Below are 288,358 nucleotides of genomic sequence, written 5' to 3' on the forward strand. Positions count from 1 at the left end.
ACAGGTTGTGAGGAGAGAGCATGCACCCTGTCATTCATTTTGGCTTTTCAGAACCAAACACCAGCCTCCAGAATGACTGAAAGGATGGGGATATTGTTTCTTGAAAACAAGAAACTCGCTTAGCAATCCAACTTCCAACAAGATGAAAAGCTCCTGAGTATCAGGGATTGTTATTGGAGGCAGCCATTTTATGAACCAGGTTCTCAGTGCATTGGCAGACCCTGATCAGGCACGGTTTTGTTGCAAAATTTTAAACTGACCTGTATTGTACCTGTAGTGCATGGGCCAATTTAAGGAGCTGCAGGTATCTCTGGTGGCTGAAAAGGTTTAATGTACTCACTGCATCAGATTTGTGTGATGACCCCACCCCACCCTGCCCCCACCCCCCAAACTCTTATTGCAACAGATGAATCCAAGATAAAGATCTGCCATTATTCAGAACTTTCACATGAGGTGTCACCCCAGTAACAAGCACAAAACTCTGGAGCAGCGTCTATGGAGGGGAGTAAACAGTCAATGCTTCAGAAGACCTTTCATCAGCATCGGAAAGGAAGGGGGCAGAAAGTGGGGAAGGGCAAGCAGGAGAAGGCGGCAAGTGATAGGCCGACCGGGCAAGGTGGAAGGTGGAGGGGTGAAGTACAAAGCTTAGAGGTGATAGGTGGAAGAGGTAAAGCGCTGAAGGAATCTAATAGTGGACCATGGAAGAAAGGTGAGGAGACAGGGAACAGGAGGGGCATGATGGGCAAGTACAGAGATGAGAAGCGCTGAGAGAGTGATCAGAATGGGGAATGGATAAAGAGAGGAGGCAGAGGGAAGAAATTACCGGAAGTTCGAGAAATCGATGTTCATGCTATCAGGTTAGAGGCTACACAGAAGGATTATGGGTTGTTGCTCCTCCAGCCTGAGTTTGGCCTCATCATGGACAGTTGTGGACTGATGAAGGTCTTGGCCTGTTTAATCCCCTCCATATCCCCTGCCTGATGTGCCGAGTTCCTCCAGCATTTTGTGCATGTTCCTAAAGATGTCCTGTATCTGCAGAGTCTCTTGTCTTTAAGATTACATCCCAGAATGTCTTATTGACAACTTCTGAAGTGTCTTGGAAAGCAAAAACAGAAATGCAGATGCCCAAAATCTGAAATAAAAATAGAAAATGTTCTAAGTACTCAGCAGGTCAGGCAGCATCTGCAGAGACAGGCACAGAGTTAACAATTCAGGTTGATACCTTTCATTCCAACTCGGCAAGATTTTTTGGAGATCCCCGTTGGTTGTTTGTCTTAGTAAGCAAAAAAAAAAATGCAGGTGCTCTTTCATAAAAGCTGAGAGGATTTGTATTTTAACCAGAGTGGATTGCTTACTATGGGACTTTCTACAGAAGTCACAAGGACAGCAAATAACATGGAGACTCCGCAGGTGGATGGCAATAAAAACAGAGATTCTACCGGATGGTAGAACAGGTTTGGGGAGTGGGGGGGTGAACAGCCCAAACTCTGTTCCTATGTTTTTCAGAGGTATCTGTCAAAACAGAAAGAGATTTAACGAGTGGCATTCCACAGCCCTGTGTAATGATATAGATTACCAATGACAGCAACATGACGCAGAAGTGGATTCATACAACTCCTCAGATGAAACGTTCTTCGATTTCTCTCATCCATCAACTGATTCCATAACGTTTCTTTCCTAATAACACTGGACATAGCAGGCTGAAAATCAAACTGGGGTACAAAGGCCTTGGGAGAGACAGCAAAGGAAGAGGATATTGTAACATTTCCATTTAAAACAGGGGTCCATGGCACAAAAAAAAACAAGATAGGGACCCCTGTTCTAAAATCAGTATAATGCTTTGACCACAGCCACAACCTGAGTGTAGTATTCTCTCACTGTGCCTCTGTGTTTCTCCAAGGCAGTAGTCTAGTGCCCATTTGAAGAGTTGCATTCAGGTTGGCAGTCATTATGTAACATCCCGAGCTCCTTTGGCCTCAGAGTCCCAAGAGAAGTGGCCTTTTGCAAGGTTTCTATTTCTCAGCAAGGTGCATTGATGGAAATAGAAGGCAGTTTTGCTAACGCAGTACAAAAGCCAAGCATGCCAAGTCATTACTCAGAAGCTTCATTCAACACACTGAGGTCAGTTCTGTTTTATTAAATTTACATTCAGTCACCTCCTCCAAATCACCCATCAGTTGAGGCTCCAAAAAAATACTGGTACAAGTTTAGGTTTGCAACAGCATTAGAAAAACAATATTGCTGATTTGTTTGTCAACAGAGAGAGAGAGAGAGAGAGAGAGAGAGAACGAACTAAAGTATCTACAATTGGCTACAACTTTTATGAATCATCATTGCTTTGGATAAATGTGTAATATTTGGTGAGGTATAAACACAATGATGGACTAGTGTGAAGTTTTTAACAATTGAATGAAGAACAGTAGTTAGGAATTGAATGGATAACAAGAGCAAAATGCTCATTTATCAATAACATATGCCACGTTTTTGGAAAAACAAACATTCTATGTTTAATTTTTATCAGAGACCAAGAACTCCTCCATCTTCACCAAGTCGCCTATTAAAATACTGCACAGGAAACGTACGCCAAAATGCAACCACTTTAAGAGTAAATAGAAAGATGATGATGCTCATCATAAAGACTAAGAATTCCACAGATGCTGGAAATCCAAAGGAAAACACAGGAGGAACTCAGCAGAACAGGCAGCATCCGTGGAGGCGAACAGTCGATGTTTCTGGCAGAGGAGCCTGCAGCTGCTGAATGTCCTAACGACTCACGTGGCAAAGACATATCGAGACTCCAAATACTGCAACAAATATACTGTAGCTCTTCTACATAAAACATTTTGCAGACTGAACTCTCTGGTGGGCTGTGCCCACACAGTAAGGCTGTCAGGTTTAGTTTCCTGCACCTGATTCTCAGAGCATGCTAGCACAGCAGGGATATACTGCATCCGGTCTTCAACTCGCAAGCCCCAGAATTTCAGACAGGTTACTAATGCAATAAAGTTAATATTTTGATCACTTTTTAAAAAAAAATAACCACTGACATTGAATCTTGAATAGAGTAACAGACAGGAGTGGTTGTGAGGAGCACAGGTCTGGGAAGATGGAGAGGATCGGACGTAGACTACTGACACAAGGTGCAATCTTCACAAAAGCTGGAGAATGCCACCTTTCGTTAATGTTGAGAGGATTTGTATTTGAACTAGAATTGTACTCTGGAACTTCACACAAAAGTCACAGGATGTGGAGCCAAGACAGGTGGATGGCTCTAAAGTAGGGATTTTACAGGATGGTGGCACAGGTTGGTGTGGGTGGGGAGGGGGGGGTACAGAACAGTCAACCTCTGTGGTTCCCAAATCCACTTTGAATTTTCTGGCTGGTCTTGGCTCTGGGACAGGCCGTCTCAGGAAAGTCCCTCATGTTTCAACTCATCACTGAGTGGCCCTATTGGGCATTTGTCTTTGGTGCACACAGGTATGGATTATCTGGCTATCTCTGCTTTCATCTGTAACTAATGAAAACCCAGCAGTTTGTTAAGGTGATTTCTCCCATTTGAAGGAAAAACCAGAGTGTAAGGAGAGTGATATTTTAAGTTCCTGGACAAGACTCTTTAAGATGAAATAAATAAACAAACATAATGAAAGTAAAAGAAATGGAAATAGTAAAGGCACAAGGCACACTGTGCCCAAATGGTTCACAATATTTCAGTTAAATATTCCAATCATAACCATTCTAGGAGCTACAGAACATTTTGTACGGTAAATTTTAAGTTAATTGTAAGGATACAGGGGGCACAAATTCCTTATCTATACGTGCTCAGCCTTTGATATTTTGGCTCATGTGTAAAGTGCTCTGGTTCTGAAATTCAGTTCACCGACCTTGATTTTGGAAACAGAGCACATCACACATTACTCTCTCACAAGTGACAAAGGTTAAAGTTGTACCCTGTAGTAGCTAACGCATTAAAAAAGCCTCCTCTAGCAGCTGCCAGATCCAGAGCTCAGAGGAAAGCTAATCTGTGCGAAGCTTTCGTTCACAAGTCTACTGCTGATGAAGAAAAGAGATCAGTTTAACATTCTCAGCCAGTTTCGTACAAAAATATAAATGCAGCCTGGCGTAGAAATCACTGCTTCATAATGTGCCAAAAATAACACGAGTTACAGAAAATACCCAAAAGTGACCTCAGCAAACTGTCTTGGGGAGCAAAATAATGACTGATGGTATTTTCTGTTGCTAATACTTCTTGATAGATAATCTATCAGTTTCAAACTTATCAATACCTGTGACACATCTGAACTCATCTCTCTTCTGGCTCGATGTAGGACCTTGGAATGCAAAGCAATGACATGTGGGATTGAATTGTGGCTCATTGTGGTGGGTTCATCTTAACATCAGATGGTGGTTAAACCCCCATTCTCCTCTCCAGACAGTGTTTCACAGCCCGGTGTTGGTGACACTATTTCATTGGATATTCAGTGACCCCAAATACTGACAGTGACCGCAAACAATGCAGAAATAGATCCCAACAGCTTCTCAGATGAAAAAATCTTGGACTGCCAGCCACCTGTCAAATTAACCAATAATGCTTCTTTCTTTGTAACATTTGTCCGTGATTGGTTGAAAGTTAAATGGGGGAGGGGAATAAAGGCTTTGCTAGGGAGCAAGGGGAGAGGAGGAGTATTTTTTAGTCTTCTGATCACTTCAATGCATCAAGGGCGGTCGCAACTTGAGCGAAGACTTCATCCACTGTGCCCTCTGCGTTTATCTAATGTGTCAGGGAGGAAGAAAAGCAGTCAGTAATTGAGGAAATTGAGAAATCCTTCTTTAAAGGTACTTCAATACAATTCCGTGCTACTACCAAAAACCCCACGCCTCCATGGCCCCTGCCCTCTCCTGAAGTACCCGTAGGCTCGATAGGCGGCACTCCCCAATACTGGACTTAGCCTTTGCTGATACGTGAGTGCTAGCTTATGACTGTGAGATCTCTGAATTACTCCAAAACTCTCCTAAAAAAACACACACAGGCTGTTTGGCTGGAAAATTACAGGTAAAAGGTTGCTTTGCCTTTCCAGGGACTGATGGAAGAATTGTTACTGGCACATTGCCCCATGTCTCATTAGGTCAAGGTCTGCCAGCGCAGCTTAGATACGGCTTCACCAGTTTATTGACTTTATCAGAATGGCTATCAATTCTATTGGGGTGGCAGCTGCAATTCCTTTTGGAACTATGACTACCATCAGCCTGAAACCATTAAGGAGTTGGTGTCACTAAGGGACTTCAGAGAATTTTGACTATGATGTCAACAGCATACAGTCTATCTGTATAGAAACATCATGACATCATTGCACTGCAATGGACCTCATTTTTTTCTGTTCTTTCTTATAAAAGTTGTGCACTACTTACACTTTGCTTGTGAATGCTGCTTATGGGAAGCTAAGTGCTGATGTAAAATTAGCTTTACTGGTCACATGCACATCGAGGCATAGAGAGAGATGTGCGGTTTGCGCCAAATCAGATCAGCAAGGATCGTGCTGGGTGGCCTGCAAATTTTACATGCTTCCGGCACGAACATGGCACGCCCACTTTGGTCTTTGGAACGTGGGAGGAAACTGGAGCACCCGGAGGAAACTCACGCGGACACAGGGAGAATGCAGAAGCTCCTTACACGATCAAACCCCGATCTTACAGTCAGTGCTGTAAAGTAGTGACACTATCGGAATTCAGTATTTCATAGTGCTTCTGCGTATGTGTGACAATAAACTGGACTTTCTCCTGTATTTTACCCCCTCTGGCCCCACGCAGCAGTAGGTCTCTTATCTGCTTCCAGGCTTGCACCAATCCTGCCTCTCTACAGGACGGTCTCCTCCCTCCCAGTCAAACACGGTCTGTGTATCAAGCTGACCTCCAAGGACAGGGCAGCAGCCAATCACACTGGTGCCACTGCTCCGCCTACCTTGCTAGACCATCAGGGGCGGTTGCACCTCCATCCTCTCAAAACAACACAAGAACTACAGTGAACCGTCCCGACAGCAGGAAAGGCCTTTCGCTGCAATCTACCGTCCCTCCAGGACTTGTGTGCATCCAGGACGAAGAAGCGGGCGGGAAAAATCATTGCAGACACCACAACCCACCTAGCAAACTGCCTTTTCCAAAAGCTCCCTTCTGGAAAGTGATATAAGGCTATTAAAACTAAAACTATGCCATCTAAAAAAATTCTTTGCCCAGGCAGTTAATCTGGTCAACCATTATTTTTAGCTATTCCCTCACTTACTTCAGCCACTGCACTGTAAGTACTTTAAACCACTTTTCATAATACTTTTTTACATTGTAAACACCGATGTTATTTACGTAGTTCTGCACATTTTATTCCATCACACGCTTCACCATATTTTATATAATTCTTTAATCTTTATAATAGTTAAATGTTGCTTTTTGTTGCACGCCACACCACGGTAAACTCCCAATACATGTAAATGTATGTGGTGAATAAAGTTGCTCTTTGATCCTCGATATGAAGGACTATGGTGTTGACCGAGGATTTATAAGCACTCACTGGGCCACTATATGTCTTACTAACTTAACTACTTTGCTTAGGGTTGGAGGGATTGAGATGTTCCCAGGGCAGGTTTGTGACCCATTACATGCTTTCTCCCCATCTCACTCCCTTCTCTCCCCACCCCCAGGGTTCATGGAGTCAGTGGGAAATCATCCAATGAAAACTACATACTAAAGCAAGGCAAATGGGCATCAACTCTCAAACAAGAAAAAAATCTGCAGATGCTGGAAATGCAAGCAACACATACAAAATGCTGGAGGAACTCAGCAGGCCAGGCAGCATCTATGGAAAAGAGTACAGTTGACGATTCGGGCCGAAACCCTCTGGAGTCCTGCCGAAGGGTTTCAGCCCAAGATGTCAACTGTCGATCTTTTCCATAGATGCTGCCTGGCCTGCTGAGTTCCTCAGCATTTTGCGTGTGTGTTGCTGGGCGTTAACTCTGCTACTTTGGGGATTAACCAGCACTTGCCACCCTCCAGTATCTCCATCATTGGGACCACTCCTCTAGCGCGATGGAAGTGACACCTGGTTCTGCTCTTTCCAAAGGAAGGGCCTCTACAACAGCAAAGAGAAAAACTGGATTGAGCAGATTTCCCTTTAAGGGTTATTGAATTCTCACTTAAACTCGTATTTGGATAACTCAACCCAGTCTCCAAATGCCCAGAGTTTACCCTTGACTTGGCCACTATTTTACACAGTTTACTGACCTGCTGAGCCATCTAGTATTGAACTGAATGGACCTGAGGAAGTCTGCCCTCAGTAGGTGCTCCTCTAGTTTAGAGGCAGCATTGCTCACCTTCCTGATGATGTTCCTGCTTTGATAGTAATTGATGACAGGTTCTGTTGCTTTGTAATATGTTTCCAGACGTTTTGTGATGGTTTCCTCGTTGTCATCAGAGCGCCCACTGGTTTTGCCCCGCTCCAGGAGACGTTTGATCATCGTCTCCTTCCCTGCATCAATATACAGGAGCAAGGTAGGTGGTCCGATCTGCAGAGTGGGGAAAGCAGAGAAGCAACCAATCAGACAAAGTGCTGTCATCAAAGTGCAAACTCTCACTCCTCTCGTCTTGTGTTCCACACAGGCAGATACATTAGGGGAGTAGTGAACGAGAGGATCTCCCAGTACCACCCACTTCAACTTTGCTTCCCACTCCCATTCAGATATGTCCATGCATGGCCTCCTCTACTGCCATGATGAGGCTAAACTCAGGTTGGATGAGCAACACCTCATATACCGTCTAGGTAGTCTCCAGCCCCTTGGTATGAACATAGAATTCTCCAACTTCCGGTGATTCCCTCACCTATCCCTATGTCACTCTGCCCCCTCCCCCAGCTGCCTATCACCTCCCTCATAGTTCCGCCTCCTTCTACTACCCATTGTTTTCCCCCGTATTCCTTCTTCACCTCCCCCACCCCTTTGTCTTTCCCCTTACTGGTTTTTCACCTGGAACCTACCAGCCTTCTCCTTCCCACCCTCCCCCCACCTTCTTTATAGGGCCTCTGCCCCTTCCCTCTACAGTCCTAACGAAAGGTTCCGGCCCGAAACGTCGACCCATCATTTCCACGGATGCTGCCCGACCTGCTGAGTTCCTGCAGCATGTTGTGAGAGATACATTAGGGGCATTTAAGATGGGCACATGGATGATAGAAAAATGGAGGGCTATGTAGGAGGGAAGGGTTAGATAGATCTTAGAGTAGGTTAGGAGGTCAGCACAACATCCTGGGCTGAAGGGCCAGTACTGTGCTGTAATGCTGTACGCATGTGTCACTTGAAATCTACAGAATTTATTTTATGTATCAAAATAAACTTCATTCATGGTCAAAAATCATTTACAAGAATAAACCACACAATGCTTTTTCACTCTTACATTCATAGTTAACGCTTTAAGTAGTGTTTTGTTACATTCTTCAAAACCAATAGGCTGCTGCCTCCTGGGGTGATGCTATAGTAACTGAGGGGTTTCCTCACCCAACCCAGCCCCTCTCTGTCAAAGTCCAAAGTACAGTTATTATCAAAGTATGTATACATTGTACAACCTTGAGTTTCGTCTCCTTACAGGCCGCCACGAAACAAAGAAATTCAAAAAAGAACCCATGAAAAAAAGCTTGTTAACCATCCAGTGTGCTGAGGTAAAACAAAATCATGCAAACCATAACCGCAAGCATCGAATTGAATTGACTTTATTATTTGCATCCTTCATACTGTACACGAGGAGTAAAAATCTTTGTTACTTCTCTATTTAAATGTGAAATGTGCAATTTATAGTAATTAGAATAAAATTACGTACAACAGGACAATCAATATAACAGAGAAATACAATTGTATCATCGTGGATTAATCAGTATGATGGCCTGGTGGAAGAAGCTGTTCCAGAATCTGTTGGTCCTGGCTTTAATGCTGCGGTACCATTTCCCGGATGGTAGCAGCTGGAACAGATTGTGGTTGGGGTGACTCGGGTCTCCAATGATCCTTCAGGCCCTTTTTACACACCTGTCTCTGTAAACATCCTGAATAGTGGGAAGTTCACATCTACAGACGCGCTGGGCTGTCCACACCACTCTCTGCAGAGTTCTGCAATTGAGGGAAGTACAGTTCCCATACCAGGCAGAGATGCAGCCAGTCAAGATGCTCTCAACTGTGCCCCTGTAGAAAGTCCTTAGGATCTGGGGACTCATGCCAAACTTCTTCAACTGTCTGAGGTGAAAGAGACGCTGTTGTGCTTTTTTCACCATACGGCCGGTATGTACAGACCATGTGAGATCCTTGGTGATGTGTATGCTGAGGAACTTGAAGCTGTTCAGCTTCTCAATCCCAGATCCATTGATGTCTATAGGGGTTAGCCTGTCTCCATTCCTCCTGTAGTCCACAACCAGCTCCCTTGTTTTTGCGACATTGAGGGAGAGGTTGTTTTGAATTGCACAAAAAGTGTTTTGAACCGAAGTCCACACCCACGGACCCTCAGCTAAGTGCAGAGCTGAGTAAACGTCACGGAGCAGCGAGCTAAACTGGCCTCGGGCCCCGACACCCTGACCTTTCCAATCTGTCCCGGTGCCTAAATCATCTTTGAAACATGGGGTTCAGACACTTTGAGATGCCCTGGGGCCTGGACCTCACTTCCTCGATTCGGCCTGTAACCGAGCTCTCCGACTCGGCCCGGAGCTAAAATCATCGTCCAAACATGGGGTTCAGTCACCTTGATGTGAAGCACTCTCTATACTGTGGTGCTTCCCCGCCAATGCTTTGTGGTGGCTGCACCAAGCTTCTGTGCATCTCTCAGCACGTACTCCTAAAGGCTGGGAACCTACAGAACCCATCTGAGGGGTAAGTTGGCTCCACCTTCCTACGGCTCATAAAGACTCGTCTGGTTTATTTAATTTGTGACTTTGATATCCCTTAGGGTACAAGGGTAGAAGCATTCCCACATTTAATAGCTACCTCAGGCACAACTTTCACAACACCCACAGCACATACTGTGTAAAGAGTGAAGCTAGTTCTGCACTGGCCCATCAAGCAGTCCCTGGACAGGTACAAATCCCTTTGCACTAAACAACTCAGATACTGCACCACATGGCCATTGTCTTTATCTGTGTCCCTATGACTGGCCTCAAACCTCACCTCGTTCCTCACTGTACCAGTGCCTACAGAGTGAACCCTTGCCCCTTTCAGCCAGCCTTCCTTCCGAAGAGAACCAGCTACTTAAACATGGAGGTTCTTGCTGACAACTTGCCCTCATCTCATGAGCCCTGATGTAGGACCGTGCCCCGAAACGCTGACAATTCCCTTCCCCTCCGCAGGGGCTGCGCAGCCCGCTGAGTTCCTCCAGCAGCTTTTATTTGTTAAGATCCGGGGCTCCCAACCTGGGGCTCACTGGCCCCTTGCTTAATGGTATTGGTCCATGGCATTAAAAAAAAGGCTGGGAACCCCTCATTTAGATACAGACCCTTCCAGCCAATGAGCCTGCGCCGTCCAGTGACACCCATCTGACCAATTAACCTACTAACCCGTACGTCCTCGGGTGGGAGAAAACCAGAGCACCTGGCGGAAACCCACATGCAGATCCCTGCATCTAGTCACTTGTCGCTCATCCTCATCCGAGCTCCACCTGCACTTATTTGCCACTAGAGGGAGATATGGCAGCAAACCAGGAACAGGAACCCTGCTTGAACTTACTTGGCCCTCCCTAATTCAGCTAAGGTTACCAAGTACATCAACTTCTGCTTATTATGGAACTAAGTAGAAACTGTGAACATGGCACAGGAAGGTACTGTCAACCAGCAACCAATAAGATACAGTGTCAGCACTACTTTAACCTTGAGGTAGAGTTTTGACCCTGCAATTATTAAGGGACTACGTATCATATTCTAGCAGTGCACGTGAAGTAATTATCACAGCTGGATTTAAGAGTCATTAGTGACTTTTGGAACGACTCTATTATCCTGTGTTTAAGCTGCTTTTGCATGCCACATATTGAAAATGTAGCTTGGAATTCACTTTCATCTTTTGTCAAAAGCCTATTGAGGCTAATCTCATTTTCCTGGATTCACTTCATTAAGTATATCAGGGGAAAACTGGAACATAATTTTAGATTTAAAAAAAGCCACAAAATTACTGAGCAGCATTGAGTGCTCCTGTTCCAAGGGCCGCATTATACTGGAGTCACTTAATAACAAGGAAGAAGGGCCTGAACATTGAGTTGTAGATTTGTTACGCACTGAAAAAGGCCATTCAGCCCACTCACTCTGCCTGGCTTCCAGCAGAGCAATCCCATCAGCCCCATTTCCCCCACTGTTTACCAACACACAGAAAATTATTTTTCCTTGCCTGCTTATACAAGTCCTCTTTGAAAGGGACTTCGTGAATTCCAAATCCTTACATTGGTATACTACCACCCCAAATTTTAAATAAGGACCTTAGAAATGAAATAGATTTGGCCAATTGGCCCTGCCAATCTGAGATCATGACTATCTTTTACCTTAGTGGCAACTCCTTGTTCTCCAATTCACCTAACATCCAAAAAGCCATCAACATTTTGTATACATTCAGTTCAAAGTTCAAGATCAATTTAATTATCAAATTACATACTATTTTTAGGGGCATCCGTTGGATTTGCGCCTTGGAAGGTTTCCATGGCGCAGGCCTGGGCAAGATAGTATGGAAGACCAGCAGTTTCCCATGCTGCAAGTCTCCCCTCTCCATGCCACCGATGTTGTCCAAGGGGAGGGCATTAGGACCCATACAGCTTGGCACAGGTGTCGTCGCAGAGCAATGTGTGGTTAAGTGCCTTGCTCAAGGATGCACACACTGCCTCAGCCAAGGCTCGAACTAGTGACCTTCAAATCACTAGACGAACGCCTTAACCACTTGGCCACGCGCCAACGCTACATACTATATATAAGATTCTTTTGATTTCAGGAATTCACAGTAGAACAAAGAAATACAATAGAATCAAAGAAAAACTGCTTACAAAGACTGACAAGCAACTGATGTGCAGAAAAAGACAAACTGCAAATACAAAAAATATTAATAAGTAAATAGATATTAAATAAACACAGAGAAAATGAATTTTAGAATCTTTGAAAGTGAGTTCTTAAGTTGTGTTCAGTGATCAGTTCAGTGTCGAGGTGAGTGAAGTTACCTACGCTGATTCATGAGCCTGATGGTTAAATGGTCATAAATGCTCCTGAAGCTGGTAGTGTGGGACCTGAGGCTTCCTTACCGATGGCAGTAGCATAAAGAGAGGGCAGCTCAATGGAGAATTGCTTAAGGCCATGACTTCTAGTTCTGGATAGCGGACAGCTGAATTACTGGAAATATCAACTCTACATCAGTGATGTCAAGCTCCCTATGAATTGTGTAAGTCCCTTTGCTTTGAACTATGTTAGCTCTTGTTATGCTTTCTATACTAGTCATTATGTCGTTCATTTCTATTCAAGTCTCCTCTCAATCCTCCAACAATGTCCTGAAAATGAAAACAGCAGTGGAAGATCCAAAGTTAGCAGGTAGATACCACTTGCTTAAAACATCCTAGGAATTCAGAAGAAATATCTTCACCCTGGTAGTGACAAAACAGCGAAAACCACCATCGCAAGGGGCAGCTGAGACACCAATGGAAACATTAGACCCACAGTGCGGGTGAGAGTTAGAGGAGATGCAGATGCTGGAAATCTTTTCCCACAAGCACAGTCTGACCTGCTGGGTATCTGCAGCATTTCCTGATTTTATTACAGAGAATATAAGAATAATTCAGAGTCAGAAGAGGCTTAATAAATTCAATTCAATTAAAGAGAATTGAAGATGGCACTGGCTCTGCTGTGCATTCAGGGCATGGTTAATACTCTAACAAACTTCTACAGATGCACCAGTGGAAGTATCCTGACTGGTTATATCATAGCCTAGCATGGCAATTCCAATGCACTGCAATGTCAGAGGCTGCAGAGAGTAGTGGACGCAGCCCTCTCCACCAGTGACATCATCTACAGAAGGTGCTTCCTCAAGGAGGCGGCTTCTAATCATAAAGGATCCCCCAATTTCCAGACCATGGTCTCTTCTCCCTCTACTGTCAGGCAGGAGGTACAGAGGCCTGAAGTCCCACAGAATTAGGTTCAGGAATGTCAGATTTCCAACAACCATCAAGTTCATGAACTGACATCAACTGTGGTGAAGTATTTTGAGAGGTTCGTGATAAAGCACATCCACTCCTGCCTGAGAAGCAACTTGGATCCACTCCAATTTGCCTACTGGCATAACAGGTCCACAGCAGATGTCCTTTCATTGGCTCTTCACTCAACCCTGCAACACCTGGATAGTAATGATGTAACATCAGGATGCTTTTTATCAACTACAGCTCCGCATTTAATACCATCATCCCCTCAAAACTAATCAATAAGCTTCAAGACCTTGGCCTCAAAACCTCCTTGTGCAATTGGATCCTCGATTTCCTCACTCGCAGACCCCACCCCAGTCAGTTCAGATTGGCATCAACACCTCCTTCACAGTCTCCCAGCACAGGTGCACCACAAGGCTATATGCTTAGCCCCCTGCTCTACTCGCTTTACACCTATGACAGCTCTAATGCCATATTTAAGTTTGCTGACGATACACTATCGTTGGCCAAATCAAAGGTGGAGACGAATCTGCATATAGGAGGGAGATTGAAAATCTGACTGAGTGGTGCCACAACAACAACCTGTTACTCAATGTCAGCAAGACCAAGTAGCTGATTATTGACTTCAGGAGGAGGGAGCCAGTCCTCACTGGGGGATCCGAGGTGGAGAGAGTCAGCAACTTTAAATTCCTTGGTGTTATCATTTCAGAGAACCTGTAAGTACAATTACAAAGAAAGCACAGTAACACCTCTACTTCCTTAGAAGTTTGTGAAAATTCGGCATGACATCTAAAACTTTGACAAACTTCTACAGATGTGTCATGGAGAGTATAGTGACTGGTTGCATCACAGCCTGGAAAGGAAACACCAATGCCTTTGAATGGAAAATCCTACAAAAAGTACTGGATACAGCCCACCCCAGTACAGGTAAAGTTTTCCTCACCATTGAGCATTATCTACATGAAACACTGTCGCAGGAAAGCAGCATTCATCGTCAAGGACCTCACCACCCAAGCCAGGTTCTCTTCTCACTGCTGCTATCAGAAAGAAGGCACAGGAGCCGCAGGACTCACCCCACCAGGGTCAGGAACAGTTATTACCCCTTAACCATCAGGCTCTTGGGGATAACTTCACTCAACTTCACTTGTCCCATCACTGAACTGTTCCCACAACCTACATACTTACTTTCAAAGACTCTTTCCATCTCATGTTCTCAATAGTTATTGCTTATTTATTTATTATTATTATTTCTTTTTTTCTTTTGTATTTGCACGGTTTATTCTCTTTTGCACATTGGTTGTTTGTCCACCCTGTTGGGTGGCGTCTTTCATTGATTCTGTTATGGTTCCTGGACTTACTGAGCATGCCCGCAAAAAATGTATCTCATTATGTACTTTGATAATAAATTTACTTTGAGCTTTGAGCAACCCTAACCCGACCTCAGCAATGGAACATCACAGGCCACCTCCTGCACTACTCTGGACATGTCTCTGATAGTGCAAAAAGAAAAGGGCACTGGCTGTCTCTCTCTCTCACTGCCCTGAATAATTGATGAGTAAGCTATATTCTGCGTGATGTTCGCACCTACATGCCTGTGATGTTGCTGCAGGTAAGTTTTAATTGTACCTACACTCCAGCATACTTGAGCATACAACAACGAACGCGACGTGGCTTAAATTGACTTGGATTCCACAGGATTCCTCCAGAGGCAGAGTATAAACAACTCCCATCTGTATATGTCACCACCTTCAGCAATTCTCTTCACTTCTGGGCTAAAGTTAAGCACGGAGAAGGAATCCCAGTGAAATATTATAGAAAACACTATTGATAGATGTTTATTTAAAAACTTAAGAGATACAGTGCAGAACAACCAACGGGCATCACCCACCCATCAATCTACCTATTGAACACTGGCCTAATAACAGGACAATTTACAATGACCAATTAACCTAGTAACCAGTACAACTTTGGACTCAGACACCCTGAGCTGTATAGTGTCACTCTAACTGCTAGATTAACACCAGAGGCACCCATGGCATTGAAACTGATAAAACCCTTCAGAAATATACAAATGACTCCTAGATTCCTACTCCAGACAGAGGGCACTTCTCATAAATATTCTCTAAATATTTTCTTGCAGGCATTCACAGTAAAACGAAGGAATACTTTGGTCCTATTGTATTTCTTTGTTTTACTGTGAATGCCCGCAAGAAAAACTCAGGGTAGTAAATGGAGACATATATGTACTTTAATAATCAATTTGCTTTGAACTTTGAAATATTTCTATCATTCCTTCTCAAGATTCCAGATCTCCCTTCACTACCCAATCCTACTCAGATACTAACGGACAGAAGGAAACAGAAAATACTGAAGATGCACTGCTTGAAGGCCTGAACTGTTAATCCTTGTTTCACTTTCCACAGGTTTCCAGTATAGGCAGTGGTTTTGGTTTTCACTGACGGCAGAAACTGCAAAGGAGCCCCCTTAACTTTAGTCCAGAGGTGAAGTGAATCACTAAGGGAGGCACCGTATAGAGAACGAGAGGGGAATTGTCTACCAATCCGCTGCTGGGGAAAGCCAGTGGAATTTGAGTTAATTCATACAGAATTTACTGATGTGTGCACTAGTATTGCGAGGTACAGTACATTGACAAAACTTGCTTGCAGCAGTATTGCAGACATACAGTACTGTGCTTTTGTCTTAGGCACCTATTCATAGTTAGGGTGCCTAAGATTTTTGCATACTACTGCCCTAATTTTATATATTGTACTGTATTGTTGCCGCAAAACAAAAAACAAATTTCATGCCATAGGTGAGTGATGATAAACCTGATTCTGATGTGGGTCTCTATTGTGGACTGAAAGGGGGAAGGGGGCAGGGAGAGGGGAATCATGGTTGGGAAAAAGGGGAGAGGTGAGGGGAGGGAGCAGGAAGCACCAGAGAAACATTTTGATTGGAATCAAATGGCCTCGTCTGGTGGCTCAAGGCTGGGTGTGACTGCACCTGCGCCACTCCCTGCCCCAGCACTAATTACCTGTTCAACACCCCTCCCGTGGCGCTCCACCCTCACCATTCCCAACATCCTTTTTCCTTTGGTGGAGGCTTTGCCAATTGCAACCTGAACCTTTCTCGACGTATTCTACGTCATGTGTGATGCTGAATGGATGAGCTGTATTGTGACACCTTCATAGCAACGGATATTGACCAGGAGACGGGACTGGTCTTGAGTTAGTAACAAAGGACCTTCAGATTCCACCTGAGAAGTCAGTAGTTTTGCATCTCATTTAAGATATCACCTATGACAGTGCAGAAATCCACCTGTACAGGTCAACCTGGATTTTATAATTAAATCTGTGGAAAGGGACTTAAAACACACACAACCTTATTGTAGAACTGGCTGAGTGGTGCGACAACAACCTTTCAATGTCAACAAAAGCAAAGAGTTGATCATTGACTACACGAGGAAACCGGAGGTCCATGAGCCACTCGCCTGAAGGGGACTGGAGGTGGAGAGGATATGAAACTTTAAATTCCTTGGTTTTCTCATTTCAATGACTCTGTCCTGGGTCTACTAAGTCCAAAGAAGGCATGACAACCCCTCTACTTTCTTAGAAGCTTGAAAGTTACCACTTTCAAGTTCCGACCACTCACGTTCTCAATATTATTTATTTGTTTGTTTATTTTATATTTGCACAGTTTGTATTCTTTTGCACACTGGTTGTTTGCCCACCTTTGTATGTATGAAAATTGATTCTATTTTGCTACTGTGAATGCCTGCAAGAAAATGAATCTCTGGGTTGTATATGGTGACATGTATGTACTTTGATAATAAATTTACTCAGACTTTGAACTTTGACTCTCCTAGGAGGCTTACTCAGCCACAACCACACACATAGCGGTTAGTGTGATGTTATTACTGCACCGCCAAACCAGGTTCAATCCTGCCGCTGTCTGTACGGAGTTTGTATGTTCCCCGCTCAACCGCATGGGTTCCCTCTGAGTGCTCTACTTTCCACACACAGTTTAGCAGGTTAATTGGTCTCACGGCTGTAATTGGGTATCGAGGGGTTGCCCAGTTTCAAGAGGATTAGAATATAAAAGCGAGAGAAAAGCCTGTTCCTGTGCTACATCTCTAAATAAATAAACAAATAAATAAAATAAGCAACACACGTCAAAGTTGCTGGTGAATGCAGCAGGCCAGGCAGCATCTCTAGGAAGAGGTACAGTCGACGTTTCAGGCCGAGACCCTTTGTCAGGACTAACTGAAGGAAGAGTGAGTAAGGGATTTGAAAGCAGGAGTGGGAGGGGGAGATCCAAAATGATAGGGGAAGACAAGAGGGGGAGGGATGGAGCCAAGAGCTGGACAGGTGATTGGCAAAAGGGATATGAGAGGATCATGGGACAGGAGGCCCAGGGAGAAGGAAAAGGGGGAGGGGGGGAAAAACCCAGAGGATGGGCAAGGGGTATAGTCAGAGGGACAGAGGGAGAAGGAGAGAGACAGAGAAAGAATGTGTGTATATAAATAAATAACGGATAGGGTACGAGGGGGAGGTGGGGCATTAGCGGAAGTTACAGAAGTCAACGTTCATGCCATCAGGTTGGAGGCTACCCAGAAGGAATATAAGATGTTGTTCCTCCAACCTGAGTGTGGCTTCATCTTTACAGTAGAGGAGGCCGTGGATAAGAAATATCAGAATGGGAATGGGATGTGGAATTAAAATGTGTGGCCACTGGGAGATCCTGCTTTCTCTGGCGGATAGAGCATAAGTGTTCAGCGAAACAATCTCCCAGTCTGCGTCGGGTCTCGCCAATATATAGAAGGCCACATCGGGAGCACCGGACACAGTATATCACCCCAGCCGACTCACAGGTGAAGTGTCGCCTCACCTGGAAGGACTGTTTGGGGCCCTGAATGGTGGTAAGGGAGGAAGTGTAAGGGCATGTGTAGCACTTGTTCCGCTTACAAGGATAAGTGCCAGGAGGGAGATCAGTGGGGAGGGATGGGGGGACGAATTGACAAGGGAGTCGCGTAGGGAGCGATCCCTGCGGAAAGCCGGGGGGGGGGGCGGCGGCGGGGAGGGAAAGATGTGCTTAGTGGTGGGATCCCATTGGAGGTGGCCAAAGTTACAGAGAATAATATGTTGGACCCGGAGGCTGGTGGGGTGGTAGGTGAGGACCAGGGGAACCCTATTCCTAGTGGGGTGGCGGGAGGATGGAGTGAGAGCAGACGTGCGTGAAATGGGGGAGATGTGGAGAAAGGGAAGCCCCTTTCTTTAAAAAAGGAAGAGATCTCCCTCGTCCTGGAATGAAAAGCCTCATCCTGAGAGCAGATGCGGCGAAGACGAAGGAATTGCGAGAAGGGGATGGCATTTTTGCAAGAGACAGGGTGAGAAGAGGAATAAAATCAGCATCTACCTCAGCCCCAGCTAGAGTTTGGGTGAAAGCTCTCATTCTGAACCGCACCCAAACAACACAAGTGCTCGAAACCTCTCACACCCACTACTGGAGACAATATCAAATAAACAGCATTCACCGGAGAAACTCAGTACCGGCCTACTCCTTGGCTGTTTATTTGAGAATAAGCAAACAGGGTGTGAAGGCATTATGTTCCTAATCTGTCCTCTGGCACTTTTGAAGCTGAATAATAAAGGCAGAAAATTACTTAAATATGCTACCGGACCTCACATTTATGTTTCAATCTTTAGTCAGTATTTTTTCCTACGCTAAAAGTTATGATTTTTACTTCCTTATATTTTCAGTCTGCGGGAGTTCATCAGTGCGATGGGCAGATAGCCAGCTTGATATCATACTCACTAGATGCCAGGAATCCCTTGAACTGATACCTGATCATAATCTATGCTGGAAAAGCATTAAACATAGAACGTAGAGTGGAACAGCACAGAAAAAAGCCATTCAGCCTGTGGTGCCTGAGTTCGGACAGCACGTTAAGAAAGCAGAAATGCAAAGGGACTTGGGAGTCCCCGTGCAGGATTCCCTAAAGCAGGGGTTTCCAACCTGGGGTCCATGGACTCCTTGCTTAATGGTATTGGTCCATGGCATAAAAAAAGTCGTGAATGCCTGCCCTGAAGGTTAACTTGCTGGTTGAGTCGGTGGTAAGGAAGGCAAATATAATGTTGGCACTCATTTCAAGTGGACTGGAATACGAATGCAAGGATGAAATGCTGAGACTTTATAAGGCACTGGCAATCAGAAGTGAACACAATAGTGGGATCTCTGCAGACAACTTTGTTCAAGTTAGGTGGCAAGTCCTGTCACTTTGCTGCTGAACTTACAATCCAGGATATCATCAAAGGAGCCCAAGTCTTAAAATGGAAACTGACAACTGGACAAACCATTGATGACTAAGTGCTTACAGATAACGGCCAAATACTGTGTGAATGCGTCACCAAGCGTCACTCCATCATTGAAATGTTCCCACAACCTAATGACTCACTTTCAAGGACTCTTCATCTCATGTTCTTGATATTTATTGCTTATTTATTTACTATTATTATTTCTTTATTTTTGTATTTTGCACAATTTGTGGCTTTTGAACACTGGATGAACACCCATGTTGGTGCAGGCTTTGCAATTGATTCTATTGTGGCAATTTTCTACGATGGATTCATTGAGTATGCCCACAAGAAAATGAATCTCAGGGTTGTACATGGTGACAGGGATATGTACTTTGATAATAAATTTACTTTGAACTTTGCCCTCTGAGAGGTTGGCACAATCAGAATAGGCTCCTTCCTGTGATCCCATAGACCAGGTCTATCAATATTAAAGCACAGTGTAAAGGAGGGTTAACATTTTATCTGTAAGTCCATTCCCAAGCTCAACCCAACACAATTTCCTCCCTCTTTTTACCCAAACCTATCTTGTGATTTTGGGTTCATACTAATGAAAGAAGTAAACTAATGGGAAGTTCATGATGAAGGGTCTCGATCTCAATCGTTGGCTCTTTATTTCACTCCATAGATGCAACCTGACCTGTTGAGTTCCTCTAGCATTTTGTGTGTGTTTATTTTGGATTTCCAGCATCTGCAGAACCTCCTGTGTTTCTGAGGGTCTCTACATCGTTTTTTGGCTACTGGGAGTGGACCGTCTACAGGGAATTGTTGGACCTCATTTGCAGTTTTGTGTCCTGACCTGCACACTATGATTGCAGAGTGAGAGCAAGGTTTGGACAGCTTCGTGGAGGGTCTGCAGTGATGGGACTCCAATCCCTATAGTTTCCAAATCTGTCAGTGTGGCCTTAATCGTTAATTTTTGTAACAGCTCTAATAGAAATCAAAATCAGAAGAGGTGCACAATGACCCTTTTATAATTGATTCTTGTTAAAGTAAATTTATTATCAAAGTATGTATATACCACCTTGAGATCCATTCTCTTGCAGGCATTCACAGGATGCCTTGAATAGAATTTGTGAAAAAAAACTATACATATATAAAGACTGACAAACAACTAACATACAAGATGATTAATTGTGCAAGTAAAACAAAATAAGTAATACTGAGAACATGAATCGTAGAGCATGTTTATCTGCAAAGCACCTTTCAAACAAAGCAGTTCAAAGTGCTTTACATAGAACAAGATATAAAAATCAAATATCAAATTTCAGAAAATATATAAGAGAACAAAAATCATACAAAAATAGATATGACAAATAGAAGTTACAGTGCTGGAGATTCTAATTAAAAGCTACAGCAAAAAGAAAAGTCTAAAGCTTTGATTTAAAAGAGCTTAAAGTTCGGGCAGACGTCAGATCCTCTGGACGGTTATTCCAGATACCTGGAGCGTAGTAACTAAAAGCCGCTTCACCATGTTTGGTTTTGACCCTGGGGACGGTAACAGACCCACCCCAGATGACCTGAGAGCTCAGTAAGGTTCACAATGCAGCAAGAGATCAGAGGTGTATTTTGGCCCTAGACCATTCTGTGCCTTATAAACCAGTAGTAATATTTTAAAGTCAATCCTCTGATGGACAGGAAGCCAGTGTAGTGATCTGAGAATGGGAGTGATATGTTCTACTTTCTTCCTGTTAGTGAGGACTCTAGCAGCAGTGATCTGATTGAACTGCAGCTGTCTGAGAGATTTTTTTAGAGACCTGTGAAAACACCACTGCAGCCTATTAAAAATAAATGCATGGATGAATTTTTTTCTAGATCTTGCTGAGCCTGTTAACTCTCAATATATTTTTAAAATGGAAGTAGGCTGACTTTGTAATTGTCTTAATGTGGCAGTTAAAATTTAAGTTGGAGTCCTTCACAACACCAAGATTTCTGGCTTGGTTTGTTGTCTGTAACGACCGGGATTCTAAATGAGCGCTGACTTTTAATCGTTCTTTTTGGCACCAAAAACAATTAATTCCGTTTTCTCTTTGTTTAGCTGGAGGAAATTTTGGCTCATCAATCAGTGATTTGTTCAATACAGTTATTTTAGTGATTGTATACAACCATAGTCACTTGATGACACTGCTATATAAAATCAGCATCATTGACATAATTAAGGTAAGACATTTTGTTGCTTACCATGATTTGAGCTAGAGGGAGCCTGTATATGTTAAATAGAAGAGGCCCTAGTGTGCACCCTTGAGGCATTCCACATGTCATCGTTGTTCAGTCAGATATGCAGCTACCAATCAATACAAATCAGTCCCTGTCCTGTTTTAAACCACTTTAGGACTGTACCAGAAAGTCCCACCCAGTTTTCCAGTCTGTCCAGTAAAATGCCATAGTCCTTGAAAGTGAGTCTATAGAGTGTGAAATCCGTTCAGAGTTGTGATGAGTGAGTTATCCACTCTGATTCAGGAGCCTGGTAGTTGCATGATTCCTGAACCTGGTGGTGTGGGACCTATGGCTCCTGTAACTCCGGGAAATCTCACCCAAAGTCTAAACATGCCAAAATGAACTGGCCATGTAGAATCATCTGCAGATGCTGGAAATCCAGAGCAACACACAGAATAGTGAAAAAACTCAGCAAGATGTCGCCTGACCTGCTGAGTTCATCCCGCATTTTCTGTGTGTTTCTTTGGCCAAGTAGTGTGCTCAAGAGAAACTGGTATCTTTGATAACTGTGCAAAATTAATCTTGGAGAAACAGGAGTAGAGACATTAAGTCACCGCCCCAAGCCCCTGTCCATCAGCAAGGTAATTTCAATGCACCAACAGATGGAAACACCAATTATTAACAGAGTTAATCATTCCTTCCAACTTCAGTTATTAAGTGCAAAAGAATTCCAAAAGGTTTGGGTGGCCCTCGCCATTGTTAGCATAGCTGTGTAAAGATATCCTTATCAAGGATTTGTTTTTTTGGGGTAGGAAGGGGTGGAAGCAAACATGACAGAGACATTTAGACAGGCACCTGAACAAGCTGGGAGCAGTCATGTGCAGGCAGATAGCTTTTGTTTAATTTTGCATTGTGGTTGGCAGAGTCATTGTGGGCTGGAGGGCCAGTTTCAGGGTTGTACCGCACTATGCTCCATGAAGGATTTTTGAGTGCCAGGTTACACCGAGGAAGCAGGGGTTATTCGACCTTGCGCAAAGAGAAGCGGAGAGATTTGTTACAGGTTCGAAACACTGCAGTGGTGTAAATATAGCAAATAAGATTAAAGATTAGCTTTATTTGTCACATGCACATCGAAACATAGAATGAAGTACTTCACTTGTGTAAACAGCCAACACAGCCCAAGCATGTGCTGGGGGCAGCCTGCAAGTGTCGCCAAGCTTCTAGCGTCAATGTAGCGTGCCCACAAAATTTTCTAACCTGTCTGCCTTTGGACTGTGGGAGGAAGCCAGAGAACCCAGGGGGAAGCTGTAGCTCCCACGGAGCCACGGGGAGAACGCACAAACTCCTTACAGGATATGGTGGGAATTGAAATCATGTCACAGGCGCTGTTAGGCGTTACGCTAACTGCTATGCCAGGCTATCCCCGTTAGTTGATGATTCAAGGAGCAGTGGACAAATTTAGAACTGAAGGGTGAAGGGGACGCTGCTTGTGGATCAATACTGTGCGAAGGGAGAGGGTTATTGGCAGAGAAAGATTGGGGGAAATAGAACTGATGGGATTACTCTGTTGTTGTTCCTCATTGCACATTGTGGCGTATTATGCGGCATTTTTGCCCTTTTTGTTGCATTTGTCTGTTTTTTTTTTACAAGGCCATGTTGCTAGCTCGATGCTTAACCCAACATGGATGGAAAATGTGCAAGGGGCCGGCTGGATTCAAACCGGGAACCACTCACCTCAAAGTCCGGCGCTGATGCCACTACACTACCAGCCAGGTTGGGACTACTCAGTCGCTGAGAAAGAGTGGGGAATAGAACTAATGGGGCAACTATAGACACAGAGATACAAGAGATTCTGCAGATACTGGAAATCTTGAGCAACACACACCAAACACTGGAGAAACTCAGCAGGTTAGGCAACATCCACGGAGGGAAGTGGATAGTCAATGGATAGCCAAGACTCATCAACACTACAGGGCTGACTGAGAAAACGATCTCCAGCAGTGCCATAATAATTCTATGATTCTTAAGGATAACCAGACACTTGATAATAACCAATACCACCACTCCCTCACCGTGTATCCCACTCAGGTTTAATAGTGACAGCCTTAATGTCTGAACCTAAACACTGATTGTAGCCATCACAATCAATCCCGATCCCAGCCACGGAAAATGCCCATAAGAATGGAACAAAGAGAATCTGGCAGAGGTCAAAGTGAAGAGACCCCTGACCTCATGACTAATTACATTCTGGCAGTTCACCCTCCAACTATGTAAAAACAGAGAGAACTACATTTCTATGATGCCTCCACAACATCACAAAGTGCTAATATTGAAGTGTGGTCAGTGACAACCAATTTGAACACTCCAATTTCCCACTATCAGGCTGCTCTACTTATTTTCAAAATTTGCTAGAAGCACTCAGCAGGTCAGGCAGCAAATGTGGAAAAGTTAAAGTTTCATGTCCAAGACCAAAACTGGGAAAGAAAGGTTGGTCTTCAGTAGCAGAGAAGGTGGACATATTAGTAGTGAGATGACTTTTACGTCTCTCAATGTACTGCTGGCGTAAAACAGCAAAATTCACGATATATGTCAGTGACAATAAACCTATTTCTGATTCTGAACATTGGACACTGATGTAGTTCCCCTGTTCCCCTTTGAAACGGAGGCATACAACTGTACGGATTTTAAAACGAAACAGATGTACCGGCGATTTCACCTCAGCCCACACTCCCCATTTTCCCTCAATGCAGACTCCATACCTTCTTCTCGAATTCTTCTCCCTGTCTCACCTCCCGGGGGTAACCGTCAATCAAGAAGCCCTTGGAGACACCTGCTTTGGCGATCATAGCGTCCTTCAGCATTTCCAGCACAGTCTCCTGCGGAAAGGGGCCAGGCAGAAAGAGTGCTCAGCGCAAAGCATCAACGGGAAAGGAAACAAAGGCCGGACCAGCAAGCTTGTAAATGCTGGGCTTGATAGAGTGAGTGTTAAAGATGAAAGGTTAGCTTCATCTGTCACGTTTACATTGAAACATACAGTTAAACGCATCGTTTTGCCCCAATGACTAACACAGCCTAAGGGTTGTGCTGGAGATAGTCTCCAAGTGCCAGCACGCTTCTAGTGCCAAAATACCATGCCCACAAATCTCTAACCTTAACTGTTCACCTTTAGAATGAGGAAGGAACCCCATACAGTCACAGAAGAATGTACAAATTCCTTACAGACAGTGGCAGGAATCGAACCCTGATTGGAGATCACTGGCACTGTAAGACAGCTGCACTAACCACTATGCCACCCCCATGTACCTCTCTACTGCCCAATAACAATCCATTACCACTTACATCATCATGTAGGAGCAGGCTTAGGGGCAGTATAATACACAAGGGTATGTGTGACTCAGCAGGGAAGAAGACCCCACCCACTCCACACATTCTCTCTTCTCCTCTCTCCCTTCAGGCAGAAGATGCAAAAGCTCGAAAGCACTTACGCCAGGCTCAAGGACAGCCTCTATCCCACTGTTATTAACTCTTGAACAGACCTCTAGTGTGACAAGACAGACTCTTGGTCTCACAGTCTACCTCGTAGTGATCTTGTACTTTATCATTTACCTGCACTGCCCTCTTTCAGTAGCTTTTTCACTTTATTCTGCATTGTTACTGTTCTACCTTGTTCAATGCACTGGGTAATGATGTGATCTGTGTCAACAGTATGCAAGGCAAGCTTTTCACTATCTCTTGGTACGTGACAATAATTAGCCAACTCCAATCCTGTGCACTAAAGGTCCGATATAATGGTACAATATTCTGCCCCTAAACCTGCTCCTAGACGGTAAGGAAGTGGTACAGTAACATGGTGGGGGGGCATAGTGGTTAGTGCAGTTGTCTTAGAGTGCCAGCAACCTCTGGTCAGGGTTCGATTCCCGCCACTGTCTGCAAGGGGTTTGTATGTTCTTCTGAGACTGTGGGGTTCCCGCATGTGCTCCAGTTTCCTCCCTCATTGCAAAGATTTACGGTTAGGGTTAGAGAGTTGTGGACATGGTATTTTGGTGCCGGAGGCGTGGTGACACTTGGAGACGGTCCCCAGCACAATCCTTAGACTATGTTGGTCATTGACGCAAAACAATGTATCTGGCTGGAAGTATCAGCGTGCACTTAGGTCTGTTGAAGTCAATGAAGAGAGGGCAATGGATGTTTGCATCTTTCTTTCATTTCAGCCCTTCCAATTCAGGACACAGAGCTTATCTTTTGAGTTCGTACAACAGGGCCTTTGGGATTCTGGGGAGGTGTGAAGAAAGCGTGACCTGTACAAAAAGGACGGGTTGCACTTGAATCTGAAGGGGACCAATATCCTGGCTGGGAGGTTTGCTAAGGTTATTGCGGAGAGTTTAAACTAGAATTGCTGGGGGGGTGGGAACCAAACTGAAGAGATGGAGGAAGGGGCAGTTGGCTCACAAATAGTAAAAGCTTGTAGACAGTGAGAGAGGTTGGATAGGCAGGTGATAGAGAAGGGACGTGCTCAGACCGATGGTTTGAGATGTGTCTATTTTAATGCAAGTATTATGAACAAAGCGGGTAAGCTTAGAGCGTGGATCAGTACTTGGAGCTGTGATGTTGTGGCCATTACAGAGATTTGGATGGTTCTGGGGCAGGAATGGTTACTTCGAGTGCCAGGCTTTAGATGTTTCAGAAAGGACAGGGAGGGAGGCAAAAGAGGTGGGGGCGTGGCACTGCTGATCAGAGATAGAGTCACGGCTGCAGAAAAGGAGGAAGTCATGGAGGGATTGTCTACTGAGTCTCTGTGGTGGAAGTTAGGAACAGGAATGGGTCAGTAACTCTACTGGGTGTTTTATTATAGACCACTCAATAGTAAGAGGGACAGCGAGGGGCAGATAGGGAGACAGATTCTGGAAAGGTGTAATAATAACAGGGTTGTCATAGTGGGAGATTTTAATTTCCCAAACATTGATTGGCATCTCCCTAGAGCAAGGGGTTTAGATGGGGGAGTTTGTTAGGTGTGTTCAGGAAGGTTTCTTGACACAATATGTAGATAAGCCTACAAGAGGAGAGGCTGTACTTGATCTGGTATTAGGAAATGAACCTAGGCAGATGTCAGGTCTCTCAGTGGGAGAGCATTTTGGAGATAGTGATCACAATTCTATCTCCTTTATCATAGCACTGGAGAGGGATAGGAACAGACAAGTTAGGAAAGTGTTTAATTGAAGTAAGGGGAAATATGAAGCTATCAGGCAGGAACTTGGAAGCAAAAATTGGGAACAGATGTTCTCAGGGAAATGTAAAGCAGAAATGTGGCACTTGTTCAGGGGATATTTGCATGGGGTTCTGCATAGGTACATGTCAATGAGACAGGGAAAGGAAGGTAGAGTACAGGAACCGTGGTGTACAAAGGCTGTTGTAAATCTAGACAAGAAGAAAAGAAAAGTTTACGAAAGGTTCAAAAAACTAGGTAATGATAGAAATCTAGAAAATTATAAGGCTAGCAGGAAGGAGTTTAAGAATGAAATTAGGAGAGCCAGATGGGGCCATGAGAAGACCTTGGCGGACAGGATTAAGGAAAACCCCAAGGCATTCTACAAGTATGTGAAGAGCAGGAGGATAAGATGTGAGAGAATAGGACCAATCAAGTGTGACAGAGGAAAATTGTGTTTGGAACCGGAGGAGACAGCAGAGGTACTTAATGAATACCTTGCCTCAGTATTCATTATGGAGAAAGAACTTAGCGATTGTAGGGCTGACTTACAATGGACTGAAAAGCTTGAGCATATACAGTGGCATATACAATAGCTAAGCGAGTAAAAGATGACCTGATTTCCAAAAGGCATGAAGTTAAAGATTACACATTTCTTTAACATTTTAAGAAAACTTTTTTTATTCCATCTTTTACAGTTTCAAAATAACAAAAAAGGAAAAGGGCCTGAAACAAAAGTTTGGGCACCCCGCATGGCAGTACTTAGTAACACCCCCTTTGACAAGTATCACAGCTTGTGAACGTTTTTTGTAGCCAGCTAAGTCTTTCAATTCTTGTTTGGGGGATTTTCGCCCATTCTTCCTTGCAAAAGGCTCCTAGTTCTGTGAGATTCTTGGGCTGTCTTGCATGCACTGCTCTTTTGAGGTCTATCCACAGATTCTTGATGATGTTTAGGTCGGGGACCGTGAGGGCCATGGCAAAACCTTCAGCTTGCGCCTCTTGAGGTAGTCCATTGTGGATTTTGAGGTGTGTTTAGGATCATTATCCTGCTGTAGAACCTATCCTCTTTTCATCTTTGGCTTTTTTACAGACAGTGTGATGTTTGCTTCCAGAATATGCTGGTATTTAATTTAAATTGTTCTTCCCTCTACCAGTGAAATGTTCCCTGTGCCACTGGCTGCAACACAAGCCCAAAACATGATCGATCCACCCCCATGCTTAACAGTTGGAGAGGTGTTCTTTTCATGAAATTCCGCACCCTTTTTTCTCCAAACATATCTTTGCTCATTGCAGCCAAAAAGTTCTACTTTAACTTCATCAGTCCACAGGACTTGTTTCCAAAATGCATCAGGCTTGTTTAGATTTTAACTGATGAAGTTAAAATAGAACTTTTTGGCCGCAATGAGCAAAGGTATGTTTGGAGAAAAAAGGGTGCAGAATTTTATGAACTTTGAAGTGGATGGGCTACAGCAGGCAAAAACCACAAATATACACTGAGTGGCCACTTTATTAGGTACAGAAGGTCACTAAGTGTAGATAAGAGGACGCAAGTGAAAATGTAGGAAATTAACCTGTTCCCAGCAATGGGTTGAACCATTCAAATAAAGATTATTTTCCAGGAAACTGTTCCAACCACATCTTATTCTCAGTGCTGTGACAGGGTAAGGCTTTTCACCAGGGGAGATGGCATGTTTTAACAAGTAGTTTCAGAGTGGGTGAACTTACCAGCGGTACGAGTTCCCCTTTCTCCATGATGGCCTGGAGAGTCTTACCCCTGTCTGAGCCAGAGCTGACCTCCGCCCTCAGCAGGTCTCCAGTGGACAGGTGAGTGTAACCATACTTCTGCACGACCTTCTCACACTGAGTGCCTTTGCCAGAGCCAGGACCTCCTGGAGACAAGATGAAACCAGACACCATCATTAACTGGACAACACTAGGGCAGTTCCATGCACAGCACAAACCAAAGCCTATGTTGTGGTTACAGATGCACTGGGAGATGATCACTAACACATCCTTTAGATCTCTGCATTTTATACAGAGCCTCAAGCAGTGGTTATGAGTTTTCCTGCTATGTGCAGAAGGCAGATATGTACAAACTGTGGCAATCCCCATGCAAACAGGAGCAGCCATGACTGTGATGGATTCTACCGACTGCTATCAATTTCAAGGCTGACACAAAGGGGGTACAGGAGCCTGAAGACCCACACTCAATGATTCTGAGATAGGTTCTTCCCCTCCGCCATAAGACTTCTGCATCATTCACAAATGCATCAACACTGCATCATTATTCCTTTTATAGATCTATTTATTTTTGCAATTTACGGTAATTTTATGGCTTTGTACTGAGCTGCTACCGCAGAGCAACAATTATATGATGAGAAACACGAGGAAGTCGGCAGATGCTGGAAATCCAAAGCGACACACACAAAATGCTGCAGGAACTCAGCAGGCCAGGCAGCATCTATGGAACGCCCCTCGCAGTCCTGAAGAAGAGTCTCAGCCTGAAACATCGACTGTTTGAAATGGCTAGCACGAGAGGACACAGTTTCAAGGTGCTTGGAAGTAGGTACAGAGGGGATGTCAGGGTTAAGTTTTTGACGCAGAGAGTGGTGAGTGTGTGGAATGGGCTGCCGGCGACAGTGGTGGAGGCGGATACAATAAGATCTTTTAGGAGACGCCTGGACAGGTACATGGAGCTTAGAAAAATAGAGGGCTATGGGTAACCCCAGGTAATTTTTAAAGTAAGTACATGTTCCGCTTAGCTTTGTGGGCTGAAGGGCCTGTATTGTGCTGTAGGTTTCTATGTTTCTACTCTTTTCCATAGATGCTGCCTGGCCTGCTGAAGCATTCCTCAAGTATTTTGTGTGTGTTGCTTTGGATTTCCAGCATCTGTAGGATGGTGCAGGTGAAATGTACTCCTGACTTGGAATAACAGTGCCGTTTCTTTGTCCCTGCGACTTCCAATTCCTGGCAACTTGGGAGTATGTTCATCTGAGGGACTGCAGGGTGGCTTTCTGCACAGCACTCCCACTACCTCGAGGTCTACACACTCCCACTTCCTCAACAGTCTACAAGGAATAGATAGATAGACATACTTTATTGATCCCGAGGGAAACTGGGTTTCCTTACAGTTGCACCAACCAAGAACAGAGTACAAACATAGCAATACAAAACCACAAACAATCAAATAATAATATGTAAACCATGCCAGATGGAAATAAGTCCAGAACCAGCCCATTGGCCCAGGGTGTCTGACTCTCCAAGGGAGGAGTTGTAAAGTTTGATGGCCACAGGCGGGAATGACTTCCCACGACGCTCAGTGCTGCATCCTGGTGGAATGAGTCTCTGGCTGAAAGTACTCCTGTGCCCAACGGTGTAAATGATGTTACACACCGACGTCGGGTTGGCAGAGGGAGGGATGTACACAACAACCACAACTGCATGTGAGATTTCCCTTGGCAAATAATATGGCAGCAAATTCTGCCCTTGCAACCCACAGATCCCAAGAATGGGTGATGGAGCAGGGACTCCTAGTGAAACTGGAGACAGCAGGGCATCAGATACCTCCTGGAGCGAGGCGGGGGTGGGTGTGGGAGGAAAGGGGAAGAGGTGTAATGTGAGACACATTCGAGCATCTGAAAGATGCAGAGATGCTTTTAAAGGTCAAGCAGTTGAATCCAACTGAATTACAAAATGTGCTTGAAGAGGTAGCTTATAGCCACAGCCATGGACTGCTGGAAGCCTGCCTGGACGTCAGCGGAATAAGGGAGAATCTTATAATCACAGAGGTTCCCAACCTGGGGGTCCATGGACCCCTCAGATAATGGTAGGGGTCCATGGCAAAAAAAAGGCTGGTAACCTCTCTTGTAGAGGTATACAAAACCATGAGGGATATAGGTGAAATAAATGCATGCAGGACTTTTCCCCTCAGATTAGGTAAGACTAGAACTAGAGGTCAGAGGTTAACAGTGAAAGGCAATATACTTAAGGGGAATTTCTTCACTCAGAGGGTGTTGTCAGTATAGAACCAGCAGAAGTGGTGGACGTGGGTTTAATTGTAACATCTAAGAGATGTTTAGATAGGTATATGGATCAGAAGGATATGGAGGGCTACAGTCTGGGTGAAGGTAATTGGGGCTAGGTGGAAGACAAAGCCAGCACAGACTAGATGGGCTGAACAGCCTGTTGCTGTGCTACAAAGCTCTATGACTTAGGAATTCATGGTGATGGAAAGGAGAGCAAGCAGGAAAATTGACAACAGAAAGGATAGGGCTGAGACCAGAAAGACTGGAGGTCAGGGTGACAGGATGGTGGGAACTTGTGATTGCTTTTTCTCAAATTCAGTACCCTGAAGGTGGATATCTGTGGCAGGGACAGGATTTCTAATCCATCCCCTAACTGCCCTTGAGAGGGTGGTGATTCTCAGCACTGCTGTTAGGGAGGGAGTTCTGGGACTTGGGGCCCAAAGATGTCAAAGGCCTGGTAAAATGTTTCCAAGGCTGCAGGAGGTGCTGCTCTGTCTGAGGAGCCATAGCAAGGGAACTCTGCACCTTTTGAGGCACAGTAGCAGTGTGTCGCCCTAGAAATGATAGCGAGCGATTGGTACACTGTACAAGGGGCTGGTATATGGTAGAGCTGCACTCTCCGGGGAGCATCACACTGCCTGAGGGACCGTATCCAAGGGACAACAGTGAGAGAAGAGTGGATTGTAGCAGGTGTTAACAGAATGGGGGCACTAAACTCTCTGTTGAGCTGTACTGTGGGGTGGGGGGAGGGTCTGAGGGGGGTCACTGCTCTACCAAGCCAATGCCGTGCCACTGCAGGTGCGGTACCAAGGGAGTCCTGCCCCGTGCAAGAGGCAGTGGTGTTCCCCATTCCCCCGATATACAGGCACCCAGTATGGAAGGGGGCTGGCTGCTCAGAGGATTTACTGGTGGGCTTGCTCCTGGGCCTGGCCAAGATGGCCATTCACGGGTTCAGGCAGCAGACAGCTGCAGGCTTTGCCAGAGCCGACTGCCTACCCCTCTTCTGAAGATACGTTTGTACATTGGAGAGAGAGCATGTGTCACGATGGGTACAGTGGGGGATGTCCAGGAAAGGTGGCCCCCCCCGCAGGGAACGGACTGTTTTATAGACAATAATAATCATATTTTAATTTGAATTTGTTCAATGTCTTGTAAAAAGGGGTTGGAGTGGAGATGCTTTGTCTGTGATGCTCTACTTGGCAGACGGGAAAGTTGTGGACTTTATGCACTGTGCACAGTGAGGGAGATAATAAGCTGCACACACTGGCATGGTGGGAAGGTTTACAGTGTCGCACTCACTGGGGGTGGATTCACAGAGTCATACTCACTTCGGGAGGGATTCCCGCACCCCCCCCACTCCAATGTTCCGTGGGAGTCAGTAAGGAGAAGCCGTAAACACTTTGGGGGGTGTACTGTGGCACTGACCACATGGCACAACAATGCAAGAAGGACTACAATCCAACAGTGATTAAGCAAATCAAAGGATACAGGGGGGGCTAGTGCAGGACAGTGGGGGGGGATGGTTCTGAGGTAAAAGATCGGCTGCAACCTACTGAACTTTGGAGGGGACCTAGGGCCTCTAACCCTCATCTTCTTCTGGGACTCAAGCTCGGTCATGCTGCAAATGAGAGGGTCAAAGAAGTGAGAGAGACTGTGTACACGGGGAGGGAGGGAGGGCACAGCACTTCAGTGGGGTGAAGAGTACAGTGCTTCCCCCTTTTTAAGGACAACACTACACCTCCATCCCTGAAAACAACGTCACATCTCCCCGTCCCGTTCAGAGCCCCGAATGGTGAGCGCTCACACAAGCGACTGCCGTTTCACACCACAACTGTTAGGTTATTTTACACTGCTGTGATCTAAGCCCCTTTTTAAAAACTTCAAACATATAGACTTCATTCATAACAGTAATAAAACATACAAAGGAAGAAACAGTGCAAAACTTTTACATTCATGGTCATTCAGTAGTGGACACTTCTAAAAAATCAAATTAGTATCACAACAGTTTGCGTGGCTGCCTGGGATGTCACATCCTTCTATTGTTTTGGGGGAGGGGGTGCTTCCCCACCCGGCTCCGTTCCTCGGTGTGGGAGCAGAAGGACGCTACACTGAGGTCTTTGCCCCTCAGAGCCTTTGCATTAGCTGCACCAAGTTCCTGTGCGCCCTCCTGCAGCCCGGAATGTCAGTCAGCAGCATTCCCTGACGGACATATTGCTGCGCGGGCAGACCAAGGGGCGTCTCTCACCAAGTCAACGACCTTCCGGCGCCACTTGATCTATGTTTTGGTGTGTGTCCCTGGGGGACAGCCCGTAGATCAGAGAGTCCTCCGTTATTCAGCTACTGAGGATGAGCTGGACATGGACACTTGCGTCCTCCTCTACACTCCTTTGGTAAATCTACAGTCTGCCAAGAGATGAGCTCCACCACAACGTAGACAGTGCACAATATTGTCTGATTGTGAGGGTCCCTCTCACTTGTTGGTGAGATCTGGCGATAGTTTGGACAGTTTGCTCAGGCAACCAGCCTACATTCTCCATAGAGTCACTCTCTTACAGTGCCTCCAGGACGTTCCGCACTGACCAATGAACCCTCCCACAAAGGGCAGACAGTGCCGAGCTGAATGGGATGTTGCACGGTAATGGGGCCAGATCTCTCCTCTGCAGGGCAGTCAGAACCTCAGCACGTTGTGAGACTTGGCGTCCACCTGCTTTAGATGGAGCTACACACGAGGGGGACTTGTGCATCGCGACCCGTCTACCTTGGATCTGCAGAAACACTGGAAGACATCCAGTGATTTCTGAGACAGAGGAGCAGGGGACAGGCCACACCTGCGCTCCTTCCTTTCCGTTCACAGAACATCAACAACAATGGCCAGGGTGGCATTTACTGCCTAGTAAAGGTTGCCCCTGGCTGAGGCAAGCCACTTCAGAGGACAGGTGAGGTCCACCACGCTGGCAGACTGGAGTCACAAGCTGAGCGGGACTGAGATGGGCATTTACAATAATTCAGTCACCATTAATGAGAGGTAACGTTGCAGCTATATAGGACCCTGGTCAGACCCCACTTGGAGTACCGTGCTCAGTTCTGGTCGCCTCACTACAGGAAGGATGTGGAATCCATAGAAAGAGTGCAGAGGAGATTTACAAGGATGTTGCCTGGATTGGGGAGCATGCCTTATAAGAATAGGTTGAGTGAACTCGGCCTTTTCTCCTAGAAGCGACGAAGGATGAGAGGTGACCTGACAGAGGTGTGTAAGATGATGAGAGGCATTGATCGTGTGGATAGTCAGAGGCTTTTTCCCAGGGCTGAAATGGTTGCCACAAGAGGACACAGGTTTAAGGTGCAGAGGAGATGTCAGGGTTAAGTTTTTTTTTACTCAGAGAGTGGTGAGTGCGTGGAATGGGCTGCCAGCAATGGTGGTGGAGGCGGATACGCTAGGGTCTTTTAAAGAGACTTATGAATAGGTACATGGAGCTTAGAAAAATAGAGGGCTATTTCTAAGGTAGGGACATGTTCACCACAACTTTGTGGGCCAAAGGGCCTGTATTGTGCTGTAGGTTTTCTAGGTTTCTATTAACAATACTTGCCAACAATAAATAAACTGTGTACTCACCGACAACAAAAATAATTTTGCATCCCTTCAGCTTGTCTGTGGGGTTAAACAGAAAGAGATAGTTAAAACTACCATTCAGAACTCCTTGTGGTCTTAAATACAAATCCCAAATCCCAGTTCATTGTAATCCAGACCTCCAAAAAGAACAGTTTTCTCAAAACTCCCAATTACGACTGGAAATCCCAGAAATCCTTGATCATGCTATGCTGGAAGAAATGCGCTCACATCCTGCCGAAGTTTCCCTCTTGTCTTGCAGTCTGTTTAACTCGGAGTAATGCCCAAATAAATCTTTTCCCATGTGGTTTTTAAGGCACCGTATCCTCCCCTCGCAAGGAGGTTGTAAAGCTGCCCTCCCAACATCCCCGTGGGTGAGATAAACTGCAGGCGGCTACCGTGGCAATCCTCCCTCATTTAGCTCGGGGCAGGGTCCCCCTCCCCCTCAAGCCTGAGCTGTCCCACTGCCTGCTGCTTACCCTTTGCAGCAATGCTCTGCACTTTGGTCGAGGAGCTCGAGGAGCAGCTGACACCCATCGTTCACGCTTCTTTTTGATGGACCTACTGGGGCAGAGCTGGCATACACATAGCCTTTCCTTTTCAATCAGTGAAACTGTTTAGCCTGCAAGCAGCCACTGTTGAATCATGTGTTTCCATGGCTACAGTTGCTAGTCTCGGTATTTGGCCGGAAGTTGTGGCTAAACCACTAAGTATTGGAATTCCATTCCCTGCCTCGTCTGCTTCCTTCAACGCCGCCCTAAGCTAACAGGCAGAAGTCGCCTTGGTGTTGAGAGGAAGGTGGCCAGTGGGATAAGAAAGATAATCAGTTCATAACAAGGCCCACCGAGAAGTGGGGGGGAATAAAATGGAAAAGGGAAAGTAAGTGAGAATTAGTCTTTCAGGAGAGGAACCAGCCAAAGAGTCGGACAGGAAGTTGGGCTTAGTTAACCATTAAAATCTCCCAACATTCAAACCCATTGTTTCCTCACATCAATAATTTTTAACAGCAGAGGCTCACCTAGTGACACATTAACAAGACCTCTTGTGAGCACAGCGACATGATTTAAAGACGCCTTTAAATTCTGCCTTGCCAGAACTCTGACATTCTTTAAGTTCTGCACACGGGTGGCCTCCTTCGGAGAAGGGGGAGCGCAGCATTCATCGCGTCCACAGCAAGATCCCACAGTGGCCATCTGCTGAGTGGGCTGCTGGCTGAGGGAAACAGGCCGGAAGGCTCCCCGACCAGCTTATGGAGGTGCTGGTGGTCTGTAAGTGGGAGATAACTTCCTTCTGTTGTCATTCAGGCGGCTGAATTACTCACAGCTTCTGGGATCCAGACCTCCCGTACTGTCTGTGTGGAGTTTGCATGCTTTCCCTGTGACCGTGTGGGCTTTCCTCGGTTTCCTGCCACATCCCAAAGCCGTGCAGGTCAGCGAGTTAAATGATCGATGTGAATTGTCCCTAGTGTATAGTGACAGAACCTGGGAAGAATTGATGGGAATGTGGGGAGAATCCAGTGGGACTGGTGGCAGAAGGTGTGTGATGTTTACAGTGGATTCAGTGGGGCAGGGGCCTGTACCTGTGCCATACAATCCAATAAATCTACTGTGCAACCTACCCAGAGTAGGGCTGGCAGTTAACAGTATGAGGCTCGCACACATTCCCAGGCTCGGAGTCCACTTCATCAACTGGCAGCTACAGGGGAACTCCACCCTTCCACTGTCCCTCGACACTGAAGGCCAAAATTGTGCAGGGATTGAGCATTGGGAGTGGATCGAGGGTGGAGGAGAAAAGGGAGGAGGTCACAGAGGAGTAGTGCATTTAGGTGGTGTGGAGGACAACAGTGGTGATGGGAAATGATGAACGGTGGGGTGGGAGGGGCTGATGGAGTGGATGGTGGGGGGGTAGACGAAGGGGTGGACGGTGGGTGGGAGAGAGTGGATGGTGGGGGGGTTAGACAAGGGGTGGACGGTGGGTGGGAGAGAGTGGATGGTGGGGGGAGGGGTGGGGGGAGTGATAGGAGAGGGTGGACTGTGGTGTGGGAAAGGGCAGATGGAGGGTGGGAGGGGCTGGATGGAGTGGTGGGAGAGGGTGGACGGTGTGGACAGCCCAGTGGGGGAGAGTGGACGCTGGGATGGGAGATGGTGGACAATGGGCTGGGAGGGGTGGATGGCGGGATGGTGAGGTGGGGGAGTATGATGAGGTGGGGCGGTATGATGAGGTGGGGCGGTCGATGGAGGGGTGGGAGGGGGTGGACAGTCCGGTGGGAAAGAGTGGACGATGGGGTGGGAGAGGCTAGGCGGTGGGGTGGACATTGGGGTGGGAGGGGGTGTTTGGTGGGGTAGAAGGGCAGAGGGTGGATGGACAGGTGAGAGGGGGTGGATAGTGGGTGGGAGAGGGTAGATGGTTGGGTGGGGGAGGGGTGGACGTTGGGGTGGGAGGGGGTGTTTGGTGGGGTAGGAGAGGGGGAGAGGGTGGATGGACAGTGGGAGGGGGTGGATAGTGGGTGGGGAAAGGGTAGATAGTTGGATGGGGGAGGGGTGGACGTTGGGGTGGGAGGGGGTGTTTGGTGGGGTAGGAGAGGGGCAGAGGGTGGATGGACAGGTAGGAGGGGGTGGATAGTGGGGTGGGGGAGAGTGGACAATGAGGTGGGGGGTGGACAGTCTGATGGGGGAGAGTGGACGATGGGGTGGGAGGTGGTGGACGATGGGAGAGGGTGGATGGACAGGTGGGAGGGGGAGGATGGTGGGGTGGGGGAGGATGGAGGGTGGGCACTATTGGGACTGTGAGAATGTAGAGGCAGTGATGAAATCCATATGGGGGGGGAGAATAAAATGTGATTGGTAGAGGATGAGGACAGACAGGTGACTGATGGGTAGTGTGGGGACCTGGTGGGCAGGACACCCTGTTCTGCATCAGGGGGCCCCCTCAGCCAATACTGACCTTTCACCTTCAGCACCACCCCTGGCGCTGTACCAACCCCAGCACCCTGCTGGGCTCGAGCCAGTATGTGCAGTGACCCCAGCCCGAGGCCAGCCCCTCACCACGTCTACAATAATGAGCTCTGAGCCCAAGTACAGGACAGGCAGTGCCTGTACAACCGCATGAGGCTAAGAGCCAGCACCTTTGGGTGGGGGAGGGTGGTTAGTGTGGGAACTACCGCAGTCTGGCACCTCGGTGGATGCTGCTGCAAGTGCAATAAGCAGGAAACGATCACTGTACACTAACTTCGAAGAGAGCTTTGATCATAAATCAGAGACTGAAACACTCCCCCATTAACATCTGTGCTTTCAAATCTTTTACAGATACTTTGTAGTGCAGTTATAAAAAGCACCAACCACTGAAACCATCTGATGAAAGGATGTGTGTAACTTTATAACATTCAGCCGAGAGGGGCAGGCATCACAGGATATCATTATGTCACCGACAATAACCACTCCTTCAGGTCAGTTCATTTCAACTATCATCTCAGAACGACACACCCTGCTGATTTGCAGGACGCCCCTCCTGGGCTTTCAAGGAACGTGATCTCGCTGGCTGAATGTTAACTAGGCTTGATACTGCAGCGATCTTGGGCTTAACCAGTCAAACATGGCATGTTCTCGGTTGTTAGGTATCACATATTGGGTGTAAACACATGGGGCTTGCCCCTGGCTGGCTGTGTTCCTGGAGGTAGCATGAGATCATGCCTCCCACCTCCAAGCGGCCTCTCCAATCATACATGTCCAATGTTTCATCTGAAAGGGGTCCCTCATCATTCTACACCCACGCAGGTGCACCGGTCATAGACTTATAGAACACTACAGCACAGATATGGGCCTTTCAGCCCATCTAGTCCATGCCAAACTATTATTCTGCCTGGACCCATTGACTTGCACCGGGACCATATCCCTCCCATCCATGTACCTATCCAAACTTCTCTGAAATGTTGAAATCAAACCCACATCCATCACTTCCACTGGCAGCTCGTTCCACACTCTCACAACCTTCTGAATGAAGAAGTTCCCCCCTCATGTTTCACCTTTCAACCTTCACCCATGGCCTCTAGCTCTCATCTCACCCAACCTCAGTGGAAAAAGTCTGCTTGCATATACCCTGTCTATACCCCTCACAACTTTGCATACCCCTATCAAATCTCCCCTCATTCTCCTACGCTCCAGGGGATAAAGTCCAAACTTATTTAGCCTTTCCCTATAACTAAAGTCCTCAAGGACACAGGAACATACATGCACAAATGCACACACACACAGACATTGGCACACACCACTCTACAGAGTCAGAGTGCAGCCTCCAGGGCCAATTCCCCGCATCTGGAACCTCCTACACCACAGGGCAGGTGCTTCCCTTTGTCTGCTTGTGCAGATCCAGAAGTGCGGGCTGATTAGGTGCAGCCCTCGTCCAACTGGCTGGGCTGCACTACCTTCAGTTTGGGAGGGGGCAGCCTTCGTGCTCAATAGGAAACTTCCCTGAGCTGCCCCCAGTACACGACAGGAGGAGCGCAGATCTCCAACAAGGATCCCTCGTACAGCAGGGAGGCCCTGGGGACAGGGAAAACCCAACCTCCCAAGGGGGAGGCTCTACTGTTTAGTTCCTTTTTGGGAATGCACTACTTTCAGAAACCCTTCAGACACCGATACTCGCCAATCAGAGTTACACAACTCTTTTAGAATGATTAAATCGAAGCACTATCAAACAATGTTTCATACCTGTTCACACACTGACACAAGTCCTTGGAGGTGGAGAGGGTGGGTGGAAGGAGTCTTACAGAACTTTTCACAAAATGAATATCCAAACCAGGGGGCTGATTTTCGAGTGGTGGAGTCATACTGCATGGGAACAGGCTCCTTGGCCATGTTGAACAGGATTCCTACCCTAGCCCACCTTTCGCCAACATCCTTCTGAACCTTTCCTGTCGTAGTGTGTTATAAATATTGTTAATCTATCTGCCTTAAACGATTCTTCTGGCAGCCCATACTATTATTTATTTACTGGGTCAGACACCCTGAGCCAAGAGGCTGGTCCTGGACTTATTTCCTGGCATAATTTACATATTACTATTTAATTATTAATGGTGCAACTGTAACGAAAACCAATTTCCCTCGAGATCAATAAGGTATGACTATGACTATGAGATACAGCACGGAACAGGGCCTTCGAGCACCCAGCCCAGCAATCCCTGATTTAAACCTAGCCTAATCATGAAACAACTTGCAACGACTAATTAACCTGGCAATCTTTGGACCATGAGAGGAAAGGGGAGCACCCGGAGGAAATCCACCCAGTCATGGGGAGAAAGTACAAACTCATTACCGTCTGGGGTGAAAGAGCTGCCCCTCAAGGTTTCTATTAAATCTCTCCCCTCTCACTCTGAACTGCCACCCCCTAATTCTTGATTCACCAACCCTGGGAAGATAGTGTGTCTTCCCCCTATCTATACTACTCATGCATTTATTCACTCTACAACATCGCCCCTCATTCTCCTGCCCTCCAATGAATAAACCACCTCAACACCTCTCCTTAACTCAGACCCTCCAGTCCTGGCAACGTCCTGGCACGCATCATTTCTTTAGTGGATGGTTAAGGGTTAATTATCAGCCAGGGTTCTGTCTCCTGATGGAGCCAATCTGGAGGGGAAGTGTAAGTGTGTGGAAAAGGGATGATGCTGGGATAGCGATTGGGAATGATGTTTACCACTCTCCACTGATGGCCTATGTGTGTATATACACACAGAGACAGACACACACACACAACACGAACAGCAGCGAACTGGCCACAGCTGAGGCCGCTGGCTGTCTCTCCGTGAGGAGGGAGGGGGGGGAGGGTTAATTCCTTTGTCAGCAATCCAGATTCACTCAGAGCCTGGGCCAGATACAGTAGCAGTATCCAATTCCAGACAGCAAGTTTCTGCCTGTTAACCTCTCACCCCCGCCATAGAGAAACGGAGTCATTACCTGACATTGTGAAATCTTCCGTGGCCAAAGTTCCCTCAGACTAGAACAGAAGAAAACAAAAACGGGGTTAATTGTCTTTCCCCCTTCTGGAAATCAGGCACATTTCTCTTTAATGAAATCTAGCATTGTGCAGGGGGGGAGCAAGGATAATGTGGACGCAGCCTGCGCTAACACATGCAAGCAACAGCATGCCATCAGATTCAAAGCACTACTCTACGGCACTGTAAAGACGGGATCGGCGGATCGCAGCTGTTGGCCCCGGCGCCTCTCCTCAGTCACCTGCCAGAGCTCAGCTCCAGCTGCCGGCGTGCTGTCGGGCCTCCCTGCCGCAGAAAGCCGTGTCTCCACTGAGCATGTGCGGCATCCCGGCACTGCATCTTGGGACCCACCCCTCAGCCAAGCTCCCCTCTTGTCCCACCCCTCAGGCCAGACTGGCCTCTTGTCCCACCCCTCTGGCAAAGCTCCCCTCTTGTCCCACCCCTCAGGCCAAGCTCCCTTCTTGTCCCACCCCTCAGGCAAAGCTCCCCTCTCGTCCCATCCCTCAGGCCAAGCCCTCTCGTCCCACCCCTCAGCCCAGCTCGCCTCTTGTCCCACCCCTCAGGCCAAGCTCCCCTCTTGTCCCACCCCTCAGGCCAGACTGGCCTCTTGTCCCACCCTTCAGGCCAAGCTCCCTTCCTGTCCCACCCCTCAGGCCAAGCTCCCCTCAAGTCCCACCCCTCAGGCCAGACTGGCCTCTTGTCCCACCTCTCAGGCAAAGCTCCCTTCTCGTCCCATCCCTCAGGCCAAGCCCTCTCGTCCCACCCCTCAGCCCAGCTCGCCTCTTGTCCCACCCCTCAGGCCAAGCTCCCCTCTTGTCACACCCCTCAGGCCAAGCTCCCTTCTTGTCCCACCCCTCAGGCAAAGCTCCCCTCTCGTCCCATCCCTCAGGCCAAGCCCTCTCGTCCCACCCCTCAGGCCAAGCCCTCTCGTCCCACCCCTCAGGCCAAACTGGCCTCTTGTCCCACCCCTCAGGCCAAGCTCCCCTCTTGTCACACCCCTCAGCCCAGCTTGCCTCTTGTCCCACCCCTCAGGCCAAACTGGCCTCTTGTCCCACCCCTCAGGCCAAGCTCCCCTCTTGTCCCACCCCTCAGGCCAAGCTCCCCTCTCGTCCCACCCCTCAGGCAAAGCTGGCCTCTCGTCCCACCCCTCAGGCCAAGCTCCCCTCTCGTCCCACCCCTCAGGCAAAACTGGCCTCTTGTCCCACCCCTCAGGCAAAGCTCCCCTCTCGTCCCACCCCTCAGGCCAAGCTCCCCTCTTGTCCCACCCCTCCGGCCAAGCTCCCCTCTTGTCCCACCCCGCCTCTTGTCCCACCCCTCAGCCCAGCTCGCCTCTTGTCCCACCCCTCAGGCCAAGCTCGCCTCTTGTCCCACCCCTCAGGCCAAACTGGCCTCTTGTCCCACCCCTCAGGCCAAGCTCCCCTCTCGTCCCACCCCTCAGGCAAAGCTGGCCTCTTGTCCCACCCCTCAGGCCAAGCTCCCCTCTCGTCCCACCCCTCAGGCAAAACTGGCCTCTTGTCCCACCCCTCAGGCCAAGCTCCCCTCTCGTCCCACCCCTCAGGCCAAGCTCCCCTCTCGTCCCACCCCTCAGGCCAAGCTCCCCTCTTGTCCCAGCCCTCAGCCCAGCTCGCCTCTTGTCCCACCCCTCAGGCCAAGCTCGCCTCTTGTCCCACCCCTCAGGCCAAGCTCCCCGCTTGTCCCACCCCACTGCCTCCTTTCTTCCAATGTTCTGCCTGACTGTCACCTCTCTAGCAGATTGCCCAGCCCAGAAAAAAAACCTCCTTCAGTCTTCCCTGTGTCTTAACCAAGGAGGCAGTCCCCCCCTCCTCCTAACCAGGGGCTTCTAGGTTCAAGTCCTGCAGCAGAAAATCCTAGGTTGGGACACCAAGGGGGTCTACCGAGTCACCTCCAGGCGAAGGGTAACCTCTGCCCTCACCTACCCCCTCTAAGATCACAGGGTAACATTCTGCAGCAAGCAGGGGGAAGTGACTGGGGTAACTCCCTGGCCAAATAATATTTTGCATTGCACGGCTGCTGCAAAGACAACAAATTTCAGAACATATGCCGGTGATATTAAACCTGATTCTGAATGATCCCTCATCAATGTCATGAAAGCACATCTGAGTCATACGGATGGTCGAATCCCTGCTGACCATTGAATGACTCCTACAATAGTCCTCTTTTGTTCCCCCCACACTCTCATCGACACCATCCCCAGATTCGACTGTTCACCTGCTCGTCAGGGGCAATTCCACAGAGGCCAATGAACCAACCGGCACGTCTCAAGGAAACCCGAGCACCCGGAAGAAACCCATGGAACCACAGGGAGAATATGCAAACACAGAAAGGTCTGTGGGATGGGGGAAGGGTGTAAGGAAATCAGGACTGAGTTTGGCTGGTGGGAACTGTGAGCCAGCGGCTCCACCAGGTGCACGATTGTGTGCTGTTCTTCTTCTATTTCCGGCAGTTTAGACGCATCTAGGCGTATTACTGCCCTCCGCAGGAATGTATCATTAATTATAGAACTTCAAGGAACTCAAATTCTCAAATATAACCTAGTCTCACGTATAAACTGAATAATAAACTCTTCAATCAGATGTTGGTTCTCTTGATGGCCAAACAAAGATTTAATAGAAAACCAAAATACATTTAAGCCAGACAGCCTTCGTCCTGTGTTTTTGTGATAACACACCGGAGGAATATTGTATCATTTCTTAATGCATGCATTACTAAATGACAATAAAAGAGGACTGTGTGTCCTCATAATCTAATCTAATCTTGAACAACATGCTTCTTTCAATTTTGTTTCGATTACAGCTCAGCAAAACATGCTGGACTGTCTCTGGACTACCACGGTCACATAATCCAGTAGGATGTTTTCCTATTATCTTTAAGTAATAGTTTAGCTCACAATGCCCCAACCTAAGTCTTGTTAATTTAACCATATCTCTACAATTTAAAAGGTAACAGTCTGATACCTTTTTAACTGGTGGGTGACTAGAAAAATAATGCCTGCCCTTTAATTCGTTTTTCCAATCCTCCTGCCACTTCTTCTCTATACCTTTTTTAATCCTATTTCTCAATTCTGCTCTGCCTAGGGGAACTCTAATTTCTACTTGCCTGCTCTGTAAGGAAGACTTTGCAATGCCATCCACAGTTTCATTTCCCTCCACCCCAGCATGCCCAGGTGTCCATGAAAATTCTTTGGTCGGCCTGAATTGTGTGCTGTTTACTCTCAGCCAGCCTTTTAAAGTAACAGCAAATGCTAATGCGGTGAGATGGGGAGGTGGGGGGAGAAAGAAAGAGAGAGAAAAGAGAGGAAAAGAAGAGAGAAAAAGTAACGAGCAAAATAGAGAAAGAAAGGGAGAGAGAAAGAGGAAAAAAGAGAAAAAGAAAAGGAGAGAGAAAGAGACAAAGAAAGGAAGAGAGAGAGATAGACACACACACTAAAGATTTAAATTAGTGTAAATGGAGCCAGAAGCTGTTCTTCTTCCTTCCTCTTTTAGCAACCCCATTGCCTCATTTGTTTTATTCAATGACTCCCAGCAACCAGGACATTACTCTGGGCCGCTTGTAAAAGTGCAGCAGCCACTAGAAACAGAAGCAAAGATCGTGCCTGGATGTTTGGGAGTGTCCTGGGTGAATCACTTCTCTCCTTTGCTGCCACCTATGGAATACTCAGATACTGGCCACCTTTAGCATTTGCTAAACCCTGCCTTAGTCTGGCTGGTCTTCATCAAAGATCCAAGGACAGTGAGTGTGAACACAATTTTCTCAGCTCGCTCATATTTCCTTATCCTGATTGCTAGGAATTTGCTGATCAGCTTTCATGGGAGACTGGGAAGCACGGACGAGGATTCTAGTCCTTCGTGCTGAAGCTCAAACGAACATAAATTAGGGGAAAAGCAATTCTGGATTGGGAGTTGTGTACTGAACCAGATTTGATTAGGGAGTTTAAGGTAAAGGAACCCTTAGGAGACAGTGATCATAATATAGAATTATGATAACGCTGCAGTCTGGGAAGGAGAAGCTGTTGTCAGATGTATCAGTATTACAGTGGAGTAAAGGGAATTATGGAGATATGAGAGAAGAGACAGCCAAAGTCGATTGGAAAGGGACAGTAGCAGGACTGATGGCAGAACATCAATGGCTGGATTTCTACGGGGCAGTTTGGAAGGTGCAGCATAGATACATCCCAAAGATGAAGAAGTATTCTAAAGGGAGGATGAGGCAACCATGGCTGACAAGGCAAGTCAAAGGTAACACAAAAGCAAAAGAGTGGGCGTATAATATTGCAAAAATTAGTGAAGTTGAAGGATTGGGAAGCTTTTAAAAACCAACAGAAAACAACTAAAAAAGCCATAAGGAGAGAAGAGATGAAGTATGAAGGAAATCAAGCCAATAGTATAAAAGAAGACACCAAATGTTTTTCAGATGTATAAAAAGGAAGAGGTGCGAGAGTGGATATTGGACTGCTGGAAAATGATGCTGGAGAGGTAATAGTTGGGCAGTGGGGGGAGACAAAGAAATGGCAGTGGAACTTAACAAGTACTTTGCATCAGTCTTCATTGTGGAAGACAATAGCAGTATGCTGGGAATTCTAGAATATCAGGGGTCAGAATTCAGTATAGTTGCTATAACTAAGGAGAAGGTGCTTGGGAAGCTCAAAGGTCAGAAGGCAGATAAGTCACCTGCACCAGATCGACTACACCCCAGAGGTGAATGAAGAGACTGTGGAGGCATTAGTAATTATCTTTCAAGAATTACGAGATTCTGGAATGGATTCAGGAAGAGTGGAAAATTGCAGATGTTACTCCACATTTTAAGAAGGGAGGGAGGCAGAAGAAAAGGAATTATAAGCTAGTTAGTCTGACCTCAGTGGTTTGGAAGATGTTGGAGTCCATTACTAAGGATGAGGTTTCAAAGTACTTGGAGGCACATGATAAAATAGGCCAAAGTCAACATGGTTTCCTCAAGGGGAAATCTTGCCTGACAAATCTGTTGAAATCCTTTGAAGAAATAAGAGGCAGGATAGACAAAGGAGAGTCAGTGGATGTTGTGAAATTGGATTTTCAGAAGGCCTTTGACAAGGTGCCACACATGAAGCTACTTAATAAAGTTAAGAGCCCATGCTATTGCAGGAAAGATTCAAGCATGGCTAGAGCATTGGCTGATTGCCAGGAGGCTAAGAGTGGGAGTAAAGGGAGCCTTTTCTAGTTGGCTTCCAGTGACTAGTTATGTTCCACAAAGGTCGATCACTTATACGTCAATAATTTGGATAACAGCTTTATAGCCAAGTTAGTGGATGATACAAAGATAGGTGGAGGGGCAGATAGTGTTGAGGAAGTAGGCAAGCTGCAGAAGGACTTGGACAGATTGGAAGAATGGGCAAAGAAGCGACAGGTCAAATACAGTTTGAGGAAGTCCATGGTCATACGCATTGGTAGATGGAATAAAGGTGCAGACCATCAGACTATCTTCCAAATGTGGAGAAAAAGGTGCAGTGGGACTTGGGAATCCTCATGCAGGATTTGTAAAGGTTAACTTGCAGGTTGAGTCAGTGGTAAGGAAGACAAATGGAATGTTAGCATTCATTTCAAGAGGACTAGAATATAGCAGCAAAGGTGTAATACTGAGGCTTTATAAGGCATTGGTCAGACCACACATGGAGTATTGTTTTATCTAGAAAAAGATGTGCTACCATTGGAGAAGGTCCAGAAGAGGTTCACGAGAATGATTTCGAGAATGAAAGGGTTAATGTATAAGGAGCATTTGATGGCTCTAAGCCTGTATTCAATGGAGTTTTAGAAGAATGGGGGGGGGGAGGGGAGAGGGGGATTGAAACCTATTGAATATTGAAAGACCTAGATAGAGTGAATGTGGAGAGGATGTTTCCTGTAGACCAGGACCAGAGGGCGCAGCCTCAGAATAGACGGATGTCCATTTAGGTCAACAATGAGGAGGGATTTCTTTAGCCAGAGGATGGTGAATCTATGAAATTCATTGCCATATATTTAAAGTGGAAGTTGGTAGGCTCTTGATTAGTGAGGGGGTCAAAGGTTACAGGGAGAAGGGGGTTGAGAGGGATAATAAATCACCCAAATGAAGCAGACTTGATTGGCCGAGCGGCCTAATTATGCTCCTATGTCTTGTGGTCTTATAAAGTGACCAGCTGCAGGGGTCACCCTCCAGTTGCTGAAAGCGATCTGAGCTTGTTCTAAAACTACTCCTCAATGACGCAGTCAGCCACCTGGTGTGATTATTCTCGGCGCAGGGCAGCGATCACCTTTCACATGGGCGGGTTTGGCTCTCTGTCACGCCTCCAGCCAGCCCAGTCCTCAGGACCCCCTGGCTCTGCTTCTGCATGTGCTGCCGATCGACACACCCAATTCTCCTTCTTTAGATCAGCAGTTAGCATCGGTCCACAGTGCCAGTGACCCCGGTTCGGTTCCTGCTGCTGCCTGTTAGGAGTTTATCCACTCTTCCCGTGACTGCGTGGGTTTCTCCCGGTGCTCTGGTGTCCTCTCACACTCCAAAGACGCGTGTAGGGTTAGTGAATTGCGAGCATGCTATGTTGGCACTGGAAGCATGGAGACACTCGTGGGCTTTCCCCTCAGACAATATTGGTTGCAAATGATACGTTTCATTGAATGTTTCAACGTACAAATAAAGCTTATCTTTAACCATTAATCGTCAGACCAAAGGGAGGGGCTGCTTCAGAAAGAGCTGACAACCAGCACGTTGCATTTGATACCAGGCAATTCTGCTTCCTCGTCGACAGCGGGGATTGGAGCTATCTTTAGTCCTTCCTAGGCCCAGCTGTTTGCTAAAAGGTCAAGAGCCCACGCAGAATTGGTAAACGTCCCACCAGATGTCAGCGCTGTGCAGCTTCCAGACATCCGACGGGGAATCCTCATCTGTTCGTGTGGGACCGCGCCAGCCAGGAACTTGCTTACTGCCCCTGACATCGCTGGAGTTTAGGGCAGTAGTGAGGGTCCTCCGTCTCTGTCTGTTCACACAGTCACACACAGGTAGAGAAGGATCATTCATTGGTGTGTCCGTGACAATTTTGTTTTACCAGTCAGGGTTGATATACCAATGCTGAACCCCCAAACCTGGAGGATTGGTGGACCACTCTTAGTCTGGCTTCTACCCTTTGACCTGTTTGGCATGGGTGACTCTACCAAGAGCCAAAGCACAAGGCCCTGACTCCAGCAACGTAGCTCTCCGGGTCATTGAGGCATGCAAGCTTCCAAACCCTACAGTAGGGTGTGGTCCTCTTGGAGGAGCAGCTTGGAGAGGGAATCATTATCCACGTTCTCCACATTCAGGGAATAATACCCAGCTGAAGGGAAAAACTGGCCACTCTATGATTTGGCTTGTACACTGGCCTCTCCTGTTCACTGAGAGAGGCTGTTCAACCCATCATGATCACCTTTCCTATCCCCTCCCACATTCCGATCGAATTCCATCAGACAGGTTGGCGAGGGGTCAGGAGAAACTCATATGAAACCGTCGGAGGTTTTGAAAGGGAATGTTATCCCGGACCAGAGAGATTCATATCCGAGGAGCAAAGTCAGAATAAGCCACAAAGCGTCTTCTGGAGGAAGTCAGTGGGTTGAGCAGCATCTGTGGGTCGAAACTCTTCATTTCAGGTTGAAACTCTCCATGAGGAAAAAGGTTGGGAATAGGAGAGAGATCCTTACTCAGGGAGCTATGGAGACTCAGTTCCAAGTGAGAACAGTAACTGTGTGCAGACCGAGGGGGCGGATCACTGTTTGAATGGGGGAGGAAGTTTGCTCGTGTCGGTTTTGTGATGGTGGCCAGCAACGGACACCCACTGGGCACCCCCCACTCCCTCTTCCTCCCCACCTCTCTGCCGAGGAGCTGCAGCTGACACACAAGCACGCAGCGGTCAAGTCGAGCGAGGGGTCTGTCCGGACCCAGGGCACCAGGGATTGAAATTAGGACCGGAGCTGGTCTGGATTCAGACCGACACCTCTCCCACCTTGGCCACCATGTGCTTGTGTCCGTCAGGAGCTGCAGCTGGGGGTGGGGAGAGGAGGCAGGTCAATTTACATGTGGGTCAGAGTGAACTTCTCTGACCTGTAAAATGAAATCCCATCCCCGTCAGGAGACACTGATATACAGTGTTGGTGATACATTATGAGTGGGAGACTGAGTGTGTGCATACATATAAGATAAAATATTAGTTTTTTTTCTCACATGTATCAAAGCATACACTGAAATGGACAGCTTGCATTGAGGATGTGCTAGGGCCAGCTCACTAGTGTTTTCACACTTCCAGCACCAGCAGGACATGCCTACAACTAACCCTAACACAAATATCTTGGGAATGTAGGAGAAAGCTGGAGCATCTGAAGGAAACGCACATGGTCACAGACAGAATGCACAGACTCCTTACAGACAGTGGTGGGACTTGTGGCTAAAAGACGTCCACAGGGAGCTTAACATCAAAGGATGTACTTCGTATTGAAAGGACAGACAGAAAGGCATAGGCGGTGGTGTGGCTCTGTTGGTATGAGATGGAATTACATCTTTAGAAAGAGGTGACACAGGGTCAGAGAATGTTGATAGAGATGAGAAACTGCAAGGGTAAAACAAAAATTATGAGAATCATATATAGGCCTCCAAATAGTAGTTTGAGATGTGGGGTTGAGATTGTAAAGGGTGCTGGAAAAGTCATGTAATAAGGGTAATGTCACAATTGTAATGGGGGACTTCAATATGCAAGAGGATTGGTAAAATCAGGTTGGTATCAGATCACAAAAGAGGGAATTTGTTGAATACCTACGAGATGGCTTGTGCTTGAGCCTACTCGGAGAAAGGCTATCTTAGATTGGGTGTTGTGTAATAACCCAGGTCTTATTAGGGAGCTTAACGTAAAGGAACCCTCAGGAAGCAGTGATCATAATATGATTGAATTCATAGTGCAATTTGAGAGGGAGAAGTGTAAGTCACATGTATCAGTATCCCAGTGGAATGAAGGGAATTACAGAGGCACGAGAGAGGACCTTGCCAGGTGGATTGGAGGGGGATACTGGCGGGGTTGACAGCAGAGAAGAGATAGCTTAAGCTGAAATGCCTGGGAATAACTCTCAAATGGCAGGGGTAGGCAAGGGAAGCTAAGGACTGCATAAAAGCCGAGGAAAGGGCATATAAGGTAGCAAAAGTGACGGGGAAGTTGGATGATTGGAAAGCTTTTAATAATCCAAAAAAAGGTAACTAAAAAAGCTATAAGTAAGGAAAAGATGAAATATAAGGGTAAACTAGCCAATAATATAAAGCAGGATACAAAGTTTTTTCGGTTATATAAAGAGTAAAAGGGAAGCGAGAGTTGATACTAGACCACTGGAAAATGATGCTGGTGAGGCAGCAATGGGGGAGAAACAAATGACAGACGAACTTAATGGGTACTCTGCATCACTCTTCACTATGGAAGACACTAGCAGTGTGCTAGAGGTCCGTGAGTGTCAGAGTGCAGGAATTAATGCCATTGCTATTACAAAGGAAAAAGCGCCAGGCCAACTCAAAGGTCTTAAAGTGGATAAGTCACTTAGACCAGAGTCCTGAGAGAGGTTACTGAAGAGATAACAGATGCATTGGTCATGATCTTTCAAGAATCACTTGATTCTGGCATGGTCCCAGAGGACTGGAAGATTGCAAATGTCACTCCACTCTTTAAGAAGGGAGGAAGGCAAAAGAAAGGATATTTTCGGCCAATTAGCCTAACCTCAGTAGTTGGGAAAGTGTTAAGAGTCTATTAAGGATGAGGTTTTGGGATACTTGGAGATTAGTGATAAAATAGGTCAAAGTCAGCATGGTTTCTGTAAAGGGAAATCTTCTCTGACAAATCTGTTAGAGTTCTTTGAGGAAGTAACAAACAGGGTGGACAAAGGAGAGGCAGTGGATGTCACTTACTTGAATTTTCAGAAGGCATTTGATAAGGTGCCACACATGAGGCTGCTTAACAAGATCAAATCCTTTGGTGTTACAGGAAAGATACTGGCATGGATAGAGGAATGGCTGACAGGCAGGAGGCAGAGAGCGGGAATAAAAGGGGCCCTTTCTGGTGGGCTGCCGGTGACTAGTGGTGTTCCTCAGGGGTCAGTATAGGGACCGCTACTTTTCACATTGTTTGTCAATGATTTGGATTATGGAATCGATGGCTTTGTGGCAAAGTTTGCAAAGATAGATGGAGGGGTAGGTAGTGTTGAGGAAGCAATGCAGTTCCAGCAGGACTTGGACATATTGGAAGAATGAGCAAAGGAGTACAATGTCAGGAAATGTACGATAACATGTTTTGGTAAAAGGAACAATAGTGCGGACTATTATTTAGATAGGGAGAGGGTTCAAACATCAGAGGTGCAGAGGGATTTAGGAGATCTCGCAGAAGGCCCCTAGAAGGTTAATTTACAGACCGAGTCTGTAATAAAGAAGGCAAATGCAACGTTGGCATTGATTTCAAGGGAAATAGAACATAAAAACAAAGGGATAATGCTGAGGCTTTTTAAGACACCCATTAGGTCACACTGGAGTGTTGTCAGCAGATTTGGACTCTAATTTTCAGAAAGGCTGTGTCATCATTGGAGACAGTTCAGCAAAGGTTCACGAGGATAATTCCAGGAATGACGGGGTTAACATATGAGAAGTGTTTAGCAGCTTTGGGCCTGTACTCACTGTAATTCAGAAGAATCTGGGGTTGGGGTATCTCATTGAAGCCTACTGAATGTGGAAAGGACTAGATGAGGTGGACGTGGGGAGGATGTTTCCTATGGTGGGGGGTATCCAGATCTAGAGGACAGAGCCTCAAAATTAAGAGGCGACCTTTTAGAACAGAGGTAAGGAGGAATTTTTTAGCCAGAGAGTGGTGAATCTGTGGAATGCTCTGCCACGGACTGGGTGGAGGCCAAGTCCACGGGTATACTTAAGGCGGAAGTTAATCGCTTCCTGATCGGTCAGGGCCTCAAAGGATATGGTGAGAAGGCAGGTGTATGGGGTTGAGTGGGATCTGGGATCCGCCATGATGGAATGGCAGAGCAAACACGATTGGCTGAATGGCCTAATTTGCTCTTATGTCTTGTGGTCTTATGGTCCCACGATTAGGCTAGCATGAAAAATTGGGGGATTGCTGGGCAGCATGGCTCGAAGGACTGGAAAGACCTACCCTGTGCTATATCTCAATCAATAAATCAATCAATAAATAGATTGATTGATAGATAAATGTTTTTATTTATTTATTTGACAACATAAAGAAATAGCAGCTTGTTTAATTCGAGGAGATGTTGACTTCTCATTTCTCAGCCCTCATATCTTTAGAATCTTCTAAGAAATCATCTTTCATTTCGACCTATTCTGGCTCGTTCTCAGTGTCAGACTTCCTGCCTCACAGCAGGCTGTGGTTATTATCCGCCAACATAACACCCACTGAGCACTGAACTGAAGGGCTTAGGAGAATATTTTACAACAAATGACAAATAAAAAGTTCTGGCGACAACAATTAAAAAAAAACTATTTGGTCTCCTGTCAAATTGTTGTCACCAGAACGGTTCAAGGTATAGATGAACAGTTTGTTCTGGTTCAATCACATGGTCACCACGGCTAAGAACGCTCACTGCCATGCCTGCTTCCTCAGAAGACTGAGGAAATTTGGCCTGTACCCCGTGGACCCTCAGCAATTTTTATCGATGCACCATAGAACATCCTATCCCGGTGCACCACAGTTTGGTGCAGCAATCGCCCTGCCCAAGAAAGTAAGAAACTGCAGAGAGCCATGGGACACGGCCCAGCACATCAGAGAAAACAGTCTCCTCACCACGGGCTCTGTCTACACTTTTAGCAGCCAGCACAATCAAACACCCCACACATTCCCTCTTCCCCCTCTACAACGGGGAGAACATACAAACGCCTGATAGCACGTACTGCCAAGCTGAAGAACAGCCTCTATTCCGCTGTTATAAGATGACAGAGCAGTTCTCTATAAGCTGGATTCCCTTCTTCCATCGTGGCCTTGCGTTTCATTATCTGCCTGCTTTGCACTTTCCCTATCAACGTAACAGAATATTCTACATTCTGAGATTGCTTTTTCGTATATTACTTCAACCTACCGATGTGTTGAAATGATCTGAATGGATGGTGTGCCAAATAAAGTTTATCACTGTACCTTGGTACACATGACAGTGAAGAGCCGATTACCAGAAAGTCTTTGTTAAATAAACTACAGGAGGAGAATTAACTGTTACGGGAGGGGGTGGATTGTTGGAGGAGGAGGGTCAGTGGAGGGGAAGGGAGGGTATTGGCGGGGAGGGGGAGGGTTGGAGGAGGAGGGTCAGGGGAGGGGAGGGTTGTTGGAGGAGGAGGGTCAGTGGAGGGGAGGGTTGGAGGAGGAGGGTCAGTGGAGGAGAGAGGGGAGGGTTTGAGGAGCAGGGTCAATGGAAGGGAGGGGAGGGTTGGAGGAGGCGGGTCAGTGGAGGGGAGGGTTGGAGGAGGAGGGTCAGTGGAGGGGAGGCGGAGGGTCAATGGGGGAGAGGGGGAGGGTTGGAGGAGGAGGGTCAGTGGAGGGGAGGAGGAGGGTCGGAAGAGGGTCAATGGAGGAGAGGGGGAGGGTTGGAGAAGGAGGGTCAGTGGAGGAGAGGAGGAGGGATGGAGGAGGGGAGTCAGTGGAGGAGAGGGTTGGGGGTCAGTAGAGGAGAGGGGGAGGGTTGGAGGACGAGGGTCAGTGGAGGAGAGGGAGAGGGTTGGAGCAGGAGGGTCAGTGGAGGGGGGAGGGTTGGAGGAGGAGGGTCAGTGGAGGGGAGGGGGAGGGTCAGTGCAGGAGGGTCAGTGGAGTGGGAGGGTTGGAGGAGGGTCAGTGGAGGAGGGGAGGGTTGGAGGAGGAGGGTCAGCGGAGGGGGAGGGTTGGAGGAGGGTCAGTGGAGGGGAGGGGGAGGGTTGGAGGAGGAGGAGGGTCAGTGGAGGGGGAGGGTTGGAGGAGGAGGGTCAGTGGAGGGGGAGGGTTGGAGGAGGAGGGTCAGTGGAGGGGAGGGTTGTTGGAGGAGGGTCAGTGGAGGGGAGGGTTGTTGGAGGAGGGTCAGTGGAGGGGGAGAGTTGGAAGAGGAGGGTCGGTGGAGGAGGAGGGTCAGTGGAGAGGGAGGGTTGGAGGAGGAGGAGGGTCAGTGGAGGGGAGGGGGAGGTTTGTTGGAGATGGAGGTGGAGGGGGAGGGTTGGAGGAGGAGGGTCAGTGGAGGGGAGGGTTGTTGGAGGAGTGTCTGTGGAGGGGGAGGGTTGGAGGAGGAGGAGGGTCAGTGGAGGGGAGGGGAGGGTTGAAGGAGGAGGGTTAGTTGAGGGGAGGAGGAGGAGGGTTGGAGGAAGAGGAGGGTCAGTGGAGGGGAGGGGGAGGTTTGTTGGAGATGGAGGTGGAGGGGGAGGGTTGGAGGAGGAAGTGGAGGGGAAAGTTATTGGAGGAGGGTCTGTGGAGGGGGAGGGTTGGAGGAGGAGGAGGGTCAGTGGAGGGGAGGGGAGGGTTGAAGGAGGAGGGTTAGTTGAGGGGAGAAGGAGGAGGGTCAGTGGAGGGGAGGGGGAGGTTTGTTGGAGATGGAGGTGGAGGGGAGGGTTGGAGGAGGAGGGTCAGTGGAGGGGAGGGTTGTTGGAGGAGGGTCTGTGGAGGGGAGGGGAGGGTTGAAGGAGGAGGGTTAGTTGAGGGGAGGAGGAGGAGGATCAGTGGAGGGGAGGGGGAGGTTTGTAGGAGATGGAGGTGGAGGGGGAGGGCTGTTGGAGGAGGAGGGTCAGTTTCTGACAACTGTGAGAGATGCTGATGAAGGGCAATGAGAAAAGTTTCAGAGAGAAACAGAAAACACTTTCCGTGCAGATGGAGTAATGCATTTGGTTAAACCTCCGGGAAGTATGATTAAGATAAAGCCACTATCTGGGTTTAGGGTACACCCTCACGCTGTGACAAGAAGATAGCATGTCTGGTGCAGAAAAAGCAGGTCTTTAAGCATCTGAAATAATCTCTGCAGCCTGAGGGGTTCAGTGAGTGCCCTGGGCTAAATCCTCTCCCTCCCAGGATTCCTGACATAGCCTGACGTTCTCGTGGAGGAAGGAAATATATTTCCCTATAATGCAACCGAGGTGAATGGAAGAACCCCAGAGAAAGCTCAGCTCTGTGGAAGCTAGGACCTGTCAGCGGCCACGTCCTGTTCTCGCGACTGATGCCTGCTGCCAACACCCCGTGCAAGTCAGAGCGCTGCCCACCTCCGGGCATCACACACCACACAGGGACACATTACAGAGTGGTACTGGAGTCGAGGCACTGCGGGAATCGAGTCTGACACCAAACACCACTTCAGTGCTTTTACGGAAGAATAATTATTACACAATAACCTGTTTGGCCGTGCTCTCCAGGCAGGGGGTGGAACAAAGCAGACACAGAGCTTCATTTCCCCTTGACTTTCAATTACAGCTGATGAAAAGTGACAAGCGAGTAACGCTTGGAATTTGCAGTCCTCCTCCTGTTAGGGAGACTTACTTTTAAGCAACTCAACTCCAAAGGAGCGGGCAAGACTATTTAACCAGCCCTTGCAATCAGCAGAGAAAAAGAAGAGGGGACACTTACCTAGAATGGTTTCTGAATGTGAACGCGTCTTATGCTGAGAGCTAGGCAGCAAACTGGGCTTCAGGCGTAAGTGGTTTCTTGTAGTATCACCCTGGTCTATATATATCGTTCTGTGGTGGGGCTGGGCATGTCAAACAGTCTCATTGCAATCTGGGATAGAATTTTAATGTGCAGGAGGAGCCTTGCCTGGCAGGCGGTGAAGTCCGGGGAAAATGGCTCCTCAGCTGCTGCAGGCCGTTGCTCCCGATGGTTAAGGGTGCTGCGGTACGCAGGAGACACGTGTTCTGTGGCGGTGTTATTCCGCTAACCATGGCGGCCGCACACAGCTTGAAAGCCCGATTTTTCCAGCGCGAGGGCCGCGTGCGACCAAACGTTGTGGAGACCGGCACATTCCAAGGCCCACAGCTGGGTGCTGAGGGGCAGACTGGAGTGGTCGCCCATAGTCTTCGGGGGGGGAGGGGGCACAGCTCAAGGCTGCCCCCGCCACTGCAGTGGGACTACAGCCCCCACCCGAGCACGGAAGGGAAAACTGATGTCAGGGTGACAGGTTGCAAGCCCGCGAGGGGAAACAAAATAATCTGCCCCGCACCGTGAACAGTGACATACTGTACCGTGTACCGGTGAATTTTATGATTAAAAACAGTTTGCAGTTTAACAATCAGGTCCATGAGATTCCGAGGCCTGACTGGAGACACCACGGCGACAACCGACAAGGGTGAAAGGTTTTCCTCAAAGCTCCAGGGTCATTACGACTTGGGGGACTCTGCAAGTTCTGAACTACGGCTGGGGCCACGTAGTCGTTGTGATGCATACTAACAGCAGGAACACCCTGGGCCCAGCACGGCAAAAAGGTGAAAGATTTGCTTTGTTTGTCACAAGTACTGTACATCGAAGCATTGAAGCATACAGCGAAAGGCGCTGTTCGCACCAACAACCGACAGTCTGGGGATCGAGCTGAGGGCAGCCTATGAGTGTTGCCACGCTTCTGCCGCCAGCTCACTGCCGGTCCGTCTTTGAAATGGAGGAGGAAACTGGAGCAGCTGGAGGAAGACCACGCGGTCATGGGGAGTAACGTACAAACTCCTCACGGACAGCGGCGGGAATTGAACCCCGGTCACTGATAGCTGGCGCTAACCACTCGACAGCGCATCTTTCTCAGTGGCAGGAGGGGATTCAGCATGCAGTCAGATGCTCTTACACGTTCACTGCCATAGATGCTCTGGAGAAAGAACCCTGACTGGCTGCATTATGGATTGGTCCAGCTACTCCAAAGCACAGGAATGCAAAAGAGTTCTTTGTTTATTGGACACAGAACGGAATTGGCCCTTCCAGCCCTTCGAGCCACACTGCCATGAATCCCTCAATTTAACCCTGGCCTAATCACGGAACAATTTACACTGACCGATTAACCTACCAACCGGTACGTCTTTGGACTGTGGGAGGAAACTGGAGCACCCGGAGGAAACCCATGCAGTCACGGGGAGAACGTACAGGCTCCTGACAGGTTATGGACGCAAGCTAATCCAACACAGGCACAGCCCTCCCCACCAGTGAGAGCTTCTACAGGAGGTACTGCCCCAAGGAGACAGCATCTATTGTCAAGGATACCCACCATCCAGGTCAGAGCCTCTTCTCACTGCTGCTGCCAAGCAGGAGCTACAGAAGCCTGAAGTCCCACACCATCAGGTTCAGGAACAGCTACATTCCTACAGCCATCAAGTCCGTTAACCGAGCTGCACAATCCCAGCCCTACCTCACCAATGGAACATCACAGATTGCTTCTTGTGACAACATGGACGCCTCCATTTGTGTCCCTTCAGAGACCGTCTGCCTGGCGTCAGTGGTCGCATAGCCAGGACCTCCTGGCTACTCATACGACCATCCACCACCTGCTCCCATGGAGTCTCGTGACCCTGATCAGAGTGGGGGGCCAAGCAGGTGCTACATCTTGCTCAAGGGTGACCTGTAGGCCAGGAGAGGGAAGGAGAGCCTCATATCTCACTTGGTAGAGATATATCTCCATCCCACTACCCTATTTATAAATAACTTACGTAAATTCTGTCTGTTGGCTGTATCCACGTGCCCTGTGATGCTACTGCAAGTTTTTCCATGTACCTCAGCCTCACTGTGTCTGTACACATGACAATAACTGGCCTGGCAACACCAGCAGGCTTTGAAGACTCAAAGAGTAATTGAATGCAGAAGCAGGCCATTCAGCCCACAAAGTCTGTGCTGACCGCCAACCACCCACTTTACTCTCCCCAATATTCCCATCAGCTCCCGGTCTACAAGAGGGGTCTCTATTTCCTGAGGTGACTGAGGTCCTTTAACATCTGTTGGACGATGCTGAGGATGTTCTACGAGTCTGCGGTGGCCAGTGCTATCATATTTGCTGTTGTGTGCTGGGGCAGCAGGCTGAGGGTAGCAGACACCAACAGAATCAACAAACTCATTTGTAAGGCCAGTGATATTGTGGGGATGGAACTGGACTCTCTGACAGTGATGTCTGAAAAGAGGATGCTGTCCAAGTTGCATGCCATCTTGGACAATGTCTCCCGTCCACTACATAATGTACTGGTTGGGCACAGGAGTACATTCAGCCAGAGACTCATTCCACTGAGATGCAGCACAGAGCGTCATAGGAAGTCATTCCTGCCTGTGGCCATCAAACTTTACAGCTCATCCCTTGGAGGGTCAGACACCCTGAGCCAATAGGCTGGTCCTGGACTTATTTCCTGGCATAATTTACATATTACTATTTAATTATTTATGGTTTTATTACTATTTAATTATTTATGGTGCAACTGTAATGAAAACCAATTTCCCTCGGGATCAATAAAGTATGACTATGACTATGACTAAGATTCTACCACTCACCTCCACACCAGGGATAACTTACAGACTTGCACGTCTCTGGGAGGTGGGAGGGAACACAGTCACCGGGAGAACATGCAGACGGACACACGGACAGCACCGGAGGTGGAGATTGAGTCTGTGGCCCCTGGAGCAGTGAGGCAGTGACTCGCTGTTTTCACCTCACACCGTGTTACAGGAGAAGGCGATAGATGGATTCATTATGCTGGGTGTGAGGAGAGCTGGCACGCCCTCAAGCAGGACGTCAGCAGGTTTAGAGTGATGCAAACAGACACCCTTTTGGAACTTGGTGGGACCAAGCGGCAGGTATTAACAGCAACGCACGAAGCCACCGTGTCTTCAGCTTCTTGACCTCAGCATGCTTCCCAGATTCATCCCCAGGTGTAAGGCAGGAGGAGGAGGATGGCAGGAATTGTGGGTGGGAATGGGGTCAGGCCACAGAGACAGGGAGGGGCAGGAACTGAGGGTGGCTTGAAGCACTGGGGTGTTGGAAGGTTCATTGTCGGTCATGGGGCTGGGAAGCAGAGGACTTGAGCTTTGGTGGGACGTGATCCTGGGTATCAGAGGAGGCTGGCAGAGAGAGTGGGAAATTACCGAAGAAATCTATGTAAGGATCCGCTAAACTGGGAGCTTGGAAGCCAGAGAGAATTAAATAAGGACAATCAGTGAGCAGGACTTGCTTTGGGAGAGGTTGTGAGCGAGGCATTTGAAACAGAAGTAGGTTAAGGACTCAAAGGATTAATTAGAATTAGCAACCGAGTCTCCAAGGCAAGTGGATATGTTATTACACTCCATATAATCACTTAATTAAGGTTTAATGTATAGTGTAAACAGAAAGTTTGGCTGCTTGGTGTGCACCATGACATGCTTAAGGATGAGTTACAAGGTTGGTGGCTGTAACTTATGCTGAATCCACAAGTTTATTTTTCTGAATAAAGAACAGCATCTGAGATGTCAATAAGAGCCTCCTGCTCATATCAAAGTGCTTCGGAACGAACACTGTCCTCACCCTATCAAAAATATTTCTGTGCACCCCCGTCACCCCATTCTCCGCAATGTATTTACTTACAGCCCCTTACGCCGCTGGCGTTTAGGGCAGCAATGAAGGCCCTTCGTCTCTGTATGTCCACAGATGGAGAAGATTCCTTCATTGGTGTTTCTGTAACTGTTTGACACAGTCAGGGTTGTTAGCCCTGAGCTGAACCTCCAAACCTGGAGGACCGGCGGACCACTTTTAGCATGGCCTCTACCCTTTGACCTGTTTGGCATGGGTGACCCTCCTAAGAGCCAAAGCTTAAACCCCTGACTCCAGCCAACATCTCTCTCTGGGTTATTGATGCACACAAGCCTCCAAACACAATGACAAGGTTGTGGTCCTCTTGGAGGCTTCTTTGCAACAGAAAACTCTATTTTTCTGCCAGTTCTGATGAAGGGTGACTGAGCTGAAACATTAAATGCTTCTCCTTCTACCGATGCTGATGGAAATTCTGGGTGTTTCCTGCAATTTCACCTTTTCTCCAAAATTAATTTCTACAAAGCGTCCACAGAAAAGGTTGGAAAGGGTGCCGTTTTCCCCACTCTGTGTTCCTACTTCACTTGCAGTGATTGGTGGTTTTGACACCCAAGGGTTTGACATGACACACCAGCCTCCCGAACTCCATGCTATGCAAACTTGAAAGCACTCTGACTTACTATACATCACTGGCCTGCAGTCCGTCACCCTCCTTCACCCAGTGATGGACCAGCGTGCTTGTCTTCTTCTGCCTGGCTGTTATCCCCCATCCCCAGCCTTGGATTCCACGCGGCTACACTGACTCTGGTCTTCCACGAGTCCTGCTGAAGGGTCTCAGCCCAAAGCAGCAATCGTTTATTTCCCTCCGTAGATGCTGCCTGACCTGCTGAGCTCGTCTGGCATTTTGTGTGTGGTGTCTGGATTTCCAGCAAACTCAGAACCTCTTGTGCTTAAGGTCCATCTACCCCTCTAACCTACTAATGTTGCATCATAACACTCCGAATTCTGCCTGAAGACATTCTCCATCCTGACCCACTGATCTCCTTTCACTGTGCAGAGGTAATCGGGACTGGGGTCTAATTCCCCAGGCTTCAGCTGCCCTCTGACATTTCATCCAAGATGGCTGACCTTCAGGGGGAGTTGGCAAGTGATGTGATGCACTATCAATTACTCCAAAAGACTGGAAGTAGAATAAATACTGAAAGGCTTTTATTAACAGTAAAATGGGTCCTCGTCCATGCTGAGTATCTGCCCCTGGACTGAGAGGAGGAGCAGTGACACAATTGCCTTTATTCAGGGGTCTGCGGGAGGAGCCACAGGAGCAGTCAGCAGAGGGGCGTGTCCAGACAGATAACCCAGTTACAACCTATATACATGGTTTAGCACATGATGGAACAGTGCTGTTTTTTTTTAAAACAACTGTGTCTACAAGGGAAACTTCCTCGGGTTCAGAAAGGGGGGATACCTGTTCTAGTGTAGTGAATGGATATTTTCAAACGAAGACTCTTCTAAACGCTATACCAACCCACAATAAACCCATAGAAAAGTTGGTGGAAAGCCCAGGGCGGTATGCTGACTCTAGTGTGCAAAGCCACCGGGAAGTAGACTTAACCAGCGGCCCTCCTGAGTAGATACAGGGATGAGAATCTAACAGGAGCATTTAGAAGTTCAGGTCTTTCCAATTCCGGCAATTTGATCTCTTTTTTTAAATGCTTGGATTCCCACTGAGGTTGGTCCCACAGACCTTCAGATTCAGATTTACTTATCACATGTGCATCAAGTCATACAGTGAAATGCATCGTTCGTGTCGCCAGCCGACACACCCAAGGCTGTGCAAATGTCTCCACACATTTCAACAGCTACAACACAACAAGCGACTAAGCGACAACAAAAAGAACAAGCCTTGTTCATCCAAATCTGTGTGTGTGTGTGTGTGTGTGTTATATATATATATTATATATAATATATATATAATATATATATATATTATAATAAGAGATGCAGAGATGGCAGAGGAACTGAACGTGTATTTTGAATCAGTCTTCACAGTGGAAGACGTCTGCAGTATACCGGACTTTCAAGAGTGTCAGGGAAGTGAAGTATATGCAGTGAAAATTACGACTGAGAAGGTGCTCAGGAAGCTTAATGGTCTGAGGGTGGATAAATCTCCTGAACCTGATGGAATCCACCCTCGGGTTCTGAACTATGCAGCTAGTCATAGTCATACTTTATTGATCCCGGGGGAAATTGGTTGCAGAGATTGCAGAGGCATTAACAATGATCTTTCAAGAATTGATAGATCCTGGCATTGTGCCGGATGACTGGAAAATTGCAAATGTTGCTCCGTGATTTAAGAAGGGTGGGAGGCAGCAGAAAGGAAACTATAGACCTGTTAGCCTGACATCAGTGGTTGGGAAGTTGTTGGAATCGATTGTTACGGATGAGATTATGGAGAAGCTGGAGGCACATGACAGGATAGGCCAAAGCCAGCATGGTTTCCTGAAAGGAAAATCCTGCCTGACAAACCCACTGCAATTCTTTGAGGAAATTACAAGCAGAGTAGACAAAGGAGATGCAGTAGACATGGTGCACTTGGATTTTCAGAAGGCCTTTGACAAGGTGCCACACATGAGGCTGCTTAACAAGGTAAGAGTCCATGGAATTACAGGGAAGTTACTAGCATGGGTGGAGCATTGGCTGGTCAGCAGAAAACAGACTGGGGATAAAGGGATCTTATTCTGACTGGCTGACGGTTACCAGTGGGGTTCTACAGCGGTCGGTGTTGGGACCGCTGCTTTTTACAATGTATGTTAATGATTTGGACTATGAGATTAATAGATTTATGGCTAAATTTGCCGATGATACAAAGATAGATGGAGGAATGGGTAGTGTTGAGGAAACAGAGCCTACAGAGAGACTTAGATAGTTTAGGGGAATGAGCAAAGAAGTGGCAAATGAAATATAATGTTGGAAAGTGTATGGTCATGCACTTTGCTGGAAGAAATAAACGGTCAGACTATTATTTAGGTGGAGAGAAAATTCAAAATGCTGAGATGCAAAGGGACTTGGGAGTCATCGTGCAGGATACCCTAAAGGTTAACCTCCAGGTTGAGTCGGTGGTGAAGAAGGCATTAATTTCTAAAGGTATAGAATATAAGAGCAGGGATGTGATGTTGAGGCTCTATAAGGCACTCGTGAGATTACACTTGGAGTACTGTGTGCAGTTTTGGGCTCCATATTTTAGAAAGGATATACTAACATCAGAGAGGGTTCAGAGAAGATTCACGAGAATGATTCCAGGAATGAAAGGGTTACTGTATGAGGAATGTCTGGCAGCTCTTGGCCTGTATTCCCTGGAGTTCAGGAGAATGAGGGGGGGTCTCATCGAAACATTCTGAATGTTAAAAGGCCTGAAAAGATTAGATATGGCAAAGTTATTTCCCATGGTAGGGGTTTCTAGGACAAGAGGGCACGACTTCAGGATTGAAGGATGTCCATTTAGAACTGAGATGCAGAGAAATTACCTTAGTCAGAGGGGGGTAAATCTGTGGAATTTGTTGCCACGAGCAGCTGTGGAGGCCAAGTCACTGGGTGTATTTAAGGCAGAGATAGACAGGTTCTTGATTAGCCAGGGCATCAAAGGGTATGGGGAGAAGGCAGGGGAGTGGGGATGACTGGAAGAATTGGATTAGTCCATGATTGAATGGCGGAGCAGACTCGATGGGCTGAATGGCCTACTTCTGCTCCTATATCTTTTGGTCTTATAGTCTTATATACAAACGTTTGTATATATCTAAGACCTGTATGTCAGTGATAAGAAACCTCATTTCCGATTTTGATTAACTCGACCTCCCAGTTATTTTGATTCTGTTACTTCAGTATTTTTTGTAATATTTCAGGTTGCATCACATTTCTGCACCGTTCTGTTTTGCAACCATTATATTTATCGTTGTACTCAATATCGCATGTGCACTGTTTAATCTGCAAGCTCGTGCAAACAAGGAATTTCATTGCATCGTGGTGCACATGACAACTAACCTGAACTAGCGTGAAAGGTGCCAGATTAAAATCCAAGTTGCTGTTTTGTGAGACTGACAGAGGTAGAGTTGACACAGTTCAGGTTTGGTGGTTCCCACAACAATCTCTCACCACTGTAAAAGGTGCCACGGCCCCTGACCATTACACACTGCCCTCCGTCTCCCCGATAATCCAGCATCCGGTTGCTTGTTAATGCTGACGGTTTGCACTTTAGTCTGGAGTGTGAGGTGTGTGAGCCAGTGGTTCAGAGTACAAGCAGACACGTAGCCCCAGCTGCGGGAGCTCTGGAACCAGCTGGGACCAGAACACCAGGGGTGAAGAGTGTGGGTGGTTTGTAGTCAGAGCTGGGATTCAGATTGAGGTATGTTTCCTGCTCCTGGAAACTTTTTCAATATGTTATACAGTAGTGTAATAAAGTGAAAGAAAAGTATATATGGGTATTCAGAGGAATAACATCCAATTGTCCAGAAAGTCTGCACCATGTCCCAAGGGTGTCAGAGTTCTAGTGTATCTCTCTCTCTCTCAATCCCAAAATAATCTGAACAACAGTTATGTAATACCAGTTACACTCTCCACAAGTAACGACTGAGTGAGATTAGTTAACGATATAAAACAAAGTGCTGGAGCTCTTGTAACAGAAAGTTGAGATATAGTCATCAGGTGCTGATAAAACCTGGTCCTTTGGGAACCACTCTCTGCGCCTGCTCAGTACCCATTCTTAACCGGGGACCTCAGAAACAGAGAATCACCACATGTGGGTCAACGCCTTCTCCAACAAACCAGGCTTGTTTGGAGCAGGAGGGGCATCCAATGCCCCACTAACTCATCCAGTCTATGAACAGTAGGCATCACAGCCTGGGTTACCATCACTTGCCCAGTACAAAGTAGCAAATGAACACTCTGCCTTGGAGCCACGTTGGACCGTGTAGCTCAGATACCCAGTGGGTCAACTGGTTTTCAGGGAATCTAACACAAGCCACTGAGCACTGACCAGCTCAGTGTCAATAAAAGCCACTCCATCAAGGAGACAGTGAGTTTAGTGACATGGTGTCGTGACAACAACCTTTTCCTCAACGCCAACAGAGCACATGAGCTGGTCATCGAGTTCAAGGGGAGTGGTGCACCGGCTTCTGACCATATCTACGGTGCTGAGGTTGAGAGCGTCACGTTATTGGGGATGAACATCTCCTAATCCAACCACACTGGTATCACAGCCAAGAAATCTCACCAATGCCTCTACTTCTTCAAGGGGCTAGGAAATTTGATGCGTCCCTGTTGACCCTGACCAGTGTTTATCTGGACGCTTAACAGCTTGACACGGCAACTGCTCTGACCATGTCCACGAGGAACCACAGAGAGTTGTGCACACAGCTCAGCACATCACCGAGACCAGCCTCCCCTCCGTGGACTCTGTCTACGCCTCTCGCTGCCTGAGTAGAGCAGCCAGTACAATGAAAGACCCCACCCGCCCCAGGCACTGTCTCTGCTCCTCTCCGCCATCGGGAAGAAGATACAAAAAACCGGAAAGCACTCACCTCCAGGTCCAAGGGCAGCTTTTATCCCGCTGTTCTCAGACTCTTGAACAGACCTCTTAAATGATAAGGTGGACTTTTGACCTCACAATCTACATCGTTATGATCTTGCACTTTCTAGTTTACCTGCCCTGAACTTTCTCTTTAGCTGTTACACTTTGCACTGCTATTGCTTCATCTCGTTCTGCCTTAGTGTACTGTGTAACGATTTGATCTGTATGCAAGACAAGCTTTTCACTCTTTCTCGGCACATGGCAATAATTGACCAATAGCCACGCCAATGGAGTTGCCAAGTTGCCAAGTGTAAAATATAATAATGTAAAAGGTTATCAAAATGTGTAATTTTCTCCCAGCTTCACACACTTATAATTGGAATTGGTTGATGATTGGCACAGGTACTGAGGGACAGGAAAAGCTTGCCTTGCATACTGTTCATACGGATCATCTATTCTTGGAATAAGGCTGGCCATGAGTTTGAGACCGTGAGTAAAATGTGTGCACTCCTTTAGTCACAGGGCTGGTGCAATCTTATCGCGTTACTTCATAAGTCATTAATTAATGAAGGCAGCAGGTGTCCCAGCCAGTTTACGACAGGTTTGATGACACAGAAGAGAACCAGGGGGTTGAAGGTCAGCTGATTACCAGTACACACAGCCGTGCGTGATACCAGTTCGATCTCCACCACCCCCCCCCCAACTTCAGATCATTCTCAAGGGACACCAAAGACCCTCAGAATGGAAGGCTTGTACTTCCATTGGACCAGTCAGTGCCTGAAGCTGTGCGAGCTGCAGTGCTGGTAAGGATGGAAAAAAGCAATTGTGTATTCATGGCAGTCTCCAACATCAGCACGATGACTGTGACCAGGTGAAGTGATTTAATCACATTCACCGAGGGAAGAAAATCACTGAGGTATTGGGGATAGATCACTCACTCCTCAGCCATACTTCTGTTTACTATTCATAGATGGTGTTGGATTAGAATGGAGAGTTGTTATTTTTCTTGCAGTTTCACTTTCCTATGCTTGCCTGTATTTTTATATAATCATGTACATATTTGCTAGGGTCCCTAAGACTTTTGTACAGTACTGTATTTGTCAACATGGAGTGGACAGCGAGTTTGTCAATCTAGCAGAAGCAAAAGATGTTGGGACTGGTGAGGGTGGAGTACCGTGGGAGGGGTGTGGCACAGGTGGCAGAGAAGGAGTGCCAGGGACGGGGGTCTGGCACGGGTGCAGACACACCCAGCCCTGAGACACCAGACAAGGCAATTTGATTCCAAACAATTGGTTTTTTGATCATTACAAAATGTCTCTCTAGTGCTTCCTGCTCCCTCTCCGCTCCCTTCCCCTTTTCCCAACCATGATTCCCCTCTCCCTGCCCCCTTCCCACTCTCAGTCCACAGTAGAGACCCATATCAGAAACAAGTTTATCATCACTCACACGTCATGACATTTGTTTCTTTTTGCAGCAGCAGTACCATGCAATACATAAAATTACTACAGTTCTGTGCAAAAGTCTTGGGCATCCTAGATATATATTTTATATTTACAGTGGCGTGCAAAATTTTGGGCACCCCGGTCAAAATTTCTGTTACTGTGAATAGCTAAGCGAGTAAAAGATGAACTGATTTCCAAAAGGCATAAAGTTAAAGATGACACATTTCTTTAATATTTTAAGCAAGTGAACTTTTTTATTTCCATCTTTTGCAGTTCCAAAATAACAAAAAAGGAAAAGGGCCCGAAGCAAAAGTTTGGGCACCCTGCATGATCAGTACTAAGTAACACCCCCTTCGGCAAGTATCACAGCTTGTAAATGCTTTTTGTAGCCGGCTAAGAGTCTTCCAATTCTTGTTTGGAGGACTTTGCCCATTCTTCCTTGCAAAAGGCTTCTAGTTCTGTGAGATTCTTGGGCCGTCTTGCATGCACTGCTCTTTTGAGGTCTATCCACAGATTCTCGATGCTGTTTAGGTCAGGGGACTGTGAGGGCCATGGCAAAACCTTCAGCTTGCACCTCTTGAGGTAGTCCATTGTGGATTTTGAGGTGTATTTAGCATCATTATCCTGTTGTAGAAGCCATCCTCTTTTCATCTTCGGCTTTTTTACAGTGTGACGTTTGCTTCCAGAATTTGCTGATGTTTAATTGAATTCATTCTTCGCTCTACCAGTAAATGTTCCTCGTGCCACTGGCTGCAACACAAGCCCAAAAGGTGGCCGCAATGAGCAAAGGTATGTTTGGAGAAAAAAGGGTGCAGAATTTCATGAAAAGAACCCCTCTCCAACTGTTAAGCATGGGGGTGGATCCTTGCGGCTGAAAAGTTCTATTTTAACTTCATCAGTCCACAGGACTTGTTTCCAAAATGCATCAGGCTTGTTTAGGTGTTCCTTTGAACCTTTTGAATAGAACTTTTGGAAATCAGTTCATCTTTTACTCGCTTAGCTATTCACAGTAACAGAAATTTTGACCGGAGTGCTCAAACTTTTGCATGCCACTGTATACCTAAGACTTCTGTATACATACACATGTAATTGTTCAGTGAATTTTCCAGTAATTATGGTACAGTTGCTTCTGTATTTTTCTCGAAACTTCTTTGCTTTCAGAAGCAGATGTGAGACGACTTGAATCCATCCGATTTATGGGTTGATTGTTCCTACTGCAATTTGCTGATAATGAGACAGCCATGCCTACTTTTTGGTCTGGACCTTTCTTTATTCTCTTGACATTTCTTCTTGCCTTTCTTTGCTCTTGTAACACTTCACAAAACGGTCATAAGCAGCAAGCTTTACACTTCATTCTTGACTTCCGAAGAACACTTGGATTGGAAAAACTGCAGGATCCAACAATGGGGAGACCATCGCATTCAAAGTGTCCTGCAATCAAGATGTCCTGCATCACATTCGAGGTGTCACTGGTTAATATTTTATTTATGTTTGATTCATTTGTCAATTTTATTCTTACCTTCCTAAGTTATTGTGTGTTATGTGTACTACTGTGCTTTACACCCTGGTCTGGAGAAACAGTATACCTGTATATCGTTAAATGACAATAGATTAGGTTAGATTCACCTTTATTGTCATTGTGCCGAGTACAGATACAAAGCCAAGGAAATGCAGTTAGCATGTGACCAGAAATGCAAAGAATAGTGTTATTTACAAAATAACTGTGAATAAAAAGTAAGTGCTACAGCACACAAATATAAAAGTAATGAGACATTACAATATGGGTGCAATATTGCTTAGCGCTGTGATGTGAGGTTCAGCAGGGTCACAGCCTCAGGGAAGAAGCTTTTCCTGTGCCTGCTGGTGCGGGAGCGGAGGCTCCTGTAGTGCCTACTGGATGGGAGGAGAGTAAAAAGTCCATGGTTAGGGTGAGATGCATCCTTGATAATGCTTTTCGCCCTGCCCAGGCAGCGTTTATGGTAAATGTTCTCAATGGTGGGCAATTGGGTGCCGATAATCCGCTGGGCAGTTTTCACCTCCTGGTGGAGTGCTTCGCGGTCCGATACGGGACAATCACCAAACCACACTGAGATGCAGATGGTGAGTATGCTCTCAATGGTACAGTGGTAAAAGTCCATCGGTATCCTGGTGCAGAGGTGAGCTTTCTTCATGCTCCGCAGGAAATAAAGGCGCTGTTGCACCTTTTTGATCAGGATGGAGGAGTTCAGGGACCAGGTGAGATCCTCGGAAATGTGGACACCAAGGAATTTGAAGCTTGATACACACTCCACTACAGCTCCATGTATGTAGATGGGGACGTGAGTGTGGTTCCTAGCATGCCTGAAGTCCACAATGATCTCCTTGGTCTTCTGGGTGTTAAGGGCCAGGTTGCTGTCGGCACACCATGCGGCCAGGTGAAAGTTGATTTGATTGGCTGGTGTTCTAGGGCACTTCTAGTGGACATATCACTAGGCCAGGTTGAGGGTATAGGATGCTGTCATAGTCGTTTTGTGAAAAGGTAGGCCGTTCGTCCCAGCAAATCTGTGCTGACCATTAACCACTGATTTGCACTAATCCCCTTTTATTTGCCCCTCATCCCCTTCACCTCCTCTCCTGATTCTACCACCTGCCTACCTACGCACTATAACCTGCACTCATACCCGAGGCAAAAACCTACCAACCTGCACATCTTGGGAGAGGGAGGAAATGCAATCACCATGGCACCGGAGCGTGGTGATTCATCACAAGCTCTCCCTGCAGATCTACTCATGACTTCCATTATAATTGCTCTACTCATTTAAACCTAAATTTTCTGCCTTTAAGAACTGGTAATGGATTCGTGATATTGTGATTTACCTTGTGGCTATATTTCATTAGGAGTTCGAGGAGATTTGGTCTGTCACCAAAGTCACTCACAAATTTCTACAGATGTACCATGGAGAGCGTTCTAACTGGCTGCATCACCGTCTGGTATGGGAGAGGGGGCACTGCACACGATTGAAATAAGCTGCAGGAGGTTATAAGCTCATCCAGCTGCATCATGGGCACCAGTCTCCACAGCATCCAGGACGTCTTCAAGGAGCGATGTCCCAAAAAGGCAGCATCCATCATTAAGGACACACATCTCACAAATCACACAAGACGTGCCCTCTTCTCATTGCCACCATCAGGGAGGAGGTACAGGAGCCCAAAGGGACACACTCAACAATTCAGGAACAGCTTCTTCCCCTCAGCTATCAGATTTCTGAATGGATATTGAACTCATGAACACTATCTCACTACATTTTCCCCTCCCTTTTTCCACTACTTATTCAATTTAACTTTTGTAAGTATATATATCTACTTCTTACTGTAATTTACAGTTTTTTTATTATGTATTACAGTGTACTGTTGCAGATGGGGCTCGTCAGCCTTGGCCTAATTCTGCTCCTAAATCTTATGCTGAAGTTGCATAATATGTTGGTGAGGCATAATTTGGAGGATTGTGTGTAGGTTTGGTTGCCTACATACAGATGTAAATAAGGTTGAAAGAATACAGAGAAAGTTTACAAGGACGTTGCCAGGTCTATTGCAGACATCCCACCTCTCCCGGAAGTTCCGAGAGTCTCCCACATATTAACAGTGGCTCCCTGATGCCTGCAAATTATATACAATATCACTGAAATTAATTTTTTTGAGAGCAAGCGAGAGAAAGCAAGAGAGAGCGCGAGAGCGACTATGAGAGAGAGCACGAGAGAGCAAGTAAGCAAGCGAGAGAGCGCGCCATGGCAGAGTGTTCCAAAAAAAATAAAATGTACGTCACCCCAGACTACACTAAAGTGTAGCCCTGCCTAATAGGGGTCAAAATAATGACAGTGTTGCTCACTGCACTGTTTGCAACAGTGACTTTTCTATTGCCCATGGTGGGTTAAGACTGTAAAAGACATGTTGAGGTGAGTTTAACAGTTGTCATTCGTTCATTAGCATAGCTAATGCTATTTAAACTAGCTGCCTAGCTGCTAATGAGCTACTCTATTGCAGACATCCCACCTCTCCCGGAAGTCTCCTGCAAATTGATGGTGCTACCTCCCTGAAATGAGGTTTTGCAGGGTGGGATGTCTGCTATTGGACCTGAGTTACAAGAAAGAATTGAATAGGTTAGGACTTTATTCCTTAGAACGTAGAAGACTGAGGGGAGATTTGATAGAGGTATACAAAATTATGAGGGGTATAGACAGGGTAAATGCAAACAGGCATTTTCCACTGAGGTTGGGTGGGACTACAACCAGAGGTCATAGGTCAAGGGTGAAAGTTGAGAAGTTTAAGGGGAACATGAGGGGAGACATCTTCATTCAGAGGGACATGAGAGTGTGGAATGAGATGCCAGCACAAGTGGTGTACATGAGCTTGACTTCGACATTTAAGGGAAGTTTGGGTAGGTACATGGATGGTAGGGGTATGGAGGGCCATGGTCCAAGTGCAGGTCAATCAGAGTAGGCAGCTTAAATGGTTTCAGCATGGACGAGATGGGCCAAAGGCCCTGTTTCTGTGCTGTATTTTTCTATGGCTGGATGATATTAAACCTGATTCTAATTCTGATGGTTATGCTCTTACAGTCGAATATCATTTTCCAGCACTGCACTTTTTCAGTAACGTTTACACTTCATTCTGAATAGTTACTTTTACCTTATTCTCAATGCATTGTGTAATGATTTGATTTATATGAACAAGCTTTTCACTATGTCTTGGCACATATGCCAATAATAAACCCTCACCAGTGACAGGGTGTACATGCAAACTCCACACAGACAGTAGCCCAGGTCAGCCACTAGCTGATCCCTTACTGACAAACGGCCCCTCAATGGAAAATCATGCGCCCTGACGTTATGTAAATAACCGAGTGAATGGTCATTCCCCACGGAAGCCAGCCGAGTGACTCCGGCAATGGAGTACTTGTGCTTCAACGAGCACTGAGCGGTAAATACACACCCGAGTCCGAGAAACCGTAAATGAACCATGGAGGCTGGTCGAACACAAGGACATTTTATTCCCAGCCGACTGGCTGTCTGGAGACTGATATCTGATACCGAGCACACAAGAAAGTGGAAGAACAAACTTTTGACAAAAGTTCCTGCGGTCTCCAGGAGCAAACTATGCAACAGACAACAACGTCCAGGAATAACTGGGCACCCAAGGTGATGCAAAGAATCTAAAGAAAGAATGGCCTGGAGAATTGTCTCCCTCTTCACTTCCCTGTCGAGTCTTTGAACACGTGAGCATGTTCCTGTAAATGCTCACAAGAAAATGAACCTTCAGTTCAAAGTTCAAAGTAGATTTCATTATTAGGGCACATATATGTCACCAAACACTATGCTGGGATTAATTTTCTTGCAGGCATTCACAGTAGCATTAAGACGGCACATGGTATGTATGGATTTCCACATATGCAGAGCTTCTCGTGTACATGGTAACATACACCGTAGGCACTTTGAAAATAACTTACTTTGGGTTTGAACTTGGATAGGTTAATGAGGAAGTCAAAGAGGACCCTGTATAAAGCGATAACCGGGTGCAACTTGACGGCTTTAGCGACTAGCACTGCTTGATCGTGTCCCTCGAAGGGCCAAAAGGGACGGCTGTATAGATCCGATGTGGAAAGCCGCAGATGCCAAAAACCCAAAGCCAGAAAATGCTGGAATCACCCGGCCTGTTAGGCAGCATCCGCGGAGAGGGAAATGGAGGGAATGTTTCAGAACTGGTGGTAAAGTCGTCGATCTGGAACATTAACTCCACTCCCCACAGATGCTGCTCGATCAGTTGAGCATTTCTCAGACCAAACCTGCATCAACAACTCTTTTTTAAAAAAAAGAGCGAAGGAAGCAGAGAGGCCAGATCTAGAGTCATAACGTGTGGAAACCGATCGTTCAGCGCAACTTGCCCATGCTGACCACGATGTCTGTCTAACCTTGGATCCAGAAGCCACTTGAAGCAGTGAAGCCGGACTCTCCAAAGCTGAACAATGGAGCTAAATCTGTAACTACATGAAGATTTCAGTCTATCCTTTCTGTGTAGATTCAGCTCACAGATGCAACAGGCTGGTTGAAATGGACCAGTAAATGACAGAAGGTAATGTGTAAATGCTCCAGTACCCTTTCTTTTTAACCATCAAACGCTCAAGTGCTCCTCATCAAATGCCCCCTGGAAATTTCTGTAAGGTCCCCTCACTGGTTTCCTCTGTACCAGCAGCACATAGCGTACAGCATAGAAGTCTTAGACACACATATGCAGCCAGGGCTCCTAAGACTTTGCACAGAACTGTATTTGTCTACGTGGAGCGGAGAGCGAGTTTGTAAATCTGGCGGGAGCGAAGGATGTTGGGAATGGTGAGTGTGGAGTGCTGCGGGAAGGGTGTGGGACGGGTGGCAGGGAAAGAGTGCCAGGGGCGGGGTGGTGCGGATGCAGAGACACCCGGCCCAGAAACACCAGGCGAGGTTATTTGATTCCAAACTATTGCTTTATTGGTTTTTACAGGATGTCGCTCCAGTGCTCCCCACTCCCCCTGTAGGACAATGTAGTGGCTGGCCCCAATACAGGGCAATACATTAAATGACTATGGTACTGTGCAAAAGTCTTCAGCACACTAGTGCCTAACTAATTCCATGGCATATGTGAATGATGATAAACCTGACTCTGCTGTGAGTCTTTATTGTGGACTGAGAGTGGGAAGGGGACAGGGAGAGGGGAATCATGGTTGGGACGAGGGGAGGGAGTAGGAGGCACCAGAGAGACGTTCTGTAATGATCAATGAACCAATCGTTTGGAATCAAATGACCCTGCCTGGTGTCTCGGGGCTGGGTTTGTCTTCACCCTCGCACACCAGCCCCTCTCCTCACCCCACCGCGGCACTCCTTCTCTGTCAAACGTCCCACACCCCTCCCGCGCCATTCCCAACATTGTTTGCTCCTGTCAGATTTGCAAACTCGCTCTCTGCTCACGTTGACAAATGCAGTACGGTGCAAAAAGTCTTAGGCACCCTAGTTATATACTGTCAATGTGCCAAAGACTTTTGCACAGAACTGTGTGACTTCTTGAAAAGAACTGCAATGTCCCGTAGTTCTGCTGAGGACAGTATACCCACAGTGAATCGTGCCCACCATTCCAGGACACTCCCACTGCATGTGAATTGTGGATGAGTGAGTCACTCACTCAGTACACTTCAGAGCATCGTAGCTGTTGAGTGAAAGCCAAATCCCATCCCGATATTGATTCCCAGTAATCTGCTCTCTCAGGGAGATACAAGCAACCCCACCACGTTACTTTGAAGCAGAAGGAAGAGCTCTGAACTTAGCTGAACGACTCCTTGGCCGCACAACAGGTCCCAGAGTGTTCACCTGCTGGCCGACACACCATTTATTACATGGGCACCATTCCCAGTTTGATATAATTGGTATTGTCGGCCATTTCAGCTGCTCTGGCATTGGGTGAAACAGCCACGAGTATGTGTCTGCAGTCTATAGACATGCCTCTTAAACTCGCCCTCTTTCCTTCCTCATCTGGGGGAGTTTGGCCAGGGAAAGGCACCGTGCTTTTGGTTGGTTCAAAGACAGATTTCCCATTGGAAACACTCTGGACCTGCAGCTGTTCTCATGGCTAACACAAGGGGCAGCTGAAAGGTGACAGCAGCTGTGGGCGGTGGACACGGCTCCTGTAATTCCATGGGCTGCCTCCCTCTCTCATGTGGACTCATTTCAGCCTGCAGTAAGATGTGATCAGCCTCCCTGGGACTCTTAAACCGACTCCATTCCTGTCAAACCGACCCCAGCCCTGCCAAGCCAACTCCTGTCAAACTGATCCCACCCCGCCAAACTGACCCCACCCCGTCGAACTGACCCCACCTTGTCAAACTGACCCCGCCCCCATCAAATTGACTCCACCCCGTCGAACTGACCCCGCCCCGCTGAACTGACCCCACCTTGTCAAACTGACCCCACCCCGTCGAACTGACCCCGCCCCGCTGAACTGACCCCACCTTGTCAAACTGACCCCACCCCGTCGAACTGACCCCGCCCCGTCGAACTGACCCCGCCCCGTCAAACTGACCCCACCTTGTCAAACTGACCCCGCTCCCATCAAACTGACCCCACCTTGTCAAACTGACCCCGCTCCCGTCAAACTGACCCCACCTTGTCAAACTGACCCCGCTCCCATCAAACTGACCCCACCTTGTCAAACTGACCCCGCTCCCGTCAAACTGACCCCACCTTGTCAAACTGACCCCGCTCCCATCAAACTGACCCCACCTTGTCAAACTGACCCCGCCCCCATCAAATTGACTCCACCCCGTCAAACTGACCCCGCCTTGTCAAACCGACTCCTGTCAAACTGACCACGCCCGCATCAAACTGACCCCGCTCCCATCAAACTGACCCCGCCCCGTCAAACTGACCCCGCCCCCATCAAATTGACTCCACCCCGTCAAACTGACCACGCCCGCATCAAACTGACCCTGCCCCCGTTGAATTGTCCCACCCCTGTCAAACCAACTCCACTCCTGTTAAACCAGTCCTGTTAAATTGACTCCACTCCTGCCAAAGAGCCTGAAGTTAGTGGGTTCAAATCCCACTCGAGGAGACGCTGATGCTGCAGGGAATTCCTCAGTAAGCACAACCCTACAGGAGTCGCTGGGCCTTGTATTCAACGGAGGCCCTGCCTACTCTATAACAGGGATGTCAAAGGTGCAAAAGCACTTCGTCGGGGAGCCATTCCTGGTCTTCTGGCCCGGGGTTTCCACACGCCAAGTCATGGGATTCCCACACTTTTATCAATACTCTGGGATGCAGGATTCGCTCGCTCCCCTCGGCATTCCAGGAACCTGGAATTTCCCATGCTCTGCTTGACACACCAGGACCCAGGGTTTCCACGATCCCATCAACAGTCGGAACTTCCGACTCCCATGTTTCCTTCACCACTGTGGGACCTGGGATTCCCACACCCTGTTCCCATTCCCTGTTTCAGTGTTCTGTTGGAATTCACCAGATTCCATTTCCTGTGTTCCCTTTAACATTACCAGGCTTTTCTGTACAACTTACTGTACAACCATGTAACATCCAAAATGTGAATTATAAGTGCGTTAGAGTATTAAATGGAATAAATCCAATAATCTGGAAAGTTTCCAGTTCAGCAGAACTGAGATGGGAGAGTGGAGTTTTACTGCACCGCGTCTCTCTCCCTTTCCGTGGAGGCTTGTCTTACTAATCGGCCAGCAGGTTCCGACCGTACGAAGCTACAACGCCCATGCTCTCGTCCTGTTATTCAGCAGGCCCAGCGGAAGGGAGGCTTAGCATGTGACCCTCAACGTGCATCAGGATTGGTTGTGCAAGGCAGGCCGGGAATATAAGCTGTCACTCACCTGAACAAGTGGCTCCGCCCTATCCTGGGGTCTGGGGGCCTTGTCGCTAAACTGTAGTGTCTCCTCGGCAGCTGCCTCTGAAAGGAACAAACAGAGATGAACCGAGACCACCGCTGGACATTAGGACAAGATGAACATCGTTCCTGCAGATCAGAAGTTTAATGTATGGGGAGTAGGGTTGCCAACTGTCCCATATATTGGGCTAAATTGGTTTGTCCCATATGGGACCACCCTTGTCCCATATTTCCCCTGCCAAAGTAGAGTGTTCCTATGAAACCGTTCGTAAGTGGAAATGGCGTAAAGCGAAGAAGCAGTTACCATTTATTTATTTGGGAAAAATTTTTGAGCATTCCCAGACCCAAAAAATAACCTACCAAATAACACATAAAACCTATAACACTAACATATACAAACGTTTGTAGTAAAAGCAGGAGTGATATGATAAATACACAGCCTATATAAAATAGAAATAATGTATGTACAGTGTAGTTTCACTCACCAGGATTGGGAAGATTAAGCCAAAACCGAGTTGTAGAAAAAAACCAACACGTACATGCATGCACCCGTCACGTATGTGCACGTCACGCATGTGCACGTCACGTATGTGCCCATCATGTATGTGCACGTCATGTATGTGCACGTCACGCATGTGCACACAGGTGCCCACGCAAGGCTTCATGGTCATGGTAGTCTTTCTCCGGGTAAACACAAGTGTCCCGTATTTGACTGCTACTTTTGTCCCTTATTTGGGAGTAAGAAAGTTGGCAACCCTAATGGGGAGTGTCTGATGGCTGAGGGACTATACTCATTGGAGTTTGGAAGAATGAGGGGGGATCTCATTGAAACCTGCTGAATATTGAAAGGCCTAGATAGAGTGGATGTGAAGAGGGAGAGTCTAGGACCAGAGGACACAGCCTCGGATGAAGGATGAGGAGGAATTTCTTTAACACAGGGGTTCCCAAACTCCCATTAACAGAGGAGCCTGTGGACTTCAGCTAGGTGACCCCTGTTTCAGACAGATTGTGGTGAATCTGTGGAATTCATTGCCACAGACAACTGTAGCAGCCAAGTCAAGGGGAGGTTGATAGGTTCTTGATTAGCATGGGCGTCAAAGGTTACGGGTGGGGGGGAAAGGCTAAATGTCCTAATTCTGCTCCTGTGTTGTCTGGTTTTATGGAGGTACCCCTGACATCAGAAGTCCCAGGAAACAAGTCACAGTGTCATAAAGTAACACGGGCTCTTCAAATCAATGTATCCATGCAGACTACGGTGCCCAGGTAAGCTTTGTCAGTGAGAGAGGTCAGGGGAGGATGTGCACTGATTTCCCACAGTACAAGCTGCCGACCCCTTGCTCTTGCTTCAGGCACGGCTGGCTGAAGGCGCCAATTTTGAAAGATCAGCAGCAAAGCATTGGTCAAATATTTGCAACTGATAGCCTCTTCCCCGAAGCCCTTCATCCAGGACATGTTAGAAGCACTTATGGACATGTCCAATTCTTGTTGCTATCTTGGGAGGTTATTTGGCCACGTTATTTATGCATCCCCTGCCTAATCGCAGGCAGCTGATTCCGCGTGCGTGGGTGGAAGAGGCCAGGGAACTGACGCACAAGCGCCCCCTCTGCTGGCAGACAGCTGCAGCTACACTCTGCCTCCGCCAGTTAAATGCAGGTAAAAAGGAAAAGTACGTCGCGTTTGGCGTTTCTCTGGTTAGCGGACGATTTCCGTCCACACCTCTCTGACGTAGTGGGAAACCGCGTACGAGGCAAGTTACAGCAGCGGTTTGCCATTGCCTTCCGCCGGGTGAGTTTCCAAAGAGATCACCAGCTCGTAACCCGGCACGGATGGAAAGCGTGCAGGCGAGCTGGCTGGATTCGAACTCGGGACTGAAATGCAGCACTGGTGCCACTTTGCCACCAGCTGGGTCTTAAATGCAGGTACTCTGGGATAAAGTGATTATTGTCAAATGTACAGGGTACAGTGAGAAAATTTGCATGCCATTCATACATTAGCACCCACTCAAAATCTTCTGCTTTACTCACAAAATTGTTGAAAAGGTTATCGTGAGGTGCATTTGGTGAAGCTGACACAGTGATTTGTGCAGAGATAATGATTTACATGCCACACCCTCCCTGCCCAACACAAACAGGTTGAGCTGTTTTGCTGTCTCATTTGTTTCATCTAGCATATTTTCCCATTCAGTTCAGTCTGGGTTCCAATTACATGCATTAATCTCTCTTTTTACTTAAATGTTTTTGTAATATTTCATTAAAACAGTAAACTTATCATGGCCCATTCAGAAACTCCTGTGTTCCCCAGTTTCTGTTTTTCACTTGGGCCCCAACAAAGTCCAGCAGAGGCCCATGGGGGAGGGGGGAGGAGGCATACGGCCCATGTTGAGAATCACTGACTTAGAACACCACAGCACAGTTTAGGCCCTTTGGCCCACGATGTTGTGCTGATCTCCTAACCTACTCCCAGATGAATCTAACCCTTCCTGCCTTCACAACCCACCATTTTTCTTTCATCCACATGCCCATCTTAAATGTCCCCAGTGTACCTGCATCTACCATCGACCCTGGCAATGACGTCCACACACCCACCACTTTCTGTGTAAATGACAATGGCAATGACATCCGTAAGGCCAGTGATGTTGTGGGGATGGAACTGGACTCTCTGACAGTGGTGTCTGAAAAGAGGATGCTGTCCAAGTTGCATGCCATCTTGGACAATGTCTCCCATCCACTACATAATGTACTGGTTAGGCACAGCAGTACATTCAGCCAGAGACTCATTCCACCGAGATGCAACACAGAGCGTCATAGGAAGTCATTCCTGCCTGTGGCCATCAAACTTTACAACTCCTCCCTTGGAGGGTCAGACACCTTGAGCTAATAGGCTGGTCCTGGACTTATTTCCTGGCATAATTTACATATTACTATTTAATTATTTATGGTTTTATTACTATCTAATTATTTATGGTGCAACTGTAACGAAAACCAATTTCCCCCCGGGATCAATAAAGTATGACTATGATTATGACTCTGACTATCCCCCCCTATACTTTCCTCCAATCACCTTAAAATTATGCCCCTCGTAATAGCCATTCCAGTCCTGAGAAAAAAGTCTCTGGCTCTCCACTCAAACTGTGCCCCTTACCTTATACACCTCTATCAAGATCACTTTGTGGAGATCTGTTTTCACTTTGACAGAAATGAGTCTTTTTTTCTGTTGATCAGTGTCAAAAAAGCCAAATTAAATCCACTGTGATTCACTTTTATAAAACAATAAAACTTCCGGGGGGGGGGCGGGGTGGGGGGTGAATACTTTTTGTAGGCACTGTAGCTATGCTTCAAGCTAAGCAATTCCAGTACAGTTACATCACTGGCAGCCACCTTTGCTGGAAAGCTGTCCTATCCAAGAAAATACCCTCAAATCAGTCTACTCCTTGGGCTGGAGGGGACTGCTACTGTGCTGTGCAGCGGTCCCATCACCAACCCCTGTGGAACTCGACTGGTAACTGGAGCCAGCCAGAGTAGGATCCCTTTATTCCCACTCTCTGCTTTCTGCCGACCAGCCAATGCTCCACCCATGCTAGCAACTTCCGTCTAATTCCATGGGCTCTTATCTTGCAAAGCAACCTCCTGTGCGGCACCTTGTCAAAGGCTTTCCGAAAATCCAAGTACACCCATCTCCTTTGTCTACCCTGCTTGTAATTTCCTCAAAGAATTGCAGCAGGTTTGTAGGCAGGATTTAAACAGGTAAATTAAATAATTAGTGTAAAATGGGTGAGGTAGTGTTCATGGGTTCATTATCTCACTACCTTTTTTTGGAGAATGGAGGGCAATGTAGGAGGGAAGAGTCAGATTGATCTTGGAGTAGATGAAGGGGTCAGCACAACATCTTGGGCTGAAGGGCCTGTACTATGCAGTACTCCTCCATGTTCTATGCACATATTTTCACATCCAGAATATTCAAAAGGTAAACACCAGCCCCCCTACCTCCACCATCGCACGCTAAAAGATCCCCACTTAAGAAGACTCTCTCCCTCTTTTAACTGTGATGTGAAAAGTTACGCGGCAAGACCAGTGAAATCAATTCCCCCTCCATTGCCAGCACTGGCCGCAGAGCAGTACTGGTGTGAAAATGGTGCTGTGGCTAACTTGGAACAACCGAGCACCCAGTCGACTTGAACTGGGCACCAACAGCACCCCCTAGTGGAGAGACCACGGCATTTTCAGCAGACGCAGGAATCCAGAGCAACAAATACATATCATGTGGAGTAACTCAGCGGGTCCAGCAGCAGCTGTAGGAGGAAAGGGATAGTCGATGTTTCGGGTCAAATCCCTACTTCCGGACCAACTTCGTTCAAGGTGGCTTAGGATCACATATGAATTTTATCTAAATTTAGCTGCACCCCGATAACAGGCCCTACCAGTCCAATGAACCCGTACTGCCCAATTATCCCCATGTGACTAACTAACCTACTGACTCATTTGTCTGTGAATGTGGGAGGAAACTGGCACAGCCCGAGGAAACCCATGTAGCCATGGGGATAATGTATGAAGTCCGTACAGAGAGCGGCAGAACTAAACTTGGGCCAGTGGCACTGTAACAGTATCACACTGACCCGCATTGGATCACTTCAGGATGAGGCAGTTCCAATAAAAGTTAACAGCAGCATTTTTCAGTAGATGCCAAAGGCCATAAGACAGAAGTGCAGAATGAACCATTCCATCATGGCTGATTTATTATCCCTCTCAACCCCTTCTCCCCGCAGCATTTGATGCCCTGACTAATCAAGAACCTATCAACTCTGCTTTAAATATACTCAACGACTTGGCCTTCACTACTGTCTGTGCAATGAATTCCACAGATTCACCAGCCTGTGGCTAAAGGCATTCCTCCATATTTCTGTTCTAAATAGACAAGCCTCAACTTAGTCTGTGCCCTCAGGCCCTTGACTGCCCCACTATAAGAAACATCCTCATCATTATTTGATAGGTTTCAATGTATCCCCATTCATTCTTCTAAACCCCAGCGAGCACAGGCTCAGAGCCATCAAATGCTCCTCGTATGTTAACCCTTTCATTGCTGGGATTATTCTCGTGAACCTTCTCTGGACCCTCTCCAATGCCAGCACATCGTTTCTTAGATAAGGGGCCCAAACCTGCTGGCAAAACTCTGTGCAGTCTGACCAAAGCCTCACGAAGCCTCAGCGTCACATCCTCCCTAAATGAATGCCAACACTGATTTTGCCTTCCTTACCATCGACTCAACCTGCAAGTTAACCTTTATAGAACTCTGCACGAGGTCTCCCAGCTCTGATTTTTGAATTTCTCCTCATTTAGAAAATAGTCCACCTTTATTCCTATGGCCAAAGTGCATGAGCATGCATTTCCTTACATTATCTGTAACTCTGTTGCTCATTCTTCAACCTAAGTCCTTCTGCAAAAGCCCTGCTTCCTCAGTCTTCTTCGGTTGTCCATCAAAATCCGATGACTACGTCCACTCCTTTAACGGTGAGATCTTTGATGACTATACAGCCCTATACTGGACCCAAAAGCTCTATTGCAGGTGGGACGTGTGTATGTGGTAGTGGTGGTAACCATGGCTGCGTTTCTCCTGGCTCTCCTCTGCTGTCTTCTGGTTGTTCTTTCCATCTTCAGAATACGAACCCCATCCCTACACAGCTGTCGCCAACTGGTACGGTCAGCAGCAACATCCTCCAGGTCCTCAGGTCTGACCTTGCACTTCCTTAAAGCATTCTTCATCTGATCCTTATAGCGCTTCTTCGGCCCTCCAGCTGAGCGTCGACCATCACGTAGCTGGCCGTATAACACTCTGCAGGGGTAGCCGACATGGGGGCATCCTCATCACGTGTCCCAGCTGTCTCTCCACCCATCTCCGTATCGCCTGCAAACTTGGCCACAAAGCCATCAATTCCTTCATCCAAACCATTAACAGACAAAGCAAAAAGAAGCAGTCCCTACAGAACACCACTAGTCACCAGCAGCCAACTCCGGATAAGGCCCCTTTATTCCCACGCTCTGCCACCTGCCAGTCAGCCAATCATCTATCTATGCTAGTGTCTTCCTGTAATACCACGGGTTCTTATCTTCTTAAACAGTCTCATGTGCGGCACCTTGTCAAAGGCCTTCTGAAAATCCAAGTAAACAACATCCGCTGAATATTGTTTGTCCATCCTGCCTGTTGTTTCCTCAAAGAGTTCCAACATATTTGTCAGGCATAATTTCCCCTTTAGAAAACTATGCTGACTTTGGCCTAGAAACATAGAAAACCTACAATGCAATACAGGCCCTTCGGCCCACAATGCTGTGCTGAACATGTACTTACTTTAGAAATTACCTAGGGTTACCTATAGCCCTGTTTTTCTGAGCTCCATGTACCTGTCCAGAGTCTCTTAAAAGACCCTGTCATATCCACCTCCACACCGTCGCTGGCAGCCCATCCCATGCACTCACCACTCTCTGCATAAAAAAACTTACCCGACATCTCCTCTGTACCTACTTCCAAGCATCTTAAAACTGTGCCCTTTTGTGTTAGCCATTTCAGCTTTGGGGAAAAAGCCTCTGACTATCCACATGATCAATCCCTCTCATCTTCTTATACACCTCTGTCAGGTCACCTCTCATTCTCCGTCACTCCAAGGAGAAAAGGCCGAGCTCACTCAACCTATTCTCATAAGGCATGCTCCCCAATCCAGGCAACATCCTTGTAAATCTCCTCTGCACCCTTTCCATAGTTTGCACAATTTTATCATGTGCCTCCAAGTACCCCAAAACCTCATCCTTAATAATGGACTCCAATGTCTTTTCAAGCACTTAAGTCAGGCTGACTGGCCTATAATTTCCTTTTGTCTGCCTCCCTCCCTCCTTACGAGGTGGAATGACATTTGCGACTTTGCCGTATCACCTGCCTGTCCTTCCTCACAGTCTCACTGCACACTTCATCTGGACCTGGCACAAGGCTGGAGCCATTAAAGAGGAATCTGCCAGGGACAACTGGTCTGATATCCCTCAAAATTCAACCGATCCTCAACGTGATTTCTGCATGATGGCAAAACCTTTGGATGAGAGAGTGCTGGCAGCTTCTGTTCTGGACTCAAGCCCTTGACCTGGAGCCCTCTGGTCCCTGCTGACCTCTCACTCTTTCGTTGATCTGGGCTTTAACCTCAAAGTCTTCGATGTCAATGACAGGTTAAGGGTGTGCGGAGATTTCACGATCAATGAATCGAGTGCATTGCCCTCCACCTGACGCCATTAGAACATGATTCTCAGTTCCCTGCTCCCTCCTGCTTTCAGGCAAGCTTGTGGAGAGTGATAATATAAAAAACATAAATCTGTTTTCCACCGAGGGGCTGACGTCAATCCCTGCTATGGTAACCATGCTCTTGCTGCACTTAGAGCCAACAAATTGATTAAAGTAGTCTTCCATGCACTTTACACATATAGAGGAGAATCAAGCCTGCCAGTCCTTTGTACACCTCTGCTCAACTATAACCCGTAGATAAAACACACAACTTTACCCACACGTCCCACTTGCAAGGAGAAAGATGGAGGTCTGTAAAATTTGATCTAAGTAGTCCCCAGGCAATTTTACCTTCTGTAGAGCGACTTAAGACCATAAGATATAGGAGCAGAAGCTGGCCATTCGGCCTATCGAGTCTGCTCCACCATTCAATCATGGGCTGATCCAATTCTTCCAGTCATCCCCACTCCCCTGCCTTCTCTTAATACCCTTTGATGCCCTGGCTAATCAAGACCTGTGTTGCCAGGGGAGGCGATCAAGACTCCTTTGTCGACAGCATTTTAAAAGGTACTTGGACAGGTACACGGATAGGGAAGGTTTGGAGGGAGACGGGCCAAACACAGGCAAGTGGGATTAGTTTAGATAGGGATCTTGGTCTGCAAGGATCAGATGGGCCAACGAACTTGTTTCTAGGCGGTATGACAGAATCAGAATCAGGTTTTTAATCACTGATATCCTCAGGCCTCTGTTGGTCCGGGTCAACCATGGATATTGCAACCCATCTGTTTAGATACACAAGTCAGGGCAGTGCAATATGGGGAGCGAGCTGTTGCCCATGTAGCAAGCTCCCCCTCTCCACGCAGCTGATGAACCCAAAGGAACGACAGAGACCGATACTGTTCGGCACCAGCAGTATCGCAGGAGTCGCCAGCCAGTGTTGTACTCAACACAGGACTGCCTTAGGGACTCCAGCTCTGGAATCTCCCCTCAGGGCTTACTCCTGAAGCCTTTCCCATGAGTAGATATAGCCACAAGGCAGCGGAGGTTTGAGATCAGAGTTTTCCTTCTCCTAGATGAACTGCCAGCCACGGCTGACGAGCCCCATCTGCCCAAAGCGACTGGTTTTAACCCCCTTTGCCCCTTATTCCAGCAGTAGAAACAGTTCTGCTGGGTTTAGTAGCGAAGCCACACGTGAAGGCCAGGAGCTGGTCTTGGTTGTCAGAGACTATTTGAGGTGCACGCCATTGGGAGCATTTAGTAGGTAGTAAGAGATTATCCCCACTACCTTCCTCGGCTACAACCTTAATAAATATCTGAAATTAGTTGTTTTGAGGCCGCAGTGCTGTGCAATACACAAAAAGTTACTTTAAGTTGCAATGAGAAATATAAAATAATGAGTGCAAAAAGAGAACAGAATAATGAGGTAGTGTTCATTGTCTGTTCAGAAATCTGACGGCAGAGGGGGAGAGCTGTTCCTAAAACTTTGAGTGTGGGTCTTCAGGCTCCTGTACCTCCTCCCTGATGGTGCCAATAACAAGAAGGCATATCCCGTACGTTGAGGGCCTTTCAATATGGATGCTACATTCTTGAGGTGCTGCCTTTTGAAGCAGTCCTCGATGGTAGGGACTCTAGCGCCCATGAAGGAACTGGCTGAGGCTACAACCCTCTGCAGCCTTTCCCAGTCCTGTGCATTGGAGTTACTACACCAAACGCTGACGCAATCAGAACGCTTTCTGTGGTACGTCTGTGGAAATTTGCTAGAACCACAAGGCCGTAAGACGTAGGAACAGAATTAGGCCATTCAGCCCATCGAGTCTGCTCCCGGATCCCACTCAACCCCACACACCTGCCTTCTCGCCATACCCTTTGATGCCCTGATTGATCAGGCAACGACCAACTCCTGCCTTAAAGCTTGGGTGATGTACCAAACCTCGTGAAACTCTAAAAGAAATGTAACCACTGCTGTGCCTTCTTTGTAATTTAGAGTCAGAATCAGGTTTATTACTCTAAGTTACAATTAAAAATATATTTAAAAACAAGTAGTGTAAAAAAGGGCAAAACAGTGAGGGAATGCTCAAGGACATGGCAGAAATTTGACAGTCTAGGGGAAGAAGCTGTTCCTAAAACACTGAGTGTGCATCTTCAGGCTCCCGTACCTCCTCCCTGATGATATCAAGGAGAAGAGGGAATTTCCTGGTGGGTGAGGGTCTTTCAAGATGGATGCCCCCCTCCTGAGGCATCGCCATTTGAAGATGTCCTCGATGGTGGGGAGGCCAGTACCCATGATGCATCTGGTCGACTCCACAACCCTCTACAGCTTTTCCGATCCTGTGCCTGCTGCCTGCTTCCCGTTCACCAAACAATATACTACTCAGATAAAATACTTCCTTTCCTCAAAACCTTTCATGCAGCACCTTATCAAGCACCTCCTGTATAGTACATTAGCTGGTTTCCCCTATATTGGCAGCACATAATATTTCTGGTGTCAAAATGGTGGTTGTGACACTAGTGTAGTAGTGCTGTGGGTTGTGCTTGTCGCTCCCATTTTCAGCTTCCACCACTGGCTTGCAGTCTTGCGAGGAGAGCAGAGTGTGTGAGTCTCTCCCTGCCAGTACACAACCTCTCCAACAGCAAGCCCCATGTAGAGCCTCCTCGCTGGCGACACACGGAAACTGAACTCCTTGTGGACTCAGGCTGAACTACAGACGTTGGGGAGGAGGTCTGGCCCCTGCACAGGTAGCACGCTGGCCCATCGGCCTGTAGACACACCCTGGTGCTCGTGAACCAGATCCCCAGCCACGGGTAAATAGCCCCACTGCCTTGTGGGCAGCCTCGGGACAGACGAAAGCTAAAGCAGTAAACCCAGAACAGCAAATCCGGAGTGGAGCTCCTAAGGCGGCTGGACGTCATTGAACTTCCTTCCAGCAGCTCCTGCAGCCGAGCTGGTGACAGACGTATCGCTGCACAGGCTTTCCTTTGGACTACAATGGCGAGGCCGAGAGGGAGATCTTGACGACTGGGCATCTCAGGATCTCCATATCCTGCCCAGGCTTGTGATGATGATCACCCATTGTCCTTCCAGACAGACAGCTGCCAACCAACCAACCATTATTTCTTCAAAAGAACTCCAGCAACGTCTCGCAGTTCTCTTGAAGCAACCAGCCATCACACGAACTATTGAATCATGTACACAATCCCAGGAGTCTGTGCTCCAACTGCATGGGAATTTTGGGTGAGTCACTCACTCAGGACACTTCAGGCCATTGGTAGCTTCTGAAACCTCCAGTCCAATCCAGAATTCAACTGCTAATAATCTGCTCTCTCTGAGAGACACAAGCCACTCTGCGAACGGTACTCCATGCGAAGCAGGAGTGTAATTCCCTGAAAGTGATTCACATCAAGGATTAAGGGGAGAAGACAGGAGAATGGGGTTGAGAGGGAAAATAACTCAGCCCAAAACATCAACTGTTTACCCTTCAACAAAGATGCTGCCTGACCTGCTGAGCTGCCCCAGCAGTTTGTGTGCGTTGCTTTGGACTTCCAGCGCCTGCGGACTTCCTCGTGTTTGTGATCTCCTGTTGCCACGGAGCGAAGAAATGAAGTGAAAAATGAGAAGCTCTGCATGTAGCTCTGCTACATGTTGTGACTTTGCATTTATTTCTGACAGGGTGTTGGAAGCGGGGTCAACAGTCACATTCAAGAGGCAACTGGGGCTGTGCTCTAACAGGGACATGTCTGCAGGGCCGGAAGGAAGAAACGGTGAGCAGGATTAACTTGAGAGCTCTGACAAAGAGCCAGAATGGGAACAATGGGCGAAGTGGCCTTCTTACATACTGAATGAGCCTGAGAATGCCAAGTAGCCAAAGAGAATTCCGCGTGCAAATAGAACAGAAAGCCACAGATCTCCGGGCTCGAAGCCAAGACCTACATTTGGACAACCTTCAAGCCTCCAGACAGATATCATTGTACAGTTGATAGGCATGATGCATTGTCGAGTGAAATTGGAGCCCACAGGCATTTCTTTCTTTCTGGTGACCTCCAAAAGTTTCCAGTGAAGTCAGAAAGAATTCCCCATCTTCAATTTGCTAACAACAGTCCTTTGTCAACTGTGAACTTGCAGGTAAGAGGATCCGGTTTATCAATGCGTGCAGAAAGCAGGGGATTTCATTAAAACTAGTAGAATTAACTCTATCTGATTAAAAGCTTCCAGGAGCAGTTTCCTGTAAAAATTCACCAGCAGGTTTACAATGGAGGATTCAATCAGTCATGGTCATATCTAATAAATAAACCCTGACTCCTGTATTGTTCATAAAACTCCAAATTTCCACCTGCCAACAAAAAAATGTCAACCTGAGACATGAACTATTTTCTTCTCCACGGTCCTTTCCCGATCTTCCAAATATTTCCATCCCCTTTTATTTCAGGTTTTCAGCAAGTGCAGCATTTTGTCTCAGTGTGCCCCCACCCCCCCGTCACTTCATTATTATCCACGTAATTATACTTGCTCCCCCCCGGGAGACCGTGTCTTTCAGATTTGTCTTTCTGAAGAGCAGTTGCTAAGCATAAAACGTGCTTGCCCGTGCATTCCCCACTAAGCTCGGACCAGCGCTTGGCAGCTACGCAATTGGATAATGGCTGCCTGTGTCAGAACGCACTTTCCTTGGCAGTGATGAACAATGATAACACTCCAGTGTATTCCTGATGGAGTAGCGTGCCGCCATGATCGAATTACTGGCAATGCCTGCAGGCAGTCAGATGAAGTGGAAGGCAGGGCTACAGTGGGAGGGCAGGCCGAAACACGGCTAGGCCTGAGGCTGCACTGGGATAACTTGTTTTGTAGACACAAGAGACTGGAGCTGCTGGATTTACGCACATTTTATTCCATATCTATTCTTCGACCTTTCACTTTGTTTTTATGCAATCCTATATCTTTATAATCATTGAATGCTGTTGATTTTTGTTGCGTGTTGCGTGCTGGCCAACAAACCACAGCAAGTTCCTCATACACAAATAAAGTTTCTCCTGGTATCCAGCGCCGCACACAAGGCGCAGGAGGAACTCGGCTGGCAAGGCAGAATTCCTGGAGGGAAGCAGACGGACAATGTTTAGGAACAAGCCCCTTCCTGATACAGATCTGAAACCTCGATAGCCCATTTCCCTCTGTAGATGGCGCCTTGCCCTGCTGAGTTCCTCTAGTGCGTTGCAGAGTCATGGGATCAAAGAAAACATACAGCACGAAAACAGGCCCTTCAGCCCATCTAGCCGGTGGCGAGCCATTTAAACTGCCTGCTCCCATCGACCTGCACCGGGACCATAGCCCTCCATACCTCTACCGTCCATGTGCCTGTCCACACTCTTAAAGGCTGAAATCGAGCTCACGTGCACCACTTGCACTGACAGCTTGTTTCGCACTCTCGTGACTCGTTTAGTAGGTGAGCGGTGGTGAGCACTTGAACTGTGGCCGAGGCGAATGATGCTGTTGTGACAGGATTTCTCCGTCTTCACTGACCTTGGACACACTCGGCAGGTCATTGAGATTTTTCCATGGGGGAGGGGGAAGATTGACCCCGCCACGGACTTTCATGGCTGCCTGCTGACCAGAGCTTGAGAGCTTCTGTGCACACAAGATATCTCTTCCTTTTTACCTGCTCCTCCCAAAGCCTCCAGAATGGTGTCTCAAAACCTTGGAGTTTCTCTGCCAACCTGTGTTCTTTCCCAGGCGTAGCGACAAAAAAAAGCAAATCGATCCAAAATCAAAACAAAGCAATTGCCGCCAGCCTGCGACCTCATGGAGTCGCTACGCTTGCGTGACACGCCCACAGCTCCAGTTAATTGAATTCCCCATTTCGATCCTTTATTAGCAATTAACAAGTATTATTGAGCATTATCTCAGTGGTCAGCAAAGATATGACCTCCGCGGTCCCAAGCTGCAGACTGCCACAAATTACGCAATTTATTCCATTCACTTTTACCACCCCCATTAAGGTGACTAGTTACCTAACCTAGTTAGTTAGACCCCACTTGGAGTACTGTGCTTAGTTCTGATCACTCGCTACAGGAAGGATGTGGATACTTTAGAGAGAGTGCAGAAGAGATTTACAAGGATGTTGCCTGGATTGGAGAGCATGGTTTATGAGAATAGGTTGAGTGAACTTGGCCTTTTCTCCTTGGAGCAACGGAGGATGAGAGGTGACCTGATAGAGGTGTATAAGATGATGAGAGGCATTGATGGTGTAGATAGTCAGAGGCTTTTTCCCAGGGCTGAAATGGCTAACATGAGGGGACATAGTTTTAAGGTGCTTGGAAGTAGGTACGATGGGGATGTCAGGGGTAAGTTTTTCACACAGAGAGTGGTGGCTGCGTGGAATTCACTGCCAGTGACAGTGGTAGGGACCGATACAATAGGGTCTTTTAAGAGACTCTTAGATAGGTACATGGAGCTTAGAAAAATAGAGGGCTATACAGAAGGAAAATTCTTGGCAGATTCTAGAGTAGGTTACATGGTCGGCACAACATTGCGGGCCGAAGGGCCTGTAATGTGCTGTAGATTTCTATGTTTCTAACCAAATAATAGTTACCTAGTTACCTACTAAGGTGACTATACACACAATGAATGCACAGTATAGAATACACGGTTCCTACACCAGGTCAGAAGTGCTTTCAGGTTCCCCAGTCAATCAGGATGAAGGCAGCGTGAGTTCCTCAGTGCAATCATCGGTGAATTGATTTACAGCTGTCGACTGCAGTTTCCCCACCCTTCAGCACAGAGCTAAACCATGCTCAAAAAACACTGAGCACAGAACAGTAAGTACAGGCCCTTCAGCCCCTCAATGTTGTGACTATCTTTTAACCCACTTCAAGATTAATCTAACCCCTTCTGACCACATACCCCTCAATTTTTCTTTCCCAATGTGCCTCTCTGTGAGTCTTTTAAATGTCTCTCCATTCAAGTTCGTTTAATGTAATTTCCAAGGCATAAACTTGAAGGAGAATTAACTCATTGCTACTCCAGATCCGACGCAGCACAAAAAAACACAACGAGATAAAGACGACAATAATCATTTTTTAAAAGCACAATAAAAATAAATACTTAATATAGCTTACATATGTAGATTGATTGTGTGTCCCTAAAGTGACACTAAGCACAGGAGTGTCTGTACATAAGGTGACTGACAGGAAATTATAAAGTAGTGGTGGTTGGGGGTTGTGGAGAGATCGTGTCTGTTGAGCTCTGCTGTTACCTCTGCGGCCAGCAGCTTAAGAGTCGTTTTGTCTAAGAGTTCAGCAGTACTGTATTCGCAGAGCTTTGGTTGCTGTAAGTTTAGTTGACTCCATCTTGGGTACTAAGCCTACAAAGCACCCAGGACATCTTTAGGGAGTGGTGTCTCAGAAAGGCAGTGTCCATTATTAAGGACCTCCAGCCCCCAGGGCATGCCCTTTTCTCACTGTTACCATCAGGGAGGAGGTACAGAAGCCTGAAGGCACACACTCAGTGATTCAGGAACAGCTTCTTCCCCTCTGCCATCCTATTCCTCAATGGACATTGAACCCATGAACACTACCTCACTTTTTTGATATATATTTTTCTGTTTTTTGAAATAATTTTTAATCTATTCAATATACATATACTGTACTTATTTATTATTATTTTTCCCTCTTCAGTATTATGTATTGTATTGAACTGCTGCTGCTAAGTTAACAAATTTCACGACACATGCCAGTGATAGTAAACCTGATTCTGAAATCCCTGATTAGAAACTTTGAAACACGAAGAATTTAAAACTGGCACTGTTATTGAATCTTCTCACACCCATCAGTGTTAAACATGGAAATGTTTAATCAATTTGATCACTTTGCACTAAAATGGACTTTGTTCTAATTTTGTTTTATTCTTGTAAAAAATGTGTATAACATGATCATTAAATTGTGCGAAAGCTGCCTGGCTGATGCCACGTACCTGTGACGAAGCTGCAAGTAAGTTTTTCATTCCACCCGAGCGTACGCTTACGTATTCACATGACGATAAACATGATTATAACTACATCTCTAGACTGGAAAACCAATTATCACCTGGAATTTCTGGCTTTTTCCAACTTAACTGGGCAAGTGAAGAAGGAAAACCCCAGTCCTGACTGATCAAAACCCTCAAAGCAGTTCACTGAGTGGAGCTGGGGTCCCACAACCCCAGCGACATGGGTTCAGTCCTGACCCCCGATGCTGATAGAGTGCAGTTAGCACATGGGATTCCCCCAGGTTATCTCACTTCCTCCCTCATTCCAAAGGCATGTGGATTTGTCAGCTAAATGACCATGAATAATTTGACCAGAGTTAAGGGGAATGCAGGGTGACATCTTTGAAAATGGCATTTGTGTAAATGGATGTTCAGTAGCCATCATGGACTCAGGGGGCTGACAGGTCTGTTTCTCTGGCTGGGTTAACTCTGTGGTCTGCCCCGCGTTCCTCAAATCAGCAAGGCAGCAAAAATCCTCTGCAGGTATCCTGGCGCACCAGCCAAGAGATCTGCTGCGGATCCCAAGCCAGCTTAACTCGGCACAGCTCCTGACTGGCCTACGCACTTCACTGGGGGGAAAGGGCAACAAAGAGACGGGTTAATTTTTTTTCCACTTTGATATAACAGTTAGGGTTAGTGAGCTGTGGGAACTCTGTGTTGTGGGAAGATGTAGAGTTAGGGTTAGTGAGCTGTGTGCACTCTGTTTTGTGGGAAGATGTACAGTTAGGGTTAGAGAGTTGTGAGCACTCTGTGTTGGTGTTGGAAGTGTGGTGACACTTGCGGGCTGCCCAGCACCATCCTCGCTGATTTGATTTGATGCAAACAATGCATTTCACTGTCTGTTTCAATGTACTTGTGGCAAATAAAGCTAATCACTTTGAATCTCTCTCTCACTATAATTAGGCTGATTTACAATATATTTTATATAATATATCAATTTATTTTTTAAATAAAATTTGAATGGATTTTAAGTCAGTGTCAGTTGCAAATATTTATTTTCATTGCCAGCCTGAGCCAGGGCCTAAGTTCCGGCGATAGGACCCACAGCATCCTTTGGCCTGGATCTGGCTCTTGCCCATCAGCTGGTAGGAGAAGCTCGGCCTTTGGTTAGAATCGGAGTGGAGGCAGGAGGGAAATTTGCATCTCTGTGGAAGTCTCACTCTGACAAACAGAGAGGACAGGTCCTAACTTAAACAGTACCTTTTGATGGGACTGCTCGCTGAACAATTCAACAGCTCGCAGTCTCCAGAGGATCAGGCGTGAAGTCGATCGGGTGGGACGCCTGCCTACTCTCTCAGGCCAGAGAGAGTCCCGAAGGAGTCCCATCCACTATAAACTGACATCGCAGAGGGATCATTATCAAATGTCCAGTTAATAGGGGAGAAAACTGAGGATAAATCCAATTTATAAATGGATGCTGGAAATCTTTGGCAGCACCCACAAAATGCTCAGCAAGTCAGTCAGCATCAATGGAAGTGAAATCAGGCCGAGACCCTTCATCAAGGCTGGAACTTCCAGTCCTGATGAAGGCTTTCCACTCGAAATGCCAACTGTTTATTCCTCTCCATAGATGCTGCCGGACCTGCTGAGTTCCTCCAGCATTTTGTGTGTGTTATTCAGAAATCCAATATTCACATTCACTCACAAATGGGAGTTCCTAGCACACCAGATTTAACTGTATTCAAATTTTGTATCACTTAAAGAGCACGAAATTCATGCATTATTCAACAGGCTCTTCTGTGATAATATATTCAGGCATGGGGACTGGGTTAAGTTCCCTCCCACACTGTCTGCTACTTCTCAGCTCACAAAATTTAAATCCCAAATCCCAGCACCGGCCTAAATTTCCATTTCTGTAGCTTGATGATCTTATCAATGAAATATACTGAAGTGCATGAGCACTGAACTGGGACTCTGAGACAGACACTTTATGAAGCTCATTCCTTACGGGGAAGTTAAAAATGCAGAACTATTTAGTGACATATGGAAAGGTCACTTGGTCCAATCCGTCAGTGGCGGCAATAATTCACCGTCACGGGTCCATATTCCCTTGACCCTCATCCTCCATTTCTACCACCTCACGTATTTACACACGACGGTCATAGTCTGTGACATGTGACACACACACTCACTGTTTTATCAGCACCTTCTTCCCCTCCGCCATCAGATTTCTGACCGGACCATGAACACTATCTCACTATTTTTGCTTTTGACTCTATGGCTGGCCGGTGATATAGTGTCATATGCACTGGACTTCTGCTCACTGCTAAAGCGTGATCCCCAGACTTTCAACTCTCGGATAAGGCCTTCCCCAACTCTCAATTCCTAAACGTATCAACCTGCAGCTTAGAAAGAAGGCACCGAAATCAAGACCAGCACAGAAGTCAAGCTGGATATCTTAAGCAACGTGCACAAAACGCTGGAGGAACTCAGCAAGTCAGGCAGCATCTATGGAAGGGAGTAAATAGTTGACATTTCAGGCCATGACAAATTCAGTTGCTGGAAATCTGAAATCAACATAAACAATGGGTTTGGTCTAAAACATTAACCCTGCTTCTCCCTCCACAGATGTTGCCTGACCTGCTGAGCGCTTCTTACATTTTCTGTTGGAATGAGACCATTTTGCTAACTGGTCTGTGCTGGTGTTTACAATTCTCCTCTCATTCCAAAAGATCGTACGTCTTAGCTGAATTTTATCACAAGTCGGACAGTAAGACAGTCACCATTGTATGAAAGTCAACCAGTTGTTTCAGGGGAAACAACTAACCTCGTCCTTGCAACGAGAAGAGTTTCTGTTGATGAGGGAATGGCTTCCTAGAACCTCTTCCTGTTTGGTGTGGTACATCCTTCCTGTGTTGAGGTTTATGAAGAGGTCACAGTAATTTCTCAGAACACATCTTACCATATCTTCCCGCCGTAAACAGTCTCTCCATAACCACAGCATTGATATCACTGAATATTTCATCCTCTTCACGATCGGCATCCAACTGGAAAATAAAGGGAAATAAGAAAGGAAATACAAATCTTCCACATTGCACAGAGTTACTGCCTATCCAAACTGGGTGCCTCAAAATACTGACTACTGTTCGTATATGGTACTGTGCAAAAGTCTTAGGCACATGTAAAAACGTTCTGTAAGGTGAAGATGCTTTCAAACAGAATGAAAAATTTCTATATAACAAAATAAATTACTATAAAGAGCAGTAAACAGTAAAAAAAAACCTAAATCAAATCAATATCTGGTGTGACCTCCTTTTGCCTTTAAAGCTACAACAGTTCTCTTCAGTACACTGTCATGCAGTTTTCTAAGAAATTCGGCTGGTAGGCTATTGCAGGTTGGCCAGTGTTCTTCTACAGACTTTGGCTGTATCCTTTGCTTCTGTCTCTCCAGGTAATCCCAGACAGCCTTGATGACAATGGGATCAAGGTTTTCTGGAGGCCATACCATTTGAAACCTTGTAAAAATCGAGAGTGCCTCAGAGTTTTTGCGGAGGACTGTAGTGTTTCACACAGGAGTATACCGGATATGTGATTGGCATCTAACGAGCCATTAGGACAACTGGCACAAAGTTTGGGAAAATATACGTACTTCAACCATTTCTTACGGGAGAAGATGGAGATCCAGAGATGAAGGTATTTGAGGAGGGAAATCCAGAGCTTGGTGCTCAGTCATCTGGAGGATTGGCTGAGAGAAAAAGCAATAGGAAAGTCTGTGAATCTTTGGACCATTACAGAGCTACTACACCAAATCAAATCAGCCAGGAAGAGTCCTGGTCTGAATGCAGGGTTCACTCAGCCAAGCAACTGACTTGAGAGGAAGTGTCAGATCAGAAAGGCAGGGGTTGCACCTGATGCTGCTCTCTGCTGACCTCTACTGGAAACTTGAAAATGTGCAGGTGTAACACACATCAAAGTTGCTGGTGAACGCAGCAGGCCAAGCAGCATCTATAGGAAGAGGCGCAGTCGACGTTTCAGGCTGAGACCCTTCGTCAGGACTGTGCAGGTGTAGACTTCTTTAAAATTTATTCATTTACGGGAGCTGGGCGTCGCCAGCTAAACCAGCATTTATTGCCCATCCCTAGTTGTCCTTGAGAAGGTGATGATGAGCTGCCTTCTTGAACTGCTGCAGTCCCTGAGGTGTAGGTACACCCACTGTGCTGCTAGGGAGGGAATTCCATGATCTTGACCCAGCGACAATGAAGGAACGGCAATATGTTTCCAAGTCAGGATGGTGAGTGACTTGGAGGGGGATTTCCGAGTGGTGGTGTTCCCGGGTATCTGTTGTTCTCGTCCTTCTAGATGGTAGTGGTCGTGAGTCTGGAAGGTGCTGCCTTCGGAACTTTGGTGTGTTGTTGCAGTGCATCTTGTAGATAGTACACACTGCTGCAACTGTTCGTCGATGGTGGGGGGATTGGATGCTTGTGGAAGGGGTACCAATCAAGTGGCTGCCTTGTACTGGATGGTATCGAGCTTCTTGAGTGTTGATGGGGCTGCACTCATCCAGGCGAGTGGTGAGTATTCCATTACACTCCTGACCTGAGCTTTGTAGATGGTGGACAGGCATTGGGGAGTCAGGAGGCAAGTTACACACCGCAGGATTCCTAGTCTTTGACCTGCTCTGGTAGCCACGGTGTTTATATGGCTAGACCAGAGCAGTTTCCTGTCAATAGTAATGATGGTTGAAACGAGCCTGCTTGCTTGAAAGGCCTTCCAGCACTCACAGGCCAGAATATGATGAAGGTATAAACTTATTGATTAACAATGAATGAACTTGAGAGGTAAATTGGGAGCCAGAAGATGTGAAGAGGAGCCTTGGGGTCCCATTTACCTCAAGAAACTGGGTTTGTTCTGCTTCTTCTGAAGGAATTAATCTCAGATGCATTACAACAACAACAACAACAATCTGCCCACAAAAGAAACCATCGAGCAAACGAGTGCACAAGGCAAGCAAAGCCAAGAGTGCACAGCAGGTGTGGAGAGAAAGAGGGTTCACGGACCTATAGATAAAACTTACCTGGAATTTCATGTCTGTCAAAAACAATCCAGCTAGTTGGAGACACAAGGGTCTGCACATGCTGGAATCCGAGGCCCATTTTTCTCCTCGCCTGCATTAACAATTACCCACCCTTCTCCTTCTCCATCTTCCTGTCATTCTTTGTCCCTCCCTGGTCCCATCACACCACTCCCCCTCTATCTGCTCATATTCACTCCCAACGGAGAGCCGCCACCCAAGAGGTTAACACACTCCCTTCTGTCCCACTCCTCCACTACTTGACCCTCTGAGTTCCGCCAGCGGGTTGTTTTAAATTGCTCCAGTCCAGCTGACGACTGCCCTGCCCATCTAATCTCAACCCCCACAGTGATGTGATATCACTGACTCGTCTCGGTAACCCGGCCACTAATGCCAAGCTCTCGGGAGGAGAAGATGGCGGCGCGACGCAGCTCGCAGCGGCCACTCTGGTGGTGATGTCTGTTATTTGTCAAGTAGGATGCCGTGCACAATCCTGATTTTACGGAGACGTACGTGAGAGCACGGAGGAACATCTGGTGAAACTTTTGAAATGCCTACTTCATTGCTGCTGCTACTGTGTGGTCCAGAATCTCCAGAGGGGAAGGCCCCGAGTCCTCAGCTTTGCCTGTTGCTTGGCGACTGGGGTGGGGTCGAAGAGCTCTGCAGAGGATGGTGCTTGGAGAGGCTGTGTCGGAGGCTTGAACTTTTCGGACAGACTCAGAGTCCGCTGTGTTCGGGTGCTTCCAATGGTGCTGCATCAGCAAGTTGGCGGCACTTGGAGGTTCATGGCAGGGAGAGTTTCTCCCTTCTGCCGCCTGCGTGAGATGATGAGTCTATCGGACTTTGAGACTTTTTTTTTACCGTGCCCCTGGTCTGCTCTTTATCAAATTATGGTATTGCTTTGCACTGTTGTGACTATATGTTATAATTATGTGGTTTTGTCAGTTTTAATCTTGGTTTGTCCTGTGTTTTCTTGTGATATCATTCTGGAGGAACGTTGTATCATTTTTTAATGCATGCATTTCTAAATGACAATAAACGAGGACTGAATGTCCTCATCAATTAATCTAAGCTCCAAGTCCCCCAGCCTGTCCCAGCACTGAGATCGCCATTAAGGTTTGTGTGTTTCTGAAGGAAGTAGTGCAAGGTCTGAATATTGCCTCATTGGATCACACAGTGCAAAGAAATCTGTCCACTGCAGACAAAAATCAAATTGCACCTCTTCAACAAATTTCCAAGTGGTCTCTCCTTATAACAAAAAAAGGGGGTATGCCCTCAACAGGGGTGGCCCTCGTGTGATGCCCTGGTTCATATTTTTTACTGTTACGCTGTAGGTATTTCATTTTGTGCAGCTCTCTAAGAGCTGTTTGCTCTGCTGTCAGCCTGTTTGGGTTATTGTTGAAGATAAAGGCCAATTTATACTTGTGCGTCAAATCGACGCTGTAGGTACGGCGTAGCCACGTACCCTACACCGTAGCCTGATGCGCACCTCCCCAAAAATGTAACTACGCCTCGTGGCGACACTGATCACAACAACTGTGATTGGTCCGCTTGGTAGCGTCGCATTTCCTCCTACGCTGCAATAGCTTCCCGTTGGGTGACTGAAGGGCAGGGAAGGAACTCTGGCTGCAATGCTTTCCAAAAAGCTTTACAGACCTCCGAAATTATGGAGGACCCTGTGCTCGACCCCAGTTTGTAGCTAGCTGCTACAGCCTGTTGACTTCCACCTGAAGCTAAAACTCGAATGGTGATTGCCAGTCTCTGAGTATACTGTGCGTACACTGATGCGAAATAAATGGTTGGAGACAATGAATCAAATCGTCAAATCTAAATGCCGACATCCAAAAATATTTGAAATGCATTTCCTCGTCCATGTCTCTCAGTGGCCGGACAAGCACAGAAAATTCACCCTCCTTCAGTTTCAGTCGCCATTGTTTGAAGTTTGAGTTTCTTTGTGTTGAGTTTCAACACGAAGAAACTCAACACAGTGGCATAGAAACCCCACCGCCAACTAGCGTTTTGGCGGTGAATTGCAGAGCGATGCAGACACACCAACGCACAAGTATAAATGCTCACAACGGTGTAGCCCACTTGCGTAGGCTACGGCGTAAGATAGTACACACAAGTATAAATCAGCCTTTAGGGATGATGTGGGATGTGTGTCATCCAATTAGTGGGAGGATTTTCTTGGTGAGGGACAGTAAGGTTGGTCTTGGGCTTTTGTTCGAGAGGAGATGAAGACAGAAGACGCTGGGGAGATGGATTGCGAGTGATGTTCGGAAGGTGGTCTGTGCTTTCACATTGACCAAAGGCCCAGCATGTGAGTGACAGAGAAGTTCAAGATGATCTCCAACTTGTGCACATTTGACTGTTTAATTAGAATGGGCCCTTTTCTTTTTGTTATTCTTCACTGACCCTTCAGTTAAGATTCATAAATATAATTCCTTTAATTGTATGCAGTGCTCTGTCTGTTGTTTTGTGGCATTAATTTGTAACAGAGTAACAAATGACACAGCATCCACACAAACCACAGAGTCGTCTACCTGCTGAACCGTGTCTACGCCCACCTGGACAAGCCAGCGAGCACTGTGAGGGTCATGTTTTTTGACTTCTCCAGTGCGTTCAACACCATCCGCCCTGCTCTGCTGGGGGAGAAGCTGACAGCGATGCAGGTGGATGCTTTCCTGGTGTCATGGATTCTTGATTACCTGACTGGCAGACCACAGTACGTGTGCTTGCAACACTGTGTGTCCGACAGAGTGATCAGCAGCACTGGGGCTCCACAGGGGACTGTCTTGTTTCCCTTTCTCTTCACCATTTACACCTCGGACTTCAACTACTGCACAGAGTCTTGCCACCTTCAGAAGTTTTCTGATAACTCTGCCATAGTTGGATGCATCAGCAAGGGAGATGAGGCTGAGTACAGGGCTACGGTAGGAAACTTTGTCACATGGTGTGAGCAGAATTATCTGCAGCTTAATGTGAAAAAGACTAAGGAGCTGGTGGTAGACCTGAGGAGAGCTAAGGTACCGGTGACCCCTGTTTTCATCCAGGGGGTCAGTGTGGACATGGTGGAGGATTACAAATACCTGGGGATACAAATTGACAATAAACTGGACTGGTCAAAGAACACTGAGGCTGTCTACAAGAAGGGTCAGAGCCGTCTCTATTTCCTGAGGAGACTGAGGTTCTTTAACATCTGTCGGACGATGCTGAGGATGTTCTACGAGTCTGTGGTGGCCAGTGCTATGATGTTTGCTGTTGTGTGCTGGGGCAGCAGACACCAACAGAATCAACAAACTCATCCGTAAGGCCAGTGATGTTGTGGGGATGGAACTGGACTCTCTGATGGTGGTGTCTGAAAAGAGGATGCTGTCTAAGTTGCATGCCATCTTGGTCAATGTCTCCCATCCACTACATAATGTACCGGGTGGGCACAGGAGTACATTCAGCCAGAGACTCATTCCACCGAGATGCAGCACAGAGCGTCATAGGAAGTCATTCCTGCCTGTGGCCATCAAACTTTACAACTCCTCCCTTGGAGGGTCAGACACCCTGAGCCAACAGGCTGGTCCTGGACTTATTTCATAATCTACTGGCATAATTTACATATTACTATTTAACTATTTATGGTTCTATTACTATTTATTATTTATGGTGCAACTGTAACGAAAACCAATTTCCCCTGGGATCAATAAAGTATGACTATGAAAAACGCCCACTCGGCTTGCTTTAGTACGCAATTTTCATTGGATGATCACCCACTGACCCCATGAACTCTGGGGTGGGGAGAAAGCACGCCCCAGTGGATTGTAAACCTGCCCCGGGAACCTCTCAGTTCCCCCGGCCCTGAGCAACGTAGTTAAATTGGTAAGGCATGTCGTGGCCCAGTGGGTGTTCATAAATCCTCGGTCAACATGATACGGCTTCGTATCGAGGATCAAAGATCAGCTTTGTTTGCCACAATGTGTTTTAGGCATTTGCTGCGGTGCGTTGGCGGGGCATGCAACAAGAAAAAAATCAACATTCACATCAGAAGCACAAGAGATTCTGCGGGTGTTGGAAATGCATAGTAACACACACACACGCGCGCACACACACACACACACACACACACACACACAAAACGCTGGAGAAACTCAGCAGGGCAGGCAGGCATCTGTGGGAAGGAACAAATAGTCGACGTTTCAGGATGAGGGTCTTCATTAGAATATTCACTTCGGAGAAGCTAATGTGACTTTGACTTCACCTCTTGGACATCACTCCATTGGTTTCGGCAAACGTCTTGAGCCGATTTGTCCAGCAGTATGTTCTGCATACTCAGACACTTTGTTCAGACAATCATTGCCCTCCAGTGTTCAATGAAGAGTTTTAGAAACAATCAAGCTGAACTTAGCTCTGGCTGGTAGTGTAAGAGGCGCTCTATCAATCCAGCTGCCTGCTATATATTTTTTTTCAAGAACCGATAATCAGGAAGGTTATAAATTGCAAGGACAGGTCTGATTGAATCCCTCTCACACCATCCAACTGGCCACAATCTTATCAGGTCCTCCCGCTTAAATGAAAGAAGCTTTTCTTAAATGGATAAATCTCCTTAATCCTTTTATCGATACATCAAAATGAAACCTGTGAGCCATATACAAAAACAACATCAGATTTCCCAACAGTCCGCTGTAAATTTATATCCTAAGACCAGCTGTGATAGCACAACTTGGTGTGATAGTCACTAAATGTCAACAGCATGGGGGAACATGTAAACAGAATTACACGGAGGCAGGGATTTTACAGCATGACTCACTGATAAAACGGTGATATTGAAGTTTGAGTAGTTTGTAACAACTAGGGATATAGCGAGGAGGATTCCGAATGGAAGTTTATTAAAGAAACTTCTCTCTTTTTTAACCATATAACCATATAACAATTACAGCATGGAAACAGGCCATCTCGGCCCTTCTAGTCCGTGCTGAACTCTTACTCTCACCTAGTCCCACCGACCTGCACTCACCCCATAACCCTCCATTCCTTTCCTGTCCATATAGCTGTCCAATTTAACTTTAAACGACAACATCGAACCTGCCTCAACCACTTCTGCTGGAAGCTCGTTCCACACAGCTACCACTCTCTGAGTAAAGAAGTTCCCCCTCATGTTACCCCTAAACTTTTGCCCTTTAACTCTCCACTCATGTCCTCTTGTTTGAATCTCCCCCACTCTCAATGGAAAAAGCCTATCCACGTCAACTCTATCTATCCCTCTCATAATTTTAAATACCTCTATCAACTCCCCCCTCAACCTTCTACGTTCCAAAGAATAAAGACCAAACTTGTTCAACCTTTCTCTGTAACTTAGTGATGAAATCCAGGTAACATTCTAGTAAATTTTCTCTGTACTCTCTCTATTTTGTTGACACCTTTCCTATAATTCAGTGACCAAAACTGTACACAATACTCCAAATTTGGCCTCACCAATGCCTTGTACAATTTCAATATTACATCCCAACTCCTATACTCAATTGTCTGATTTATAAAGGGCAGCATATCAAAAACTTTCTTCACCACCCTATCCACATGAGATTCCACCTTCAGGGAACTTTGCACCATTATTCCTAGATCCCTCTGTTCTACTGCATTTTTCAATGCCCTACCATTTACCATGTATGTCCTATTTTGATTAGTCCTACCAAAATGTAGCACCTCACATTTATCAGCATTAAACTCCATCTGCCATCTTTCAGCCCACTCTTCTAACTGGCCTAAACCTTTCTGCAAGCTTTGAAAATCTACTTCATTATCCACAACTCCACCTATCTTAGTATCATCTGCATACTTACTCATCCAATTTACCACCCCATCATCCAGATCATTAATGTATATGACAAACAACATTGGACCCAGTACAGATCCCTGAGGCACACCACTAGTCACTGGCCTCCAATCTGACAAACAGTTATCCACCACTACTCTCTGGCAACTCTCATCCAGCCACTGCTGAATCCATTTTACTACTTCAATATTAGTCCCCAATGATTGAACCTTCCTAACTAACCCTCCGTGTAGAACCTTGTCAAAGGCCTTACTGAAGTTCATATAGACACCATCCACCACTTTACCCTCGTCAACTTTCCCAGTAACCTCTTCAAAAAATTCAATAAGATTTGTCAAACATGACCTTCCACACACAAATCCATGTTGACTGTTCCTAATCAGACCCTGTCTATCCAGATAATTATATACACCATCTCTAAGAACACTTTCCATCAATTTACACACCACTGATGTCAAACTCATAGGCCGATAATTGCTAGGTTTACTCCTAGAACCCTTTTTAAACAATGGAACAACATAAGCAATACGCCAATCCTCCGGCACCATCCCCGTTTCTAATGACATTAGAAATATTTCTGTCAGAGCCCCTGCTATTTCCACACTAACTTCCCTCAAGGTCCTAGGGGATATCCTGTCAGGACCTGGAGACTTATCCACTTTTATATTCTTTAAAAGCGCCAGTACTTCCTCTTCTTTAATCATAGTTTCCATAACTACCCTACCTGTTTCCCTTATCTTACATAATTCAATATCCTTCTCCTTAGTGAATACCAAAGAAAAGAAATTGTTCAGAATCTCCCCCATCTCTTTTGGCTCCACACATAGCTGTCCACTCTGATTCTCTAAGGGACCAAATTTATCCCTCACTATCCTTTTGCTATTAATATAACTGTAGAAACCCTTGGGATTTATTTTCACCTTACTTGCCAAAGCAACTTCATATCTTCTTTTAGCTTTTCTAATTCCTTTCTTAAGATTCTTTCAACATTCTTTATATTCCTCGAGCACCTCATTTACTCCATGCTTCCTACATTTATTGTAGATATCTCTCTTTTTCCAAACCAAGTTTCCAATATCCCTTGAAAACCATGGCTCGCTCAAACTTTTAACCTTTCCTTTCAACCTAACAGGAACATAAAGATTTTGTACCCTCAAAATTTCTCCTTTAAATGACCTCCATTTCTCTATTACATTCTTCCCATAAAACAAATTGTCCCAATCCACTCCTTCTATCGCATCTCATCAAAGTTAGCCTTCCTCCAATCAAAAATATCAACCCTGAGTCCAGACCTATCCTTCTCCATAATTATATTGAAACTAATGGCAATGTGATCACTGGACCCAAAGTGCTCCCCAACACAAACCTCCGTCACCTGACCTATCTCATTCCCTAACAGGAGATCCAACACTGCCCCTTCTCCAGTTGGTATCTCTATGTATTGCTGCAAAAAACTATCCTGTACACATTTTACAAACTCCAAACCATCCAGCCCTTTTACAGTATGGACTTCCCAGTCTATGTGTGGAAAATTAAAATCTCCCACAATCACAACCTTGTGCTTACTACAAATATCTGCTATCTCCTTACAAATTTGCTCCTCCAATTCTTGCTCCCCATTTGGTGGTCTATAATACACCTCCATAAGTGTTACTACACCTTTCCCATTCCTCAGTTCCACCCAAATAGCCTCCCTAGACGAGCCCTCTAATCTATCCTGCTAGAGCACCGCTGTAATATTTTCTCTGACAAGCAATGCAACAACTCCCCCTCTTGTCCCTCCGATTCTATCACACCTGAAGCAATTAAATCCAAGAATATTTAGTTGCCGATCACACCCCTCCTGTAACCATGTTTCACTAATAACTACCACATCATACTTCCAGGTATCAATCCATGCTTTAAGCTCATCCACCTTTCTTATAATGCTCCTAGCATTAAAATAAATGCATTTTAGAAACTTTCCACCTCTTACTCGGTTTATCACTAACGATGCAAACAACTTTACTATTTTCTTTATCTTCCTTCTCCCCTACATCTGTTCCTACACTCTGTTTCCCCTCCCCCCTTGTATCTAGTTTAAGTCCACCGGAGCCTCTCTAGCAAACCTACCTACAAGAATATTTGTCCCCCTCCAGTTCACTGGTAGCAATCCTGAGATTGCTATCCTGGAGGTCCTGTCCTTTAACTTGGCTCCTAACTCACTAAACTCACCTTTCAGGACCTCCTCACTCTTCCTACCCAAATCATTGGGTCCTACATGGACCACAACATCCGACTGCTCACCCTCCCTCTTAAGAACTCGATCCGAGATATCGCGGACCTTGGCACCAGGGAGGCAAAAGACCATCCGGGATTCTCGATCTCTTCCACAGAACCTCTTATCTGTCCCCCTAACTATTGAATCCCCTATCACTACTGCTCTCCTCCTTTCCCTTCCGAGTTGAGGGTCCCATCTCGGTGCCAGAGACGCAACCACTGCAACTTGTCCCTGGTAGGTCGTCCCCATCAACAGTATCCAAAACGATGTACTTATTATTGGTGGGAACGGCCACAGGGGTGCTCAGCTCATTCTGTCTGTTCCCCTTCCCTCTCCTGACAGTCACCCAGCTACCTGTCTCCTGAATCTTAGGGGTGACTATCTCCCTGTAACTCCTGTCTATTTCTGCCTCTGCCTCCCGAATGATCTGAAGTTCATCCAACTCCAGCTCCAATCCCCTATCTCGGTTTGTCAGGAGCTGCAGCTGGATGCTCCTTTTACAGGTGTAGTCATCAGGGACAATTGTGTCACCCTGACTTCCCACATACTGCAAATGGAGCACTCAACTGCCCTAACTGCTGCCTCCATTACCTACTCCTAAGGTAATTAGATTTATTAAAGGAACTTACCCGGCCTTACCTCACTTGAAGTGAAGGTCTTCCTCAGCCTCTGCTCGCCAAAGCTTCAGGAGCCAAAGCCTTCCTATTCTGTCTCCCTCTACTCCGTCGCCCACTCCATTAATCTGCTCTCTTTTAAACACTCCCGCTGCCTCACGGTCTGACTTACACGCACTTACGCAGTCGTGCCCCGTTCAACTGCCGAAGAAATGACCGACTTCCACAAACTGCTCTCTTTTAATCACTCCCGCTGCCTCACGGTCCGAGTTACACGCGTTTGTGCAGTCGTGCCCCATTCAACTGCCAAAGAAAATTTTTGATTCCCCACCTTGGCTATCATCTCTCCCTTCTCTCCTCCTCACCTGCCCATCATCTCCCTCTTGTTATCTGCCTCCTTCCCTTTTGTCCATGATACACTGTCCTCTCCTATCAGATTCCTTCTTCCTCAGCCCTTTGCCTCTTCCACCTATCACCTTCCAGCTTCTTACTTCATCCTCCCTTTACCTGGTCTCACCTATCCCCTGGCACCTCGTGCTCCCCCCCTCCCCCAAGCATCCATTTGGCTTCTGTCCCCTTCCTTTCCAGTCCCGATAAAGGGTCTCAGCCCAAAACGTTGACGGTTTATTCCCCCTCCCCATCGACACTACCTGACTCTTTACTCTTTTCCATTGGCTTGCTGAGTTCGTCCAGCATCTTGGGGGTGTTGCTCGAGATTTCCAGCATCTGAAGAAACTCTTGTGGCAATGGAACTAACTTCATGCTCCAGTAAATTACGGTTCTTTTCAACGGGACACTTATTTTTTACATAAAAGATATAAAACTTTATGTCTTGACACCCAGGTGAAGATGTCATGTGAAGATTGTCCAATTAGATCAAATTAAAACTATTCAGCAGAACTATTGTCCGAGCTTATCTCAATAGACATGGTGAAAGAGAGCAAACACAAGAAGATGTGCAGATGCAGGAAATCCAAAGCAACAGACACAACGTGCTGGAGAAACTCAGCAAGTCAGGCAACATCTACGGAAAAGAGTTAAGAGTCGATGTCTCGGGCCAAGTCTCTTCTTCAGGACTCATGGTGAAGGAAGCCTCCTGAATACCCCCTTCATCTGTAACTGGCAACTCCTGGGAAAGATAAAATAATCTGAGAAATTCTATCCCAACTCTGGGTTCCCAAAGATCTAGGTAACGGCCTACCTACACACAGGGTGATGTTAGCCACAGGAAGGGACCCTAGGCAGAGATTAAATAAACAACCGCCGAGTCAGGATTTCCACACAGACAGGTAATTATCAAGTTCAAGCAAGGCTCTCCTAAAACATAATTTAGCCCCGCGTGCCAATAGCTTGCAGAGATAATCACTTGATTCCCCTGATTCAGGCAAATTGCGGCAAATCAATCTGGGGCTAAAAGTTCACTGTTGCACACTGGTTACCAGGCTTTACAACGCAGTTTTAAAAATGAGCTACTCGGCCACAGGATGCATCACAGATGGAAAGAGCCCTATCCCAGACTATCCTAACAATCTCCTTCAGCAGGAGCTGGTCCTTTCTAATAGAGCAGTTAATTAACTTGGATCTCTGTAGCTCAGGACCATCCACCCAATCCTTTGAGAGAGGACTTCACGACGACCTGACACTCAGAGTGGGTGACCCGGGCTCATCTCCTATCTCTCCCTTTAAGGAGTTTGTACGTTCTCCCCCTGACCGCGTGGGTTTCCTCCGGGTGCTCCGGTTTCCTCCCACAGTCCAAAGTCGTACCGGTTGGTAGGTTAAATGGTCATTGTGAAGTGAATAGGATCGAGTTAAATTGCAGGATTACTGAGCGGCATAGCTCAAAGGGCTGGAGGGCCTATTCTGGCTGTATCTCAATAGATAAACAACAATAATAACAGCACAGTACAGGCCCTTCGGCCCACAATATTATGCTGACCTCTTAACCTACTCGAAGATCAATTTAACCTTTCCCTTCCACATGACCCTCCAGTTTTCTATCATCCATGTGCCCATCTGAGCGTTTCTTCCACATCTCCAATGTACTTGACTCTAACAGCACCCCTGGCAGCATTCCACCCCCCCACCCCGCACACTGTGTACCTGCTTCTGACAACCCTCCTGTATCTTCCACCAATCACTTTAAAATACGAGCTACTTCCAGCCTAGGAAATAGCTTTCCCAGTGTTACTGTGGCAAGTGTGACAAGGTTATGGCCTGCCTCTGGATGAAGAAGCGGAACTAGATCTCATTCCCTTCTGCCATGGACACCTTGCCTCAGTGAATGGTGTCCTTGTCCCTGACCAGAAAGTTGCAGGTTCAAGTGCTGCTGCAGTAGGTATTCCACTCTCAGAGATGCCGAGCCACTAAACCCCAGCATTATCCGCCCTCTTGGATGTGGAAGCTTTAGAGAAAGTTCAAAAGAGTACCAGGTTACTGCCTGGAGTTGAGAGCATGTCCTATGAGGGTAGGTTGAGTAAACTAAAGCACTTTACACGCTGTCGGAGCAGTGTTGCCAGGATAATCAAGGACACGACCCACCCAGCCAACACACTTTTCGTCCCTCTTCCCTCCGGGAAAAGGCTCAGGACCTTGAAGACTCATACGGCCAGATTTGGGAACAGCTTCTGACTGCTGAACGGATCCTGACCCGGATCTGGGCCGTACCCTCCAAATAGCCGGACCTGCCTCTCGGTTTTTTTTGCACTACCTTACTTTCCCTTTTCTATTTTCTGTTTATGATTTATAATTTAAAATTTTAATATTTACTATCGATTTGTACTCCAGGGAGCACAAAGAGCAGAATCAAATATCGCTGTGATGATTGTACGCTCTAGTATCAATTGTTTGGTGACGATAAAGTATAAAGTATAAAACTTTTCTCTTTGGAGTGAAGGTGGCTGAGAGGAGACTTGATAGAGGTGTACAAGATGATAAGAGGCATAGATTGAGTGGACAGCCAGAGACTTTTCCCTCAGGGCAAAAATGGCTAGTACAAGGGGGATAATTTTGAAGGTGATTGAAGGAGAGTATGTCAGAGTACAGAGAGTGGTGTGTGCACGCCAGGGCTGGTAGATACATTAGGGTCATTTAAGAGACTCTTAGGTAGGCACTTGGATGAAAGGAAAATGGAGGATAAGGTGAGAGGGAAGGGTCAGATTGATCTCAGAGTAGGTTAAAGGGTCAGCACAACATTGTGGGCTGAAGGGTTTGTACTGTGCTGTCGCGCTCAAAGTTCTCTCACAGGGGTGTGGTGTATGGAGGTGTCATGATTAACGTGTCAGACAAGCAACCAACTGTTGATCCAGAATCAATCCAATTATTATGACAGGGATATTTAAATTCAAGATAAAAACATCTGAAATTTAATGGAGCAAAGCTTAGTCACAGGATCTATGTAAAAACCAGTCTACTTCTCCTTCTGAAGAGGAGATGTCGTCCACTCCATTCAGGCCTACTTGTGACTCCAAAGCAACTGATATGATTGATATTGGAGCACCTCTTCTATTTAAGAGCAATTCAAGATGCAAAACGGGTGTTGGCAATGAAATCCACATCCAATGATTGAATAAGTAAAAAGATCCCAGTGCACTACTCAATAAAGAGGATTTACAAGCGTTTTAGACAAAGCTTCTTCACAGTAGAGCTTCACAGCCTTCAAATGACCAGAGACCCAGATGACCAGTGCGCAAGGAGACAGTCTTACGACCTGTTTGCTTTGCTGAGAGTACTCTTCGATTCCAGCTTCTCAGCCAAAACAACTAATTAATTCCTGATTTACAAGAAAATAAATTCTCAAAACCTCTTCTCCCTTGGCAACCCACGTCCAGTCATTAAGAGTGAATGATTCTTCTGAGGCAGAGAGAGAGCAGGTGAGACAGAAAGGTTTCTAACTGGGCTGATGCCGTATGATATGTTAATTGGATGATTCATTCAGACATCTGACTGAAAATTGGAAATAATATGCTCATGAGAGCATGGCTTCTGTCGTAGGGTTTGCCTTTGTTCTGTCTGTTCATCTCTTCCTCCACTTTGCAAATAATAAAAGCCTGAAGCCATTTCTCCGGCTGTTCAGAGACTTGTCAGTTTTGAGCCCTCAATTTCTTGCTGAAACTTGCCTTTCTCTGCAGGTGCTGTGCCTTGCTGGTGTCTAGTTCCTGGGGAGGTAACACGTTCCCCCCGTGCCCCTGGGGTAATAAAATATCTACATCTGTGTCTGTAGGTTGTACCGTGGAGAGCCTTTTAACCGGCTGCGTTGCCGTCTGGGACAGGGGGGTGGGGAGCTACTGCAGAGGATCGAAGTAAGCTGCTGAGAGTTGTAAAAATTAGTCAGCTCCATCAGGGGCTCTGGCCTTCGTAATATCCAGGACATCTTCAAGGAATAGTGCCTCATAGAGGCAGTATCCATCAATAGGGACCTCCATCACCCAGGCTATGCCCTCTTCTTATTGTTACCATTAGGAAGGAGGTACAGAAGCCTGAAGGCACCCAGTCAGCGATTCAGGAACAGCCTCTGCCATCCGTTTTCTGAACGGACATTGAACCCCTGAACACTACCTCACTACTTTTTTATTTCCATTTTTTTTTTGCACGACTTATTTAACTATATATGAACTGCAATTCACAGTTTTTTCTATATTGTCCTGTACTGCTTTGTACTGCTGCTCCAGAGTTAACAAATTTTGCGACATATGCCGGTGATATTAAACCAGATTCTGATTCTAGCAGGTGTCAGCAGTGTCCGTCTTGGAGCTGTCAAGGTCCTAGTATCTCCTGCTAATCGTAGCCCAGAATCATGCAGAATCCTGCCTTTGGATACCTTAATTCTCGGCCCCAAGCAGTCCTTCCAGATGAGGCAATACTTCACCTGCAAATCTGCTGGGGTTTGGCTATTGCATCTGGTGTTCCCAAGGTGGCCTTCTCTACATTGGTGAGATCCATTGTAAACTGGGGGACCGCCTCGTCGAACACCTTTTAATTCTGACTCCCATTTCTGCTTCAACATGCCAGTCCACGGGCTCCTCTTATGCCAAGTTGTGACCACCCTTGGGGTGGATGAGCAACACCTGATATTCCATCTGGGTAGCCTCCAACCCGTTGGCATGAATAGTGATTTCTCCTTCTGGTAAAAAAAAAGTTTTTCCCTCCTCCTCCCTCTTTTTCTACTCCCCTACTCTAGCCTTTTACCCCTCCTCACCTGCCTATCAGCTCCACCGGGTCCCCTCCTCCTTCCCTTTTTCATATGGTCCACCCTCCTCTCTTACCCTTGACCTTTCACCCATCACCTTCCAGCAAACCTCCTTCCCCTCCCCCCACCTTTTTATTCTGGCATCTTTGCTCTTTCGGCCCTGAAGAAGCGTCTCGGCTCGAAACATAGACTGTTTATTCATTCCCATATTTGCTGCCTGACTTGTTGAGTTCCTCCAGCACTTTGTGTGCGTTGAAAAGGCACTGCTTGTTTTATTTTGAGCAATACACAAAACACTGGAGAAACTCAGAAGGTCAGGCAGCAAATCAGGGGGAATACAGTCGATGTTTCAGGCCATGACTGACCCTGATGAAATGTCTTGGCTAAAACTTTGACAGTTTATTTTCCTCCATTGCAGCTGCCTGACTCGTTGAGTTCCTCCAGCACTTCGTGTGTGTTGTTCAAGATTTCCAGCATCTGCAGAATCCCTTGTGTCTCGGTTTTGTTTCATTTGGTTTGGCACAGCACTGTAGGCCAAAAGCCCTGTTCCTGTGCTCCGGTTTCTATTCTGAGGTCATTTCTAGGCAGGGAGTGTAGAGGGGATATTTAAGCCTCCAAATTCAAAGGAAATAAATCCTTGAAGGAAACTACATCTTGAACTTTTCAGAAATTTCCTTGTACTAATGCTGCTGAATAATAATCGGTCTGAAGCCTTAACTGTGCAGAGGGAGCTAGCATGTGCACAATGGAGCTAAACGTTCTGCTGAAGTTTCCATGATGGCTAAATTAAAGCCATTGTTCTCCCTATACCTCCCTGCCATACATCCAGTGTCACACCCTGCTGATTTCAATGCACAACCACTTCAGGCATTTTGCTAAGCCACTGAAGCACAGCTTTACGGCAGCAATGACCAGGGTCCAGTTCCTGCCACTGTCTATACATTCTCCCTGTGGCTGTGTGGGTTCCCTCCCACATCTCAAAGACGGACTCGTTAAGGTTAGTAAACTGTGGGCATGCAACGTTGGCACGGCAACACTTGCAGGCTGCCCCCAGCACACCTTTGGACTGTGTTACTCGCAGGCAAAAACAACACATTTCACTGTGTGTTTCAATGCACGCCTGACAAATAAAGCCAATGGTGCAAACGTGGATAACGTAGGCTCTGCTGCCCGCCCATGGGATGGACTGAACTTCTCATGTAAGGGGGGTATCCCTGGCCAGCACAGAGCCTGTGCCCACTTCTAATTGCCCCTGCTATGTACGCCAATGATAACCAGGGTCACCATAGCGGGATAGCCTGGTTTATTTAATTGCTTGAATTTATAAGTGGTGGGTTCTGAACTCATGTCACCAGATTCTGTTTACTAATCCAGAAATTCGGTTACTATGTTCTAAACCCTTCTGATCAGTAACTTTCTCAGCAGAGTGGTCACTGATATCATAACGTGACTTTAAAAAATAGGATTCAGGGCAGCTGAAGTTGGTAGATCAAAAGTAGGTGTCAAAATGGTTGCTGTGATGCGTCTAGTGTGATGGTGTAGTGGGTAGTGCCTTTCGCTCCCATTTTCAGCTTCCACCACTGGCCAGCAGTCTTGCGAGAAGGAGAGCTGAATGTGTAAGTCTCTCCCTGCCAGTACACAACCTCTCCAACAGCAAGCCCCACGTAGTGCCTCCTCACTGGTGACACATGGAAACTGAGCACCTTTCGGACTCAGACTGAACCACAGAGGACGAGGAGGAGGTCTGGCCCCTGCACATGGAGCACGCAGGCCCACCGGTGAGTGGACACGCCCTGGTGCTCATAAATTGACCCACTGCCTTGTGGGCAGCCTCGGGAGAGATGAAGGCTACAGGAGTAAACGCAGACAGCAAATCCAGAGTGGAGCCCCTAAGGCGTCTGGACGTCATTGAACATCCTCCCGGCAGCTCCTGCAGCCGAGCTGGTGCCACACATACTGCTCCAGAAGCTTTCCTTTCGACTACACCAGTGAGGGCGAGAGGGGGATCTTGACCACTGGACATCTTGGGATCTTCATACCTTTCACGCAGGCTTGTGATGATGATCATCACCCATTGTCCTTCAAAACAGTCGGAAGCCATCCAACCATAGAAGCAGGTGATTTGACACAGCAAACTTATGCCAGCTTACCAGAGCAATCTAATCAGTCCCATCTCCCCTGTTTATTCTCCCTAACGTTGAACATTGGCTCCTGATCTGAAACATCGAACATTCACTTCCTGCTACAGATGCAGCCTGATCTGTTGAGTCCCTCCAGCAGATTCCTCATTGCTCCCTCCTTGACGTCTGGACACTCCAATATCTTTACAGCCAATAAAATCTTGACACCATTTTAATGCAGGCCACCACTTTGCAGTTCATTTCAATTCTGATTTTTTAATTATTATTTAGAGGTACTGCACAACGAGCCCGCGCTGCCCAATTTCACCCGTGTGACCAATTAACCTACTAACCCGTACATCTTTGGAATGTGGGAGGAAACCAGAGCACCAGGAGGAAACCCACATGGTCACAGGGATAATGTACAAATTCCTAACGGGCATTGGCAAGAATTGAACCCGCGTCACTGGCATTGTAACAGCATTACGCTTAACCGCCACACTACCATGCAATGCAATAATAACCCAGACAATCAGCTTGCTGAGGGACAGACGGTGGCCATGACACTACGAGTAACCGCTCAGACCTTCACAATGATGGTGCTGTATTGCTCTCATCCAACTGTGAGGGCAGAGAGTATTAGGGCATACTCCGGACTTATGTATAGCAAAATACTAACTTCAGCAACCAACCTTTAGACCTGAATGTGAATTGTAGGCTAAATTTAAAATGCAGCCCAGGACAACTGTTTCCTAGAGCTGTTGACAGGAGGCATTTGAAAAACCAGACAATCTGGATTAACATGCACTTTGGGTGCCTGGAGTGTGGGTGTGAAAATTAGATGTAAATCAAAAGAAGCATTGTAGATACGGTGTAAATGTAGAATTGTCCTTTCATTTTTTAGTACGTACTACTGGGTCAAACAGGCCTCTCTCTTCAGAGAGCGTCTCATTCTGTCGAATAAAAGACTACTTTATGTCTACTGGCTGCGTCTGTCTGGTGACTTTGTTCACATGACGACAGAGAGGAAGCGAAGACCGCAGTTGATAGAAATCCGAAACAAAACCAAGGGACGCTGTAAAGACTCAGCAGGTCAGGCAGCATCAACAGAGAGAGAGAAAAACAGAGTTCAGGTCAATGACACGTCCGAACTGAAACTGTTCACACTGCTCCTCCCTCCATGGATGCTGCCTGGCTGGCTGAGTGTTTCAGCATTTTCTGCTTCTAGGTAACCTCCTTGACTCAACGAAAGGCAACAGCTCCCTCAGCAGTGCACCCAATGTGGATTCTGATTATATACCCAGCTCTACGGAGGGAGACTTAAACCCTCAGAAACAAAAGCACAACACAACACAGAATTGTTTGCCAACAATTATGCTAAAAAGACTTAAACATAACTCTCAAAAAGCATTACGAATAAATGCTTAAAACAGAATGAAAAAAGACAGGAAAATTCTCAATAACAAAATGCAAGGACTTCAAATCACTTTGTGAGCAGTGATGCACTGTGGCCTTACCCGAATAATGAGCTCCTTTTCCTGGTAATACTTCACAATCAGGTTGATGTTCTGCTTGAAGGTCTCGACCCTGCGCTCGATGGCGTGCCTGTTATCGTCCAGTCGGCCTTGCTGCACAGCTCGCTTCTCCAGCCGCTGTCGCAAGCGGTGGTTGGAGCAGGCCAGGAAAAGCACCAGATCCGGAGAGCCGATCTGCATTAAGCACGCACAGAAAGGAAACAGGTTTCAACGACTCGAGGAGGAACAGTCAGGTAGTGGAAGTGATCCCAAGGCAGCAAAAGGGTTAAGGTGGGCACGAGGAAAGAGAGTTAGCATTCCAGCTTAGTGGCTTGCAAGACTGAACCTGTTCGGAGGTCCCTGGGTATTGATGTCAGCAGATGAACGAGGTGAACGCTGCAGGTTTCACAGCCCCTGTTGACAGGCTGAACACCCCACTGTAGCCCAATCTAGAGAATGCAGTCCAATAGATTTGTTCGAGCTTAAATCTACAACACACACTACCTCACACCACACGTTGCCATTGGTTCTTCAGCCAATCAACACAGCCTCGGTCACTGTAGTCTACCAAGATTCTGGCAACTTTCTGTGCACAACTTATCTCTTCCTTGTGCATGCTGCTTCTAAGACACTGTGTGACTGGAGAAGGAAGCCTGGAGGTCGGTCCTAGATTTGGAGGACTGCCCGAGCATGTGGGTGGGGAGGTGTGTGGGAGGGAGGAAAGGGGCTGGTTTTGCTGCTGTGTCTGTTCTGCTGAGCACCGTTGCCATGCTCTGCGGGCTGCTGAGTGTTTGGCAACACTTGCAGCCAGCCTCCTGCACGTCCGGAGTCTGAGCTGGTTGCAACGCAAACTACGCACTTTGCTCCACGCTTCCACGTACAGTACATCCAAGAGGACCACAACCTTGTCGTTGGGTTTGGAGGCTTGCCTGCCTCGATAACCCGGAGAGAGATGGTGACTGAAGTCAGGGCTTTATGCTTTGGATCTTGGTAGGATCGCCCATGCCAAATTGGTCAAAGGGTAGAGTGGTCCACTGGTCCTCCAGGTTTGGGGTTTCGCTCAGGGCTAACGACCCTGACTGGTAAAACAAAGTTGTTAGAGAATCAGTAATGAAGAATCTTTCTACATCTGAGTGTGATGGTATTCCTGAGTCTCCACCTGGGACTTGCATGACTGACAGTAAACCGAGAGGAAGCTACTCACATGACGAAGGAAGCCCTGATCACCTCCAGAGTTGGAGGACCTTCATTGCTGCCCTAAATGCCAACGGTGTTACAGGCACCAGGTTCCATGTACATGTGATAAATAACTCTACTGGGTGTTTTATTATAGACCGCCCAATAGTAACAGGGACATCAAGAAGCAGATAGGGAGACAGATTCTGGAAAGGTGTAATAATAACAGGGTTGTCATGATGGGAGATTTTAATTTCCCCAATATTAATTGGCATCTCCCTAGAGCAAGGGGTTTAGATGGGGTAGAGTTTGTTAGGTGTGTTCAGGAAGGTTTCCTGACACAATATGTGGATAAGCCTACAAGAGGAGAGGCTGTACTTGATCTGGTATTGGGAAATGTACCTGCTCAGGTGTCAGGTCTCTCAGTGGGAGAGCATTTTGGAGATAGTGATCACAATTCTATTTCCTTTACCATAGCATGGGAGAGGGATAGGAACAGACAAGTTAGGGAAAGTGTTTAATTGGAGTCAGGGGAAATATGAAGCTATCAGGCAGGAACTTGGAAGCATAAATTGGGAATAGATGTTCTCAGGGAAATGTAAAGCAGAAATGTGGCAAATATTCAGGTGATATTTGCGTGGCGTTCTGCATAGATATGTTCCAATGAGACAGGGAAAGGATGGTAGGGTACAGGAACCGTGGTGTACAAAGGCTGTTGTAAATCTAGTCAAGAAGAAAAGCTTATGAGAGGTTCAAAAAACTAGGTAATGATAGAGATCTAGAAAATTATAAGGTTAGCAGGAAGGAGTTTAAGAATGAAATTAGGAGAGCCAGAAAGGGCCATGAGAAGGCCTTGGCAAGCAGGATTAAGGAAAACCCCAAGGCATTCTATTCTATGCCTTTTGGAAATCAGTTCATCTTTTACTTGCTTAGCTATTCACAGTAACAGAAATTTTGACCAGGGTGCCCAAACTTGTGCATGCCACTGTAGATATTAAGAAAGAGGATATGCTGGAGCTTTTGGAAAGCATCAAGTTGGATAAGTCGCCGGGACCGGATGAGATGTACCTCTGGCTACTGTGGGAGGCGAGGGAGGAGATTGCTGAGCCTCTGGCAAAGATCTTTGCATCATCAATGGGGACGGGAGAGGTTCCGGAGGATTGGAGGGTTGCAAAGGTTGTTCCCTTATTCAAGAAAGGGAGTAGAGAGAGCCCAGGAAATTATAGACCAGTGAGTCTTACTTCAGTGGTTGGTAAATTGATGGAGAAGATCCTGAGAGGCAGGATTTATGAACATTTGGAGAGGCATAATATGATTAGGAATAGTCAGCATGGCTTTGTCAAAGGCAGGTTGTGCCTTATGAGCCTGATTGAATTTTTTGAGGATGTGACTAAACACATTGATGAAGGTAGAACAGTAGATGTGGTGTATATGGATTTCAGCAAGGCATTTGATAAGGTACCCCATTTAAAGCTTGTTGAGAAAGTAAGGAGGCATGAGATCCAAGGGGAAATTGCTTTGTGGATCCAGAACTGGCTTGCTCACAGAAGGCAAAGAGTGGTTGTAGACGGGTCATATTCTGCATGGAGGCTGGTGACCAGTGGTGTGCCTCAGGAATCTGTTCTGGGACCCCTTGTCTTTGTGATTTTTATAAATGACCTGGATGAGGAAGTGGAGGGATGGGTTAGTAAATTTGATGATGACATAAAGGTTGGAGGTGTTGTGGATTGTGTGGAGGGCTGTCAGAGGTTACAGCAGGACATCGATAGGATGCAAAACTGGGCTGAGAAGTGACAGATGGAGTTCAACCCAGATAAGTGTGAGGTGGTTCATTTTGGTAGGTCAAATATGATGGCAGAATATAGTATTAATGGTAAGACTCTTGGCAGTGCGGAGGATCAGAGGGAACTTCGGGTTCGAGTCCACAGGACGCTCAAACCTGCTGTGCAGGTTGACTCTGTGGTTAAGAAGGCGTATGGTGCATTGGCCTTCATCAATTGTGGATTGAGTTAAGGAGCCAAGATGTAATGTTACAGCTATATAGGACCCTGGTCAGACCCCACTTGGAGTACTGTGCTCAGTTCTGGTCATCTCACTACAGGAAGGACGTGGAAATTGTAGAGAGGGTGTAGAGGAGACCAAAGCAACAGCACTTCCAACAACTGGCTACGTCCATCCCTTCAGTAATTAAGCACGATGATTGCCATTACATTTCCTGCGATGGAGGAAGTGGTGATGAGGAACGGTAAAGGTCATTACGGCGGGGAAAGGGGAAAGGCAGAGGAGCTGGGGGAAAATGCTTCAAAGACTTGAACAATGAACGGTAGGACCCTGATGTGTGCGCTAGAGCGGGGGAGGGGCCTGGGTGTACAGATCAATGATTCCTTGAAAATGACATTGCAGGAAGATAGGGTCATAAAAGGTACCTACCTATTGGCACATTGGTCTTTATAAATCAGGGCACTGAGTACAGGAGTTGGGATGTTACATATAGAACATTTGTAAGGCTGAATTTAGAGTATTATGTGCAGTTCTGGTCACCTAGCAACAACAGAGATATCAACATGCTTGAAAGAGGGTAGGACACACTTACAGGGATGTTGCCAGGTCTTGCGTTATAGGGAAAGGTTGAATAGGTTGGGGCGTTATTCTCTGGAGCATAGGAGAATGAGGGGAGATCTTTTAGAGATGTACAGAGTTGTGAGAGGTGTAGATAGGATGAATGCTTACAGGTTCTTTTTCCCGCTCAGACTGGCTGAGACTAGAACTAGAGGTCATCGGTTTAAGGTGAAAGGTGAAACATTTAAGGGGAATCTGAGGGAAATCAGAGGGTGGTGCAAATGTGGAACAAGCTGTCAGAGGAAGTTTCGGGGAAGAGGAAGTGGTAGATGCGAGTTCACTCGTAACAGTTAAGAAAAGTTTATAAAGGTGCATGGATGGGAAGGGTACGGAGGGATATGGTCCAGGTGCAGGTAGATGGTATTAGGCAGAAGATTAGGTTGGCATGAACTGAATGAGCTGAAAGGACCTTTTTCTGTGCCAACAGGATGCCCCACAGATCACCAACCTGCCTGAAGTTCACCACTCTAAGACATGTCACCCCGGCTGTTTTCTGCTGTTCCTTTAGCATTAAGAAACGAAGGTGCCCAGGTGCCCTCGCACCCACACAGAACTGCTGTTGCTCCCACCTTGTCCTTTGGCTCAGCACAACAACTTGGGTTTAGTCCTGTGCTGTACTAAAAAGCTGAGGTTCCCATGAATGAGAACCCCAACTTTCACTGCCCAAACCGCACCCCCTGTAATCCTCTTTCATGGCATGTCACCATTTGGTGACATCACTCAGGGTCATGTGACATTGGTTCAGTACACGGCTTCAGGGAGGTGTTTGGGCAGCATTGCTTAGGCCAGGTTAGTGGAGCGAGCTCTCATCCTGAGCTCCATGGTGGGACCCTCTGGGGTAAGAGAAGCGGCAGAGTCCCACCTGTTCTTCAAACGTGAAGGCCTGGCTGATCTCCTTAGGAAACCCATCCACGATGAAACCTTTAGCATCCGGGTGCTTCATGAACTGGTGCTTCAGTTCCTCGATGGTCGTTTCCTGCAAGGCCAGAAGGGGCACATTTTGGAGTTTGGTACTTTTAGAACAGAGAACACCTTTGCCCCATCTGCAACAAGGCAGCATTTCCCCATGGCCAATCATTTTAGTTCAAGTTTTCACTCCCATTCCAACGTGTCAGTCCATGGCCTTCACTGCCACGATGAAGCCACTCTCAGGATGGACGAGCAACACCACATATTCTGTCTGGTTATCTTCTGAACTGATAGCATGAACACTGATTTCGCTAACCTTATAATTTCTCCCCCCACTCCCACCACCTCTTCTCTTTTCCGTTCCCTATTCTGGCTCCCCTCATCAGCTCCCTCTAGTGCCCCTCCTCCTTCCCTTTCTCCCATAATCCATCTCCTGTCCTATCAGATTCCTTATTATCCAGCTCTTTACCTTTTCCACCTATCACCTCCCAGCTTCTTACCTTAGACCCCTCCCTCCCCACCCACTTCCTTACCCTTCACCTATCACCAGCCAACTTGTGTTCCTTCCTCCCCACCCACCCCCCCATCGTCTTTTTCTGGCTTCTCCTTTCTTCCATTTTGTGTGTGTTACTCTAAACACAGAACAGTACAGCACACTACAGGCCCTTTGGCCCTCAATGTTATGCCAACCATTTGATCTACTCTACGATTAATGTAACTCCTCCCTCCCACATAGCCCTCTATTTTCTTTTCATCCACACACCCATCTAAAGTTTTCTTCAAAGTCCCAAATGTATCTGTCTCTACCACCACCACTGACAGATTCCATGCACCCACCACCCTCTGTGTGAAAAACATATCTCCAACATCCCCCTATACTTTCCTTCAAACCACCTTAACAGCTATACCCCCTCATATTACAGTAGCTATTCATTTAACTTTTTAAGACTATAAGACAAAAGAGATTCTCCAGTTGCTGGAAATCTGGAGCAACACAGACAAAATGCTGGAGGAACTCAGCAACAGGTCAGGCAGCATCCATGGAAGGGAATACACCGTCGACGTTTTGGGTCGGGAGCCTTCATCGGATGAGTTTCTCCTGCATTTTGTGTGCGCTGCTACGTGTTACAGGCAGAACAGGCCCATCAAGTAACACAGGGGTGAAATGCTGGGGTCGTTAACATTACTGTAACATGTATCGACCCGGCTGGTGGCGTAGTGGCATCAGTGTCGGACTTCGGGACGAAAGGTCCCGAGTTCGAATCCAGCCGGCTCCCCTGCAACCTTTCCATCCGTGCTGGGTTACGAGCTGGTGATCTCTTTGGAAACTCACCCAGCGGAAGGCAATGGCAAACCACTGCTGTAACTTGTCTCGTACGCGGTTCCCCATGACGTCAGAGAGGCGTGGAGGGAAATCATCCGCTAACCGGAGAAACTCCGGATGTGACGTAGCTTTCTTTTAGCAAGATACAGCTAAAAGCTTTTGGAGACACAAGAGACAGCGGGTGACAGAATCTGGAGCAATGAATAATCTGCTAGAAGAACTCAGTAGGAGGAATCAACACAGTCATGGGGAGAATTTACAGACCATTTCGGGAATTGAACCCAGGTCATTGGTGCTGCAGTATTGTTACGCTAACTGCTGTGTTGCTGTGCCTCCCCCTCCCTCCCTACTGCTTCACCCGCCATTCCCAGGCAGTATTCCATCCAAGCAATATCCAGGCCTGAGCTCACTTAGCTCGCGAGGTCAGCTGGTCAGCTGTGAACTGCCACGGACCTGAATGTAGGAGGCCACCCCACCAGCTCCTTACCGGAGGTGCCAGCTCCCCATTGGCGATGATCTGCGCAATGAGCTCCCACTTGCAATCGCTGGTGGCGTGGTGCAGCATCTGTCGGCGCAAGACCTCCCCCACCGAAATCGCCTCAAATCCGTAGTGGCGCGCCATCTTGGCGCTCTGTGTGCCCTTCCCGCTCCCGGGACCACCTGCGGAGGGGGCAGAGATCAGAACAGGTGAGGGGCAAAATGGACAATAATGAATACTGGCCCCCAGCCCCACTCATTAACGATGAACCCTGCAAAAATACTGTCCAGGAAGGGCAAGGTGAGGGAGGAGAGGCCCGCAGCTTCGCACGGGTAGAACTACCAGCTCTTGGGATACAGATGGTGGCAGGTTGTCATTCAGAAAGAAAGTTCAAAGTTTAAAAATTAAATATCTGCTTCATTTCAAGCAACATACAAAAAGTGCTGGATGAACTCAGCAGGCCGAAACCCTTTGGCAGGACTCAAATCCGTAATTGCTTCATTTGCCACACGTACATCGAAACATACAGTGAAGTGCATCATTTGCATCAAATCAAATCAGTGAGGATTGTGCTGGGCAGCCCATAAGTGTTACCACGCTTCCGGCACCAACAGACCATGCCCGCGACTCACTAGCCCTAACCACGTGTCCTTGGTGAGTGGGAGGAAACCGGGGCACCCGGAGGAAACCCACATGGTCATGTGGAAACTCCTTCCAGGCAGTGGCTGGGATAGATCGCGGTTGGTGATCGTTGGCGCTGTAAAGCATTGCGCTAACTGCTAGGTTACCGCGACAGGACTCGAACTGCAATCTTCTGATGATTTTGCTTCAAACACCAGCAAAGTCTTATTCGTTAGGCCACACGCTGTTCAGAATCACACAGCGACAAAAAACAGGCCTTTCGGCCCACTGAGCCCTTCCTAGCCACCTTTGGACTATAATGGACTTTGTGCTTTTAGCTCTAATTGTATTCTTTCTTCTGTAATTTATGTCTATGTTTTTTGTCGTATATTTTATCTCTCTATTGCCATGTCTGTGATGCTGCTGCAAGTTTTTCACTGCGCCTGTACCCGTATGTAACAGTAAACTTGACTTTGACTAAGCAGCCACTCACACTAATCTCATTAAATTCTCCCCTCACTCTCCCCAGGTTCCGCCGCTCACCTGCATGCTTAGGGGCAGCTTACAGCAACTAACCTACCTGCCTGCACATCTCTGGGGTGCTGGAGGGAACTGGGACATCCAGGGGGAGCTCCACGCTGTCACAGGGAGAACATCAAACTTCACAATGAGAGCACCAGAGGTCAGGATTGAACCCATGTCGTTGGGGGGGGGGTCTGAGGCATCAGCTCTATTAGCTACGTCACTGTAGTGGCAGGCTTCTTCTTAAAGATTTTGCTTCCTGAATACTTCTCGGTGTACAAACGTTTGTACCTTATAGATTTTGGGCTGCTGATCATGAAAATCACTATAAAATTTCCCCATAACACATCTTTATTTTTTGGAAATTGCCTAAATTTGCTATTTTAATTCACAGTTCAAGTCAGAGCAACTTATGCCAAGATTAAGGAAGGCATTTTTTTTTGGTCCATGAATCAAACGGGTCATCAATGACAGGCAATTCAATGAATGTTAAATGGACTGAAAAGTTATTGTTGCAGAGGACGGCAAGGTAGCATTGTGGTTAGCAGGGTTCAATTCCCCCAGCTGTCTGTAAGGAATTCGTATGTTCTCTCCGTGACCATGTGGGTTTCCTCCAGGTGCTCTGGTTTCCTCCCACAGTCCAAAGACATATCAGTTAGTAGGTTAATTGGTCATTGTAAATTGTCCTGTGATTAGGCTAGCGATAAATTGGATGTTACTGGGTGGCTTGGCTCAAAAGGGCCAGAAGAGCCTATTCCACACTGTATCACAATAAATAAATAAACAAACACACACTTCTACTGGGACCGGAGAAAATCACATGGAAGGCATTCAAGGATGTTGTTGAAAATTTTCTTGGCAACTACAGAGCACCAAACTACATGTAGCTGGTTGACAACATGCTTCAAGCATACAAAACTATGAAGTACAACATGTCACTAAAGATTCATTTTCTGCATTCCCATTTAGACTTCCTCCCTGCAAATCTTGGCACTGTCAGTGACGAACATTGCGGTCACAGGGAAATGGTATCAGGGCAACTAGAATCCATCAATGTTGGCTGATTACTGTTGGACACAAGCAAAGAAGCCTCAGACACTGAGTACAAACAAAAATCATCAACAAAACATTTTTAGCTTAGTTGAAATATTGAAAAACTTCAGCACCATTATGCAATTAAATGCATTGTATTCAATAAAAAATTAATTTCTTGTTTCTCCAAATTCCCATGTAAGACAAGCAGTCTGAAACTATATTTGTGTTCAGCTTCAAGCGGTCTATCATAAACAAAAAAAAATTGAGGAAGCAACGCTTCTGAAAAAAATTGTTATCCAGTGTTGGGAGGTGGGTTTGGGTAGGGAGATCCTGATGATGATGGATGACGATGATGGACAATGATGATGACGGACAATGATGGTGACGGTGATGGACGATGATGGTGATGGTGTCTGATGATGGTGACAGATGGTGATGGTGATGGATAATGATGGTGACGGACAATGATGGTGATGGACCATGACAGTGATGGTGATGGACGATGACGGTGACGGATGGTGATGGTGATGGATAATGATGAAGGAGGAGTAGGGCTGTCAGCTTGGTGCATCACTGACCAAACCATAATAATGACCCACTTTTAACCAGGCAGTCTCACCATTCAGGACATGCCCTCTTCCCATTGCTACCATCAAGGTGGTGGTACAGGAGTTTGAGGACACACACTCAAACATCCACCTATCACCTGCCAGCTTGTACTCCATCCCCTCTCCCCACCTTCTTAATCTGGATTTTTTTCCCTTTGCTTTTCCGTCCTGATGAGCCAGAAACATCAACTGTTGATAGATGCTGCCTGACCCACTGAATTCCTCCAACATTTGAGGAACAGCTTCTTCCCCATCAGATTTCTGAATGGTCCATGAACCCATGAAAATTATCTCACTATTTTCCTCTCTTCCAGCACGATATAATTATCTTTTATATATATTTTTCTTATTATAACTTAGTTTTTTTTAAACAAATTGCACTGTACAGCTGCTGGAAAAAGGATTTCACAACATACATCAGTGATAATAAACCTGATTCTGATTAGGCTGAGCCGAGCGCATAACCAGAGAGAACTGGACACTGACCTCATACTGACACAGTAGCGTAGTGGTTAGCACAACGCTTTACAGTTCTAGTGACCCGGGTTCAATTCCCGTCGTTGCCTGTAAGGAGTTTATACATTCTCCCTGTTCTTCCAGGTCCCCAATTTCCCCCCTCACAGTCCAAAGACCTCTACCGGTTGGTAGGTTAATTGGTCATTGTAAATTGTCACGTGGTTAGGCTAGGGTTAAATCAGGGTTTGATGGGTGGCTCGGCTTGAAGGACCTATTCTGCATGGTTTCTTAATAAATAACTAGTAAGTAAATGTATTAAGGTCTCCCTGGGGGAAATAGCTGTTTTGTGGTGGGGGGAGAGGATGACCATCATCATGACCATCTCCACTCTAGTTTAATGGTGTTACTGTGCCGGCATTTACACCGCACAGGACAGCCTGACCCCTTGGAACTTGTTAACCAGGCTGCTGTGAGTGTCCGCGGCCTCACGTGCACCAACACAGAGCTTTAGATCCTGTAGTACTCTCAGTCTGCAAGAGGACTTATTAAATTCCAGGAGCTCCCGGGACAATCCGTGACGGAGAGTATAACACTGGTATAAAGATTCCATCGGTCTCCCAGAGCACTCTGAACTGGCGAGGTTGCCAAGCTCTCGCTGCCCTTCGCCACCTGCCCACTTCCTGCACGGTAACAGCTCAAAGACTGTTGCAGCAATTGCCTGTAAACCACTTCAGAACCTGCTGAGGATGTCAGGGGTGTCATCTGAATGTAAGTTTTAAAAAAAATAAACACGTTGAGAAAAACAAAACTCGCGTCACTCTATTCCTCATAAACACAAGAGAATCTGCAGATATTAGGTGTCCAGAGCAGCATACACAAAGTGCTGGAGGAACTCAACAGGTCAGACAATATCTATGGAGAAGAATAAACTTCTTGTTTCAGGTCAAGGCCCTTATCTATTCCTCAGTCTGGACATGTATTAAGGAAAACAAATCTTACTTTACAAGAGGTAACCTATGAAATGGTCAGATTCGGTGACGTGACACTGACTGAAGAGAAACTTCTACAAAAACACAGATTCAGCTATACTACAATTACCGAAAATAACACCACAATCATACGCCTCTGTAGAATCCAGGACATCTTCAAGGAGTGGTACCTCAAAAACAAGACGTTCATGATTAAGGACCCCAACCACCAGGACATGCCCTTTTCTCACTGTTACCATCAGGGAGGAGGTACAGAAACCTGAAGGCACACACTCAATGATTCAGGAACAGCTTCTTCCCCTCTGCCATCCGATTCCTAAATGAACCCATTAACACTACCTCACTACTTTATTTATTTCCATTTTTTTTGCACTACTTATTTAATTTAACCATTTAATATATTTACTGTAATTCACAATTTTTCTCCATATTATTATGTATTTCATGATAATATAGAAAACCCCACCCACCCACAGCTCCAATCTGCTAATTAAAATTGCTGACCACACTACACTGATTGGCCTTATCTCAAGTAATAACGAGGCAGCCTACAGAGAGGAAGTCATCACCCTGACACAGTGGTGTCAAGAAAACAACCTCTCCCTCAATGTCGCAAAAACAAAGGAGCTGGTTGTGGACTACCTGAGGAATAGAGACAGGCTAACCCCTATAGACATCAATGGATCTGGGTTTGAGAGAGTGAACAGCTTCAGGTTCCTCGGCATAAACATCACTGAGGATCTCACATGATCTGTACATACCGGCTGTGTGGTGAAAGAGGCACAATAGCACCTCTTTCACCTCAGACGTTTGAAGAAATTTGGTATGGCCCCCCCAAATTCTAAGAACTTTCTACAGGGGCACAATTGAGAGCATCCTGACTGGCTGCATCACTGCCTGGTATGGAAACTGTACTTCCCTCAATCGCAGGACTCTGCAGAGAGTGGTGCGGCCAGCCCAGCGCATCTGTAGATGTGAACTTCCCACTATTCAGGAAATTTACAAAGACAGGTGCGTAAAAAGGGCCGGAAGGATCATTGGAGACCTGAGTCACCCCAACCACAAACTGTTCCAGCTGCTACCATCTGGGAAACGATACCGCAGCATAAAAGCCAGGACCAACAGGCTCCGGGACAGCTTCTTCCACCAGGCCATCAGACTGATTAACTCACGCTGATGCAACTGTATTTCTATGCTATACTGACTATCCTGTTGTACATAATATTTATTATAAATTATTATAATTGCACATCTGAACAAAGAAGTACTGTAAAGATTTTTACTCCTTGTGTATTTGAAGGACGTAAGTAATAAAGTCAATTCAATTGTACTGCTGCCACAAAGTTAACAAATATCACAACATATGCCGGTGATAGTAAATCTGATTCTGATACACTGCAGGTGATTATCTAAGAAATACAAGAAATCACAGAGAAAATTAAGTAATGTGAAAAATAACAATTTTACACTCTAATTCCAACACAGCCAGCATCCAACAACTGGAACTCATCCGTCACCTGTCCCTTAGGCCTTGCTTTCCCTCTCTTGTTGACTCCCCCTCCCTCTCCACCAGGTTCTGCCTTTCTCCGGCAGTTTGCTCCATGGCCTGTTCTAAGTCTAACAGCCCAAAGCTGACAACGTAAATGGAAAAGCTAGGTAAGGAGCCTGCACCGAGGTCACAGGGCAGGAGATAAGGTAAATTGGGAAGAGGTGGTTAAACTGACGTCAATCTTAGGTTTGTAAACACCTGCAGATTATAGGAGAAAGAGGAAACTGAACTCCATTTAAGTTATACTTTAAATCTAAGGTTAACTGTTTTGATGCACCACGTCTCTTGAGATATCACAGCCCATTTCTCCTCTGTCCCAATGAGCGATCGCCCCATGTTAACAGGGTACTGGGAAGCGGGGGGCAAGGCAATGGTTGCTAGCGGCAACTTGCACCTGTGGTGTAAGGAGTCAAGGACAACAGGAGAGGATGAAACACAAGCAGCCACCATGTGGAGCTCGTGGGTGAAAAGGAAAAGGAAGGAAATTGCCTTTTAAACTCGAGAGAGCATAGGCCATCAACTTTTTGCTGTTGATGTCTCTGTAGCAGGCAATTTCTTTTTTACGAGGCCGAGTTGCTAGCTCGACGCGCAACCCAGCACGGATGGAAAGTGTGCCCGGGGAGTCGGCTGGGTTCGAACTCGGGAGCCTTCACTCCGAAGTCCGGCGCTGATGCCACTATGCCACCAGCTGGCCTTGTGGGTGAAGGTCAACCCTACCACCTTTGGCCTATCCTCCCAAACAGGGCAGGGCAGAGTTTCTATCCCAACACTGGAAAATCATGAGCTTTAAGCAGGGCTAAGGCCTGACACTTTTTCTGGGGAAGGGACGCAGGGATGGAATTGGGTTGAAATTCATGAGGGGAAGGGGGATGGTGTTAAAACTGCGGCTCGGTTGCTGAGTGCTTCGTACAAGGAGCAGCAAAGCATCAGGAGTTTCAGAGAGAAAGTGACGAAGTCTCACTGTTGATTCCTGATGCAGAATCAACTGTCCGTCAACCCCAAGCTGCTGCTATCAACTGGGACAGAATTACATCAGGATCCAAGCAGATCACATGACCATCCCTGGACTAGAGGGGAAAACTAAACCACCGGTTTCATATCCCAAACCGTGGCATGACCTGTCCATCTTTGCTCCAGCTCCCTTCTCATTCTTGGAAGGGCCTTGGATTTTAACCTTTAAAGCAACTATCTCAACTGCAACAAAATAAGATGAGGAAAACTGTAAACGGAAGTTGCAGTTAATTATCCTCAGTGAAAATGCATATCAAATTCGACTTAAGTAGCACATTTAACATGGCAAAAATGCATCCAGGCGCTTCACAGCTCAATTATCAAACTAAGTTATGACTTTGAGACATGTAGGATGCTCTCTTCCTGCCGCCGCCATCGGGAATGAGGTAAAAGAGTCCCACACTTCCAGATTTAGGAGCAGTTATTACCCTTCAACCATCAAGCTCTTGAACCAGAGGGGATAACTTCACTCACCCCAACACTGAGCTAATTCTACAACTATGGACTCACTTTCAAGAACTCTACAACTCATGTTCTCAGGATTATTTATTCATTTATTATTTTTATTTGCAGAGATTTGTTTTCTTTTCCACATCGGCTGTTCGTCAGTCTTTGGGTGTAGTTTTTCACTGACTCTCTTAAATTCTTTGTTCTACTGTGAATGGCTGCAAGGAGATGAATCCCAGGGTAGCATGTGGTAATACAATCGTACATACTTTGATAATAAATTTACTTTGAACTGAAATTTGGATCATAGGCGTCGTCTATAACAGGGGTCCCCAACCTTTTTTGCACCACGGACCAGTTTAATATTGACAATATTCTTGCGGACCGGCCGACCGGGGTGGGTGTTCAAGTAGGGTTAAACTCACCTCAACATGTTTTTACAGTTAAGGTTGCCAACTTTCTCACTCCCAAATAAGGGACAAAAGTAGCAGTTAAATACGGGACACTTGTGTTTAGCCCAAGAAAGACTACCATGCCCATGAAGCTTTGCGTGGACTTCTGTGTGCGTATGCGGGACATGTGTGCGCCTGCGCGTACGTGCCGATTTTTTTTCCACAAATTGGTTTTGGCTTAATCTTCCCGACTATACTGTACATACATTATTTCTACTTTATATAGGCTATGTATTTATCATATCATTCCCGCTTTCACTATATGCTAGTGTCATTTTAGGTTTCATGTATTATTTGGTATGATTTGGTAGGTTATTTTTTGGGTCTGGGAATTCTCAAAAAATTTTATATATAAATTAATGGTAATTGCTTCTTCACTTTACGCCATTTTGGCACGAACGGTTTCATCAGAACGCTCTACCTTAGCAGGGGAAATACGGGACAAGGGCGGTCCCGTATGGGACAAACCAATTTAGTCCAATATACAAGATGTCCCAGCAAATACAGGACAGCTGGCAACCCTATGTTCAAGTTCAACAGTGCGTGACAGGGAATGAGGAAAGGTGCAGCTGACTCATATCGTTTCCTCACGGCCCAGTAGCACATGCTTTGCGGCCCAGTGGTTGGGGACCGCTGGTCTATAAGGAAGCATCCCAAAGGCAAAGGGAGACATTTCCAAATTTCAGGATCTCTGCAGCTAATGGTGGATGAGCAGCGTTGTAGTGGAGAAACAGTGTTCATTTAAGACACAGCGCATTTGATCGTCCAGTCTTATAGCTCAGAACCAGGCCCTTCACCCCATCAAGCACCATCTGTACTTCGCCCATGTTGACAGATGGCCACCCCAGGATGCAGTTGCCACCTCCTCAGCGCGTGACTTGTTTGCTGGGACAAAGTTTAGGCAGCCAATTCACACTGGGAAGAGGCTATTTAAATAATCTCCATTTAGAAGGCAATTTGCTTCTAAGTGCCACCTGCTCCCGCCCCACTGTAGTCCTTAGGTTCTGCTCTTCATTACATCCTGTGTAATTATAGCATCTGGCATGTGTGAGTGCCAATATTAATAAACCCCTTTAATTGACAATATTTTAATATTGGTAAACAAACCAGCTCTCTTCTCCAGGAATAATATCATGGGCTCATTACTTTCAAGGCTTCGCGTGTGCCAAGTCCAGTACTGAAATTCCTTTCAAGCAAAATAATTACAATAGAATGCATCACAAGTGAATTCAGACCACTCAGACTGATTTGTCCAGGCGTGAGTGATCCCAGAAAAAGTAAACCAAGATTCGCCTTTACTGCAAGTGTGGTTATTGAAAGCCCCTCTTGGTCCATTCGGAGCTGGCAAAAATCAGAAGAGCAATGGACACCTCTAACGCCCTGGTTGTAGCACCCTGGTTAAGATTTTACTGCTAACGCTGTGGGATATTTCACTTAATAGTTTTCTGTAGAAACTGTGTGTTTTGCTGGTCGTGTTTGGGTTACCGTGAAAGATAAGGGGTTGTGACGTTTAGCTCAGGAATGTCGAGTCAGCCAATCAGGATGGTGGTGGAATTGGGGCAAGTTCTAGAGAATGCTGGGCGGAGAGGGCTAGTGATGAATGCTAAAGGGGTCAAGGCTCTTTTCAGTGGGAGTTGGAGAAAGAGGAATATTGAGAGAACCGGCGGTAAGAATCAATCCAAGCGGAATGCACGATTCGATGGAGTCCAAAATGTTAAGTTCTATTGGTGACCGGAGAATAGGAGTTAATGCTGTGAGTACAAAGACACCTCCAGCTTTTGGACAACCTGAGCTCCAACTTCGTGCATATGTGACAGTTTCAATTGTAATGGGCCCTTTAATTTATTTACTTACTTACAAATATTTGATTAAGTTGACATTCATAAATACACCTTGCTTATAATTGTATGCAGTGTACGATCTGTTATTTCTTCCCAAAGGGTAATTGCAAGTGGACAGAATTCACACAGTATTCACTCAGATTGGGGTGTGGGTGGTCGAAACGTCCCGGCTCTCCCGGTCTGGTGGGACTCAAGTCATATCGACCCTGGATGTACGGAATTTGAGAAAGGTGGCCGATTGAATCGTTAGTGAGGGGCTAATCAGCCGTGATTCTAGAGACGCCCAAGATAAAGAGGTTTCAGTATGAATCTATATCTTTTAGAGCATACAGCAATGACACCCCTCCCCCCACTGACCTTTAGCACTAGGTATTGATCTGCTGCCTGCTCATGCGCTTTGTTCTCTCTCTCTCTCTCTCGTTGCAATGTGAAAACACCAGTTAAAGCCATCTCCAGCGTGTGTGCATTTATTTAATATATAGGTAGTTGTGCACAGACACAACAAATATCACAATCTGCACTGACAGTTAAGGGACGAAACAGCAAGTGTCAGACAGCAAGAGAAAGCTAAAGGAGCCATGTGTAACTATGAAAGATGCACTGAATTTAAAGTGAAAGTAACATGGCAATGGCTTCAGTCAGGAAAATTGATGAATCTGATAGCAGTAATGAAGTCTGGGGATCGTATATTGAGAGGGTGGAACTGTATTGTAACGTGAACAACATGGAAGAGCAAGGAAAACCCCTACGCTTCTTAGCTTAGTGGGCACAAGGACATAGTCTTTTACTCAACCTAGTAACTCCCGAAAAGCCAGCAAGCAAGACATTCAATGAAATTGTTACAATTTACAAAATCACTTGAGCTCTAAACTGCTGGTAACAGCTGAGAGATTTAGATTTTACAAAAGGAACCAGTTAAAAGATGAAAACATTTCTGAATACATTGCAGAACTGTGCAAACTTTCCCAATACTGTGACTTTAGAGATGGACTTCCTGATGCATTAAGGGACAGGCTTGTATGTGGCATGCAAGTCAAAGCACTCAAAGGAGGCTACTGGCAGAAAGAGACCTAACCTTAGAACGGGCATTGACCATTGCAATATCGTTAGAGACTGCAGCAAAGGATGCAGAACGACAGAAAAGGAGTTAGAATGTGAAATGCATAAAATGTCCTTGAATGGTGCAAAAAGCCAAAGGTGTTATCGATGTGGCAAACCCTCCCAAATGACTGTTGGTCCAAAGAAAAAGTCTGCACAAAGTGTCACAGACAAGATCACATTGGCATTCAATCAAAGCTCCCAGTGTGACATCAACAGATAATGGCAGCCCAAATGGGAGCACCAACCAGAGACTGGCACAGCTGCTTGATGGTAGTGAGAAGGTGTTTGAGAGGGGGATTGGTAAATTCAAAGGCATGAAGGCCAGAATTGATCTTGTATCCAACAAGACGGACACATTACAGTCACCGGACTTGCCTCTCAGTGACGATGTCACTGACAGCAACATGACACGGGAAACCGAGAACATTGTCTTAGACAAGACACCTACCAAACCTCTTGACACTCTACAGGTCCAGAGGCACTATCCGGAAAGAAACAGTGCCACCTAAAAGACTGAATCTTTAGAACTGTGAAGTTAGTTATGGACTGTTATTGTGAAAGCATGTTTTTTTGGAATATGGGTTATGAAGGGGAAACTAAATGTTTTGTACATATACAGTTTTATGGTGCATTAATCTAAAGGGGAGGAAATGTAATGAATGGATCTATTTCATTTAGAGCAATGACCCTCCTCTTAGCACTACATATTGACCTGTGGCCTGCACATGCGCATTGTTGTTTTCTCTCTCTCTCTCTCTCTCTCTCTCTCTCTCTGTTAAAGCCATCTCCCTTGTGCGTGCCTTTATTTAGTCATAGTCATAGTCATACTTTATTGATCCCGGGGAAAATTGGTTTTCGTTACAGTTGCACCATAAATAATTAAGTAGTAATAAAACCATAAATAATTAAATAGTAATATGTAAATTATGCCAGGAAATAAGTCCAGGACCCGCCTATTGGCTCAGGGTGTCTGACCCTCCAAGGGAGGAGTTGTAAAGTTTGATGGCCACAGGCAGGAATAACCTCCTAATACGCTCTGTGCTGCATCTCAGTGGAATGAGTCTCTGGCTGAATGTACTCCTGTGCCCACCCAGTACATTATGTAGTGGATGGGAGACATTGACCAAGATGGCATGCAACTTGGACAGCATCCTCTTTTCAGAATACAGATGTTCAGAATTTAATATAGATGCAGCTGTGCACACCCACTCCTCCCGTCTGTCGCTCAAGTGGTCAGCATCGTCACGCTTTGCAGGGACTACACTCCGTGCCTCAGCATGCCCTGAATTCCTACTCCCACACAGTTGCCGCTCTTCTTGCCTGACCATACCCAGCCCAAACACAAACCGTTCAGGCCAGCAGGTCCATGCTGTACTCGAGCCTCCTCCTGCCCTTCCGGATTTCTCCCGTCTACAGTACTTACCAGTGTAAGAGAAGGATTCTTGCCCCATCCCCAGCACGGCACTGTGCCACTAAGTCACCTTCAGTTTTCCCCTAACTGCTCTCCAAGAAAGTGGGCTCCACTCTCTCATGTTCTTCCATGAGAAGCCCATCCCTCCCAGGACCGTGACCCTCGTACCTTCCTCTACGCCCGAATGCTACCTGACCAACATACCATAGATTCCCTGTCACTCATTGTAGCATTGGTTATGTGCCCTGTACTAAGAGCTTTGAATTTTCACCTTTAACCTTTTATTCTCTCTCTCAAAACGTGGCATCTATATTCAAGGAGAACAATAAACCTCCCTCAGTCTGTGACGGTCTGTGATGGGGAAGCTGGTGTCTCCCTGGGGGGATTGCTCTACAGTGACGCTCTTCTGTCTGGGCAGCTCCTGACAGGGTCTGTGCGGCCCCTCGACATCAGGGGGCAGGTGCTGCTGGTGTGCAGCAACAGCCCAAACCCTCCCAGGCAGCCTCCTTCCTCCGAGCCCCGGGTGTTTCATTGTTTTGGAGATCCGCACCTGGTTCCCCCACGCAACTGCGATGCTGTTAATAGACCTCTCTATAGAAAGTGCTGAATGATTCCACTGAGATTTCTTGCTCCCAGGCTCCGAGTATCAGTGTGGTAAACCTCAAACTGCCCTCTGAAACCTCAGCCCGAAAGGCAGTTAAAGGTGGACAAATACTGATCTTCTCCAACCTCAGGGCTTCCCACAGCGCTGCCCAGTGCTGGAAACGTAGTCACTGTGGGAATGCAGCAGCCAGTTTGTGCACAGCAAGCTCCCGTGGGCTGCAGCCTTAATAATACATCTGGGCCAGAGAGACGAGGAAACAAGGCAAAATCCCCTGGTTTCACAGGATCTGTTACATCCACATAAGCAGACAGACACAGCACTGATTTAACTCTTTAAACGCAGGGCCAGAGAGAGCATGGCACTCTCCTACTCAAAGCTCAAAGTAAAATTTACTTTCGGCGTACATCCATGTCACCTTATACAACCCTGAGATTCTTCTTCTGCGGGCATAGTGAGCGAGTCTATAGAACGGTAACTGGAAACAATCGACAGCGAACTGTGCAAACGCAAATATAAATAAATAGCAATAACAATGAGTATGTGGCAACAAGGCAAAAGAGTCCTTAAATGAGTGTAGGCACCCCCTTTTGTTCAAGAACCTGCTGGTTGAAGGGTAGTAGCTGTCCTTGAACTTGGTGGTGCGAGTCCAGAGGCTCCTGTACCTTCTACCTGATGGCAGCAGAGAGAAAAGAGCATGGCCTGGGTGGTGAGGATCTTCAGGTAGGACTGGCTCAAGCAAGAGGATTATGACTGAGCCACAACTCACTTAGGGAACACACTCTATAATGAAGCAGTTAACGGGAACCTGTAGTATGTAACCAGCACAGCAAAAACATTACACATTCAGTATCAATGTTCGGCAATTTTACAGTCAGAGCAAAAATAGCAGCATTATTTAGCATTGAATAAAACACCCTCACTAATCCTCTGTTCAAGGCTTTGTTCTAATATTATTGACTTTTTAAAATTTTTACAGCACAAATGTCCTTGGGCACTTTATGTTAAAGGTGGGTTTTTTCTACAGACAACATTGAAGGAAAGCAAAGGCCTACCAATAACAAAGATGATGCAGGGCCTCGGTTTGCCTGGGTCGAAGACGTCATATTCTTGAATCAGCCCTGAAGATTCTGTCATGTCCGAGTCGCTCTCGATTGAAAACTGGGCTTGGATGGGAGGCAGACGATCATAGCGGCGATGGGGGGCAATTCCCAGCTCTAGAAGACAAGGTTAATTACAGTAAAGTGCAGCCCTGGTCCCAAAGGTATTTCAGACGTTAACTCCCCTTCATCTCCCTGGCTACCAACCAGAAACAATCATTCACTCTGTCTCTACAGATGCTGCCTGACACATTGGGTGTTCCCAACGTTTTCAGTTCTGCTTCACATTTGGCTGGGATCCCTTGACCACTTAAGGTCAATTCGACCGAAATGGAGGCATCTCCCTCAGATTCAGAGACAAGAACTGATAAAAACAGAAGCAGGGGTTGGCCCATTCAGCATGTTGGATTAGGATGTAGAATTGTTATTTTTAATAACAACAACAAAAAGTACCTTATTGATCCTGAGTGGGAAATTATTTTGTTACAGCAGCAACAGTTAAAAACACAATTGGCAATAATAATAAATATAATAACTAATAAAGTATATAATAATAATATACACAATTTACCATTGTGCAATAATAATGTACAAAATAATAAAACAGAGAATATTGTACTATGATGTGTGTTCTCCTGTCACTCAGAGATAAACTGTTGTATATGCTTATTGCATTTGGTATTTTTTCTTGTAGTTTAATTTTCCTATACTTTGTACTGTTATATAATTACCTATAGACCTGCAAGTTTCCAGTTAATTTTCCAGAAAATTGTCAAGTTTGTCATTTAACTATATACAGTACATGTATACCATCAAACGAGACAATGTTTCTCCGAACTAGGGTGTAAAGCCTAACACATTACACACATATAACACACAATTACTTATGTAAGTAAGGATAAAATCTACACAGGGATTATGCATAAATAAACAAAGTAAAGAGCATAAATTAAATATTGGAAGGTACAGAACAGATTATCCAGTGATGCTTCAAATGCGACGTGGCGGTGGGTTCAGAAGCCTAATGGCCTGAGGAACAAACTGTTTCTGATCCTGACCATTCCTGCTTTTATGCATTGGAGTCTCCTGCCCAATGGTAGAAAGTCAAACAGCATGCTGGATGGATGGGTGGGGTCCTTCATTATACTAAAGGTCCTGTCTACACAGCGCTCCTGATAAATGTCCCCAGTAGATGGTAGGGAGACCCCTATGATCAGGGGTGTCAAACTACCAGCCCGCGGGATGATTTGGGGGAAAAAAAAAGTATATTCACGACCATTTATTATGTATCTGTATGGCAGCCGCTCTCTCTGCCACCGCTGTCTGTGTTGCCTGCTGTACTGGCAGCTTGTTGTGTGTACTCAGAAAACAATAGGCGGCAGTTAACCACCGGCTGTGCATAAGCACCTACCACCCTGCACTGAAGATCACCAGGGCCCCACTTACATCGTCAGTCATAGTATAAGCACACGGAGTACTCAGGTAAGTAACACCTGTAGCAAGGCTGAGACTGTTTGCCGCTGTGGTTCAAAATGCTCTCCAAGAAAAGCTGACATCGAAGGTCGGATATTCAATGATAATTGGAAAGATCGTTTTTTCTTCTGTGAGTTCAACGGCAAACCTGTGTGTCAGATATGCTCACAGCAAGTGGCAGTGGCAAAAGAGTACAATATCAAACGGCACTATGGGACGTCACACGGAGAAAGATATGACAAGTACGCAGGACGACTCAGAACGCAAAAGCTTGAAGCAGCTCTGAAAAAAGTAGCAATCAGTGTTCACCAAAAGTCGAGAGGCTCATGATGGATCTGTCAAGGCCAGCTATATTATTGCCACCAAAATAGCTGCTGTGTCGAAGCCATACTCAGAGGGGGAATTCATCAAAGCATGCATGCTGACGGCAGCTGAGCTGGTGTGCCCTGAGAAGAGACAGGCTTTTAGTAATATCAGCTTGTCAAGAAATACTGTGGCAGAGAGAATCGGGGACCTTGCAGGAGATTTGAACAGTCAACTAAAAGACAAAGTGAAGTGATTTATTGCCTCCTCTATTGACGTGACTGATGTAGCTCAGTTGGGAATACTTATTTGTGGTGTTGATGCATCTTTGTGGGCGCATGCGCCGCTCGTGCATACAGCCTGGTACAGCCGTTCCGATCTATTCTTACTTTTTAATTTACGTTATTTTTTGTATTTTTTTCCTCACGGTAACACGTCGAAGCTGCACCCTCTCTAACATGCTGGTAGAGAGAGTTTTATTTGGGTTTTCTTTAGCGCTGGAAATGGTTACATCCCGACACGCGGGACAGAAGCAAGGTCGCATTGTGTATTCCACAGACCAGCAAATATCGGCTGGTTTAGCGAACAGAGCGATGGACACCGCTGCTGAAATCCGGAGGAAAACACACAGAGGATGCAGAGGGGGATCACAAAGTCGAGGAAAGAGGACCGGGTCGAGACAACAGAGACTTTTGGAGAAGTGGAGTTCGGTGGGTAATACCGATCCGCCTGACCGGAAGTGCACTGAGAGCGGTAAGCGTAAAGGAGTTGGGTGCTTACTGATCTGGTTAACAACGGATGGTGCAATCCGGGGCATATTACGATCGAGGAACGTGTTTGCAGACTGGATATTGAACTTTTTATTGTTGGACTTCGGCCACATTCCACCGTGATACAACACTTGGCGGCACGGGAGGTCGTTCCTGCCTGTGGCCATCGAACGTGCAGCTCCTCCCGTGGAGGGTCAGACACCCTGAGCCAATAGACTGATCCTGGACTTATTTTCCATCTGGCATAGTTTGCATTTTGTTGTTTGATTGTTGGGGGTTTTTGTATTGCTATATTTACGCTCTATTCTTGGTTGGTGTGGCTGTAACGAAACCAAATTTCCCTCGGGATTAATAAAGTATATCTATCTATCTATCTATCTATCTATCTTTGACCGTCACCGAGGAGTTTGTGGAGATGGTGCCCATGACAAACACCAGTACAGCGAACAACGTTTTCTCCAGCCTCGTCGAGGCCTTGGACAGACTGGGAGTTGACTGGAGTCACACTATCAGCGTGGCAACAGATGGCGCACCATCCACAGTCGGGAAAAAGACAGGAGTTGTTGCGAAACTCAGAGAGAAAGCTCAGACAGGGAATCCAGAGCAGGAACTCTGGAATTTTCATTGTATTATACACCAAGAGGCGTTATGTAGCACAAGCCTGAAAATGGACAATGTCACGGATGTAGTAATCAAAATGGTTAATTTTATTAGAGCCAAGGGACTCAACCATCGGCAATTTGACACTCTTTTGTTTGAAAGTAATATTGGACACGGCCTACCCCACCACACTAAAGTCCGCTGGTTGAGCAGAGAGGTTGTGCTCAAACTTTTTTTTCAATTACGTGTGGAAATTGGACTATTCATGAACGAGAAAGGGAAGCCAGTGGCAGAGTTGGATGACCCAGACTCCATCACACCAGATGGAGATGCAACTTGTCAAGACACTCTCAATGGTGCTCCTGTAAAATTCACTTGGGGGCAGGGGGAGCCCCAGTTACCTCAATCTCCTTAGGAAGTGGAGACGCTGCTGTGCCTTCTTGTTCAGGGAGGTGATGTTCAGGGACTAGGTAAGGTCATCTGTGCTATGAACTCCCAGGAACTTGATGCACTTAACTCTCTCTATGGAGAAGCCATGTTTTCGCAGAGAAGGATGGTTCATCTGCACCTTCATGAAGTCCACAATGATTTCCTTGGCCTTCTCCATGTTGAGAGTTAGGTCGCTTCTGTATTTTTCTAGAAGCTTCTTAGTTTCTCTGTAGCAGGTGTCATGCCACTTGAATCTGGCTATTTTATAGGCTAATTTTTTATCAAAAGAGTGCTATTTTTTTTAGTTGGAACTAGTTTTTGTAGAAGACCACAATTTTTTTGTTCTATTAGGTCTTTCTTTGTTCAATCTTTGTTCTCGTAATGCTTAGTAATATGGACATATGCAACAAAATTTGTGCCTCATTCTTGACTTCTGAAGAACCTTTGATAGCAAAAACATCGCGATTCAACAAGTCCCTCATGCCTGTTCTCCTATTAAATAATATCATGGTCGTTCCTTTACCATTTTCCTCCACTAACGCCTCACCCTTATTGTATTAATACATAAAAATTCACTGATCTGCACTTTGACCATACTCAGCAACTAAGCCCCTACATCCCTCTTTAGTAGGGAATTCCAAGGATTCCTTACTGTCTGGCAAAATCTCTTCTCATCTGTCGTGGATACTGACCAATTATTCTGAGAACTTGACTTCTAGGGCTGGACACTGCAGCTAAGGGAAATATCAACCCTACGTCTACCCTTTCAACCCCACAAGAACCTGTTCAACTCAGTGGGACCTCCTCTCATTCTTCTAAACTTTAGAAGAATGTGAGGAGAAGCTTCTAAACTTTAAAAGAACGAGAGGAGATTCTTCTAAACTTTAGAAGAACGAGGGAGATTCTTCTAAATTTCAGAAGAACGAGAGAGGAATGGACTTCAGAATCCATTCTGAAGAGCACAAGCCCCACCTGCTTAATCCCCGCTCACGCACAATTATCATGTCTTTTTTCTTTAGTCTCTTCCTGGCGGAATCACTTGCTCTCACACAGAATCTTCCATAGACACTGGCATGCCACCAATATTCCAGTCACATGACCATTGCCAATATATCAACCTAGAAGTAGTAGCAGAGAAACATTTTCCCCTCCACCAGGGCTAAACCACAAACTTAACTGTAGCCACGCAACTGTTATGCAAAACAACAGTCTTAAGTTCGAACAAATCGAACAAACTAAAATTGATGTATAATAACAACTAAGCTTTTGGAGAAGATCTCAATTAAAGGAGTTGTTGGCCTGAAAGACAAAGCTATTGTTGAAGAGACATCCTTATTGGTTCTGTGGATTTTTAGCAAAGATGGCGCAACTAGAAACTGGAGCAGTTCCAGATTTAATCTTTCTCTTGCCCTATAAACTTCTGATCGCTAGTAGCCAAGGTAGACAGTCTGGAAAGAACACATTATTAGTAAGATATAATAATCAGCTTCAGATGGTGTCAGTTCCTCTCAGTAGACAGCAGAGTGAAATTGGTAATTTAAAAGGAAGTTAATTGTTTAAATGCAAGGCAAACTCAGTCTGACAACAACTATGCTTGAATAGAGCATTTGTCCAAGCAACTGTCTGCATAAATAAATGAACCATTTTACTGATGGCCGAACTCTAAATTTAGACATTTAAATGGATTTGTTTCAATTTCCCTTTTAAGTATAATTTTATAAAGGAGCTAACCCAGAACAAAACTTAACCTTCATCCGGAGGGGGGGGGTGTCTGATGTTTCAAATATCCAATTCTGATCAGCAACGTTCAGAAACAATCAGCATGTCCGACCCCCAGACATTGTTTGGAAGAGATTCAGCGATGGGATTAGTCACGCCTGATGAGCACTGCACATAGTGGTCAGCAAAGGTGTCAGACTCAAAACATCTAAGCAGCACCCACAAACTTCAGATGCAGAAGGTGAGCTTCCTGTGGGGAGGGGCTTGCTGCCACTTTGGTTTCACTGTGGTGAAGGCTTAGTGCAGTGGGATGGGACATCTGCTCCCCGCTTGACTCTGCCTCGAACATCTGAGGCCAAGAGCAGAACAGGGACAAGAAGCCTGCGGTCAGGAAGTTGGAAAACAAAAATAGACACAAAAAAAAAGGCCTCAGCCAATAGTTCAATCTGCTTGTGTGTGTTTTAAATAGCCAAGTGCATTTTTAAACTTTACTCAGATGCACTGCAAGTTCCAGTACTCACTAATGGCAAAATTAATCATAAAACATTGCCAAAATTACCAGTAATACTCTCTCTACATAGTCCTAAGTGCAATCCTGAAGAGGACATACAATTGATTTTTTTCATTATTTGCAGCTTTTATTGCTCATTGCTAACTGTTCAGGGTGGCAGGGTGGAGATACGTCTCTACCAAAGGAAGTGTATGGAGCTCCTTCCCTCCGCTATTTTGCATATCACAAATCCTGGTTTTGCAGCCACTAACACCAGGCAATCGCTGAAGAGCATTGACAATGGCTGGGACCACCCGTCTAGTAAAGTCACTGCCCAGAAGAATGCAATGGCAAACCACTTCATTCGAAAAGTTTGCCAAGAACAATCACCGCCATAGACAAGACCGTGATCGCCCACATGGTGTGACACAGCACACAAGGAATGAACTAATTGTTTGCATGAACATGGTGGTGAGCTGCCTCCTTGAACCATGACTGGTAAAGACGCTCTCACAGAACATTCCAGATTTAGATGTACTCCTGCAACCTGGAAAATGCCAGTCGGTAGCATTCCTCTCTGGACATTTCAATGTGCCAGCAAACCAGTAAGTTTTGAGGAGACCAAAGGGCATCTTCCACTGAGTCGATGATCTCCCAGCAGCATTTGATGCCCGTCTCTGAGAACAGCCCATAGATCAAAGAGTCCTCTCTCACACAGCTTTCCAAATGAACCACGGCACAGGCCCTTGCCTCTTTTTCCACACCCTCTTCGCAAACCTGCAGTGCACAAGGAGTTGAGCAATTCTCTTGTCCACAGACAGGAGTCAAACGTCAGAAGCAGAGGGCATATTTCTTCCTTACCCTAGTGCAGATGCAGGGCACCCATCAGGTCCTGACTAAAGATCACAGGACGAGCAGGACGTTTAAATCTTCAGCTTTTATAAGGAATCACTTGAGGTTAGACACCAACCCCCCCCCTTGAGTTCCGGCAGCTCACCAGTGGCCAAATCAGAGAAATGTGGCCAGAAACAAACCATTTCCGGTAACAGGTACTGTCCTTAGATCAAAGCCAATTTAATCCAAGTCACAGTTTAGTTCCAGCTCACCTTTTATGGACAGCTTCCTGTTTCCTATGACCAGTTTCACAGCCGATTCATCATTGCATGGCTATAGTTAAGGAAAGGACCAACAGCAGATGCCATGTGGGGAGGAACTGACAACGAAAGATCAGTGGGAGGTGCAGGATCAGTTTGCAGGGAAAGCAACCCTGAGGATATGTAACATCTGAGACCCTTCAGGATTTTAAATGTTTCAGTAGAGTTCCTTTATAATGTTTTAAATTTCATTGGAGAGACCAGCGGATTGCCCACTTCTGCAGCTGGCCCAACACGACTTGAGGAACTGCTGCATGTTTGTTCCTGCGGAAATGTGGCTCCAAGACAAAATCGCATGCGCCATCAATCTTCAGGCCATGTCACTTGGGGACTTGTACAAATATTATATTGTGAATGTACATGCCATCATAACCATACGTACTGTGTGTGACTGTCGGCCTTGTATTTTGCAGCTTGGCCTCGGAGGGATGCTCTTTCGTTTCGCTGTGCACACGTACTGTATATGGTTGAATGACAATTCAGCTGGAACTCGAATAGGAAGACAAATCCCTCCAATCTTTTCTCTTGAGGCAAACCAACCATCCCACGATGTGCATGGAAGGTGACAGGGGAGAGGTTCAAAGAGGTTGCAAGGGGTAAGTTTTGTTAGTCAGACAATAGTGGATGCCTGCCTGTTTTAGTGGTAGAGGCAAATACATTAGAGGCTTTTAAGAGACATTTAAATAGGCACATGAATATGAAGAAGATGGAGGGATATGGACATCATGTAGCGAGTAGTTTTCTGGAGGATTTTTAGATTAATTTTTAGCTGGTTTGGTACAACATTGTGCACTGAAGGGCCTGTCCCAGCACTGACTTGTTCTATTTTCTGTTTCAAAGTTCTAAGTTCTAAGTTCTAAATACACACACACACACACACTCAGTAAATCCAAGAATCATCATGAAGGACTGCACCTAACAAAGAGCAAAACCGGCCCGTGTGCAAAAGACTGTGTGCTTCCTTTGTTCTCTGAACAATTTCCAACACACTTACATCCTTTTTTAAGTAAAGAGATCATTACTGTGCAGAGTACTCCGGATGTGGTCTCACCAATATCCTACACAACTGAAGAACAAGCTTCCTACTCTTGTGGTCAATTCATAACACAATACTCTGTTGGGTTTCCCAATTATTTCTTTAACTTGCACGCTAGCCTTTTTGCAGACCAGGCAACAGTACACCCAGATCTCTCTGCATGATCCTCTTATGTTCTCAGAGCTCCCGGTCTCTCACCGTTTAAAACAAAGAGCTTCCTTTATTTTCTTTCAGGCAAAATGGCCAATATCACACGTTCACACATTATAATCTACTTGTCAGATAATTGTCCACTTGGTGAACCTCCTCTCATTGAAACAGAAAATCAGCTGGGGGATTTCTGCAGCTTCAGTGAGGGGAGCTCTTGGAAAGGAACTGTGACCTTTCAGATCAAAGTTCAAAATTCCCTATTGCTGTGTGGCTCGCTGCAGCAGGCGGTTGGGCCTCTGCCTCATGTGGTGTCCCTGCTTCAACAATGTCTATAATCCATAAGGCATAGGAACAGAATTAGGCCATTCGGCCCATCGAGTCTGCTCCGCCATTCCATCATGGCTGATTTATTATCCCTCTCAACCCTATTAACCTTTGCCGCTCTGACTAATCAAGAACCTATCAATCTCCACTTTAAATGTACCCAAGGACTTGACCTCCACAACTGTCTGTGGCAGACAATACCACAGATTCACCAGCCTCTGGCTAAGGAAATTCCTCCTCATTTCTGCTCTAAATGGACGCCCCTCTAAGCTGAGGCTGGGCCCTCTGGTCCTAGACCCTCCCACTACAGGAAACATCCTCTCCATATCCCCTCTATCTAAGCCTGTCAATATTTGGTAAGTTCCAATGAGATTCCCCCCCCGCCCCACACTCTTCTCAACTCCAGCAAGTACAATGTGCACTCCCACTCCCGACTGTTGTCACATCCCTTCCCGTGATCTGGGACCAGAGCTGAATGTGGCGGCTCGAAATTCCGCTTCCACTTTGTGTCTCTTTGCAATTGTGGGGTCTCGCTGCAATACATTCCAATTGCCGGATGCGTTCACCAGGCTCCATGTTTATTGCTTTCTGTGTGTGTGTGTGTCTGGGGAGCCAAGGGGGTAATAAGGAAAGATAGAGAGATGACAGGAATTACAGTAAAAAAATTAACACACGAGAACTGCCACCTTCTCCGTGAAAGAGGGACTGACTTATTTTCCTGCATGTCAGTCATTGAAGCAAATTGTTAAATGACTAAATCGATGTCACACATCACACACACCTTCCATACATCAGCTTTTGTTTAAAGCCTTTATAATCTTTAAATAAACCCTCAGAGACCCAGGCTTGAATTAGACTGCAGTACTGCTAAAAAGCACTTGTCATATATTAAAAATGTTCCTTTATTTCCTGTTAAAAAAGGCATTACTCTCCCCAGACTTCGATAGGTTGCCAGCAATCTCACTCTAGTTGCATTTTCCACACCACAAACACTGAATACTGCTCCCCCAATCCCACTTTGAAACCAAAGGAAATTCGGCACACATTTCACCCTTCACCATTTGGAAAATTGCAACAATGCACAGAATAGTAGATCGTGCATTTGTACAAGTTTTTATTGTTTTCATAGGTGGGCATACCCAGGGTAGAAATGCTGTGAAAATTAGCTATTTGCAGCAGCTACACAGTACAAGACAAGGACAAATACAAGTTAATGTAAATTATAAGTAACTTGCATGTGCAAAATAACAACAAAATTAACATAAGTTTATTGGTGCAAGATTATATATTTTTGTTTTTAGAGATACGGTAGGGTAACAGATCCTTCTGGTTGAATTAGCCCACGCAACCCAATTACACCCATGTACGTCTTTAGAATGTGGGAGGTAGCCAGAAAACCCACATGGTCACAGGGAGAATGTACAAAGCGGGAATTGAACCTGGGCCTCTGGCACTGTAATAGTGTTATGCTAACCACTATCCTATCATGAGATTGAGAGACACAGGGAGAGAGAGACAGACAGACAGACAGAGAGCGAGACAGAGAGCGAGACAGAGTGAGAGAATGACAGAGACAGACAGACAGACGACAGAGTGAGAGAATGACAGAGACAGAAAGGGAGAGTGATGGGGAGAGAGGGAGAGAGAGAGAGAGAGAAAGAGAGTATGAATACATTAGCTGGCTGCATGACAGCCTGGAATGGAAACACCAATATCTTTGAAGGGAAAATCCTATAGAAAGTAGTGGATATGGCCCAGTCCATCAGGGGTAAAGCCCTCCCCACCATTGAGCAATCTACATGGAGCGTTGAGGCAGGAAAACAGATTCCAGCATCAGAGACCCCCCCAACCACCCAGGAAATTATTTCTTCTTGTTGTTGCCATCAAGAAGAAAGTGCAGGAGCCTCAGGACTCACACCACCAGGTTCAAGAACAGTTATTATGTCGGAGGATATTTTGATGGTTCTGCATTTATGGATTGGACTATTGCGGTTATGGACTGTGGACTTTTACCAGACTTATGGTTTTTATATTCTGTATTTTTTGCCTGTCCCTTCTCTACATTGTTGTGCAAGGGGAGGGGGTTTGCGAGTTGATGTTCTTGTTATGTTCTGTTCGTTTTTTTGTGCAGGGGAGGGCTGTTTGGGGGTCGATGTTCCTGTTCCGTTTTGTGCAGCAGGTTGTGGGGGGGGGGGTCTATGCTCCTGTTGCATTTTGTGTGAGGAAGGTGTTTGGGGGTTGAAGATCGGATGCCATTCTTTTCCGTGCGGGGGGTGGGTTTCCTGTTTCTCTCTGAACAACTTTCACGTTCTTTCTTTGTTTCATGGCTATCTGGAGAAGATGAATCTCAGAGTTATATACGGATACATACTTTGATAATAAATGAACTCTTAAACTTCTTTTTGGAATTTGAAAGTTCAAAGTAAATTTGGTATCAAAGTACATATATATCACCATAAACAATCCTGAGATTTGTTTTCTTGCAGGCATAAATACAAGAAACACAATAGGAACAATGAAAGACCACACACAACAGGATGGACAACAACCAATGTGGGAAAAAAAACTGTGCAATACAAAAAGGAAAAAAAAATAAATAAGCAATAAATATCAAGATCATGAGATAAAGAGTCCCTGAAAGTGAGTCATTGATTGTGGGATCAGTTTAGTGATGGGACAAGTGAAGTTTAGTGAAGTTATTCCCACTGGTTCAAGAGCTTGACGGTTGAGGAGTAATAACTGTTCTTGTACCTGGTGGTGTGGGCACTGAGGCTCCTGTACCTTCTTGATGGCAGCAGTGAGAAAGAGATCATGGCCTGGGTGGTGGGGGTCCCTGATGATGGATGCTGATTTCCTGTAACAGTGCTCTGTGTAGACGTGCTTAATGGTAGGGAGGGCTTTACCCGTGATGTACTCGGCAGTATTCACTACTTTTAGTAGCATTTCACATTCAAAGACATTGGCGTTTCCAAAACAGGTGGTGATACAAACAGTCAATATACTCTCCACCGCACACCTACAGACATCTGTCAAAGGATTAGATATCAAACCGATTTTTCACATACACCTAAGAAAGTAGAGGCACTGCCGTGCTTTGTTAGTAATTACACTTACGTGCTAAGCCCAGGGCAGAAATGATAATACTGAGGAACTTAACATTCCTGACCCTCCACACCCTGCAGCAGGACAGAGCGGAGAGGCGAGATGGCAGTGAAGATGAGAAGGCGAGTGGAGAGACAGGAGTCCAATCCTTGATAAAGGGAATCTTCCTTTACCCCTTTGTAAACTCCTTACAACATACATACACTCTGTGACCACTTTATTAGATAGACCTGTACACCTGCTCGTTAATGTAAATATCTAGTCAGCCAATCATGTGGCAGCAACTCAATGCAGACGTGGTCAAGAGGTTCAGTTGTTGTTCAGACCAGACATCAGAATGGGAAAGAAATGTGATCTAAATGACTTTGATCGTAGAATAATTGCTGGTGCCAGATGGGGTGGTTTAAGCGTCTCAGAAACTTCTGATCTCCTGGGATTTTCAACACAACAGTCTCTAGAGTTTACAGAGAACGGTGTGAGAAACAGAAAAAAACATCCAGTGAGCAGCAGTTGAGTGGGCAAAAACACCTTGTTAATAAGAGTGGCTAGAGGAAAATGGCCAGACTGGTTCAAGATGACAGGAAGGTGACAGTAACTCAAATAACCACACGTTACAACAGTGGTGTGCAGGAGAGAACCTCTGAATGCAGAACATGTTGAACCTTGAAGTGGATGGGCTACAGCCGCAGAAGACCATGAACTTACAGAAACATACTCAGTGGCTACTTTATTAGGTATCTCCTATATCTAATAAAGTGGGCACTGAGAGTATTTTCCTACCTTTCTTTGTGACATTGACAATTACACATTCTGTATGTTCATCCAAAATTGAAGCCACCAGTGAAAGAAGCTGAGACACCAATGCTGATTCTGTGGCATTCAGCTTGTTACCCTTTTGCCACCAGCAAAAATACCCACTAATGCCTACTGCCCATTTCCTGCCAGACACTGCGTCCTTCTTATCCACAGTAATGTGAGCTTTTAAAATGGCAAGGCTCAACCCCAAGAAAAATACGGCATCTCCAGCGGCTTCACTCAGGAGAGCCTGGCGCAATGGAATCAAGTCCCCTTTCGTTCAAGAGCCTTTTGGTTGAGGGGTAGTAACAGTTCTTGAACCTGGTAGTGCGAGGTCAAGCCCCAAGTTGGCAGCAGATGTGTTGTCATGTTTGAGAAGTCAGCATCACTGTTCTTCCTTCCCCACCCAACAGCAGAGCTGCTGTCTCCTGTCTCCAGTGGCTCTGGAGCAGGGCTGACCTTTGGTGCTGCCCGTGAGGATTTTGTTCCGTCTCCTTGTATCTTCTGCTGCTGGAGCAGGGCAGCACCTCTACTTCCTCGGGAGTCGGCTTGACATCTAAAACTTTGACAAACGCCTATAGAAGTGGAGTGGAGAGTGTATTGACTGGCTGTATCACTGCCTGGTATGGAAGCACCAATGCCTTTGAACGGAAAGTGCTACAAAAGGTAGTGCTGTGTGCCTGTGAAACGTGGACTGTGTATCGAAGGCATGCAAGACAGCTCAACCATTTCCACATGACTTGTCTTCGCAGAATATTAGGCATCAGATGGCAAGATAAAGTACCAGACACTGAAATTCTCTCTAGAGCAAGTCTGCCATCAGTCCACACACTGCTGATGAGAGCACAGACCCGGTGGGCAGGTCATGTCATCCGCATGCCGGACGAGCGCATACCCAAGCAGCTCCTTTTTGGGGAACTCTCTGCTGGAAGACACTCACATGGAGGACAGAAGAAACATTACAAAGACACACTAAAGGCCTCCCTGAAGTCATTTGACATAGGCACGACCTCCTGGGAAATGCTGGCACAAAACCGCCCTACTGGCGTGGCCTCATCCACAAGGGCTGTCAGGCTTACAAAGCAAGGCGCATTGCTGAAACACAACATAAGCGCGAGCCGCGCAAGTCCAGAGCCAGCAGCGCAACAACTGCAGCTCCTACACATGTCAGCCCAACATGGGCCAGGACATTCCGTGCCCGAATTGGCCTGACCAGTCATCTTCAGACACACCGCATCCAGTCTCAAAGTGACTAATGGTGTCGAGATCTTCATTGAGGACGATGGACGAACCACCACAAAAGGTAGAGGATTCGGCCCAGTACATCACTGGTAAACCCCTCCCAACCACTGAGTATATCTACACAAAACACTGTCATAGGACAGCTGCATCCATCAGGTAGAAGGTACAAGAGCCTCAGGACTCACACCACCAGGTTCAAGAACAGTTACGACCCCTCAACCATCAGGCTCTTGAACAAAAGGGGTCAACTACACTCACTTGCCCATCTATTGAGATGATCCCACAACCAACGATCTCACTTTAAGTATTCTTTATCTCAGGTTCTTGTTATTTTTTGCTGTTTATTTATATTTACGTTTGCACAGTTGGTTGTCTTCTGCACTCTAGTTGATCTTTCACTGATCCTGTTATAGTTACTATTCTGTAAACTTGCTGAGTATGCCCACAGGAAAAATAAATCTCAGGGTTGTATATGGTGACATATATGCACTTTGTTAATAAAATTTATTTTGAACTTTGAACATCCCTGTGGGTCTTCTTCCCACATTCCCAAAGATGTGTAGGACGTCAGCTTTATTGGCCACTACAAATCGCCCCTTGTCAGAAGGTAGGTGGTAAATTCTGAGGTGAGTTGATGAGAATTTGGGTAAAATAAAATGGAATCAGTTTAGAATGAGCGTAAATGGATTAGTGTAAATCATTAGTGCCGTATAAATTCATGTAAATCATTAGGGTAAATGGATTAGTGTAAATCAGTTTAGGATTGGGGCAAATGGATGTGAGATAGTTGATGTAGACTGAAAGGGCTGAGGAGCCTGATTTCATGACATCCTCCTTCTCCAACCAGGAAATTAAAAGGCACTTGCAGAAAGACTGGAATGTAAAGCAGTTAGGCAGGTTGGACTTGGCTCTGATTTACCCATGTGTTGCTCCCTCCCCAGCTCTATGATTCTCCTTTCCAGACAAACAATCAACACCAGCCTTTCCAAAGCAGGCTCAGCTCCCCCCACCACCAGCCCCCCAACACCACCACCCTCTTAGATACAACCGCAGAGTAATCGTTTTGCTCGTTCACCTGCCCGCAATATTGGCTTCTTCCCCTGCCCGCCGTTGATGGGGGGTAACGGTCGACGCTCCTGAGAGATGAAGGTGTCCCACTTCACCTTCTCTGGCCCTCCAAGCTCCCGGACTCTCTGCAAACATCCCTCCAGGTACTCCACGGGGTCCTCAGGCCGATAGTACATCAGTCCCGTCAGCAAGCTCTGTGGGCAGAGAGTAGAGGTAAGCATCCTGGCAAGTTCAACAGAAGACAGAGACATTGATAAATGGTTTGGATCAAACTCAGTTTAATTCTTCATTCACTTTAACACCCTCTGGCATTGCTCTCTTCAGAACCTCCAGGACCAAATGGGGGTCTTCTTTCCAATGTTGCAATTCTTTATAGTACAAGTTTCAAATAGTTCAATTTAATATCAGAGAATGTATACAGTATACAACCTGAAAGTCTTACTCTTCACGGACATCCACAAAACAAGACACCCCATTGAATGAAAGAAATATTAGAACCCCGCCTTCCCTCTCCCATCTCACAAGTAGCAGCAGAAGCATCGATCCTCCCCCTTCCCCCCACCTCCACTTCAGAAGATCAGTTGGCCCATCATCTCTATACCTGAAGCAGCTTTCCAATTCTCCACACGTTCCCACTCCCTGTGAATCTACATCCAGCACCTTCTCAGATAATGCATCAATAGTACAGAAAACTATTCTCACTTCCTTGCGTGTAACTCTTTGGTCAGCTTGTGGAGGGCTACTCCAAGCAGCCCTCCGAACACTATGGGTAACTCCACATGGACAAGGGAAGTCACAGTAGCTTAGTGGTTAGCACAACACTTCCCATTACCAGCGACCTGGGTTCAAGTCCCATCACTGCCTGGAAGGAGTTTGTGTGTTCCCCCATGACCACATGGGTTTCCTCTGGGTGCTCTGGTTTCCTCCCACAGTCCAAAGATGTACTAGCTGGTAAATTAATTGGTCATTGTAAATTGTCCTGCGATTAGACTAGGATTAAATCAAGGGATTACTGGGTGGCATGGCTCAAAGGGGTAGAAGGGCCTACTCGCTCTTTATGTCAATAAGTGAATAAATAAAGTCCCATATTTCATCTATAAACCGCTAGCCCCATTTAAATCCCATATGGCAACAATAACAGGAAGGAATTAGAAATCTTGTCTGCTCAAATCTCTATGCTTTGGACTAATATAACAAAATCAGTGAATGTTAGAAGAACTCAGCAGGTCAGGCAGCGTGTGCGGAGAAAGAAACAGAGATAATGCTTGAGGTTCATGGCGTTATGAACTGAATCGTCAACTGCTTCTCTCTCTCTACGGATGCTGCCTGACCTGTTGAAAACTTCCAGCATTCTCTGATTCTATCTCAGATGTTCAGCATCTGCCATGTTTTGGTTGTTGCTTACTGTCCTGGGCCAACATTGACCTAAATCACATTCAAGGAATAAGCAAGGACCTCTTACTAGTACGTCATTGATATGAATTAAGCATTGAGCTGAGTTCTAGTTGTGTTGTGATCTGTTACGCAGCCTAAGCGAGGGATTCCCAACCTTTTGATATGTCGTGGACCCCTCAGTTGATGGTAGGGATCCGTGGCATAAAAAGGTTGGGAACCTCTGGGTTAGAGGGTGCAGATGACAACGATTAACAAAGGATTTAATGTAAGTGGCAGATTCACAGACAGCAAACTACCCCACAAAGAGTCTGGGCAAAAGGCTTCATTGGTTAGCTGTCCCTTGTAACACAAAGACACTGCCTTCCGAGCCACACTAGCACAGCATAAGCCGCCTGCTCACACAGGCTCTCCACAAGCATCAAGAAGACAATCACCACCAGAGACCAGCTGAGTCAGACAGCCCGTTTCCTTGTAATCGTGGGAAAGGATGTTCCCCCTTCTATTGTTTCTGTGTCTTCTACCCTGTGAGAAAGGCAAGAATTCCCCCCCCCCCCCAGAGGAGACCCGTTCCCTGTTTTGCCAGGACTTCTCTACATTCTAACCATAAAGCGAGCTTCTGCTCCACTCCACCCACATTCTACCCTTCTCCATTCCTCTTGGTCTTTTAGGGACACAACATGATTGCTAGAGAGAGATTTTACTGTGTTTCCAAGTTCCAGGAGATTTTAGATTAGCTTAGGTTATGAGGACACGCAGTCCTCTTTTATTGTCATTTAGTAATGCATGCATTATGATACAATATTCCTCCGGTGTGATATCACAGAAACATAGGACAGACCAAGACTGAAAAAGTAACAAAACCACATAATTATAACATATAGTTACAACAGTGCAACAATACCATAACTTGATGAAGAACAGGCAGGCCATGGTCACAGTAAAAAAGTTCAAAGTCTCTCTAAAGTCCCACATCTCACGCAGACAGGAGAAGGAAGAAAACTCTCCCTGCCATGCCCGACCACAGTCCGATTCTGAGTCGTCCGAAAACTTCGAGCTCTGATCAGCTCTCCGACACCGAGTACTGAGCAACATCTCTGCCGAGCGCTTCGACCCCAGCCTCGGCCGCCAGCAGCAGGCAAAGCCGGGGATTTTGGGGCCTTCCCTCCGGAGATTCTCGATCGCACAGTAACAGCGGCAGCGAACCGGGCATTTCAGAAATTTCTCCAGATGTTCCTCTGCGCTTCTCATGTCTGTCTCCATCAAATCAGAATTGTGCACGGTACTTGTACATAATGAATGGTTTTGATATTCATTGTATCACGAAGGAACCTGCTCACACAGGTCAGGGACATCGTGACTTCAAACCCCAATATAGGGCACTGAACACAGGGCTGCTAATCTAACAGCGCATGTCTGCTGTACGTAGGCATCTTAGGTACACATACTATAAATTTTCTGACAATACGACCATTGTTGGTAGAATCTCAGGTGGTGACGAGAGGGCGTACAGGAGTGAGATATGCCAACTAGTGGAGTGGTGCCACAGCAACAACCTGGCACTCAACGTCAGTAAGACAAAAGAGCTGATTGTGGACTTCAGGAAAGGTAAGACGAAGAAACACATACCAATCCTTATAGAGGGATCAGAAGTGGAGAGAGTGAGCAGCTTCAAGTTCCTGGGTGTCAAGATCTCTGAGGATCTAACCTGGTCCCAACATATTGATGTAGTTATAAAGAAGGCAAGGCAGCAGCTATACTTCATTAGGAGTTGGAAGAGATTTGGCATGTCAACAAATATACTCAAAAACTTCTATAGATGTACCGTAGAGGGCATTCTGACAGGCTGCATCACTGTCTGGTACGGAGGGGCTACTGCACGGGACTGAAAAAAGCTGCAGGGGGTTGTAAATCTAGTCAGCTCCATCTTGGGTACTAGCCTACAAGTACCCAGGTCATCTTCAAAGAGCAATGTCTCAGAAAGGCAGCGTCCATTATTAAGGACCTCCAGCACCCAGGGCATGCCCTTTTCTCGCTGTTACCATCAGGCAGGAGGTACAGAAGCCTGAAGGCACACACTCAGTGATTCAGGAACAGTTTCTTCCCCTCTGCCGCCTGATTCCTAAATGGACATTGAAGTTTTGGACACTAGCTCACTTTTTTAAAAAAAATATACAGTATTTCTGTTTGAGCACTTTTTAAAATCTATTCAATACTGTATACATAATTGATCTGCTTGTTTATTTATTATCATTTTCTCTGCTAGATTACGTATTGCATTGAATTGGTGCTGCTAAGTTAATAAATTTTACGTCACATCCCATGATAATAAACCTGATTCTGACATACGTACCTTGTGCTTTGGCATAAGTGTACGTGCGCTTGAGGAAACGGTACAAGTTTAGTGGAATACGCACTTTGCAGGTTTGTGCACTGGGATCCACTTGTATTGCAGGGTGTGTTTGTGAATGTGTGTAAATTTCTGCTAGGTAAGTGTCGGCATCTTTTGTTACCTTGGTGATCCAAACACAGCAATGATGCTCTTCCACAAGGAGAGAGAGCCATTTTCTCCATAAAGCCAACAGATGCTGTAACAACGTTGTCAATAGCAAACTGGAGAGTCGAAAGCCGAATTAGTCAGTAAGGAGTTAACAGACAGCTGAATCCTGTGGTGGGAAGTGAACCCTGAAAGGTTAGGACTCACTCAGAGGAAAGCACATCAGAAGAACGAGAGTTTCCAACACCAGCTTCAACGAGGTGAGGGCAAGAGATGACAATTATACAAATGTTTCTCTTTGACCCAGGACAACAGTGGTACTATTTTGAGAAGTTGGAATCACCTGAAATACTTTACAAATGAGGTGCTGACTAAAAACTGCAAGTGATTTGATTCACAATTGGTTCATTCATGCCACCTCCACCATACTTTACTATAGGGCTGGAGTTACCCAAGTGATGCTCAATATTAGGTTTGCACCACATATACTGCTTAGTATTGAGGCCAAAACAAGTTCCTCTTTAGTCTCATAAGCACAAGACCTTCTTCCACATCTTTACAGTACTTTCCGTGTGACGCTTTGCAAAGTCTTGACAGGCAAGGATAAGCTATTTTTAAGCCAGTGCTTCTTCCTTGCCACTCTTCTATAAATACCCTTTTAATTTCAAGGCCTTGTAGATTGTGGAGCCGTGAACTTCATCTCCAGTTGCAGCCGCTGACTTCTGCAGCTCACTCAGAGTGACTGTTGGTGTCACAGTCGCCTCTCTTACAAGTACCATTCTTCACCGGTGACTAGGTTTAGAGGGGCGGCCTGACCTAGGCAGTGTGGCTGCAGTTTCATTATTTTTCCACTTTTTTTTTTACTAAGGACTGCACTGAGCTCCGAGGTATGGTCAGTGCCTTTGAGATTGTCTTGTACCCCTCCCAGATCTTTCCCCTCCATCTTAACTTTTTGCCTTCTGGGGGGAGAAAAAAGTGGGTGCCTTCACTCTACCTATACTCATTATTTTGCACATCTCTGTAAGATAAACACTCGCTCTTCTACAGTCCACGGAATAAAGTCCCGAACTCTCCCTGAGACCCAGTCCCTCGTGTCCTGTAAATCTTTGCTGCCCTCTTTCCAGCTAATGGTACATTGCCTATTACAGGGTGACCAAAACTGAAAACAATTGCAGCCTCACCAAGTCTTAAACAATTGCAAAATAACATTCCAACTTCTTTACTCATTGCCCTGACGGACAGAGGCCAGAGTGCCAAACCCTTCCTTCGCTACTCCATCAACCTGCGACACCATTTTAAGTGACACTGTCGTTGTACTCCTAGGTCCCCCTGTTCTACAATCAGTCACTTCAAGACTCACATGGAAGCAAGCCACTTGGCCCACAGCAAACTTGCCAACCAGGAGGCACCTGTCCATATTACAACCATCTCCTAGTCCTTGGCCAGTAGCCTTCAATGCATTGGCAATTCAAGTACTCGCCTAGATCCTTCTTAAAAGCTATAAATGACTCTGCTTCCACCACTCTCCAGCAGTGCATCCCCAGGTACTCACCACCCTCTGGGAATCCTGTTGAGGTCACTAGAATATAAAAGCAAGCAGCTGTAATTATGAGGCATTTTAAGGCATTGGTCAGATCACATTTGGAGTATTATCAGCTGTTTTGGGTCCCTTATCTAAGAAAGGATGCACTGGCATAGGAGAGGGTCCAGAGGAGGTCTATGATAATGATCATTAACATATAACGAGCCTTTGATGGTCTTGGGCCTGTAGTTGCTGGAGTTTAGAAGAATGGGGGGGCGGAGCTTGTGGTAAACCATATATATATGTTGTAACTGGGTTAACTGTCTAGACACGCACCTCTGCTGACTGCCCCGTGGCTCCTCCCACAGAGTCCTGTATAAAGGTGTTTCACCTTGCCCCTCCCTCTCAGTCCGGGGGCAGACACTCACCGTGGAGGTCATGGAGGTCCTATTGTACAGTGAATAAAAGCCTTTCAGTATTTTATCAAACCTCAGTCTTTTGGAGTTATTGAAGGTGCTTCAGGGCTCCCATTGAAACTTTGCAAATATTGAAAGGCCTAGATAGTGGATGTGGAAAGGATGTTTCAAATATTGTGGGAGTCCAGGACCAGAGGTTACAACAGAATAGGAGGACATCCTTTGAGAATGGAGTTGAGGAGGAATTTATTTAATCAGAGGGTGGTGAATCTGTGGAATTCATTGCCACTGCTTGCTGTGGAGGCCCGGTCATTAGGCATATTTAAAGCAGAGGCTGATAGACTCATGATTAGTAAGGGTGTCAAAGATTATGGGGAGAGGTCAGAAGAATGGGGCTATGAAGGAAAATAAACCAGCCATGATTGAATGGCAGCACAGACTGGATGGGCCAAGTAGCCTAATTCTGCTCCTATGTCTTTTTCCCTAATGAATGTGAAGTGTCCCCCACAAATCCCCTCTTAAACTACGTCCTCTAGATTAGTTCCCATCTGATGAGGAGAGAAGATTCCTGTGGTCCATCCTGCCTATACTCCTCGTAATGTGATATACCGTTTCTTATCCCAAGGAAGTCTGAAGATCAAAAAGAAAATTCCATTCACCTTCAGTTTGCCAACCAGCATTTTGTGAGGGGCATCCTCTAACTGCTTCTGAAAATCCGGACAATATTGCATGTGCGGCTCTTTCAAGGTTTCTGCTGCCCTGTCATTCAATGCAGATTGAATGCAAATAGAAGTGACTCCCTGGGAGGGTTTTGTTTGAGCCTGTACGCGGGGGCTGCTCAGTGGCTTCACTTGTTCCTGTTGGGTGGCAGGCATCTACGGGAAGCCGGGGCTGCTGGCTGTCTTGTGCATTTAAACCGCAACATGAAAAGAGACACATTGGTCCACCTTGTTCATGCCAATCAAGATTCCTGTCCAAGCTCGACTCATCTGCCCACGTTCGACCCAGATCCTTTTAATCCTTTCCTATCCGAGGACCTGTCCAAGTGTCTTTCAACTTTTGTTATTGCACCTTCCTCTGACAGCTCATTACACATACAAGCCAAGTTGCCCCTTGGGTCTCCTTTAGATCTCTCCCTCTCATTGTAAAACTACTGCTGTCTAGTGTTTGATTCCTTTTCCCTTGGGTTACAGAGACAGCTGGTCATTGACTTCAGAAAGGAGGATGGGGATGGGGGTGTGGTGGGTACGCATGTGGCTGTCTACATCAATGCTGTTGATGTTGAGAGGGATGAGGGTTTCATGTACCGAGGTGTGACTATCACCGATGGCCTCCCCTGGTCCTACCCCACTGATGTTACAGGCTTGCCAACACCTCTACTTCCCCAGGAGGCTAACGAGATTTACAACGTCCCCGTCAACTCTCACCATTTTTTTTTCCATAATCGAAGCACCATAGAAGACATCCTGTCTGGAGGCACAATGGCTTGGGCTGGCAACTGCTCTGCATGTGGAACGGCAGAAAGTTGTAGACCCAGCTCAGTACAGCGCAGAAACCAGCCTCCCTTCCCACTTCACTTTGGGCAGAAGATACAAATCCTGAAAGCGCGTACCACCAGGGTCAAGGACAGCTTCTATCCCCCGTCATCAGACTCTGGAACTGACCCCTGATAAGATGAACTCTTGACCTCACAATCTACTTCATTGCGATCTTGCACGCTATTGCATTTTCTCTATAATATTTACATGTCATCCTGCACTATTATTGTTTTACCTTGTTCAATGCACTGTGTAATGATTTAATCTGTATAAATAGTATGCAATACAAGCTTTTCACTGTATCTTGGGACACGTGACAACAATAAACCATTCACTCTATTTCCATCATTTTTTTTTACACCTCCATAATGTCACCTCTCAGTCTCCTATAAAGTCCTAATTTGCAAGCCTCTCCCTATAACTCAAGTCCTCGAGTCCTGGCAACATTCTCATTAATCAACTTGGCACAATTCCCAGCTTAATGGTGTCTTTCATATAACAGGATAACCAAAACTGTATGCTATACTCCAGGTGCTACCTCAATGACATCATGTACAACTGCTTCACAGCATCCCAGCTCCTATGCACGATGCCCTGACTGATGCATGCCAAATGCCTCCTTCATTGAACTGTGACTCTACTTTCGGGGAACTTTCTATTCCTACGTCGTTCTGTTCAAAGTCAGCGGTATAATGGTCCAATCATGTACCAGTCTGGAGCAGTATCCCCAGTGTTGTACAGTGAGAGCATTGCCACCTCAAAAGTGATGTTGGGTCGCCTTTGTTTGGTCCGGTTAAATATTTTGTTTACTCCCTCCTCCACTTTGTATTTATGCTTTTATTCAATTTACTGAAGCTCATCATAAGACCATAAGCTATTGGAGCAGAATTAGGCCATTTGGCCCATCAAGTCTGCTCCGCCATTTGGTCATGGCTGATCCAATTTTCTCCTCAGACCCAATCTCCCCACATCCCTTCATGTCCCTGACCAGCCTCAAGAATCCATCAACTTCTGCCTTAAGTATGTATAAAGACTTGGCCTCCACAGCTGTCTGTGGCAACAGACTCCACAGATTCACCACCCTCTGGCTGAAGAAATTCCTCCTTATCGTCATTCTAAAAAGACACCCTTCCATTTTGAGCTGTGTCCTCTGGTCTCAGACACTCCCACCATGGAAACATACTCTCCACATCCACTCTATCAAGACCTTTCACCATTCGATAGGTTTCAATGAGGTCACCCCTCATTCTTTGGAAATCTAGTGAATACAGGCCCAGAGCTATCAAACACTCTTCATGTGACAAGCCATTCAATCCTGGAATAATTTTAGTGAACCTCCTCAAATCATATTTTAACTAAATTAATTATTTTGCTTGTAAGTACTTTAAAAATATTTTTTATTTTGTCATTAAATCATAGAACCCAACTTTTGATATCTTGTGCAGTCTCAGGTCATTAGGGCGTTGCTAGGGGCAAATCGGCAGGTTCTACCATCTGGGGCCCAGTTGCCATCCATGGCCTGTTCTGCCTCACTGCAGGGACACTGAGAGCGGCCGTGGTAAATCAGGTGGCATAGACAATGTTCTCCTCCCCTTTATTTGGAGGCTCCAACTGCCCTTTCAAGAGGACAAGGAAGATCTTGTGGAATTATTTGGAATGCCAGCACAAGAGTTTGGGGGGGGGGAGCGTGGACAGCCCGGTAGCGTAATGCCACCACAGCGCCAGCGACGGAATTCAATTCCCATCGCTGTCTGTAAGGAGTTTGTACGTTCTCCCTGTGACCATGTAGGTTTCCTCCGGGTGCTCCGGTTTCCTCCCACAGTCTAAAGAGTTATGGTTAATTGGTCACATGGGTGTAATGGGACAGCACAGATTCTTTAGGCTGGAGAAGCCGGTTACCATGCTTTATCTTTAAACACATAAAATAAATAAATCAAGAGTTTGCACTGGTATCCTGATCAATATTTATCCCAGACAGAAATACAGAATTGCCATCAGCACACCTGGTCCCAGGGACTGTCTGGGGTAACTTGCTATATCTTTTTAGAAAGCTGAAATATTCCTTCAAAATAAGAAATCCGTGGCCACAAAGCCTTTTGAAATGCTACAAAGCTGTAATTGTGCCAGAAAGAGTGGTTGCTTTGATCACCCTCCAGCCTTTGCAGTAAAGAACCTCTTCTTGACTCACCAAGCTCACCAGTCACTCATTTGAGTTGAGCACGACAAAATAACAGCAGCGGAGAAGCCTAGGTGGGTATCACTCACAAAAGAATAAAAATGTGCTAGGTTATTGTGTCCTGCCAGGCAGGGAATATTATAGTCTATCTTCTCAATTACTGCTTTCATCTCCCTGGCTCTGAAGAGAATATGCCATCTGCCATCTACTTCCATTACTTTCCAAGATTATTCAGTCACCTCCTCTTACTCATAATGAGGGCCAGAGATTTCTACCAAGGCCTTCAAATTGATCTTAATGGAGCAGACTGAAGAGATGGTCTCCTGCCTTTTGTGTGTATGTTCTCGGGGGACAGAAAGCTAACATTGCAGCGACAGCGAGCATTTGGTTAGGTAAATGAGAAGCTCGCTCTCACGATGGCAACAGGAGTACGAGATTAAGGTGGTGCTTGTACGTGGCCTCGGCAAGACTGCACTGGGAGTACTGCGTGTGGTTTGGTCTCCAGACTGGAACGACACACTGTATGCTCTCTGCATTTATTCTTGGCTTGATGGGAGATTGAGATATGTCTTTACACAATGGAATTTGGAAGAATAAGATTTAACCAGCTCAGAGAGACTTTGATGGAATAGATTCAGTTTTCTCCAGCTGGAGAATGCAGAACCATGAATCCCAGCCCTGGGAGAGGGATTTGACCATTTAGAAGCGAGACGAGAGGAAATCGTTTCACTCTGTGGGTTGTCCCTGGCTGTGAATACCCAGACACCACGTATATTCAAAGTTGGGACTGCTAAACCTACGAACGTTGAGTGAATCAAAAGATGTAGAGAACAGGCCGGAAATTAGATGAGGCATTGCCTGAGTCAAGATCTGAACAAAGAGCAGAGCAGGTGAGGGGTGGCTGTAAGACCTACGAGGGTTCAGTTCCCTCAGTGGGCTCCACTGAGGACACCTATGCTAGATGTGAGGGAAGCTGGAGAATTGTCCATGACGGACCAGAATGGGACGGTAACAGAAGTGTGGGGGCATTTAGTTTGCTACGGGGTTGGGCAAGAGTTGGGAGTGCGGGGGGGGGGGGGAGGAGGGGAGAGAAATTAAAGCCACGATGACAGAAGGAAAGAGAAAACATCTAGACCAACACCACAGGATGGCCCATTAGGAATGTCCCCTATTGTACAGACCACGGTGCTTCAAGCTTACATACACTTGTTTATCTCCATGAGTTTCAAATATGTTTAGAGCATACATACATGATAGATTGATTGTCCATCGTACCCAATGATGACAAATAAAACCTGTCTGGGAGAGCTTTTAAAGTGGAAAAGCCATTGCACTAGGCAGTTTCACTCTCTTGACCCGGAAGGTTGGAGCTCCAGGTTCAGTGGTATGAATAGTTGTCACAATGGGGTCTCTCTTGGTTGCAGTGGATGACTATGACTCCTTCTGTGCCTTGTCATGCCCTTCACTACCCCCGGTGTGATAGGGACATGCCTGTGCTAACATGCAAACTCAGCTCTGGCGGACTGGGCAGCTGAGATCAACAGTGAGGTCCAGCAGTCAGGAAGGCAGTTTGCAGCAAGCAAAGGTTGATGAACTCCTACCCTGCTGAACTTTGGGTGAAAGTTGATCTTCCACCTCAGTTTGTTCGATCTGCATAAGGCACAGAAACTCCTGACATTGAATGTCCAACCCCTCACGGCCCCATGGTCCACCAGCCAGCTTTGTCATTGGGAGTCTGTGCATTCGAAGTGCTTGAAGAACCTCATTCAGGATCATGGCTTGTACCATCAGAGTGAGCCCATGCACTTAGGGAGGTATAGGGAAAACACTAAGTGGAAGGACATCAGGATTTCGTAGTTCAGCAGGCAAACAGAATGCTTTCCTTCATTCAAAGTAAATTTATTATCAAAATACATGTATGTCATCATATACATCCCTGAGGTTCATTTCCTTGTGGGCATACTCAATAAATCCATAATAGAACAACAGCCATAATAGAATCAATGGAAGTCCTCACCAACCTGGGCGTTCAACCAGCGTGCAAAAGACAACAGGCTGTGCAAATACAAAAAGAAAGAATACTAACAATAAATAGGGAATAAATATTGAGGAAGTGAGATGAAGAGTCCTTGAAACTGAGTCCATGGGTTGTGGGAACATTTTAATGATGAGGCAAGTGAAGTTGAGTGAAGTTGAGTTGGTTCAAGAGCCTGATGGTTGAGGGGTAATAACCTCTGGTGGTGTGAGTCCAGAGTCTCCTGTACCTTCTTCCTGATGGCAGCAGCGAGAAGGGAGCATGTTCTGGGTGGTGGGGGTCCCTGATGATGGATGCTGCTTTCCTGCACCAACACTTTGCGTAGATGTACTCAATGGTGGGGAGGGCTTTACCTGTGATGGACTGGGCCCTATCCATTAACTTTTCTAGTATTTTCTGTTCAAGGCATTGGTGTTTCCATACCAGGCTGTGATGCAGCCAGTCAATATTCTCTCCACCACACATCTACAGACGTTATCAAAGTTTTAGATGTCATGCCGAATCTTCACAAACTCCTAAGGAAGTAAAGGCACTGCTGCGTTTTCTTTGTAATTGTATTTCTTCATAATAACCAAGGTAAAGAGTTTAAGAGCAGAAAAAATTATGCTAGAATTGTACAAACACTAGATATACCTGTAAATGGTCCTAGCCATTCATTTCATTACAGATTGCGAAAAAAGTATGCAGAGGAGACTTACGAGAATATTGACAGAACTGAAATAGTTGAGCTGTTGATGAAAGAGGGCAGCCCAGTAAGTAGCGGCTAGCGTTATGCCCTACAGTGCCAGCGATCGAGGTTCAACTCCCGCTGCGGTTTGTAAGGAGCTTGTATGTTCTCCCTGTGACCATCTCGGCTTCCTCCAGGTGCTCTGGTTTCCTCCCACATTCCAAAAGTTTACGAGTTAGTAAGTTGTCAGCATGTTATATTGGTGCTGGAAACATGGCGACACTTATAATCTGTCCCCACCACATCCTTGGTCCCTGTTGATCATTGACGCCAACAATGCATTGTACTGTATGTTTCGATGTACATGTGACAAAGTTAATCTTTCATCTTTACATTAGATGGGCTGGTGTTGTTTGCTTTAGTAAGAAAAAGGCAGGGTAAGATTTAGCTCTGATGCATAAAATTTCGAAAGACTGAGATACAGTAAATAGGAATATCCCAACTCCCTTAAAAGAGGAGACGACAACCAAAGTGACAGAGATATGAGTGGGTAGAAGGTTTAGCAGAAAGATGAGGATAAACTGTCACCCAGGTGGTGGGGCTCCAGAAACCCTACCTCAATGACAGTAGAATCAGAAACCCTCATTTGAAAAATACTTGGGTTAGGACCTGAAGAGATGTGACCTGCAAGGACCTGCAGCATCATGAAACATGGGAAACAGGCTCCTTAGCCAACTTGTCCATGATGATCAAGTTGTCGACCTGACATCATCGCATTTGCCTGTGTTTGGCCCTTATCTCCCGAAACATTTCCCATCTACGTATCTGTCGGAGTGTCTCTTAGATGCTGTAAGGTGGAGATCCTTCCCTCCGCTAGCCTGCAGGTCACCCTTGGGCAAGGTGTAGCACCTGCTTACCCCTGACCCACTCCAATCAGGGTCACATGAAGCCATAGGAGCTGGCGGTGGATGGCCGTATGAGCAATTGGTGCATATCACAGGTCCTGGTTATGTGACCACTGACACCAGGCAGACAATCTCTAAAGAGTATTGATAATGGAGGGTGTCCCCAATCTTGTAAAGACACTGCCCAGATGAAGGCAATGGAAAACCACTTTTGCAAAAAAAAAAATTGCCACGAACAATCATGGTCATGATAGACCATGATCACCCAGGTCATATGACATGGAACATAATGAAAAATTGAATTCCACCCACCCCTTCTAGTGCTTCTGGCAGCTTGTTCCATATAATCACAACCATCTGTGTGGAAAAGATTTGTCCCTCAAGTCCTTTTTAAATCTTTCTCCTCTCACCTTAAATATATGCCCTCTTCCCCCGGGAAAGAAAAGACATTATCTTTGCCCCTCAATTTTATACTCCTCTGTAAGGTCACCCCTCGGCCTCCTGTGCTCCAGGGGAAAAATAATCACCAGCCTATCCAATTTCCCCTTTTAACTTAGACTCTCCTGCTCTGGTAGCAGCCAAGTGGAAAATGGAAATTAGTCTGAATAGGTTTTTAATTGTATGATTGGCTGAAAAGCCTCTGTTATATACTTTTCTGGATTCCAATGATCATTAGTAGTCATCTGGCACTGTGCAACAGGATTTAACCCCCCAAGTTTATTAGAACCAGCTTTGTAAAACCACCATTGTTTCCCTGGCAAGCTGTACTGGTAATGCGAAATCATAAAAACTCTTCATAGTTTTAACTGAGCAGTAATAACCCTGTCCATTAAGGTGTGTTGCTTTGCACATCTGACTAGTAGTCATTAACTATGACCACCATTTCCATAACTACATTGCTGTGCAAAAGCACATATATATATAGCTAGGTTGCCGAAGATTTTGCACTGTCTTGTAGTAATTTTATGTATTGCACTGTACTGCTGCCAGCAAAAAAAATTCACGACATATGTGAGTGATGATAAACCTGATTCTGATATGGGTCTGTATTGTGGACTGAGAGTGGGAAGGGGGCAGGGAGAGGGGGAACCATGGTTGGGAAAAGGGGAAGTAAGGGGGAGGGAGCGGGAAGCACCAGAGACATTCTGTAATGATCAACAAACCAATTGTTTGGAATCAAATGACCTCCCTGGTGTCTCAGGGCTGGGTGTGTCTGCACCGTGCCACCCCCTTTTCCCTGGCACTCCTTCTCTGCCATCCGTCGCATACCCCTCCCGTGGTGCTCCACCATCACCATTCTGAAGGTCCTTTGCTCCCGCCAGTTTTACAAACTTACTCTCCGCTCCATGTTGACAAATACAGTACTGTGCAAAAGTGTTAAGCACTCCAGTGATATACACAGTATGCACCCAAGACACATGCACAGTACCGTAGGTCAATGTACATGAGATTTGCCTGTGGCCAGCCAGAGCTCGGAGAGCAGTGGTCTCACTGTGGGCTCAACTCAACAATCACACAATACCACAGGTCTGCTGATATCGTCAAACAAGCTGCTTTTTGAAAGGCACAATCACCTGCTGGCTCTCTTGGGTGTTTGTGAATTATCTCTGGAGAGCAGTCTGAGCATTCAAGTTGAGTATCATGTTCCCCTGAGGGGTCGTTATTTTAATGGAGAACGCCTGAGGAGGCTGATGTACAGGCAGCCGCCACAGGGGTCAGGGTCCAGTGACATGGAGTGCAAGACCACTGGGGACCCTCCAGTGCTGCTGCCTTCCTCCCCCTTCACTGCCGTTAAGATGGGTCATCATCTTCCACCAAATCCACTGATGAGGTCTTAGTTGGATCACTCCTTGTCTGGAACCTACCCTCTGACCTTACCCACATGGGCGACCCTGTCAGGAGCAAAGCTCCAGACAGCATTGGTCTTGGGATCTCAGGAACTCAAGCCTCTCCACCATGACAAGGTGATGTTCCTCGAAGAAGATCTCAGGGTAGGTTATCCAAAGGGAGCAGGGGAATTGATCATGATTAATACTTACCCTCAACCAGCCAGCATCATTAATCAGGCTAGTGGGACCTTTGTCAGGGAGTCAGACAGTCATGCAACAGGGAAATTTAACTTAGTTCACACCATTCATAATGCATGGGGGCACAGTAGCGCAGTGGTTAGCATAACACTTTACAGTGCAGGCGACCGGGGTTCGATTCCTGTCACTGCCTGTAAGGAGTTTGTACATTCTCCCTGTGACCGTGTGGGTTTCCTCCGGGTGTTTTGGTTTCCTCTCAGTCCAAAGATATTCTGGATGGTAAGTTAATTGGTCAAACATCAGAGGTGGAGAGGGACTTGGGAGTCCTCGTGCAAGATTCCCAGAAGGTTAATTTACAGATTGAGTCTGTGGTAAAGAAGGCAAATGCAATGTTAACATTTATTTCAAGGGGAATAAATATTTAAACAAGGAGATAATGCTGAGCTTTTATGATACACTAGCCAGGCTGCACTTATAGAGTATTGTCAACAGTTTTGGGCCCCTTATCTCTGAAAGGATGTGTTGTCATTGGAGATAGTCCAGAGGAGGTTCACAAGGATGATTCCAAGAATGAAGGGGTTAACATATGAGGAGCATTTGGCAGCTTTGGGCCTGTACTCATGGGATTTAAAAAAAATACAGGGGTTTCTCATTGAAACCTACCGAATTTGAAAGGACTGGATAGGATAGATGTGGAGAGGCAAATCATCTAATGGTGGGGATATTCAGAACTAGAGGCCACAGCCTCAAAACCCTTTAGAACAGAGGTAAGGAGGAATTTTTTTTTTTTGGCCAGAGAGTGGTGAATCTGTGGAATGCTCTGCCACAGACTGCGGTGGAGGCCAAGCCCAGGCGTATATTTAAGACAGAAGTTGATCGTTCCCTGATTGATTAGGGCATTAAAGGATATGCGAGAAGGCAGGTAAATGGGTTTTGAGTGGGATCCAGGATCAGTCATGATGGAATGGCAGAGCAGACTTGAAGGGCTGAATGGCCTAATTCTGCTCCCATGTCTTGTGGTTTTTGTAAATTGTCGCATGATCAGGCTAGGGTTAAATTGGGGGGTTGCTGGATGGTGCAGTTTGAAGGGCCAGAAGGACCTATTCTATGTTATAGCTCAATAAATAAATAAGTCTACATCAATCTAACATGAATTCATAGTCAAAGTAAACTTATTATTAAAGTATGTATAATATGATAATGCCGGCTGGTGGCATAGTGGCGTCAGCGCCAGACTTTGGAGTGAAGGCTCCTGAGTTCGAATCCAGCCGGCTCCCTTGCACCCTTTCCATCCGTGCTGGGTTGAGCGTCGAGCTAGCAACTCGACCTCGTAAAAATAAGAAAGCTTGCCAAAAAATCGCCGTCATGACGGCGTCCCGATGACTCCACTCGGAGTTAAGGGCTTTCTTCAAGTATATATGATACCTTGACATTCATTTTCATGCGGGCACTTACAGGAAAATAAAGCAACACATTAGGATTTAACGAAAAACCTGCTCTCCTCACATTCTTCCAGATTCTGTCCTTGGTCTGCGGGTAAGTGACATGCTGGTGGTCATTTGGAATGCGTGCGGAATCTAGAGCATCTGGGGAGATTTCAGGCAGCCGCTGTATGTAAAATTCACACAGACAGCACCAGGGTTAGGATTGAGCTGTTGTCACTGGAGTCGTGGGGTACCCGAAGTAACTGCACAAGTTTCCATCCTTCCACAGTACTGTACTTAGCATGCTTAATCAGTAAAAGCTGCTTGAGACAGAAGCTTCAAAATATAATTTCTCCGATTTCTCAGTATTCTGTTTTATATACAGAATCATTCATTCATTGTGTGCCATGTTGAATGACGTGGGCGATCATGGTCTATCCAAGACCACGATTGTTCTTAGCAATTTTTTTCTACAAAGCTGGTTTGCCTCTGCTTTCTTCTGGGCAGTGTCTTTACAAGACGGGTGACCCCAGCCATTATCAATACAGGTAGTCTTCAGAGATTGTCTGCCTGGTGTCTGTCAGTGGTTGCATGACCAGGACTTGTGATATGCGCTGGCTGCTCATACGACCATATATATAGAGCAGACATTTTTTTTGTAAAAGGTTCCTAACATGAGAGTACCTTGTCGGAGTATTATACAAAAAGCCTGCATCAAGGATGAAGCTCTTAAATAAGGCCTCTGATTGAAATAGTGATTGCTCTTCAACAAGCCCTTTTCATTTGAGTTGAGGCAAAGCGCTCTCCAGCATGCCGTACAGCTACAATTAAAGGCTACTGTTTGTTGTAACCAACGTTACTGCCCTTACTGCACACCGGTAACTCCGAGCATCATCCGCCTTTAAACGGATGAGTGGAGGCAGGGTCCCCCAGAGTCCCGGCTGATGTCCCACTCTCAGAGATCATTGCGCTTTTGGAGCAGTGCCTTGCACAGATGACTGCGACAGCTGCTCGCCTGACACCAGCCACTGCACACTCACCTCAGGCAAGCAGGGAACACTCGGAAGGCGCTACCTAAATTTAAATATTTCATCCTGAACGGATGCCAAAGGAGCGGGCAAATTCACTTTCGAAATCCACAGCTCGGCAGAGCTCAGTGCTGGAAGGAGCTCGAAGGATCTTGTTTTATTTGCGTTTGCCCCAGAGAATAAGTAGATTTCCTTCAGGCTTGCACTGCGAATCATCAAGCCACAGGAAGGGCAACATGATTCATAATGAACCGCTGCATACGGAAACATTCATGACACATTAGACTGTCCATTAGAGAGAAAATTAAAAAGCATGTACATTCACCCCAAAAAAAATCTGCTGCAATCATTCATGTTATTATATACAGCACATTTCTTTCAACATCATACACACTTTATCAGCACTTCCTGAATCTGTTAACTGATGTTTCCACCTCGTTTTTTTTTAAATTTCCCTTTTTTTAAATAAGTTCCTCTTTGTACATTTTTTAAAAGAATATTATCTCTGCTGAAAGAATTCTGCAGATAGAATTCAATGGACTTATTGAATTCTGACCTGGTTAGCCACTCTTGTCGTGGCCAACTAGATGTTTCCTGCTTGGCATTGCTGTCTGCTGCGCCCCTGGGTCAGCTGCCGGGGAGCACCGCTCACTGGTGTTTCTCTCCCTGAGCCCTGATCCATCTCCTGCTGGTGGAGCAACGGGCCGGACGGTTCCCTGCCACCCCCTGCAGCTTCCCTCTGGGTTAGTCGGACCCCCAGTTTCTGCCCTTCCCCCTCAGCCGCAGCCAAAAGCTGCCCTTTTCTGTTCTTCAGCCAACACTCTGGTGGGCCTCCCGAGCTTTGCTCCAGCCACTGCCATATCTTGGAGTAGCCTTATCGTCAATACGCCAACAAAACCGCAGCATCCTACCTCCACAGAGTAATCGATGTTCCTCCAGTCAGCCTCTCAGATACTGGGTGAACTACTTTACTGGATGGACAATTTCATCACGGAGCTCTCACCCGACAAACCTTCCTCCCTCTCCTCCTCTCTCCCTCCCCAACTACACACATACATCTACAATCCCTCTGTCACGGAAGAAGTATCACATGCACACACTCATGGACGCAGGCATTCACCCATACACACCGGCACTGCACATCTCTCACACACATATACCAGGCCCTTTACACAGACACACACGTAAACTTTCTTGCTCTCCAGCCACCAGCTCTCACCTTCATACACCCCTGCTCACCGCCCCTCTCCCTCACATTCACACCCTCTGTTACAAGTGTTTTATATCCCCCCTCCCCTCACAGACATATTCACCTTCGTTTATTTGCCAAGGATGAGTCTTGCCACACATTCTGATACCAACATAGGATGTTCAGCAGAGCCACAGCAGCGAAACAAGTCCCCTTCCTCACTCCCATCCACCCCCACCCGTTCACAAAGAGTAACAGCCTTCCAACTCCGGCCTCAGATCGATTCATAGACATTGGGCCTCCGGCTTCCCAAGTGGACTTGACACACTCTCCCTCTCTAGCATACCCTTCAAACACTCACTCACACAACACACACTTACATACGAACTCGGACTCTCAGGCACACATCTCTTGTATGCACACATTTCCACTCTATCTAAAGCTGTCTCACACCTCTCATTCATAGATAAGCACATCTTCTCTATCTCACACACAAAACCCACATTGAAGCAACACACATCAAAGTTGCTGGTGAACGCAGCAGGCCAGGCAGCATCTTTTCTCCGTCTCACACACGCTCTCTCACTTTCACACACAAGCTCTCCGACTCGGGCATTCTCTCGCTCTCTCTCTCTCTCTCACTATCACTCTCACTCTCTCACACACGCACACACACACACACACACACACACACACACTGTCTCTCTCTCTATCTCCCATATTGCTTTGTAGAGTCCGCTTATATGAAACCAGTGAAATTTGCTGCAGTTCCTCAAAAGATATTGGCCCTTTATCTCCAAGTTTTCGTTCAGTGATTTAAGTTTTATGCAACTACTTACTGCATTACGGCAACAGGAAACTATAACTTTACAATTCGGTTCCTAATTACTACAAGGCTTCTGTTCATTTTCACAGAAAAAGCCCTCGGCACCACTGAGCACATCTACAAGGAGCACTGGCACAAGAAAGCAGCGTCCTTCATCAAGCACTCCCGCCATCCAGACCTTGGTCTCTTCTCACGGCTGCCACCAGGAAGCGGGTACAGGAGCCTTAGTCCTCACCACCAGGTTTACCAACAGTTATTGCCCTTCAAACATCACGGACAATATTGCCCATCTCACTTCTGATCTGATTCCACGCCCTATGGGCTCACTTTCAAGGACTCTACAACTCATGTTCTCGGTATTTTTAATTTTTTTTGTATTTGCAGAGTTTACGTTGGGTATTTGTCAGTTTTTGCATGTAATTTTTTTTCATTAATTCTATTGTAATTCTTTGTTCTACAGTGAATATGAATCTCAGGGTTGCATACGGTGACATACATGTACTTTGAACTTGAAATCACAACGTCTAATTCAACAACTCGGAAAGAAGGAAATTTCTTGCAAGCAAATTTGAGAATGAAACATGGTACTTTCTGGCTACTTTGTAATATACCCGCTTCCCAATGTGGCTATGGATCTACAGGAACTTACATGCGCTCACTGCCATCAGACACATAATAATTACTGGGAATTCCGGGACTTGCACTGGGCAGGAACTTGTTCCTTTTCTGCAGTACACAGTCTGAGCTCCCTGACAAAAGGGACAGGATATTCTGAAATGTATTTCTCCATTGGTTATCTGCTGCATCCTCACAAACACCAGCTACGATTGCATTAAAGGCAATGTCACTAAGAATCACCGTGTTCACCGTGCCAGTCTCAGAAATCTTAAAAGTTATTCACGTTTTACCCCTCATTGTTTTTGAGCTGATGCTTTAAAAAGCTTCATACAGGGACCCAGAACAATCGCTAGGACTTCATACGCCACAGGGTGTCCAGCTAGTAACCATCGATCATCAACTACGGGATCTCTAGCCACTGCAGCGTCTGAATGGTTTTGGGAGAAGGAGACGCAACGACACTCTGCATTTAAAGAAGCATTAAAGAAGCATAAGGTATTTACTTACACGGTAAACTTCTAGCCTCCCCACTTATTAGATGTGTAAGACGAGGGAGCACCAGTGTTATCTATTGGGATTCCGCCCCCCGATAAACGCATTCTCAATTTTGCAAATAGGTTTATATCAGAAAGGTTGGCGAGTCAGAGTTCATGTGAGTCGGGGGGGGGGGGAACGGGGAGCCTAAGATTTCTCTACTTGGTCAGCGGGAAATTTTACAGAGATGTTCACAATCATGAGTGGTGGGTGGGGGCAGAAGGGGAGAGCGATCTGGTAGATGGGGAGTGTGGAGGAGGTGGGGGAAGAGAGGCATACTTTCTTCCATTCAAGGGAATTGCGGGGTTCTTCCATTCAGTGGGTCACTGTGGTCTGAAATATTCATTCTGAGCTGAGATTAACCCCTTAAAGAAGGATAATATATCCCTGAGGCGGTACGGGGTTTGTGGGATGAATTGGAAAGCCAAGAGCTAGTATAGGATAGATGGCTCAAATGGCCTCACGTTGTGTCATACTGTGATTGTTGAAACAGTGGGATTCAATTCGAAACCGCAGCAGTATACAAGATGTTTGTGTAGATTGGTTAAACATGTCAGGATATATTTTAACTGAACAAATCCCAAACTAGAGTATTACACTTAGAAAAGATCCAATTTCTCCTGTACTGGACGAGTTCCAAAAATAATTGGGGGAAGGTTCAGCACTGTGCGGCCGTTCAAGTCAGCAGTTTACAGTAATTAAGAACAGTCCCAGAATTATAGCGATGAGAGGAGAGCATGCAAAGGCAACGCGATACTATAAAGAGTTAAAATAAAAAGCCAAGCTGAGCAGCAACATCCCCTGGCGCACAAACTATAGAAGCCCGACAGTCGCTTGCTGATACTGGTTTTACTACATTCGGGAGAACAATCTCTCCAAAGCACGCTGACCCGTCATGTAAAAAAAGTCTCAAAATTATGCATTCATTTTTAAAAAAAATTGTTCTCAATTGTACCATTACAATTGAAGACTTCTCCACCTTAAAGTGAACGAAGACTCCGGCCTCGGCGCCCTCGCTCCTGGGCTCCCAGCCGTGATCTTACCTCGAACAGCACAGGTATCTCCCGCTTGTGCAGGTAATCTTTGGCATCCCCGGAGTTCATCTCGGCCAGGTGACTGAGTCCTGAAACTGCCCAGTGAAAGTGACACGGGTCTTCGCTGCCGCTCGCTCTGCGGTCTTGCATGCAGTCTGTCCCAGTACGATACAATGCAGCATCAAAGTCTCGAATATTTATTTTGTTGTTGGCGAGGATCCTTCAATAAAATCGAATCCAAGCCTTTTCCCGAGCACAGATCAAGGAAACACGACTATCGTTGCAAATCCCAATGACTCTGACTACTTTTGCAATTTCCCCGCAGCTTTCTGTAACTAATAAACGGCGACTTCACCTGGGTGTTCTGTCCCCTCCTTCCCTTCTCCCTCCTCCTTGCCTCTGCATCCGGCACTAAGAATTAAAAACACGCACAGCCGCCCCGCATGCTTCTTGCTATGGTCCCACCGCTCCCTGAGCTTAATGAGCGAGGCGCCTTGGACTGTGCGCGCCTCCCTCCCAGCTCGCTGCCCGGGGTCCAAACGCCCGCCGTGTTCCCATCCAACCTGAAACCAAGACTGACAATGGCCTCCGCTGAGCTGGAGGGGCGGAGTCATGTAACGCATTCATTCATTCATGGCGTTACAGCGGATGTAAAATTCCTCCAGTCGCCTGGAGGTGGAGCGACAAAAAATATTGTCTGAGAGGGGGAGAGAGAGAGGAGATAGAAAGAGAAAACATGAGGAGAGAGAGAGACAGCCAAAGATTATCTGCAACACACACAAAAGTTGCTGGTGAACGCAGCAGGCCAGGCAGCTTCTCTAGGAAAAGGTGCAGTCGACGTTTCAGGCCGAGACCCTTCGTCAACTGAAAGAAGAGCTAGTAAGAGCTTCATTCAGTTAGTCCTGACGAAGGGTCTCGGCCTGAAACGTCGACTGCACCTCTTCCTAGAGATGCTGCCTGGCCTGCTGCGTTCACCAGCAACTTTTGTGTGTGTTGCTTGAAATTCCAGCATCTGCAGATTTCCTCGTGTTTGCAAACATCATCTGCCTCTGTTGGTGAGACATCTCATTCCCCCCGGGGCTGAGGCTCCATTAGTCCATTGGTCTCTGGGGGAGAGCAAAAATAAATGCCCCACTCACCCGGAGAGGGTGTTCATAAGCGATGCTTTCGCTCAGGTCCTTTGCTCCTACAGTTTGTGCCTCACTACACAGGTACACGGCCCCGGCACCCAGGAGCACAGCCGCTAGGCAAGAACAGGTGGCGTTTCAATATATGATTCAGCCCACCCCGGGTCTGGTGGAGGCACTATACCTTACAGACCACAGTGACGGCAATTCTTGGCTCCACCCCTTCAAAGCAGCGGGGATCATTGTCAACGTTATTCCGGTTGGATTGAAAAGCAGCAGCTTCTCTCCCTCAGCCTGCTCTTTCAGACAGGGTGGGGTGAGGGTGGTAGCAGCGAGTTACATGGAGGTCCCGCACCCTTCTCCCCCCTCCCCGAGACTGAAGAGTGTGCATTTGCAGGAAGTGGGACAGCCTAGGGGTTGAAGAAGACAATCAGGACACCCAAAACGCTGGAGGAACTCAGCAGGTCAGGCAGCATTCATGGAGGGGAATAAACAGTCAACGTTTCAGGCCAAAGACCCTTCATCAGGACTGGAAACAAAGGTGAGAAGTCGGAGCAAGAAGGCAGAGCGAGGGGAGGGCGAAGCACAAGCCGGCAGGCGATGGGTGAACCTGGGAGAGGGCGAGGGGCGGAGTAGAGAACTGGGAAGTTGATTGGTGAAAGAGATAAAGGACTAGAGAAGGGAGAGTCTGGTAGGAGAGGACAGAGGACCATGGAAGAGAGGGAAGGAGAACGATCACCAGAGGGAGGTGATGAGCAGGATGGGGGGGGGGGTGAGAGAAAGAAAATAAGAATCAGAACACAGCTCACTTTCACAATTGGTTATAGAATGACAAGAATGGAGTCTTGGAGCTCTCGGCTGATTTCATCCCTGGCAAACACAGCGCCTACTGATTTAGACCCGTCTGTCCACATCTGACCTGTCCCCCTCTAAACGATCCCTAGCCATGAATCTTTCAAACATTCTCATTGTACTCCAACCCCACCCCTCCCCTCCCACACATGCCCTACGAAAATATATACCTGCTACTTCTAGTTGCCCCTACTCTGAGGGAAAGACAGTGGACATTCACCTTATCTCTGCCCCGTATAGTTTTCTAAACCTCTGCGAGCTCATTCTCCATCCTCCATCACTCCAGGGAAAACAGTCCTAGTCTATCCAATCTCCCGATAAAAATCGAGCCCTCCAGTTCTGGCAACATGGATGTCTATATTTAGTGAGGGTGGCTAAGAAAGAGATAACCACTCTCTTCCTGCTGACCAATGCGTTCTCAACGTCCTGCTGAGAGAACGGGTGGCCCTTGGTTTGACACCACGCCGGAACTCCCTTGTACCCATTGCTGGCCTTTGAATTTGCTTTCAAGTTGCAGGCAAGGGATTTGTAACCCAACATTTCCTGACTGAGGGGTGACCGTGACACTCGTGGGATGGGTCTAGACCAGCCTGAAGTCCTCAAACCCTACATGTGCCAGGGCTCCTTCGTCCACTTGGGGATCTACTCTGAATAAGCAGCTGAGTTAACTGAGACTGGGGCTGAGGGTGAAGCACCTGGGGTAGGTAGGTGGATTCTATGCCTGTTGTCAAGAGGGTGGGAAAGGATAACCATTCATCACTCTTCACAGATGCTGGGGCATTTCCCATTCGTCCTTACTCCGGTATTCACTCCCGCCCTGGAGTCTCAATCTACGGTCCTCAGCCATCACCGTCTGCGAGTCCTGGGTCGATGGCGAAAATCGAAACCCGAAAGCCGATTGGGAGTCCGGATGGAAGCCCAAAGCTTGATCAGACGTCCAGAAGTTAAGGTCGATGGTGGAAACTCTGCGACACTGTTCCCTCTAGTTTGAAATGACCAGTGTGCGTAAAAATCTTGTGCCGTGTATTTTTTTTTGCCCAGTGAGTGATAGCGTGTGCGCGCTGAATAATTTCTTCAATAAAATCAGCGTAAATAAATCAGTTCTGAAACCTGCAGACAAACCATCGCAAATTCCACGTTTTCAACCCCATCCGCATCAGAAACCCAAAAAGGAGACGTGATTGTGTACGATCGTGAAATATACTGACACGCCAACGAGGTGGAGGGTGACAACCTTCTGAGCGCAGTTTAAATTCCTTCGTGCGCCAGCAGCAAAAGACGCACACCTTAGAGGGGACATTGCTCTGCGAGTCCTCTGGAGGAAGTCGGGGCCCCGTGTCTATGAACCCGTGAGGCTGCCGGAGGCTGAAGTCAGCCTGCATCGGGGTTAGAGGGCAGTGTCTGTGCATGGGTGGGTGAGTGGGGTGGGGGAGAGAGGAGTAAGACTTGTTTTGCTGTTGTTGCTTCGTTCTGCTTTGTTCTGCCAAGCATTGTGGGCATGCTACGCTGGCGACACTTGTGGGCTGCCACCAGCATATCCTTGGGCACGTTGGTTGTGAAGCAAATGACTCATTTCACTGCAGGTTTGGATGTAAAAGCGATAATTAAATCTGATTCTGAACCTGAATTTGAACCTATCGACTCCTCTCCTTTCTTGGCAACCCCTGCTTGCCCTGTAAATCCTTCTGATCCATTCATCCAACCTCCTCCTCTGTTCTTACATGCTCCAGATTGGAATCTCTCCACCTCTGGCTGTAGTCCCTTCATCTGCTAAGGGTCTACGCTCTAATATTCCTCTTTAGCTTTCACTTCAGAAGGACTAGAAACGATTTTATGCTGAGGCTTTATACAGCTTTGGTCAGACCACATTTGGAGTATTGTGAGCAGTTTTGGGCTCCATATCTAAGAAGGATTGTGCTGGTGTTGGAGTGAATCCAAAGGAGGTTTATGATCATAATTCTGGGAATTAATGGGTTAGCACATGGGGAGTGTTTGATGGCTCTGGACCTGTACTCACTGGAGTTTAGAAGAGTGAGGCCGGATCTTATCGCAACCTACCAAATATTGAAAGACTTGGACATGCAGAGGATGTTTCCACTTGTGGGAGAGTCTAGGACCAAAGGGCACAGCCTCAGAATACAAGAACATCCCTTTAGAATAGAGATAAGGAAGAATTTCTTTAGTCGAGAGTGGTGAATCTGTGGAATTCATTGCCACAGTTGGCTGCCGAGAGCAAGTCGTTGGGAATACTTAAAGCAGTGGTTGACAGGTTTGTGATTAGTCAGGGTGTCAGAGGTTACATATGTATATGTATGTAAATTGTGGCAGTTTATTTAATCCAACATGCGATGGCACCACGTCCCCTGAATAAAAATAACTTTCTAAATGTGGCACAAAAAGGCCATTGCAAGTCCACAGAAGCAGATTCACTCTGTCAACAGCTCTGGGAATCAGCACAAAGTTTTCGAATAGATTTCACTTGCTCCTTCTCCAGTACGATGAGGCCGCAGTGGGTGGAGCAGGAGGTGCTTGTGAGGACCTGGGTGGGTATGTTACGGTGTATGATGTGGCCCTCTCACCATTATACTGGGTTTCTGTGCGCTGCCCACAAGTGGACGAGGTTGTCAACACCGTCCTGAGTGCTCCTTCCTCATAATCAGAATCGGGGTTATTATTACTGGCAAATGTCATTAAATGTATTGTTTTGTGGTAGCAGTACAGTCCAATACATTTTAGAAAGTTCAAAAAGGAGAGCACAAGTAGTCGGGCAGTGTTCATGGGTTCATGGAATGTTCAGAAATCTGATGGCAGAGACAAAGAGACTGTTTCTAAATCGTAGAGTGGGTGCCTTCGGGTAATGATAAGAGGGCACGTCCTGGGTCGTGGGGGTCCTCAGTGATGGATGCCCCCTTTTTCAGGCATGGGCTTTTGAAGATGTCCTCGATGCTGAGGAGGCTAGTGACCTGAGCCACGGATTCTGGAAGTTTGTGAGTGGCATCACACTTTTTCAAGAAGACTTTGAGCACATCCTTGGATTTTTTTCTTTCCCTCTGTCTCACCAAGTAGTCCCTTCGTAAGAAAGGGTGTCTGTTTCCGGAGATTGATCTCCAAAATGATGACGATGTGGCCTGCTCTTCAAAGCTGACTGAGGGTAATTAGGGCCTCCTTGCAGGAGGTGTTGAATTGGAAGAAGATGCTTCCTTTATTAGGGATGTTGAATTGTCAGGTGAACAATTAGCTTTTGATGTACAGTATATCATGGTCTTTCTTGAGGGCTTTGCTGTTGCTTGCTTGCTGGGTGGAGGGTGCTGATGCTTTTTTGCTGAAGTAGGCAGGGGAGCGGGAAAGTCATTGCTTTACTGCTGCTTGTGTGTGGGGCTTTGGGTTTCCAATGTTTTTACTGTCACTCACTCTTTGGGGCACTCTTCTGTTTTCGTGGATGTCTGCGAAGAGCAAGAAAACCAGGATGGACATGGTGAACACTTCTCTGACCTTCAATGGAACTATTGCACTATTGAACTGTATCCCTCCTGTGGCAGACTGTGTGAAGATGATATTGGTGATATTTCTCAAGTGCTTTGAAGTGCCTGCTGTTGATAGACCAGAACTTCGTCAGACAGGAAGGCAGGGATCACTGCCACGTCGCTACTGTGAACCAGACCTTAAACAACAATGAGAGTGAGCACAGGAAGGAGGTAGAGAGCATAGTGACATTGCGCAAAGACAACAACCTCTCCCTTGACACCAGCAAAAAGCTAGAGCTGATCTTTAACTTCAGGAAGAGGAGTGGAGCACACACCCCTGTCTGCATCAATGGTGCTGAGGTGAAGATGGCCGAGAGCTTCAAGTTCCTAGGTATAAATATCACCAACCATTTGTTCTGGTCCTGCCATGTAGACACCATGGCCCAAGAGAGCACACCAGACCTCTACCTCCTCAGACTGACTTACTGCCTGTTACGCCACTGGCACTCGGGGCAACAATGAAGGTACTCCAACCCTGGTGGTGTTCAGGGCTCCCTTCGTCATGTCAGTAGCTTCCTCTCGGCTTTCACTACTGTCGGTCATGCAAGTCCTGGGTGGAGACGCAGGAATACCACCGTACTCAGATGCACAAGGTTTCTTCATTGCTGTTTCCATAATAGTTTTGTTTTACCAGCCAGCGTTAGCCCTGAGCTGAACCCCCTAACCTGGAGGACTGGCGGACCACTCTTTGTCTGACCTCTACCCTTTGACCTGTTTGGCATGGGTGATCCCACCAAGGGGCAAAGCATAAAGCCCTGACTTCAGTCAACATCTCTCTCCGGGTTATCGAGGCAGGCAAGCCTCCAAACCCAACGACAAGGTTGTGGTCCTCTTGGATGTACTGTACGTGGAAGCGTGGAGCAAAGTGCGTAGTTTGCGTTGCAACCAGCTCAGACTCCGGACGTGCAGGAGGCTGGCTGCAAGTGTTGCCAAACACTCAGCAGCCCGCAGAGCATGGCAACGGTGCTCAGCAGAACAGAGGCAGCAGCAAAACCAGCCCCTTTCCTCCCTCCCACACACCTCCCCACCCACATGCTCGGGCAATCCTCCAAATCTAGGACCGACCTCCAGGCTTCCTTCTCCAGTCACACAGTGTCTTAGAAGCAGCATGCACAAGGAAGAGATAAGTTGTGCACAGAAAGTTGCCAGAATCTTGGTAGACTACAGTGACCGAGGCTGTGTTGATTGGCTGAAGAACCGATGGCAACGTGTAGTGCGAGGTAGTGTGAGTTGTAGATTTAAACTCAATCTATTGGACTGCATTCTCTAGATTGGGCTACAGTGGGGTGTTCAGCCTGTCAACAGGGGCTGTGAAACCTGCAGTGTTCACCTCGTTCATCTGCTGACATCAATACCCAGGGACCTCCGAACAAGTTCAGTCTTGCAAGCCACTAAGCTGGAATGCTAACTCTCTTTCCTCGTGCCCACCTTAACCTCTTTGCTGCCTTGGGATCACTTCCACTACCTGACTGTTCCTCCTCGAGTCGTTGAAACCTGTTTCCTTTCTATGCGTGCTTAATGCAGATCGGCTCTCCGGATCTGGTGCTTCTCCTGGCCTGCTCCAACCACCGCCCTGATTCCAGCCAGCATCGCTCTCTAGGTCACTGAGGGAGGCAGGCCCCCAAACCCAGCAGCAAGGTTGGGGTCCTCTTGGGGGTACCTCCTTAGAAGGCTAAGGAAGTTCAGAGTGCCCTTGAAAACTCTCGCCAGTGTTTACAGGTCCAGCACAGAAAGCATCCTATCCAGATGCATCGCAGCTTGGGGCGTTAACTGCTCTGACCAGGGCTGCAAGTAATCACAGAGAGTTTGAATGCAACGTAGTCTGTCATGAAAACCAGCCTCTCTTCCATTGCCTCTGCCTATACTTCCTGCTGCATTTGGAAAGTATATAATCAAAGACCCCTCCTACTGCACTTCCTTTGAAACAATAACATTATATTCTGTATTCTTTCCTTCTGTGTGGAATTATCTGCCTGGAAGGCATGCAGACAAAAGCTTTTCACTGTTTCTTGGTACATGTGACAATTTAAACCAATTACCAATCATCAATTACACATAGATCAGGAGCTTGCTGTCAAGTTTTAAGTGTTGAGCTTCAAAATATCAGAATCAGATTTATTTATCGCATGTATATCAAAACGTACAGTGCAGTCCATTGTTTGCATTGACAACCAAGTCACCCAAGGGTGTTTTGGGGGCAGCCCATAATTGGCACCACACATTCCCGCAGCAGCATAGCATGCCCACGTGTCTTTTCCTTCGCTCGCCAAAGGTTTTCTGGGCACGCTGAAGACAAAGGCGAATATCAGCGTCGATGTCTGGCCTCACAGAGTGGTGGCTCCCTGAGATACGGGAAGTGCTCCATATCTCCCAAGGTCTCAACACTGGCCTTTAATGGTGCTGCAAGGTGAGGTCAGTTTGGTAGAGGTTAACTATAAGCCTTTTTCTCTTATAAAGTCCGGATGAAGGGTCTCAGGACAAAATGTCAACTGTTTATATTCTTCTCCATAGATGCTGCCTGACAATCTAACTTTCTTACTACCCTTTACACCACCGACATTTAGGGCAGCAATGAAGGTCTTCCATCTCTGTCTGTCCACACGGGCGTACACAGATATAGAAGGATACTTCATTGCTGTTTCCGTAACAATTTTACTTTACCAGTCAGCACTAGGCCCTGACTCCAGCGAGCATAGTTTTCCAGAACACTGAGGCATGCAAGCCTCCAAACCCAACGCCAAGGTTGTGGTCCTCTTGGAGGTGGTCTGCTAAGTTCCTCCAGTATTCTGTGAATACCTGGGGCTTGGCTTCCAAGCAGGCCCATACACAAGCATTGTGTGGTAACTGCTTCTCCATGATTAAAGTTGTGGTACAAGTGACAGTTCCCCTTTTGTTGCAGAGGTCAGCTGCACTCTGCTGAGAAGTTTGTTGGAGGTGAGGTGCAGTGTCGCAGTTGGAAGTGTCACAGCTGTGACACAGTCTTGTTTCACATCACTCTACACTGAAACCAGCTCAGCTGGGTACCTGTGAAATCGCAGGTCCACAACCCATGTAACATCACGCAACTGACAGAAGAGGGAGATAAATTTCTGAGGGCAGCTAAGTTTGAGAAGAATAACCCTCTTTATTGATGGAGTGAGGGGAGGTCCAATGTTTTATGATATCGAAGAAGCCACACTGAGTGGTTGATACTGTCATACATCCTCAACAGTACAGTCGCCTTACATGTTACGCAGCTAGTTCCTGGTTCAAAACGTTACTGCAGTTCATTGACGAGCATTAGAAATGTACGTCAAGGAACTTGACTTACATTTGGTGGAAAATAACTATTAACTTTTCTCCCTCGTGTGTCAGAGAACAAGTTAACGATGATTTGGAGCTTGATTGGTGAACATACCTGTACGCAAACAGTTGTCGAGAAACCTCCGGTAAGATAGCAGCATGCTTGGTTGCAGTCACCTCGCTGGGACCAATAAATATGTGCCTTAAATATTTGTCCTGTGATCGTAAGCCCCTATTGGACATTGGTAATATAAAACTTTTCATGCCCATTTCAAGGGTTCATTGGTGAGATTGCCGGCGGGGGAGCTGCGTGGCCTCGGTTGTTGCAGTGTCTCTGCTGCGGCCACTCGGGGAGGAGACGCCAGAGGCGGTGTGGAAGAGAACAGAGACACGGTGGGCATCTGCAGTCCATGTTGGGTTGGGGACTGGCCCCCAGCGGGCTGTCTCTCCTGTCGGCGCTGCTCTCCAGTGTTCGCTCCCTGGAAGACAGGCTGGATTGTCTTCGTCTGCCCGAGATGAGGTACTGCTACGTGCTTGTTTTTGCAGAAATGTGGCTCCAGGACAACATCCCATGCACCATCAATCTTCAAGCCACAGCATTCAAAGACGTGCTAATATTATATTATGATTGTATGTGCTATCGTAACTATATATGATGTGTGTTGTTTGTGAGTATATTTAGTGGAAGAACACTGTTTCACTTAGCTGTACATATCTGTATGGTTAAATAATAATTAAACTTGAACTAAGACTGTCATTTTTAAGAAAGTGGAATCTATTGTGTGTTGGGTGGGAAGCTCAGAGAGTCTGCTCTGCATTTGACAGACCTTTCTGAGAAGTGGCACCCTGATCCGTCTCTCCCTAACCCAAATCAGTATCATTGTGAGATGGTAACAGGCCATATGCGGGTGTGCACGTTCCCTGATGTGCATCCAGTCGGCAACAAAGGGAGAATGATGAAAGGGTTCGGGGGAGGTTTGGGAAACAGGCCAGGGCAGTTCCTTGTACATTCCATGCTGGATCTTATCACTGAACCTTCCTGGGACAGAATATGAGGAGTATTAGAGTGTGTACTTATATTCCTTATATTCCAATTGTGTGTGTGGGGTGTGTGTGTGTGTGTGTGTGTGTGTGTGTGTGTGTGTGTGTGTGTGTGTGTGTGTGTGTGTGTGTGTGTGTGTGTGTGTGTGTGTGTGTGTGTGTGTGTGTGTGTGTGTGTGAGCATGCATGTGTTTGCTTTTGTATCTGAGTGGCTCTGTGTATTTCTTTGTGTGTGTCTGTGTCTGAGTACATTTGTGTGTGTGTGTGTATCATTGTGTGCTTCATGTTTCTGTGTTTGTCTATCTGTGTGCATATGTGCTTTAGTGTGCCCATGTTTTCAGCAGAATGTGAGTGTCTTTCTTTGTGTGCTTCAGTCTGTATATGTTTCTGTGTTTATCTGTGCCTATGTTCTTGTGTGGCTGATGTGTGTGCACGTGTCTTCATATGCATGTGTGTACACGCGCGTGTGTGTATTTGCGTCTGTGTACCTGTGTGTGTGTGCGCGTGTGTGTGTGCACGTGTGTGTATTTGCATCTGTGTACCTTTGTGTAAGTGTGTATGTGTGTGTGTGTACACGCGTGTTTGTGTCTTTGCATCTGTGTACCTCTGTGTGTGTGTGTGTGTGTGTGTGTGTGTGTGTGTATTTCCATCTGTGTACCTTTGTGTGAGTGTGTGTGTGTGTGTGTATTTGCGTCTGTGTACCTGTGTGTGTGTGCGCGTGTGTGTGTGTGCACGTGTGTGTATTTGCATCTGTGTACCTTTGTGTAAGTGTGTATGTGTGTGTGTGTACACGCGTGTTTGTGTCTTTGCATCTGTGTACCTCTGTGTGTGTGTGTGTGTGTGTGTGTGTGTATTTCCATCTGTGTACCTTTGTGTGAGTGTGTGTGTGTGTGTGTGTATTTGCGTCTGTGTACCTGTGTGTGTGTGTGTGTGTGTGTGTGTGTGTATTTCCATCTGTGTACCTTTGTGTGAGTATGTGTACATGAACGAGTGGATACATATGCAGGCAGGTTAGCAATCAGGCGAGGGCCAGACCTGATGACGAGGCTCTCTGTGATTCAGCTGTAAAAAAGTCATTAGAAGAACAGAAAGATTTGCATTTAGCTCGCACTGTCCCAGAGTCCCTCATCACCGAGAAAGAATTGTTAACGTGGCGACGTAAGCTGGGAAGGGGAGTATCTGCACTCCGTAGTGAAAACAGGCATTTGACCACATGCAGTGCAGTGTGAGTTAGCGCCTCCCGACAAAGCAGGAGCACCACAGAGGAGAATCAGGAGGAGACCGAGGGGAGATGCAACTGTCCCTTGGCTGTGTCACGTGACTGGGTGAGGCCACATCCACTCTGAAGTGGTAGTGGATACCCTGGGCGAAGATGCTGGCGTCTCACTCCTTTCAAAGCAAATATTGGAGGCTGCTCCATGATGAAATCATGTGTGTCATAGCCAAGTACCAGGAAGAACAAGCAGGCACGTGGAAAATTCTGCTAATTCAATTAATTAATTTATTTAGAGCTACAAGAAAGAATCTGGCCCTTCAAGCCGCATCCTGATTACCCCAATTTAACCCTAACCTATTCACGGGACAATTTACAATGACCAATTAACCTACCTGGTGCATTTTTTTTCCTTGTGGGAGGAATCTGGAGAAACCCTATGGAGGACCTATTGAGACTCCTTATAGAGGATGCTGGGATTGATCTCTGAACTCTGACACCCTGACCCCTGACACTGCTACGCTACCGTGGCACCCTCCAATAGAAATGGAGACTGACTGACTCATCTCCTGAGATGTTAAGGTGATTGATTGCTCTTCCAAAAGTCCTCAAGATTCTTCACTGCATGAACATGCAGGGAGGGGCCAGCTACACTCCAGCACAAGGTCGGAGGTTCTGACGCCCCCACACACAGCTGAGGAGGCCTCCCGCCAGCGATCCTTCCACAGGGTGGTCACCACAGTATGCTGGTAATGGGGCAGCAATTAGGGATAGGGGTGGGGGCTGATCGGGGGCGACCACCAGCGACAGGACAGGAGGGTATCCAGGGAAAAGGAGACTGTTTCAGAGGTGATTGGAAGGATTGGGAGATGACCACCATGGAGATGGGTGAAGACGGGATGTTGGGGGAATATTCCTGAGGGGGTGAGGGGGATGATGATCAGAGCGACAGTTTGGACTGGTCCTGGGAGAGTCACCTCTGATCAGAGCGATGGAGCGGACTGATTCCTGTGAGATTGGCAATCTTCAGAGTGACACCATGGACTGATTCCCGTGAGAGTGACCATTGATCAGAGTGACACCATGGACTGATTTCCTGTGGGCTGACCATTGATCGGAGTGATTCCTGTGGGCTGACCATTGATTGGAGTGATTCCTGTGAGCTGACCATTGATCAGAGTGATTCCTGTGGGCTGACCATTGATCGGAGTGATTCCTGTGGGCTGACCATTGATCAGAGTGATGGAGTGGGCTGACCATTGATCAGAGTGATTCCTGTGGGCTGACCATTGATCAGAGTGATTCCTGTGGGCTGACCATTGATCAAAGTGATTCCTGTGGGCTGACCATTGATCAGAGTGATTCCTGTGGACTGACCATTGATCAGAGTGATGGAGTGGACTGACCATTGATCAGAGTGATTCCTGTGGGCTGACCATTGATCGGAGTGATTCCTGTGGGCTGACCATTGATCGGAGTGATTCCTGTGGGCTGACCATTGATCAAAGTGATTCCTGTGGGTTGACCATTGATCGGAGTGATTCCTGTGGGCTGACCATTGATCAGAGTGATGGAGTGGGCTGACCATTGATTTGAGTGATTCCTGTGGGCTGACCATTGATCGGAGTGATTCCTGTGGGTTGACCATTGATCGGAGTGATTCCTGTGGGCTGACCATTGATCGGAGTGATTCCTGTGGGTTGACCATTGATCAGAGTGATTCCTGTGGGCTGACCATTGATCAGAGTGATGGAGTGGGCTGACCATTGATTTGAGTGATTCCTGTGGGCTGACCATTGATCAGAGTGACGCTGAAGGATGTTGCAAGTTGTCAGTGTGATGTTACTGCCTTGTTTATAAACCGCCTCCCTCCATCCCCACACATTTATTCTGTTCTCAATAGAATGTAGTATAGTAAAGGAATGGGTCCTTCTGCACTAAATACAAAGACAAATTAAGCTCAGTCACTTTCCCCTACGCATGATCAATGTCCCTCTGTCCCTGAATATCATGTGTCTATCTAACAGCCTTTTATCTGTTTCCACCATTACCCCCCAGCAGCCGGTTCTCGGCACCCACCAGTCTCAGCATGTGACTCCCTTGCCCAGCACACGTCCTTTATGCTTCTCCCCTCTCATCTTAAATGCACGTCCTCTAGTGCTCGATATTTCTACCCCGGGGAGATATTTCTGGCTGTCAACTCTGTCTGCACCTCTCAAAATTTTGTAAACTCTTATCAGGTCTCCCCTCAGACTCTGCTGCTCCAGAGGAGGCACCCTAAGCTTGTCCAGCCTCTCCTTGTCTCGGTCCAAAATGTTGACTCTGTATTCCTTTCCTTAGATGCTGTCTGACCTGCTGAGTTCCTTCAGCATTTTGTGTGTGTTACTATGGATGTGCAGCACCTGCAGAATCTCCTACCCTACCCAGGTGGCATCCTGGTAAACCCCTTCAGCACCCTCTCCAAAGCCTCCATGTCCTTCCCGTAATGGGATGACCAGAATTCCACAGTGTGGGCCTATCCAAAGCTCTATATAGCTGGACCATTTGCTATTAAGAGATATTAATAGAGGACCAAAGGGCTTGTCAATTAAGAAACATCAAAATAGGCTGCTCTTGTCCACTCACACTCTCTTAACACCTCAGGATTGAGACTATGAAATGACCATCATAGAAACATAGAAAATAGGTGCAGGAGTAGGCCATTCGGCCCTTCAAGCCTGCACCGCCATTCAGTACGATCATGGCTGATCATCCAACTCAGAGCCCTGTACCTACCTTCCCCCCATACCCCCTGATCCCTTTAGCCACAAGGGCCATATCTGACTCCTTCTTAAATATAGCCAATGAACTGGCCTCAACTGTTTGCTGTGGCAGAGAATTCCACAGATTCACCACTCTCTGTGTGAAGAAGTTTTTCCTCATCTCGGTCCTAAAAGGCTTCTCCTTTATCCTCAAACTGTGACCCCTCGTTCTGGACTTCCCCAACATTGGGAACAATCTTCCTGCATCTAGCCTGTCTAATCCCTTTAGGATTTTATACGTTTCAATAAGATCCCCCCTCAATCTTCTAAATTTCAACGAATATAAGCCTAGTCGATCCAGTCTTTCATCATATGAAAGTCCTGCCATCCCAGGAATCAATCTGGTGAACCTTCTTTGTACTCCCTCTATGGCAAGGATGTCTTTCCTCAGATTAGGGGACCAAAACTGCACACAATACTCCAGGTGTGGTCTCACCAAGGCCTTGTACGACTGCAGTAGTACCTCCCTGCTCCTGTACTCGAATCCTCTTGAATCATCAGGGGTAAAAGATAGTAATGGATCCAAGCCATGCCACTCAGGGACTTGTGTTAATCTTATTTTGTGACTGTATGTACTAGATTATAGCTACAGGTACATGCACTGTGTTTTGAACCGTGGACCCAGAGGAACACTGCTTCTTTTAGATTTATACATGTGTATGGTTGAATGACAATAAACTTGGAGCGGTTACGAGACGAGGTTCTCACAAGATGGGAAGCTGGATTCTGCTTTGAAAGTTCAAAGTCAGGAATACATTGTTTGCATAATGCAAGCTCTGGAATGTAAACAGACTGAATTGAATCTTCCAGTCTGTGGGGCTGCCGGCCAATGTTACAATGTGAGCACACAGGTGGTTGTCCTGGAGCAGTTTTACAATAGTAACAGCTTGCATTTTTAAGATAGTAAATAGACCTAAGGTACTTCCCAGGTGTGATCAAACAAAATCTGACCCTGAAGGGCAGAAGGAGATATTAACAGAAGATTAAAGGCCTAGTCAAATAAGAAGCATCAAAAAGAAGGGAGGCAGAAGGGGCTGAGCAGGGATTCCCAAAGCTCAGGGGCATTTATAGCTGAAAACACAGCTTAAAGTTTGAACCTAGGGTGATCCAGCGTCCAAAGTTGGCGAGGTGCAGAAGGATAGGGAGGGGGAGATCACGGATGAAAGGAGACCTGGATGGGAATTTTTAAATGAATGTTTTCTGAATGGTTGGAAAATGGGAAAGTGGCCAAGAGAGTGCTGGAATCAGATTCAGAACAGGTTTATTAACACTGACAAGTGTCAGGATATTTGTTCTTCTGCTGCAGCAGTACAGTGCAATCCATAAAATATACTCTAACTTACATTAAGAAACATACACTCAGTGGCCTCTTTGTTGGGTACATCTGAAAGCTGATAAAGTAGCCACAGTGAGTATGTCCGTGGCCTTCTGCTGCTGTAGCATATTCACTTCAAGGTTGGACACGTTGTGCGTTCAGAGATGCTCTTCTGCACACCACTGTTGTAATGCGTGGTTATTTGAGTTACCGTCACCTTCCTGTCAGCTTGACCCAGTCTGGCTATTTTCCTCTGACCTCTCTCGCTAACAAGGCATTTCCACCCACAGAACTGCCGCTCGTTGGATGTTCTCTTTGCACCATTCTCCGTCAATCTGGAGACTGTTGCGCGTGAAAATCCCAGGAGGTCAGAAGCTTCTGAGATACTCAAACCACCCCGTCTGGCACCGACAATCATTCCATGATCAAAGTCACGCAGGCCACATTCCTTCCCCATTCTGATGTTTGGTCTGAGAAACAACTGAAACCTCTTGACCTTGCCTGCATGCTTTGATGCATTACGTTGCTGCCACGCGATTGGCTGATTAGATATTTACATTAACGGGCAGGCATACCTAATAAAGTGGCCATGGAGTGTGTACAAAAAAAAATAAGTAGTGCAAAAATAGTGAGGTAGTGTTCGTTGTCCATTCAGAAATCTCATCACAAAGGGGAAGAAACTGTCCCTAAAACACTGTGTGTGTCCCCTCGGGCTTCTGACCCTCCTCTCTGATGATGGTCGTGAGAAGAGGGCATCAGCTGAGTGATGGGGTCCTTAGTGATGGATGCTGCCTTTCTGAGGCATCACCTTTAGAAAATGCCCTTGATATTGTGGAGGCCAGTGCCTTTGATGGAGTCAGCTGAGTTCACCCTCTGCAACTTCTTCTGATCCTAAGCATTGGCCCTTCCAAACCGCACTGTGATACAAATTAGAGCTTTTCCACGACCCATCTGCAGAAATCTGCTAGAGAGCAACTAATCAAGTGATCTCATTTGAAGAACTAATTCTTACACTGCTTGTCAGGGAGGAATCTTCCCTCCAGGGATCTAGAAAGCAGGGACTACAGTTTCAGAATAAAAATCAGTTAGGTCAGAAATGAGGAGATATCTCATTGCAGAGAAGGTTTGGATTCTCCCCCAGAGCTGTGAATGAGTTGATCCAACACATGCACTTCAATGGATGTGAGGAAGAGGGCAGCCAGGCGTTACTGAGGCGGATGATAACTGAGAGTCCTGATGAGTGTTTTAGCAGGCTTCAGGGGACAAGTGGCCAACACCAATTCTTAAGCTCTTAGAGCGACAAAACATTTGGACACGTTGGAAATAGTCAGATTCGTGGCACCTTTGCGGGGAGAAGCAGAGTCGGTGTCTGAAGGAAGGTTTCTCACTCTGACGAGACTTCCTCTTGTTCCTCTTACCATACTCGGAGTGTACGTATACAATCAGAGTTCTGGCCACCCCACGATAGGAAGGTTGATGTTAATTAATTTATTTAGAGAGATACGGCACAGTAACAGGCTGTTCAGGTCCCATGAGCCCACGCCGACCAATTACACCCAATTAACCTACTAAACCGCACATCTTTGGAGTGTGGGAGGAAACCAGAGCACCTGGAGGAAACCCACGTGGAGCACGTACAGACTTCTCACTGACAGTGGTGGGAATCGAACCCGGGTCACTAACACTGTAATAGGATTTACACTAACCGCTAGGTTAAGTTGGAAAGAGTACAGAAAAGATTCGCAAAGATACTCCCAGAACTGAATGGCTTAGGTTAGACAAGGCTAAGACATTTTCCCTTGAGCATAGGTGTGATCGTATAGAGTCATGATGTGGGTAAATACAGTTCTCTGCCCAGGGTAGGGGAATCCAACAGTGGAAGGTATAGATTTAAGAAACAGAATCCTACATCATGAAATTTGTTGTTTTGGTGCAGCAAGTCTTAAAAATTACTATACGTTACAAATAATTAAATTGTCCAAAAGAGGAATAGTAAGGTGTGTTCACAGACTGTTCAAAAATCTGTTCACGGAGGTGAAGAGGTTGTTTCTCAAACATTGAGTGTGGGTCTTCAGGCTCCTGTACCTCCTCCCTGATGGTGCTATTGAGAAGAGAGCATGTCACAGATGGGGAGGTCCTTAATGTTTAAGGTGAGAGGGGAAAGGTGATGAAAGAGATCTGAGGGACAACTTTTTCACACAGAGGGCACTGGATATATGAAACGAGCTGCCAGAGAAAACGGTGGAGGTGGGAACAATTGTAACCTTTAATAATGCGTTTAGACAGGCGCCTATGTTTAAGAACCAAGTTTAAAGGGATATGAGCCAAGTGCAGGCAAATGGGAGTAACTTGGTCAAATATATGGTCGACATGGACAAGTTGGGCCAAAGGGTTTCTATTTGTGCTGTACAATTCCATGGCTCTATATTACAGGACTCCTAAAAGATGAGTATACCACAAAGATCAGGGGTTCCCAACCTTTTTTATGCCATGGACCAGTACCATTAAGGAAGGGGTCCATGGTCCTAGGTTGGGAACCTCTGACATAAGTGGACCTTTATGAATTGTGCTACCATGAGATTCTGCCTTCAGTACAGGACATTCTATTTAGAGATCTACCTTTATCCAGTGATCCATGCTTTCAGCAATGTAGAGAAGCCTAGAGCCACTACTACTTACGTTGGCATTACTTCTTATGTCTGGACCTGGAGAGTTACTGTTCTGAAATGGTGTCTCAGATTCTCGCTCCACTGTCACCTGACCTACTGAGTGCTTCCAGTTTTTATTTCAGGTTTCCCATTGTCTGCGGTATTTTGCTTGTGATCCTGGGGACCAGCTTTAATGATTGGGTTGGTTGGAGAGACAGTTTCTCTTGTTGACCTGGTGCCTGCGGGCTGACAGGAAGTCTGATATCGTCCCCCATGGGAAGCCAGAATTCAATACGTGTGCCATGTGGCACCGTACTTGTATTTAGAAATCCCAAGTCAGCAACTCTCCTGAAAAAGCAAAGGAGGATTTTGTCAGCACACAGCACGGACCTCCGTTATCAGCTCTAGAGTGAAGTGCATGGCACACAGGAGACTCATTAAGCAAATAGGATCCACACAGGTTTGATCGATAAAGTTGATAAAGCAACATTTTTATTTATTTGTAACCTATAGTAAGCTTTACGTCTTGCTGCCACAAATCAACAAAGTTCACAGCATAAGCACAAGAGATTCTAGCGCAACGCTTTACAGTACCTGCCACCCGGGTTCAATTCCCACCGCTGTCTGTAAGGAGTTTGTATGTTCTCCCCGGGTAGGGTTCCTCCAGGGGCTCCAGTTTCCTCCCACAGTCCAAAGACCTACTGGGTGGTAGATTAATTGGTCATTGTAAATTGTCCATGTGATTAGGCTAGGATTAAATGAGGGGATTGCTGGGCAGCACGAAGGTCTTATTCAGCACCGTATCACAATAAATCAATAAAAATAATTGCTGGACGTCCAGAGCAAAACACACTAAATGCTAGAGGAACTCAGCAGGCCAGTGGAGGGGAATAAACATTCAATGTTTGAGGCCGAGACCCTTTATCAAGACTGAAAGGAAGGGGGAAGGAGCCAGAATAAGAATGTGGAGGAGGGAAGGAGTACAAGCTGGCAGGTGAGACCAGGTGAGGGGGAGGGCGGGTGCGTGAGTGGGGCAGCGGTGATATAGTGAGAAGCTGGGCGGTGATCGTTGGAAGAGGTAGAGGGTTGAAGAAGAAGGAATCTGACAGGAGAGGAGAGTGGACCATGGGAGAAAGGGAAGGAGGAGGGGTACCAACGGGAGGTGATGGGCTGCAGTAGAGAAGAGAAGGGGTAAGAGGGGAATGGAAAAAGAGAGAAAGGGGAGGGGTGAAGAAATTACCGGAAGTTAGAGAATTCAACGTTCATGTTCTCAAGTTGGAGGCTACCCAGACAGAATATGATTCCATGTCAGTATGTCACAACATACGATTTTTACTCTTAAATCTGGATCCTCCACTGTTCGACTCCCCTTCCTTGGGAAAAGGACTGTGACCATTCCCCTTATTTACACGCCACATCATTTTATAAATCTCCAGGTGGTCACACTTCCCATTCGCCAGGAGGAGTTCCCCGGCAGGGACAGAGAAACAAACACTTCCTACACTCCTTACACAAGCACAGCCACTGTTGAAAACATTATATTTTCATATTCATTTGGGAAAAAATATAACAGATATAATCTCTTTCTCTCTCCCTCCCCCCCCGTCTCTCACCCTCACTCTCTCTTTCTCTCTCCCCCTCTCTCCCTCTCCCTCTCTCTCACTCTCCCCTCTCCCTCTCTCTTTCTCTCTATCCCCCTCTCCCCCTCTTTATCTTCCCCTCTCCCCTCCTCCCTCTCTCCCCCCCTCTTCCTTTCTCTCTCTCCCCCCTCTCTCCCTTCCCTCCCATTGCTGCAATCCGAGCAGAGGTCAGTGGGATCTTTGGAGTCTGTTTTCTGCTTTTGTAAGGCACCAGCCTGAGACCTGGGCTGTAACATGATAGTTCGTCATGGCAGTCAGGGCTCCAGACCATCAAGAAAGAGGAGCAAATTTGAATTCCACCATGCTGACTGGACAATTCAAATATTAAGTTCAACCATTAATTCAGTCAGTTAATGTTAAATAAAAAAAACAGGTTTGTCAATGGAATTGATCTGAAAAGACATCTGGTTCACTAATGTCCTTCATGAAAAAAAGTTATATAAGACATTGGTGAGGCCTAATTTGGCGTATTGTGTGCAGTTTTAATCACCTACCTACAGGATAGGTTGAAAGAGTACAGAGGAAATTGACAACGATGTTGCCGGATCTGAAACACCTGAATTGTGAGGAAAGATCGAATAGGTTAGGACTGTATTCTTTAGAATGTAGACGATTGAGAGGAGATTTGATAGAGGCATATAAAATTATGAGGGGGTAAATGCAAGCAGGCTTTTCCCACTGGGGTTGGGTGGAACTACAAGCAGAAGTCATGGGTTAAGGGTGAAAGGTGAGAAGTTTAAGGGGACCATGAGGGGAAGCATCTTCACTCAGAGGGTCGTGAGAGTGTGGAACGAGCTGCCAGCACAAGTGGTGTATTCGAGCTCGATTTTATTGTTTAAGAGAAGTTTGGATGGTAGGGGTATTGAGGGCTATCGTGCTGGTGTAGGTTGATGGGAGTAGGCTGTTTAAATGGTTTCAGCATGGACTAGATGGGCCGAAAGGCCTGTTTCTGTGCTGTACTTCTCTGTGACTCTATGACTGTGAAAGAATATTTGCCCTCCCTACCTGGCCTAACACCAGTTCCACTGAACCGGCTGACACTTAACTATTTCCTGAGTCAGTGTTGCCGAGAACATCTGCTTTGGACTATTGAGATATCTGTGAGGGCGCCGGTGCATGCATTACTCACCTCAGCTGGACTGGAGATTGGCCAGTTGAGGTGTCAATCAATATGCAAAGGCTGCCGGTCTTCAGCAGTTAATTTGCACATGCACAGAGATTCGTGCAACACTCCCGCATTCACACGTACACCACCCTCACAGTCTCTGACACACACATGGCCAGACACAGGTGAAGCGGGCGCCTGCATGGCCGATTCTACAACTCAAGGACAACTTGTAGGGCACTACGGTTCACGTTCTCAGCATTATTTATTTGCTATTTACACAATTTCTCTTCCGTTGCACATAAAACAGTACAGCACAGGATAAGCCCTTCAACCCACAAAGTCTGCACCAAATTCCCTGTCTTCTATTGGTTGCTTGCAGTCTTTATGTATAGTTTTTCATAAATTCTGTTGTATTTCTTTATTTTTCTGCAAGTGCCTGCAAGGAATGGAATCTCAGGGTAGGATATCATGACATATACATACTTTGATTATAAATTCACTGTGACTTTGATTCTCTTCTTCAGTTCCACTTTCCGACACTGACGCCATATTCATCGTTTCCATGAATACATTTAAAAAAGCCTTTTGAGGTTTGGGTTAGATAAACTGATCAACAGAATCTCTGGACAAAGAAGACTTTTTAAAAAAACATTTGAATCTTGCCATTGTTATTGTTTTACTCTGTTCCGCCTCAGCGCACTGAGTAATGATTTGATCGGAGTGAACAATACGCAAGGAAAGCTTTCCGCGGTATCTCAGTACATGTGACAAGAATAAACCAGTTCTAATTATTGCCACCCCGTTACAGGAGGGGTTTGGGGAGGGTCTGCATGAGTCTCACTAGGATGCTGCCAAGAGCCAAGTGCAGAGGATGGACACCCTTGGGTTACGTTCTCTGCAGTGTTAGAGGCCCAGGGGAGACTGGTGTTCATTAATCATCCCGATTTAACTTGAAATGGAAAAATGCCAGGAACTTTGTATCTGAAGTGACATTTATTATGGATCTTTATTCTCTGGAGCATAGAAGGTTGAGGGGGGACTTGACAGAGGTATTTAAAATTATGAGGGGGATTGATAGAGTTGACATGGATAGGCTTTTTCCATTAAGAGTGGGGGAGATTCAAACAAGAGGACATGTGTTGAGAGTCAAAGAGCAAAAGTCTAGGGGTAACATGAGGGGGAACTTCTTTACTCAGAGAGAGGTAGCTGTGTGGAACGAGCTTCCAGCAGAAGTGGTTGAGGCAGGTTCGATGTTGTCATTTAAAGTTAAATTGAATAGCTATATGGACAGGAAAGGAATGGAGGGTTATGGGATGAGTGCAGGTGGGTGGGACTAGGTGAGAGTAAGAGTTAGGCACGGACTAGAAGGGTCAAGATAGCCTGTTTCCGTGCTTTTATGGTTATATGGTAATAGAGGTTTATAAAAATATCAAAGGCATTGATACACAGCCATGTCAAATACTGGAGGGCATGCACATAAGGTGAAAGGGGAAAGGTTAAAGTAGATACTCGGGGCAAGTCCTTTTACCCAGAGAGTGGTAGGTGTCTGGAATGGGCAGCAGCAGAAGCAGGTATGGCAGTGGGTTTTAAAGGATGTTAGGTAGACTCCTCAATATGCAGGGAATGAAGGAATATAGATCGTGTGTGGCCAGAGGAGATTTAGTTTAATTTGGCATTGTGTTGGGTGCGGATACTGTGGGCTGAAGAGCCCGTGCTGTTCTATGTTACTACGTAGGTCGGGCAGCATCCGTGGAAAAGATCGGTCGACATTTCGGGCCGGAACCTGCTGAGTTCCTCCAGCGTGTTGTGAGTGTTGCTTTGACGCCAGCATCTGCAGATTATTTTGTGTCTATGTTACTACGTGCTGGGAGATCGAGTATCCATCCCCCAGGTCTCTCCCGGTTGGGGAAGGCAGGGGCTACTCTCTGTATTGTACACTGGTTGATAGGAATCGTTGGCTATGGGTGATCAGCCACTCCGTTGTCTTTATTTTCCTGTAAAATACCTACATGACAATGAAGCTCAAAACATACATTTGTACGATGACATATATGTATTTTGGTAAGCTATTTACATCGACATTGACTTTTTTCATCCTGAATTTCCTGACTTCTTTGACACCCAGGCCTGAATATCAGGAATGGTCGTTGCAGACAGGTGGGTGTCCAGGATTCTGGGTGGCTCTCGATTTAAATCATCCATGCCAGATATTAAAACAAGGGTGAATTTCTGTGGAAGAACTACAACTCGCAGCGGTAACTCGAAATCTCATCAGTGCCGAGGCCGGGTGCAGTCTGTGCAAAGTGCCAGAGCGAAGCCACCTACCAAAGCCTAGTGTGGGAAAGCATGGAGCCCGTGTGGTTGTTTCTTATTCAAAGTGAGGTTTTTAAACACATAGCTGTAGCTGTGTTAAGTGTTTGAGTGACTTGTGTGTTTACATATTTTTCTGTGGAAGTATTTTCAACAAAGTGAAGTTTTCTTTTGGAACAAACTGTTTAACACTAACAGTACCACACCAGGTGTGTGGACAGCTCTGTTGTTCTGCTGGGCGTCATGGGTATGGATTGCTAGCACCAGAATTGCGGGCTGCCCCCAGCACATCCTTGGGTGCGTTGGTTGCTAACGTAAAATGACAATTTTCACTGTATGTTTCAATGTGAAATGTCTGTACATCGAGATCTAGATAGCCAGAGACTACTTTCCAGGGTAGAAATGGTTAATACAAGGGGTCTCAATTTTAAAGGGTGTGAAGAAAAGTACAGGGGTGGATGTCGGAGGTAAGTTTCTTACACAGAGTATGGTGGATGAGTGGAAAACCATGCCAGGGATGACGGTAGAGGCAGATACATTAGGGGCAATTAAAAAACTCCTAGATAGGCACATGGATGAGAGAGAAATGGAGGGTCATGTAGGATGGATGGGTTAGATTGATCTTAGAGTAGGTTAAAAGGCCAACACAACACTGTGGGCCAAAGGGCCTGTACTGTGCTGTAACGTTCTGTGTTCCACGAATGAACTTGAATCTTGAACCTTGAATCAGCTTATGCTTAATATAACTTTGCGAGGTTGAATCTTTAGTCACTGTTATGCTTTGTAACTCCAGAAACCAATTGGAAGGAAAACAAAGGAGCTGGAGATAACCCGTATACGTTTAGTTTTACTCAAACGTTATTGAAATATTAAATACACAACACCCCTCCCTGCTTAGCAACAAACTCCAACTCAATATAGAATGCACCTCAGTTCAATTACAGTATGTAAAGTATCAGTCTCTATGCATACAGGTACCTAAACAGTATACTATATAGTACAACCACTGCACATAGACATTCACAGCATAATAAATTTTAAATCCGTCCATTCAGGTTTAAACATTTAATCATTGTGGAGAATTTCTTACTCCTGTGGGATAACGTCTTTCCTGACAAGGTAGGCCACTTTGCTCGGCAGGAAAGGCCTGTGGCTGTGAAAAAATCTCAGGTTCTGGGGCCTCCTAAGGGTTGGTTGTAGATGTCGTCTCCGGGACTGCAGGAAGTGGTTCTGAGAGCTCTTCTCTAACAATCGACTCTGCTCTCCTCATCTGATTGACATCAGATGTCTCCACTGTGTAGGAGAGTGTCCATTTCTGTCCTTAATCATTCCAAGTGCCTACTTTTGATCACCTGTAGTCCCCCCCTGCCAGGACTGCTTGTGCAGGAGCGAAACATTGAACCTCCTTGTTTGAGGAGCCCTCAATTTGTCTCAGCTGTTTGTCCTGCTCACTCCTCCTGAGATTGGGTTTGAGGAGATCCAAGTGTGAGTGCAAGGGACAATCTAGGAACAGCATAACTGGTGAGCTGTTTGTTGTAGAGTGTGTTGCACACTGTGATATGCAAGGAGGAAATTGGTGAGTTTCTGATTCAGTGTTAGTGTAGTGTGTTCAGCTGATGTCGTTCACAGTTTATTTTTTAGACTCTGGACAAACCTTTCCACTAAGCCTTTTCTAGCTGGGTGGTACAGTGCAGATGTAATATGTCTTATTCCATTCACTTTCAGGAATGACTGAAACTGTTCCACAACAATCTGTGGTCCATTGACTAAATGTCCTGGAACACCAGTCCTTGAGAAGAGGCTTCTCAATGCATCAACAGTGTGTGAGGCTGTAGTGGAGGCTTTTGGGAACACTTCTGGCCACTTTGTAGCTGCATCCATGACTACCAAGAAATTTGTTCCCATGTATGGTCTGGCAAAATGGAGGGGAGGAGAAGATGGCAGTGCGACGCAGCCGCTCCAGAATGATATCGTATTTGTAAGTAGGTACCGTGCACAATCCTGATTTGATGGAGACAGACGTGAGAAGCACGGAGGAACATCTGGTGAAACTTCTGAAATGACCGCTTCGCTGCCACTGCTACGGTGCGATCGAGAATCTCCAGAGGGGAAGGCCCCAAATCCTCGGCTTTGCCTATTGCTTGGCGGCCGGGGTCGGGGTCAAAGTGCTCGGCTGAGATGGTGCTTGGTGCTTGGTGTCAGAGGGCTGGTCGGAGGCTCAAAGTTTTCAGACGGACTCAAGAGTAGGCTGTGGTTGGGTGCTTCCAGGGTGCTGCATCGGCAAGTTTGCGACGCTGGAAGCTCATGGCAGGGAGAGTTTTTCTTCCTTCTACCGTCTGCGTGAGATGATGGGACTTTCGAGAGACTTTGAGACTTTTTTTTACTGTGCCTATGGTCTGTTCTTTATCACATTACGGTATTGCTTTGCACCGTTGTAACTATATGCTATAATTATGTGGTTTTTGTCAGTTTTTCAGTCTTGATTTGTCTTGTGTTTCTGTCATATCGTTCTGGAGGAACATTGTATCATTTCTTAATGCATGCATTACTAAATGACAATAAAAGAGGACTGCGTGTTCTCATATCTAATCCACATGAATCCTCTGCAAGGGCAATGCAAGCCATTCCCATGATGGACAGGCACTGCTCTTGACATCTTCAGGACGTATTGGGATCGTGAACAATGTATGGTGAACTGCTTAATCTGCTGATTTAACCCAGGCCATCAGACAAAACGTCAAGCTAACACTTCCATTTTGACCATGCCTAGATGACTGGTATGCCACCTCTCCAACACTTTACCTCACCCTGGATGGACTGGAATTTCTGCTGCACATTCCAGCCATTTTGAGATTGTAGACCTAAGACTGTGTGGGAATTTTTCTGGTTTTCTTTTGGATCATCCCTGTCGTAATAGGAAGATTTTTGATTTGCATTAGGGAGAATATGTCAAGAGGGGTGTCCTCATTTGTAAATTTTTGAGCTATTTCCTTTTCCAAGGGTAAACAGGAGAATATACCAGCATTTCGATGATTAGTTGTCCTCTTGAATTCGAACTTGTAATTGTTTCCTCTGAGAAACAGAGCCCATTTCTGCATTTGTGCTGCTGTTAGTGTAACACCCTTCTGTTAATTGAAAATGGACACCAGTGGTTGATGATCAGTAATGAGGGTAAACTCTGTCTCCTATACAGGTTGGAAATGTTTTACACCCTAAACTAGACTCAAGGCCTCTGTGTAAATCTGTGCGTAACTTTTCTCTGCATTGGTAAGTAAATGTGATGCAAAGGCTGTGAGGTGGTCATTTCCATCACTCATTACATGTGACATAACTGCACCTATACCAGAAGGTGAGGCATCACAGGTAAGCTTCACTGGATGATGTGGATCATAATGAGTACCGTGTTTCATGTCTCTATTTCCTTTACCTTTTGGAAAGCCACCTCACACAGCTTTGTCCTTTGTCATTTCTTCCCAATCTGTAGTAATGAGTTCAAGGGGTGCAGCAGATAGCCAGGTTTTGGCAGGAAACTCCTATAGTAATTGACAAATCCTAAAAAGGACTGCAACTGTGACACGTCCTTTGGCCTTGGGGAAACATTTTTATCATTTCTTAATGCATGCATTACTAAATGACAATAAAAGGGGACTGCGTGTCCTCATAATCATAATCGTAAACCACCACATTTTCTCAGCACACTTGTGTAATCCCTGTGAGCCAATGGTGTGACCACAGTATTGGTTTAAAGAATTCACATTTGTTACTTGAGCTCTGAACCCATAATCTTCTAATCTTTTTAACACTGCCTTGAGATTTTGGAGATGTTCCTTGTCAGCCTCACTGGTAAGAATTATGTCATGCAGGTAACACTGAGTGTTGTACAGTTTTGCAGCACCTGGTCCATAGTTTTCTGCCAGAGTGCACGTGTAGTTGCTACTCCAATAATTAGCCCATTATTGTGAATGTTTGTAAGAAGCACGTTGGACTCTTCTTCCGTCTCCATCTGTGGGCAGCCCTCAGCGAAGTTCACTTTGCTGAAGTGTTGCCCTCCAGAAAGGTTTGTGAAGATATCCTCTATCCTAGACAGATTTTATTAATCTACCTTCAGTCGTGGGTTGATGGTGACCTTAAAATCACAACAGATCTTAAGAAACCCATCCTTCTTAGCTACTGGGAACACAGATGCTGCCTGTAGGCTCCACTAAAGCTTGGAAAGAATTCCTTCAGCCTCCATGTGATCTAGCTCACTGGCTACTTTATCATGAATGGTATAAGAAACCAGATGGGCTTTGTAAAATTTGGGTGTGGCAGTGTTCATTTAACACTATTTTACCCCTGATATATTTGATTTTTCCAGTGCTATCCTTGAACACTGCTGTGGCATCATCCAGTGCCTTTCTTAATCCGCTTTCAGCTGACTCTATTGCAGGTCATGTAGCATGCAAATGGTGGATGGATCTCTAACCAAGTTGTAGTTGTCTAAGCCACTCATAGATCCACAATGTTGGCCCTCCTGTTTTTACCACATACGAGCTCAATGTGGCTTGTTGGTTGTTATATTTCACTGTCACAGGAGTCATCTTTTCTCCAGGATAAGTTCTTCATTGGATATCTTCAGCCTTCAGTTTAATATCTTTGAATTCCCATTCAAACTTATTTTTGTAGAATGACTGAAACAGCTGAGCCAGTGTTCAATTTCGTTTTGAATTAATTTGCCATTCATTTCTGGTATAGGCCATATTACTTGTCTGTTGTTTTCACACTGTAAATCTCAAGGCTACATGGTCCAGTGTCACTCTCAATATTATCATTTTTTTTTATCAACAGCATGCAGATTAGTGCTCTTTTTGAAACTGAAGCTTGACCTTTTATCTTGCTCTTTTCCCTGTGCAGTACATCTATTTTTGTCTGCCCAACATGCTTTTTGTGTATGTCCTACTTTGATCCATTTTCTGCAAGTTTCACCTTTAAATATGCATTGGTCTGGTGTATGTGAGTCCCTACCACAATGGTAACACAGTTTGTTCAGCCAGGCAGGTTTCCATTAGGCAGTGCAATTTTGTTCACACTCTCCTTCATTCCTGACTGCAACTCAATTGCATCTCTGGCTGCTGTTTCCACAGACACAGCAATTTCAACTGCTCTTTTAAATGTGAGTTGTGCTTTGGTTAGGAGCCATTTTTGAATGCTTTCTTGTAAGAATCCATAAACTTAACTATCTCTCAGTGCATCATTAAGGCCATCACTGAACTGACAATGCTCAGACAATTTCTTCAGTTCAACCACGTAAGCTGAAACGGACTCTCCTTCCTTTTGTTTCTGCTTATGAAACCTAAAGCATTTTGCAATCAATAATGGTTTTGGTTCTAAATGCTCCCATATTCCTTTCATGATATCAACAAAGCTCATTTCGGCTGCTTTGGTTGGAACAGTTAAACTTTAAAGCAAACTGTATGCTTTTCCACCTGTTGTGTTCGTCCATCATCGGCATCAATGAGGACCTCGACATCATTATGATGGTGTCGAGACCAGCGCATGATTTGGATTTAAATGAGGGAGAGTTGTGCAGCGTCAGCCTCACTCTCTCTTCCCAATTCCCATCTGGATCCAGTGGCAAGACAGAGTCGAGACGGCTGGAGATGGGACTAGGCGCAGTGGATGACTAGGACGTCTTCTGTGTCTTGTCCTGCTCTACACGTTCCACGACGCTGCAGAGACCGCCTTCTTGACCGTTGGACCTTCCATTGGTCTCGTCCGCTCAATCCGCCGGAGTCCGTCTTCACGTGCTGGGATAGACAACTCCCTATCTCACCGAGGGTTTGAGACCCATCGGCTACCCTCACCTGGTTTAGCCGGCTTGTCGAAGCCATTACCCGGGGTGTGGCTGCTGTCGCATGCAAACAGCTACGGGGAGCCACAGGTGAGAGCTGAGTGCCAGGTGGGGACCAAAGGTGGACTAACCGCCTTTAAAAGGACACATGTTCCCCCACCAGAGGTGCTACCCCTCCCTGACACCCCATACACCTATTACAGTCAGTAACACAGGCATGCTCTTTTCATTGGCTATTTCATTTCCTTCAAAATACTGCTCAATTCACTCAGTACACAAAATCCAGTTATCTGTTGTGCAACTGATGTAATTGATGCAATCTTTCCAATGCAGCCAGCCATTTCTGCTCTTACTAAATTTATTATTATCACCCAGTACTGCTTATGAACCCATTAATTTCATCTGTTTTTCACTTTTTTTAACTCGACCATCTTCTCCCCCTTCCAAAGAAAAAAATTTGCTGCGCTTTTTTTAAACTCAAACATCTTGCTGTGCTTGAAAAGTGAGGTAGTCATCTCAGGTTCACTTTAAAACTTTTGTTATGCTTTGTGATTCCAGAAACTACTCGAAAGAAAAACACTGGAGCCGGGGATAACTCATGTGCGTTTAGCTTTACTTAAATATTTCCGATATATTAAATACACAACGGTGACCACCAGGAAAGGCCACACTCCTTCTCTCCCCCCAGCACATCCGGTGTCGATTGGTTAAGGTTACCCTAGCTGCTGCTTTGATGCTACAAGTGTTTGGCGCTTTTGTGGTTGTTTCCAGTTGTTGAAGTCTCGGTTGAAGTGGTGGGAAGATCCTAGTGGATACTTTGCCACCCTCCTGGGCTCTACACGGGCTGGAGGTGGTCCTGCTCTGGGTGCTACAGGAGCTTTGCAGAATGGGACACCTGGGAGGATGGGCAAGGGGACACCTGGAGAAGGACAAGCAATTTTCTGCTCATTGACACAGAAGTGAGGTGTCCCACCAAAGAATGAATGACATTTCATTATCCCTTGCTAAAAGCCAGATGGTAGACAGAGTAGATAGCCTTTTTGTGATGTTAATGCCAGTCACACAGAAGTCAAGCAGGTAAGGGCAATAAGCTGCCTTTCCTAAAGTACAGGAGTGCATTGAACTGAATTCATACAACAATCCAGTTCATTGTTAATGGTATTGAGATCAGTTTTTGTTAAAATCCCACATTTATCCAATAACGTGAATTCAAAGTCTCCAAGAGCAGCTTTGCTCGGTCCATAGCAAAAGGCAGGATCTAACCTGGACGCAACACATAGATGCAGCTACACATTAGGAGTTTGAGAAGATTCAGTGTGTCACCTAAAACACTCTTAAATTTCTACATTTGTACCGTGGACAGCATTCTAACTGGCAACATCACCATCTGGTATGGGGGGTGGGGGGGGGAAGCTACTGCACAGGATCGAAGTAAACTGCAGAGAGTTGTAAACTTAGTCAGCTCGGTCATGGGCACTAGCCTCCGTAGTATCCGGGACATCTTCGAGGTGCAATGCCTCAAGAAGACAGCATTTATCACTAAGGACCCCCTCACCCGGGGCATGCTGTGTTCTCATTGTTACCATCAGGAGGCCTGAAGACACACACTCAGTGAGTCAGGAACAGCTTCTTGCCCTCTGTCATCCAATTTCTGACTGGATATGAACCCATGAGCACTACTCATACTTTTTATTCCCATTTTTGCACAACTTAATTTATGTAACTAATTATATATACTTACTGTAATTCATGTTTTTTTTTCTATTATTGTGTATTGCATTGTACTGCTGCCTCAAATTCATGGCTACCCATTTCAATTCGATTGCCGACACGTCAGTCCATGGTCTCCTCTACACCACAATGAAGCCAAACACAGGTTGGAGGAGCAATACGTCATATTCTGACTGGGTAGCCTCCAACCCGATGGCATAAACATCCATTTCTCTCATTTCTGGTAATTTCTCATCCTCTCCCCCTTGCTCTTTTTCCTTTCCCAATTCTGGCTCCCCTTTTATCTCTCGCCTTCTCCTCACCTGACCGTCACCTCCCTCTGGTTCCCCTCCTCCTTCCCATTCTCCCATGGTCCACTGTCCACTCACCATTAGATTCTTTCTTCTTCAGCCCTTCACCTCTTCCCCCATCACCTCCCAGCTTCTTACTTCATTCCCCTCTCCCCCACCCACCCACCTTCCTCCTCATCTGGTCTCACCCATCACCTGCCCTCCTTCCCCCTCCTCTTCCTTTCCAGTCCAGATGAAGGATCTTGGCCCAAAAATCGTCGACTCCATAGATGCTGTCTGACCTGACGAGTTTCTCCAGCATTGTGTATGTGACATAAGCACAGCCAATGAGATTGTATCTTAGTGGGTTACGTTACCTTTATATGGTGCTGTTTGGCACAAGTCTCGTTTCTTTGTTTTTTACATTGTAGAGTCCTTTTTACCTCCTGGGGGATCTTGAATCATTAAGACAGGAGAACTGAAATTATGACAGCTTAGTGATTTTTGCAGCTCCTTCCAAATGCTCCATGGAATTTGTATCAACCGAGAGCAGCACTTGTTCCAACTTGTCCTCGAACCTGCTTTGCATTCGGTTCCAAGTATATTTCTCATTGCCTTCAATGGCAACTTTATTAGGTATAACTGTACACCCGCTCATTAATGCAAATCATGTAGCGGCAACTCCATGCATCAAAGCATGCAGGCATGATCGACATGTTCAGACCACACAGCAGAATAGGGAGAAAATACTCACCTTGAGTATTGTGAACAGATTTGGCCTTCTCATCTGAGAAAAGATGTGTTGGCATTGAAGAGGTTTCAGGGGAGGGTAACAAGGATGATTCTGGGAATGAAAGGGTTACTATAGGAGAAACATTTGATGGCTCTGGGTCTGTCCCCTGGAACTTAGAAGGATGAGGGGGGATCTCATTGAAACCTATTGAATATTGAAAGGGCTAGACAGAGTAGATGTGGAAAGGATGCTTCCCATGGTGGGAGGGTCTAGGCCAAGAGGGCACAGCCTCAGGATAGAGGGGCGTCCATTTAAAACAGAGATGCGGAGAAGTTTCTTTAGCCAGAGGATGGTGAATTTGTAAAATTTGTTACACTAGCAGCTGTGGAGGACAGTTCGTTGGGTATATTTAAGGCAGAGCTTGATAGGTTCTTGATTGGACATGGCATCAAAGATTACAGGGAGTAGGCCAGGGAGGGGAAAAGAGGATTGGCTGTGATGGAACGGCGAAGAAGACTCAGTGGGCCAAATGACTTAATTCTGCTCCTATGTCTTTTGGTCTTACGGAAACGTGATCTAAGTGACTTTGACCATGAAATGATTGTTGGTGCCAGATGTGGTGGTTTGAGTATCTCAGAAACTGCTGTTCTCCTGGGATTTTCATGCACAGCAGTCTCTAGAGTTTACAAGGAATGATGCAAAACACACAAAAAAAAACACCCAGCAAATGGCAGTTCTGTAGGAAAAAAATATCTTGTTAATGAGAGAAGTCAGACAGGAATGGCCAGACTGGTTCAAGGTGGCAGGAAGGCAACAGTAACTCAGATAACCACGCATTACAACACAGTGTGCAGAAGAGCACGTCCGTGCACACAACAGATTGAGCTTTAAAGTGTTCTTCTGGCTGCACCACAGAAGATCATGAACATACACTCAGTGACCACTTTTTTTAAGTTCAGGAGGTACCTAATAGAGTGGCCACAAAGTGTACATACAAGCCCTAGACCTTTGGAATAATATTTCAGTCTGTAAGTCACTCCTGTGTATAGTTTTATAAAAGTTATTCTGCATATATACAGCACTGTGTAGAAGTCTTAAGCACATATGTATAGCCAGGCTGCCTAGGATTTTTGTGCAGTACTATACTTGTCAACATGGAGCAGGTAGCGAGTTTGTAAATCTAACAGGAGCAAAAGATGTTGGGAATTGCAAGGATGGAGTGCCGTGGGAAGGATGTGGGACAGGTGTCAGAGAAAGTGTGCCAAGGGCAGGGGCTGACACAGGTACAGGCATACCCACCCCTGAGATACCAGGCAAAGTCACTTGATTCCAAACAACTGATTTATTGGTCATTACAGAATGTCTCTCTTGTGCCTCCCTCTCCTTCTCCTCTCCCCTTCCCCTTTTCCCAACCGTGATTCCCCTCTCCCTGCCTCCTTCCCACTCTCAGTCCACAATAAATACCCATATTGCAATCAGGTTTACCATCACTCACAAATGTCATGAAATTTGTTTTATTTTAGCGGCAACAATACAGTGCAATGCATAAAATTACTAAAGTACTGTACAAAAGTCTTAGTACCCTAGCTATATATATGTGCCCATGACTTTTGCACAGCACAGTAAACTATTCAAATACTTCAGTTAGATTTGGGTCCTGAACTTTATTCACAGGCAGAGGATTTGTTAACCCCACCTAGGTAATAAAGCTGAGAAATGGGACAGACAGCCCACTACTCAGTGACATTCTTTCCCCCTTTAAAAACTTTCTAAAAATTGATATTTCATTCTGTAACACAACTTATATCCAGTGTCAACTTCTGATACTTTACTCAAATGGCCACTCGCCATAGGTGAGTCCATTTGTAAAATGGTTAGACATGAGCAGCAAATAACTTTAGTGTTTAATCACGCAGACATTCCTGTGACTGGGGTCTGTGAGTTTTGTTTCTTTCAGCTTTTCATGTGCATTTCATGCCTCTCTGGAGAAGACACATATCAGAGTAGTATTGTATGTGCATGCTTTGACAATAAAATGAACCTTGAACTTTGAACGCATGATCATTTGGACATGCACTTGCATTCAGTCATACACACATGCAGTACCGTGCATACACATGCACATCACGCTCACAAGAATAAATACTTGTACATGCACATTATGCACACACATTTGTGCATCTATACCTGAAGAGGAAACACTTTCGTCTTTACCATACAATTTATGGTAAAAGCAAGGATGTAATGCTGTGGCTTTATAGTTCAAGTTTACTGTCATCTGATTGTACATATATACAACCAAATTAAACAAGGTGGCAATGATCAGACTGTACTTGGAATATTGTGAGCAGTTTTGGGCTCCTTATGTAGGGAAGGACGTGCTGGCATTGAAGAAGGTTCAGAGGAGGTTCACAAGAATGATCCCAGGAATGAAAGGGTTAATGTATGAGGAGTATTTGATGGTTTGGGGCCTATACTCGCTAGAGTTTAGAAGAGTGAGCAGGGATCTCTTTGAAACCTATCAAATAGGAAAAAGCCTAGATACAGCAGTTGTGGAGAGGAGGTTTCCTGTAGCAGGGAAGTCTCGGTCCGGAGACCACAGCCTCAGAATAGAAGGATGCCCCTTTAAAACAAGAGATGAGGAGGAATTTCTTTAGCCAGAGAATGGTGAATCTGTGGAATTCATTTTCACAAAGAGCTGTGGAGGCCAAATCATTGGGTATAATTAAACCAGAGGTTGATAGGTTCTTGATTTAGTAAGGGTGTCAAAGGTAACAGGGAGAAGGTAGGAGAACAGGGTTGAGAGGGAAATCAGCCATGATGGAATGACAGAACAGACTTGATGGGCCAAATGGCCTAATTCTGCTCCTATGTCTTATGGTCTTGCAATAGAAATCCAGAACTCAGTCATGTGTGTGTGTGTGTGTGTGTGTGTGTGTGTGTGTGTGTATGTTTGTGCTCCTGTCACCCCTGGTTTTCCATAAGCTAATTGACAGAGATGAGTTGTCTGAAACTCCCTTATTGCACTGTGACACCGTGACATTCCCACTGTGGTTGAAGCCAGTAACCAGGAGGTAATCTTTCATCCAGCAATTGCCGACATCCTCCAGGTCCAGGGCTGAGAATGGCCACTGGCCAGTGGGCATGGCAGAGCCCAGGACACTGCATCACCCTCTGCTAACCATCCTTGCCTGTTACCAAACATGCACACCGAAACATCTAGCGAAATACATTGTTTACCTCAGATCAAATCAACAAGGACTGTGCTGGGGGCAGCCTGCAAGTGTCACCATGCTTCCAGTGCCAACAGTAGCATGCAAACAACTTCCTAACCCCAACGTCGGTATTTTGAATGTGGGAGGAAACCGGAGCACCTGGAGGAAACTCATGCAGACACAGGGACAATTTACAAGCTCCTTATAGACTCCTGCAGGAATTGAACCCCCATCGGTGATTGCTGGTGCTGGAAAGCCGTGTGCTAGCCATCACAATACCATGCCACCGGCTTTGCTTCTGGACAAGAAATAGAACCTGCAGGGGAGAAAATCCAGAGCAAACAGGGAAAATAGAAAGCAAGACTTGACAGCAGTATAGAGAGGGAACACTGGAAGAAAGCAGAGCATGAATTAGCAGACTGTAATTGACCAGAGGTGAGCAGGAAAGGGTTAATGTCCTCTTCAGTTACTCCTGACTTAAAGTAGATGAGAGCTTGCTGCCATCTAGTGGAAGTGTGTAGACATCTCACCCACGATGCCCAGGGTAAACTTCCTTCCAAAGGAATCATTCAGTGGTCACACTGTGGTGGCCTTCACATTGGGAGTCCACTTTATAACCTGAATTCTACAGGTTCAGGTAACATGTGATATCCGTTCACTTCTTTCTCTCTCCACTGACACAGTCTGATCTGCTGAGCTGTTCTATCAGCCTTCATTTTACAAATTCCACATTCTTTTGATTGTGTTATCACTCTCTAACTGCATCCATTTCATACCTTTTATCACCCTTTTCAAGTTCAAGTTTAATTGTCATTCAACCATACATGAATGCTCATAAATACAGCCAAATGAAAGAGCATTACTCCAGGGTAATCAGTTACCTTATTCACAGATTTTCCTCACAGTGACCTTGTCCTCACCTCATCCATAATATTCCCTTTCTCCCATCCATTTGCTTCCACACTCTCAGTCGTAGAACCGACGTTTTCCCTTCCACCAACGCTGAAGACCGGAGGCAGTTATTGTTTCTCTTTCCACAGTCGAGCCTGCCGCTCCAATGCTATAGTCAAGTTTGCTGACAACACCACTGTCGTAGACTGAATCAAAGGTGGTGCCAAATCAGCATACAGGAGGGAACCTGAAAATCTGTCTGAGTGGTGCCATAACGACATCTCACTCAATGTCAGTAAGACCGAGGAGCTGATTATTGACTTCAGGAGAAGGAAACCAGAGGCCCATGAGCCCGTCCTCATCAGGGTATCAGAGGTGGAGAGGGTCAGCAACTTTACATTCCTCGGTGTTTTCACCTTGGAGGACCAGTCATGGCCCAGTACGTAAATACAATTACGAAGAAGGCACGCTAGCATCTCTACTTCCTTCGGAGTCTGCGAAGATTTGGCATGACATCTAGAACTTTGACAAACTTCTATAGATGTGTAGTGGAGAGTGTATCGACCGGCTGCATCACAGCCTGGAATGGAAAACACCAATACCATTGAACAGAAAATCCTACAAAAAGTAATGGATACGGCTCAGTCCATCATGGGTAAAGCCTTCCCCACCATTGAGCACATCTACACCAAGTGTTATTGCAGGAAAGCAGCATCTGCCATCAGGAGGGATTCCCACAACCCAGGTCATGCTCTCTGCTGCTATCAGGAAGAAGGTACAGGAGCCTCAGGACTCAGACCACCAGGTTATTACCCCTCAACCAAAGGGGATAACTTCACTTCCCCGTCACTGAACTGTTCCTACAACCTACGGACTCACTTTCAGAACTCTTCATCTCATGTTCCTGATATTTATTGCTTATATATTATTATTATTTCTTTCTTTATGTATTTGCATAGTTTGATGTCCTTTGCACATTGGTTGGACGCCCAAGTTGCTGTGGTCTTTCATTGCTTCTATTACAATTATTATTCTATTATGGATTTATTGAGTATGCACACAAGAAAATGAATCTCAGGGTATATATGGTGACATTTACATTTACTTTGAACTTCCAGTGTTTCCAGCATTTTCTGTTTTATTTTGTCGTGTTCCAGAGTTCAGACGCAAATCATCAGTTGAAAATTCCCAGCAACTCTGCCACACTGACCCACTTATTAAGATGACTTGTTCAACATTAATTGCAACTGCATTGTTTGCACAACACACTTCCCTGCTTTCCACTGTGAACCAATGGGCCATTCAGGTATTTGAGTCATTCATCATTCAGTGAGAGAGAGTAACCTGTAGGATCAATTTACAATTGCTCCAACACACAATTCCAGTGAAAGAGAGCTTTTATGTACACTTATCACCTTTAATGTGATACAACAACCCAATGCCATACACAGGAGTGATAGCAAATGAAATTGGGCAGGTAGACACAAAGATACATCTGTAGAATCTATTAAAACCTTTCTCCCCCAAACCTTCATATCCTAACCCAATAAAATTCTTTTGATCAAAGACTTCAATTGATCCCAAGTCTCCCTGGCTATTTCTGGGCAACAGAGGAGAGCAGGGAAAGTTCAAGTTTTCGATTACTATTTTCAGAAAAAGTATTTTCTCAATTTTACTCTTAGCTGTCTCTTTTTCCAGAATCCTCTCCACATAACCCATTAGGGGAATCAACCTCTCCATGCCAGCCACATTGAACCCTTCGGTAAATTCAAATGAGCCATTTTAATCACATTTAGTAAGCAGAAGCAATTGTGCCTGATGTCTTACTGAGGGCAGGACCATGTTAGGCTAATCTTTCAATGTCAAGAACAAGAGTCAAACAGAAATGCAGACAAAACAGTCAAAACTAAAACCGCTGTTAGTGCCCCACAAGTTCTGACACTATCCTTGAAAGCAAATGTTATACTGCTACATCTTCTGCACTGGGTCAAATTCCCGGAACACTCAGCACCCTCACCACAAGTACTTCGGCTGTTTATTTACTTATTAGGATACAGAGCTGGCCCTTCAACTCATGCGGCCCAGCAATCCGCTGATTTAATCCCAGCCTAATCACAGGACAAATTGCAATGGCCAATTAACCTACCCACCGCTACGTCTTTGGACTGACAGAGGAAGCCCACGCAGCCACAGGGAGAACGTACAAACTCCTTACAGCAGCAGAGAGTATTGAACCTGGGTCGCTGGCACTGGCCGGAACTTCGACCGTACTCTTTCCCTAGATACTGTCTGGCCTGCTGAGTTCCTCCAGCATTTTGTATGTGTTGCTAGGAAAATCAAGGACGGGTGATAAATGTTGTTCTAACAAGCAATTTCAATGAAAGAGAACTTTTAGTACACATATCACCGTTAATGTACTACAACCACCTAATACAATACACAGGAGTGTTAACAAAAAAAATTGGATGAGAAACCACAACGAGAGATCATTGAACCCACCAAAAGGTTAGTAGTAAAGAGAATTTTAAAAAGAGGGAAGTAGAGGGACACACTTAGAACCTTGGTCACTAATGGTACGGCTTCAAATTCTCTTTAGTATAAGCCCTTTATCCTCAAGGTCATCTACTTTTTCATCTGTCTACTTATTGATGGTTTGACTGCCCCAATATTACAGACTATCCATGATCTGTTCCCTTCTATTCCACACCAGTTCATTCTTGAAGCATTAAGCCTCTCAAGAACCAAAGTCCTTGTTGCTCTTCAGATTTTTAATGGCGATTGGCAGGCCGACTTAAAGGTGCATTTTTGCCACCAAATGGACTGGAGAGTGATGTAGAGAACTGGGGAGAAAAATAACCGCAACACACATCAAAGTTGCTGGTGAACGCAGCAGGCCAGGCAGCATCTATAGGAAGAGGCGCAGTCGACGTTTCAGGCCGAGACCCTTCGTCAGGACTAACTGAAGGAAGAGTGAGTAAGGGATTTGAAAGCTGGAGGGGGAGGGGGAGATGCAAAATGATAGGAGAAGACAGGAGGGGGAGGGATGGAGCCGAGAGCTGGACAGGTGATAGGCAAAAGGGGATACGAGAGGATCATGGGACAGGAGGTCCGGGAAGAAAGACAGGGGGCGGGGGTGACCCAGAGGATGGGCAAGAGGTATATTCAGAGGGACAGAGGGAGAAAAAGGAGAGCGAGAGAAAGAATGTGTGCATAAAAATGAGTAACAGCTGGGGTACGAGGGGGAGGTGGGGCCTAGCGGAAGCCAGAGAAGTCAATGTTCATGCCATCAGGTTGGAGGCTACCCAGACGGAATATAAGGTGTTGTTCCTCCAACCTGAGTGTGGCTTCATCTTTACAGTAGAGGAAGCCGTGGATAGACATGTCAGAATGGGAATGGGATGTGGAATTAAAATGTGTGGCCACTGGGAGATCCTGCTTTCTCTGGCGGACAGAGCGTAGATGTTCAGCAAAGCGGTCTCCCAGTCTGCGTCGGGTCTCACCAATATATAAAAGGCCACATCGGGAGCACCGGACGCAGTATATCACCCCAGTCGACTCACAGGTGAAGTGATGCCTCACCTGGAAGGACTGTTTGGGGCCCTGAATGGTGGTAAGGGAGGAAGTGTAAGGGCATGTGTAGCACTTGTTCCGCTTACACGGATAAGTGCCAGGAGGGAGATCAGTGGGGAGGGATGGGGGGGACGAATGGACAAGGGAGTTGTGTAGGGAGCGATCCCTGCGGAATGCAGAGAGAGGGGGGGAGGGAAAGATTTGCTTAGTGGTGGGATCCCGTTGGAGGTGGCGGAAGTTACGGAGAATAATATGTTGGACCCGGAGGCTGGTGGGGTGGTAGGTGAGGACCAGGGGAACCCTATTCCTAGTGGGGTGGTGGGAGGATGGAGTGAGAGCAGATGTACGTGAAATGGGGGAGAAATGGGGGGAAAAAAACCGTTCTATTTCTCTTTCAAATGAAAGATAGATAGATAACTTTATTGATCTCAGAGGAAGTTACAGTGTCACAGTAGCATTACAAGTGCATAGATATAAATATTAGCAGAGAAGAATAAAAAGTAAGAATAATAAATAGAAAGAATAAAAAATAAGTTACCACAAACAGTCTAACATCACATCCCCAGCTCATCATATAGCCTGAGGCTGAGGGTAAGAACAATCTCATATAGTGTTCTTTGGAGCTGCGCAGTTGTTTTAGTCTGTAACTAAAAGTGCTCCTCTGTTCAGTCAAGGTGGCATGCAGAGGGTGAGAAACATTGTCCAGAATTGCCAGGATTTTCCATAGGATCCTTTGTTCTACCACAACCTCCAGTGTGTCCAGTTTGACTCCTATAACAGAGCCAGCCTTTCTAATCAGTTTATTGAGGCTGTTGGCATCATCTTGTTGATACCATTGCCCCAGCACACCACTGCATAGAAGATTGTACTAGTGACAGCAGACTGGTAGAACATGTGAAGGAGAGGCCTGCATACTCCAAAGGACCTCAGTCTCCTCAGGAAGTAGAGGCTAAATTACCCCCCAAAATCCTATAGATTAATGAAAAATGATACTGTGAATTAAAGTCACTCGCAGAGTACAAAGTAAATGGCAGGATACTTGGTAGTGTGGAGGAGCAGAGGGATCTCGGGGTACATGTCCACAGATCACTGAAAGTTGCCTCACAGGTGGATAGGGTAGTTAAGAAAGCTTAAGGGGTGTTAGCTTTCATAAATCGAGGGATAGCGTTTAAGAGTCGCGATGTAATGATGCAACTCTATAAAACTCTGGTTAGGCCACACTTGGAGTACTGTGTCCAGTTCTGGTCACCTCACTATAGGAAGGATGTGGAAGCATTGGAAAGGGTACAGAGGAGATTTACCAGGATGCTGCCTGGTTTAGAAAGTATGCATTATGATCAGAGATTAAGGGAGCTAGGGCTTTACTCTTTGGAGAGAAGGAGGATGAGAGGAGTCATGATAGAGGTGTACAAGATAATAAGAGGAATAGATAGAGTGGATAGCCAGTGCCTCTTCGCCAGGGCACCATTGCTCAATACAAGAGGACATGGCTTTAAGGTAAGGAGTGGGAAGTTCAAGGGGGATATTAGAGGAAGGTTTTTTACTCAGAGAGTGGTTGGTGCGTGGAATGCACTGCCTGAGTCAGTGGTGGAGGCAGATACACTAGTGAAGTTTAAGAGACTACTAGACAGGTATATGGAGGAATTTAAGGTGGGGGCTTATATGGGAGGCAGGGTTTGAGGGTCGGCACAACATTGTGGGCCGAAGGGCCTGTACTGTGCTGTACTATTCTATGTTCTATGTTCTATAACTTAAAGTTTTTAAGAAAACTATCAACCCCCAAAGATTGTAATGAAGCCCGCATTGGATTTAAGAAACACAATTACCTGCATATCCAAATTTTCTACATTCTCAAATAATGACAAATATCAACACCACTCCAAGAATAAATGCCTCTGATCTACATTTACCACAAGTTTGAATCAAATAAGACTAAACGCATGTGTAAACACATGCAACAGCAATGACTGTATATAAAACAGCTGCTTATTATTGCCATATGTTTTTATTATCTAAAGTCAGATAATATGAAGAGAGGTCTGGGTCAGGCTGCTGATTTATTTACCACATTAATTACGATTAAGGAGATTATAAGGGTCTTCTCTCATTTGAGTGATAGCTGTAACATCACAATAGAAAGTTAATTAGTTGACATTTTGGGACCAAATAGGTCTCACCTGAATGTATTTTGAGAAATCACTTGAAACTGATAAGGAGCTTTCAACCCTATCCAGAGGAAAGCAGTAGAGATTGTAGGCAGAGGCTCTGAGTGCTTAAAGCACCAAAGCAAAGGATGTGCCAAAGGAGGTTGCAGTTTGATGAAAAGCAGTCTTTGATATGAAGTTGTGTGCTGCTGACTTCATGGCTTCTCTGGGAACCAGAGGTCTGAACTGTGTTGAAACTATCACCCCTTGCACCAATGCAGACATCTTCTTAGCCTGTGCTTTGGGCATTGAAGACAGTGAGGAGATGTTATCTGATAAGTCTGAGGATTCTGTGTCTGAATGGTATGTGGTCTATGTGCATTCAAGTTGCCTTGATGGGTTTTGATATGTTTAAGTTTATAATGTAACTTGTTCAGTGATTTTTATTATTGTATAGAATATATGACCCAAGTGTTTAAAACTATTGCCTTTTCTGGGCTTGCAAATTACTAAACTTCCTCCTCTTTCACAACCCTGTCTGAAGTTGAGCTACTTTGAGATAAGCCACGCACATACAAAATGCTGGTGGAATGCAGGAGGCCAGGCAGCATCTCTAGAAAGAGGTACAGTTGATGTTTTGGGCTGAAACCCTCCTCTACTGCAAAGATGAAGCCACACTCAGGTTGGAGGAATAACACCTTATATTCTGTCTGGGTAGCCTCCAACCTGATGGCATAAACATTAACTTCTCTAATTTCTGCTAATGCCCCACCTCCCCCTTGTACCTCATCTGTTTATTTATATACACATTCTTTTTCTCTCTCTCCTTTTTCTCCCTCTGTCCCTCTCACTATACCCCTTGCCCACTGTCTAGGTTCCCCCCCTCCCCCTTTCTTTCTCCCTGGGCCTCCTGTCCCATGATCCTCTCATCCCTTTTGCCAACCAACTGTCCAGCTCTTGGCTCCATCCCTCCCCCTCCTGTCTTCTATCATTTTGAATCTTCCTCTCCCCCTCCCACTTTCAAATCACTTACTAGCTCTTCCTTCAGTTAGTCCTGACAAAGGATCTTGGCCCAAAACGTCGACTGTACCTCTTCCTAGAGATGCTGCCTGGCCTGCTGCATTCCACCAGCATTTTGTGTGTGTGGCTTGAATTTCCAGCATCTGCAGATTTCCTTGTTTACTTTGAGACAATATAGCAGGGGTTCCCAACCCTCTTTAAGCCATGGGCCCCTATCATTAACTGAAAGGTCTGTGGAGCCCGGGGTGGGAATCCCTGTAATGTAGGGAAGGGGATGGTGAACTGACAATATTTCTTCACAGAATGGTAGTTACCTTCTATATCTGAGTCTTGGGTGTGTGTTGGGAGAGGGTGTCTTTTTTAAAATGTCCTTCCATTCTACAGAGTGCTGAGAAATGTGGTGGGGTTCTGATGCCTTCCTGTTGGAGAGCTATGTGTTGGCTAGAGCACTAGAAATTGAGTCTGTTTGGGTGTGCCAGTGTGCTTAAGTATGTGGAACACCCAATGTGACCCAAACAGTACCTACTTTATCCTTGCCAAGTGAAACAATATCTATCAATGGAGAGAAACACAATTATAGTCTATATTTTGGTACCTGAATGTTTGATCTTTGAACTGATTTTTAAAAAAAAAATAAATTTGAAATGACATTTACTGAGCAAAGCCAGTGCTATCATAGTCATTCTTTATTGATCCCGGGGGAAATTGGTTTTCGTTACAGTTGCACCATAAATAATAGTAATAAAACCATAAATAGTTAAATAGTAATATGTAAATTATGCCAGGAAATGTCCAGGACTCTGTCCTTTGATGTTGGAATTATTCTAACACTCCTGTCTGAATCTAACAGTAAAAGTTTTAAAAATGGTTTGACTCTTTCATTGGCTCATCACCTCTGGACTGGCGATAGGAATTCTGCTCTGTCCCAATGCTGCAGTGTTTACAAGAACTGCTTCGAGTATTTTTTTCCCCTCCCCACCAGTGACTCTGGCGAAGAAGAGGAGCAGAACGGGGTTAAGCTTGATGACTTCCAGAAGCGGATGATAAGGGAACACCAAGAAGCAATGGCAAAGGCAGAAGCCCAGGCTGGCAAAGTAAACGTGATCAAAGAGCGAGACAGAAGGTACCCTCTCTTGGTACGGTACTAGATTGTATAGTCATAGTCATACTTTATTGACCCTGGGGAAATTGGTTTTTGTTACAGTTGCACCATAGATAATTAAATAGTAATAAAACCATAAATAATTAGTGATATGTAAATTATTCCAGGAAATAAGTCCAGGACCAGCCTATTGGCTCAGGGTGTCTGACCCTCCAAGGGAGGAGTTGTAAAGTTTGATAGCCACAGGCAGGAATGACTTCCTATGACGCTCTGTGTTGCATCTCGGTGGAATGAGTCTCTGGCTGAATGTACTCCTGTGCCCACCCAGTACATTATGTAGTGGATGGGAGACATTGTCCAAGATGGCATGCAACTTGGACAGCATCCTCTTTTCAGACACCACCGTCAGAGAGTCCAGTTCCATCCCCACAACATCACTGGCCTTACGAATGAGTTTGTTGATTCTGTTGGTGTCTGCTACCCTCAGCCTGCTGCCCCAGCACACAACAGCAAACATGATCGCACTGGCCACCACAGATTCGTAGAACATCCTCAGCATCATCCGGCAGATGTTAAAGGACCTCAGACTCCTCAGGAAATAGAGGAAATGGTATTCCAGCCATAGTCCCACCTATAAAATTATTTATCAAAATGAAAAATGAGGGGAGATTTTGTAGGCCAGGGGTTTCCGTCCTGGGGTCCATGGACTCCTTGCTTAATGACATTGGGCCATGATGTGATAGAAGGTTGGAACCCCTGTTATAGAAGCATACAAAACTACACTGAGTGGCCACTTTATTAGGTACACCCGTACACCTAGTGAATGTAAATATTTAATTTGCTACTTGGATGGAGCAACTCAATGCAGGAAAGCATGCAGACGTGGACAAGAGGTTCAGTTGTTCAGACCAAGTATCAGAACAGGGAAGGAATATGATCTGAGTGACCCTCACTGTGGAACGACTGCAGGTCCAGACGGGTGGTCTGAGTAAATCAGAGTGCTGATCTGGGATGTTTCTCACACAGCAGTCTCTTAGAGTTTAGAGAATGGTGTGAGAAACAAAAGAAAAATCTGGTGAGCAGCCATTCTGTGGGTGAAAGTGCCTTGTTAATGAGAGAAGTTGGAGAACAGCCAGATGTTCAAGCTGACAGGAAGGTGACAGTAACTCAAACAACCACTGAATCTGTTACAACAGTGCTGAGAGAAGAGCATCTCTGAACACACAACTTGTCAAACCTTAGTGGATGGTCTACAACAGCCGAAGACCATGAACATGCACTCCGTGACCACTTTATTAGGTGCAAGAGGTACCTGCTTGCGGGCTTTTTCCTCCAGATTGGGTGAGACTAGGTTTACGGTGAAATATTAAAGAGGATTCTGATGGGGAACTTCAGTCACAGGGTAGTGCAAGTGTGGAATGAGCTGCCAGTAGATGCGAGTTCAATTGAACATGAAGACAAATTTGGATGGGTACTTGGACGAGAGAGGGATGGTCCAGGTGCAGGTAGATGGGACTAGGCTGGTACATGCTAAATTGGATAAGGGGCCTGATTCTGTGCTGTACTCCTCTAAGACTATTGTGCTGCCGATGGTGACATTACTGATTCACTGATGTTGGGGGAAAAATATAATTATTTCAGTGTGGACAGTTATAAAGTAAGAACAGTGACAATAGGGGATTGAATTGTATTTGCCTCATTTCTCCTCTTACCCCCATCTCCTCTCGTCTATGTGTAACATCACAGTAGAATAGCTAGCAATAAATTAACTTGCACTGCATCATCTAGCTCTTCCAACATGCCTTGTGGGACAAGAAAATCCTGAAGCTATGATGGTTGTTGCATCTCCCCCACCAGACTGGGCTTCGAGAACTAGTTTCCCTTATTACTGAGGAACTTGTTACACCCTGACATTGTGGACAACTCGTTCTTAGTGAAGGATAACTGAGCTATGAGGCATTCTCTTTTTCTTGGCTTGACTTGCTTTGAGCAGTTGCTGCAGCTTTCTGCTAATTAGTGGAGGAGCACACTCGATGGGCCGAATGGCCTACTTCTGCTCCTTTGTCTTGTGACCTTCTGAATTAAGGTTTTTTTGATGAACATTATTTTCCAGTTCAGAAACATGATGCACCTTTGCTTTACTACAAGCCAGTGGTCTTGGTTCCTCAAACAGGAAGCTTTGTAGAAAGCAGTGGCAATCTGACAAATGGAAGCATCTTCCAATGGCACTGGAGAGAAATGGTGGGTTGATTCGTGGTGCAGAGCAGCCAGCACAGCGCTGAGCTGCACGTCCTTCCCTGTATACTGTAACTGGAAGGAAGCATGAGATTGAACAGCAATTAGCGCATCGATTTGCAGTGGTAGCTTGGAGATTGGGATTGAATTCTCATTGCCGTCTGTAGGGCCTTCGTACGTTTTCTCTCCATGATGGCACGGGTCTCCTCTAGGTACTCGGGGGTTTCTTCCCACATTCCAAAGATATAAGGTTAGGGTTAGTGAATTGTGGACATGTTGTGTTGGCCCCAGAACTGTGTCGACACTTGTGGGCGGCCCAGTACAATCCTCGCTGATTTGATGCCAATGATGCATTTCATTGTATTTTTCAATGTGACAAATAGTTATCTTAAATGGTATTAAATGGTGGAAGCAAATTACCCATTAGTAGTTAGTGCTACTTGCCCATTCCAGCACGTGACCTTTGAACTATTGTCGCCTAGTTCTACAATTGTGGGAAGAGAAAATTGACATGAACCACAGTTGGGTAAATGTTGTGCTCCATTTCCTGGGGGAGGGGAAAGAAAAATTAACTCGTACATTCACCTTTTCATATACAGTTGATAAACTGTGCCCGAGTGGTGGTTAGTCTTGGAATCCTGCTAAAGGTTCACTGTGAATGTACTGGGTGAGGTTATCTTTCAATTCAGTGGTTTTATACCAGGATTGGGCAGTGAGTTTGCTCTGGGAGTAAAAGCCATCACCTCTCAGAATGAGATGGGTAATGGGAACATAGGGTACAAAGTGTTGGGCCCCTCAGACTAGTTAATAAGGTTAACTAGAGATCCACCAAGTAATTTTGGCTGTTATCTGAAATAATTAATTTCACCATGGGTACTAGCCTTCCTGCCGTTGAGGGCATTTTCAAACAGTGATGCCTTAAAAAGGTGGCATCCATCAAGGGATCCCCACCACCCAGGACATGTCTTCTCCTTATTACTGTCAGAGGTACAGGAGCCTGAAGAGACACTCAACATTTTAGGAACAGCTTCTTCATCAGATTTCTGAAAGGACCCACGAGAACTACCTCACTATTTTTGCTCTCCTCTTGCACCACTGTTTTACATTTTTAATATTTATAGTATATTGATTGCACAAAACAAGTTTCACAATGTGTCAGTAACACTACGAGATTTAATCTACCAGGAAGCGGATTAAGATTAGCTGTGATCAGCTTCGTGATTTGCTACCTAAATTTGAAGGACGAAGGAATGATATGGCATCTGTGCTGGAGATGACTGTGAAATATCTGGAGCTCGTCCACGCACTTGTCCCACCACAGGAACAGTCCACAGTGAGTATCTGACCCAATTTTACAAACACCTCTCTTGCAGTGTTGCAGCCCACTTGGTCTGTTAAGTCCCTGCCAGCTGAAGCCAATTCCATTGGTCCATTTCCCTCTACTTGAACAATCCCTTGCTCTACATTTGTTGGCATCCTCTTCCAATGTTTCTAAGCTAAGGCTAATTAATGCCAAGAAATTTCACCTTGCCATCATGACGTCTAGTTTGGGTGAGCAGGAATGACCAACAAAAACCTGCTCTTCAGTTCCCATTTAGAAGGAAATTGGAGTTTGGTGGCCAATTGGGCTGGAGGTTTGTAAGACTACCAATCTTGTGATCTGCAATGCAAATTTTAAAATTCCTTTGTTCTGACACATTTCAGACCTTGTCTGTGCCTGAGAGTCTCTACAAAAAATGGCAAAAACCCACAAAGACTGAACCAACAATACTGTATTCTGCGCAAGAGGGAGAGAAGACGAGGGGAAGAAAAATATTCCCAAAAGGGTTTGTAAAACTGAATTACCAGTAATTCAATTTCCTTGGTTGCTAGTTATCCAAAAGTTGGGAACATTTGTTTAGTCTGTGGTGAATAAAATGCTGGCCTTGCCAATGATGGTTGTATCCCAAAAAAACCACGTCTGTTCCCAGGAGGTTGATTGGGTGATGACTTGTAATCCCGGTGGCTAAACTAGGGGAAGAGAAACTGTTTGAATAGCTTCTTTTGAAGGGGTTAGTTGGTTATACATAGAAATCCTAGAATGTAAGATCTTGTTGCTGGATTAATGTTTGCCAATGTTAACTTGCGCTGTTTGAAGCAACACCATTGATTTGGTGCTTGTGCCTTCCCATAATTAAAGAGATTAGCTTTATTTGTCATATGTACACCAAAATGGTGAAACGAGTTGTTTTGCATCTATGACCAATAAAGCCTGAGGATTGGCTTGGGAAGCCCCCAGGTGCTGCGACACTTCCAGTACCCACATAGCATGCCCACAACTTACTAACCCCCAACTTGTACGTCTTTGGAATGTGGGAGGAAACCAGAGCATCTGGAGGAAATGCATTCAGTCAAAGAGAGATTGCACAAATTCCTTACAGACAGCAGCAGGGAAAGAACCCTAATCATCGACCTGTTGCCATAAAGACCAATATGCCACCATGACATCCATAATGAGGAAAATGATGTTGGTCAGTGTCTTCTTGACCAGAATTAGATCCCCTTATTGGGCATCATTTATCCTTTAAACATTGCAAAGACGATAAAACTCTGCCATCATCAATGCCTGTGTGTGACACAGTGAATGCTGCCACGAACAGAGACCTGGGTTCAGTCCTGACACCGGGTGCGACCTGTGCAGCTTGCATGTTCTCCCTATGACTCCAGGCTTCTGGTGCTCTATTTCCGCCGCACACAAAGACATGTTAGGGGTGAATGCCAGAATCTGGGGGGAGTTGATGTCAATGTAGGATTAGTATAAGATTGGTAAAAATGGGCACTTTTTCTAACTTCTGTTAATGCCCCTCCTCCCCCTTGTACCCCATCTGTTATTTATTTTATATATATATTTTCTCTCCTCTTTTTCTCCCTCTGTCCCTCTCACTATACTCCTTGCCCATCCTCTGGGCTCCCCCCCCCCCACCTTTCTTTCTCCCTAGACCTCTCGTCCCATTATCCCCTCATATCCCTTTTGCCAATCACCTGTCCAGCTCTTGGCTCCATCACTCCCCCTTCTGTCTTCTCCTATTATTTTGGATCTCCCCCTCCCCCTCCCACTTTCAAATCTCTTACTAACTCTTCCTTCAGTTAGCCCTGACGAAGGGTCTCGGCCCGAAACGTCGACTGTACCTCTTCCTAGAGATGCTGCCTGGCCTGCTGCATTCACCAGCAACTTTGATGTGTGTTGCTTGAAATTCCAGCATCTGCAGATTTTCTTGTGTGAGTGAAACGTGTCGTTTGCATCAAAAGTCCATCATAGTCTGAGGATGTGCTGGTGTCAGTCACAGGTGTCACCATGCTTCCAGTGCCAATGCAGCATGTCCTTGACGTGCTAACCTTAACCCATACGTCTTCAGAATGTGGGAGGAAACCAGAGCCATACAAACTCTTTACAGACATTGGCAGAATTGCACCTGGGTCACTGGCGCTGTATGGTGTTACTCAATCCGTTGCACTGTGGTGTGAGTGGATTTGGTGGGCTGGAGAGCCTGTTTGTGTGCGGTACCTTTGACGCAGTGTTAACTGGCATGTTCTTGACACCTGTTAGCCACTTCAAGTTGCCATGCTTGCATCAACTTTTAGTTTAACAGTGGAAATGGCACTTCCCAGCGATGTAGATGTCTCATCTACTGCCATCCATTGTTGCCAATGAAGATCCATGAAACCAGCGGGCTTTAATCAGGCACTTGTGCAAATGAAAGACCAGTCGGTAACCCTGAAGTTGTAGGGAAAAACCTGTTTAAACTTTCGATACTGTCCACTTAGAATACCACCATGAAGCTTGGAACATTAGGACTCCAAAGGTGTAGTGAATTCTTTTTTGTACTTCATTTCTTCAACAGGAAAAAGGCCCCAGTGAAAACACACTGTTCACCAGAAGTTACAGTAAGCAGAATGGCACCTTTGGCTGGCAGCATTGACGTCTCCCAGGACTTACTGCCATTGAGTCTTCCGGTCATTCCAGGTCAGTTGGTGCCAGTTCAAGTACAAAGTTTATTTTTTTTGCACACTAAACTTGGCCTACTGTAAGGCCAGAACTGACTTTGAGCTTCCTTGAACCAAAATGACAGTTCTTAAATTGATTGGATGAATATTTGGAAGAGGGGAGTTGGTGGGTGGTGGTAGAGTTCTCATGCTTTAAATCAGCGGTCCCCAACCACCGGGCTGCAAAGCATGTGCTACTGGGCCGTGAGGAAACGATATAATTTGGCGATATGAGTCAACCGCACCTTTCCTCATTCCTTGTCACGCACTGTTGAGCTTGGACATACGCGATGTCATTACTCGCGCGTCATCCATGTCAGCGCGGGAAGAAGATCAACTCCCTGAGCTTGCAAATTACGCCGGGCTGAAAAGTATGTTTGACATAACATCTCTGCCAGCATTCTGGATCAAAGTCAAGGCTGAATATCCTGAGGCTGCCACGGAAGCACTGAAAACGTTGCTTCCATTTCCAACATATCTCTGCAATGAGTGCAATGAAAACTAAACTGCGGAATAGACCAGACATAGGAAGCCCCCTTTGAGTATCGCTGTCGCCCATCACCCCTCGATAGCATTGTCATGTTGCAGGAAACAAGTATTCAGCCCAGGGCTCCCACTGATTCAGTGATATTGGTGTGTTGCAATGATTTTTATATGTTCATACGGGGAAAATATGTGCTGTTGTTGACTTGTAAGTGACTTATCACTATATTCATGGGAGGAAAATGTGTGCTGTGTTTAATATTAAATTTGTTGGATAAACCCTTTTTAGAAATGAAATTGAGTGTATTAGCCACTTATAAGTGACTTATAATTCTTAGCACCTATATTCCGGTCGTGACTAACACCCCCCCACCCCTGAACAGAATTGCCAAAAACGATTTGTAGAAAAAAATGGGCACGTACACGCATGCGCACACAGGTGCCCGCGCAAGGCTTCATGTTGGGGACCCCTGCTTCAAATGCAAGATGGTAGAAAAGGGTCTTATTCTCAAAGAACATCTATCTATTTAGAAATGGTGCTGAACAGGCCTTTCAGGCCCCAATGAGCCGCACTGCCCAGCAACTGACCTATTTAACACTAGCCTAATTGCAGGATAATTTACTAATCAGTATGTCTTTGGACTGTGGGAGGAAACCCACATGGTCACAGGAATAACATATGAACTCCTTAAGAGGGTGCCAGAATTGAACTCTGAACTCCAGATTGCTCCGAACTGTGATAGCACTGCGTTACCATAGCAACGCCCCCACACCAGTAGTTTATCAGAATTATTACTAGAACATAGAAAATCTACAGTACATTACAGGCCCTTTGGCCCACAATGTTGTACTGACCATGTAACCATGTTCTAGCAAATGAACATGAAGATTCAGCATCTGGTGTAATACTTGGAAAAGAATAATTTAAAACAATTGAACCAGAGCCTGTATTGCATTAGTGTAATGCTTAATTATGTACTGCTGGATGCTGCTTCGTTTTAACAATGCTGTAGAGGATTGTAATGATCACCTACTTGTGCTTTGCAGTTCATATTGTAAATTTTAATGACATTTCTGTTGTAGAAAATCCAGCAGTAATGCCTTTTACTGGCTCTTCTGAGCAGAATGTGACACCTCTGACCAGCTACCTCTCTGACAAGTGGTTTCCGATGCTCCCCAGTGTGTTAGAAGACCAGCCTGGACAAAATCTTACAAGTTGTAAGGCTGTTCCAGTTCAACACAATGGGTTTGTCTTTCATTTCCCCCCCCCCCCTAAAATTTGAGATTGGTGTAAGATTCTTGGGTTTAACTGTTGTTAATCTCAGTTTTCCAGGGGGAATAGCAACTCAATTACCTCATCAGTCCTTCACTAATCTGGAGCCACAGGATATTGTTCAAGGTAAACTTCAATCATTGTGATGCAGCAAATTGAACAGCTTACTGTTGGCAATTTTCCCTCAAAATGAAGAGAATACTTTTTCACCCACTTGGTACCCTTGCTATCTCAGGAGTGTGCCCAAGATGGTAGCTGTGCCCCACTGCTCTCTATATGTCTTGTAGTTCCATACAATGACTGATAGCATATCTCTTATAAACAAAGTTCTCCTGGTTGAGATCTTCCAATTTCAGCATAGTGGCAGTAAGCACTGACAACCAGTTTCTGGCTTTGGTCACCTGCTTTCCCAATTCCCTTGCAGAGGCTTACTCGTACTTCCATCAGTACTCTTCTGAGGAGATGTATTCCATTTAAGACACCAGAAGGGAGTTGGCATGCATGGTACCACCAGCCCAATGGTGGTAAAAATCCAATTGTACCAGTGAATTTTGATGCACCTCCATCTAGTATGCACTCGTAGTATCTATTGAGTAATTGGTTGTCCATTGTATCCAATGACAGTTGAAACCTCCGCAGGGGAGGTTTTTAAAGTGGGGAAAAACTGTTGCACTGGGGCAGTTCCACTCTCTTGACCCTGAAGTCTGGGTCCAGTGGTATGAGTAGTCATGACAACTGGGGTTTTCCTTGAGTGCCATGGATGAACTTGACCGCCTTGTCAAGCCCTTCATTCTCCATAGAACATTGCAGAACCACCTTCCATGCTGTTGGATCTCACTGCTGATCTCATCTTCCCAGTCTGGTGAAGATGACTTTGCATGCTAGGACAGGCATGTCCCCATCTCACTGGGGTAAGAGGCCCACAAGGTACCCTCAGATAGTATAAGGGTGTCACATTTCCTACACCAATCTCCTATTCTGCTTTAACTTGTCAGTATCAACATCAAACTTGTGGAGATTTAATTCTTCCTCACCTGTATCCTGCAGAAATGCAGATATTTGCTGTATGTGCCTACCTGTCATCTTGAACATCCTCAACAGTGAATTTGTCAAGAAGGAAATGAATAAAGTAAGGGTGGAATGGGCAGAAAATTGTAATTCCATTTAAATTGCTTCACTTTTATCCAATGACCACATTTCTTTGAACTTGCCAATCCATTCAAACTAACATGTCAAGTACCTCCTGGTAAACATAATTGGAAAGAATCTTTAAATTTCCAGTGATTGGAGGGAAGTATGAGGGGATGTCAGAGGTGAGGTGTGTGTGTGCGCGCCAGGGGTGGTGGTGGAGGCAGATACATCAGTTATTTAAGTTCTTTGACTAGCATACAGATGATACAAAAATGGAGGGTTATGTAGGATATAAGGGTTAGATTGATTTTAGAGTAGGTTTAAGGTGCCATCGTTACATCATGGGCTGAAGGGCCTGTGCTGTAGTGTTCTATTTTCAGGGAGAAGGTAGAAGAATGGGGATGAGAGGGATAATTTATTACTGATCTGCTTTGAAGGAATGGCAGAGGAGACGCTGGGCTGAAAGGAGCAGAATTAGGCCATCTGTCTTGCTTTCAAATGTTCCATTTACACTGAGCAATGAGGCACAGGTTTTAGACTGGGCCTGTTGTATGGCAAATCCTGGGATTGGATATTGTCCATTTAACAGCTTTCCCTACAATGGGGGGGAAAAGAATCTAGGAATTCTCATTTCTGACATCTGTTTATACAAGCACCAGCCCTTGGTGTGTGCTACTACATAGATGATTCCCACTCTGCACACTACACAGAATAAATGTTTCAAATAGAACTCTCCACACTTTTCTCGTTGAGGGACACAGGATGCATTTCTCTCCATATTGGAGAACAGGATATGCTTTTCACCCCCTATCCATAGTTCAGTGTTAGCTTTGACACTAGATCCCTCAGTAGCTGTACAGCACAGAAATGAGTTCTCCCGTCTACCTTCAAGCACCCATCTAGAGTAAATCTGTTACTAGCACCATAGCTCTCGCTGTCTTTGCAATCCAAGTGCTCCTCTAGATACTTAAGTGTAACTTCCCATGCACTCCAGATTCCAGCAATCGGCTGGGTGGGGAAAATGTTTCTTGGATCCCTCTCAAAACAGCTTGATTAGAAATATTTGGATCAGATTCCCTCTGAACAAGTTTTTCTTTCCATAGATGCTGTCTAACCTGCAATGTTTCTGGCATTTTGTTTTTTTTTAGCATCTACAGTTTCTATTTTTCATCCACGAGTATAATCTGATCTTTTTTACTGCCAAATACTTATTGCCTCTCACCTAAAATCAAGTTCTAACTCGCAGTTGACCTTTATTCCCCTTCCTCAGGGGAGGTGTCACTCTCCACACCGCAGAACCATTTACCACTAAATACTTCTGTAAGTAATGCTTTGTGACTGCCTTCAAATACTGCTGTCAACTCCACTCAGTGACCACTTTATTAGGTACACCAGCTCTGGTTGTTAATGCAAACATCTAATCGGCCAATCACGTGGCACATCTCAATGCATAAACGGGAAGGAACGTCGACTCAGACCATGAGAGGCCTGCATTGGGCATTTTCATGCCTTACAAGGTGCAGATTGGAAGTCTGTGTGGGGTGACACTCCTCACACAGACACTAGAGTAATGTGTGATTAAGTGCCTTGCTCAAAGGCACAAACACACTGCCACAGCTGAGGCTCAAACTAGCGACCTTAAGATAACTAGACAAACACCTTAACCACTTGGCCACATGCCCAACACAAATGCATAAAAGCATGCAGACATGGTCAAGAGGTTTAGTAGTTGTTCAGATCAAACACCAGAATAGGGAAGAAATGTGATTTAGGTGACTTTGACTGTGGCATGATTGGTGCCAGATGGGTGGTTTGAGTATATCAAACTGCTGATCTGGGATTTTCATGCACGACAGTCTCAAGTTTATAGAGAATGGTGCGGTGGGGGAGAAGTTCAGTGAGTGGTAGTTCTGTGAGCAAAAAATGCTTTAATGAGAGAGGTCGGATGAGAATGGCCAGACTGGTTGAAGCTGACAGTAACTCTTAACCAGACATTACAACAGTGGTGTGCAGAAGAGCATCTCTGAATGCACAACACAAACCTTAAAGTGGATAGGCTACAGCAGCAGAAGATTCAGAACATGCACTGTGGCCACTTTGAGGTCCAGGAGGTAAAGTGGCCAATGAGTGTATCCTCTGCTCATTGATCTTGATGTTTTACCTGTATCACTAAGGGATTGTATATGCACCCAACTTTTAATGATCTTTGAATCAGAATTATGTGAAATTGTGGTTTCTTTTAAACTCATCACAGCTGACACAAGTTTGGTGACTTCTGCATCGACCATGGATCCAAATGGTTCTAACGACAGTTGGATTTCAGAAGCAAAACTAGCAACAGAAAAGTCATTTCCCATACCAGATTTTGATAGTCTGATGGCTGAGAATTGTTGGGAAACTGGCCCCAAGTGGAGACAACTGTGACATGATCAGCGTGCTGAAGAAACCACTGCAGTATGTGAACCTTTTACAACACATTTAATCTTGATTAATTAATGAATAACTAAGTCTCCTGGGCACTAGTTGACTTCTACTAGTGGTCTAACCAAGATGTAAATGCTTGATACAGTGACTACATGAATTAATCCAGCTTCATCTAGATGTGAATTCTGATTTACTTTTTATATAAAAAAAAATTAAGTTTGTGAAAGGGTATTCTACTGGATTATTTGAATGTTTTGAGGGAACCAGCTGTTTCTGGAACTTTGCTAGAGCAAACTGCTGTGCTTTAAGGGCTAAAAGCGATATTGCCTTGTTCTGATTATTTTCAATACTCATTTCTGAAGCTCAAACCTCCAGTATTGTAAAACTGGTTGTTGAAATAAAACTGAATCAATTGAGTAATAAGCTTGAGGTTCAAGTGTTTGTCAAACAAGGGTTCAGTTACTCCAAAACTGGTTTTCAACATGTCTGGTCTATTTTATTTAAATACTGTACAAGTCTTAAATATACAACCGCAAACATCTCTTACAATGTTTCAATTAAGCTTCTGGGTCATTAATCCATTACAATAGTAGTAGCATTCAATTAAATTTAATGGATACTTCATGTAGGGGTACAATGGAAATGCTAGAACTTAATGGGAAGTGAAGTGCATTAGCCCTGGAATTGGTTCCCAAAATTAAACTAATAGTCTTGTCTTGGAGCTACAATGATACGTGGAGATTTCACTACTTAGCTCTACAGCTGAGGTAGTAACTTGCAGCTGTTAAAGCTTGAAGAAACAGTTGCATGAAGATATTTAAAAGTAGTGCAAGTTTTAGTTACCAGCTGTAACTACACTATACCATTGTCTCAGGGCTAAACTTGTGCATAAAATCTAAAGCACTTGTGATTGAAACTGCAAGTTTAACATTGCACAGGATAACCGAATTCTTGGTTTTGGTTAACTTGTGGAAATCCGACCATACGTTTATCTAGCCAGTCGTGCTCTTTTAATGCAACCCTCACTTATTTGACCTCCGGGGGAAAATAAATTGAGTTAGGCATGACAGCTGAATTAAAGCTCAAATATAAAAGTGGACTGGCAAAGTTTAACACAATCCTGTCTTGCTTTACTTCTACTAGTGCAAGCTTGCACATTTGCTTGTATTCAATGAGTTGGATGTACTGCATAATAGTATTTTAATAGATTTGTAATGCTTATTAGAATCACCATCTTGATTTTAATGCAAACTTTTGTCCAAAGCACAGTGCTCCCCTGATTATACTGACTTTCCTGTGCCTTTCTCAATGTTGTGCTGTTAACCTTTGCCTATAAAGAGCATTCAGCTATTATTTTCTTTGCAAGCTGCATAGACTGTGCTGGTTATAAGGCGTTCAGCTGCCATGATGTTATTTCAAAAGCTTATAAATCGAGCATCTTTAAGAGTTGGTTAATTTAAGGCCACTGGTTTCATTTCTCTAAGATTAATTGGATGCCTCTACTTATTCCTATTAGAAATAGAAATGAAATGCCCATAGAAACATTAAAATGTACAAGTTTGCTTCATACCCAACTTGTTCCAGCAGGTACTCTTCCAGCAGATGGCATTTAAATGGACAGTCCAGTGCCTGGTGATGAATGGTAACAACAAGCATACCAATCCTTTGGGAAGTGTCAGTTCACCAAATGTGGGACTCGCATTGTGTCATTTTCACCACTCCAACCCCACCACCAAGGCGTCTGTAGTTCATACTTCCGAATAATCTGAAATTGGGACAGTGTTTGATCCAACATGCAATGAGTAGGTGGAGAAAAAATAGGTCTTTACATTATCTCAATAACATTTCGTTTTCTATAGCACTTCAAATGGGCAGTGGATTTGTTGATTTAGTTTCTTTGTCTAGAGGAGTAGGTGTTAAATTAAGACCATAAGACATAGGAGCAGAATTAGGTCATTCGGCCCATCGAGTCTGCTCTGCCATTTAATCATGGCTGATCCTTTTTACCACTCAGACCCACTCCTCAGCCTTCTCCCTGTAACTTTTGATGCCATGTCCAATCAAGACCCTATCAAGCTCTGCCTTAAATGTGCCCAATGACCTGGCCTCCACAGCTGCCTGTGGTAATAAATTCACCACCCTCTGGCTAAAAGTATCTCTGCACCTGTTTTAAATGGACACCCCTCTATCCTAAGGATGTGCCCTTTTGTCCTAGACTCTCCCACCATGGGAAACATCCTTTCCACATCTACTCTGTCTAGGCCTTTCAACATTTGAAAGGTTTCAATGAGATTTTTCTCCCCCTCCCCCCCCACCCATCCTTCTGAATTCCAGCAAGTACAGACCCAGAGCCATCAAACACTCCTTATATGATAATCCTTTCATTCCCAGAATCATCCTTGTGAACCTCCTGAACTCTCTCCAATGCCAGCACATCTTTTCTTGGAGGAGCCCAAACCTGTTCACAATTCTCAAGCTGAGGCCTCACAAGTGCCTTATAAAGCATTGCATCCCTACTCTTGTATTCTAGACCTCTTGAAAAGAATGCTAACATTGCATTTGCCTTCCTCACCACTGCCTTGACCTGCAAATTAACCTTTAGGGTGTTCTGCATGAGGACTCCCAAGTCCTTTTGCATCTCAGATTCCTGGATTTTCTCCCCATTTATTTCTACTACCATAGTGCATGACCATGCATTGTCCAACATTGTATTTCATTTGCCACTCTTGCCCATTCTCCTAATCCAAGTCCTTCTGCAGCCTGTTTCCTCAACACTACCTGCCCCCTCCACCAATCTTTGTATCATCTGTACACTTGGCAATAAAGCCATCTATTCCATCATCTAAATCATTGATAGAGCATAAGAAGCAGTCCCAACACTAACCCCTGCAGTACACCACTTGTCACTAGCAGCCAACCAGAAAAGGATCCTTTTATTCCCACTCGCTACCTCCTACCAATCAGCCAATGCTCTAACCGTGCCAGTAACTTTCCTGTAATACCATGGACTCTTAACTTGGTAAGCAGCCTCATGTAGGGCACCTTGTCAAAGGCCTTCTGAATGTCCAAACATCCACTGCATCCTTTTATCTAACCTATGTGTAATCTACTCAAAGAATTTCAATAGGTTTGTCAGGCAAGATTTTCCCTCGGAAACCATGCTGACTTCATATCCTATCCTGTCCTGTGTTAAAGTACTCCATAACCACCTCCTTGACAATTGACTCCAACAGCTTCCCAACCTCTGAGGTCAGGCTAACTGGTCTAAAATTTCATTTCTGCTGTTCTTTTCCTTAGAGTGGAGTGACATTTGCAATTTTCCAGTTCTCTGGCACCATGCCAGAGTCCAATGATTTTTGGAAGATAATTTCTAATGCTTCCACAATCTCTACCACTACCTCTTTCAGAACCTTAGGATGCAGTTAATCTGCTCCGGGTGACTTGTGTACCCCTGGTGCTCAAAAAGCTGAAAGATTTTTCTCCCTTGTAACAGTAACTGCACTCACTTCTCTTCCCTCCCTCTTCAACACCTGGTACACTGCTAGTGTCTTCCACAGTGAAGACTGGTGCAAAGTACTCAGTTAGTTCATCAGTCATTTCTGACCTCTGCTATTATTTCTCCAGCTTCATTTTCTAGCAGTCCTATATCCACTCACAGCTCTTAATATTTTTTAAATACTTAGAAAAAGCTTTGATATCCTGTCTTCCCACTAATTTTTGCTTTGTATGCCCTCTCTTTTGCTTTTCCAGTAGCTTTGACTTCCTTTGTCAGCCATGGTTGTACTATTTTGCCATTTGAGTATTTCTTTGTTTTTGGAATACCTCTATCCTGCACCTTTCTCATTTTTCCCAGAACCACTCACTACTGCTGCTCTATTGTCATTGCTGCCAGCATCTCCTTCCAATTCACTTTGGCTAACTCCTCTCCCATACCACTGTCATTTCCTTTACTCCACTGAAATACGCCAGACTTACTTTCTCCTGATCAAATTTCAAGTTGAACTCAATTGTATTGTGATCGCTGTCTCCTAGGGGCTCTTTTGCCTCAAGTTTCCTAATTGCCTCCAGTTCATTACACAACACTCAATCCAGAATAGCTGATCCCCTAGTAGACTCAACAACAAACTGCTCTTAAAAAGCAATCTCATGAGATCCATTACCAACCTGATTTTTCTCAATTGACCTGCATGCTGAAATCTCCCATGACCACCATAAACATTGCCCTTTTGACATGCCTTTTCTATCTCCTGTTGTAATCTATGGTCCATAATCCCAGCTCTGTTGGGAGGCCTGTTAATAACTGCCATCAGGGTCCTTGCAGTTTCTTAGCTCGACCCCCAAGGATTCACCATCCTCCAGTCCTCTGTCACATCTTTGTACTGACTTGATGCCATTCTGTTTACCAGCAGAGCCACGCACCACCCCCCCCCCCACCCCAACCTTCTGCTGACCTTCCTGTCCCTCCAATGCAATGTGCAACCTTGGACATTCAGCTCCCAGCTACAATTGTCCTTCAGCTATGACTCCGTAATGGCTGCAACATAATGCCTGACAATCTGTAATAGTGCAACAAGATAATCTTGTACTCATGCATTGAGATATAACACCAAGCACTGTACTTGTTACCACCTTTGAAGCCGCATCCTTAATGCACTGGTACTCGTGCTGCTGGCTGCAGTTTTTTTTTCCCTATCCTGACGTCTGACTGCATGCTATCTTTGCTTTTTTAACCATCCATCCTGTCTTGAGTCCCTTCACTCTGGTTCCCACCCCACTCCCCCACCAAATTAAGATATGCAAAGGGTGGTAATCTGTCTCATAGGTTTAGCAATTAAACTAACACAATCCAGAACTTGCATTGGGTTTGTTTAAACTATAAGGCATGCAAGGTGGTTTGATATTTTAATGGAATTAAGTGAACAAGATGGCTTCACACTCTGTAAGTATGTAGACATCCTGAACTCCTTTTCTGAATTTGAGTTCTTCTGCAAGAAGCTGCCACTTCAAGCTGTGTTAATTGGGATATGGGTTTCCTTGCTCTTACAATAAGGTATCAACCCCATTTACTGTTTTCTGTTTACCATAATGGCTGTATCAGCTGAAGGCTTATCAGGCTAAACACCATCTGACCTCCTGGATGTAACAAGTAGTACTTCAAGTGGCATTTTCAAAAGCAGAATACCTCTCATTTCTGTATCATGTGAAATCCCAGCCATTTTATATATAGAACAGTAACCATGCTATATTGGATGAAATCAGCTGCAATTAAGATCAAATCCACTAGCAGTTCATTCTATGCTCTCACCAACCACCACCCTTGCCCTGTGCCCTCTCATTCTTGTCTTGCCAAGGTTAAGGGTGAAATATTTTTTAGGGGAGCCAGAAGATAGTGGAAGGAACTACCAGCAGAAGTGATTTCAGCATTTAAGGGAAGTTTGGATAAGTACATGGATGACACAGAGCCATGGACAATGTGTGGGTCAAGGGATTAGGCAGAATATCAGTTTAGCACAGATTGGATGGACGGAAGGCTCTGATTCTAAGCTGTAGTGTTCTATGACTCGATAAGATTTGTTTATACCTCCATGTGTTTGCATCGGGGTCAAACACTTCAACGGTTTTTAAATAGGTCGTGCCATCAAAGCCACCAACAGCCATCAGAAGTCCATTTACAACTGCAAGCCCAACCTGTATGGAGGAGTAAACAAGACACTTAATTGTCAGAAACATCAGCATTTACTTTATCATTTCTGATAAAACCCACTTGGATAACACTTGGGTATCTTATAAGTGTGTGCTATTGTATATCAATTTGCTCAATGCAGGTACTGTAGTGTACCAGAATTTGGCAACTTTTATAGAAACAAATTCTGTTACCTGGTGGGTAATTAGCATTCTATATTTCCCCCAAGTTGAAGTGTCACGGTAGCATAACAGTCAGCGCAACGTTTCACAGCCGCAGCTCTAAGAGGGGGGTTTGATTTTCTGCTGCTGTCTGTAGGGAGTTTGTACGTTCTCCCTGTAATTGCACTGGTACATTCCGGTGCTCCAGTTTCCTCCCCCATTACGATGATGTACCAGTAGGGTTAGTAAATTGTGGATGTGTTCAGCTGCTGCTGGAAGCGTGGCACCACTTGCATCCTGGCCAGCACAATCAATTTGACACGCATGATGCATTTCACTGTGTGTTTTGATGTACGTGTGACAAAGTTAGTCTAATCCAAACCTGAGGTGCATGCTTTTGAAGTACTTTTTTCAAAAGTGTCAGTGTTCACTGTGCTAGTGCAAACAATTTGTTCATTATGCTGACACCATCAGCAAGGCGTCACAGGAAGGAAGCCACCCTTCTGTAAATCTAAAACTTACCTTCTCATTAGAATCAAGTTATTCTGCCTAGTGCACCACAGGTCAACAATAACTTCAATTATAAAGACTTGTAAAAGAGCACAATGACCAAAGCTACCCCCTCACCCCCCACCCCGTTCTGAGTGGAGGAAAGAGGCAATAAGGCAGAGAGTTGGGAGGTGGACTTCTAGGACCTTCAGCGGCCAAATGCCTTAATGGTAGATGGTCAATATGAGAGAATGCAATTATCTCAGAGGTCTAAAGGGCTAGAGGAAACTGGACAAGGAACTGGAAAATGGGGTGAGATTATGAGTAGAACCCTGGTGTGAGCTATAGTGTGGACAGCAGCTTTTTTTGATCTCAAGTATGTGGTGGGCAGAACAAAAGAAGCTAGCAGGTTGTTGGAATATTCAAGCCTCAAGGACAAAAATGTATAGGTGAATGTTTCATTGTAGATAGTGATAGAAATTTTGAGGAAATTACAAGCAGGGTAGATAAAGGAGATGTAATGGATGTGGTGTATTTAGATTTTCAGAAGACCTTTGACAAGGAACTGGACAGGAGGCTGCTTCACAAGATAAGAACCCATGGAATTGGAAGGAAGTTACTAGCATAGGTGGAACATTGGCTGGTCGGCAGAAAACAGAGTGGGAATAAAGGGATCCTATTCTGGTTGGTTGTCGGTTACCAGTGGAATTCCACAGGGGTTGGTGTTGGGACCGCTGCTTTTTACAATGTATGTTAATGATTTGGACTATGAGATTAATAGATTTGTGGCTAAATTTGCAGATGATACAAAGGTAGATGGAGGAATGGGTAGTGTTGAGGAAACAGAGCCTGCAGAGAGACTTAGATAGTTTAGGGGAATGGGCAGAGAAGTGGCAAGTGAAATATAACGTTGGAAAGTGTATGGTCATGCACTTCGGTGTAAGAAATAAATGGGCAGACTATTTAGATGGAGAGAAAATTCAAAATGCTGAGATGCAAAGGAACTTGGGAGTCATTGTGCAGGATACCCTAAAGGTTAACCTCCAGGTTGAGTTGGTGGTGAAGAAGGTATTCATTTCTAAAGGTATAGAATATAAGAGCAGAGATGTGATGTTGAGGCTCTATAAGGCACTCGTGAGACCACACTTGGAGTACTGTGTGCAGTTTTGGGCTCCATATTTTTTGAAAGGATATACTGACATCGGAGAGGGTTCAGAGAAGATTCATGAGAATGATTCCAGGAATGAAAGGGTTACCGTATGAGGAACGTCCGGCAGCTCTTGGGCTGTATTCCCTGGAGTTCAGGAGAATGAGGGGGGATCTCATAGAAACATTCTGAATATTAAAAGGCCTGAACAGATTAGATATGGAAAAGTTATTTCCCATGGTAGGGGAGCCTAGGATGAGAAGGCATGACTTCAGGATTGAAGGATGTCCATTTAGAACAGAGATGCCAAGAAATTACTTTATTCAGAGTATGGTAAATCTGTGGAATTTGTTGCCACAAGTGGCTGTGGAGGCCAAGTCATTAGGTGCATTTAAGGTAGAGATAGACGGCATCAAAGGGTATGAGGAGAAGGCAGGGGAGCAGGGATGACTGGAAGAATTGGATCAGCCATGATTGAATGGCAGAGCAAACTCAATGGGCCGAATGGCCCTCTTCTGCTCCTATATCTTATAGTCTTAACTAGTTTTAGTGAGATTTGGATACATGGTCCATACCTCATCAAATATTGTATAATACCAAAATAGTGAACAGACGAACAAATCGGGTTAGACAGAGGACGTTGCTTGGATTAATGGCAGTTACTTTCCAATGTTCAGTCTCAATTCTAACACTTACACACAATTTTAGTATTCACTTACTCCACTGCGTCTGGAAGTCATAGCAACCACTGGAGACCATTGACTGGTCCGAAGGTTGTATCGCTCAGCACTGCTGAGCTCTGTTGTGTCATCACGTCCCCCCACTGCGTAGATCATGTCCTGGAAGACAGCACAGCCAAGATGTTTCCGTCTTGTTCCCATAGGTGGACAAGGAGACCAACGGTTCTCCTGAGGAATGAAACGTTCAACTGGAAAGTACATGAACCCAAACAACAATGTCAGTGCAGTAAATGAGCAAAACAGGCTTTGTGTATATTTTTGTTTGGTAGCTCACATAATTTTAATTTTTTTTCAGTTGCACATTACTTGAGGTTTGCCCTAGGTATTCGCAAAGATGCCAGTTGCTTTTCTGCTATATATTAAAAAAACTATTCAAACAAGAAAATAATCTCATCAAAGGCTGGCTTTATATATAGAGGACTAGGATCAGCACAGAAGTTTTACAAGAGGTTGGACTAGAGTAGTTTAAGCAATTCCAGGCACATGAAAAATATCCTGAAAGATATAAAAATATAACAGAGGGAGGAAGTACAAGGAACGATAACTGGTATTAAATTACAACTTTCAAGATGACTTCCTCTGATAAACTAAAGTATGCTTTAGAGTTTAATGGATTAAAATGTGACTTGATTTCATTTCAAGACATTAAGGGGAACTTCATGTGTTGGAAAGAAATTGTTTCTGCAGGTTGGAAAACCCAAGCCTTGTCTTTCAAGAGCAGGCAAGAAAGACTTCTTCCCACAGCTGGAGGTGGAATTCTGGAACTATCTTCTGCAAACCATCGATTATAGCACCATCAGTCAATTGAAAATTTGAGAATAATAGCTTCTATTTATTTTAAATATTGTGAGGGATTCTGAATAAAAGATATACAGTGTTGAAATTACAGATCAGCTTTGATCTCATCAAATAGGGGAAAAACAGTTTTACATCCATTCCCATTACCCAAAGCATTCTATTTAAGCAGAGGTTGTTGAGACTCCACACAGCTGCAAAGTCTTTCATGCTGTCTAAGGCATACTGTCAATTTCTACACTGAAAAGTCCGAGGTTTCCCTGAGTTTCATAATTTATTTAGGCAGTAGCTCTCTGTCTAAGGCTGGGGTCCACAGACTCCTCAGTTAATGGTAGAGGTCCATGACATTTAAAAAAGTTGTGATCTCTTGGTCTAACGCTTCTCCCTCCACTCCTTCCATAACTCATCTCCTTCCTCATGTCTCACCGACCAAAGCTGGTTTCTATACAACTTCCTCTGACTCAGTCTAAACGTACCAAATTGTGTAGATTTCCATATCCCTCTACAAATCTATTAACATCGCATTTCTTTAACTATAAGATCTGGTTCTAAAATCCATCTAAAACAGGCTCTATGAACTTATCAACAGGTTTCAAAAAACTTCAGACTGTGTTTTGGGATGCCCAGAGAAAATAATCCTGTGGTTTCCTTTTGTTCTCAAGTTCTTTTTCTGGCAGTAGACCACGATATTGACTCCCCCACAGGTTGATAAGATCTTGATTAGTAAAAGCCTCAAAAGTTATGGGGAGAAGGCTAGAGAATGGGGTTGAAAGGGAAAATAAATCAGCCGTGATCAAATGGAGGAGCAGACTTGATGGGCTGAATGGCTTAATTATGCTCCTGAGTTTCATATTCCTATATCTTTACCTGTGAAGAAAAATTACTTATTTTGGGGACTGCGGAATTCAAAGAAATGTAGAGCCTAAGGATGCAGCTTCTTGGAGGCTCACTACCAATTCATTGTCAGGACCAGAGGACCAGAAACCTGTCCAAGACCACCTGTACCAGTGAGAGGGAAACTAGACATGAAATGAGACTGGGTATCGCAACCCAAGTATAGGTGGATCCAACACTATAGCTCTAAACCTCCCATGAGTTTAGCAAGAATTACCACTGAACCAACAAAAGTTGGTATAGGAGTTGAATAAGTGTCAAAAGATATTGGATCAAGTCTAGATTCACGCTGTGTCTAATCTGAAGTACAGAAGACAACCTATACTTCCAGAGTACTCTTTGAATGCCTGAACTTTGAAGTAAAACCAGAAAAAAGCTGCGTATTTTGGCTGGACTGTTGTGACGCTTCTATTCTTGTTTTCTCACTCTCATAGTAAGGTGCAAAAATTTAAACTAACAAAAAACTTGGTCACATGTGCATCGAAACATTGAAACACCCAGTGAAATGCGTTGTTTGCATCACATCATATCAATGAGGATTATCCTAGCGGTAGCCCACAGGAGTCACCACGCCAAGGTAATGTAATTTTTTTGCACGACGCTATTACAGCTTGGGACGTTGCAGAGCTCGGAGTTTAATTCCAGCGCTGCCTGTAAGGAGTCTCTGTACGTCCTCCCCGTGGAATGAGTGGGTTTTGCCCGGGTGCTCCAGTTTCCTTCCAATCCAAAGACATATTGGGTAGATTAACTGGTAAATTGTCCTGTGATTAGGTTAGGGTAAAATCGGGATTGTGCGGTCGCTGGAGTAGTGTGACTCAAAGGGCCTACTCCACACTGTTTTGCCAAGTATAGGACGCCCACGATTCACCAGCACTAACCGTACACCTTTGGAACGTGAGAGGAAACCGAAGTTCTGGGAGAAAATCCACATGGCATGGGAAGAACATACAAACTCCTTACAGGCAGTGGCGAGAATTGAATCCCGATCGGTGATTGTTGATGCTGTAAAGCTACAGTGCTGCCCCAGATAATGTTCACGTTATTCAAAAAAACTGACAAGACAAGCGGTTATATAAGCTGTATGAATGGAAATGGTTCGCTGAAGTTGCATATTAAGAATCTTAAGACTTTGGTTACTTAAGGTCATATCACTTTTCCAATACATTTACAGGCTTATAACGTTATCTTAGAATTCATAGTCATGTGACATGAAATGAACTAAATCAGGATAAAATGCTCAAAACTTATGCAACATTTTAATATCACCCGTTGAAGCAGGAACATGTGATCAGATCAACACCCCTTGAATTCCTCGTTTACTAGTATTATACTATTTTTCCATTCGATTTACACCATTTACAATCTGAATAAAACAAGTTAACAGTTATTTAAGGCCATTTACCCACACAGCAAGGATGAACAATTAAGTTCCTTTCAGATACCAGTTGAAGGGAATATCATGTTCTTCCTGATCTTTGTAGGGAAAATGTTCCTTTTCCATCTTCATTGCCTACCAGAGCCTGTCGACATTGGCTTTAGAACAATGCACTATTCTTCTGCTACTTCTACAGATGCTTGGACCAGTCTAATGCACAATGACAACTGTTCACTGGCTTTAGAAGGAATCCATTCCCAATAACATTACCTGTATTCAATGGAGATGTTCCATCAGAGCCCCCTGTAGCATAAAGATGTCCACCAAGAACTGCCACAGCTACCCCGAGACGACGAGTACTCATAGGTGCTACTCTCATCCATTTATTTTCCTTAGGATCAAACCTGGTAAGATAAATGTGCTACAAATCAGATTTCCTCTATAAATCTCAGCGTATCAAGTCCAACAAGTCGTCTTCTTCTGCCACTGCATTTTCTACCAATTGTTTCACCTTTTGAATGTTTTTTTTCCTAGATTTCCACTAGCCTTCTGGCAGTCTTTGAGTTCATTTTTTACTTGAGCCTAGACTAAGTGCTGCCAAGTATGTGGGTGTAAAGAACATAATGATCAAGTCCAATTTATTCCAACAAAGGAAATTCAGTAATGCTCACAGGATAGATATCAGGCACATGGCCTTAATTTGTTTCCTCCCTCCAAGCTTGGAAGTTACATCCTTTATAGAAATAATGCTATGATATAATGAAATGATACAAACAACGAGTCCTGACGAAGGGTCTTGGCCTGAAATGTCGACTGTACCTCTTCCTAGAGATGCTGCCTGGCCTGCTGCTTTCACCAGCAACTCTAATGTGTGTTGCATGAAATGATACAAGTTGGTTCTCTCCTTGTATGTATGACTGAGCCACAAGCTTGAACCCTTGGAAGAAATTCTAATGTCTGTTTTCTAAAAATATGTCATATATGTTATATCTTTTAACTTGACTTCCTTCCACTTCCCCACCTTCTTATTCTGACATCTTCCCCCTTCCTTTCCAGTCCTGAAGGGACCCAGCCCCAAATGTTGACCGTTCATTCCTTTCCATAGATGCTGCCTGACCTGCTGAGTTCCTCCATCACTTTGTGTATGTTGCTCTAGATTTCCAGCATCTGCAGAATCTCTTGTGTCATATATCCATATTTAATTTAAACAGAAAATTCATAATGGGTTTACCACAGAATAGTATCAGGCACAACAATGAAATCCACGGTGTTCAGTTTGTCCTCTCACTAGTACACATCATCACAAAGTGGCCAAAGGTTGTTTAAAATGAGAGAAAGTAAACATGATTTGAGAGGAACATATATACAGTATTTCAAAAACAAAGGATAAGAACAAATGTAAAAAAATCATTGTATTTCAGTCAGAGGGGTGAATCTATGGAACAGTTGTAGTGAGAATTTAAAAATATGCACCACACTTAACAAGTTTAAAAAATTATTTTAAAATAATTTAATGAACAAATATAAAATACATGTTTTAAAATGAATGGGAGTAATGTAAATAAATGATACTTGGAATTGGATTTTGTGTTAAAAGATTATGAAATTTTTTGCTTTGATGTGATGATTGATGCCAAATATGTCGTTGTAAGAGGGGTAGGCGTAATAAGCTGTAGCTTCAGCCTACACCCTTTCGGTCTGTTTTAAAGAATATCTATGTTTTTTTGTTGTAATTTTGCCCAAATAAAAAAAATCTTTTAAAAAAAATCTCCTTATCTAATCACTCAGGATCTGGGTAAAAGTTGGCAAGGATGCTGCAAGAATTTAAAAGGATACAGAGATCAACAATGCTGAAAAATTTACTGTTAGTTGTCCAGCCAGCTTCTTCATATTGTAGAATTATCACATTTATCCATACAGACCTGTTACACTATTCATTGGGATCGTGGCTGATCTGCAATCTAACTTCATATGGCCTTCTTCAACCAGATACCTTTGGTGATAACAAAGACTTATCATTGCAAATTTTAAAATTAATTTTTTAATGTCAAATGATATTTGCAGAAGAGAATTCCAAACTTTTACCTTTCATAGGTAGTGATATTTCTTAATTTCACTCTCAAAAGGCCTTATTTTAATTCCAGAATTCTGTCCCTAGTCCTTTTTTCCCTAACCCAGAAGAAGTAGTTTCTCAATATTCATTCTATCAATTCCCTATAATAACTTAAAGAAACCATTTCAATCCCAAGGAATAAGTATCTACTTTGCTTAACTCTTTCTGCTCAGTGTTCAAGGACTGTTCTGCTAAATTCATATCAATGTATATAAAAGCCTTTCCAAGGTGCACCATGGCTCATGATACTCCAGGTAGAGAAGGTGCTTTTTTCTACTGCTCACTGCATGGAGCAAGCTGTCTAACTGGATGAATCCTAATGTGCACTAAGCTAGAGCCTGATTTAGATAGTAGAAATCACTGAAACAAGACACTGCTCTGTGATACTGCAAACCAAAATGGCTCAGATATTGGATTGCCAGAGAAAGACTCAGTTCCAATTTCCTGTCATGAGTGACTCACTTTCAAACCAAAGAAACCACAAGAAAACTGAACCTTACCATCTTTCTCATGAGTGGGCAAACGGGCAATAACAGAAGTAAGGTTTCAGCCTTACAAGACTCACTGTTGTCCCAAGAAGCCAAAGGTGGTCATACACAAGCACATTTTGCCATCTCCTGAAGATACTACAACTAATTTAACATCATCATTTACACCTTCAGAGATTCAGCCACTGTTTGGAACTCAATAAGTGTAGTAACTAGGCCACTGGGAAAAAAAAGTGTTCCTGAATCCAACCGTCAGGTGACTATTTCTAACAGTAGTCTTTTCCAAATGCAGCATTGTCTAGAATCATCTTCAGCATATTACGAGGGTCCAGTGCAGGGCAGCTTGTTACCAACTTTGCATTTTAAGTCTCCTCTCACCAAATACTTTATTCAGTTTATGACATCAAAAGGAGCTTGGCGGGTGCGGCCGTTTATTCTCTCCCGTGAGGCAGAGCGCCATTTGTAATCAGTCCCCTCAGATCCTTCTCCCAGTTGTCCCAGTACGTGTAATTAAATCTACCCTGCTGAATGGGCAGAAATCCTCAATTAAGAAAGAGAATGGAATGGTTCATGTACCCTTTAGGCAGCACCAGGACTTTAGTCATTGAATAGGCAATCAGATGAAAACATTACCTTTCGACAATGTTAAGGCAGGACACTCCATCTTGTCCTCCAACAGCATATAGGTATCCTCCCAGCACGGCTACCCCAACACTGGTTCTACACGTGCTTGTTGGAGCTACATCACTACTCCACTGGTTTGTCTTGGGGTCATACCTTTGCAATACAGCCGAAATAATATCAAATTAGAAGAGACATGGTTTAGTAGGAGAACCCACAAATTCGAACACATAATTCTGAAAGCTTTCAAGATGTAATAAAAAGACACAGTTCTCACCTATTTTTCATTTACTTAGACAACACTATCATGTGTACTTTTTGTAGATCCAAAGACAAACAAAAACAAAAGGAACGTCACAGCAAATCAAGTAAATTGTCAGTTCATTACTGCAGCGCTTATCGTTAATTAATCATTCAGACAGTGAACTTGAGAAAGGCAACACAGTATGGATGAATCAAACAGGAGAAAAAAATGCAAATTTTACTCTTAAAGATAAAACAAATTCATTAGCATGAACTATTTAAATTTAAATATCATCTACAGCATAGAAGGATAAGGACTTTTATTAAAAATCTTAAGTTATGAAGGAATATCTGTGCTACAAGACATAAATTTGCACATCATATATTGAATTTTTTTTGTAAACCCCTTAGGTCTTGCTGAAAAAATTCCAACATTTGCCCCCATCTATGCCAGTTAAACTTTCATAATTAAATCTGTCAATTATCCATCTTCCTTTGAAAAAAATGTAGATATTACACAAACAAGCTAGACAGTATTTTAAAGACATACAAAAAATGATAGATGTGACTGGACAATGGACCTCTAGAGGTAGAGGTGAAGAAGGGAGAAAGCTGGATAAGAAAAAGCCTGGCAAAACATCCAGCTATTACTCTCCTTACCTATTTAGTTATTACACCAACAAAGTTAAATTTGCCTTCATTTTGTAAATAACCGAACAAATATTGGCCTTTTCTCCTTGGAGCAACAGAGGACGAGAGGTGACCTGATAGAGGTGTATAAGATGATGAGAGGCATTGATCGTGTGGATAGTCAGAGGCTTTTTCTCAGGGCTGAAATGGCTAACACGAGACGGCATAGTTTTAAGGTGCTTGGAAGTAGGTACAGAGGAGATTTCAGGGGTAAGTTTTTTTTCCCCCACAGAGAGTGGTGAGTGCGTGGAATAGGCTGCCGGTGACAGTGGTGGAGGCGGATACAACAGGGTCTTTTAAGAGACTCTTGGATAGGTACATGGAGCTTAGAAAAATGGGTAACCCTAGTAATTTCTAAGGTAGGGACATGTTCGGCACAGCATTGTGGGCCGAAGGGCCTGTACTGTGCTGTAGGTTTTCTTTGTTTCTAAATATTTATTTTCCGAACTGAATTTTTCTGAACCAGTCTGAATATAACTAATAATTAGATCTCCTTGAACATGCTACATGTATTCTAATCATTATAGGAAGACCCCAAATCATTTATGCTGCCTTTGGCTCAGTGTTACAGGAAAACCCCTCAGTAGCACTGCTCCAAGTGCCTTCTTTGCACAATACAGCCCAACAATCTGTAGCAACCTTGAGGATTGGAAGTGTGAAACCGGCCAAACTGACCACTGGAAACTTTGTGCTCAGGAAGGAAGCCTCAATGTTGCAAGGAACGCCGCCTTCAGACCGCAGCACTCCTCTTCCCACTCACAAAACCTGATTCTTTTCGCTTGCTCCTTGGCGGCTATTATGTGCTTTTTCATTAGCAGCAACGTTAACTTTGAAGTAAGTAGAAAATGCTTATGCACGGCACATGACGCAAGCACATTTCTGCCCAGACCATGTACAAATAACTATGTGAAATTTCTCATGCTTGCTACTGCTTGTCTGAACAACACACAAAGTCTCTGACGGACAAAGTCTTCTCAGTTAATCACTGAGAACTCCAGCTGTGCAACAGTCAGTGCAAGAGAATGAGCACTTCCCTCCAATGGAAGGAAGCTCAGCCACCACATTTCCTAGGATGGTGGTGAATATTGGAAGCTCAGGTTGAAGCATTTGATGTTGCAGTGTTTGCCGAGCTTGGCAATTAGCTTGCAGACGTTTCATCACCAGTCGAGGTGACATCCTCAGTGCACAGTTGTTGGTATTTCTCTCTGGGAGTGCTTGCGTTTATATAAGTCCCCCGTTTGCTAGCCTCCGTCCTGATTGGATACCACTTCAGTTGACTTCTGAACCCTATTGGCTCTTGTTTTTCTGGCTCTTAAGGGTTCGTAGATGGCTTCTATTTCAATATGATTGTTACAAGACACCACAACATCAAACTATATTTTCTGCATTATTGCTCTAAAGCAGGGGTCCTCACCCTGAGGTCCATAGACCCTTCAGTTAATGGTAGGGGTCCATAACATAAAAAAGGTTGGGAACTCCTGCTCTAAACTAATTACAAAGTTTACTTCACTTTCAATCCTTCCAGCCAGTGCACAGGTCTACGAACAGCCTTGTGCAATTAACCTTGATAAGTGTCTCATTTCTCATTACTTTCTCAACTAGTATGGAAGGGGACAATAGTTACTCTCAAGAGATTGACGGCACACTCACTTCCTTGCCAAGACGAGTGCAGCTCCAACCGAACCCAAGCTAGACACCATTCAAGATAAAGCATCCTGCTTAATTGATATCCTTCTTACTTCCTCCACTGCTTCACAACCACCACCCCCAACCCCCCCAGCGCATTCGACCCGACTTCGACTATGACACCACTTCCCAATCCTGCAACATCACCACCCACAGGTTTCCCCACAAATTATATATCGTTCGGATTTAGAAACAGAGGGTCTTTCATTCAACATGGCTCAAATTAAATCCCATGACTCCTCATCAAACAGCACTGAATAACTGCAATGGTTAGAGTTCACAATGACCATCAATACTGGCCCAGCTAATGAAATCCGCATTCCACAAATGGGCTGAAGAAGAAGAAATCTAATAGGCTGGAGACTGCACAGGCAGAATACGACATGCTGTTCCTCCAACCCAAGTCTGGCCTCATCACGGCAATAGAGGTCTGGGTAACCCCCAACCCACAACACGCAAGACACATGAGCATATTAAGCCATTCAGCCCATCAAGTCTGCTCCACCATTCCAGCATGACTGATCCCAGACTTCACTCAACCCCATAAACCTGCCTTCTTGCCATATCTCTTGATGCTCTGACCGATCAGGAAACTATCATCTTCTGCCTTAAATATACCCATGGACTTGGCCTCCACCGCAGTATGGCACAGTATTCCACAAATTCACTACCCTCTGGCTAAAAAAATTCCTCCTTACCTCCGTTCTGAAAGGTCACCCCACTATTTTGAGGCTGTGCTGTCTAGTTCTGGATATCCCCATCATAAGAAACATCCTTTCCATATCCACCCTATCTAGTCCTTTCAACATTCGGTAGATTTCAATCAGATCCCCCCCCCGGATTCTTCTAAATTCTGCCGAGTACAGGCCCAAAGCTGCTAACTGCTCCTCAAATGTTAACCCCTTCATTCACAGTATCATCCTCGTGAACCTCCTCTGGACTCTCTCCAATGACAACACATCCTTTCTGAGATATAGATAGATAGATATACTTTATTAATCCCGAGGGAAATTTGGTTTCGTTATAGCCGCATCAACCAAGAATAGAGTGTAAATGTAGCAATACAAAAACCCCCAACAATCAAACAACAAAATGCAAACTATACCAGATGGAAAATAAGTCCAGGACCAGTCTATTGGCTCAGGGTGTCTGACCCTCCACGGGAGGAGCTGCAAGTTCGATGGCCACAGGCAGGAACGACCTCCCGTGCCGCCAAGTGTTGTATCATGGTGGAATGTGGCCGAAGTCCAACAGTAAAAAGTTCAATATCCGGTCTGCAAACATGTTCTTCGATCGTAATATGCCCCGGATTGCACCATCCATTGTTAACCAGATCAGTAAGCACCCAACTTCTTTACGCTTACTGTTCTCTGTGCACTTCCAGCCAGCCGGAACGGTATTACCCACCAAACTCCTCTTCTCCAAAAGTCTCTGTTGTCTCGACCCAGTCCTTTTTCCTCGGCTTCGTGATCCCCCTCTGTGTGTTTTCCTCCGGATTTCAGCAGGGGTGTCCGCCGCTCTGTTCGCTAAACCGGCCGGTATTTGCTGGTCCGTGGAATACACAATGCGACCTTGCTTCTGTCCCGCGTGTCCGGATGTAACCAGTAACCATATGGGGCCCAAAACTGCGGCCTGACTAGTGTCTTATAGAGGTTTGGTATTATCTCCTTGCTTTTATATTCTATCCCCCTTGAAATAAATGCCAACATTGCATTTGCCTTCTTTACCACAGACTCAGCCTGTATATTAACCTTCTGGGAGTTTTGCATGAGGACTCCCTCTGCACATCTGATGTCTGAACCTTCTCCCCATTTAGATTATAGTCCACACTATTGTTCCTTTTACCAAAATGCATTATCGTACAATTTCTAACACTGAATTCCATCTGCCACTTTTTTGCCCATTCCTCCAATTTGTCCAAGTCCTGCTGCAATCGCATTGCTTCCTCAGCACTACCAACCCTTCCATCTGTCTTCATATCATCAGCAAACTTTGCCACAATGGCGTTAATTCCATTCCCCCCTCATTCTTACTTCATTCCCCCCCCCAACTTCACCAGCCATCCCTCAGCCTTCTTATTCTTGTGCCTGCCCCTTTGCTTTCCAGTCCTGATGAAGGATCTCAGCCTGAAACATCAACTGTTTATTCCCCTCCATAAATGCCGCCTGACTTGCTGAGTTTCTCCAGCATTTTGTGTGTGTGTGTTAGATAACTGCAGCAAACGTGAGCAAGTAAAATTAGAGATATAACATAACTTCATAAATGAATGATAATCCTTTTGCTTCTCTCATCTTTGAGAACTTTGTGCAACCTATGGTTTAACAGTGACAGCAGCAAATCATTTTTATGATGGAAACATTCAAGTTTCCAAAACATTACTTGACTATCCAACCTATTACGCCTATTGTGCTATTCAATTAGATTGTGCTAGATCCATAGATTTAAAAAAATGTCTCAGCAATTTGTTTTGAAAGAAATGCTTTATTGTTTATATAGAGTAGATGTCCAGGAATTCACACAGCTCTAATTTTGCAAACCAGGGAGAAGTAAATGCAGGGCTACAATAAAACAACATCTGTACATGTGGTCCAACTTCAACTTATGCAAGTTAATTTCTAATATTTAATGGTTTCTATATTGGTGATAGTTTACGTATCAATCTAGTATCAATTTTTTGTATAGTATTTATTGTATCAATTCTGAGCGTCATAGGAAGTCATTCCTGCCTGTGGCTATCAAACTTTACAACTCCTCCCTTGGAGGGTCAGACACCCTGAGCCAATAGGCTGGTCCTGGACTTATTTCCTGGTGTAATTTACATATTATTATTTAATTATTTATGGTTTTATATTGCTATATTTATACTCTGTTCTTGGTTGGTGCAACTGTAACGAAACCAAATTTCCCTCGGGATCAATAAAGTATGACTATGACTATGACTAGTACCCTTCTTTAAGGGCTCAGGACTGGTATGGAAGCAACAAGTACTTCCTCATTCAGAAATGTTCGATTGATTGAATCCAAGTTCCTAGAACTATCATGAGTAAAAAAAGTTCCTTCTAAATTCTCTATTGGATTTTTCGGTGACGATCTTGTGTTGATTGCCTCTAGTTAATAACTTCCCCATAAATCAAAACCTTTGGTTGTATCACTCTCTCATACAGAACGAAAGATTGAATTCATAATCCTAGTACCCTAAAGGTGCAGCAATTTTGCTGATTTCCACTTTAAGCACCCAATCTTTATTTGCAAGCCTACACAAAAAATACCTCCGGGATATAAACCTAATCTTCCAAGATTAGTTAAAAGATAGTAATTTGAAGCATGACACTACCCTCACCCCAATGATATTTGCCTGCTTTTCCCAGGCAGCAATAGCCAATTCACATCCCAAATGTTTCCCCAATAAAATCAACTACTAATACTGGATCCTGATCAGTATGACTCAGCCCCAACAAGACCATACAGTAATTAGATGTGCCGTCTGCTTTTTCATGAAGCAAAAATAGGCCATTGATGGAAAAAAATGTCTTTAAATTTACCTTTCTACACTATTGAGATAGGAAGACCCATCATGACCTCCAACTGCGTACAAAAGATCATCAAGAACTGCCACGCCAACACCGCACCTTCGCTTAGACATCGACGCCATCATCCGCCATTCATGTGCTTGAGGATCATAGCGTTCCACACTGGAGATTGCATCACCACTGCACCAACCACCAACTACATAAAAAAAGAGACAAAAAACGTTAAAAGATAGGATGAAAAAAATTCTTGTATCTAACACAGTTTTGCTCATCCATAATCTCACTTGCTAATGTTAGAGGCTCAGTGTTCACTGGCTTGAAGCTGTACCTAAAGCTCTGTCCATCCCAATCAAGCTGCTGTTAATAAGATGATGTTTCTAGGAAATAAGGAAGAAATAAGATACAGAAAGCGATTGAAAAGTTCGATAGGTCAAGCTGTGGACCCTTGACAGTTAATTTCCCGATGCTGGCCATAAGGAGTTTGTACATTCTCCCTGTGACTGTATGGGTTTCCTCCAGGTGCTGTGGTTTCCTCCCACAGTCCAAAGACGTACCAGTTGGTAGGATAATTGGTCAGCGTAAATTGTCCTGTGATTAGGCTAGGATTAAATTGGGGGTTGCTGGGTAACGTGGCTGGAAGAACCAGAACGGCCTGTTCCGCAATGTATCTCAATAAATAAAAATTATTTCTCTTTCCACTGATGTTGCCTGGCCTGCTGAGTTTTTTTTTAACATTTTCTAATTTAGGTTAGCTAGGGGTGCTGCTTTATTTAGCTTGATTAAGGGTTAAAATCTCTCCACTTAACAATCCAACATTAAACTGCGTGCTGAGAACAACTGCTAACTGAAAAGACAATTTTATATGTCTAGCTGCCAGCTTAATGATTTGCAGTATGTTTTAGTAAAGCAGGCAGATTTATAAGCCCTATAGCGACATACAGTAATTTTGGGAAAGACTAATAGTATGACGTTAGATTCATAATTAACAGAAAACACTGTTGAATCCGCAGAAATGTGAAGTATTTAGTAATAGGCTAATGATACAATAAACCACGGTTTAAATAAACTGCCATGTTCACCTTACCAGCAAAAAGCACCTCTCCACATCGAATAGGTTTTCGAGGTCGAGTTCGAGGGCCCTGCATTAGGGGTCTCTCCTGTGGCAGAAGTAGATAATTTTTTGCTTCATCCAAGAGATCTCTGAAGAACACATGGAGTTGGGCAGTACAAAATGAAAATGTGGTGTTGGAATAGAGAAAAAGATCATTATAATGCAAGCATTCATCTGTCAAGTGCATATAATGACACACAGCTGCAGCAAACAAAGAGAAAATATACAGATGCTAGAAATCAATGCAATGCACACAGAATGATGGAAGAATTCATGAAGGGTCTTAGCTCGAAATGTTGACTGTTTACCCTTTTCCATAGATGTTGCCTGGTCTGCTAAGTTGCTCCAGCGTTTTATATGTATTAAAAAAAGCTACATTGAGTGCAACTTGCACAGCATTGCCAACTCTAAACAAATATTATATAATTGCTTCTTAAAGGCAATTAATCTGAACTGCAATACTTTCCAAAGATATTGATTGTGACATTCTTGTGAATATTGAACTGTTTCAGAAGAATTTTATTCTTATCACAGAGATCAGTGAATGACAGAAGGGAAATTATCTAGTCCTATTAACTAGTATCTTATAAATTTGCCCATGAAAAATTGATTAGAATACCAAAAAAATGCTAATGGAATTCAGTGAGTACAAGGCATGTTTATTTGTCTTTACAAAAGGCTTATTTTTCCCCTATGAAAAATTACAACCAAATAATGGTTCTTTTAAAAAAAAGCAGCGTCAGGATTATATAAATAAAATTCAATGAACAAAAATCAATCACAACATGCATATAGATTCCACTTATGGCCCATCCAAAGCAAAATGTACATTTCACAATACTTAAAGTTTTAACTGGAATGGAGTACTAACCATTAAAAGAAAAAGCCCAGTTATATGCAAAGAATTTGAAAATGAAAACACACAGGGTAACATTAGGGATTTCGTTTATATAACAAATATTCTAATTGTAGGGACCTGGAGCTACAGTATATATCTAGCAATAGACTTCTACATGGTAACTTGTAGATTCTAACAAATCAGCATGGATTGAATATCTCAGACCGTTCTAGTAGAAAGCAACAAAGAGCAGCCAATGTTAAAAAGGTGCAAAAATCTAGAAAACACTTCAGCAACCAGCCTTATACAGCTATCAATAAAACTGTGTCATATAATCAGATGTTTTAAAACTTAAGTAAATTACTCTTATAAAAACTGTGTCCGAGAATAAGCCCCAACATCGATTTCACTTTGGATATTCCATTCAACTGGTCAAACATTAAAATGCTCTTGGTTCAAGAACACAAGAAAATAGAAGCAGGAGTAGGCCACCAGGCCTTTCAAGCCCATCCAACCATTCAATCATTTCATGGTTAATCTATGCTGGCCTCAGATCTTCTTCAGTGACATTTCTCCCATAATCTTCAACTCCTCAATCTTTAAAAAATTGATCCACTTCCCCTTTAAATATATCTAATGATATGGCTCCCAGTATCACCAGGGGCATAGAATTCCACCAATTCACTGGCTTCCGAGAGAAGACCTCAATGTTAAATACCAAGTCCTTATTTTCTAGCTACATCCTTTTGTTTGTGACTTCCTCCCTACTGAAAATATAAACATCTACCCTGCCAAGCTCAGGGTCTTAGAATACCCTTAGGATCTGAAATATTTTGAATAAGGTCACCTTAACTCCAAAGATTTCAGTCTCTGGAGTTGACATGTCTATCTTGATGGGACAGCAGTAAGTTGCTAGGAATTTATATAATTGCACATGTCTCCTCTATTTAAATAGAGAAAGTACGACAGTTACATTGCTAAATTACTTTCCACTTCCAAAAAGCTTCTGTGGTTGATCTCAGACTATCTGGCAAGAGGAAAGCATTATTAAAATACTTTGCCACTGAGAGTTGATATTCCATTAAGGGAAAGTATTTCATAAGAAACTCCACTTATTTAGTGCAGAAATTCAGCACCTTTTTTTACATCCCTGATCTGGACACATCCTGCCACTTTGCAACTGTATTTTCGAGCAAATGGGTTCACCTCAGCATGTTTGATGAAATAGTTTTCATTTCACTATATGTTTTGATGTACGTGTGATAAATAAATCTGAATAAAATTATCTATCATCCAACGTTAAATTCCAGCTAAACTGCTTTCCTAATACACAAATACTAAGACAAATGTAGGACTGGCAATTTACTACAAATAAGATTCTGGAAACAATTAACTTTCAGCTGGTAACATCAGCATTTTGTCATTAATAGTCAGTCCAAATCACCAAATAAAAGCAATAAAAATAAAATGTTTAAAATTTATGATTTCACTTAAAATTAGTGAGCATTGTTAAATAATGGAATACTCAATTTCCCTTAATGTTTAAAATTTATATCACATATTCTATAGACCTCTCTTTAAAAAATGCTCGGATGTATAAGACCTAGTGCAAGGAAAAAAAACTTGAAGTATCTGGAAAATATTACAATCCCGTAATCAGTTCAAGAATAATCATTAAAAATAATCAATTAAGTCTCAAGAGCTCTGTTGGTGATTATTGCATATGCAAAGCGTCAGGGCAGATTAAATATGTCTGCATCAAATATGAGGTCCAGAAGTCAAGGCCCAGGTCTATCAATCTCTGCAAGTCCACTGGGGAAGCTGGGGGCCAGCGTCTGCGAATCCACATGTCCACTGGAGCTGGAGGCCAAAGACGACCTGTCCTGGGGTTGGAGGACTGCGTGCGTGTATTGGTGGGTAGGACTTGTTTCACTACTTTTGTAGGACTAAAGTGCTACATTTTGGTAGGACTAATCAAAATAGGACATACATGGTAAATGGTAGGGCATTGAAGAATGCTGTAAAACAGAGGGATCTAGGAATAATGGTGCATAGTTCCCTGAAGGTGGAATCTCATGTGGATAGGGTGGTGAAGAAAGCTTTTGGTATGCTGGCCTTTATTAATCAGAGCACTGAGTATAGGAGTTGGGATGTAATGTTGAAATTGTATAGGGCATTGGTAAGGCCAAATATGGAGTATTGTGTACAGTTCTGGTCATCGAATTATAGGAAAAATGTCAATAAAATTGAGAGAGAACAGAGGAGGTTTACTAAAATGTTGCCAGGGTTTCATCTCCTAAGTTACAGAGAAAAGTTGAACAAGTTAGGTCTTTATTCTTTGGAGCGTAGAAGGCTGAGGGGGGACTTGATAGAGGTGTTTAAAATTATGAGAGGGATTGATAGAGTTGACGTGGATAGGCTTTTTCCATTGAGAGTGGGTAAGATTCAAACAAGAGGACATGAGTTGAGAGTTAAAGGGCAAAAGTTTAGGGATAGCATGAGGGGGAACTTCTTTACTCAGAGAGTGGTAGCTGTGTGGAACGAGCTTCCAGCAGAAGTGGTTGAGGCAGGTTCGATGTTGTCGTTTAAAGTTAAATTGGATAGATATATGGACAGGAAAGGAATGGAGGGTTATGGGCCGAGTGCAGGTCAGTGGGACTAGGTGAGAGTAAGAGTTTGGCACGGACTAGAAGAGCCGAGATGGCCTGTTTCCGTGCTGTAATTGTTACATGGTTTATATGTTATATACTTTTTTAAAAATGGTATGCTCTGTTTTGCTGTGTTCTTTGTGGTTATGCTGAACACCGTGGGCGTGCTTTGTCGGTGCCAGAATGTTTGGCAACACTTGCGGGCTGCCCCCAACACATCTTTGGGTGGGTGCGTTGGTTGTTCGTGGAAACAGTGCATTTCACTGTATGTTTTGATGTACACATGACAAATAAATCTGAATCTGAATCTGGGGGTGGGAATGAATAACAAAACTAAGCATTTTTCAGCACTGATTGTTTTGATCTCCACTTTCATGTAGTCCTTGTAATTTTGTAGTTAAGTCAGTGCAATGAGCTTGTTGGTCATATAATCGAAACAGAAAATGCTGGAAACATACAGAAAGCATCTCTGCAAAGTGTTAGTATTCTTCAAGAACATACAAACAAGATACAGTAGGTAACAATATACCCAATGGGGAAATTCAGGGGAAAAAATTCATTTTCCAGATAATTGTCAGAATTAGAGCTTAATATCATAAATAATATGATATGTGGAATCGATATGGGTAGAGCTGCGTAACACTAAGGGGCAGAAGACGCTGGTGGGAGTTGTGTACAGGCCACCTAACAGTAGTAGTGAGGTCGGAGATGGTATTAAACAGGAAATTAGAAATGTGTGCAATAAAGGAACAGCAGTTATAATGGGTGACTTCAATCTACATGTAGACTGGGTGAACCAAATTGGTAAAGGTGCTGAGGAAGAGGATTTCTTGGAATGTAAGCGGGATGGTTTTTTGAACCAACATGTCGAGGAACCGACTAGAGAGCAGGCTATTCTGGACTGGGTTTTGAGCAATGAGGAAGGGTTAATTAGCGATCTTGTCGTGAGAGGCCCCTTGGGTAAGAGTGACCATAATATGGTGGAATTCTTCATTAACATGGAGAGTGACGTAGTTAATTCAGAAACAAAGGTTCTGAACTTAAAGAGGGGTAACTTTGAAGGTATGAGACATGAATTAGCTAAGATAGACTGGCAAATGACACTTCAAGGATTGACGGTGGATATGCAATGGCAGGCATTTAAAGGTTGCATGGATGAACTACAACAATTGTTCATCCCAGTTTGGCAAAAGAATAAATCAAGGAAGGTAGTGCACCCGTGGCTGACAAGAGAAATTAGGGATAGTATCAATTCCAAAGAAGTAGCATACAAATTAGCCAGAGAAAGTGGCTCACCTGAGGACTGGGAGAAATTCAGAGTTCAGCAGAGGAGGACAAAGGGCTTAATTAGGAAGGGGAAAAAAGATTATGAGAGAAAACTGGCAGAGGACATAAAAACGGACTGTAAAAGCTTTTATAGATATGTAAAAAGGAAAAGACTGATAAAGACAAATGTAGGTCCCCTGCAAACAGAAACAGGTGAATTGATTATGGGGAGCAAGGACATGGCAGACCAATTGAATAATTACTTTGGTTCTGTCTTCACTAAGGAGGACATAAATAATCTTCCAGAAATAGTAAGGGACAGAGGGTCCAGTGAGATGGAGGAACTGAGCGAAATACATGTTAGTAGGGAAGTGGTGTTAGGTAAGTTGAAGGGATTGAAGGCAGATAAATCCCCAGGGCCAGATGGTCTGCATCCCAGAGTGCTTAAGGAAGTGGCCCAAGAAATAGTGGATGCATTAGTGATAATTTTTCAAAACTCGTTAGATTCTGGACTAGTTCCTGAGGATTGGAGGGTGGCTAATGTAACCCCACTTTTTAAAAAAGGAGGGAGAGAGAAACCGGGGAATTATAGGCCGGTTAGCCTAACGTCGGTGGTGGGGAAACTGCTGGAGTCAGTTATCAAGGATGTGATAACAGCACATTTGGAAAGCGGTGAAATGATCGGACAAAGTCAGCATGGATTTGTGAAAGGAAAATCATGTCTGACGAATCTCATAGAATTTTTTGAGGATGTAACTAGTAGAGTGGATAGGGGAGAACCAGTGGATGTGGTATATTTGGATTTTCAAAAGGCTTTTGACAAGGTCCCACACAGGAGATTAGTGTGCAAACTTAAAGCACATGGTATTGGGGGTAAGGTATTGGTGTGGGTGGAGAATTGGTTAGCAGACAGGAAGCAAAGAGTGGGAATAAACGGGACCTTTTCAGAATGGCAGGCGGTGACTAGTGGGGTACCGCAAGGCTCAGTGCTGGGACCCCAGTTGTTTACAATATATATTAATGACTTGGATGAGGGAATTAAATGCAGCATCTCCAAGTTTGCGGATGACACGAAGCTGGGTGGCAGTGTTAGCAGTGAGGAGGATGCTAAGAGGATGCAGGGTGACTTGGATAGGTTGGGTGAGTGGGCAAACTCATGGCAGATGCAATTTAATGTGGATAAATGTGAAGTTATCCACTTTGGTGGCAAAAATAGGAAAACAGATTATTATCTGAATGGTGGCCGATTAGGAAAAGGGGAGGTGCAACGAGACCTGGGTGTCATTATACACCAGTCATTGAAAGTGGGCATGCAGGTACAGCAGGCGGTGAAAAAGGCGAACGGTATGCTGGCATTTATAGCGAGAGGATTCGAGTACAGGAGCAGGGAGGTACTACTGCAGTTGTACAAGGCCTTGGTGAGACCACACCTGGAGTATTGTGTGCAGTTTTGGTCCCCTAATCTGAGGAAAGACATCCTTGCCATAGAGGGAGTACAAAGAAGGTTCACCAGATTGATTCCTGGGATGGCAGGTCTTTCATATGAAGAAAGACTGGATGAACTGGGCTTGTACTCGTTGGAATTTAGAAGATTGAGGGGGGATCTGATTGAAACGTATAAGATCCTAAAGGGATTGGACAGGCTAGATGCGGGAAGATTGTTCCCGATGTTGGGGAGGTCTAGAACGAGGGGTCACAGTTTGAGGATAGAGGGGAAGCCTTTTAGGACCGAGGTTAGGAAAAACTTCTTCACACAGAGAGTGGTGAATCTGTGGAATTCTCTGCCACAGCAAACTGTTGAGGCCAGTTCATTAGCTATGTTTAAAAGGAAGTTAGATATGGCCCTTGTGGCTACAGGGGTCACGGGGTATGGAGGGAAGGCTGGGTTCTGAGTTGGATGATCAGCCATGATCATAATAAATGGCGGTGCAGGCTCGAAGGGCCGAATGGCCTACTCCTGCACCTATTTTCTATGTTTCTATGTTTCTATGTTTCTAATTCTTGTGATCGATGCAAGTACATTGAAGGCGAAGGCTGGTGACACAAGTGTGAGAAGGGCATGCCTGAATGTTTTTTTTGTGTTGTGCCAAGAATACGCACTTTAAAGAGTTGGAATCCCCTTGCAGCCTTTTACTGCAGTCTTCCTGGAAGTGTTAAATAAATGAGCAAGTGACAACAAAAAAACTGCACTACATTTTAACAAAGTGTGCTAAAACACTGCCCAAGCCAATTCACTTTATGGCCAATCAATAATAGGGGAGAATCTTTAAATGATTACTTTGCTAATTCCAGCTGAAGGCCAGTGATTAATTCACTATTAAAACTCTGTATGTTAAGAGTTGTTGCAAATTGGATTTCCATAGCTTTGTCCACTTCCACTACAACACACATTGTGTGAGATCCCAAAAGTGATTGCCCCTCTTTAGCTAGTTCATAAAATTTCAATAACTGGTCTTAACATTATAATTTGATCAATGTTCTGTACTCTTGCAACTGACTTGAGGGAAAAATTGCATGATAGCTTGAAAATCATTACTGCACATTTGAAATACTACAACAATGTTTTACTTCCACCCTTTTTAGATAGTTCAATTCAGATATCAGACATAATATCAATTCACAAAAGCTCTCCTCCCAAAACTGCACAAATTTTTGTTTAAATAATTGTAAATGATGGTGTGGAGTCAAACGCCACTAGACAGTTCTTTGGCAAAGCTCAAACAGACTAAAACTAAAATAAGTACTGAAAAAAAAAATCACTGTAATTGATACGAACATGTAAAGACTTTGCTCAAATGGAGTTCCAAATCACTTGAAACTACAAAATGACATAGATGTTAAAATGAATAACAGATCAACAGTAAGTACAAGATGCTGGAGGAACTCAGTAGGTCAGACAGCATCTATTGAAAAGAGTAAACAGTCGATATTTCAGGCCGAGACCCTTCATCAGGTCTGGGGAAAAAGGTGAGGTCAGAGTTATAAGGTGAGGGAGAGGGGAGGAAGAAATACAAGGTAGTAGGTGATAGGTGAAACCGGGAGGGGGGGAGGGTGAAGTAGAGAGCTGGGAAGTTGATTGGTGAAACAGATACAGGGCCGGAGAAGGGGGAATCTGATTGGAGAGGACAGAAAGCTTCAGAAGAAAGGGAAGGGGAGGAGCACCAGGGGGAGGCGATAGGCAGAAAAGGAGATAAGATGAGAGAGGGAAATGGGAATGGGGAATGGGGAATGGGGAAGGGGGGGAATTAACGGAAGTTCAAGAAATCGATGTTCATGCCATCAGGTTGGAGGCTACCCAGATGGAATATAAGGTGTTGCTCTTCCAAACTGAGTGTGGCCTCATCACAGCAGTAGAGGAGGCCATAGACTGACATGTCGGAATGAGAATGGGTGGCCACCAGGAGATCCCATTTTCCTCTGGTGGACGGAGCGTAGGTGCTCAGCGAAGCGGTCTCCCAATCTACGTCGGGTATCATCGATTTACAGGAGGTACCAGATACAGTAGATGACCCCAACAGATTCACCAGTGAAGTGTCACCTCACCTGGAAGAACTGTTTGGGGTCCTGGATGGTAATGAGGGAGGAGGTGTACGGACAGGTGTAGCACTTATCCTTGCAAGCAAAACAAGTGGAGGAGCAACACCTTATATTCCGCCTGGGTAGCCTTCAACCTGATGGCATGAACACTGATATCTTGAACTTCCAGTAATTGGCCTCCCGCCTCCTTCACTATTCCCCATTCCCATTTCCCTCTCTCAACTTATCTCCTAACCTGCCCATCACCTTTGGTGCTCCTTCCCTTCTCTTCCTTCTGTGGCCTTCTGTCCTCTCCTATCCCCTTCTCCAGCCTTTTCTCTCTTTCACCAGTCGACCCCAGCTCTCTACTTCACCCCTCTCCCTCTCCCGGTTTCACCGATCACCTGCCACCTTGTACTTCTTCCTCCCCTCCCCCCCACCTTCCTACTCAGAATTCTCATCTTTGTTTCCAGTCCTGATGAAGGGTCTTGGCCTGAAACGTCAACTGTTTATTCATTTCAATAGATGCTGCCTGGCCTGCTGAGCTCCTCCAGCATTTTGTGTGCATTGCCTAGATTTCCAGCATCCGCAGGTTTTCTCTTGTTTGTAGATACAATGAACAATTATCTAGCTTCCAGTGATCAGCCATTTTAAACAGCAATGTTGTGGCTTCATAAGTACTGATTGATTTTTTAAAATATAGAAACTCTTCCGTATAGCACGCTAGCTCAGTGTACAATGGATATTACCTGCACATTTCATCACTTTTGATCAAAGAGTCTGTTCCAACTGTGCCAACCAAGAATTTAGGACTCAGCAATGGCAGTCGAACATGTTGCAAGACCTAGGGTGGGGGAGAGAATGGGAAGAAGAAAAGAGCACAAAACTTCACTGCAACATATATTATTCAGAGGTATACCCTACAAAAGGCACTTTGACACTTCTACTCTAAACAAAGACTGCTCACTATAGTCAAAAGACTGCCAGCATTAACTAATGGAAAGTTCTTAAAGATTAAAGATAAAGATTAGCTGTATTTGTCACAGGTACATTGAAACATACAGTGAGATGTGTTGTTTGAGTCAAATTAGATCGGCAAGGATTGTGCGGGACAGGCCACAAGTGTCACTATGCTTCCGTCACGAACCTACAATTTACTAACCCTAATCAGTAGATGTTTGGAATGTGGGAGGAAATCAGAGCACCCAGAGGAAACACTCGTGGTCAAAGGGAGACCATACAAACGCATTACAGAGAGCAATGGGAATTGAACCCTGATCAAGTTTACAGCTAGCCGTGTAATACCATTATGCCAACTGCTACACGACCATGCTGCCTATTCTCCCATTTTCCATCTCCTCCCTCAAGTTACTGTAACTTCAATCACACAATTCAAAAGCAATCCCAAAGTCACGCCAAACCCAGCATCTAAGCTGGCAGTTATTGTATCAATACCACCATTCCAATTCCCACTGTCTTTTATTAATAAGCCCATTCAAAGTCAAGCTGCACAGAGTTGGAGGTGATGGTGGCATTGACTTTGCCTCAATTTATCTAATGGTTAGTTTTAATTTTCCAGGCAATTGCTGGTTGCAAATAGCCACGGAAAATGGTTCGGATTTTAGTTAAAAAATGCTACAGTAGAAGTTATTGGGGTTACTTTGCACCTTGTGCCAACTACCACCAAGTAAGAACCTGACCTGTCAACAGAGAACCCAACAATACAATTGACACTTACCAGTCCCCTGATATTTTTTGTTTAAATTATGGGACAGCTGCCAACAATCAGCTAAATCCTTACTCTCAAAGATGCTACATAGTAGTTATGACAGTCTATGGAGATGACTCAGAATAACCCAAAGCAAAAGAAAGTCAAGGTCATGTGAATTATTGGTTAGCCTCAACTTCAAAGTATGGGTTGTTCTTTGAAAAATGACCTTAATTATGAGAGTTCCCTGCTACTATAAATAAGATCACTTTTCAGACGGCACAGTAGCAAAGTTGTCAGCACTACGCTTCACAGTACAGGTGACACAGGTTCAATTCCCTCCTCTACCAGTAAGGAGTCTGTACGTTCTCCCCAAGAAAGCACGGGTTTCCTCCAGGTGCTCCGGTTTCCACCCACAGTCCAAAGACCTACCGATTGGTAGCTTAGTTAGTCATTGTAAATTGTCCTGTGATTAGGCTAGGATTAAATCAGGGGATTGCTGGGCAAAGGGCTGGAAAGGGCTTTTCTGTGCTGTGTCTCAACAATAATAAAAATAGTGATAATGTTTGGATAGTATTATGATGAAATAGTACAAATTAGTGTGAGGTTGTAGAAGTTACTATTGTAGTACCACTTGTGACTTGCAACTCCAAAATCGTTCTCATGGAATACAAAATATACTGTAGATGGATTAACATAGAGCCTTTCATGGCCTCATTCCATTTCAATTTACAATTTACAATGGAAAAATTTCAGAGGATATTCACCTTGTTAAAGTAGGAAACACGACAGCCAATTGGCACATGGCAGGCTGCAGAAGTAACTGTTCAGGTGGGCATTTCATGACATTCTAAAAAAAGTGTATGCCAAAGTTCCAGCTGCTACACCCAAAAACCTTAATACCCACAAACACATTTTCAAATTAGAGGATGCTGTTCACTTCTTAAGAGCTTTCCTCCTACTCAGTGTGCTGCTACATTTGAGATGATTAAATTTGCATTAAAATTAAAGCAGCTTGAAGCCCGCCGCTGCATGATGAACTAAGGGTGGTCCTCCACATTATTACAGAGCAGAATTGAGAGCAGCTTCAAAATTTACAAACATGTGCCAAGTAAAGCAGAATTTGACATTCATTCTCCTTTACAGGATGTGCAGCTCTGCTATCTTCTTTAGCATTATCAAGGAAAGTTATTGGCCACGGAAATGGCAATTTATTCTCATCATAAAATACTTTAGAAGTGTTATTTGGTGCAGGGTGTGAAAGTGAAATTTTAACAGTGTATTAACCTGAAGACTCTGGCTCTAAAATTATTTTGCTTCATGACATCACTATCATCAAACACTAGCAGCTGCCTTGACTCAATAATGATACCGGGCAATATTGGTAAATATCACCAGACTGGTAGATTCTCGTGGCAGGTTTCATCAAGATCAGTGGCCATGATAGTTACTCAATCTCAACAGCACAAACCTGAAAGCAGATACATCCCAAACAGGACTAGAATTAACATTTTTAACAGGAAAAGTGTGACTTTTTTTTATATTTTGTGATCTGATCTGACTGAAATTAGCATTTTGGAACAAATTTCAGGTGTGTTTTTTTAAGTCCAGACATGCAATTATTGAGAAACAAATTCATTATAAATATCCATTACAAACAATAAAGTCAACGCTCATAACATCAACTAACCAATGTGTTATATGTGCCTCAGATGTGCCTACTGTTTTGGGTCAAGTCCTACTCCAAAGGTTTCAGGTAAAATATCTAAGCTAACACTCTAGTGAAGCAAGGAGTACTCTACTTTGTCAACCATTGAGCACATCTACGTGAAATGTTGTTGCAGGAAAGCAGCATCCATCATCGGAGATCTCCACCACCCAGGTCATGCTCTCTTCTCACTGTTGCCATCAGGTAGATGGTACAAGAGCCTCAGGACTCACACCATGAGGTTCAAGAACGGTTTCTACCCCTCAACCATCAGGCTCTTCAATAAAAGGGGATAACTACACTCACTTGCCCCATCATTGAGATGTTTCCACAACCAATGATCTCACTTTAAGGACTCTTTATCTCATTACCTCATGTTCTTGTTATTTATTTATATTTGCATTTCCACAGTTTGTTGTCTTCTGCACTCTGGTTGATCTTTCATTGATCCTGCTATAGTTACTAATCAATAGATTTGCTGAGTATATCCACAAGAAAATGAATCTCAAGGTCATATATGGTGACATATATGTACTTTGATAATAAAATTTACTTAGAACTTTAAACTTTGAGTACTCTATATCAAATGAAATGGCCCACTCTGTTCTCACAAGCAAAATTAAAAATTCCAAAGACCTCAACCAGAAGAAGAGCACTGCAGTTACATCCAGGGTCCTGGACAACATTTATCCCTCAGTCAAAATCACACAACATTCAGTGATTATTACACTGCTGTCTGATGATTGGCTGCCAGTTACACTGCTGTCTGTTGATTGGCTGCCAGTTACACTGCCGTCTGTTGATTGGCTGCCAGTTACACTGCCACCTGTTGATTGGCTGCCAGTTAACTGCCATCTGTTGTTTGGCTGCCTGTTATCCCATTAGTTCTTCGGATGAGAAAAACTCTGGAGCATCCCAAGAATATGGAAAGCTGAGATGAATTCAAATCAACATGCAGAGAGAGCATGAAAATCTACTTATCCACTCAATCACTTCCTTCATACCTGAGCAAGGTGTCCCCTCCTCTCTTGAATGTTATATTTGACCCAGGATACAACAGCACTGTACACCTGTTCCTCACTTCGCACATTCAACTCATCACTGGAAATAATGTCAATCATCTGGTTTGCTGGCAGAAGCATAAACTCCTCACTCTCCATTACCTGTGTAAAAAGGATTCACAAAAAGCAAAAGCTTCAATTTGGTATTAAAAACAGTTATAATTGAATAAGAATATATCAATGGATGCACTTTGTCAATAGATAAGGGCGTCTTCTGTGAAGTGAGCATATCCACTGTCCCTGTAAACACAAAATAATCTGCAGATGCTGAGGTCAAAGCAACACTCACAACACGCTGGAGGAACTCAGCAGGTCAGGCAGCATCCGTGGAAAAGATCGGTCCACGTTTCGGGCCAGAACCTGGTCCTGACCCCGAAACGTCGACCAATCTTTTCGAGGGATGCTGCCTGACCTGCTGAGTTCCTCCAGCGTGTTGTGAATGTTCCACTGTCCCTGTATGTCACATGTAAACAAGAATAGCTTCATTCCATAAAGTTACAAAACTTTATTGAAAATATACAAAGCCTGCATTTTACTAAAAAGTTTTACTATAAAAAAGTTTTACAATCAAAAACATATGGTTTCATAATAACAGGATTATCACACCATGTACACATTTCCCTTTGTAGGAGCTTAAAAGAGAACGTTCCAGTTAGACTAGAATCTACTCAAGGGGTGTTACAAGAAAGGGGGACAACAACAAACAGACGTAGATGGACAGCCAGGGCTTGAGCATCAGAATTGTGCACGGCTTCCTTTCAAACAGAAGCCAAGTAGACTACCATTCGAATGCACTTGAAATGTATACCAGCAGCTCATACGTATCCACCATGACACAAAAGAGCAAACAGCGATTATAGCTGTCTAGACTTACCAACTTTCGTTATATACTCTTTGGGAAGCTGAAATGACCCTGTAATACATTACAGTGCTCTTTTATAGCCAAATGTATCTGCACCTTGTATGCTTTATAAAATCTGATTTGTTATTTGTGATGAAGTGCCAGTAAGGCATCACAAAATGCCAAATACATTCAGTGGTCACTTCACTAGGTACACCTGCTTGTTAATGCAAATATCTAATATCTTTGGAGTTTAGAAGAATGAGGGGGGACCTCATAGAAACATTTCGAATGTTGAAAGGCATGGACAGAGTGGATGTGGCAAAGTTGTTTCCCATGATGGGGGAGTCTAGTACGAGAGGGCATGACTTAAGGATTGAAGGGCGCCCATTCAGAACAGAGATGCAAAGAAATGTTTTTAGCCAGAGGGTGGTGAATCTATGGAATTTGTTGCCATGGGCGGCAGTGGAGGCCAAGTCATTGGGTGTATTTAAGGCAGAGATTGATAGGTATCTGAGTAGCCAGGGCATCAAAGGTTATGGTGAGAAGGTGGGGGAGTGGGACTAAATGGGAGAATGGATCAGCTCTTGATAAAATGGTGAAGCAGACTCGATGGGCCAAATAGCCAACTTCTGCTCCTTTGTCTTACGGTCTAATCAGAGAATAATGTAGTTGCAACTCGATGTATAAAAGCATGCAAACATAGTCAAGAGGTTCAGCTGTTGTTCAGGCCAAACGTGAGAATAGGGAAGAGATGTGATCTAAGTGACTTCGAGCATGGAATGATTGTTGATGCCAGACAGGGTGGCTGATCTCCTGGGATTTTCATACACAAGTCTCTAGAGTTTACAGCGAATGATGCCAAAAACAAATAAAAATCCAGTGAGCAGCAGTTCAGTGGGTGAAAACACCTTGTTAATGAGAGAGATCAGAGGAGATGGCCAGAGCGGTTCAAGATGACAGGAAGGCAAATAACGACACATTACAACAGTGCTTTGCAGAAGAGCATCTTCGAACCTTGAAGCTGATGGGCTACGACAGTAAAAGACCATGAACTTACACACATTAGCCGCAGGAGGTGCCTAATAAAATGGCTACTGAAAGTATAACCCAAATATCCAAAGAATTAATTCATTCCATATGGGCATAATACTTAAGTGAGAATATACAAAGAAATCAAAATTTCTAATGCTGAAATAAACAAGAGTCAATCAACGTCATAAAATCTGGAGCCCTTTACCTGACCCTGAAACTGGATCGTTGACTTCCTCATCAGGAGACCACAGTCAGCGTGGATCAGAAATAACATCTCCTCCTCACTGACAATCAACACTGGCACACCTTAAAGATGTGTGCTTAGCCCACTGCTTTACTCTCTCTACACCCATGACCGTGTGGCTAGGCACAGCTCAAATGCCATCTATAAATTTGAAGATGAGACAACTATTGTTGGCAGAATTTCAGATGGTGACAAGGAGGCGTACAGGAGTGAGACAGATCAGCTGGTTGAGTAGAGTCACAATGGCAACCTTGTGCTCAACGTCAGTAAGACCAGGGAACTGACTGTGGACTTCAGGAAGAGAATTCAAGGGAACACTCTCCAGTCCTCATCAAGGTTCAGCAGTGGAAAGAGTGAACAGTTTCAAGTTTCTGGGTGTCAACATCTCTGAAGCTCTATCCTGGGCCCAACATATTGATGCAATTACAAAGGAGGTACAACAGCGGCTGTATTTCATTTCTATAGACGTTCCCGTGGAGAGCATTCTAACTGGTTGCATCAGTGTCTGGTATGGAGGGGCCTCGGCAATGGATCTGGAAAAGCTGCAGAATGATGTCAAATGAGTCAGCACCCTGATGGGCACTAACCTCCCCAGCATTGAGAACATCCTTAAACGGCGATACCCCAAAAAGGCTGCACCCATCATTAAGGGCTCCCATCACCCAAGGCTTGCCCTCTTCTCATTGCTAACACCAAGGGGGGGTGAGAGACAAGTGCATGAAGACACACACTCAATGTTTTCGGAACAGCTTCTTCCCAGACATCCCACCCTGCAAAAACTCATTTCAGGGAGGTAGCACCATAAATTTGCGGGAGACTCCCGGAACTTCCGGGAGAGGTGGGATGTCTGCAATAGAGTAGCTCCTTAGCAGCTAGCCAGCTAGTTTAAATAACATTAATTAGCTATGCTAATGAACGAATGACACCTGTTAAACTCACCTCAACATGTCTTTTACAGTCTCAACCCACCATGGGTAATAGAAAAGTCACTGTTGCAAACAGAGCAGCGAACAACACTGTCATTATTTTTGACCTCTATTAGGCAGGGGTACACTTTAGTGTAGTCTGGGGTGACGTACGTTTTATATTTTCTTTTTTTGGAACACTATGCCATGGTGCGCACCCTCGCTCTCTCTCTCTCTCTCTCTCTCTCTCTCTCTCGTGCCTTGTGGTCGCTCTCATGCTCGCTCTCTCTCTCGCGCGTGCTTTCTCGCTCTCGTGGTCTCTCTTGCGCTCGCTCTCTCAAAAAAGTTGATTTCCGGGACATTGTGTATAATTTGCGAGCACCAGGGAGCCACTATTAATATGAGGGAGACTCCCGGAACTGCCGGGAGAGGTGGGATTTCTGGCTTCTTCCCCTCTGCCATCATATTTCTGAATGGACATTGAACTCACGTACACTACCTCACCATTGCCCCTCTCTTTTAGCACTAATTATTTACATATATTGTAATTGATAGTGTTTTTATGTATTGCACTGTACTGCTGTCACTAAACAGCAAATTTCATGGTGTACAATATGTCAGTGATATTGAACCTGATTCTGATAAAACCAAATAACTTCTATACCAATATAAAAGCCGGCACTTTACTAAGGAGTTTTTAAATTCAAAATACATGGTTTCATAACAACAGGATTATCACACCACAAAACATTTCTCTTTGTAACATGTTATGTATTGGCATTCTTTTCCTTAGGGGAAACAAGAGGCAGTCTTCAGGAAAGGTGGTGACTGCAGAGGAAGACCTGCGTCTCACTAATTCACAAAGCATTGACCAATCTATGTGGTATTTACAGATCACCAAGTATAACCTTGCCCAAGTCTTTAAGGTTACATACTAACTGCTTTTACTTCCTGCAGTTAATCAGACTACTTCTTACTTAGAAGATAATAGACTAGAAAACGAGAAAATAATTTATCTTACATTTATATAAAAAAGGTCCAAGGATAGCTGAAGGAACACAGAAATGTGGATTTAAACAAATGTAACACCTAAAATATAAGAACTACAAGTAAAAGTGAAAACACAAGAAATTCTGCTGGAAATCCAGAGAACACACACAAAATGCTGGAGGAACTCAACAGGTCAGGCAGGCAACTATGAAAAGTAGTGAAGAGTCGACTTTTTAGGCCGAGAGCCTTCATCAGCTGGCCCTCCAGAGATGCTGCCTGACCTGCTGAGTTCCTCCAGCATTTTGTGTGTGTGCACAAGTGTAAGTGTCACAGCTAATCTTAATCCTGGCAAATTTCTTTCTGTGCTAGACAGGATTTAACTAAATACGACTGAGATACTATGATGTGGTCTATTTACACCAAAGACTATTTCAAGTTATTTTGAAAATGGATAAATGCAGTACAAGTTGTGCAGTGGTGATAAATTATCCAATCTCAGGACCAAACAACGGGAATCAGTCAGATGCCTGATCCTCCTAATCTCCAGTTAAATGAGTGTTCTTCTTGTGACTCCATTTCACGGTTTATAACAGCAATTTAATTGCTCCAAATAAAAAACATCAAATGTGGTAACATTCAGCAGCTCAGACAGCATCAATGGAAAGAGAAAAAAAGGAAAAGTTTTACATCCAAGTTTTATATGCTCCCTGTAATCAAGGATGGATTATGGGAATGGCAGGATAGACAGTTATCTTATTAAAATATAATCAAAGGCTAGCTCCAAAACATAAAGATGTGGCTTTGCTGGTGGACACAGGTGACCCTCTAGAACCACTGTGAAAGCATGAAATAACAGGACAGAAACAGGAAGACCAACTCAGATTCAGATTTATTTATCACATGTATATCGAAACATGGTGTGCAGTGAAATGTGTCATTTTAGTCAACAACTAACACACCCAAGGATGTGGTTGGGACAGCCTGCAAGTGTAGCCACATAATCTGGCACCAACATACGATAGCATGCCCACAACGTTCATCAGAACAACCCAAAAGGTAACTAAATAAAACAGCAAAACAAGCCTCTGTCCCACCCTCTCACCTACCCAGCTGTAGTGGTAGTTAATCGGTTATTCCTCTGCCACTGTGTTAGCCACTCCCACATGGGAGGAGTTCACATACTGTACAAGCAGCAGGCTTGTCAATAAACATCCGTCAAGTATCCTCCATACTGGCATCCTGGTGTGCTCTGCTCTGTCCCTCAATAACAAACACAGCACCACCTACTCACACACACAACAGGCCTCCAAACCCAGTGCAGGCCACCTCTGGGCAACCCCAGTGACCTGGTTGGGGGAGGTGGGGGGGGGTGTTCACCAGCCTACGTGACTCATGCACCATATGGATCTCCAAGACCCAGGACTCGCTCGCCTGGGGTCGCCGATCTCTTCAGCTCCTGCCGACCCGACCTGCGGGATCTCTGTCCTTTGACCGTGGAGTGCTCCAACCTGAACTCTAAACACCAGCTCCTGTCCAAACTCTTTGTTAACTTCCCCTCATCCCTGAATCTAAATCCTAAATCATCCCCCTAACGACCCTGGCTGCCTTACGAACCTGAAAAAACAACAAAATCTGAACCACGACATCTGCGAACAACATAGCCCAGCGTCATCTCTTAGATTTCGGTTCCATTTAGTCTGTGTATATAAGATGACTGCCTACTTGTACTCTTTTGAAACTTTACACTGCGGCCCTTGTATCTGCTAAGATTCATTGTACCACCAACACAAAAGCTGCCTATGGGACGACATAGCAGTCTCCAGATTGCCATTCCGAATTCCACTCCTCCGTCCACAATTCCAAAAATAGTTCAATTCGTGGGAAGGAAAAAAAATGAAATTTCTCACCTCCTGAAAGTTGTGTTGCGTGAACTTATCCGCCACCCGCAGCAATTCCCTGCACGCGTGAGTGTCAGCAAACGCTCGGATTCCCAAACAATTGGACGGATCTAGCTGCCGCTTTAAAAATTCACAACAGGTTTCCTGAATCTCAGTCAGCTGCAGTAAGCAAGCAGCTGGCAGCAAAGTCTGAACATTGTTCTCTTCCACAATAATTTGGGATGTATATGCAAATTCAATGAGAAGCTCGATGGCCCGCTCATCGATGTCTCTAATGAGAACCTCCGTCTGTCTACTCTCAGCAAGCTCGCTAGTGAACATCGCGTGGAAGTACGGACTGCAAGCCGCAAGCACCACTCGATGGGCATAGATCTTCTTCAGGCCTACAACAAGCACCACGTCGCACAGGCCCTGGTTCTTCCTCAGCTGATTGATGGCATCCAGCGTCAGCCGGGGGTGTTTGTCAGAGACATAGTGCAAGCACGCAGACTGAGGCAGACCCTCCGGAAGCCGGTTCGGGTCACCACTTGTACATCGGCTGGTCACATCCATTCCTGTCACCACCGGAGACATGTACAGATCTAAAAAAAAACAGGTGTGAAAATTTGTTCATTGAAACTCATTTGGTGAGCAGGCATCCATTCTGTAAAATTATCAAGCTCTTCAATGGTTCAATTTAATATCAGAGAATGTATACAGAATACAGCCTGAAACTCTTACTCTTTGCAAACATCCACAAAACAGAAGAAAAAAAACCCTGAAGAGTGAATGACAGAAAATGTTATAACCCTACAGCCCCCTCCCTCTCCCATGCACATGCAGCAGCAAAAGCATCAACCCTTCCGCCCTCCCCCCCAATTGTTCCAGCGTCTTGGTATTTCGATCTTCTCTGCCACAACCCAACAAGACAAATTTAATGTCATTCTAATTTTTTGAAAATGTAATTTTAATTTGCAGAGTACAGCGTAGAACCAGTCCTTTCAGCTCCGAGTCCACGCCAAGCATCACTTACACCAGCCCCTCGTGAATCCCACTTTATTCTCCCAATCTTCCTTCCCAGATTCTACAACAAAGTTCAAAGTAAATTTATTACCAACATTTATATATATGTCACTATATACCACCCGGAGATTCATTGTCTTGCAGGCATAGTCAGCAAATTCACAAACCATAACAGAATCATTGAAAGACTGTACTCAACAGGGTGGACATACAACCAGGGTGCAGAAGACAACAAACTGCGCAAATACAAAAGAAAAACAAAGAAGTAATAATAATTAATAAATACGCAATAAATATGGAGAACATGAGATGAAGAGTCCTTGAAAGTGAGTCCATTGGTTTTGGGAACAGCTCAGTGCTGGGGCAAGTGAAGTTGTATGAAGTTAGTCATTTTGATTCAAGAGCCTAATGGTTGAGGGATAACAACTGTTCCTGAGCCCGGTGGTATGAGTCTTGAGGGTCGTGTTCCTGACGGCAGAAGAGAACAGAGCACGACCTGGGTAGTTGGAGTCCCTGATGATGGAGGCTGCTTTCCAGGGTTGTACTTGGTGACATATATGTACTTTGATAAGAAATTTACTTTGAGTTTTGCCGTAGAATCTAGGCAGGAACTCCACAACACAGTTCGGGTAGATGTGCTGAATGGTGGGGAGAGCTTTACCCGTGTTGGACTGGGCCGTATCCAGTACCTTTTGGAGGATTTTCCGCCAGGTGTGCGGTGGAGTATATTGGTGAATGCAGCAGGCCAGGCAGCATCTCTAGGAAGAGGTGCAGTCGACGTTTCAGGCTGAGACCCTTCGTCAGGACTAACTGGAGGAAGAGTGAGTAAGGGATTTGAAAGTTGGAGGGGGAGGGGTCCTGACGAAGGGTCTCGGCCTGAAACGTCGACTGCACCTCTTCCTAGAGATGCTGCCTGGCCTGCTGCGTTCACCAGCAACTTTGATGTGTGTTGCTTGAATTTCCAGCATCTGCAGAATTCCTGTTGTTTGGTGGAGTATATTGACTGGTGCAGCCAGACAACATACTCTCCACCACACATCTATAGAAGTTTGTCAAAGTTTTAGATGTCATACCCAATCTTCGCAACCGCCACACTAATATACTGGGGACACTTACAAGAGGCCAATTAACGGACTAATATGGAATTCTGAGGGATCAGAAAAATAAGAAAAGTAGTTCAATTTAACAACTCTTAGAGCTTGACGCTGAATGACAAAATCGAAGTTATTTATTAGAGAACTTTAGTTTGTTTAATCATACGGTGACCTGGATACCACTCAGTCAGTCCGTCGTCTCTGTTCTCGGATCTTTTGGTCCCAATCAGTCGCGTTTCCAGAGTCTGGCAGCGTTTTGACCTTCCAGCATTCATCCCATTCCCTGCGGGCAGGTCAGGGTTCCGACTCAGCCCAAAACCGACACGGATCTGCGGCTAAAGCCTCTATTTGTTCCGAGGGATGACACTCACCCAGTTGGCGGCCTGAAGCCGGACACGGTGAGCACTCAAGCCCCAGCTCCGCCTCACTGGGTCAGGGAGAGCGGCCCGGGGCTCTTGCCACCATCACCAAGCCAAACAGACTCAAAATCTACGCCAACTCTGCATACGTAAACCGATCCGCTTCTTCGACGCAACTCGGACTATTGTCCGTAATGGAAGCCAACCTCATCCCAATCACTCTCCTCCAATCCGACCAGGACCAACTACCGGACTGACACATCCCGCCCTCACTGCAGTCTCATAGGCTCCTGTCGTCCGCCCGTGACGGCCCACTCCATGATACAATTGGTTGTCAAAACTGCCAGTCATTTGAAAACAGGGCCTTCCTTCTAACCCCTCCCCGCCCTCAGCGCATTTCATAGGCCGCGATCAACGGCCCATGACAGCCCTTTCTGTGAGCTGATTGGTTCCTAAACTGCCAGTCATCGAACAGATCGGCCTGCCCCACCTTCAGCACACGTTCATAGGGTCATCATTCCCACTGACCCAGAGACCTGCATCTTGATACGGCACTTGGTTTGCCAGTCATTCCAGTAGTTCCGCCCTTCCTCATGATTGGGTGTAAAGGGCCCCCGCCAGCCCCTTTCTGTTTCTGATGCGACAGTTGCCAATCACTGTGAAGAAAATTGCGGCGCTGCCTTCGTTACTTGTTCGACTGTTCCAAGCAGCCGCGCCTAACATTGTTGTGATTCCCCGGTCTCTGTTATGTTTGTTCCGCGTGGGTGATGAATCAGCTTTCTCATCCTTTTCCCTCCTACCATAGTGAACGTCGATTTCTCTGCATCTCTGGTCTCACCCTCCACTTGTTGACACATGCCGGACTAAACCTTGCCCCCAACAAGTCAACGAATTATCCTTTGTGATTTCCACCGGGCATACTGTTTATTCCCCTACCGTTTCTGCATTTGCTGCCTTTTCAACTTTCTGATCCACTCTTCAACACCCCCGCCACCCCGCAGTATTCCTCATGCAACTAACTCTGGGGGGGTCGCAATGCTTCCCCTGCCGTCACTTTTCTCCCACCATCGGGAGACCTCAGCAATCTTTCTGTCTGAGGCATGTGTATTTCTTCCTATCCGAGTATGGCATTTGGTGTTCACTATGCGATACTCTTTACGCTTGCGAGGCGAGGTCCAAATTGAGACAATTTCTCGAACTCCCGGTATTCCCGCCCCCACCCTCCCTCACCTCCCTCTGGTGCCTCTCCCCCTTTTCTTTCTTCCATGGCTTTCTGTCCTCTCCTTTCAGATTCCCCATTCTCCAGCCCTGTATCTCTTCCACTAATCAACTTACCAGCTCTTTATTTCACCCCTCCTTCCCCCCAGCCCCGGTTTCACCTATCACCTACCACCTTGTGCTTCTTCCTTCCCCCACCCCACCTTCTTGCTCTGACTTCTTATCATTTTTCCCGTCCTGATGAAACGTTGACTGTGTACTCTTTTCCACAGATGCTGCCCGACCTGCTGAGTTCCTCCAGCAATTTACGTCCGCTGCTCCAGATTGAGTGTTTGTGGGACACCCAAGTTCAAGGCACTCGAGTGACCCTGAACTTCTGATTGCTTACCACTTGTAATTCAGCATCCCACTCCCACTTTGACCTTCCTTTCTGCGTCTGCTTGCACTGTTACAATAAAGCCCAACAGGTCCTCGGAACAACACCTCCTCTTACATCTCAGCACATTGTAGCCTTCCGCACCCAGCCCTGAATTCTACAACTTTAGATAACTCTTCCTGTTTGTATCAGAGCTAGCCATTTCTACCTATCATCTTTTTTTCTCTTTCTATTAGTATTGTCTAGCTCATTAGTTAAGACCCTCAACCCTACTATTAGCAACAATTTTGTCCAGACAAAAAAAGCACAATGTACTTCTAACTTCCTCTTTAAGACTTTTGGTCTCACTGTTTCAGAGATATTCTCTTTGTTCTACCCATCCTTACTTTACCTTCCCTGATGTTGAAAACTAGGGTGGTTTCTCTTTTCCAGTTCTGGCCAAGGGTCTCAGACCTGAAAAAGTAGCCATTTCTCTTTCTGTTAGTCAGTATTTCCTGTTTTAATTTAACATTTCCAGTATTTACAGTTTTATTTCCAAATTTTCACTGTCTTCAGTCTTTTCCACCTTCAGCTTTAGGGTATTTAAATGCAAGTACTCCTCAGCTTGTCTTCCGGAGGCTCTAACTAAACCCTCCTGGGCAGAATCAGAATCAGGTTTAATATTACCAGCATATATTGTTATGCAGAAGCAGAATGTTGCAATACAGAATAATAAAAACCTATAAATTACAGTAAGTATATATATTTAAGAAGTTAAATTAAATAAATAGTACAAAAAGAGAAAAAAATAATGAGATAGTGTTCATGGTTTCAATGTCCATTCAGAAATCGGATGGCAAAGGGAAAGAAGCTGTTCCTGAATTGCCAAGTGTCTGCCTCCAGGCTTTTGTACCTCCTCCCTGATGGTAGCAATGAGAAAAGGGCATGCCCTGGGTGATGGGGGTCCTTAATGATGGATGCCGCCTTTTTGAGGCCTCTCTCCTTGCAGATGTCCTGCCTGCTGGGGAAGACTAGTGCCCATGACGGAACTGACCGGGTTCACAACTTCCTGCAGCTTCTTTTGACCCCTGTGCAGTAGCAACCCTCACCCCCCCCACCCACCCATACCAGTTGATGATACAGCCAGTTAGAATGCTCTCCACAGTACATCTGTAGAAATTTGCTGCAAACTATTCTGAAACATTAATTGCTAGAGATTCTGTTTTCTAAGTTTTCTGAACAAATTAATTTTGTTTGAAATAGCTCACATTTTTGGGTCATATGAGCTCTTGTCTACAACTCAGTGGTTAGTGTAGTGCTTCTTGGGCATTTTTCTTCTGAATTGTGGACGTTTAGACAGTGGAGGGCTCGTGCGCCGAACAGTATAAATACAATCAGATTTATTTCATATTGATCAGCATTCAGAAGAGAGAAAAATATATACAATCAAATCACAAACATTTAACTTTCAGTAAAGTGTTTTACCCATAATTTGTCTTTTTTAAGAGAACTGTTCAGTTTCCTTAGACCATCAAGATGTGGCAATTAACAGAAATTATGTGCTTACTTGTGGAATTTCACGTCAGAATTAAATACCTAATTGCATTGCAGTTACGTAGTTCAATGCTCTGGAGACCTGGTGCAAATGTTATTGATAAACAAAGCAATAAAAACATGAGAAAATCTGCAGATGCTGAAAATCCAAAGCAACACACACAATATGCTGGAGAACTCACAGGTCAGGCTGCATCTATGGAAATTAATAAACAGCCAAGACCCTTCATCAAGACCGATAAAGCTGTAATAGAAAGGGTTAACTATCTTAAAACTTACAGAGGGATTAGCAACGCATGAAACTCAACCCTGATTATGTGGAATTTAATAAGGCACCAGAAAAAACCTGAGTTATCTTCATTTAAAAAAGCTTGTTCCTTATAAAAATCTTAAGCATTTATTGTTTTGAATCCAGGTGCACCTGTGTACTTCTGTGCTGTCCATTCTGGTGGGTTAGTGTTATACAAGTATTTTGATGCAGATTTTCATATGTTTTATGTAAGATATGATTCTGTAAGAATAACTATTTTTATTTACATTTACTCCCATTGTGCCATTGGCATTTAGGGCAGCAATGAAAGTCATCCATATTTGTCTGTATAAAAGATTTCTTCATTGATGTTTCCGTAACAAATTTGTTTTACTAGAAAAGATTGTTAGCCCTGAGCTGACCCCCGAACCTGGAGGGCTGGTAGACCACTCCTAGTCTGGCCTCTACCCTTTGACCTGTTTGTCATGGGTGACCCTACCAAGAAACAAAGCATAAAGCCCTGACTCCAGCTAACACAGTTCTCCAGGTCTTTGAGGCACACAAGCCTCCAAACCCTACGAGGTCCTCTTGGAGGAAGAATAACTATGTCAGACTGTTTCTTATATTGCATGTGGGGCAGTTATCACAATTTTGACTCTAGCCGCATAATATTTGTGAAATACTTTGCAAATACTTTATCACATTCAAATTCAGTATCAAGTTGAAATGAAATATCTTTATTGTCATTGCATAGTACAGTTGTCATGCACCAATACAGCGTAAATGAGTTGCAACTCTCATGCTCAATGCTATAAAACAACAAATAAAATAAATAAATAAACAATAAATAAATCCAGTAACCAGCCAGTACAAGCAATGTCCAGCAGTACAAAAGCGCAACTCAGATGCATGACAGACATAAAACCAGTATTAAAGTAGCAATATAACAAATTTATGGATGATGCTTGATAGATCAGTTCAGAGCAATTATAGCTCTGGGGAAAAAGCTATTTTTCAGTCTGGAAGTGCGGGCATAGAAAATCTTATAACGTCTGCCAGGTGGAAGAAGTTCAAACGGATGATTGCATGGGTGTGTATTGTCCTTACAGATGCTTGTAGCTTTCCTTAGGCAGCGTGAGCTGTAGGCATCCTCCAGAGCTGGGAGCCGTGTCCCGATGATCTTCTATGCGCTAGAGACGACCCGCTGAAGTGCTTTCCTATCAGCTGCTGTATAACTGAGATACCACACAGAGATGCGGTATGTTAAGATGCTGTCTATGGTGCAGCGGTAAAAGGTCACCAGCATCTGTTCAGGTCGACCAGCTTTCGTCAGCATCCTGAGGAAAAACAAGCATTGCTGGTGCTTTCTTAACTATTGTTGTGGTGTTAGTGGACCAATACTGGCTTGCCTACCCAGTTTTATTCTTTCTGTGTTTCAGCATCACAGTTATGATGGTTGGCTCTGGGATGTTGGACCATTTCAGAAATGTGCTGGAGTCCCATATAAGGTTAGGATGGCATTATTGAATTAGATTGTTTGTGGTCTGTGGTCATCATTACAACTGATAAATTCATGTTTCATTTACACTGTGGTCATCTTATCAGATGCTTCCTGTACCTAATAAAGTGGCCACTGAGTGTACAGTATGTTCATGTCCTTCTGCTGTTTCAGGATTTGACCTGCGTTGCATTTAGAAGTGTTCTACTGCACACACCTGCTGTAACATGTGGTTATTTGAGTTACTGTCACCTTCCTGTCAGCTTGAACCTGTCAGGCAATTCTCCTCTGAACTTTCTCATTAACAAGGCATTTTCACCCACAGAACTGTCGTTCATTGGCTTTTTTTGTTTTTGTTTTTCACACCATTTTCTGTAAATTTTGGAGATTGTTGTGCATGAAAATCCCAGGAAATCCGCAGTTTATAAGATACTCAAACTACCCTGTTTGGCACCAACAATCATATCACAGTTAAAGTCACTTAGATCACATTTCTTCCCTATTCTGATGTTTGGTCTGTACAACAATTGAACCTCTTGACCATGTCTGTGTGCTTTTATGCATTGAGTTGCCGCCACATGTTAGGTATTTGCATTAACAAGCAGGAGCACAGGTGTACTAATAAAGTGGCCCCAGAGTGATATGATAGTTAGCTGAATTAAAGTTTCAAGAGAAGCCTTGGTAAGATTTGAACTAGGCTGTCTGGAGTATTAATCTAGGACTCTGGATTATGAGTTGAGTAACTTTTCCACCGCACCGCCATCATAGCCCACCTTAATGGAGTATTTCCCATCCAATTTCAGAAATGGTGTAAAAAGAGCTAATTATGTTTGTAGTTTAAACATCTCAAAACAACACTTTCAATTAAAAACAGCTCCCTTTCTTACCAGTCCTGATAAAGGCTCTCGGTCTGAAACATTATCTGTTTATGTCCCTTAATAGATACTGCCTTATTTACAGAGTTCCTCCTGTATTTTCTGTGTGTTGTTGAAATAAAAACAGACCTTACTTTAGTTTCTTGTCTACCTCACTGAAGTTATGATTTTATTTAATAGATGTTGGTATCATTTGAACAGCCTGTATCATGCAATAAGCATAATCATTTTGTGCATACAAATGCTATTTGTTCTTTGGGTCATAGAGAGCCTTGATGTTCTGTGGATTTGTATCTATTTAATTTGTGTCCTGATATTCGATACCGAAGGTTATCCGTTTCACCTTTAGTACTAAATAATTCACCTAATGCAAGTTACTTTCAACAACACAAGCTGCAAAAGAAAGCAATGAGTAAGTGCACATTGAAATATATGCAATGCCCTGCAACTATACACAATGATACATGAAATAAGTTAGCAATGGAACACAATCTAACTTGTTTTATTTGTTTCTTGTTCGTTTTCTGAGGTACCTGATCTGACGGCGAGCAATGCGATACGACTCTCTGAACGCATCTTTTTAAGAGGGGAATTGGGTCAACCAGGTAGTCTCCTGCCTCATTTTAAAAATTGCACACTAAAGTATGACAGAACAATTCGACAAGTTGAATGCACAGCTACTGAAGACCAGTTAATCTCTACATTACAGAGGAGTTAATCACCTGGAACTTAATACTCTTATAGTGACCATGCAGGTAAGTTTGTTACATTATAATGAACGTTCAAGCAACTATTGACAGTAGATACTATTGAAACTGATCAGAAGAATCGGTGATGAGAACTAACTTATCCTGCCAGCTTGGCAAGATTGAATGTGATTTCAATTGTGTACCATTCATTTGGTAACTCAGTATGTTTGAATTATGTAGGTCAAATTTAGAAAAGCTGTGGAATCTAAAACCCCTCCAGCACTGGGAAGGCACCATTTCACCCTGTATGCTTACTTTGGCTACTTGTGGAAAGATGCCGGGATTATATGTGACGGTTGTTCACTGACACATTGACACATGATGCGTTTCTGTGAAAGAATGAGCAACTTAAGACATAAAGTATAAACTTCAGTGACTCTGCTCCTCACGCAATTTCCTGCAAGTTAACTGAAAATTATGTTGTGAAATAGTGTCACTTTTTATAATATTAACACAATAAACAGCTTTATTGATAAAAGATAAGAACGCTCTCTAACTCCCCAGCTGTTCAAGGGAGATGCATATGGTACAGATGCTACAGTCACATGTCATAACAGTATTGCATTCTGAAGTGAACTGGAAAAGTTTAGCCATTGTTTTCTCTATAACGTTATGCTATCTTTTAAATTAGTGATTCAGGAGAGAGAATGAAATGCTGCCCTAAAAGCGGATGCCCCAGGTGCAGTAGTGCAGCAACGGTAATAGGAAATATTTCTGATTAAAAAAAGACAGCTACTATTAAACAATATATTAAATGGAGGCATAGAGTAGGGATTTGAAAGTTGAAATCTATGCTTAATTTTGAAGGAATATCACTGTGCCTAACAAAGTACAAGTGTGAACAATATGGGGTTGAAGTCTCCAACTAAAATGGGGTTGTTTTCTTTCAAAAAATGAAGATCAGGTTGAGAGCAAATTTTTCAAAATGTCCAAGGCTGAGGATGTTGACGCAGGTAGATGATTCAATACATTGAAGCTTCAAGTACTACAGTTAAGAATGTGTAAGAGCACAGTTAAAAAAAAAATGGATGTTGCATTAATTGTTTCCGTTTGGTGTTTCAAGGTTGCGGTAGAGTTTTCCAGGACAGAGAAGAAACCATTTCACCCCTGAAGTAAAAAGAATTAGACAAAATAAACAGTAAATGGTTAGAAAGAGTTAAGATTGAATGGGGAAGAGAGGTAGGTGACCTTACAAAAACAGCGAGATAGCGTAGCAGTCAGTGTAAAACTGTTTCAGCAAAAGTGACCCGAGTTCACTTCCCGCCACCATCTTTAAGGAGTTTGTACGTTCTCCCCATGACCACGTGGGTTTCCCCAGGTGCTCCAGTTTCCTCCCACATTCCAAAGGCATACAGGTTAGTAGGTTAACTGGCACTGTCTTGTTGGATCTGTAGGGCCTGTTATCATGCTGTACGTATATCTACAGTAAATATAATTTATAAATAGTGTTGGCGCATGGCCACGTGGCTAAGGCATCAGTCTAGTGATCTGAAGGTCACTAGTTCGAGCCTCAGCTGAGGCAGCGTGTTGTGTCTTTGAGCAAGGCACTTAACCACACATTGCTCTGCAACGACACCGGTGCCAAGCTGTATCAGCCCTAGTGCCCTTCCCTTGGACAACACCGGTGGCGTGGACAGGGGAGACTTGCAGCATGGGCAACTGCCGGTCTTCCATACAACCTTGCACAGGCCTGTGCCCTGGAAACCTCCCAAGGCGCAAATCCATGGTCTCATGAGACTAACGGATGCCTATGATGAATAAATAAATGAATTAAATAGATTTGTTCTGTCTAAAGTCCTTTTCTTTAACATAAACACAATTTTGTTTCTCCAGCTGTTATTTTGTAGGCTTCGCACACATCAGTGGTGCTTCCTTCTCTTCAATGTGGTCCTCTTCCATGCCTTGCTCTTTGGGGCTGACTTTATGGAAGAATATCTGCTTCAGTCCTCCCCGACTACTTACACAGACTCCCAAACCTTGGAGATCCGAGAGAGAGCCAGAAAACTGGACATGAGCTCAGTCAAGAGAAACGTCTCCAGTTTCTTTCACATCAGCAATGTGGGAGCTTGCAGTGGCAGCGATCTCTTCCTCCTGGCCGTCGTTTCCAGCAATGCAGAAAACAGAACACGACGGGAAATCATTAGGAGGACTTGGGCTAACGTGACTAAAGTGCAAGGATATCACTTGATGACGCTCTTTGCAATCGGCATCCCTCAAGCACCAGCGACACAAGAGGACATCAATGAAGAGTTTGCAGACCACAAAGATATCATCCAAGGCACTTTCTTGGATTCCCCCAGCAATAACATCCATAAAACCATAATGATCATACGTTGGGTTGTGACATTTTGTCCTAAGGCTTTATTTATTCTGAAATCCGACGAGGAGACCTTTGTTAACTACAGAAGTTTGATGGAATATTTGCTTGGTTTGAAGAGGCATGCAGAAGATCTCTACATTGGGAGGGTCTATCACCAGGTCTTGCCAATCAGAAACCCCCTGAGCAAACACTACATGCCTGTCAGTCGGTATTCGGAGAAATTCTACCCTGATTATTGTAGCGCCACTGCCTACGTCATCTCCCAGGACGTGGCCAGGAAGATTTTTGTTGTTTCCCTGGTGATGGACACCTCAATGCCTGAAGACATTTACGTTGGAATCTGTGCTAAGAAGGCTGGCGTGGTGCCGATCCATAGCTCTAGGTTCTCTGGGGAGAAGCACATTAGGTTCAATCGCTGCTGCTACAATTTCATCTTCAGTTCTTTTGGAATGACAGATGAAGAGTCGGCCAGGGCCTGGGAGGAGATTAATGACAGCAGACACTGTGCTATGTTAGAGACATACTATGGACTGGTCAAGTGCAAAGCATTAACCTATCTGGACAAGCTCACATAATGCGATAGCGTTAGGTCTGGGTAATTTGTTGTACCATCACATGAAATGTTGCTTGATTATAATGGCAATCCCCATAAAATGCAATTCTAGAGGAAGCGAATTGGATGGTCATGAGTTCGAATCCCACGACAGAGACTTGAACACATAGCCTGCACAGCACTGCTTTTCTCAGGAGGATGTAACACAGTTGTTTAGAGGTAAACGTATTCCCAGTGTCCCTGTCAATACTTTACCTAATAATTAATGAACAGATTACCTGGCCCTTGTAGCATTGCATTTCGTGGGGTCCTTGCTGTTCACAGAGTAGAGTTTCAATATTTCCTCTATCATTACTGTAACAGCATTTCAGTAACGTTCTTAATGTTAAAGTATGTAAATTTAACTGCAAAATGTTTTGGAACATATTGAGCTTATGAGAGCACCATATCCACATCGGATCTACACTATCTCTTTAAAATTTAATTTTCTTTTGTAAAAGCCATGAAACTCATTGTTTCTCTCTCTTTCCAAACCGGGCACCCTGTGGATGGTTGCTATGTATGACAAACCATTACTGGACCTCTGTTCAGGGGTATGCTACTCATTTAAGTTCAAGATGGCAACAGCGATGGTTCAGAGCAACTAACACAAAATGCTGGAAGAACTCAGCAGGTCAGGCAGCGTCTATGGAGAGGAATAAAAAGTTGACGTTCCGGGCTGAGCCCCTTCATCAGAACTGGGAAGGAAGTGGAAGGAGTACAAGCTGGTAGGTGATAGGTGAAACCAAGTGAGGGGGAAGGTGGGTGTGTAGGGTAGGGGGGATGAACTAGAAGCTTGGAGGTGATAGATGGAAGAGGTAAAGGGCTAAAGAAGAAGGCAAGGAGAGTGGACCGTGGAAGGAAGGGAAGGAGTGTTGCCAAAGGAAAGTGATGGGTGGGGAAGGAGAAGAGTAGAGGTAAGCAGAGAGCCAGAATGGGGAATGGAAGGAGAGAGAAGGGGGAAGGGAAAAATTACTGGAAGTTGGAGAATTTAGTGTTCATAGTCCAGAAATGGTTCCCGTTCTCAGTGTGTTAGTATCTGGCCCCTGCTCCTCACTTTTTTCCTGCTCACCTCAGGCAGTCTAGGTAAATCGCATCTCAAAGTTCTTTCCTATGATGATCAATGCAGTCCATTAACCCAGTATCGTTGGAAAAGAGTAAACAGTCGAGCTTTCGGGTCGAGACCCTTCATCAAGTCTCGGCCTGAAATATCGTCTCTTTACTCTTTTGCGTAGATACCGCCTGGCCTGCTGAGTTCCTCCAGCATCTTGTGTGTGTTGCTTGGATTTCCTGCATCGTGTTTGTGAACCCAGTATGGGTCATGTTTTTTTTGTGGTAAATACCCTTTTCCTGTTTAATTTCTTCCTCCAATTGCTTCCACAAGAAAATTCCAACCCCTTGCTTGCATTGTTTTGTTTTTAAACGTACGAGAAATGACTAAACATGGTGATCAAACTTGCGGTTATTATTCACTGTGTTTTTCTGTGTCGTGGATTCTTTAAGGTTGCATCATTGTGAGGTGTTATTAATTGCGTTCAAATAGAAAATAGATTTGAGATCCTGTCACCAATGTTTGATAGCAGTACCTCTGCAGTCACGTAATAAATTATTTTAAGGATTTCGATGAGTGTAATGGCTATTTGTTTTTGTGAGGAAACATCTGCAATTGCTTTATATTAGATCACAAAAAGAACCTAGGGAAAGCCAGGATAATGCTACGTCACTATGGAAGTGCTCAATTTCTTCACTGAAGCAGCAATTTGGGCATTACGACTCGAGGGAGGTTAAAAATGATAATACGGTCCCCACTTCTGGTTACTGCCCAATGACTGTGCTGGGATATTAATTCATCTGCACATCTGCAGTTACATGGGTGCTTGTGTGTCAGCTTTCTTCTTCAGTGCATATAGTCATGCTGGTTATTGTCTGAGTTGAATCGCTTGCTGGACAATTCCAGGGGATAACCACATTGCTGGAGGCCATATAAGCTGAACTGAGGAACGATTTTCTTCCCAGGAGAAAATTAGTGAACCAAATGTACATGTATTTTTGGGACAATCCATTAGTCTGTATTAATTAGAGCAGCATTTAATTACAGAGTATCTAATTAACTCTAATTAAATTCCCAACTTCTCGAATGACATTTCATTCAGCTACATACATCCATTTTGTGTGTGTGTGTGTAAGGAGGGGAGGTAGTGTTGTATGTCTGTGCGTGGGGGAGAAGCAGGTAGAGAATTGTATGTTGATGTGTGTGTGTGTGTGTTGGTGTGTTTAGGTGACCGTGTGTACAGGTGTGGTGTGGGTGTGATGGCTGCAGGCTGTATCTGTTTATTTTGGATAACTCAGACTCAGTTTGACACTCTCTCCACCCCCACCCCCCCCAGTCACATGTCCTGGATCATTCACGAAGAACGATCTCCTGCCAAGCAGCTGTACCAGTGAACTTTCACCTCGCTAAAATTGGGAAGAAAAGAAGGGAAAAGAGTAAAAAAAAGTCTTTTCATAATTTTTGATAAATAAAAAGGAAGAAAATAAATACCCCTTGTTAAAAGAAAAGATCCTTGATACGTGAATGACTTTATACTTTATACTTTATTGTCGCCAAACAATTCATACTAGAATGTACAATCATCACAGTGATATTTGATTCTGTGCTTCCTGCTCCCTGGATTACAAATATTAAATATTAAAAATATTAAAAATAGTAAAAATTTAAAGTTTAGAAGCAATGTATATTGGTGAGCAGATTTTGATCGTTTTTTATGTAGGATTACGGTAATTTATGGCCAGAACAATATATGATTCCTGTTTGTTAGTAAATATTTTTGCCTGTCAGACGTTACCACAGGACCACAATACATAGGAACAGACTGAGGCCACTCGGCCCATTGACTCTGCTCCACCATTCCATCATGGCCGATCTGTCTTCCCTCTCAACCCCATTTTCCCAGAACCCTTGACACTGTTACTAATCAAGAATCTATGAACTTCTAATTTAAATAAACCCAATGACTTGGCCTCCACAGCCACCCGTGGCAGTGAATTCCACAGATTCACCACCCTTTGGCTAAAGAAATCCCTTCTCATCTCTGTTCTAAAGGGACGTCTCTCCATCTGATGCGGTGCCTCTGCTCCTAGACCCTCCCACTATTGGAAACATCCTCTCCATGTCCACTCTACCCAGGCCTTTCTGAGATTGTATTTGGTCACTTGTATTAATGGCGATGCAATGGGCACAAGTGAGAGAAAATGTAAACGTACACAAGGGAAATAGTGGAAGCTGAAAACTGTCAGTTCTGAACGTAAATTATAATAAAATGCTCTGCTTTAATCTATTTGCAGCAATTTCTCGGAGATACTGATGGCAGACTGTGAAAAAGTATGCTCCTAAAAGTGGAAAGTGTCGTCTCCTTAATGTGATATTGATGGCATCTAACGTATTGGTGGCAAAGTCAGCAACATCTGTACAGAGCAGAAATTTAATAAGCAAATGATTATAGATGTCTGTGCCAAGTAAAATGCCAAACTGAACTCATCCTTTCTGCTAGCTCGTGATCCATATCCCTCCTCTCGTTGCCTTCTCACATGCGTATTGAAAAGCCTCTCGAATGCCACCTGACGTATTTGCTACTGTGATCACCCCGTCAGCATGTTCTAGGCATCTACCATCCTCTGTGTAAAGCATCCGACCCTACACACCCCCTTTAAACTTCTCCCCCACCCCCCACCCCTCTTCAAGCTGAGCTCTCTACTACTCGATATTTCTACCCTGGGAGGAAAATTCTGGCTGGCTACCCTATCAATCTTTCTCAGAATTTTATAAACTTCTGTTAGGTCTCCCCACAGCTTCCAACGTTTCAGAAAATAGAAATGCAAATTTGTCCTGAGGCCACCATTGGTCAGGGTCGACCATGTTGTGTACCAGCTGTCTAGATACATAAGCCAGGGCAGTAAAACACAGAGAGCAAGCTGTTGCCAATGTAGCAGGCTCCCTCTCTGCACCCAAAGGAATAGCAGAGACCGATACAGTTTAGCACCAGCCACACTGCAGGAGCTGCCAGTCACTCTTCTATCACTTTCCTACCACTGACATGAGACTCACTGGTCTATAGTTTCCAGGGTTATTGCTTGTCCCAACTTGAATAATTGAACAACATCAGCTACTTGCTAGTCATCTGTGACCTCACCTGTGGCTAGAGAGGACACAGACATATTGGTCAAGGCCCCAGCAATCTCTCCTCTTGGCTCTCTCATTTATCTGGGGTATAACCCATCAGGCCCTGGAGACTTATCCATCTTAATGCTCTTTAAGAGACCCAACACTACATCCTCTTTTACCTCGAAATGCCCTAGCATATCAATATGCTCAGCACTGATCTCCCTATCACCAATGTCCTTCTCCTCGGTAAATACTGAGGTAAAGTACTCATTAAGGACCTCACCCACATTTCCAGATCCAAGCAAATGTTCCCTAGTTTATCTTTGAGTAGACCTACCCTCTCCCCAGTTACCCTCTTGTTCCTGATGTATGTATAGAATGCCTTGGGATTCTCTCTAATCTTACTTGCCAAGGAATTTTCATGTCCCCTCCTGGCTTTTCTAATTCCCTTCTTGACTTCTTTTCTGGCTTATTTATAATCCTCAAGGGCTCTGTTTGTTTCTAGCCTCCTGAGCTTTATATACGTTTTCTTTATCTTCTTCACTAAATTCATCATCTCTCTCGACATCCCAGGTTCTCTTACCTTGCCACCCTAGCCCTTCCCTCTGACTGGAACATACCTGTCCTGTACTCTGTGCACTTGGTCTTTAAACAGCCTCCACATGTCAGATGTGGACTTGCCCAAAAACGCCTGTTCTCAATTACTACTCCCTAGTTTCCGCCTAATGTTCTCCTAATTTGCCCTGCTCCAACTTAACACTCTCCCGCAAGGTCCATATCCCTCCTTATCTACAGCTATCTCAAAACTTAAAGAGTTGTGGTCACTGTTCCCTAACTGTTTACCCACTGCAAGGCCAGTTACCTGGCTGCTTATTGCCCTACATAAGGTCCAGTACAGCCCCTCTTCCTGTTGGCTTGTCTAATATTGAAACCCCCGTGGCTACACCTGGATGCTCCATCTAAACCGTTTGCACTAAGAACGTCCCAGTTTATATTAGGGAAGCTGAAGCTCCTCAAGACAGCAATGATATCAGGTACCAGCGAGGAGCCAGGAGCAGGGGCTAGAGGAGGAGGGGGAGGAGGAAGGAAGGCGGCAACCAGCGCCACGGTAGTGCGCGGCGTTATTACAGCTCGGGGTGTTGGAGCTCGGAGTTCAATTCCGGCAGCACCTTTAAGAAGTTTGTACGTTCTCCCTGCGACCGTGTGTGTTTCTTCCAGGTGCTCCACTTTCCTCCCACAGTCCAAAGACGTACTAGTCAGTGCGTTAATTGTTTATCATAAATTGCTGTGTGATTAGGCTAGCGTTAAATAGGTGGAGAGTACAGCTCATTGGGCCAGAAGAGCCAGCTCCACTCTGTGTCTCTAAATAAATAAACATAATCCTTGAACCTCCCTTCTCAGTCACATCCCTGCTCAGTCTATCCATGAACATCACATCCCTTAACCGCAGCTCCCTTTTCCTTTTTCCCCAGCTGTTCCTTTCCTGATCACAAACCTCCATTTCAATCCAAGCAAAATTAATAGTCATTTCAAAAAAAAACATTCTAAATCCAAATAGTGCTAATAATAGTTATAGTTCTCCATACCTTCTGAGTGTGCCTCAGGATGGATGTATTTCTCCTCCTGTCAGGTTCCTTGTGTGGCCAAGTGGTTAAGGCGTCGGTCTAGTGATCTGAAGGTCGCTAGTTCAAGCCCCAGCTGAGGCCACGTGTTGTGTCCTTGAGCAAGGCACTTAACCACACATTGCTCAGCGACGACACTGGTGTCAAGCTGTATGGGTCCTAGTGCCCTTCCCTTGGACAACATCGGTGGCGTGGAGAGGGGAGACTTGCAGCATGGGCAACTGCTGGTCTTCCATACAACCTTGCTCAGGCCTGCGCCCTGGAAACCTTCTAAGGCACAAATCCATGGTCTCACAAGACTAACGGATGCCTATAAAAAAGGAACCTTGTAGTCCACTCTCTCTTGCTACAGTACCTAGCCATGCACAGCAGATGATACGGTGCAGTCGGGCAGTAAACGGAGCAAGCTCTGCCTATATGTTCCTGATTCCCTTTGTTACATGGCTGTTGGCCCCTAATCCAACTACTTCATGTGGGCATCGGCCCGCTTAGAGCAGTGCCATCTTGCTCTAATCGAGTTTTGTTTTTGGCCTCTTCCTGCTTCTAAAAAGATTCAAAAAGTCAACAGCCTGACTGTGTAGTGCTTTGAAATATTCTGATTATGTAATTAGAAGTGATTTTTTTTCCCCAGATATTTTAGGACAGCTACCTTAATTTTATATTATGGTATTAGTGGTAAGACTCTTGGCAGTGTGGAGGATCAGAGGGATCTTGGGGTCCGAGTCTATAAGACACTCAAAGCTACTGCGCAGGTTGATTCTGTGGTTAAGAAGGCATACGGTGTATTGGCCTTCATCAACAGTGGGATTGGGGTAATGTTGCAGCTATATAGGACCCTGGTCAGACCCCACTCAGAGTACTGTGCTCAGTTCGGGTCACCTCACTACAGGAAGGATGTGGAAGCCATAGAAAGGATGCAGAGGAGATTTACAAGGATGTTGCCTGGATTGGGGAGCATGCCTTATGAGAATAGGTTGAGTGAACTTGGCCTTTTCTCCTTGGAGCAACGGAGGATGAGAGATGACCTGATAGAGGTGTATAAGATGATGAGAGGCATTGATCGTGTGGATAGCCAGAGGCTTTTTCCCGGGACTCAAATGGCTAACTCAAGAGGGCACAGTTTTAAGGTGCCTGGAAATAGATACAGAGGAGATATCAGAGGCAAGTTTTTTTACGCAGAAGGTAGTGAGTGTCTGGAATGGGCTGCGGGCGACAGTGATGGAGGTGGATACAATAGGGTCTTTTAAGAGACTCCTGGATAGGTACATGGAGCTTAGAAAAATAGAGGGCTATGGGTAACCCCAGGTAATTTCTAAAGTCAGTACATGTTCAGCACAGCATTGTGCGCTGAAGGGCCTGTATTGTGTTGTAGATTTTCTATGTTTCTATGTTTCTATCTCGTATTACATATATTTGCCTTGCTATATTCTACTTTTCACATTGTTTAATTTATTCAAAATGCATCGTGCTTCGTTTGACATTCAATTATCTCTTTTTTGTGTGTTTCTAATTAAATATTTATCCAGCACTTTTCCAAAGGTGTTAATTGATACAGATCTAACTCGGAGCTTGTTCCACATTTCCACACCCTCTGGGAGGATGAAGGTCTTCTAATCATTTGTTTTAATCTTTTTAATTTAACAAAAATAAATGAATTCATTAAATTGTACAACAAATATTTTTTTTAAAAATACAGTGTATGGCTTCCTTTGCATTCACAGTGTTTTTCAGTTAGTATCTTCACAATGTTATACATACAGGTATAGAAAGCATCATTGTTTGGGAGGTTTAGCACCTCAATTACTAGTGTCAGCAGGACCCTGGACTGCAGTCCTTCCCTTTTTAGTGCATCCCGTAGCATGTCCTTCTGCAACACCATCCACTTCTGGACATCTGTACTGGAAGACCAACAAGTTTTGGGCAGACCAAAGTGCATCTTCACCGAATCCAGCAGTATTTGATGTCAGTCTCAGTATGTGACCCTGGGAACAGATAACAGATCAGAAAGTCCCCTGTTACGCAGCTGCTTGGGACCCGAGTTCAAAAGGACCCTTGCATCCCTTTTCCAGGCCTACTTTGCCAATATGCAGCCCACAAGGAGGTGGGCAGTCGTTTCATTCTTATCTCCATAAGACCACAAGACATAGGAGCAGAATTAGGCTATTCAGCCCATCGCATCTGCTCCACCATTCCATCATGGCTGATTTATTGTCCCTCAGAATCCCATTCTCCTGCCTTCTGTCCACAATCTTAATAATATTGAACCCTATCAACCTCTGCTTTACATATACCTAAAGACTTGGCCTCCACAGCTGTCTGTGGTAAGACATCTTGAGGGCATCATGGATTGTGGGTGAGGAGTTGACTTCCCCCCTTCCCTTCAGTCCTGAAAAAGCATCTTGGCCTGAGACGTCAACTGTTGACTCTTTTCCATAGATCCCACCTGACCTGCTGAGTTCCTCCAGCACCTTGTGTTTGTTGCTTTGGATTTCCAGTATCTGCAGACTTTATGATCTGCAGTAAGGATGTGACAGAGCTGTCTCTTGCAACTACCAGCCAGGTTTTGACAGTCTGCTTGCGGAACCAGCTCGTAGGATCCATCACGTGCTTCTCCTGCAGGACATTCCAAGCGGACCACTGCCAAATGGATTTGTGGTCGAAAGTGTTCCCCCAAAATAACTTTTCTGTGAAGGATAGGTCGTGTGGCCATATCCAACAGAGCAAAACATTGGGCAGTAACAAAGCCAGACGCATTCTTCGCAACACTGGGGACAAGTAGAACCTCAGCATGTAGTGACACCTGCATACTTCACTTATACACACATATTTTACATTTTTCATTATTTACAAATAAAGTTCAAAGTGCATTTATTGTCAGAGTATGAATACATTATACAACCTTGAGATTTGTCTCCTAACAGACAGCCACAAAACGAAGAAACCCAAAAGAACCCTTAAAAAAAGACTGAAAAATGCCCAATGTGCAGAGAGAGGAAAAAAACAAATCATGCATACAATAAAAGTGAGCAAGTAGCATTTAGGATGAAACGGAGTCCTCAGACGTGAAGCCTGGAGCAGCCGGAGCTGGAGCCGGGCACGGCCTCGGCGTCAGTGCAACGCAGAGTGGAACAATCGTCGTGGAACAGAGAGCAGAACCGGCCCAACCCTCACCTCTGGTCCCATCACCCTGCCTCTTAAGTCCATCTGGCCCAGTGTTTAAATTGCGCAGAGATCCAGGCCCTGGCGCATCGATATGCTCCGGGCCTGGACCCCACCACTACATTACAGCCCGTACCCAACCCTTCTAAATCGGCCTGGCGCTTAGATCAATCAAAGCTCAATGACCAAATAGCTTTATTCATAAAAACACACACACATGCACAAATGCTGAAGGATCTCGGCAGGTCAGGCAGCATCCGTCGCCTGTTTATTCCCCTCCGTAAATGCAGCATGACCTGCTGAGTTCCTCCCATGTTTTGTCTGTGCTACTCCAGGATTCCAGCATCTACAAAATCTCTTGTGTTTATTCATAAAAATCTATACAAAACCACATATGGCTTATTTTTCACATTCAAGGTGCTGTTCTGTCTATAAATTCACAGTGTTGTTGTTTCCATACATTGGTAATACTCGGAAATTCTGTGTATAGCACATCGTTGTCACTTATGTGGCCTCCTGGGATGAAACAACCGTGTTTCACATCAGCCCGCAAATTCAGAAGAGTGAACAGTCACTCAACCGTCATGTACTCCACAATAAAGTACAAGCGGCTGGACCCGAGGGGCGTAGTAAACTCACAAAGGTGTGAGCAGTCTGACCACAGCAACCTCCGCCTCTTGCTGAGCAATGTCCGATTTGGGAGACTGAACTCATTTCACCAGCAGAACCTCTCCCGCTACGTTGCACGTTTGTTGAACGGCGCGAGGTGGTGGGGGGCCCTCAGTACGGCGATGGCGGTTGCTTGGAACAGACATTGAACCAGTCTGCCTTTCACAGAGCCCAAAGAGAGGAACGGAATGGAAGCAGAGCCGTCAGCCCAGCAACCACCCACTGACACAAGCCCTCCACCAATCCCGTCTCTTATTCTCCCCACCGTCTCACCAACCGTCCCCAGACCTCTGCTCCGCTCACCGGAGGCAGCTTACAGCGGATCCAATGGACGCTTGGAACCTCCTGATCCAAGGGTCCTTTGGTTGTGGAAGGAAAACCAGAGGGCCCAGAGGAGACCCCATGTAGTCGCAGGGAGAGGGTGCAAACCCCACACAAGCAACATTCAGCTTTAGGATCGAAGCTGAATTGACAGAATTGTTACGAGGCAGAGGTTCTACCAGCTGCACCACTCTGCTACCCTGACTATATTTGTACACAAATGCTAACATTGTATCTGACATCTGATCACAAGTTTGGAATGCCTCCTTTGGTGTCTGATATGTCATAAATTCAGGTTTTAATTCATCTTGGCACATATTTCATTAATTTAGAGAGTTGCTTCTGCTCGTGATTAGCCATGTCCACCAAGCCCGGGCACTTGATGTTCACAGAAGGGTAAACGTGACTCTACTGGTTTCCAGTTTGGGATAAAAACACAAGAAGAACAGAAGTGAGAGGTCACTTGGCCCTTCAGGTCTGCTCCCTTCATTTAACATGATCAGGGCTAATCTGCCTCATCTCCTGTTCTGCACCAGCTCCCCGTTGTCCTCTATTCTCTGGCAATTTAACAAATGTGTCTACTTCCACTTTGATTGCCCCCCATCCCATTGATCAAGCCTCCCCTCGCATCAGAGTGGAGAACACCCTAAATTATAAGTTTTGTTTCTCCTCAATTTTAAATGAACTCCTGGAGGGAAGAGAAGATGGCAGCGTACAACGCGTGCGCAGCTCTCCGGTGAAAAATGATATCGTATCTGTTAAATAGGGGCCGTGAACAATTCTGATTTGTTGGAGAATGGACGTGAAAGCACAAAGGAATATCTGGAGAAATTTCTGAAACACCCGTTCGCTGCTGTCATTACTGTGTGGTTGGGAATCTTTCGGAGGGAAGGCCTCAAAATCCCCGGCCTTGCCTGCTATTGGCGATCAAGAAGGAGGTCGAATCGTTCGGACAGAGATGACGCTCAGTACTCGGTGTCAGAGAGCTGATCAGAGCTCGAAGTTTTCGGATGACTCAGAGTCGGATTGTGGTCGGCATGACAGGGAGAGTTTTTCTTCCTTCTCCCGTCTGCGTGAGATGTGGGACATTTGAGAAACTTTGAACTTTACTGTGCTCATGGACTTCTTCATCAAGTTATGGTATTGTTGCACTGTTTGTAACTATATGTTATAATTATGTGGTTTTGTCAGTTTTTTCAGTCTTGGTCTGTCCTGTGTTTTGTGATATCATGCCGGAGGAAATAATGTATCATTTCTTAATGCATGCATTACTAA

The 288,358-nt window shown here is 45.2% G+C and overlaps 3 protein-coding genes and 1 long non-coding RNA gene across 8 annotated transcripts; 2 read left to right on the top strand and 2 right to left on the bottom strand.

Annotated features, from left to right (window-relative positions):
- Positions 1-405: 405 nt before the first annotated feature.
- Positions 406-170,473, bottom strand: LOC134359836 (adenylate kinase isoenzyme 1-like). 5 transcript variants are annotated; one of them, XM_063073559.1, is made up of 14 exons: positions 169,935-170,473; positions 148,105-148,291; positions 133,398-133,559; positions 119,708-119,880; positions 117,850-117,963; positions 113,196-113,387; positions 93,570-93,654; positions 75,389-75,465; positions 40,461-40,500; positions 34,516-34,551; positions 28,603-28,766; positions 24,434-24,550; positions 7,356-7,547; positions 406-4,768 (listed from the first exon to the last, which is right to left on the bottom strand). In XM_063073559.1, the coding sequence occupies exons 1-14, from the start codon at positions 170,073-170,075 to the stop codon at positions 4,700-4,702; spliced, it is 1,749 nt and encodes a 582-aa protein (XP_062929629.1). In that variant the 5' UTR covers positions 170,076-170,473; the 3' UTR covers positions 406-4,699. The 5 variants fall into 5 exon arrangements, with proteins under 5 accessions (XP_062929629.1, XP_062929633.1, XP_062929632.1 ...); XM_063073563.1 differs by lacking the exons at positions 75,389-75,465; positions 93,570-93,654; positions 113,196-113,387; ... (3 more) ...; positions 148,105-148,291; positions 169,935-170,473 and adding an exon at positions 40,740-40,894 and having other exon boundaries at positions 409-4,768; XM_063073562.1 differs by lacking the exons at positions 75,389-75,465; positions 93,570-93,654; positions 113,196-113,387; ... (3 more) ...; positions 148,105-148,291; positions 169,935-170,473 and adding an exon at positions 64,569-64,734 and having other exon boundaries at positions 410-4,768.
- On the top strand, positions 35,310-70,499 carry LOC134359837 (uncharacterized). The gene is made up of 3 exons (XR_010021214.1): positions 35,310-35,937; positions 37,815-37,954; positions 68,878-70,499. It is a non-coding gene; the product is annotated as an uncharacterized LOC134359837 (long non-coding RNA).
- Positions 170,474-225,337: 54,864 nt separating the features above from the next.
- On the bottom strand, positions 225,338-267,991 carry LOC134359838 (kelch-like protein 20). The gene is made up of 11 exons (XM_063073564.1): positions 267,752-267,991; positions 265,294-265,865; positions 259,315-259,473; positions 255,644-255,738; positions 246,600-246,715; positions 245,528-245,711; positions 239,379-239,522; positions 236,415-236,548; positions 233,060-233,268; positions 230,442-230,548; positions 225,338-226,625 (listed from the first exon to the last, which is right to left on the bottom strand). The coding sequence occupies exons 2-11, from the start codon at positions 265,855-265,857 to the stop codon at positions 226,541-226,543; spliced, it is 1,797 nt and encodes a 598-aa protein (XP_062929634.1). The 5' UTR covers positions 265,858-265,865; positions 267,752-267,991; the 3' UTR covers positions 225,338-226,540.
- A 6,247-nt stretch (positions 267,992-274,238) lies between these two features.
- On the top strand, positions 274,239-277,133 carry LOC134360081 (beta-1,3-galactosyltransferase 9). Its single transcript, XM_063074162.1, has 2 exons — positions 274,239-274,244; positions 276,072-277,133. The coding sequence occupies exons 1-2, from the start codon at positions 274,239-274,241 to the stop codon at positions 277,131-277,133; spliced, it is 1,068 nt and encodes a 355-aa protein (XP_062930232.1).
- Positions 277,134-288,358: the final 11,225 nt, after the last annotated feature.

Source organism: Mobula hypostoma, chromosome 21, assembly GCF_963921235.1.
Source record: "Mobula hypostoma chromosome 21, sMobHyp1.1, whole genome shotgun sequence".
Lineage (NCBI taxonomy): Eukaryota > Metazoa > Chordata > Chondrichthyes > Myliobatiformes > Myliobatidae > Mobula > Mobula hypostoma.

Bases quoted from the DNA above. Each gene is read 5' to 3' on its own strand.
- LOC134359838 (XM_063073564.1), bottom strand. From the start codon at position 265,857: ATGTCTCCGGTGGTGACAGGAATGGATGTGACCAGCCGATGTACAAGT. The intron at 233,269-236,414 runs GTAATGTTATTG...TGTACTTTCCAG, and splicing joins AACATCTCCATTGAATACAG to TTGAACGTTTCATTCCTCAG. The intron at 230,549-233,059 runs GTAAGTGAATAC...TCCTCCATACAG, and splicing joins TGACTTCCAGACGCAGTGGA to GTTGGGCTTGCAGTTGTAAA.
- LOC134359836 (XM_063073559.1), bottom strand. From the start codon at position 170,075: ATGCAAGACCGCAGAGCGAGCGGCAGCGAAGACCCGTGTCACTTTCAC. The intron at 117,964-119,707 runs GTAAGGAGCTGG...CTGGCCTTGCAG, and splicing joins ATGGGGAGCTGGCACCTCCG to GAAACGACCATCGAGGAACT. The intron at 40,501-75,388 runs GTGAGTGACAGC...CTTCTGTTCTAG, and splicing joins GGGCGGAGCCACTTGTTCAG to TCTGAGGGAACTTTGGCCAC.